This window comes from Trichechus manatus, unplaced genomic scaffold (genome assembly GCF_000243295.1).
Source record: "Trichechus manatus latirostris isolate Lorelei unplaced genomic scaffold, TriManLat1.0 scaffold00028, whole genome shotgun sequence".
Taxonomy (NCBI): domain Eukaryota; kingdom Metazoa; phylum Chordata; class Mammalia; order Sirenia; family Trichechidae; genus Trichechus; species Trichechus manatus.
In genome coordinates, this window is record NW_004443964.1 from 18,329,537 (window position 1) to 18,546,569 (window position 217,033).

General features: G+C 45.3%; 2 protein-coding genes across 3 annotated transcripts; one reads left to right on the plus strand and one right to left on the minus strand.

Annotated features, from left to right (window-relative positions):
• The first annotated feature begins 74,970 nt into the window (after positions 1-74,970).
• On the plus strand, positions 74,971-157,604 carry MARCHF10 (membrane associated ring-CH-type finger 10). 2 transcript variants are annotated; one of them, XM_004374437.1, is made up of 10 exons: positions 74,971-75,060; positions 86,205-86,324; positions 105,712-105,883; positions 119,737-119,889; positions 127,514-128,933; positions 135,026-135,192; positions 137,622-137,731; positions 147,671-147,784; positions 153,878-153,920; positions 157,543-157,604. In XM_004374437.1, exons 1-10 carry the CDS (start codon positions 74,971-74,973, stop codon positions 157,602-157,604), a joined length of 2,451 nt encoding a protein of 816 aa, XP_004374494.1. The 2 variants fall into 2 exon arrangements, with proteins under 2 accessions (XP_004374494.1, XP_023585147.1); XM_023729379.1 differs by lacking the exon at positions 157,543-157,604 and having other exon boundaries at positions 119,740-119,889; positions 153,878-154,159.
• Positions 157,605-165,660: 8,056 nt separating this feature from the next.
• Positions 165,661-191,617, minus strand: MRC2 (mannose receptor C type 2). Its single transcript, XM_004374438.1, has 29 exons — positions 191,191-191,617; positions 190,181-190,354; positions 189,764-189,928; positions 189,431-189,544; positions 188,780-188,923; positions 185,413-185,601; positions 185,134-185,288; positions 183,151-183,258; positions 181,203-181,318; positions 180,641-180,789; positions 179,550-179,767; positions 178,661-178,803; positions 177,404-177,506; positions 177,014-177,152; positions 176,866-176,901; positions 176,400-176,560; positions 176,223-176,290; positions 175,483-175,583; positions 175,034-175,176; positions 170,245-170,359; positions 169,966-170,129; positions 169,687-169,795; positions 168,892-169,130; positions 168,579-168,747; positions 168,336-168,485; positions 167,149-167,268; positions 166,777-166,956; positions 166,020-166,046; positions 165,661-165,881 (listed from the first exon to the last, which is right to left on the minus strand). The coding sequence occupies exons 1-29, from the start codon at positions 191,615-191,617 to the stop codon at positions 165,661-165,663; spliced, it is 4,347 nt and encodes a 1,448-aa protein (XP_004374495.1).
• Positions 191,618-217,033: the final 25,416 nt, after the last annotated feature.

A 217,033-nucleotide genomic window follows, 5' to 3' on the forward strand; every position in this document is an offset into this window, starting at 1 on the left:
AATGTATGAGTAAGCAGAGGAAAGGACACCACAGATTATCAATGCTTAGGGCCCTCACATGCCTTAATCCAGCAGTCATCATAGGCCCATTATTCCTATCCAAAACCACAGAAAGCCTTTGCTCTTCTAGGAAAGGCAGACAATAAAGGGTGTGCTACGAAGCCAGCTACTACTGTGGGCAACTGGAGTTTAACCTCATGTAGAACACACTTAAGGTAGTAATCCCACTTGAAGGACAGGGAGCTGGGGTATTTCTTCAGCTCCTACCAGTCATTGGCTAAAGGCTGCCCATAATCCCCAGGCACTTGGGCCTGCCACAGTAGCAGTGGCCACAAGGCCCTCTCAGGCAAGGAAATGAAGGTTCTGACAACCAGAAGTCTGGTAGGAAGTAGTAAAGCAAAGGAATGTGGGTGGGGCACTGACAGGGTGGGCTACGCTACACTTTAGTTTTGGCTTCACTGGGTGGTACAAACAGTTAAAGCACTGGGCTGCTGACTGAAAGATTGGCAGTTCAGGTCCAACCAGAGGTACCTCGGAAGAAAGGCCTGGTGATCTACTTCCAAAAAATCTTCTATGGAAAACTCTATGGAGCACAGTTCTAATCTGACACACGTGCGGTCGCCATGAGTCAGAACTGACTTGACAGCAACTGTTTTTTTGTAGGGACCTTGAAACCATGGCAGGTTGGATTCTAGACAGACCAAGCATATGCAGGTCAGATCTTTGAAGCAAAAGGATACTAGGTGTGATTGACCATAGCAACACGTTCCTTCATGCTTATTTTCTTTTATACTTCTGCACAGTTTTCTGTAGTTCCTGCAGTCTTTTCTCATATCACTTTCTAGGGTGTCCATCCCACTAGGGTGAAGACGGGTGGCAACACCCACGACTGGTTCTTGTTGCAGCTCCGCAAGTCTGACAATTCAGGCCTATCTGGTCCATGGAGCAAGACGATCGATGCTCTCTGGAAACAGGGAACCCAGGGTGGAGAAGGGGAGGATGTTGACACATTGCGGGGTTGGCAACCAATGTCACAAAACAATTTGTGTATTAATTGTTTAATGAGAAACTAATTTGCTCTGTAAAACTTTCACCTAAGGAACAATAATAAAATAAATAAATAAAAAGATTGATGCTCTCCATGAAACTGGAGACACTAACAATAGCCTCTGAGATTTTACAACATCTGTGAACACAATGTCAGGCTTCCCTCTGAAAGGCATAACCACCCAGTGTGATAAGTACAGTCACATCTAACTCTGCACAATAGCTATGGGTTTAAAAAGCCCTGTAGGCTGATCAGTGCTCCTCAAAATTTTTCGTCAACCTTCCATTACCAGCAGAAGAAAGTAAACCATGTACCCTGTCCCTGTTGGTATCGCAAATTGAGTTTATTTGAATATAAAAATCATGTTTTGAACTGCTTAACACTGAGTGTCATGGGCATGGTGTTTTTGTCTGCCAGCATCCTCTGCTTGGAGGAAATCACAGTCCCCCCCACTGCATCATTGCTGTGAGGCTATCAATCACGATGGCTCCGGATCTCTGGTCACAGGGCTGGGCTGCTGACAATCATGGTACCTCACTCATACATGTCTCAAGCAGGGCCCAACTATAGTCTCTTTTCAAAATTGGTGTATGGATATGAGGAGAAAGAAGTTCTTTTTCTTCTGTGGGTGGTTAAGCAAGGCGGATAAGGATTGGGAGTTGCCAGCAGTCAGCTTAACTACAACTTGGAGAAAGCCTGCACACAGAATGAGATCAAGCAAAGCAGAAAGATGGAAAAGAGAGCTAGAGCTCTGACAACATCATAGAGCTCCTGAATCCAGCAATACCTGAAGCTTCATGGGCTTCCTGGTCAAGAGCACCCTTGCCCCCCACCACCCCAAATGGGGATTTGCTTAAGCTTGTTTCTTTCATTTGCAGAAGAAAGATTCCTAAACTGTTTAGCAAAATTGACATTCCAGAAAAGCCTTGTTTATCCTCTAGCTTCATATTCCCCCAGCACATTGCCACACATCCCCTAGGAGTATGTGAGGCTGGGCTTACAATCATGGCCTCACAGCTATATTTCAAAGATGTTTTAACTCTATCTCTGATGAGTCTTCAAATCAGCATTGATCCTGAACACTTTTGCTCTAAATTTTCTTGGCCGCCTCCCCAACCTGAGCCTCCTGTGAAGAACTTAAACTCTCTGCTATATCACACCCCCAATTTACCGGTTCTTCTCACTGTTCCCTCTGGCACTTAAGGTTTGTTCTGATGCTTTCTTAGATCCTCTGTGCGTAGACCCCGCTTTTTCCTGCTTTCCCCACCCCTACCTTCCTAACTGATTGTGGGCAATCTAACCTTCAGAAAATAAAATCCAGGAGGAGCCACCAAGGGGAGAAATGTGTGTCATTCTTCTGGGGTCAGAGCAGAGGTGAATATGCTACCAAGTAACCAGTTGCCGTTGAGTTGACTTCGACTCATGGCAACCTAATGTGTGTCAGGGTAGAAGTGCACTTCATCGGGTTTTCAATGACTGATTATTTAGAAGTATGTCACCAGGCCTTTCTTCCGAGGCACCTCTGGGTGGACTCGAACCTCCAACCTTTTGGCTAGCAACCAAGTGCATTAACTGTTTGCACTACCTAGGGACTCTGTGACTATGCTCCAGCGGCTGGGAAAACCCTCTGATGCTGAAGCCCTGGGTTTGATTTTCAGGAACAACAGGCAGAGGCAGGACCCCAACACCAACCACAAAACACTCCTCTTTTATTAAGAACCCCATTGTCTGTGTGTAGCACTATACTTAAATGCTACAGGAGTACACAAAAGAAGTAACAGACAGGCCTTACTTTCAAGGCAATTATAATCTAGCTGAAGGATAAAGCAAAAATTCAGAGAATGATCATGAGGTAGAATATAACTGACTGCATGCAGAGCAGAACAAAGAGTATTAGATGAGTAATAAGCAGATGTGGCAGAAGGGAAAGGCTGAGTGAGGTGAGTTAGTAAAAGAGGGGTTCTCGGATGAAATGAATCTGGAGCCTGGCCCTGGAGGAGGTAAACGACAAACGTAAACTCTCCAGCTGGCCGTGGGGGAAGATGCTTGGCTGTCTGTGTGCATGAGCTGTGTAACTCAAATCTCGAATATGCTCTGACCTGTTTGCCTGTGACGACACAGGCCAACTCTAAAGCTATTGAGCCTGTATCTCTAAGTCTGCACAAAAACCATGGTTTTTGTCAAAAGAATGCAGTATGTTTGGAACTGGGTGCACCCTGTAGATGATGTCACGTCTGCAGATCAAAGTCGGCTAATGTCACCTGCAAGGGAAGCCTTAGAAAATACAGTTTGTATTAGGCTTTTACTTAGCCTTCTGCTTCCAAGGTTAATTTTTAAGATAAAGAGTTTAGTCTTGATTACAGGTTTTGGTAAATGAAACCCAAAACCAAATCCATTGCCTTTGAGTGAATTCCGACTCATAGCGACCTCATGTGTTACCAGAATAGAATTTCTCCATAGGATTTTCTTGGCTGTAGTCTTTATAGAAGCAGAGCCCCTGGCCTTTCTTCCTTGGTGCCACTGGGTGGGTTTGAACTGCCAACTTTAGGTAGTAGTCGCGCCCAAACTGTGCCACCCAAGGACCTCTTTGGTAAATGAGGATCATTTTAAAAGTCTGATTTCTTGGACTAGAATGCAGAACTTATGGAAATATAAATTCTTGTTAATATGCTAATTGGGCTAATTGAAGCAGAAGTCCTCTTTTTAAAAAAAACAAAACAAAACAAAATCTAACAAAACCCTTCTTTTGCCTTAGGAGCAGAGAGCTAAAGAGAAACATAACAAATGGGTTTGCAGATTGTCCTTTCCCTGCAGCTGAGATCAGCTAAAATATGGTCTTTAGCCATCACTGAAACACGTATTCAAGTTTCTTGCTTATTCTGGCAAGATAAAAACAACTTGTATTGAAACCACTTCTGCCGAGGCTAAAAGCTCTGGCCTTATCGCCATTGTTAAAAGCAATCCAAAAATGACTCTTTAAGGCTAATTTTGCTGGCTTTTGGAGGAGACTTTTGAAACCATGAAAAGGAGCCTAGACAATAAGCCGAATTGGAAGGACCAGATCCTCTTTGGCAGTAAGTGTCGAATTACGTTGTCCCCTGTCTGTGGATAAAACAAGAGAATTGTGCTCTTCAGAGCTGCCAACCCCTTAGTTGACAACCACTACAAAAAATTAACAATAAGTGAAACTGACAGCCTACTTCACCAGATTGGGAATGCATGTGAACTTCCACAGAAAGCCAGTAGGACTGGAGTTCATTTCCCCACAAGGGCCTACAGCAACACCTAATGAAAACAATGACGGACACATATTTATTTCTAAAGCACTGGTAGCCTGCGCTCTGGTTGTAGGCTCACCGCAGAACCAAGATCAATTTTCGCTTCTTTTTCTCTAAATGAATAGGATGCGAAATTACTCCCATTGACAGTAAGCATTCTCAAGGGCTCTGGTAATTGTGCAGTCCAGCCCGGCAGAAAAGAGGCACTAACAAAAGCGCATAGACGACTAGTTACCATCAATTTTCCTCGGTGCTGGCATGTGTGAGTAACTGCAGTGAAACACGAGGTCTTGGGTAACGCCTGTGCCTTCTCCATTAGTAGCAAGTCCAACTAGCAGAATGCAGCTAGCAGGTGATTTCTTCTCCAGCCACCTTTGGAAAGTTGGTGACACCAGATCGAATCCCAGCCAGGATTTGTGGACTGAGAAACCAAAGGTGTAACTTCCGGCTGGGTAATTTCTGCATGTCACCTTCCCCCTCCCCCATCTCACCCCACTCCTGTCATCTTTTATTCTGCTCCATTTGGGAGATGAGTGATCTCTTTCTCAATGGACCACGGTGGACAGCTTCATTTTCATTTCCATCTTTAAAGGCTTGACCTCTGCGGGATGCTTAGATTAGAGACAGCTCCAGGCTCCTGCTTTCTTGTTGGTTTGTCTCTAATGCACTGATCCTATTATACAGAGGCCTAACTGGGGGAGGGGGGCGCAGGGGGCAGAGGGAGATGTCCTGGTGGTGCTGTGGTTAAGAGCTCAGCTGCTAACCAAAAGGTCGGCAGTTTGAATCTACCAGCTGCTCCTTGGAAACCCTATGGGGCAGTTCTACTCTGTCCTATAGGGTCGCTATGAGTCAGTAACAACTTGATGGCAACAGATTTTTTTTAAATGGGGGGTAGGGGGGCCGGTAGGACGGGTGCCCTGGGCATGGTGTGGTACGTCCCCTGGGCACTGCTTGAGGTGGGGTGCCAATTAGCAGTTTCTATTGGCCATCACAGGTTTCCATCGCCAGCTGTGAGAGATCATTCAGCAATTTAACACTAATTGCCCTAGTTAGGCCCCTGTCCATATAACAGGGACAAAGAATGACGACCAAAGAAGGCCAGTTAAACGCTAGGTTGCTAACTGAAAGGTTGGTGGTTCAAACCCACTCAGAGGCACCTCAGAAGAAAGGCCTGGCAATCTGCTCCCAAAAAGTCACAGCCGTGAAAACCCTATGGAGTGCAGTTCTACTCTGAAACACATGGAGTCACCATGAGTTGGCATCAACTTGATGGCAGGTGTTGGCGGACAGCCTGATGGAGTGTGTGTGTGCGTGTGTACGTGCATGCATGTGTGCGTGTACGTGTGTGTGTGAGAGACAGAGAGAGAGAGAGATACTGCCCCAGAGTGTCTAGATCTCAGATTGTCTTGCAGCTACCAGAAGCTGATCCAGCACTAATGAAACATCATTCTCAGGAAGGTGCCCATAAGGTCAACTTCCTCAGTATTACAAGAATGATTTATTCCCTCTAAAAGATTCCATCTAATCCAACCAACAGTAAATTTAATAAAAAGCACTCTATATGCTTGTATAAATATAACTTAAGTAGGAAGGTGCCATTTTGACAGTTCGATAATAAAAGTATACGTAATAGGAAAATAATTCTCATCAAGTACATAGAAAATTGGGTTGAAAATGCTACAATATCAAATTCAACCTTTGGAAATTCTGGTTCTGTTTGGAATCTGGGCTGTCAATCTGTTAACAAAAAGGCACATTTCTTTTATGGCTTTGCCTGACCAAACTTTAAAAAAAATAGTAAAATGTTCCTATCTGTATTTGCTATCAAACAATTTCCTTTTGCAGTCCCAGAAAACAGATAGAGGAAGGCAACCAGCTTTTTACTGAGTGCCAGGCATTGTAAGGCACTTTATATACAGTATATATTTCATAAATGTTATCTAATTTAATTTTTACAACCCTGAGGAATTATTCAATCCCAGCATGTCTGGCTCCTCCCTTCATATCTGATTATGGCACACAGTTTACCAATTTTCAGAAAAATAAAATACAATTCACTTGACAGTAAAACCATAATGAAAATAATTAAACCTTCTATTGTGATCAATAAGGCACTTACCTCAAGTTTTTTTTTTCTTTTTTTGATACCAACTATTATGGCATGGTTTAATCTTAATATTTTTACATCGCCTGTAGTTAAAAAGCCAGGAGCCCTGGAGGTTCAGTGGTTAAGCACTCAGCTGCTGACTGAAAAGTTGGCAGTTTGAACCCACCAGCCGCTTCGCAGGAGAAAGATGTGGCAGTCTGCTTCCGTAAAGATTTATAGCCTTGGAAACCCTATGCGGCAGGTCTACTCTGCCCTACAGGGTCTCTATGAGTCGGAATCAACTTGAGGGCAGTGGGTTTGGTTTTAGGTTTGGTAGTTAAAAAAAAAAAAGGTGTAGGTTAGGTTGAATCTATACAGATTCTATTGTTATATTCTAATATAAAGTTATTTACATAATTGCCTTTTCTAATAAAATGAGGGGGCAGAAAAAAACGGTGGTTATTTGAGCTTTTTGGTTCTGTGGATTCTGTGTAGTATGTAGTATTACTTCTTTGCATAGACCCATTATAGCCTGTTCTCAACATCTGAGCCTGAGGACTTACAGCAGAATAAAATTATGGGCCTTTATTCTCCTAAACAGAGCCGTGGTGGCACAGTGGTTAAGAGCTGCAGCTGCTAACCAAAAGGTCAGCAGTTCGAATCCTCCAGCTGCTCCTTGGAAACCCTATAGGGCAGTTCTACTCTGTCCTGTAGGGCCGCTGTATGAGTCGGAATCGACTTGATGGCAGTGGGTTTGGGTTTTTTTAGTAGTCTCCTAAACAAACGTTTTGCTTTTTATTTATCTGTGAAATTAAATAATACTTGACAATATAAACAGTTTCAAGAAGGGTTGAGATAAATTTGTGAATCTAAGCTGCATAATAGATTAAAAAGAATTAAGAAATTTGGGGGTATATCTCTAATTTCTGAGAGCAATGCCATGGTAAACCACCACTCTTCCCCCCAGGAGAACATTACTTGGAGAGTATTGAGGTAAAGATTGTATAGTTAATGCATTTCTCAAGATTATATATTTAATGCATTTCGCCTGTTCATTTCCATCATCTTGCCTTCAAAACCCATATTGCTTCTTAACTATCCAATGTCCATTAATGCTATCACCATTTTCTAAGTCTCTTAGGATAAAACTCTTAGGACAGCACTTCCTAAAATGGGTTCTATGAAATACTAAGGACTGTGATATACTAATAAGGTTCTGACAAATGAAGAATCTCTTTAGGGAATGATAGATTAAAGAAAATTACACAGGTTCCACTTCTGGTAACGGCCTAGTAGCTCCTGTTAGACCAACCTTTCTGCAGAGTAAAACTATAAATTTTCAAGAAAATACAAACCAGTACCTGAAGGCAGTGGAGAATGACCGAAAACAGTCAGATACTGGAGTCGGGTGGAGGGGGCACGCTATGAAGAAGGGAATGGCACTGGGTGAATTTCCCATTTTTATAGCTTTTGGTTTGGGAGCAGACCCTAGGCTGCTTCCAGAGGGTGGCTAAAACTCAAATAGAAACTCACAGTTTTACTGACTTGAAGAACCAGAAGACACAGTTCTGGGTGGCCACAGCAGGTAGAAAATTGAATATCTCAGAAAGGAGAGAACAAAAAAGGGGAAGGCCCAAATTCTATGTATAAACTCTGCCCAAATCTCTGGCTAACCTGTGAACCACATATGCCCTGGGCAGACTTGAAGCAGCCCAGCTAAGACTAAAAGCAATTAACTGAGACTTTAGCTGATGCCGTCCTCAGGGAAGATGGAGTTTGCAGTTTGAGTTCAGCCAAGTTACCTTTCTACTGAAACAAAAACTAAAAACTCCTTAAAGGAAGTGTCTTAGTTATCTAGTGCTGCTATAACAGAAATACCCCAAGTGGATGGCTTTAACAAAGAGAAATTGATTTTCTCACAGTCTAGTATGGTAGAAGTCCAAATTTAGGGTGTCAGCTCCAGGGGAAGGCTTTCTCTCTCTATCGGCTCTGGAGGAAGGTCTTTCTCATCAATCTTCCCCTGGACTAAGAGTTTCTCCACACAGGAACCCCGGTCCAAAGGGACCGGCACTGCTTTCTTGGTGGTATGAGGTCCCCCCACTCTCTGCTTGCTTTCCTTTCCTTTTATCTCTTGTAAGATAAAAGGTGGTGCAGGCCACAACCCAGGCAAACTCCCTTTACATTGGAACAGAGATGTGACCCGGGAAGGGTGTTGCAATCCCACCCTAACCCTCTTCAACATAATCTAATCTTGTCTCATTAACCACAGGCAGAGATTAGGATTTACAACAGAGGAAAATTACAATCACAAAATGGAGAACAACCACACGATACTGGGAATCATGGCCTAACCAAGTTGACACATATTTTGGGGGAACACAATTCAATCTCTGACAGGAGGAGAATAGATTCCAGAGTTTCATTCACAATGTCCAGGATACAATCCAAAATTATTCAACATACAAAGAAATAGGAAAATGTGACTTTTACTAAAGAGAAAAGAATCAACAGAGACCAATTTCTAGATGACTCAGATACTAGAATTAACAGACAAGAATTTTAAAGTAGCTTTTACAGGTATGCTTCCCTTAACGTTCACAGATAAGTTCTTTGAAATAGGACGTTATGTGATTTGGACCTTGTGCCAGCACCATCTTATATACAAGAGAGAGGAATGCAGGACAGATGGTCACCAGTCATGCTGGGACTGTGCCACCGCCACTGCACTGTGCTGTTGGGACTGCGTGAAAACCTTGGATCTGGGGCCACCGGTCTTGCGTGGTCGCCACGTGGACTCGCTCCCGACCCCGCACCCACCTGCCGGGGTGTGCACTGCCGCACCGTGTCCTCCTTTCCCTTCCTTCCTTCCTGCCTGACTTCCCCATCTCCCCTAATGAGCTTGAAACTCTTCTAACCCCGCCCACTCCGGCTCGGATCCTCTTGAGGGCCGCCAGGGCTGGAGCAGCAGCGGCCTTGGGCCGGGTGTCACTCGCAGGATGCCTGGCCGAGTGGGGCAGCGACCTCAGTGGAGCATCCTCCTAGGCGGCTCCAGGACGTCTGCCTGGTTCCAGGCTGAGTCGAGCTTCGTGGGACAGGCAGCCCATGATGGATGCCAGGACCCCTCCCCCTGCCGCTCCACCGACAGGGTGGACTCGGTACTGGAGAGCTAGTGAGAAACAGATCAAATCTCCCTCCTTCGCAGAGTATGTCAGTCTGTCCGGTTCTCAGATCGGAATATATTACGGAACCACGGACATACATGCGGTCAGTCGTTGCCCTAACGGACGTTAAGCAACGCATACTTGTATAACTATGCACAATGATAAAGGAAAAGACACAAAAATCTCTGTAGAAAAATAGAACCTATTAAATGCTAGAACTGAAAAATACAATATCTTAAAGAAAATTACAGAGATATCTTTACTGCGGAGTTTTAAAATATGTTCATGCACATTATGGATCCCTAAGAGCTGTCTCCCACTTATTTGATTGCAGGATACTTAACATTCCCATGGAACACAGTTTGAGAAATGTTACCTTAGGCATTCAAATCAAGGCGTCTTCAATTAGATTGTAAACAAAAGCTTTATATATTAATCTGGTACTCAGTCAATATTCTTTTTTTTTAATTTTTTTTATTGTACTTTAGGTGAAGGTTTACAGAACAAATAGTTTCTCATTAAACAATCAGTACACATATTGTTTTACGACATTGGTTAACAACCCCACGACATGTCAACACTCTCCGTTCTCGGCCTTGGAGGACCTTTTTTTTTTGGTGAAAATATACATAGCCAAAGATACACCATTTCAAAAATTTCTACATGTACTATTCAGTGACATCGATTACGTTCTTTCATTTGTGTTGCTATTCTCACTTTAGATGAAGGTTTACAGAACAAAATAGCTTCTCATTAAACAGTACACATATTGCCCTATGACAATGGTTAAGAACCCCACTACATGTCAACACTGTCCTTACTCAAACTTGGGTTCCCTATCACTGGCTTTCCTGTCCCCTTCTGCCTTCTAGTCCTTGTCCCTGGACTGCTGTGCCTCATTAGTCCCATTTTGTTTTATGGGGCTGTCCAATCCCTGGCTGAAAGGTGAAACTTGGGAGTGACTTCACCACTGAGCTAAAAAAGTGTCCGGGGGCCATACTCTCGGGGTTTCTTCAGTCTCTGTCAGGCCAGGAAATCTGGTCTTTAAGTGTGTGTTAGAATTTTGTTCTACCTCCTTCTCCAGCTCTGTCCAGAACCCTCTGTTGTGATCCCGGTCAGAGCAGTCAGTGGTGGTAGCCGGGCACCATCTAGCTGTACTGGACTCAGTCTGGTGGAGGCCTTGGTAGCTGTGGTCCATTAGTCCTTTGGACTAATCTTTTCCTTGTATCCTGTTCTCTTCATTCTCCCTTGCTCTCGAAGGGGTGAGACCAGTGGAGTATCTTAGATGGCTGCTGAGTCAATATTCTGTAGAGCAGATATATATTCTGAGTTATAAGGCAGAAATATGTATTTAGTACTTGCTATGTGCCAGGCAGTATTATTTCATAAAATAGATTTCATTTTTCTTTAATATAAACTATTTATTTATTTATTGTTGTGGAATTCCAAAAAAAAATTTTTTATTGTGCTTTAGGTGGAAGTTTACAGAGCAAATTAGCTTCTCACTAAACAATTAATGTGTAAATTGTTCTGTGACATTGGTTGCCAACCCCAGGATGTGCCAACACTCTCCCCTTCTCCGCCCCAGCTTCCCCATTTCCATTCGTCCAGTTTTCCTGTCCCTTCCTGCCTTCATGCCCATTTAGTCTTGTACACATGATTGAACTAAGAAGCATGCTCCTCACCTGTGTTATTATTTGTTTTATAGAACTGTGTAATCTTTAGCTGAAAGGTGAACTTCGGGAGAGACTTCATACTGAGTTGAAAGGGTGTCCGGGGAGCATACTCTCAGGATTTCTCCACTCTCTGTCAGACCAGTTACTCTGGTCTTTTTTTGGAAATCTGAATTTTGTTCTACATTTTTCTCCCACTCTGTCCAGGACTCTCTATTGTGATCCCTGTCAGAGCAGTTGGTGGTGGTAACTGGGCACCATCTAGTCGTTCTGGGCTTAGTCTGGTGGAGAATGTGGTAGTTGTGGTCCATTAGTCCTTTGGACTAATCTTTCCCTTGTGTCTTTGGTTTTCTTCACGCTCCTTTGCTCCAGCCGGGATGAAACCAGTAGATATATCTTAGATGGTCGCTCGCAGGCTTTTAAGACCCTAGACTTTCTTCACCACAGTTGGACGTAGAACATTTTCTTTATAGACTGTGTTATGCCAACTGAGTTAGATGGCCCCTGAGACCATGGTCCCCAGCCCTCAGCCCAGTAACTTGGTCCCTCAGGGAGTTTGGATGTGTCTATGAAAGTTCTATGACTTTGCCTTTGTCAGGTTGTGCTGACTTCCCCAGTATTGTATACTGTCTCACCCTTCACCAAAGTTACCACTTATCTACTATTTTGGAGCCTGGTGGCACAGTGGTTCAGAGCCACAGCTCCTAGCCAAAAGGTTGGCAGTTCGAATCCACCAGCCACTCCTTGGAAACCCTATGGGGCAGTTCTATTCTGTCCTATAAGGTTGCTATGAGTCAGAATTGACTCGATAGCAAAGGGCTTGGCTTTTTTTTTTAGTTAGTGTTTTCCCTCCCCACCTCTCCCCTCCCTCATAACCATCTAAGATTGCTTCTTCCTGTATGTAAACCTTTTCTTGAGGTTTTATAATAGTGGTCTTCCACAGTATTTGTCCTTTTGTGATTGACTTATTTCACTCAGCATAATGCTCTCCAGATTCATCCATACTGTGAGATGTTTTCACAGATTCATTATTGTTCTTTATCTTGGGGTAGTATTCCATTGTGTGTAAGTACTATAGTTTGTTTATCCATTCATCTGTTGATGAGCACTTCAGTTGTTTCCATCTTTTTGCTATTATGAATAATGCTGTGATGAACATGGGTGTGCATATGTCTATTAGTGTGACAACTCTTATTTCTCTAGGATATATTCCTGGGAATGGGATTGCTGGATCATATGGTATTTCTATTTCTAGCTGTTTAAGAAAACACCATATTGTTCTCCAAAATGGTTGTACCATTTTCCATTCCTACCAGCAACATAAGAGTTCCAATCTCCCCACAACCTCTCCAACATTTGTTATTTTCTGATTTTTGATTCGTGCCAGTAATGTTGGGATGAGATGCTATCTCGTAGTTTTGGTTTGCGTTTCTCTAATGGCTAGTGTTCTTGAGCATTTCCTCATGTGTCTGTTAGCCACCTGAATGTCATCTTTGATGAAGTGTTTGTTCATATCCTTTGCCCATTTTTTAATTGGAATATTCATCTTTTTGTTGTGGAGGTGTTGGATTTTCTTGTAAATTTTAGAGATTAGACCTTTGTCAGATATGTCACAGCCAAAAACTTTTTCCCAGTCTGTAGGGACTCTTTTACTATTTTGGTGAGTTTAAGTGTTTAATTTTTAGAAGACCCCAGTTGTCTAGTGGTGTTTGTGTATTGTTAGTTATGGCTTATATCTTATTTATGTCATGTATTAGGGCCCCTAGTGTTGACTCTATTTTTTCTTCCATTATCTTTATAGTTTTGGATTTTACATTTAGGTCTTTGATTAATATAAACAATTTATTAATAAGAAACTGAAGCTATAAGAAGTTAACTTATTTGCTCAAGGTCACTCAATTAACAAACAGGTTCCAACCAGGATTCATACAGGGGCTTCGAACTGGTTCCATCCAGTTTGAACTTCTGGTGAGAATTTGCATTTCTAATAAGTTCCCAGGAAGTTATACATAAGAATCACCTGGGGATCTTGTTAAAATGTAGATTCTGATTGATATATCTAGGGTGGAAATGCAAATTCTTAGCAGGGAACTTATTAGAAATGCAAATTCTCAGCAGGGCTTCAAACCTGAAAGAACCTGGCTCAAAGTCCTGATTCCAACTCAGTTCTGCCAAACTTCAAAGCCTACACTCTTTACCCTATTCCCTACTTACTCAAAGTGTGGTGTGTGGACCAGCAGCATCAGCATTGCTTAAAAACTTGTTAAAAATGCAGAACCTTAGGCCCTGGCACCGGTTAAACCCGTTGCTGTCGAGTTGATTCCAACTCACAGTGACCCTTTAGGACAGAGTAGAACTGCCCCATAGGGTTTACCAAGGAGCGCCAAAACTGCCGACCTTTTGGTTAGCAGCCGTAGCTCTTATCCATTTTGCTGCCAGGGTTTACTAAATCAGAATCTGCATTTTTAACAAGATGCTCAGGTAATTTACCTGCACACTAAAGTTTGAGAAGCATTGTTCTATGCCAGTGGTTCTCGAAGTGTAATTCCTGGACCAGCAGCATCAGCATCACCTGGGGACTTGTTAGAAATGCAAATTCTTGGGCCCAATCCCAGAATTACTGAATCAGAAAATCTTGCGTTTTAACAAGCTCCCCAGGTGATTCTGATGCACACTAAAGTTTGAGAACCACTGGCCTGTACCATGCTGCCTCACATTAAATTACTGAAAGAACCTACCCCTGGCTACGAGGGGAGTGAGGGAAAGGCAAAAGTGAGTGAAGGTTGGATCCTGACAAAAATAAGCCAAGACCCAACAGGATGAAGTTTCAAGTAATAACCTAATGAAGAAAAGCACACAATTTTACTGAGAGACATAAAAAGATAAGTCTAAATATGGAGAAAATGCCAACGCTTTACAAATTAACGTATCATTTAATAAAATACAGATTACTATCTTAGTGAGAAGCAGCTTAATAAAGAAATTTTAAAGCTCATCTAAAAGAATAAACAAACAAAAATTACTAATAAATTTTTGAAAAAAGCAGATAAATGAGAGGAGGCGAACATCACCAGAGGTTAAGACATACATACTATAAAGCTACAATAAACAAAACGCAAGAATTTATAACTAGATCAATGGGACAGATTATGTGGCTCCTAATGTAGTAACTGGAAACCCTGGTGGCATAGTGGTTAAGAGCTACGGCTGCTAACTAAATGTCAGCAGTTCGAATCCACCAGACACTCCTTGGAAACTCTGTGGGGCAGTGCTACTCTGTTCTGTAGGGTCGCTATGAGTTGGAATCAACTCGATGGCAACGGGTTTGTTTTTTTTGGTTTAATGTAGTAACTTTCAAAAAGAGAGGCTTTTCAAGCAATGCATGTCATCCCCTGGAATATGGCTCCCCATGGGAGCAAGCCCTCTAGTTGTAGATCCATACATGTTGTGAGTTTAAATTTTGTAGAGATAGAAAAAATACTAAGAATCACTTCCCCAGAATATACAATATATGATTAAAAGTACATCTTAAATCAAGGGGGAAAGTATAATCAATAATTTGTACCGAGGGAATGATTACCTGTTTTGGAAAAAAAAAAAGTTAGAGCATCCTATCAGAATTTACACCACATGTTCTCCAGAAGATTTAAAAATAGTATAAAAACATAAGAGGAAAGATAAATCAATTTGGCTACATAAAAATGTAAGCTTCTACATGTCAAAAAACCACACAAAAAAAATAATAAAAAGGCAATAATAAACACTTTTTAAAAGTTGTAACAGTTATGATGGGGAAAAGGTTAACAATCTTAATATTTAAAGCATTCTTACAAATCAATGACAAAATCACTAAGGTCTTAGTTTAAAAAATGGACAAAGGACATGAACAAACACATTATGAAAAAAGAATACAAGTGTAAATAATCATATTTTAAAATATGAACCTCATTAATGATTGATTAATGCAAATTAACACATATTTTTAACTTTAAATTTAAATTCGGTTATTTAAATTTGATTAAGATTTTAACAGGCAATACACACATACCCAGTATGTTTCTATATATGGAATAGTAAAGTGGTAGAATTCTTCTAGAAAGCTATTTGACAATGACTTCATCCAATAATCCCATCCATAGAAATTAATTCTAAACAAATAGTCAGAATTAATCACATAAAAGCAAAATAATGGAAAAATATAAATGTCCAAAACCAGAAAAATAATTTAAAAAAGGGTGACAGATTCATTAGATATAACAGTATGCAGTCAATAAAGCCATACTTCCAAACAAAATTTAATGATGTACAAGCATTTCAGTATAATGTTGGGTTAAAAAGGCAAACTACAAAATTACATACAAGAGAAGTTCAACTTCGTACAAACTGAAAACAAGCTAAAATATTAACAGTGATTTTCCCTGGATACTGGAATTGTTGTTATGTGCCATCAAGTGGATTTTCAACTCATAGCAACCCCATGTGACAGAGTAGAACTGCCCCGCATAGGGTTTTCTAAACTATAATCTTTACGGGAGCAGATCACCAGGTCTTTTTCCCCAGGAGCAACTGGGTGGGTTTGAACAGCTGACCTTTAGGTTAGCAGCCAAACGCTTAATCATCGCACCACCAGGGTGTAACACTCCCTACCCCCGCAACCCAAACCCGTTGCTGTCGAGTTGATTCCGTCTCATTGAGACCCTACAGGACAGAGTAGAACTGCCCTGGAGGGTGTCCAAGGAGCGGCTGGTGGGTTGGAACTGCTGACCTTTTGGTTAGCAGCTGAGTTCTTAACCACTGCGCCACCAGCACTCCACCAGGGCATAGGGTGACCTAATTTTTTTTCCCTTATAATTTTTCTGTATTTTATGAAACATTTAGTACTTTTGTAACGAGGGTAAAAAAAAGCTTTTTTTTTTTTTTTTAAGTGAAATAGTGTGAGGGGGCTTCGTGAAAACTCATTTTCCCTCTACTACCACTCCAAAACCCATTGCCATAGAGTCGATTCTGACTCATAGCGACCCTACAGGACAGAGTAAAACTGTTCTATAGGTTCCCAAGGCTGTAAATCTTTACAGGAGCAGACTGCCACATCTTTCTCCCACAGAGTGGCTGGTGGGTTCCAATCGCAGATCTTTGGGTTGTCAGCCTAGGGCGTAACCACTTACACCACCAGGACTCCTCCTATTACCACAAAATAGGGCTAATTCTTAGAGAATCAATCAATTAAAAGGCATTTAGTGGACCAACCAAAAAAAAGGAGCCCTGGTGGCACAGTAGTTAAGAGCTACGGCTGCTAACCTCGAATCCACCAGCAGCTCCTTGGAAACCCTATGGGGCGGTTCTACGCTGTCCTGTAGGATCACTATGAGTCGAAATCAACTTGATGGCAATGGGTTTGGTTTGTTTGGTTTTTTTTTAGGGACAAAATAAAGAAATATAAGTCGCATTCTGTGGTGACATCCTGTTACGGTGACATAAACAGGATACAGGGGGAAATGTAGGGGAAAGTCCCCAGTTTAGCATCTGGGAGGCCTGCGTTTAAAATTCAAATATTAAAAAGCTTTCAGCACCCAATAATCCAACCTCCCTGCATCAGGAAACTTTCAGGAGCCTGAGGCAGGAGATTGGATTATTGGCAGCACTATGGAGAGCAACACGCACTCAAAGCCGCCCGATTGGCCGCCATCTTTGAGCAGCCACCGCTTCCTGTTTCCTACTTGGGTCAAAAGCTGGTGCGCAAGAGATTTGTTTGCTATACAACTTGTACACTGCCCTTGTTTCCACCAGCCATGACTAAAGCATTTAGAACCGGTTTGAAGCCCTGGTTTGAATCCTGGCTCCACCACTAGTTGATTGTAACTCCACTGAGCTTCAGTTTCCTCAACTATAAAGTGGTGGTAATAATACCTAAGTAACAGGATTGTCATGAGGATTCAATGAAGTTAAATGTTGGTGATTTGTGGTTAGGAGTCTGGCTTCACTCATTACCACAGCCAGGCGGGTCTGCCTCAAAGAGCATGAGTTTTGGAGTCAGTTGGGCTCCAGGCGGGAATCCTGGCTTTGCTACTTAAAAGCTTGTAATCTCAGGCAAGTTATTCAGTGTCCCTGAGCCTCAGAGATAAGAATACCACTGCATTAGGTTAACTTGTGGATTAAATCATACGGTTTATATTTAGCTCTTACTGCAGCAGCTGGCACATAGGAGCTATTTCATACGAACTGTTTTGCTACAGCATGTGTTTCTTACATGCAAATTACTTCACATGCCATTGGTAGACAGGGGAATTGGCATAACATGCAAGTCGCGTTGGTTCCTGTGCAGTTGTTTTCCAGCATGTTAATGTTCTGAAGTGACCAAGGGCAAACATTCTCAGTCACCGCCTCTTAGCACTACATGAAAGCCTTTTTAGGAAAAAGCTGAGAATATACAGATCTACTTTCTTTAGCTGTAAGGATTCAACTGTGACTGATGTAGTGACTTTAAGAACCACCATGGAGTTCCTGAGTGGTGCAAACGGTTAACAGGCTTGGCTGCTAACCAAAAGGTCGGAGGCTGGAGATCGAGGTCACCCAGAGGCACCTCAGAAGAAAGCCTGGGCGTTCTACTTCCAAAAAAATCAGCCATTGAAAACCCTGTGGAGCACAGTTCTACTCTGACACATATGGGGTCGCCATAAGTCAGAATCAACTCATCTTGGCAACTGGTGGTGGTGGTGGAAGGACCACTGTACTGTCCTCATGTCAAGCTTTCTTTCTGGAGAAGCTGAAGGTGCAGATGAAGAAGCTGTGAAGACATTGCACTGTGTCTTAGAAGGATGGATTAATGAAGAAGGCTACTCCTTACAAAGGTTGTTTAATTTTGATGAAACTGGTCCCTTTTAGAAATGAATGCACTCCATGACCCTTATCTCTAAGGAGGCAACAAGAGTCCCATGATTTAAGGCTGTGACATTGGGTGCAAGTGTCCATACTCTGTTCCCATTATTTTCGAGTCGATTCCTACCCATAGGACCCTATACAACAGAGCAAAACTGCCCCATAGGGTTTCCAAGGAGCAGCTGGACTTGAACTGCCGACCTTTTGCTTAGCAGCCGAACTCTTAAACCACTGAGCCACCAGGGCTCTGCAAGCTTCCACAGAGGTTTAAAAACCAAAAACCCCTTGCTGCTGAGTTGATTCTGACTCATAGCAACCCTGTAGGACAGAGTAGAAGTGCCCCGTAGAGTTTCCAAGGCTGTAATCTTTATGGAAGCCGACTGCCACATCTTTCTCCCACGGAGTAGCTAGTGGGTTCAATCTGCAAACCTTTCAATTAGCAGTCGAGCATTTAACCACTGTGTCACCAGGGCTCCTTCTAGAGCTTTAGTGAGCTAATATTTTATTAGTTTTGCCATTCTTTGTGTTAGTGATCTGGTTACAAAGTTGTATACGTTTTTGAGTGGTCTGCCCCAACTCTATTTTTCTCCCACCAGCCCTGTGATTTTGAGTGCGTCATTTTGCATATTGTGAACTTTTCAGGAACATGTAGATGGTGTTATAGCAGATAACGTCGGAATACATTCCCTTCCCCTCTAACACCTCTTATGTGCTCACAGCAAAAAAAATTCAAGGAATATAAAAGTACAATAATGAATATAGTAGCTCACATTTATTGTATACTCTTTACACGTTAACTCATTTAATTCTCCCAACAACCCTCTGAAGTAGGTGCTGATATTACACACATTTTACAAATAAGGAAACTGAGCTACTGATAGATTAAAGCAACATGTCCAAGGTCACACAGCTAGAAAGTGGTGGAGTGAAAATTAAAACTTGTGCTTTTCCTATGCATTTAAACATACACACACACACATCATATTGTTTAGTTTGGCCAATTTTTAACATAAATGGGATTATACTTACACAGTTTCTTTAATTTACAGGCTTTGCGTTATTAGAAAGCCTAAGTAAGCAAAAGCTGTTAGCAATTCACAGCTATTTACATTTCACAAGCTTCGTGTTTCATTCCAAGAAATCAGGCTCATCAATTATTCGCATTTGGTAACATGTTAATTATACAAATAATTAGCCTTGAGACTAGACATGAACGTGAAAGTATAATGAATAGTTGTGCTAATTGCTCTTTTCTGTTATGGACAGTTGCTGATCTGTAGTATTAACAGCTCCCATATTCAGCTTACTAAATTCTCATAACTTTCATTTCAGGAAAAGTCCAAATCAAAGATGAGAAATAGATTTCCTTTCTCATGCCAACCCTAACCCATTGATTATGGCTGTTGGAAGTGTTGCACTGAGAAACATTCTGGGGGCCACCTGAGCCCAAGGTGAAAGGGTTTTCGACTGATGAGTCCATTTGTCATTGGTGAGAGCGTGTGCTGGCAGCTGGTGAGCCAGAAATTCACCATCTCTGGCCTGAGTGTTAAGCAGAGAACTTACCTTAACCTTGTAGGTCACAGTATCATGCTTTCTGCTCCCTCTGACAATCCTACAAATACGCTGCATTCCAAGGGAGGTGAGGGGCAAAATTAGTCAGAAGTGAATTCTGGCCTCCTAATCAGAAAGGGGCCATGATACAAAGGAAAAAGTGCTAAGTCTCTAAGAGGAGCCCTGGTGGCACAATGGCTAAGTGCTCTGCTACTAACTGACAGGTTGGCAGTTTGAACCCACCCAGTGGCTCCATGGGAGAAAAGACCTGGTGATCTGCTTCTGTAAAGATTAGCCAAGAAAACCCTATGAGGCAGTTCTACTCTGTCACATGGGGTCGCTATGAGTCGAAAATCGATTTGATGGCACCTAATAGCAACAAGTGCCCTAAGAGAATAATAGGTAGTGTGACATAAGGGATCAGAGGAGAGACAGGATTTTTCATGGTAACAGGAAGACTGGGGAAGAGATGGATCAAATGTCTCTTGCCTTAAAGGAGATATAAAATAGGGGCAGAGGGTCAGGTGAGATGAGGAGGGCTCAGCTTTTTTCCATTCTTGGGCAGGTGATGAATCACCTGCTGTAACAAGAAGGAGGAAATGCAAAACAGAGGCATGTACAAGGGAAGAAGTTAGTGCCACTGGAATGTAGGAAAATAAAGGAAGGTAAGGTTGCAAAACAAGGGCAGGCCCAGGTCATGAAGGGCCTGGAAACACCAAATCAGGGGTGTGCCTGGAACAATGTTTCTCAAAGTGTGTCTACAGGACATTCATAGTTGTTATCTCAACTACATATGAGAAACACTGAACTCAAAACAAATAGATTTTTATACCACAGGAATTTCCAGAGATTTTAAAATGCTACTGTGCAGTATGAATCTCCAAGAGGGACCTGTAGTTTGCAAAAATCCCAAATTTAGTGACTATAGAAACGTTTCTCTTGCAGCACTTCATGAGAAGAGTGTTCTGTGGAGAAGCACTTAATGAAACAATAACCAAAAAACCAAACCAAATCGATTCCGACTCATAGAGACCCTATAGAACAGAGTAGAACTGCCCCTTAGGGTTTCCAAGGAGTGGCTGGCAGATTTGAACTGCCGACCTTTTGGTTAGCAGCCGAACACTTAACCACTGCACCACCAGGGCTCCATAGAAGCCAATATTAGAGAGGAAACTAGCCCTTTCCCCTCATGGTCTATGTTCCAGGGAATGGGGCATCTCTTCAACTCTTCTTCTGTCCCTTATACTTTGCAACCTGCTCCAGACTATGGCCCACTGGATTTCCTTCCATCTTCTGAAGCACAGATGGGCATTTGGAGAGAACTTTCTTCCCTCTGGATTCTTATTTCCATGCGGAAGAACATTCATTAGCAGAATATTTCCAGTCTCTCTCCACTCTCCAATTTACTCCTCCTCAGGGGAGAACTAACTATATGGTTTGAATTTAGAATAAGGAACTGGGCGTGTTCTGCTTAGTCCTTCCCTCATCCTTTCTGTTGTGACATGCCTCTTGCAACAAGCTGGGAATCAGTCTTATCTTCTGTGTTATAATTTCTAGAGGCAAGTCCTCTACCGCTTACCATGGCAGGGCCTATAGTTATCCATCTATATGCACTGCTGGGTGTGTGCATTAGGTAAGGCTAAGCCACTGCCACAGAAATGCAAACATGAAATGGCACAAACAAGGTATAAACCTATGTTCCTCCCAATAATAGTCCAGGACAGGTGGATAAGCTCTGCTCCATGAAGTCATCCAGGGACCCAGGCCAGCAGAGCAGCTCTGCCATCCTTAATAAGTAGCTCTGGGCAACAGGAAGAAAAAGGATGAGTCCAAGGCCACGGCCTTGGTGAGAAATGTCTTAGACACATGGCCACACTCTGCCGCAAGGGAGGCTGGGAAAGGTTGTGTCTACTTGGGTAGCCACATGACTGAGAGGAAGGGGAGAATGGAATGGGGCCAGTGGCCAGCAGTCTCCTCCACAGTGCTGGAATTCAGAAGTGGGAAATCCATTGTTACTGCACCTCTAAGTCATGGTCTCCAACAAAATATTAGTTTTATTTATCAGAAATAAAGCTAATATTTTGATCTTTATCTGTGTGACTCCTCTGTCTTATTCAATTGGTTCAGAATTCAGACTGGCAAAAGAGGAGTATTCTTCACTGACTTCCTGAGACCCCTATATTTGCAGGCGCTTTATGAAAGTAATGACTGTATAGTGATGAGATACCCGCAGAGTATGCATTCAACGTTCCTTACCTGTTAATCGACCAACTGACTAATCTTCTAGGAACCTGTACTATTGTTGCAGGAGTAGAGAGAAAGGAATTTGCCCCATAGACATCAAACCCCTTCTCCTTTTCCCCCTCTGGTTTATTGTTATAAGGATCTGCCTTCAGCTGCTGACCCCTCACTCCCTTTTCAGCCCAGTTGTCCTATTCTCATTCTCTGAGCTCAGTTCCTGCGCTGATAAAACCTTGCCTCCATTTCAGGGCTCTAACAGGGCCTGTTTTGAATCTCCCGTCTGTTGTTCTGAATCCTAGACATGCTGCCTGCCCTGTCCTCGGCCGCCCGATGCCCCTTGACCCCTGCCCAGAATGCCTGGACTCCTTCTTTGCTGCTGCTCTGACCTGTACATACTTTGAGTGCTTCTGGCCCTCCTGGTAAACCTAGCAATGTTTGGTCTCCAGCTGCTCACAACCCTGGTGTGACTGTGGCTCCGGATTCTGCCATTTGTTCAAAGACAAAGGCATTTGTGCGCTGCGTTCTGAGGAGCTGGGCTCATGCATGCCTGACAAACACCCTTCTGCCACCTTTCCAGGTTGTGGTGGTTTCCAGGGGAGATTCCATAATTCTGCTTGGAAGGGATGAACAAGCAGCTTCTAAATTTAACATTTAATTATTCCCTGTGGAGGGGGGACATCTTAGCAATGACATGTTTAGAGCTGCACTTCCAAGGAGCTTTAGTTGATTGGGTGAAATTGGGTGGGATCACACAACATTCTAGAAGAGGGAATGAAATCTCTAAGTCTTTAGGGATCACTGGGCTCTATTGGGCTGTTCAACCAGAAGCCAATGGTGGTGAGAGTAAATGAAGCTGGGTGGGTGGGCAAAACTTTGGTAGATGAATTTTGATGAGAATAAGAGGAAGACAGGGAGAAAAAGTACGAACTATAGAAGATGAGACACGGCCACTATAAACCAACTGTTGTGACCCAGAAAAGGGACTTGAGACTCATTGCAGAGTGTGTGGCAAAGACTCTGGCCCCAAAAGGCCAACTAGTTTGTGGAAACTGTCAGGAAGAATAAGGAAAAAATAAACAAAGAAAATATGACCTTACCTTTGCTCCCAACACAGATTAGAATATATAGTTCAAGAAAGATACGGCGTTCATAAGGCATTTCAAGTGATCAAAGGGCTGGAGGGACTTCTGTATGAGGCTGGGTGGAGGCTGGAGGCTGAGAGGGGATATGCTGCCATCTAGAAAGTCATGACACATACAGATAGTGTGAACATAGACCAAAACCTAGCTTATTAAAACTAGGAGAAGCATTAGTGCCCTAAGGCTGCTATAACAAAATAAGACAAACTGCAGGTGGGGCTTAGGAATCCCTTACTGTCCAGATATTCGGGTTGGATTTGTGTCTATTGAACGGATTTTGATCTGTTCCACCTTTCACCTCCTCAAGGTTTTCCTAGTCTGCTATAGTTCTGGTCTTTAACAAGACAGATGGATATTCAGATTCTTCTAACTCTCTTCTAACTCAGGATTTCTTAACCTCGACATATTGACGTTTTGGGCAGGATACGTCTTTGCTGTGGGGAGCTGTTCTTTGCATGGTAGGATGTTCAGCGGCATCCCTGGCTTCTACCCACTAGATACCAGTAGCATCCCCCTCCCTCACCAGTTGTGACGACCAAAACTGTCTCTACACATTGCCAAATGTCACCTGGGGGGGAGGGGCACGAAATTGCCCCCAGTTGAGAACTGCTCTGTTGCAAGGGCTACATGTTCTCCTTGCCTTTCCACCTAAAACCCAACAAGTCAACTCAAACCTCCGCCCCAGGAATGTAAGTGACACCTGTGGGTGGAGTCTGGGTTTTCTGGTTGGGTGAGGGAATGCAGCACACAGATTGCTGGCCCTGTACTTACTTGATGCCCTAGGAGATGTTAAAAATGTAGAGCTTTCAATGTGCAGATGGCTCACGCTGCTTAATTACCAGCCGAAAGCATGCTAACATTTTCCTCCCTCTCCCGGCTGCAACAGCCCTCCAGGAGCCATGGAGGCATTAGTAACCGGAGCGGTTGCCCTTTCTCGCATCCTTATCACACACTAATTATTTTATTCTAAAGAGACAAAGTAGAGCGAATGTAACATATGATTCTGAGGACACTTTTTTTTAAAAACTGTCTGCTTTTCCTAGTGACTAGAGCATAGCAGCTGGTTGCTAAGCAACTGGGAAACTGCAGACTCGTGTACTGGCCATGCTGGTTTCGGAAATGAGCCATAAAAGGAATTCCCCAGTGAGAAGGGATCCCATACCATTGCCTGGTTGCCATGGACACCATACATAAGTGATGGATCCTGGGTTACAGGCCCTGCTTAAGAAAAAATATGTTGCCTGGGGTTAAGGCTTGAATGGTATGAGAAAGGTACTGGAGACATCTTCCCTTACATGATCCATGTGGGCACGTCCCAGCCTCTTCCCCACGTGCTTCCCTGAAAAAGAGGTCTGAATCTAAGTGGCTGAGACATTCCATCCAATTTCAGCTCTGCTTTTATTTAATATGTTCCAGTCTTTGCTAGAGTCTTGGAAGGGAGTCTTGTAATCTGGAAAGCAAAATTTTAAGCAAGAAAAGATGCCTCGGGTGGCAGACAGGCTGTCTGTCATTCATCCCCGTTTGGGGGCCACACAGCACCAAGATCAGGCACAAGGGCAACTCTCTATGTTCACACGTTCTATTGGAATTTTGCAAAACAAGAGAGATTAGTAGAGAAAAAGACAATAGCCATGACTCCAAAGTGAAATTGGCATGTCATGCAAGCAAGGCACACAATAGGCCACTGCAATTCTGCTAGAAATTAGAAACAGACTTCAGATAATAGGAGTGAAAAATGTGAGGCAAATACCAGGATATGGAGCCTAAAATACAAAGATGTACAGGTTTAACCGGGCTTTGCTACAGTAAACAGTAGAACAGATATGCCTTGTCACAGCATAGACTATGTCTTCATGGACAGGAACCTTGGAGGCACTAGACTCTAACCCCCAAGTATCACTGATAAGGAGACCGGGGCCAAAGAGGGGCAGTGATTTGCTCAAGGTCACGGAAGACAAGCATTTCTGAATGGTTTTCTAGAAAGGACAACTCTGCATTTTTAATATTGCTGCATAACAAATTATCCCAGAACTTAGCAGCTTTAAACAACACACATTTATTATCTTACTGTTTCTGTGGGTCAGGAGTCTAGGAACGGCTTAGCTGGGTACCTTTGACTTGGGGTCTCTTGCAGGCTGCCATCAAGCTGTTGCAGGGCTACAGTCATCTCAAGACTCCACTGAGGGTGTCTGGGATCTTAAAAGCTAGTGAGCGGCCATCTAAGATGCATCAACTGGTCCCAACCCACCTAGAGTAAAGGAGAATGAAGAACACCATAGACACAAGGAAAGTATTAGCCCAAGAGACAGGAAGGGCCCCACAAACCAGAGACTTCATCAGCCTGAGACCAGAAGAACTAGATGGTGCCCGGCTACCACCAATGACCACCCTGACAGGAAACACAACTGGGAGTTCCTGACGGAGCAAGAGAAAGTAGGGTGCAGAACTCAAATTCTAGTAAAAAGACCAGACTTAATGGCTTGATTGAGACTGGAGGGACCCCAGAAGACATGGCCCCCAGACTCTCTGTTAGCCCAAAACTAAAACCATTCCCGAGGCCAACTCTTCAGACAAAGATTAGACTGGACTATGGGACATAAAATGATACTTGTGAAGAGTGTGCTTCTTAGCTCAAGTAGATAAAAGAGACTAATGGGCAGCTCCTGTGCAGAGGCAAGATGAGAAGGCAGAGAGGGTCAGGAGCTGGTTGAATGGACACGGGAAATCCAGGGTGGAAAGGAAGAGTGTGCTGTTACAGTATAGGGAGAGCAACTAGAGTCACATAACGATGTGTGTATAAATTTTTGTATGAGAAACTAACTTGAATTGTAAACTTTCATTTAAAGCACAACAATAAAAGGGGAAAAAAAGACTCTGCTGAGGAAGGATCCACTTCCAAGCTCACTCATGTGGCTGTTGGCAGGTCTCAGGTCCTCATCAGCTGTTGGCTGGAGACCTCAGTTCTTTGCCACATGGGAGTCTTAATAGGGCAGCTCACAAGATGGCAGCTGACTTTCCTCATAGCCAAAGAGCAAGAGAGAGCACCCAAGATGGAAGCCGCAGTGCTTTATAAACCTAAGCTCAGAAGTGACATCCCATTATTTTTGCCGTATTTTATTCATTAGACTCAAGTCACTAGATCCAACCACACTCAAGGAGAAGGGATTCCATGAATACCAGGAATCAGGGATTATTGGTGGCCAGCCCGGAGACTTCCGACCACAATAAAGAAGCTTACTTCCTTACATCCTTCAAAATGGCATCTATGAACTGGAGAGAACGGGGGTCGGGGTTGAGCTCCTAACTTTGCATGGCAGATGGGAGAGGGATGAACAGAGGGCCCTAGGAAGGGGCAGCTAGGGGAAGCTAAAGGGAGAAGAGGAGAGGAAAGATAAATGTGAGGAGGAGAGAAAATAGTAGCAGAGAGAAAAGAGAACGTGATAGAAAGGGAAAAGGAAAATATGCGGGAGGAAGAATTAGAGAATTGAGATGAAGGACATAAATAGTAAAAATAGACAGGAAATAGTATGGGGCTGGGGAATAAATTGGAATTGTAAGAAGGAATAAAGACCAGGAAGAGAGGAGTGAAAATAGGAAGGGGAAGAGAGCTGGGGAGGAAGGAGTAAAGTGCTTAACCAAGCAGTGTGACAGAATAGAGGGAGAATATTGTTAGTGAGAAGTGAGCTGGGGGAAGTGATAGTGGGAAAACCCTCTACAAAAGAGATGGAGAAATAGGGGGGGTGTTATGGGGTTGGGGCAGAATGTAACAACAGAAGAAAATAACAATAACAGTAATAATAAGGATTTATTGAGTGCTGAGAATTTTACACATATAAATAACTTCATTTAGTCTTCATTGCCAGCCAACAGTATAGGTACTGTTATTTACAGCATTTCAGAGAAGAAGAAATGGAATCTTAGAAGGATTAAGTAACCTGCCCAGGGCTGTACAGCCAGGAAGCAGCTGCAGGTGTGTGGAAGCAGGCTGAGCATCTTCTTGCCAGGCAACCAGCCCCAACCCTCACTAGGTCCAGCCATACTCAAGGAGAAGGGATTCCATGAATACCAGGAAGCAGGGATTATTGGTGGCCAGCTCAGAGGTTGCCGACCACAATAAAGAAGCTTACTTCCTTACGTCCTTCAGAATGGCAACTATGAACTAGAGATAGTGACCAAGGCAGAAGGGGGCTGGCAGGTGGGGAGTTTATTCACTTATCTTAACTGTCCATGGATGTCAGCACCTGTCTCCTCTGCTCTTCCTGGAGCCCCAAGTCCCAGCATGGATTTAGAAGGCTGATTCCTTAGCAGTTGTAGTAGAATCAACACAGCATAAGAAGGTCCACAATGAGTGCCTCAGTTTATCATATGGACCCACATATTAAAATAAAACTCTCTGCAGCACCATTCACAGTGGCTAAATCATGGAAACAACCCAACTGTCCCTCAACAGATGACTGGATAGACACAATGTGGTATGTACATACAATGGAATATTATTCAGCCATAAAGAGAAATCAAGTTCTGACACATGCTACAACTTGGGTGAACCTTGAACGCATCATGCTGAGTAGAATGTCAGACACAAAAGGACAAATATTGTGTGATCCCACTTACATGAAATATCTTGTTGTTGTTGTTAGGTGCCATCGAGTCGGTTCCGACTCACAGCAACTCTATGTACAACAGAACAAAACACTGCCCGGTCCTGTGCCATCCTCACAATCATTGTTATTTTTGAGCCCATTGTTGCAGCCACTGTGTCAATCCATCTTGTTGAGGGTCTTCCTCTTTTTCGCTGACCCTCTACTTTACCAAGCATGGTGTTCTTCTCTAGGGACTGGTCCCTCCCAATAACATCAATTCTTCTTCGGTCCTTTTTATTTATTGTCCAGCTTTCACATGCATACGAGGCAATTGAAAACACCATGGCTTGGGTCAAGCACACCTTAGTCTTCAAGGTGACATCTTTGCTTTTCAACACTTTAAAGAGTTGTTTTGCAGCAGATTTGCCCAATGTGGTGCATCATCTGATTTCTTGACTGCGGCTTCCATGGATGTTGATTGTGGATCCAAGTATAATGAAATCCTAGACAACTTCAGTCTTTTCTCTGTTTCTCATGATGTTGCTTATTGGTACAGTTGTGAGGATTTTTGTTTTATGTTGAGGTGTAATCCATACTGAAGGCTGTGGTCTTTAATCTTAATCAGTAAGTGCTTCAAGTCCTCTTCACTTTCAGCAAGCAAGGTTGTGTCATCTGCATAACTCAGGTTGTTAATGAGTCTTCCTCCATTCCTGATGCCCTGTTCTTCTTCATATAATCCAGTTGCTCAGATTATTTGTTTAGCATACAGATTGAATAGGTATGGTGAAAGGATACAATCCTGACCCACACCTTTCCTGACTTTAAATCATGCAGTATCCCCTTGTTCTGTCCAAACAACTGCCTCTTGATCTACTACGTAGTTTTCTCATGAACACAATTAACTGTTCTGGGATTCCCATTCCTCACAATGTTATCCATAGTTTATTATGATCCACATAGTCAAATGCCTTTGCATAGTTAATAACATCTTTCTGGTATTCTCTGCTTTCAGCCAGGATCCATCTGACATCAACAATGATATCCCTGGTTCCTTGTCCTCTTCTGAATCTGGCTTGAATTTCTGGCAGTTCCCTGTCCAAGTACTGCTGCAGCCACTTTTGAATGATCTTCAGCAAAATTTTACTTGCGTGTGATATTAATAATGATGTTCAATGATTTCCACATTCAGTTGGATCACCTTTCTTGGGAATAGGTATAAATATGGATCTCTTCCAGTCGGGTGGCCAGGTAGCTGTCTTCCCAATTTCTTGGCATAGACGAGTGAGCACTTCCAGTGCTGCATCTGTTTGTAGAAACATCTTAATTGGTGTTCCGTCAATTCCTGGAGCCTTGTTTTTTTGCCAAGTGCACCTTGGACTTCAGTGCCCCTTGGACTTCCTTCAGTACCATTGGTTCCTGATCATATGCTACCTCCTGAAATGGTTGAATGTCTACCAATTCTTTTTGGTACAGTGACTCTGTGTATTTCTTCCATTTTCTTTGGATGCTTCCTGCATCATTTACTATTTTCTCCACAGAATCCTTCAATATTGCAACTCTTGAATTTTTTGTTCAGTTTTTTCAGCTTGAGAAATGTCGACCATGTTCTGCCTTTTTGGTTTTCTATCTCCAGGTCTTTGTACATGTCATTATAATACTTTGTTTTGTCTTATTGAGCCACCCTTTGAAATCTTCTGTTCAGCTCTTTTACATCATCATTTCTTTACGTTCAAGGGTAAGTTTCAGAGTCTCTTCTGACATCCATTTTAGTCTTTTCTTTCTTTCTTGTCTTTTTAATGACCTCTTTCTTTCTTCACATATGATGTCCTTGATGTCATTCCATAACTCATCTGTTCTTCAGTCATTAGTGTTCAATCTGTCAAATCTATTCTTGAGATGGTCTCTAAATTCAGGTGGGATATACTCAAGGTTGTACTTTGGCTCTTGTGGACTTATTCTAATTTTCTTCAGCTTCATCTTGAACTTGCAGATGAGCAATTGATGGTCTGTTTCACAGTTGTCCCTGGCCTTGTTGTGACTGATGATATTGAGCTTTCTCCATCATCTCTTTCCACAGATGTAGTCAATTTGATTCCTGCGTATTCTATCTGGTGAGGTCCGTGTGTATAGTTGCCACTTATGTTGGCGAAAAAAGGTATTTGCAGTGAAGAAGTCATTGGTCTTGCAAAATTTTGTCATGAGATCTCCTGCATCGTTTCTATCACCAAGGCCATATTTTCCAACTACTGATCCTTCTTCTTTGTTTCCAACTTTTGCGTTCCAATCACTAGTAATTATCAATGCATCTTGATTGTATGTTCGATCAATTTCAAACTGCAAAAGTTGGTAAAAAATCTTCAATTTCTTCATCTTTAGCCGTAGTGGTTAGTGTGTAAATTTGAATAATAGTCATATTAACTGGTCTTCCTTGTAGGCGTATGGATATTATCCTATCACTGACAGTGTTGTGCTCCAGGATAGACCTTAAAATGTTCTTTTTGACGGTGAATGCAACGCCATTCCTCTTCAAGTTATTCCCGGTATAGTAGACCATATGATTGTCTGATTCAAAATGGCCAATACCAGTCCATTTCAGCTCACTAATGCCTACGATATCGATGTTTATGAAATATCTAGAATGGGCAAATGCATAGAGACAAAAAAGGTTATTAGTGGTTACCAGGGGCTGGGAGGAGGGGGAATGGGAAGTTATTTCTTAAGAGGTACTGAGCTTCCGTACGGAGTCATGAAAAATTTTCGGAAATGGATAGTGGTGATGGTCTCGCAACATGGTGAATGTAGTTTATGTTACTGAATTTGACACTAAAAAATGGTTAAAATGGAAAAATTTTTGTTATATATATTTTTACCACAATTTTAAAAAATGTAAAAGAATTTAATTCTCTTTAAGGCTGAGTAATATTTCATTGTGTGTATGTACCACATTTTGTTTATCCATTCATCTGTTGATGGACATTTAGGTTGTTTCCACATTTTGGCTGTTGTGAACAGTGCTGCAGTGAATATTGGTGTACAAGTATCTGTTTATGGATGGGAGCATTTTGAAAAGGCTTATTAGCTATCTATTTGTTGTGGCCACTGGTTCTATTTCCTAGCATTTCTGCATAAAGAAAATATTTTGAGGGAAAATACTTCACTTTCCTAATAATAAGCCTCAAAATCTTTTTTTGATTTGCAGAAAATGCACATAGAATACACTTCCCAATAAAGGGTCTGTGTTTTAGTGACTCTCAGGAGCAATGGAGCGTCCACCTCATCACGCTTGTTCCATGAAGCTAAGTGTAGCAGGTGTTGTCGGTTTCTGGCCTGTAGACTCTTGGCCTTCTCATTTCAGCACACACTGGTCTGGCTTCCAACTGCCAGCACTTACACCTCTTTGCCTGAGAGCTTTCTTGGACTTCAGTAGCCTGCTCTGCCCTCTAACAGGCAGAGGTGCTGGGAAATTAAGACCAATGCCCACTCCAACCAGGGAGAAGCCCTCAACCAATAGACTGAAGGGAGTTGGTGTATAAATACTCCGGCTCCCTCATCCTCAAGTGGAATAACTTTGAGGCCTGTTTTCTACACTGTCTCACAGAGAACCTCCACAGGATTAAGCCCTGCTTGCCCCCAGTAGTAACCCACTTAATGACACACTCTTTATTGACTTCCTTCCCTTCCCTGTTTCACTTCCTCCCTCCCTTACCGGTGTTTCCTGAGATCACTTAAATCTTTGTCTCAGGATCTGCTTCTAGGGGAACACAAACCGGACACTAAAGGATGGATAAAAATGGTAGTTATTTAAAAAGAGGCTTTCTGTAAGTAGTGTGCTTCCAAGGTGCATGTAAGAGTTTATTCCCAGGTCATTACCTTCCTTTACAGAAATGCTATGGGATAGATGAAGCTAGAAGTGCTACCAACTACACGCCAATCAGAAATGAAGATAGAGCATCTCTAAAATGGCCATGGGGGTTAATAGGAGCATTGATTCGATTTACTAAATTTCAGCATACTCACGACTTTCCTCTGTTATGGGAAATGAAATATACGTGTAGTGATAACATATATGCAGCATCCTTTGAGACTCATTTCCATGCAGTCATCCTGGAAAAACACACCAACTGGGGACAAGGGTCTTTTCAGAGCAGACAATGCTGTTGCTTGGTGGTGCCCACCCCTGGATCATCTGGTTTCTCTCCAGCAGAACTGGTCCTGAGGCTGCCCCGGCGCTGAGGAATGGGGGGATGGGAGCAGAGACAGCATAACTTGGAGGGTAACTGAATAGGAAGCAGCTTACAGCATGTGGGCTCAATTTTCCTCAAAAAGCTCATAATATAACTGTCTAAAATGGCACTATGAACCCAAATTATAAGATAGTTATGTTCAGTCCCAAATTCAACACAATAAAGGTTATTTGCTCTCATGCCCTAGCAACCATCTCATAGAGGGGGAGAAAAATACCATACAAAAACAAAATATAACCTCACAAAGCAGTAATAAAACCAGCACACAACTATTCATTTCAAGTCTGTTTTGAAAAGCCTTCGATAATACCAGTAATTCCCCATAAAGCTTCTATTCTCTTGCCACAATTCCCTTCTGGAGATAGAAAAAGGTTTTCCTGTTCTACAGCCATTCCTTTTAAGGGAGATAAAGTCCACTTTATTTCCCTATTTTAAATGTTCGTCATTCTTAAAAAAAAAAAAATCCCTGATCACCTGTATCCAGCTAAGCCTAGTTTACAGGCAAGGCGTAGCAGTAATACCATTGTGAATCCTCCGTGTTTTGCTCACCAAGATTCATTTAATGGTCTTAACAAGGTGCTTAAACGTCTCACAAGAGCCTTGTCCATAAATGCTGAAACATTCTGATAGAAAGCAGAAAATTCAACCAATGATCCCCCTATTTCCAAACATTCTGATGCTTCATAGCATGCAGGCTGGCCTTTTGTCCTTTTAGGTCCTGGGTGACACCACTGAGGCCGAGCAGTTCCCCGGGCACCATTGGCAGGCCTACCTACCACAGAGGCTTGGAGGAAGGGTCTTGGGACCTCTGGTTGCAAGAACAGCAATCTACTTAGACAAGCTCAGTAAGAGGGGGTGGTTATAAGAATGTCATGGTCTCCAAGGAAAAGCTGAGCAATCAGGAACCAGCAGCAGCTGCTGTGGTAGAGTCATGTGGTAGACAAAGGGCAGGCGGAGCTGAGTGCAGGGACAGAAGCATCCAGGAGGGATGGGCATGGGGCAAAGAGCAGTCTCTTTAATATAAATCTGTTGCCAATGAGTAGATTCTGACTCATGGAAACCTCATGTGTTACAGGGTAGAACTTCTCCATAGGGTTTTCTTGGCTATAATCTTTACAGAAGCAGATTACCAGGTCTTTCTTCTGTGGTGTCTCTGGATGGACTCAAAGTGCCAACCTTTAGGTTAGTAGTTGAGCGCAAACCATTTGCACCACCTAGGTACCCTCTCTTTAATATAGGGGGGCAAAAAGGAAAATAGAGGAATAGAGGGTAGGGAAAGAAGTAAAATAGTAGGAACAAAAGAGAAAAGAGAGACATGCATTAAGTTGAGGAATGATAAAATATCATCAACAAATGCTTTCAGCCAGCAGTCAGCAACTCACTGGTGATAAAGACTGGCTATCCCTGATGCAGAATCAGCCTCTGTCATATGGAGACGTTGCAAATACAAAATCCTTCTAGTTTACCCAAAATGGTCATTCAGATTTTCATGGAATTATGGATTGTTTTTAAGTAGATAAAGTTGTATTAATTGAAATACAACAAATGTGTATGATCTTGATGAAGTCATGTACTTTTTATACTGAAATTTTAAAGCTTAAATAACTTGTCTTACATGTATAATAGAAACAATCTGTCGTGGTATTTTGGGCAATTTGATGTTTCTTGCTGCAGCTGATGTGGACTTCTGTTGGGTTTACCAGGTTTATCTTCACATATATGGTGGCCATTCTTTGTCCCAAAACATATGCCCTAAACTTTAGTAAATCAGTTCTTAAATTCCACTTCAGTTTCCATCAGAAATGTTTCCTGAATACCTATGGTGTTAAAGTGCTAAGCACTCCTGTGGATACTGAGTTGAATGAGATATAGCTCTATCTTTATGGAGTTTATAATTTTAACATGGAGGGGTGGGAGGAAGGAGAATTAGTTAGACACATACACAGGAAAGACTATTATCTGTGTCACATACACAAGAAAGACCATTATCTGTGTCAATGCGGGCTGTTTTTTAAACCTCTCCCAGCTCTCTGATGGGACCCTTTCACTATCCTCTCTCTTCTTATGTTGTCGTTGTTAGCTGCCGTCAAGTTGTTTCTGATTCATGGTGACCCCATGTACAACAGAACAAAACGTTACCCACCCAGTCCTGTGCCATCTTCACTGTCATGGGTATGCTCGAGCGCATTGTTGCGGCCATGATGTATTTTGAGTGCCTTCCAACTTCGGGGGCTCATCTTCTAGCACTATATCAGACAATGTTTGGTTGTGATCCATAGGGTTTTCATTTGCTAATTTTTTAAAGTAGATCACCAGCCCCTTCTTCCTAGTCTGTCTTAATCTGGAAGCGCTATTGAAATCTGTTCACCATGGGTGACCCTGCTGGTATTTGAAATACTGGTGGCATAGCTTCCAGCATCATAGCAACACATAAGCGACCACAGTACGACAAACTCTTTCTATCAAAATCGTATCCATCCTTTCAACAATCATATCCATAAAGTCTCGACAGATCATTCCATTGCATGTGATCTCTTTTGAACTTCTCCAGCTTTTGTTTATTCCAGTATGATGGAAGTTATTGTTGGAGGCTAAGTGGTGCCTTTAAGACACCCTGAGTAAACTGGTCCAGTGAAAATTGCTTAGGGAGACCATGAACACTGGAAAAATTTACTGCTGGGAAAATTTGCCTGGAGGTTCGGGTATGATAGTTCCTGCCCCCATCCCCTCTGCCCTGATTCCAATGGTGGTAGGGACCAGATGCCCAGGATTTTGCAGTCTGCCTGTTGCCAGCACCAGTGCTTGCCTCTTACCCAAGGGCCCCCACCAGACACCTCTGGCCAGCAGCCCAAGTGCCATGGGGAAAGTAATAAGCTCTTTACTGCTTTGGGACTACAGCCTTCAGTATAGACCCTGGCCAAAAGCATCTGATTCTTATCAGTGGCTGGAGGACAGGTTTTACTGGAGCTCCTATCCCCAAACTTGAAAAGCGAGTTCATCTACCCTTTACTGCACACACTGGAGTTCCATCCTATTCTTGAGAAAAGGTCAAGCACTCTGCCTCCATAGTGACAGTAAGATCACAGTGTGGGCTTGGCCTGGGCTGCTGGTCATTAGAGCCACAGCGACCCAACTGTCCTGGTTTGCCTGCTAAAAGCAGGAAAGTCCCGAACAAACTGAGATGAGTTGGTCACCCTAACTAGAACTGATCCTGACCTCTTAGACCAGCTCCCTGGCATTCATGAGACCTACAGCTTAGCAAAAAAATCCATGAGAGGGTCAAAGAAGGAGCTGGATCTGGAACAACCCAGACTGTAGCTGTCCTTCGCCTTATTCAGAACTCCTGCTGTGTCCAGAACTTCCGTGTGTACATAGGATAGTCTTTGTTCCCCTAGACTTGGATGGCAAAGGAGCAAAGAGGAATAGGAGTTTTCATCATCACCATGTACCTAGACTACATTCTAAGTCTTATCAAAATGGGATACTGATAGATATTTATAGACTGAGAGATCTGACTGGTACAGAGTTGGACCAAGGGCCAGAACAGTCAAACCTTCCCCCATCATCTGCTCCTTCCTCAAGGTCGTTAGGAGATTGATATGCACTGAGGGCAAAGTGAGGCAAAATGACAGTTATTCTAGCTAGTGCTTTGAACCCAAATCCTATTGACAAACTCCATCAAACTGGCCTGGGTCACTTAGAGAGCTCCCTCTGCCTGAAGGAGAACTAAAGTCGAAGCCCAAATCTCAGGGCAGACCACTAGATCACTCGAATGTGAGGAAAAGCCAAGCCAGGGAAAGCCACCAGGGAGCAGAGCCAAAGAAAAAGAAAGGGGTACAAGAGCAAGAGAAAGTTTGCCCAGATGTCCAAAGTCAGGCTGGGCTCCTAGCCAGGGCCTGAGGGGTAGCCATTGGGCCTGATACCACTGACCCTTCCTCACCCCTCAGCCCTCTGGAAGCAATGATATCCAAAAAGAGGCAATGGCTAGATCTCCAGGCCATTCTCTGTTTTTCTGGAATCCTTAAAGGCACAGTATCCAAGACAGATCAGGCATGTGCTCTGGGACCTTGAACTACTTTCGAAGTTCTATCTCTATGTAGCATGGCCCAGTAAAGTGTCCTGATTTTGACCAGTTCATTGAGCATGCCTCCTTTCGGGAGATGTGAGCTTCCCCTGACTTGGAAGTCAATACTGTATAAGTCTTCACAGGTCTGGTGGTCAAGAGGCCTGCGTTTTAGTCTCTTGAAGATCTTCTGTGACTGACTGGAGGCAAAACACTTATTTCTCAGCTTCCTCACCTGTAACATTAGACTAATCTTTCGGGACTAAGTTTCTTTCAGATTCGTAATTCGTATTCTCTCTCTCTCTCTCTCACACACACACTTATTCTGCTGTATTTCTAGATTTTAAGTCCCAGTGTCATGCTGAGCCATACTGGAAAAATTACACTGTTGGCAAAAGGAAAAAATCAGTAATACTAATCCTCTCTTGATTTAAAAGTTTGATATTTCATTCATCAAGGGTTTTTTTACATTCCTTTTGAGTTTTAAAAAGTATTACATTGAAATATTAATCTTGATTACTGAGTTTTTTGGCACCCCTTTAAATTTTTCTCCGGAATCAGGTGCTTCATCTGCTCACCTTGCTACCAGCCCTATTAAACTCTTCTCTAGGTTAAATCTAAGGAGCCCTGGTGGCTGCTAACCAAAAGGTTGGCAGTTCAAACCCATCCAGTGGTTCTGTGGGAGACAAGACCTGGAGATCTACTACTGTAAGGATTACAGCCTGGAAAACAGCATGGGGCAGTTCTGCTCTGTCACATGGGGTCGCTGTGAGTGGAAGTCAACTCAATGGCACTTAACAACAGCAACAACGATGGGCCTAATCCAGGAGAGTCGCCTGAAGAGGGAGGAAGGGAAAGCCACAGACAGGCAGCAAGAAGAGGCTCAGTGTTACCCACTTAACAAAACTCCCTAGAACCAGTCATAACGGTTATTTCATTATTAGTAACTGGCCCGTCATTTCTAGTTGTTTCTAATGTGTTCGTCTTGTTTACCCCAAATTAAAAACTCTTTGAGTATGGGACTCTCAGGTCTGTTTTGGTTTTTGTTTTTTTTTTTAACCCCCTCCTCCACACATCAAGTGTCCAGCACAGAGTTCAGTGCTGAATCATGAGAATGAATGACAGGACACATACTGAATCCTAGATTTCACACTCACCCTCTTTCGACCTCCAGAGGACAATTATTTCTCATTTATATTTTTTTTTTTTTGTAAGTTCAGACAGGGAAAATACAAGCATCTGGAAAACTGGAAAAGTGAAACAGTTGTTTTTGGCACAATGTATCTGGACAATGAAAAAGAAATTTGGGTTACATTCCTTGCTTTTTCCTCCCAGAGTCGAGAAGAGCAGAGAGAGGTGGGACTTAGCAAAACAAGCCTCATGGGGACCCAGCGAGTGCAGAGCCGCCTCATTCCGAGGAAGGTCACCAGCTGGACTCACCCCCTGCTTTGACCTAACAAGCCAGAGGCCACTGGCTACCTGCTGCCCTGAAGGAGAATATGTTCAAACCTGGGTCACGTAGAGGGGGCTGGGCTAGGGCTAGGGGGCAAAGGAAGTAGGATTTAAATGTTATCCATGAAAAGTCTTCAATAGAGGACGTTTTAAAGGAATTTTATTGCTTTCAAATAGATGGATTCATAAAGACTAATTGCTGTAAAAACGGACTCATGCTAATGCCCCGGCAAGCCTTTATCAAGTAAATAAGCAAAAATTGAGGTTCGGATGCTGTCAGGACACAAGGCACCAGCACTAGACTAGAGTCTCCCCTTCTTTGGCCACTAAATGGCTGTGTGCCCTTGAGCAAATCACTTACCCTCTCTATGCTTCCTTTTCTTCACCTGTAAAAGACAGTGGTGGGCTAGATGGCCCCATGCTCCCTTCTACCTCTGACATTTATATAAATCAGTTGCCATCCAGTTGATTCTGACTCATGCAGACCCCATGTGTGTCAGAGTAGACCTGAACTCCATAGGGGTTTCAGTGGCTGATTTTTCTGGAGTAGATCACCAGGCCTTTCTTCAGAGGTGCCTATGGATGGACTCGAACTCTAAGAGGGAAGCACTTAAAGGGCTGGGGAAAGTTTGTTAAACATTCCCTCCTGGTATCTTTCTGCTCTGTTGGTCTCTTTTCATAGAGAGTGTTAAGTTCTTAATTAGTAAGTTTCAGAATAAGGAGCCCTGGTGGCACAAATGGTTAAGTGCTCAGCTGCTAACCTAAAGGATAGCTGTTTGAACCCACCCAGCAACTCCAGAGGAGAAAGGCCTGGCGATCTGCTCCTGTAAAGATTACAGCCAAGGAAACCATACAGGACAGTTCTCCTCTGTCCTATAGGGTCACTATGAGTTGAAATTGACTCGATGGCACACAACAACAACGTGTTTCAGAACATGAAGAAATACAAAGCTTTACTGTATATCTGGGAAGAATGAAGGTTTACCTTTTAAAGCAGAGAAATGAGAGCTTGCTTAAGAGTCTAACTGAAGCAATTCACACCCCCACAAAAATGAAATGGAAGCATGAAACATCCTGAAAATCTGGGACTCTGTGCAAAGAACAAGTACTGTGTTGGTATATTTAAAAGGATTTTCATTCCATTTGCAACACCTTTGTGCTTCTTTTATGGATTTCTCCATCTCTTTCCAGCTCTGCAAGAGCTATTTTAAGACTCTGTTTTCCTTCTATATGGTAATACTGCTCAGACAGGCAATTTAGTTGTCATCATACTTTTTTTAATCTTTCAAGACCTTTTGTTATGGTGAAATAATTTTAGGCACACCAAGCACAAATCCATTAAATACTTTCTTATTTCACTAATGAACTATTGTGGGTGGTGAAAATTAATTTCATTCCACCCATGATACTCACATATCTTTTAATTTTTTAGCATTGAGAAATGAAGGTTGCAAATAACTGATGTCAAATGGGAGTCTCATCTTAAAATGTTGAGTCTATTGTTTCATTTATGCCAATATATATCAGAAGAAAGTCTAGGAAACTACTTTGCAAAATGAAAATGGTTCAACAGGTCCACTCTTGGGGTTGACATTGCAAAGATTTTTAGAGGCTAGATAAGCTCAGGAATTGGAAAACCTGCTGCCGTCAAGTCGATTCCGACTCATAGAAACCCTATAGGACAGAGTAGAGCTGCCCCATATGATTTCCAAGGAGTGGCTGGTGGATTCACACTGTGACTTTTTGGTTAGCAGCTGTGTTGGTTAAGACCGTGTGTCAACTTGGCTGGGTCATGATTCTCAGTGTTTATATGTGATCACTCCCATGATTGAATTTGCTGTGTGTAGCCAATCAGATGAAAGGGAGTTTCCTTGGGGGTGAGGCCTGCATCTGAATATAAGCAGATGTTCTGGCTTTTTTTGCTCTCTCTGGATCCTGCAACTGCCTTCTGTCATCTCACCTACGGTTCTTGGGACTTGAGTGTCAGCTTATCTGCTGAGCTTGGGATTCATTGATCTTCATAGCCTGTGAGCGGGAGCCCGGCTCTCCGACCTGCTGATCTTGGGCTCGCCAGCTTCTGCTGCTGTGTGAATTGAGAGAGGCCTCTACCCTGATCCACAGTCTTGGGATGTTCTAGCCTCTACGATCACTTGAGCTGTTTCCTTGATATAAATCCCTCTCTCTCTATATATATTTATATGCTTTACTGGTTTTGCTTCTCTAGAGAACCCAGCCTAAGACAGCAGCCAAACTCTAACCATTGGAAAGACCTTGCAATAATAGATTGGAAGAGAATTTTCTGAGTGGATGTGTTTAAGATCATCCTGATAGGCAGATTAGATGTTAGCACGCTTGTTTAAAGCATGGTACTGATGTTGCCAAGAGGGCAGTGGTCATTCAGTGATAGAATTCTCTCCTTCCAGGCAGGAGACCCAGGTTTAATTCCTAGCCAATGCACCTCATGCACAGCCACTACCTGTCTGTCAGTGGAAGTTTGTGTGTTGCTGTGATGCTGATTGAGGCTTCCAGACTTAAGATGGACTAGGAAGAAAGGCCTGGCTATCTACTTCTGAAAATCAGCCAGTGAAAACCTTATGGACAACAACAGTCTGATCTGCAACAGATCTTGGGGATGGCACAGGGCTGGACAAGCATTTTGTTCCATTGTGCATGGGATGGCCAAGTTGGGGGCATGGAGACTCCATGGCAGCCAACAACTGATGATGCCAAGGTCCTGGATTTAATCACCATACACCTCGGATGGGCCCCTGGTGGCACAGTGGTTAAAGAGTTTGGCTGTTAAACGAAAAGGTCAGCAGTTCGAATCCACCAGTCGCTCCTTGGAAACCCTATGGGGCAGTTCTACTCTGTCCTGTAGGGCTGCTATGAGTCGGAATCGACTCGACAGCAACGGGTTTGGTTTTTGTTTTTACACCTCAGACAATGCTGTTCAATTTCAGCAGCTCAGACCATTGCCATAATGCCACTCTGCCATTTTACGTACCCGTATGGGAGTCAGAATCGACACGACAGCAATGGGTTTTTGGGGTTTTATGGGAGGTCACAGTTGAGAAGGGTAGAGGAAGTGGATGGAGTCAGGCAAACACTTCTCCACAGCAGGGAAAGGAACTCGAAGCACAGGCTCTACTAACTGAGGGTCTACTAACACACTTTGACATGCACAGGGCTACAAGTTATAAAAATGGCAGGTCAGACCCAGGCACTCTTGATGGAAGTGCTTTGAAAAGGAAACGAGAGATCAACTCCACCACACTGATGACAGCAATGATCCCACTGGTGAGCAGGGGATCGTATGTGCTTTCAGAATAACAGAACAAAAGCCACAGCTCAAAAGACAGAGTTCCCTTGAGGGAGACAGGCTTAGGATCATGAGGCAAGAAAGGTCAAGGTCCTGTCTCAGGAGATAAATATTTCCAGAACTACCAAGGACCTTGACAAACGCGGAATTGGAATTGACCATCAAATGGTTCCTAACTTACAATCAGTCCCTTCCAGAGCCAACTCTGACTTACTTCAATTAATGTCAGCGCTCTAGGTAGGAGAAGCGGTGTGCTGATTTTTTTAAAGTCAGATTTAATTCCAATTTCTGCCTCGAAATGTGTGCAAACTGCCCCAAAGCATTCCATGAGCCTGGTACTTTAACCTTCTACTCTTTTTTCCTTTGTCTCTTATTCTCTACTCCTTTTTTATTTCCCTTCTTCTTCTTTCTTTCTAACCCCCAAATGGTAGCTAGATGAGTGGACACCATCAGTGATACTAAAAACAGACCAATCCAAAAGAAGCCAGACAAAAATGCCCAGATTCACGGACCGTGGCCCTGAAGTAATTGCTAAGGAGAGTCTGAAGGCGTTTATACTGATCCTGAGTTTAGGGCTTAACAACATAACCAGGAAGCTCAACGATGACTTAAGAATAAATTAAGAAAAGGAGAAGGACAAGGCAGCTGCCTTATTTTTTCAGTCTGTAAAAATAATTATTTCATTGTACTTCAGCACACACATTCACACACACACAACTTGACACTTTTATCTTGTTATACTAAATGGCAGTGAGCCTTGAAAAACTATAGAGAATTATAAATGGAGTCTGCCTTGAAAAAAAAAGCTTTCTCTCCCCAAGTGACAGTAAATTGGATAAATGCTATTTTTAGATGAAATATATCTAACTAATGTCCAGATGTGATTCCACCACATGAAGAGAAAAACAAATCTATCTAAAGCACTGAGCTGTACTTGAAACCTTTTTTTTTTTTTCATTCCGGGCACTAATGATTTATAATGGAGAGACTTAGACACGTGGTGCTGACCGTCAGCCTTTGGAGCGGTTCCTTCGGGAACGACATCTGCACACATGTCTTTAACATGGAGATGATCCTGGGGTTTACATTCCTGATTTAATTGTTGCTAAGTCTCTGGGCTTGCAACTTGTCTGCAGTATATTTCCACGTCAGCATAAAGAAATAAGGCCAGGGGAACAGCGTATCAGAATGTCTGTGCTCAGCCAGCCGGGTCCTCTAGTGGTTATCACCTTGAGAGGTCATTTGTGTATTCCAGTGATGCTGCTTCTGCTCCAGACATTCTTGGAAGTCCTCCTACTCGTTCACTGAAAGGATATTTATTGAGCATTTAATAAATGCATACAATTTTCTAAGCACTCGTTTAGGTGCAGAGCATAAAGGGATGAGCAGAACAAACACAGCCCCCGCCCTCGTGCTTGCTGTCTAGTGGATTTTTTTTTGTGGGGGAGCCCAGTTTACAAATTACAAAAGAAAATCAGTCTTATTACTTTAGGAACACAGATGGTAGTGTCGTGTTTGATTATAGCCTTCATCACCATACGTGACCCTGAATAAAATCTGGCCACTTGAAAAAAGTCGATTTCTGAAATCTCGCTACAGAAGATATTCAAAATAATGTGATTCGGGCTCTAAAAGAAGAGTTAGAGACAAATGATTAGGCAATAAGATCATCGCTGGCATAAAGGCATGGCCTTTCCAAGTGACTATTTCTGCCGCTTATGCTCCCACGAAGGAGTAAGGACATTCCACCCAGGGATAGCAGCCAGGTGGCAGGGAGGAAGAGGGTGGTGCAGGGAGTGGCAGGGAACTAGGTGGGGCAAATTCAGTCCAAGTCCAGGCAGGTGATGAAACCTCTGGGTAGAAAAGGGAGTGGAGGTCTTATGGAGGAGAGAGGTATCAGAAGAGTTGAACCCAGATGGTTGGAGAATAAGATCTTAGCCCAGCTGTGTAAGAGAATCCGCCCAAATATGGATGGGAAAGAACAGGAGCTAGGCCTGTATCCTGGGCACCAAAACCCAGGGAAATAGAAATATCCCAGTTACCCAAAAGCTGTTAGGAGCTAGACAGATGATTTGGCCTCTTCAAGGGGTGGGCAATATAGCATCACAGTGCCATGGAAGTGTCTGGCCCTTCTCCTTGATAGAAGCAGTTGCAACCATTTTAAAACCTTCAAGACTGTAGATGATATACTGTCTGGCTGCCTCCTTCTTTGTCCCAAGAAAAGGATAAGGAAGCCTAAGGATAATTGTGTACTAATTATTGAAGGTCAATAAGGGGTTAAGATGGAACAGTGACTAACAACTTTATTTCACATTCTTTCATAATCATTTTTTGAATAGCCAGTAGCTATCTGAAGATGCATGTATCTGAGAGGATCCACTTGTCCAAATACATATACATATATATACATATAATCATACACATGATTATGCAGTTTAGATTGTTTGGGAGCATTAGAGATGGATTTGCATATAGCCATACAAACTCTCCTCCCCTAAATCCTTCATGAACAGCATACACTGGAGAGAAGTCTAACTGGAAGCTGGAGTGGCCCTTGTAGGCATGAAGGAGAGTTGACCAAACTGATGAGACATCAGGCCTGCAACATGGGTTTCACTCACATCATTCTCTACAACTGAACTGAGTGGAATAGCCAGATTCCATTTCCTCGTCAAGAGCTGCCGAAACAGGACAGTCTTTTAAGCCTTTGTTGTTAGGTGCCGTCGAGTTGATTTTCAAGTCATAGTGACCCCATGTGACAGACTAGAACTGTGCCATAAGGGTTTCTAGGCTGTAAGTTTTAGGGGAGGAGATGGCCAGGTCTGTTTCCTGCGGAGCTGCTGGGTGAGTTTGAGCTGCCAATCTTTTAGTTAGCAGGTCAGAAACGTACTTCCTTGGTGCTCTTTGGCACCTTGGGCAAAGCTGCTCCCCTGTGGGGACTCTCATGGAGTTTCCTCTTGCTCTCCACTCCAGAGCCCTACTTTAGAACAGTGGTTTTCAAACCTGGGGTTCCACAGAATCCTGAGGGTACTTAGGGGTCATAGGATGGCCTGGTAGGTGGGACCTAGGCGTCCCCACCTTAGCACATAATTTATTTTATTTTTAAAATCAGTTTTCTGTACTGGTCTGCATATAAGATTTTGCTTGATAAAACAAAAAATGTTAGAGGAGGCTCAATTATATTTATTTTTTTAAAAAAAAGGCTTGAAATCACTGTTCTAGACCAAAGGTCAGCTGTCATTTTAGCCATATGTGGGATGAACAGGGTTAGACAATGGGGTAAGCAAATTCCTTCCATGGCCTGTTAAGCCCAAGGCATAGAAAGAAAGAAGGAAAATTGTGAAATCAAAAGCCAAACCCATTGCTGTAAAGTCGATTCCGACTCACAGCAATCCTATAGGACAGGGTAGAACTGCCCCATAGGGTTTCCAAGGAGCGGCTGGTGGTTTTGAACGGCCGACCTTTTGATGAGCAGCCGAACTCTTAGAAAAAGGGAAAAAGAAAAAGAAGGAAGGCTACAGAAAGAAAAAGATCAACTGCTGCAGTAGTGGTTTGGGGGCCTTTCCCCCCGGCAAATACACACATACACACGCACCTAATACTTTGCAAACAGTGTAAGGGGTGTCTGTGGACTTTGAAAGGTTCCTGGGTGGCACAGTTTGCTCTCGGCTACTAACCGAAAGGTTGGTGGTTTGAACCACCCAGCAGTGCGGAGGAAAAAAGGCCTGACGATCTGCTTCCGTAAAGATTACAGCCAAGAAAACCCTATGGAACTGTTTTACTCTGCAACCACATGGGGTCACCATGAGTCAGAACAGACTTTATTGGTTGGTTTTTTGGTGGACTTTGCTAACCCTTGTCAATGGACCCAGGTTGAAACCTCCATGGGAAGACGTCAGTCTGCAGCAACTACCTCAGGTGACCCATTCAGTGACATAGGGTACCTGTTGTGAAGGCAGAAATCTGGATTCTTGGTTTTTTCTTTGATGCTGCTCTGATCATTTTATCTCCTCCTCCTCCTCAAGATGTTGTTATGTATGAGCCATAATGAACCACAATGAGACAAACCCAACGTTCTGAACATGGGCTTTCAAATATGTTACTTAGGATTCTCATCTGATTTAATAGCCTTTATCAGTTACTCTCCAATTAATACCTTTAGCTCTGTAATCAGAAGAAATAATGTAATTGTCAGTTGCAGGTGAAGACCACCACTTGCCGAACGTGTTTCAACAGTTGTCATGTTGTTGGACGCACAAAACGATTGAGGCTTTTCCTGGAGACATCCAAAATCATTTGGCTATTTTTCTCTTCCTAACCCTGAGCAAAGGCAATAACTTCTTGGTGGTGTCATCAGGCCTCCAACACCCCCATAGGTCTTGATTACTGTTAACACTGAAACTTTTAGTCCACTTTCTATTTAGAACCTTAACCTGAAAACCAAACCCAACTCGTTGCCATCAAGTAGATTCTGACTCATAGAAACCCTTTAGGACAGAGTAGAACTGCCCCATAGGATTTCCATCTTTATGGAAGCAGACTGCCACATCTTCCTTCTGTGGAGTGGGTTTGAACCACGGACCTTTCGGTTAGCAGCCAAGCGCTTCACCACTGTGCCACCAGGGCTCCTTCTTTAGAACCTTAAAGCCAGCTAAATTGACCAAGTCTCATAACCCTCTCATGCTTGATCATTTTCAAAACAATCATTGTCTTTCTGGCTATTCATCCTCTGTTGCACTAACAAACCAAAAGCCAAAACCAAACTCACTGCCGTCAAGGCTGCTCTGACTCGTGGCAACTCTATGTTGTTACAGAGTAGAACTGACTTCCATAGGGTTTTCTTGGCTGTGATCTTTACGGAAGCAGAAATCAAGTCAGTCAGTTCCAACTCATAGCGACCCTATAGGACAGAGTAGAACGGCCCCGTAGGGTTTCCAAGGAGAGGCTGGTGGATTCGACCTGCCAACCTTTTGATAAGCAGCCAAGCTCTTAACCACTGCATCACCAGGGCTCTAACAAAGTAGGGTTTAATTCCAGCACAGACTTTTCCCTCTGAGCTTCAGCCTCACATACCCAGTGACTTATTGAACTTCAGCACTTATATGGCCCAAGGACACCTTACATACTTCCTCATCAGTATTTACATTTTATGGTGCAAAGAACTTAGCTTACAAGGTGTGTGTGCACATATGATTAGAAGGAAATACATCAAAATATAATTTCAGTGTTAACTTTAGGACTATGGGTGATTTAAATTGTCTTAGTGTCCCAAATTTTCTACAATGATTATGCATTCTATCTGAAGAAAGGAAAAGAATATAAGTCATCCTAAGGATAAGTTTCTAAAGGTTGAAAAGCTTTTAAAACTCAATGGCCTGAAGCTGTGGTCACTGGGGGAGGATCTGGTGTTTCCATGAATCATATCATGCTGCTTGTCTATTTACTGGAAATCCCAGGACTGCATTAACTTGGAAACAGAAGGGGAAGCATAAAATGCTGTATCACTTCATCAAAAACTTTGTGATGTCTAAGGATCAGGCCTTCAGTTAAACTGCCCAGAGCTTCACACAAATATGCTTGATGTTGGTCAGTGTCTCACACACACACACACACACACATACACACACACACACACACAATGTATTTCTTGCAAAATAAAAATATTTTGCCAAGAACACTAGGGAAAAAAAATCTAAGCAAAACTGACCCTGCCCAGTGAATTAAAGGGGCCCTGGTGGCGCAGTGATTAAGAGCTCAGCTGCTATCCAAAATGTCGGCAGTTTGAATCCACCAGCCGCTCCTTGGAAACCCTATGGGCAGTTCTACTCTGTCCTTTATGGTTGCTGTGAGTCAGAATCGACTCGATGGCAACAGGTTTAATGAATTAAAACATTAACCAGTGCATAATATTTCTTCTAAACCCCTTTTTTCAGAAAACTAAGTTAACATTTCACATTTTGAAAACTCAGATTTCTAATTCTATTTGGTCTTTGCGAGGGCTGAACTAAAGAGTAGTTTGCTCTAGGACAGTGGTTCTTGAAGTGTGGTCTATGGGTCCTGGAGATTCTCAAGACCCTTTCAAAGGGGTCTGCAAATTAAAGCTATTTTTACAACAATAACCTACTAAACCCACTGCCGTTGAGTGGATCCCGACTCACAGCGACCCTATAGGATACAGTAGAACTGCTCCACAGGGTTTCCAAAGCTACAATCGTTATGGAAGCAGACTGCCACATCTTTATCCTGAGGAGCAAATGGTGGGTTCAAACAGCGCCAACCTTTTGTTAGCGAACGAACACTTTAACCACTGTGCCACCAGGGCTCCTGTTACAATAATACTAATGTTATTTACCTTTTCACTGTGTTGAAATTTGCACCGATGTTAAAAAAACAATGGTGGGTGTCTTAGGCTAGGTTCTCTAGAGAAGCAAAACTAGTAAAGCGTATAAATATATAGGGAGAGATTTATATTAAGGAAATGGCTCACGTGATTGTAGAGGCTGGAACATCCCAAGTCCCTGGATGAGGATAGAGGCTTCTCTCGATTCACGTAGCCACAGGGGCTGGCGAATCCAAGATTGGCAGGTCAGAGAGCAGGGCTCCCACTCACAGGCTGTGAAGATCGATGAATCCCAAGATCGGCAGATAAGCTGATAGCTCAAGTCCCAAGAACTGGAGGTCAGACAAACAGGAGGCAGCCGCAGGATCCAGAGCAAGCAAAAAGCCAGAATGTTTGCTTATATTGGATGCAGGCCACACCCCCAAGGAAACTGATTGGCTACTCACAGCAGATTCCATCATGGGAGTGATCACATATATACACAGAATCATGGCCCAGCCAAGCTGACACACAATCTTAACCATCACAGTGGGTAAAACTGCTGATGCCTTACATGAATCAGCGCAGCAGCACTGAACTATTGTCATTGTTGTTAGTGGCCATCAAATCCGAATCATAGCAACCCATGTGTGTACTAGTGTGAAAAGTCCATTGAAAGGGTTTCAGATTCCATGTTGCAATCAGCCTTTAAAAAACTACCACTTATTGAGCTTTGGTGTGGGATCAAAAAGAATATTCTTAATTATCTGAAAAGGCTGTTAAAATACTCCTTCCTTTCTTTTCCAACTACATATCTGTGTAGGGCCAGATTTTCTTCATATACTTCAACCAAAGCAACATATAGCAACAAAATGAATGCAGAAGCAGATTTGAGAATCCAGCTGTCTCTATACAGTCAGACAAATATCTAAAACAACCCCTCTCTTTTCATTAAGCTTTTGTTTTAGAAAATAGAGTTATTTTCTTTCTAAAAAGTTACATTAACATACAAAGGGTTTATTAATGTTATTTTTAAAGATTTCTCTTTGTTTTTATAATTGATTGTGGTGAAATACATATAACCAAAAAATTGCCATTTTAACCATTTTTAAGTGTAAAATTCAGCGACATTAATTACATTCACCATATGGTGCTACCATCACCACTGTCCATTTCCAGAAGTTGTACATCACCCGAAACAGAAATTCAGTTCTAAGCAATAACTCCCATGCCCTCTTCTCCCTGGCCCGTAGTAACCACTAATAACCTTTTTTCTCTATACATTTGCCTATTCTAGATATTTCATGTAAGGTAGAATATACAATACGTGTCCTTTTGTGTCTAACTTATTTCACTGAGCATGTTTTCAAGGTTCATCCATGTTGCAGTATGCATCAGAATTTCGCTTCTCTTCATGGCTGAATAATGTTCCATTGTACCGCTATACTATGCTTTGTTGATGAACAGTTGGGTTGTGTTCACCTTTTGACTATTACGAATAATACTGCAGTGAGCATTGATGTAAATGTTATTTTTTAATGAACTAATAAATATTTTTAAAAAGATGTCAGTTCTAATTTCTTGTACAGTAAATACTGATAGATATAATCCACACAAACAAAGTTCTCTGGGGTCTTCAAAAAATTTTAAGAGTTTACAGGGTTCCTGAGACCAAAAAGTTTGAGAACTGCTGCCCTAGGCCTATGTGGTCTGGTTAAACTTTAATTTTTAGGCTATTTTCTGGACCATTTAACAAGTGATATACTGATAGCAACTACATCTAATGGTTACACAGAAGCTGCCAATATTCAGAAAGTGGCCATCAGGGCTGTCCAGGCACATGTGAAAAATATGTACACTAAGCACATCTTTTTTCAAGCGTGAATTTGGAATTTGTTCAATTTTCATTCTTCCCTTATCTTCCTTTAAAATGAAACATTTCAAAGGATATAATAAAACATCGAGGTAAATAAAAAAACAGTGCAAGTCAAATTTATGGTGTGGCAACATAAGGCTTGCTATTACAGCTTTTAATGGCAGATAGTTTACAATAAACATTGGGCTTCGCCTGGTAGAAAATAGTCACAGACAGGAGGTAATTATGGTACTTGTCCATCTCCAAGCATCGGAAACTCTGGAGTCCCTCCAGCTGAATCGAGCAGTTCTGCCAACTGTCACTCATTTGGACCAACGCTTTTTTTGTTGTTTTAATTAAACTGGAAAAAAGGAACATAAGAGAAACCTCCCTCGGAAAGTGCTAAAATTCCGTGGATAGATAAATCCGTGACCCATCCTTTTACATTGTCTTTATTAGTCTTGAGTAAATCACATAGACTCTCATAAATAGAGTCACCAAGGAGAATGGAATGTATACTGTGCTAGGAAGGGCCTGTTGCCAGCAAATGTGAACATTGTGATAAAGATTCTATAAAGGGTAAGAGAAACGCAGCTAGATCCCCTTACAGATAATAAGAATATAAATGGCCCTTTTAATGACCTTTGCATCATCACATATGAAATAATAAATACACCCAAACAGAGATAAAAAGAGGAAGAGCAAAATTATGCAAAATTTCTGTCGTTAAGATATGTGGGCAGCATAGCTCAAAATAGAAACCCAGCAGCTTTCCAAAGACTTGAGGGTTTTAGATAAAGAAAATATAATCGCTCTAATTTTTGTTTAATCCTGTTCCCTCCAGTTCTTGTCAGAAACTGTTACCCACCTCTGGTTATTTGGGGACAGTGGAGCTGTTCACAGAAATATACCTGAGACAGATTCTCGCAAGTGCATATTCTAATTTTAAGTTTTTAACATTTAAAAAGGAACTGTGGCAGAATTCAAGGGTAAGTGTAGGGAGAAATAACCAAGATATAAACGACACGCATATATTTATTAATCTCTACTATTCTTCACAAATGGAGCCCTGGTGGTTAAGAGCTCGGCGGCTAACCTGAAGTTCAACAGTTCGAATCCACCAGCCACTTCAAAGGAGAAAGCTGTGGGAAAGATTACCGCCTTGGAAACCCTGTGGGACAGTTCTACTTTGTCCTATAGGATAGCTGTAAGTCGGAATCGGCTCAAAGGCAATGGGTTTTTTGTTGTTGTTGTTTTGTTTTGTTTTTTGGTTTTCAGGCCAATTGACTCTGATTCTCTGAGGTGGGGGCCCAGGAATCGGTATTTTCCTGAAGTTCTCCTAGGAGATTCTGATGCACACAAAGGGAGAAAAGCCCCAATTCCGCAGGATCTCCAAGGCTCCTTCCCATTCTCCACTTCTGCCTTCTCAGCGGCTTGAGAGCTGGTGTCAGGAGAATAGCCATTTGCCCTGTTTATTTCTCCTTTGTCAGATTGCCAGCAGAGAATAGTTATTTCATATTAAAAAATATATATATATGGAGGTGTGGCTGTATCTTTTCATTTCCATAGTAAGTCATAGTAAGAGAGGCCCGGATCAGAACTCCCAAATTCTAATACCGGTTCCCTTAAATTCACTCTCCACACCATATCGAGGCATCACAAATCCAAGGCCCACTGATTCCCACATTGTAAGTATTTTTATCTGAGAAGGTATTTAAATTGTTGCCATTTAAAAGATACCAAGAGCTGCTTAGTATAAGGTAGCTACCAGCCATATGCTGCTATTGAGTACCTGAAATGTGACTAGTGAGATGTGCTGGAAGTAAAAAATACGTATCAGACTTTGGATATTTAGTACCAAAAAAAAAGCAGAATATCTCTTTAATGATTTTTATATTGATTACATGTTGAAATGATGATGTTTTAATATACCGAAAAACCAAACCTGTTGCTGTCGAGTCAATTTTGACTCATAGTGACCCTACAGGACAGAGTAGAACTGCCCCATAGGGTTTCCAAGGAGCACCTCATGGATTCGAACTGCCAACCTTTTGATTGGGAGCTGTAGCTCTTAACCACTATGCCACCAGGGTTTCCATGTTTTAATATAGTGGGCTAAAAGATATATTGTTAAAATTAATTTCACCTGTTCCTTTTTGCGTTTTTAAATGTGATAACTAAAAAAAATTACAGTTACCTAAGTGATCCACATACATCTATTGGACAGCGCTAAGAGGTGTCCACTTTCTAAGCCTTTAATTGAAGTTTATAGTGTTTAAAAAAAAAGACAGCTACTCATAATAAACTAAGTTGGGGGTTTGAAAAACATTCAATTACTGGCCTTTACTGCATGGCCTCCTACTAGGAGACTATTCTTAATAGGACTGACTGAAACTACACAATCTTACCTGGGTAGGGAACACTCAAACCAAAAGCAATACTTTAGCCCAGTAGGACACTCTTGTATCCCCAAATGTAGCTCTTGGGAGAATTCTAGTGGAACACTGCTAGAGGGAATAATGTGGAGATTACCGGTCATTTTTCCCTTCTTAACCTAACAATAAAAAAAGTTACCTTCGAGTCGATTCTGACTCATGGTGACGCCACGTGTTCTAGAGCAGAACTGCTCAATAAGGTTTTCAATGACTGATTTTTCAGAAGTAGATTTCTAGGCCGTTCTTCCGAAGCGCCTCTATGTGGAGTCAAACCTCCAACCTTTCAGTTAGCAGCCAAGCAAAGCATTACCCGTTTGCGCCACCCAGGGCACATAACATTAAGTAATTAACATTTCGATATGTAGCTACCTGTTTACAATATCTTCCCCATTCCTGTGCTCACTTACACTGCCAATTCTGTCCTCAAGGAGGAAACATTGATCTAATTTGGTAAACATTGATCTAAATGAGTGAGTGCGTTTAGAGGGGATCACATCTAAACATCCCATTCAGTGGCAACTTTGCTTTTCATCTTTGGTCCCTCAAACGCTTCAGAGTAGTTGTTTCTGCAGCATTGTGTGATTTCCAGCTCAAAGGTCTCAGATTATCGGCCCCGTCCTTGCCTTATCATACGGCCACAATAGAGGGCAGGGGAGGAAAAACACGTAAGACTGAATGGTTGGAAACAGGGCCAGCTTTCAAAGAAAAGAGTAGGCAACTGTCCAGCATGTGTGACTTCAAGGGTGCCAGGAAGACTCTAGCACACTGAGAAAACTGTTCTCCTTAGCTGGCTGAGGACTGTAACTCCACAGTTAGAGCTGAAGCTCTTTTACTTAAAGCTTTGAGGCCTTTCAAAGGCACACGCTCCCAGGTGCACCCCATATTAGTCATCTATACCTTAATGTGAATACTTTTCAGATCAAGGCGATTCAATAAGTATTGACTGACTATGTGTGGCTGCCCTAAGCAGATTTTGACAAGACTGTTAGGAGCACCGCCCCCTCCCGACAGTGAAGAAAAGAAACGTGTTGGAGGGCGGAAAAGGGCACAGATGGGAAGGCCAGGAGAGCTGACAGCCGACGTCATCTTGCTCACAGTCTGCCCTGCATCTGGCACTGCTGAGAAATGCCTCCATCTGAAGGGAACTGCCGTACCAGTGGGCACCCCAGAGTGGGCCTCGAGCCATACGTGGAGGCACTTCGCCATGCCTCACCGTGAGAACCTTCCTCTCCCCGTTGCCCCCTCCCAGACCTACACCTACCTCTGCTGTAGAACTTACTACAGTCGTCTTGTTTGCTTTCCTTCCTCCTCCATAAGCACAGAGACTGTGTCTCATTCTTCTGGGAGTCCCCGGAACCTAGCACAGTACTTGGCATCTAGTAAGCGCTTGCTAAGCATTTGATGAATGAGTACATGAATATGCCTTCCTGTCTCACTGGGGTACCTGGAGGGTCTATCATCCTGGGCTAAGGAGGTTGCATACCCCTGCATCAAACTATGTCTTTATTTCCAAACTCTGCACACAACCTTTTGAAACAAACATGATGGGAAGGAGGCGTAGGACAGGTTGGGGCATGAAACATCACCACCCATGTGCACATATCCCTATGTGTATACTGCCAAAATGTGACTCTACCCTTTCCCATGGACCTGTGTTACTGTTTTACCCACAACCTCAGGAGGTTTCCACAAGAAAGACCATTATGATGACTTGTTTTGCTCTAATTTGTATTAAAAGAAATAATGCACACTTATTTATTAAAAGAAATAAATGAAAGCAGAGTGTAGTAGAACCCTTCCCCCACAATCACAGGATATTATACTTTTTAACAAACTGACCTACCGCTGGTTTCCAGCGCTTGTGGTAGGTTGTGAGTAAGTGCCTGGCATTCAGAAAGCTCAAGGTCCCAGCAACAGTTGTGTGGCCTTGGATAAGGCACACAGGGGGACTCTTTGTCCTCTGGTTTCTTCAGTGTATTAAAGGAAGATAATGGTATATTCAATGGGTATGAAACAAGCTTAACATGACTCTACACGGAGCTCTTTGAAATGTATGAAGGGCCCTACAGTGTATAAATTTAACACTTGCCCTAGTGTTCACTCAGAACCGTGTCTGAACATTTGTAAAATCTCTGTAGATGTATACATATATAGGAATATATCTAAAATGGCTTTTAAAAATTTTAAGTAGAACACACTGTAACGATTATAAGGCGTCTGTACAATGTATCTAATGCAAGCCTGCCACGATAAGAGCTATTTGAGAAACGAAATCACATCAATGAAAGAATAGCAATGAGTCAATTGATGAAATATTGCATTAGTGGTGGCCTCTGACCCCGTATGATGCCAACCGCATGCTTTTTCCTCTCTTCGTAATTTAATCATTTTTCAGTTAAATTAATTTCTTAAAATCCACTCAGATAAGTCGCCTGTATTAAAAAAAATAAAGCAACCCCCAGGTGTAGGTGAAATAAAGGACAAACTGCAGTTGCATTGTGAATCTCGAATCTCTACTCTGCTTTATTTTGGAAATGGACAATATCCAGCTTCTTTTTCTATATTTGAGAGGAATTTTCCATAATTTTCTTCCCATGAAAGTGTGATGTCAAAGGCACTCAAACACCCCCAGGCAAAAAGACCTAGTCACAGCAACATAAAACTATGGAAAAGTAGCCATGAGAGGGCACGGTGGTGTGTCTGCGGAACAAGGCAACTGGCTCAGAAGGTGTCTTTGTAAAGGCAGCAACTCTGAGAAGAAGAGTACTAACAAGCCAGCCCCAAACATTCTGTGCTTGGGCTTGCTAGAAGAGCGTATTCCACAGGCATCCAGGAATTTGAGGACGGAGCGTGGTTAAGTCATGTTTTAAGAATGTTCTCTCATTATTATGACTCAGAGGGTGCAGGGAGTCTCAGAAGGGATGTTGCACAGTAATACCTTCTGTTCTGTCTGGTTTTCAAGAACTGCCTTCCACTGTACTGTTGGCCCTATGCTGATGTCATACGCGGTTAACTCCTTCACGTCTTTTTACAGGGCTAGAGCAAGGGCGGGTTATGCTGTTGGAGGAGGAGAGTGTGGAGAGGAGAAGGCTTTCCAGGAGAGGTGAGTGGAACCAGAGAAGGACAAGCATGGAAGGAAAAGAGAGAAACAATTACAAAAGTCTATGAAACCAGCCAAGAAATTTGTTTGGGAAAATAGAAATCCAAGCGCTGTGGTTTGGCAAGTAACTCTGACTCCTGATGAGAAAGGCAGAGAGAAGAGAGGGGAAGTGGGGATGATGAGGGGAGGGGAAAGAAGAGGAAGGAGAAGCATATGCGATTAGGAGAGAAAGAAAAGACGGAAAGAGGGGGAGTAAAAGTAGCAAGACTCGTTGTGTGACAAAAATGCAACAATAAGGGATATTATGACAGAACGCATTGTAATGAGAGGCTGGAAGTTAAAAATCTGGATATACTACCCACATGAGACACTTGGTCACTTCAGTGTCCTGGAACTAGAAGAAACATCTCTGATAATTCATCTTTGATCATCGTATCTCATGCCAATGGACAAGCACAAACCTGAATGATGGTTTCCTTAAAGGCTGGAATAGGGATCACAAGGTCATAACTACTCATTCTGGTGAGGAACCTCATGGGTCTCCACAACAGACTGCAACATATGCTCTGCACCGTATGTCTCTCTCTCTCTGTCACTCACACAGACACACACACACACACACACACACGAGCATGCATACATCCATATGTGTGGGCACATACATGCATATACTCATATACATATGCAAACACACACTTTACAACCATTCCATGGCTTTCCACTACGCTTAGAATAAAATCCAGTCTCAACTCTTGCAACCTCACCAGCCGTATCTCACTCTGGTCTTCCAGCTACACTGGCTTCCTTTCAATTTTTTTAATCCCCCAAGTGCTCTCTCATCTCAAGACAGTCCCGATGTTGTTTCTTCCACCTGGATCGTCCTAAACCCCTTTCCCACCCCCACAGAGCTGGCTCTTCTTCAACCTGTTGGTCTTACCTAGAGAGACCATCTCTGACCACCTGTCTAAATAGGTTCCCACCCTCCCCACTTCCATCCCCAGTATTCTTTGGCACTGTACCCTATTGTGTCCTGTCACTAACTATTATTTCTCAGTGTATATTTATTGATTTGTCTGCTTGTAAATTGTCTCTGACACCAACTAGACACTCAATAAATATTTGTCAATTAAATGAATGCATGAATGGGATGGAATGTTCCAGATTTATGATTTAGAATGCACAGTGTTGAACACTGGTAGCAGTCCTCAATAGCCCACCTTGGCTTTAAGTGTCTCTTCCTCCTCCCTGCTGCTCCAAGCCTAGTTCCCGCCTATGCCTTGAAGCAAATACCCTGATCAGGCCACCTCCTACTTAAAAGGGAGGTAAGCAGCCATCCTGGGTGAGGCAGAGGCAATGAGAAGCCACAAACGATTAGAGAAAGAAATTAGAGTACCAACTAATCTGATGTTCCTTCTGTGTAATCAGAAAGACAGAAAAAGAACCACAAAAGAAAAAGCTCTGAAGAGAAACAACGGCAGATATTGGGAATATTCTATGCCAGGGGTAAATGCTCATCTGGATGGTGCTATCATCCGAGGGATCCCCACTCCGCCCCTGGGAGTGCAGAAGGTGCTTCACAGAGCAACACTTCCATGACTGAAATGACCAGGAAATGGATGATTACAAACGAGAGGTCCTGCCTCCCAAACCAGTGCCCCTGCCCTTCTAACATGCTGCCTTCCCTGTTGTTGCTTTTTCCTCTTCCTCACGTGCTCTGCACTTTTAACAAAACAAGCATCACAGAGTAACAACCACTTCTTGAAGGTCCAGGAGTTGCTAGTGCTTCTGTTCCCCTGCCCTCTTGATGAGAAGGATTTATTTATTTTTGCCTGAGTATCTGTCGAGAAACATGTTTAATACTCATGTGGGAGTCCCGATGCTTCCACAACCAGCTCTGCAACGTGCTGTCATAGCTTTCTGAAGCCTGAGTACTTGCTCAGGGCTTGATGATCCGTCCACAGATTAAACTCTTGGCCAAACATGTATGGCTTGAGTTTATCCAAAGTCCAAACAAATCAGATACTCCTTTTGGACCAAAGTCAAATTTTTCCCTTTGGTAATAATTTTTCAGAAATCCAAAAAGGCAGTATGTTTTATGTTCTCAAGTTCTTATAATCGCATCCAATCTTGTATCCAATACATCAATTGCCATAATGAAGGGCTTTGAAAAGTCTGAAGCTTCCAAAATGGAAAAAGAAATCAAAGCCTGTTTGAACTTTTGAGAACTTTCTCAACAGGACAGGATCCAAAAACGTTAATGAGTTTGCCCCCGTCTTTGTAAAACAGCACAATGGACCAGCTACAATTCCAAATGAGGAAAATTCTAAGGGATACCTCAAAGGATATGATTTTTTAAAATTAATTTTAGGAGGTTTGCCCATCTCTAATAGAGTCTACTTTATTCCACAAGAGAATCAGATCTCAAATATCTGACCTATGAAAGCCCAACTGGCATTACTAAATTTCATAGTAATTTAGATCATGGATGGCTGCAAGCCCCAAACTGGATACACCCTCACACGAAGGGATAAGGTCATAAAATATCACTCTCTAAAATTCAGGATAAAAAAATAATCAATATAAAATTAACCACCATGATATTAGTAACTAAGATTAGCATCTTAAAGAAACAACAAACTTTTAAAGAAGTTTCATAAATTTATTGGCAATGTGTCTTTGGGGCATCCTCAAATCTCAGCAAGGAGAATCAAATCTACGTAATGTAAATAATAGTGATAGCTACCATTTGTTGATAGACCCAACAATGGACTCAAACTTATCAACGATCATGAAGATGGCACAGAGCTGACCAATGTTTTGTTCTGTTATACATAAGGTCACCATAAGTCAGAACCAACTCGACAGCAATTAACAACAACAACTGTTTGTTGAGCAGTTACTATGTGTCAGGGACAATGACAGAAACTCTGCATTCTTTATTTCATTAATTCTCACAGCAACCTGGCGAGGAGACTCTGGCTATTTCTGTTTTAACTATGAGGATCTTGAAATGCAAAGGGATGATGAACATTGTTCACTATCAACAGCAAGTGCCAATGCTGGGATTTTACATCAGATCTTGAGAGTCTAAGGAGCCCTGGCAGCACAGTGGTTAAGAGCTCCAGCTGCTAACCAAAAGGTCAGCTGTTCGATTCCACCAGCAGCTCCTTGGAAATACTATGGGGCGGTTCTACTCTGTCCTAGAGTTGCTATGAGTCACAACTGACTCAATGGCAACAGGTTTGATTTTTTTCTTGACTCTAAACTACACTGTTAATGGCATTAGTGGAAGATAAATTGTCCCATAAAGTTGATCAAAAAGGCAGTTAACTGAAACAAAGTTGTGGAAAAGTCTCCAGAAGCTTTGAGGTGAACAATCTAAATCAGTTATCCAGATTGAAATGTCCCTGGAGGGAGGAAGGTTATTCCTTAAAGCCACCTTATCCTGCTGGAGATATCTCTTAAGAATGTTCAGTTCCCTTTGAGCTAATTCAATGTTCATATGAACAACCTTCTCATCTGTAATTTGATCTCCTCGGGATGCTTTTCCACTGGAAGGAAGTATCTTGTGCACATGATCAGGGCTGGTCAGCCTGCCAGGTTTATTCTCTGGAATAAATAATAACTTGCTCAGGTGAACGACAAATTAGTGAATGACAAATTTGGGAATCAATTCCTAAAAATATCATCTCTGAATTAACTGAAAGGAAGTTTCTGACCCTACAAAACCAAAGACCCAATTCTGGATCTTAAGTGACCTCCATCAGAATATATACGTAGCCTAGGGACTCATCTCGAAACAGTCTACCAAGCTGTCTAGCCGTCTCAATGACATTGATATAAGACCACTTTTAGTGAATGATGTTAAAAGATGGTCACATTGCATATGTATAGTCTGGCTAAATATAGCTCTGGGATCAATGCAGAATATCACAACATCCCACAGCTTACTCAGTAAGCCATTAGCCATTTTAAAAAATGAGTCAGGTGAATCCTGTGCACAAAGAGGTGCTGGAGGGGAACCCATGAGGCTCTAAGGGACTGACATACCCCATGTCCCCTTCTCAGGAAAGCTGCTCCTAGACAGTCTTTCTGTAAACAAACTACCACAGCCCACACAGTGTATATTGAATGAAGGCAACACCACCACTCTGGCCTCAACTGGTGAGAAAGCGAACCCATTAGTTATGGCAAGACCTGAGGCAAAAACAACCATGTTTTTTGATATGAAGGAAGCCATCTCCTACTGAGATGAAGTATGAAGCTCTTTGCCCAGCAGGAGAGTTGCCAACTAGATACTCACAAAGAGATCTAATTAGACTCTGTCTTAGGAAGAGGAAATACTGGGTAAACAAAGAAAGGGTGAGTTGCTACAGCTTAAGTGAGCAGTTGGGCCAGGTCTCTATGAGGCTGCTGGAAATTCTAGTCTTAGAAGCCTTGGAAGCTTAGAATGTGTAGCTACCCCTCTGGAAAGCTTACTATTTGCATTGAATTAAATGTGTCCCCCAAAAGTGTTATTCCTGCAGCTTAATACATCGTCTACTTCTGAAATTTTATAATTGTTCTTCGTACAACTCTTAAATTAAACTAAAGAACTTCTCAGTATATTTGCAAATAACAAATATCTCAATCATTAGAATCTACTATCGTCTTAACTAGCATAGCTTCCAGCATCACAGCAACACACAAGCCCCCACAGTATGACAAACTGACAGACATTTGGGGGCTTTTACTATTAGGCATTTTAAAACTATTCCAGCTTCTATCCATTCACAGTTTCAAAACTACTTCCATATTTTAGGTATCTGTTAGAGCGGTACCCCACTCCTGGTACCAAATTTTGTGTTAGTTATCTAGTGCTGTTAAAACATAAATACTACAAGTGGATGGCTTTAACAAAGAGACATTTATTCTCTCATAGTCTAGAAGGCTACAAGTCCGAATGCAGGGTCCCAGCTCCAGGGGAAGGCTTTCTCTCTCTGTTGGCTCTGGGGGAAAGTCCTTGTTATCAATCTTTCCTGGTTAAGTAGCTTCTCGGCACAGAGACCTGGGATCTAAAGGATGTGCTACTCTCCTGGCTCTTGTTTCTTGGTTGTATGTGATGCTGGAAACTATGCCATCAATACTCAAATACTGGCAGGGTCACCCATGGCAGACAGGTTTCAGCTAAGCTTCCAGACTAAGACAGACTAGGAATAAGGACCTGGCAGTCTACTTTTGAAAAAAATTAGCCAGTGAAAACCTTATGAATAGCACCAGAACATTGTCTAACATAGTCCTGGAAGATAAGTCCCTCAAGCTGGAAGGCACTCAAAAGATGACTGAGGAAGAGCTGCCTCCTCAAAGTAGAGTTGACCTTAACGACACGGATGGAGTCAAGCTTTTGGGACTTCCATTTGCTAATGTGACACAACTCAAAATGAGAAGAAACAGCTGCAAACATTCATTAATAATCAGAATGTGGAATGTGCAAATTATGAATATAGGAAAATTAGAAATCATTAAAAATGAAATGGAACACATAAAAATTGCTATCCTAGACATTAGTGAGCTGAAATGGACTGATACTGGCCATTTTGAATCAAACAATCATATGATCTACTATGTTAGGAATGACAAACTGAAGAGAAATGGCATTGCTTCCATCGTCAAAAAGAACATTTCAAGATCTATCCTGAAGTACAACGCTGTCAGTGATAGAAGAATATCCTTACACCTACAAGGAAGGCCAGTTAATATGACTATTATTCAAATTTACACACCAACCACTAAGGCCAAAGATGAAGAAATTGAAGTTTTTTTTACTAACTTCTGCAGTCTGAAACTGATCGAACATGCAATCAAGATGCATTGATAATTACTGGTGATTGGAATGGGAAAATTGGAAACAAAGAAGAAGGATCAGTAGTTGGAAAATATGGTCTTTGTGATAGAAATGATGCTGGAGATTGCATGACAAAATTTTTCAAGACCAACAACCTATTCATTAGAAATACCTTTTTCAACAACACAAATGGTAACTATACATGTGGACCTGCCCAGATGGAATACACAGGAATCAAAATGACTACATTTGTGGAAACAAACAATACAAAAGCTCAATATCATCAGTCAAAACAAGGCCAGGGGCCGACCGCAGAACAGACCATCAATTGCTCATATGCAAATTCAAGTTGAAGCTGAAGAAAATTAGAACGAGTCCACAAGAGCCAAAGTATGAACTTGAGTATATCCCACCTGAATTTAGAGACCGTCTCAAGAATAGAGTTGACACATTGAACGCTAATGACCGAAGGCCAGATGAGTTGTGGGATGACATCAAGGACATCATACATGAAGAAAGCAAAAGGTCATTAAAAAGATAATAAAAGACCAAAATAGATGTCAGAACAGACTCTGAAACTTGCCCTTGAAGTAGAGTAGCTAAAGCGAAAGGAAGAAATGATGAAGTAAAAGAGCTGAACAGAAGATTTCAAAGGGCAGCTTGAGAAGACAAAATAAAGTATTATAATGACACGTGGAGTTAGAAAACCAAAAGGAAGAACACACTCGACATTTCTCGAGCTGAAGAAAAAATTCAAGCCTCGAGTTGCAATAGTAAGGATTCTATGGATAAAATACCGAATGACACAGGAAGCATCAAAAGAAGATGGAAGGAATACACAGAGTCACTGTACCAAAAAGAATTGGTTGATGTTCAGTCATTTCAGGAGGTAGCATATGATCAAGAACTGATGGTACTGAAGGAAGAAGTCCAAGCTGCACTGAAGACATTGGCAAAAGCAAGGCTCCAGGATTGATGGAATACCAATTGAGATATTTCAACAAATGGATGCAGTGCTGGAAGTGCTCACTCATCTATGCCAAGAAATTTGGAAGACAGCTACCTGGCTAACCAACTGGAAGAGATCCATATTTGTGCCTATTCCAAAGAAAGGTGATCCAACCAAGTGCGGAAATTAGCGAATAATATCATTAATATCACACGCAAGTAAAATTTTGCTGAAGATCATTCAAAAGTGGTTGCAGCACTTCATGGACAGGGAACTGCCAGAAATTCAAGCAGGATTCAGAAGAGGATGTGGAATGAGGAATATCATTGACAATGTCAGATGGATCCTGGCTGAAAGCAGAGAATACCAGAAAGATGTTGCCATAGATTGAATTGTGTCCCCCAGAAATATTTGTCAACTTGTCTAGGCCATGATTTCCAGTATTGTGTGATTGTCCACCATTTTGTCATCTGATGTGATTTTCCTATTGTTGTAAATCCTATCTCTATGATGTTAATGAGGTGGGATTAGTGGCAGTTATGTTAATAAGGCAGGACACAATACAAGATTAGGTTGTGTCTTAAATCAATCTCTTTTGAGATATAAAAGAGAGAAGCAAGCAGAGAGATATGGAGACCTCATACCACCAAGAAAGCAGTGCCAGAAGCAGAGTACGTCTTTTGGACCTAGGGTTCCTGTGCTGAGAAGCTCCCAGACCAGGGGAAGACTGATGACAAAGACCTTCCCCCAGAACTGACAGAGGGAAAGCCTTCCCCTAAAGCTAGCACCCTGAATTTGGACTTCTAGCCTCCTAGACTATGAGAGAATAAATTTCTCTGTTAAAGCCATCCACTTGTGGTATTTCAGTTATAGCAGCACTAAATAACTAAGACAAATGTTTACCTGTGTTTTATTGATTATGCAAAGGCATTCGACTGTGTGGGTCATAACAAATTATGCATAACATTGAGAAGAACGGGAATTCCAGAACACTTAACTGTGCTCTAAGGAACCTGTATGTAGATCAAGGGGCAGTCTTTCGAACAAAACAAGAGGATACTGCATGGTTTAAAGTCAGGAGAGGTGTGCGCCAGGGGTGTATCCTTTCATCATACTTACTCAATCTGTATGCAGAGCAAATAATCCAAAGAGCTGGACTATATGAAGAAGAATGGGGCATCAGGATTGGAGGAAGACTCATTAACAACCTGAGTTATGCAGATGACACAACCTTGCTTGCTGAAAGTGAAGAGGATTTGAAGCACTTACCGATTAAGATCAAAGACCACAACCTTCAGTATGGATTACACCTCAACATAAAACAAAAATCCTCATAACTGGGCCAATAAGTGACATCATGATAAACGGAGAAAATACTGAAGTTGTCAAGGATTTCATTTTACTTGGATCCACAATCCACTTCCATGGAAGCAGCAGTCAAGAAATCGGATGATGCATTGCATTGGGCAAATCTGCTGCAAAAGACCTCTTTACAGTGTTAAGGTTTTAAAGCTGTCCTCATATGCATGGGAAAGCTGGACAATGAATAAGGAAGACCGAAGAATTGACGCCTTTGAGTTGTGGTGTTGGAGAAGAATATTGGATATACCATGGACTACCAGAAGAATGAATAAATCTGTCTTGGAAGAAGTACAGCCAGAATGCTCCTTAGAAGCAAGGATGGCAAGACTTCATCTCACATCTTTGGACATGTCATCAGGATGGACCAGTCCCTGGAGAAAGACAGTCCCTGGTAAAGTGGAGGGTCAGGAAAAAAGAGGAAGACCTTCAAGGAGATGGACTGACAGTGGCTGCATCAATGGGCTCAAGCATAACAACGATCATGAGGATGGCGCCGGACAGGGCAGTGTTTTGTTCTGTTGTACATAGGGTTGCTATGAGTCAGAACCGACTCAACGACACCTAACAACAATAACAACATCGACTTAAATCTTAATTTTTTTCTTCATTTATTCATCATCTACCATGGATATTATGCAAAAAATAATAAAGAGACAATCCTTTCCCCAATCAGGGAATTTTTTTTTCCCCTGGCCTTAATAGTCCTCTTCCTTTGATGCTATAACCCACTGTACTTGTAATTTACTTGCCAAGCTAAGTTTACTCATTAAACACTAAAGTTGGAGTTACTCTAGAACTTGTCACACCTTGACCTCTGGTGCTATCACCTTCATTCAAAGGCCCATGATTCTCTTCATAGAACTTAATTTTCAAAAACGTTTGAAATGTAGAAAACTTTAAAACTGAGATATAAGGTGAATTCTCGAAAACTTGATATTTAAAATATTTAAATATTCATGGTTTACACTCATATGTGTATTGAATAAAATCTTAAAAATATGATTCAGAAAGTAAAGCTGCTGATTATTAAATATTTCCTCTGTGCCAGGCATGATGCTAAATGCTTTGTTTGTCCTCTTTCATTTAATCCTTAGAAATCTTTTGAGGTATTTTAAAGGAGCCTTAGTGGTGCAATGGTTAAGCATTTGGCTGCTAACCAAAAGATTGTCGGTTCAAATCCACCCAGCGGCTCTGTGGGAGAAAGCCTAGAAAACCATATGGGGCAGTTCTGCTCTGTCACATGGGATCGCTATGGGTCGCAGTCGACTCAATGGCAAACAACAACGGTATTATTTTATACAGCTCTTGATGCAGAAAAAAAAAATCTGGGTCCAATGTGTACCAAAGGGTTTTTTTTACTCATGTGCAGCATAAGGAATTGGGAATGGGGACCCCTGCTTTTGAGCCTTGGTTCTAGTACTTACCATGTGTCTTTGGGCATGTCACTTCTCTTCTACTCTGTTAATCATTAATAATTGTTAATCATTAATAATTATTAATGATTATTGTTACTCATTTTAATTATTTTTACTGGGAAGGGGGAATCTCAGCTCCAATAGAATAAACCCTCCACCTACCATTTCATTATTGTAGTTTCAGTTCTGTGTGTCTTAAAGATTTAGCATCTTTAAGAATCTCCTTTCCATGGGGAGAGGTCTTAGGTTAGTTCTTATCAGCTAATGCTTCAATTATCAGTTAATGCTTTAATAAGGATTACTTGATAGCCAGCTGAGAACAAGAACAAAACGTGGCTTTGGCAACTGGGGGTGGAAAGGTACTAGGGACTGCTGGAGGACCAATGAAGGTTGAATGAGAAAGTGCCCAAAAGAAAGACTTCACCTAAGTACATTTTGTCTGGACTCTGCCCCACTCAGGATGTGCCTTAGAAGTTGGTATGAAGGGTGAGAGTAACACCCAGTGTGTAATACGTAGTCCTATCTGGCTGACTGAAGTATGAGCGAAGAGGAGCTGAAGGGAAAAAAAAAAAAGCAAGAAAGTAAGCCCTGGGGGAGGGTATAGGGAAAGCCATAGTCAAGAGTTTGGATTTTATTCCGCGGGCAGTGGAGAATCTTTGAGAACTTCTTAGCAGGGCACCGATGACATTAGACTTGTGCTACTTATACCAAAAACCAAACCCACTGCCACCAAGTTAATTCTAACTCATGGCAGCCCCGCGTGTTACAGAGTCGAACTGAGCCCCCATTGGATTTTCTTAGCTGTAATCTTAGTGGAAGCAGATTGCTAGGACTTTCTTCCATGGCACTGCTGGATAGGTTTGAACTGCTAACCTTTTCGTGTGTAGTAGGACAAGGGAAATGGTAGGGTTAGAGTATGGAGGACATGGGGGCACTGGTTAGGAGGTCCTTAAGTTAAGAGATGATGGAGCCCCAAACTAGGGTGGTGTGGTAAGAATAGTAAGAAGGGTGTGATGCTGCAGAGGACATGGTCTCTGACTGGATGTGGGGGATGGCAGAGAGGACACTCCAACAATAAATACCTAGGGGGGATTCTGGGCTCTTGATGAAAGATTCAGTAACTTCTACTCTCCTTTTCCCCTACTATCCACCCAATCAAAAATGCCCAAACTTGACTTCGGTCTGCAGGTTACTGAGTGCCTAAATATGCAAAAATAAATGGAAGAGTTATCTTCGCCTATGAAAACCACAAAAAGAAATACACCTGGCAGAGAGAGGGCAAGGCTAGCAGAGGTTCTGGTGCCTTCCCTCCAAGACTGTGGACACTAGTGTAAACCCCTAAGACCGCCTTCCTTGGGAAGGGCGGTGAAGAAGACTAATAACGAGGAGACCTGGGTTCTGGTCTTGGCTCTGCCTCTACCCGGGTGTCTCCCTTAATCGCTCATTTATTTCCTCCTTTTTGTGTTGGACCACAACGCTTCTGAGATCCCCTGCAGAGCTCAGACTCCAGGGCTGCTGTATCTTTTCCTCTTCCCCTGTATTGCCTTTAGTATTATTTCATTCAATTAAAAATATTTTCCCCTCTCGTTTTCTAATCTCATTTTTTATAAATCACAGCATGGATTCAGGGAGGGAGTGAAGGCTTCAATATCTGGGCCTGAGCATGGACGTCAGCAGGACAAAGCCGAGCCACCCCCTGCTTTAGCATCTCTTCCCTGCCTGCCGCCATCACCACTCTGCTTCCGCACAGCATCCTGACTCGTTCCCACGGCAACCGGTGCGGCGCCCCCGTCTGGGCTCCGGACGCGCCAGGCCGCGCGCCCGCGGCCACAGCCCCTCCCCGCCCCCACACCCCGAGCGCGCGGCGAGCGACCCCACGCTCCAGCGCGAGGGAGCCTGGTTGCCCGGGAAACGGGAGGACGCCGAGCAGCCGCCCCCACCGCCCCCGCCCCTAGAAAGCGCGGCCGCCGGGGCGGAAAGCTGCCTAGGGGAGGAGGAGGAAGAGGGGCTGGTGCGGGGAGGGAAGAAGTGAGAGGAGGAGGCAGCGGAGGACGGCGACCGCCCTCGGGCGATTGATGTGCGGCTCCCCAGCCCGGAACCAGCCCGCCTGCCCTGTCCTTTGGCCCCATTAGACCCTGGCAGGGAAGAAAGGACTGATCCTCAAGGTAACTGCCGGGCCTCGCCTTGCCCCAACCTGGTCTGCGACTGAGAGACCCCTGATCTCCTGAGGAGGTGGGGGGAACACGCAGGAGACAACCTGTCTTTAATATTTGTAAGATTCTGGAGGGAAGTAGGGCCTGCTGGCCTAGCCGCTTCCTCCCTCAGGCTGGCCACAGCACCCTCCCCACCCCCTCGCCCCGCCCCGCCTCAAAGGGGCGGGTTTTGAAGAGTTTCTGACCGTTTGCTCAGTGGCCGCCGCCCAGCAGCGACATAACTTCCGCACAGACTCCACTGTTCTTCAAGTCCTGGAAAGGTAGTATATACCGACCACAGCACCGTCGAGTTTCTGAGTGCGGAACTGTTGATATGGTTATTAATACCACCAAAAAACAAAAATCCAAAACTAGTTACCATGAAGTCAATTCTGACTCCTGGTGACCCCATGTGTTTCAGAGTAGAACTGCTCCATAGGGTTTTTAATAGTTGTGACCTTCCAGAAGTAGATCACCAGGCCTTTCTTCCAAGGTGTCTCCGGGTGGGTTCAAACAGCCAACCTTTGGGTTAGCAGCCCAGCACTTAACTGGTTGTGCCACCCAGGGACTCCATTGATATTAATAAGAGCACCAACTTGCTTGTCAAGCCTGCGACATTTTCCCCACAAAGTTTCACAATTACGCATTGCGCCTGTGGGCTTGATGGTCAGACACCTTTCATAGCTTCACAATAATCCGCACAGAACCATCACCATAAATCTTTTCTTACAAGCCCCCCTTCCTTGATTTTCTAAGCCAAATTGGCTGTAAGAGTCAAATAGCTCAATGATCTCCCCCACCCCCACCCCACCCCCCAATTTCTCCCCCTTCTCTCGTGGTCACAATATTCTCTCAGTTGCTGCTATGGAAGGAACCCTGGTGGCACAATGGTTAAGCGCTTGGCCGCTAACTGAAAGGTCAGTGGTTGAACGCACCAACCCATCTGCAGGAGAAAAGACCTGGTGATCTGCTCCAGGAAAGATTACAGCCTAGGAAAACCCTATGGGGCAGTTCTGCTCTGCCCTACAGGGTCGATATGAGTCAGAATAGGCTGGAGGGCATACAACAACAACAAACGCTGCTATAGGGGGTCAGAGAGTGTTAGAAAAATTGGACATAACTCACTAGACTTTGCTGCTTACACTCAAGACATTTTTATGAAACTAAGGTTTTTTAAAATCCTCTAATCTTTGTCATTACAAATTAATTGTGGGAAAGATTAAGTAAGGTCTCCTGAAATCCTTCGAGGCACTCAGCTGTGGAAAAGGGAGACATCGATTTTGTCGGGTATTAATATAGCCATTTAGATTTTGTTCCAAGGAACTTCAGCCTAAAGAGGGGCTTAAATTTACATTTTCCTTAAATTGTTGAACCATTAAAATATTCACTTTAATGAGATTTCCAATATGAGAACAGTAACAAATAAATACATAACAGTACGTGTCTTGATTGCTGTTAAAAAGAATCCCCTCAAATCAATTATTTTGACAAATGTGGTCATAAAACAGAAGAACAACCTAAATGTATAATTTTTTTAGATAACTGAAAGAAATATATTCTGCAATCAGATTCTGTTCTCCCTAATCAGGGAACCTCTGAATTCATTGGAAATTTACACTGGAGAGGAATGCCTGCGTCACAAAGTTCTTAGAATATCCCTCACTGAAATTTCATAGATATGTAGAATTTTGAGGCCAAGAAGAATCATTTGCTCTTGCTTTCAGCAAAGCAGCCCTCCCTTCTTCCTTCCCCACATGCCTCCTACTCTCTTCTTTCCCTCTTCTTCTCGCTATTCAATATGGCTTCTTATGTTGATGTCTGAAGCACAAATTTGGCACAATACGTTGTCACCAGTGGCTTAAAACAGACGTGTGCATCATCATGAGTGGATTTTAACTTGAGAAGCAGTTCAAAGGTGAGCAATGGAAACAGAACACAGAACGCTGTTTTAGAAACATGTGCCTTGCCCACTTTTTATTATCATTCTCCCCCACCCCAACATCCACCTGTCTATATTTGCTGAGGAAAATTTTTTGGCTTCAAATGGCCATCTGGTTGAGTAGGCCCACAAAGCTGAGATCTACGAAGTAAGCATGATCTCACGTGGATTTATTTCCATACAGTTATTTCTGTGTCGTGTTCATCCCGGTCAGTTTTATCAATTTTCAAGGAAGTATGAAGTTCAAGTGACACTTCAGAAACACAGAGAGTGGTTGCTTAGACTGTGGTGACCTACCAGCTCCTTAACCTATCTCTAATAATCTGTTTCCTTGGCTCCTGTAATATTTGTTTTATCTCACAAAGTACTAACATATTCAAATAAGACATTACGTGTGGTACCATGATTTGTCTAAATATTTTATAATAAAATACAATGTAACGGAGAGTTCATAGGGAAAAAAGACTTTTGTAGGCAGTTTTAAAGTCCTTTATTAGGTAGGTGATTGTGAAGTCAGAGGTAACCTAGCAAGTAATTCAAACAGTGTTATTTCCTACCTGTTTAGACAAAGTTATTTCATGCCTCTTGACTTGGAAACCTCTTTAAAATAACACCGCACTAAAGCCATGACACATTAGCTAGCTTTTCTATGTTAACTTCAAAATGTATTGTCCAACTAGACTCTGGGATGTGCCCCTTTAGTAACCATTAACATTTCCATTACGTTCCTTATGTTCTCTGCCTGATTAATATTCAGACAGGCTTCTCTTTCCAACAGTAGCAGCAAGCGTTCATCTTTCTGCCTATTTTAAAACACTTGTTTTCTGGAAAAGGTGGGAACATAACTTGATTCTAGGCAGATGCAAATTCACAAGAAAGGTTAAAAGCTATCTTTTAAAATGTAATCCCACAAATGACTATTAAAGTGCTCTGTGACAGAATTTAGGTTTTGTCTATGGAATGTGGAACTGCATATTGGATAGCAGTTTTAGATTCTTGTTGTTAGGTACCATAGAGTCGATTCAGACTCATAGTAACCCCATGTGACAGAGCAGAACTGCCCCATAGAGTTTTCTAGGCTGTTATCTTTAGGGGAGCAAATTGCCAGGTCTTTCTACTGCAGAGAGGTTGGGTGGGTTTGAACTGTCAAACTTTCAGTTAACAGCTAGGTGCTTAACCGTTGTACCACCAGGCCTCCATAGTTTTACATTAGAACTCTGAAAGATCAACTTTTTATTGTGGTGGTTAGGTGCCATTGAGTAGGTTCCACACATAGCGATCCTATGTACAACAGAACAAAACACTGCCCAGTCCTGTGCCATCCTCGTTGCTATGTTTGAACCAATTATTTCGCTCACTGTGTAGTCTATCTTATTGGGGGTCTTCCTCTTTTTTGCTGACCGTTTGCTTTACCAAGCCTGATGTCCTTCTCCAGGGATGGATCCCTGCTGGTAACATGTCTAAAGTATGTGAGGTGAAGTCTTGCCATCCTCACATCTAAGGCACATTCTGGCTGTACTTCTTTCAAGACAGATTTATTCATTCTTCTGGCAGTCCATCGTATATTCAGTATTCTTCGCCAACACCATAATTCAAAGGCATCAATTCTTCTTCAGTCTTCCTTAGTCATTGTCCAGCTTTCACATGCATATGAGGCAATTGAAACTACCGTGGCTTGGGTCAGGTGCACCTTAGCCCTCAAAGGAACACTTTTTTTTAACACTTGAAAGAGGTCTTTTGCAGCAGATTTGCCCAATGCAATACGTCATTTGATTTCCTGACTGCTGCTTCCATGGACCTTGATTGTGGAACCAAGTAAAATGAAATCGTTAATATTTTTCAATATTTTCTCCGTTTATCATGATGTTGCTTATTGGTCCAGTTGTGAGGATTTTTGTTTTCTTTATGTTGAGGTGTAAGCTATACTGAAGGCTGTAGTCTTTGATCTTCATCAGTAGGTACTTCAAATCTTCTTCACTTTCAGCAAGAAAGGTTGTGTCATCTGCATGTTGCAGGTTGTTAATGAGTCTTCCTCCAGGCCTAATGTCGTGTTCCTCCTCATATAGTCCAGTTTCTCGGATTATTTGCTCAGCATACAGATTGAATAAGTATGGTGAACGGATACAACCCTGACACATACCTTTCTTGACTTTAAACCATGCAGTATCTGTTCGAACGACTGCCTCTTGGTCAGTGTACAGGCTCCTCAGGAGTATAATGAAGTGTTCTGGAATTCTCATTTTTCACAATGTTGTCCATAATTTGTTATGATCCACACAGTCAAATGCTTTCTTATAGTCAATCAAACACAAGTAAACATCTTTCTGGTATTCTCTGCTTTCAGCCAAGGTCCATCTGACATCAGCAATGATATCCCCCATTCTAAGTCCTCTTCTGAGTCTGGCTTAAATTTCTGGCAGTTCCCTGTCAATGTACTGCTGCAACCGTTTTTGAATTATCTTCAGCAAAATTTTACTTGGTGTGTGATATTAATGTTTTGTTCGATAATTTCCACATTCTGTTGGATCATGTTTCTTTAGGATGGGCACACATGTGGGGCTCTTCCAGTCAGTTGTCCAGGTAGCTATCTTCCAAATTTCTTGGCATAGACAAGCGAGCACTTCCAGCGCTGCATCTGTTTGTTGAAACATCTCTATTGGTATTCCGTCGGTTCCTGGAGCCTTGTTTTTCACTGGAGCCCTGGTCACCGATGTCTTCAGTGTAGCTTGGACTTCTTCCTTCAATACCATCGATTCTTAATCATATACTACCTCCTGAAATGGCTGAATGTCAACCAATTCTTTTTGGTACAGTGACTCTTTGTATCCCTTCCATCTTAGAATCCTTCAATATTGCAACTGGAGGCTTGAATTTTTTTCTTTAATTCTTCCGGCTTGAGAAATGCCAGGCATTTTCTGCCCGTTTGGTTTTCTAACTTCAGGTCTTCACATGTTTCATTATAATAGTCTACTTTCTCTTCTTGAGCTGCCCTGTGAAATCTTCTCTTCAGCTCTTTTACATCATCATTTCTTCTATTCACTTTAGCTGCTCTACATTCAAGAGCAGGTTTCATTGTCTCTTCTGACATCCATTTTGGTCTTTTCTTTCTTTCCTGTCTTTTAAATGATCTTTTTCTTTCTTCATGTATGATGTCCTTGATGTCATCCCACAACTAGTCTGGTCTTTGGTCATTAATGTTCTATACGTCAAATCTATTCTTGAGATGGTCTCTAAATTCAGGCGGGATATACTGAAGTTCATACTTTGGCTCTCGTGGATTTGTTCTAATTTTCTTCAGCTTCAACTTGAACTTGCATATGAGCAATTGATGGTCTTCTCTGCAGTCGGCCCCTATACTTGTTCTGACTGATGATATTGAGCTTCTCCATGTCTCTTTCCACAAATGTGGTCGATTTGATTCCTGTGTATTCCATCCAGTGAGATCTGCGTGTATAGTCACCGTTTATGTTTTTGAAACAAAAGTGTTTGCAAAGAATAAGTCATTTTTCTTGCAAAATTCTTTCATTCAATCTGTGGTGTCTTTTCTATCGCCAAGGCCATATTTTCCAACCACTGATCCTTCTTTGTTTACAACTTTTGCATTCTAGTCACCAATAATTATCAATGCATCTTGATTGCATGTTCAGTCAATTTCAGACTGCAGAAATTGGTAAAAATCTTCAATTTCTTCATCTTTTGCATTAGTGGTTGGTGCATAAATTTGAATAATATTCATATTAACTGGTTTTCCTTGTAGGCATATGGATATTGTCCTATCACTGACTGCATTGTACTTCAAGATAGATCTGGAAATATTCTGTTTGAATATGAATGTGACACCATTCCTCTTCAATTTGTCATTACTGGCATAGTAGACTGTATGATTGTCCAATTCAAAATGGCCAATACCAGTCCATTTCAGCTCACTAATGCCTCAGATATCAGTCTTTATACATTCCGTTTCATTCTTGACAACTTCCAATTTTTCTAAATTCATACTTTGTACAGTCCATGTTCCGATTATTAACAGACGTTTGCAGCTGTTTCTTCTCATTTTGAGTCGTGCTACATCAGCAAATGTAGGTCCCGAAAGCTTAACTCCATCCACATCATTAAGGTCAACTCTACTTTGAGGAGGCAGCTCTTCCCCAGTCATCTTTTGAGTGCCTTCTAACCTGAGGGGCTGATCTTCCGGCACTATATCAGACAATGTTCCACTGCTATTTATAAAGTTTTCACTGGCCAGTTTTTTTAGAAGTAGACCACCGTGTCCTTCTTCCTGGTCTGGAAGTCATAGTCTGGAAACTCCGCTGAAACCTATCCACCATGAGTGACCCTGCTGGTGTTTGAAATACCGGTGGCATAATTTCCAACATCACAGCAACATGCAAGCTACCACAGTACGATAAACTGACAGACAAGTGGTGGCAACTTTCTATACTTGACTGAAAATAACCCCTGAGGGCCTAGCACAAGTTTTCCCTGTTGTTCAGGGCTAGACCTTGAATCTTGGAAGATTTTATAACTACCAGGCCAAACACTGTGTTATCATGAGAGTTCACTCCTCCAGTCAGAGGTAACCTGATTCTGCCAATATCTACACTACTGAGTAAGCTGGAGGACGGAAGGAAAGCCCCAGAATGTATACACCTGAGGGTAGGGTCATTGTCTGTCATCTCTGTTGCTCTGTTCCCCAGAGCCTAGAGCAGCATCTGCCACCCAGTTGTCATTAAAACATGATGTGTTGAAATGAATGAAAGAGTTTCACAAGGCAATAAGCAGGAATACTGTGGGAACTTTAATGACAATATAGATAGGGTCTAGCAATCTCTTTATTAATAGCACCATTTAAAATATTTTGTGACCTTAAATATTTGATCATAAATTTAGGCCGCACCCATCAGAGCCAAACTTGAAAGTATTGTCTCCACTTCCTCATTTCATTTCCCATTTAGAAAACCCACTGCTATCTGTCTTCAGCCCATCACTCCACTAAATGCTCTTCACCAAGGTTAATAATAACATCCTTCTTGAAACAGTCTTTTCAGCATCTATGAAACTGTACCCACCTGGTTTTCCTCCTGCTTCTCTGGCTCCTCCTCCTCAGGCTCCTTTGCAAGGTTTCTCCTTAACTACCTGTTCCTAAAATTTTAGTGTTCCTCAGAGTTTTGTCCTGGGTCCTCTTCTCTGTTCAATACCCATTTTGTCCAGGTAAGCTCCCTCATACCTTCAACTGTTCACCAAGACGCCAGTGATGCCCAAATCTTTACCTCTCTAATAAGCTCCAGAACCCTATGTCTAACTGCTTACTTGACATCTCCATTTGTTGTAACCCAGACACTTCAAACTCCATGTTATTTTCTCACAAAGCTGTTCCTCCTTTCGAATTTCCTGAAGTGAATGTTGGCACTGACCAGGTAGCTGCTCAAACCAGTAACTTGGGCATCTCCCTCAGTGATTCCCTCTTCCTCCCCATCCACATAATCACCAAGTCCTAATGATGTTTTCTTCTGCTTATCCCTGAAATCCATCATGGTTAAGCGTGTGGGCACTGGCGTGAGATTCTCTGGGTTCAGGTCCCAACTCTTCCACTTACTAGCTCTATAACCTTAGGCAAGTTTACTTAATCCTTTTGTGCCTCAGTTTCCTTATCTGTAAAATAGATAATTATAACACCTGCCTCATAGAGTTGTTGTGAAGATTGAATGAGTTAATATGTGTAAATGCTTGGAACAGCACCTGACACTTCCATAGTGCAGTAGATCCTCCTCTTCTTCATTTCTCCACTGTTGCTACCCAAGTCTGATCACCATTTTCTCTCATCTGGATTACTATAATATATTCCCAATAGTCTTGCCACTTCCATTTTTACTCACTTCTCCCCCCACCTATTCTCCATAATCCAACTGGCGGAACCTATTAAAAACACAAACCTAAGCATTTAATCCTCAGACTGGAACCTTTCTATGGTTTCACATGGCTCTTAGAATCATGACCTTTGGTCCTGCCTACCCTCCAGCCCTTCAGGTGCTAGTCTCCCCCTGTCTCTGTGCTCCAGCTGCACTGGCCCTCCTGTTCCTCATCTGCAACAGCTCTTCCCTGCCCTAAGCCTCTGCACCTGCTGTCCTCTTTGTCCGAGATGCTGTCTTAACCCACACTTTTAACCATGATGGATTGCCTAGCTCACTCCTTATCAAACTCAGTGTCATTTTTTAAGGAAACCTTTGCCTGCCCCTTCCAGACCAGGTTATGCCCTCCCATAATAACACTCTCTCAAAGAACCTCATGCTTCTGCTCCATAGCATTTATCACAGTGAGGGTTCATTTATTCAGTGTCAGTCTTCCACCCCAATTGTAAGCAACGCAAGGGCAGGGGCCCTGTCTCTCTTGCTGACTGCTATACCCCAGTGCCTAGCACAGTGCCTGGATTGAAAATAGGATGCAATAATTGTTGAATAAATGAATTTAAATAACCAAGGGCTTGTAACTTTGGTCATTGCTAATTTAGCTAGGTTCTTAGGTTTTCTTTTTTGTCACGTTATAGAATTGCTTTTGCATCAGGTATCTGTCAACCTAACTCTGCAAGAATAAGCAGGACAGGATCACTGAAGCCACCTGATGAGCTTAGCTGCATTATTTATGCCTGGAACAGGAGGGCTGTAAGGGCATCACCACCAACACAAGGCATCCCTTTAACCTGGAAGGCGCATCTGTGCCTTTCAAACAACAGAAATTAGATTAATAAGGGGGAGGGTGGGGGAGACAAAGCAATTATGTGAAGATAAATCTAAAGATGGCAAAGCAATAAAGGATTATACCACAACACATTTATATATCTTGTATATGCAGGTTGACGATTAAGAATCATGTTGCATGAAGCAAAGGAAAGGCAAAAGTTCGTCAGTGATGCTCAATATCTGCGGGACATTCAGCATAAGGAGGACTCTGAATATCAGGTAATTGCGGGAAGCAAGAACCATCTTCCACCTTCTCTTACAGTAGTATGAGAGAATTCAGAATACATAATTAGTATATGATAAGCAGCAATCATTTTCTAAAATTCCAAACCCCACTTTCTAGCTGTGTGACCATAAGAAAGCTACTTCAGCTCTCTGAGCCTCAGTTTCCCATCTGTAAAATGGGAATAATGATAGTACTCACCTCATAATATTGTCGTGAAAATGAAATGAGATAAAAACTCATTGCCATCAAGTCAATTCCAACTCATAGTGACCCTATAGGACAGAGTAGAGCTACCCCATAGGGTTTCCAAAGCTGTAATCTTTACAGAAGCATATTGCCACATCTTTCTCCCATGGATCGGCTGGTGGATTCGAACCGCCGACCTTTGGGTTAGCAGTCGAGTGCTTAACCACTGCACCACCAGGGATCCTTGAAATGAGATAAAATTGTTAAAGTATTTAGCACAGTGCTTGGCACACAGCCTTTGGTCAACAAATGACATCGGGGCTTAAATCTGACAAGCTAGCTATCAAGAGAAGCGACATTAAGGAGTTAAACTGGGTCCACCTACCTGTTATAAAATAACATGCCCTCCCGTTGTCATCCCTGCCTGAAGAAAGGTGGTTAGCACATTCTACAATAAGCTAACTATTCGTCACCCTAGTTACAGTGTTTACATGCGAAAACAAAACAGACAGGGAGGCCAGGAACCATGATGCAATTACTCAGAGCTGGCATAGGACAGACTCGCCAAACTGGGTTGTGGGATTCTGGGAACAAGTAGAGAGTGTCACTCATCCCACTTGCCCGGAGGAGGTCAACCCTCTACCAATCAAGGAGGCATGTCCCCAGCCTTGGTTGAGAATTGGGAAGTGCTCCCTGCCTAAGGAAGACACAGTCTTGCGTTTTCAGGTTTCTCTTCTTCTTAGCAATTGCAGATATAACCAAGCCTCCCGGGTCACCAAGGAAACCAGACCTCTCTCAGTAACCCCATTTCACCTGTATAATGCAGCTTAGCTGTGGGGCTGGAGATGGAAGCAGCAGTTTCCTCCCATCACTTGCCAATCCACATATGAGGAGACCATAAAATCGAGGGAATTTTGATAAAACAAATAAGAACGAAAACATCTGAACCGGTCACTCAGGGAATCCCTCTGGTTTTCACGAAGATGCCTCTGCCACCTGGCTTGTGTTTGGAAATACTTGTTTGAAATTGTCTCCAGAGCAGGCACACAGAAAATCAGTCTGGTGACCTGTTTGGGACACCAGGGATTTCCCATTTCAGGGTGCACAAATAGTGTAAAGCCTAATAATGAGAGATGACTCCCAATCCTGTATGTTTGCCACATTTTCCTTCCTGTGCTTGACTCTTCTTTAATGAACTGGCTCAAATTGAGCCCTTCAAAACCTTGTGTATAAACTATTCCTGCTCGGTCCTAAAATACACTCTAGGGTTGGAATGCACTGAATTGGCAGTGCCTTTACAGGTCTGTGTGCTAGCAGCAGGAGAGGAGGGTTAAACTCACCCTGAGTTATTTTGAAGCTACTTCTTTCAGTGGCTGGGTGGGACCCTTTAGAGAAAACAAGAGGAAATAAACAGCTATTTGGCATATTCCATGCTATTTCAGAATCTGGTAACTAGTATATAATTACATGCCATCTCAGAATTTGGCTCTGTTTCTTCAGGGGTGTTCTTCTTCTTGCTGCATAGCCTGAGCATTTTTTTTTTTTTTTTTTTGGTCAAGTGTGTTTATGTAACTTGAGGCAGAATTTAGCCATTCATGTCCACTGTAAGCTGAGAGAAAGATTACGTTTGCATTTCAGAACGATTTCCCATAATCTATCAAATGTGTTCAAATTGGTTTCATTTCATTGCATGTCACTGATTCCTCCTGATTCCTTCAAGTTTGGATCAAACAACTAAACATGACAATATAAATTTGTTCAAGGACATGATAGGTGGCTTTTAACCAAAAAACAAAGGAAGGAAGGAAGAAACAAAGCCAAACCAATTGCTGTTGAGTTGACTTAAAGTCATGGCAACCCTGTGTGTGCAGAGTAGAACTGCACTCCATAGGGTTTTCAAGGCTGTTCATCTTTCTGAAGTAGATTCTAGGCCTTTCTTCCAAAGTGCTTCTGGGTAGGTTCAAACTGCCAGCATTTCAGTTAGTAGTCAAGTGCTTAACCGATTGTGCCACCCAGGGACTCCTGGCTTGGACTCAGGTGGTGGGACGTTGGGGGCAGTTCCATGAAAGCAGTTGAGAGGATGAAGGTCATTCAGCTTCCATTTCCACAGGCGTTAGGGAGAAAATTCTCTTCCTTGCTCAGCTTTGAGATATGTGTTGCTCTACTCTTCACAGCTAAAATAGGAAAATAAACTAGTTTGAGGGGAATATCACCTCAAACTGGGTTTATGCCTTTGATTTCTTAACCTCTTAAAACTAATGAGCTCTAATAATGTCATCAACCTTAATTAAAACTCCAAACCTGAGTTATGTATATCATGTCATAAGAACAACAACAAAAAGGAATCAACTAAAAACAACAAAAAGGAATCAACTAAAAACAACTTGTCATGCCAGGAATGAAAAATTAAAGAGGAATGGCATCATATTCATTGTCAAAAAGAACATTTCAAGATCTATCCTGAATTACAGCACTGTCACTGATAGGATAATATCCACATGCCTACAAGGAAGACCAGTTAATATGGCTGTTAATTCAATTTCACACCAACCACTAACGCCAAAGATGAAGAAATTGAAGATTTTTACCAACTTCTGCAGTCTAAAATTGATCAAACATGCAATCAAGATGTATTGATAATTACTGGTGATTGGAATGTGAAAGTTGGAAACAAAGAAGGATCAGCAGTTAGAAAATATGACCAAGGTGATAGAAATGACACCAGAGATTGTATGATAGAATTTTGCAAGACCAATGACTTATTCATTGCAAATACCTTTTTTCAACAACATAAACAGCAACTATACACATGGATCTCACTGGATGGAATACGCTGGAATCAAATTGACTACATCTGTGGAAAGAGACGATGGAAAAGCTCGATATCATCAGTCAGAACAAGGCCAGGGGTTGACTGCAGAAAAGACCATTAATTGCTCATATGCAAGTTCAAGTTGAACCTGAAGAAAATTAAAACAAGTCCACAAGAGCCAAAGTATGACCTTGAATATATCCCATCTGAATTTAGAGACCATCTCAAGAATAGATTTGACGCATTGAACACTTATGACCAAAGATCAGATGAGTTGTGGAATGACATCAAGGACATCATACATGAAGAAAGCAGAAGGTTATTCAAAAAAGAAAGAAAAGACCAAACTGGTTGTCAGAAGAGGTGTTGAAACTTGCTCTTCAATGTAGAGTGGCTAAAGTGAATAGAAGATGTGATGACTTAAAAGAGCTGAACAGAAGATTTCAAAGGGCAGCTCAAGAAGACGAAGTAGAGTATTGTAATGAAATGTGCAAAGACCTGGAGTTAGAAAACCAAAAAGGCAGCACACACTTGGCATTTTTCAAGCTGAAAGAACTGAAGGAAAAATTCAGGCCTCCAGTTGCAATATTGAAGGAGTCTGTGAGCAACATACTGAACAACGCAGGAAGAATCAAAAGATGGAACAAAGTCACTGTACCAAAAAGAACTGGTCGACATTCAGCCATTTCAGGAGGTAGCATATGATCAAGAACCAACAGTACTGAAGAAAGAAGTCCAAGCTACCCTGAAGGCATTGGTGACCAGGGCTCCAGTGAAAAACAATGCTCCAGGAATTGACGGAATATCAATTGAGATGTTTCAACAAACGGATGCAGCGCTGGAAGTGCTCGCTTGTCTATGCCAAGAAATTTGGAAGACAGCTACCTGGCCAACCAACTAGAAGAAATTCATATTTTTGCCCATCCTAAAGACGTGATCCAACAGAATGTGGAAATTATCGAACAATATCATTAATATCACACACAAGTTAAGTTTTGCTGAAGATAATTTAAAAACAGTTGCAGCGGTATATTGACAGGAAACTGCCAGAAATTCAAGCCAGATTCAGAAGAGAACATGGAACAAGGGGTATCGTTGCTGGTGTCAGATGGATCTTGGCTGAAAGCAGAGAATACCGGAAAGATGTTTCCCTGTGTTTTATTGACTATGCAAAGACATTTGACTATGCGGATCATAACGAATTATGGATAACATTGTGAAGAATCAGAATTCCAGAACACTTAATTGTGCTCATGAGGAACCTGTACATTGACCAAGAGGCAGTCATTTGAACAGAACAAGGGGATACTGCGGGTTTAAAATCAGGAAAAGTGTGCATCAGGGTTGTATCTTTTCACCATACTTATACAATCTGTATGCTAAGCAAATAATCCAAGAAGTGGGACTGTATGAAGAAGAACGCGGCATCAGGATTGGAAGAAGACTCATTAACAACCTGCATTATGCCGATGACACAACCTTGCTTGCTGAAAGTGAAGAGGACTTGAAGTACTTACTGATGAAGATCAAAGACCACAGGGTTCAATATGGATTACACCTCAACATAAAACAAAAATCCTCACAACTGGACAAATAAGTAACATCATGATAAATGGAGAAAAGATTGAAGTTGTTAAGGATTTCATTTTACTTGGATCTACAGTCAGCACCCATGGAAGCAGCAATGAAGAAATCAGATGACGTATAGCATTGGGCAAATCTGCTGCAAAAGACCTCTTCAAAGTGTTAAAAGCAAAGATGTCCATTTAAAGACTAAGGTGTGCCTGACCCGAGCCATGGTGTTTTCAATCACCTCATATACATGAGAAAGCTGGACATTGAATACGGAAGACCAAAGAAAAATTGGTGCCTTTGAGTTGTGGGGCTGGTGAAGAATACTGAATATACCATGGACTGCCAAAAGAGTGAACAAATCTGTCTTGGAAGAAGTACAGCCAGAATCCTTGTTAGAAGTGAGGATGGCGAAACATGTTATTAGGGACATGTTATCAGGGGGGACCAGTCCCTAGAGAAGGACATCATGCTTGATAAAGTAGAGAGTCAACAAAAAAGAAGACAACCCTCAACAAGATGGATTGACTCAGTGGCTGCAACAATGGGCTCAAACATAGCAACAGTTGTGAGAATGGCCCACGACTGGGCAGTGTTTTGTTCTGTTGTACATAGGGTCGCTATGAGTCAGAACTGACTGGACAGCACCTAACAACAACAGCAACAAAGATAATTCTCGATTTTCAAAATGTCTGCAGATTTAGATAACAGTAACCTTGACCAAGGCCAGTATAGATGAGATGTAAAGTTGGGCCATGGTTATGATGGTTTTTATTCCAGGACTATGAGCTGGGAAGTGTTCCTGTGGTACATGGTTTCTTAAGTTGAGACACAGGGACCCTGGTGAGACAACAGGAGCCTGGATGATGACTGGAAGGCAGACACTAGTAATAAAAGTAACAAAAGAAACTTTGAGCATCCCTGTGGATTCAGAGGAAACCCTGGTGGCGCAGTGGTTAAGTGGTACGGCTGCTAACCAAAAGGTTGGTGGTTCGAATCCACCAGCTGCTCCTTCAAAACCCTATGGAGCAGTTCTACTCTGTCCTATAGGGTCGCTATGAGTCGGAGTTAACTCGACGGCAATGGGTTTGGTTTGTTTTTTTGGTGGATTCAGAAATCTGTAATGCCAAAGAAAAAGTGCTTTACAGTATGGTATGGATTGAATTGTGTCCCCAAGAAAGCTATGCTGAAATTCTAACTCCTGGTCCCTGTGAACATAACCTTGTTTGGAAATAGGGCCTCTGAAGATGATATCAGTTAACTGAGGTCATATTAGAGTAGGATGGGTCCTAATCCAATCTGAGTGACATCCTATAAAAGAAGAGATACAGAAACAGATAGACAGAGGAAAGGCGGCCATCTGATGACAGAGTCATGTTGCAGCTGCAAGCTAAGGGATGTCTGGGGTTACCAGAAGCTGGGAGAGACAAGAAAGGATCTTCTGCTAGAAACTTCGGGGAGAACATGACCCTGCCAACACCCTGAATTTGTGCTTCTGGCATCCAGAACTGTGAGACAAAACATTTTTTTCTTAAAAGACACCCAGTTTGTGATATTTTGTTTCAGCAGCCCCCAGAAATGAATAGACAATGTGTGCCTGAATGACCAAGAGCAGAATCCCCTCAGTTGGCTTACTGGGGACCAGGTGGGGTTAGGAAATAGACCTCTACTGAAGGGCCAGAGAAACAAGGATGAACCTCAGGTCCGGAAAGAAAGAGCCTTTCTTCTCCCGTGAACAAGTTCAGAGTGACATACTTTGGCTAAGGCTGACTTTAGAAATAAAAGTAAACCAGAAAATGGGATTGGAAACCACAATTTAAAACTTTATCATGGTTAGGGTCATGGTTTTAAGAGACATCCCAGTTAATTGGCCTAATAACATGTTTAGTGCCTCTGTTCTATCTCCTAGTTCGATGTCTAGTGCCTGGGCTTTTAAAAGCTTGCAAGTGGCCATCCAAGACACTTGGTCTCTATTCGCCTGGAACAACAGAGGAAGAGGGAGAGTCAGGAATAGGAGGAAGATACAGAATGTGTGGATAATTGCCTCCATGAATAACAGTCTCCTTTGCCTTGAGACCAGAAGAACTGCATGATACTCGACTCCTGAACATTTTGATCAAAGACTCCATAGAAGAGTCCTGATCAGAGAGGGGAAAATGCAGAATGGAATTTCAGAATCTCATGGACTCCAGACTTCCTGGAACCATGAAGGTTGAATGAACGCCTGAAACTATTGCCCTGAGATAATCTTTAAGCCTTAAACCAAAAATATCTCCTGAAGTCTTCTTGAAACCGAACAGTAGGTTAGCTTAACTAGTAAAAAATGTCTGTCTTGAGCATTATGCTCTTTTAAGAACTAGCTATATGGGACCAGATTAACAACAGCAATTCAAAAGATTAGTTAGGAACCTTAGGGGGCAGTGAATTTATGTTAATGGGGGAGGAACGACTCAGAAAAGGAGGATGAGAATGGTTATACAGCTGGAAGAATGTAATCTATGTCACTAAATTGTACATGTAGAAACTGTTGACTTGGTGGGTGTTTTGCTGTGTGTATTCTCAACAACAACAAAATAAATAAAATTATATAATAAAAAAACCTAATCATGGTAATGATGATGACAATGACAATCGGTGCCATTTGGTAAACACTAAGTATATTACGGAAGGAGATTTGGTGGCACAGCAGCTAAGCCTTTGGCTGCTGACCGCAAGGTTGGTAGTTTGAACCCACCAGCTGCTCCTTGGGAGAAAGATGTGGCAGTCTGCCTCCGTAAAGATTACAGCCTTGGAAACCTTATGGGGCAGTTCTGTTCTGCCCTATAGGGTTGCTGTGAGTTGGAATCAACTGGAAGGCAATGGGTTAAGCATTGTTCCTCATGGTCTTCTCCTAACCATCTTGCAGCGAAGGGACAGCTGTCTCTTACAGATGAGGGAAGTGAGAATCAACAAATTAATCAGCTCGCCCAAGGTCATGATGCTGGAAAGTGGCAGGGCCAGAGTTTGTCATGTTTACCAGGCTTACAGTACAGCAAGTCGTGGAAATCCACGTCATTCCGCCACAGGCATATATGCGGTCTCTGCGCTTTGCTCCCACAGCAGCAGCTTCTGCACGGAAGGCTGCCTGGCTGCGTGTGCTGGAGTCAGAGGGCCAGGCTGGGGGGAAGCAACACCACAGAAGTGAAGGAGGAAGCCCTGATTCTCCCTGGAAGAGAGAAAGAAGTTACCCGTGGCCTCAATTTCAAGACTGCCCTCAGCCGCTTTTGTCACAGGAACAGAAACCTATTTATAGCAATCTAAATCCTGACACGGGAAAATGGAAGGGGAGTATTTTAAAAGTTCAGGGAAAGGGGAAACCTGGCCATGGATTTCACAGCCCTCTGCCTCTGTCGATTCAGCACCCCCAAAGTAAAAACAACATCATCATCATCAACAGCAAAATCATCCACATTTATCATAAAAAGGAAAGTAACCCCTGGGGGAGTGTGGCTAGGTTCTTGCTGTTTCTAGAAGTCTTTACTTGGCTTGTCTGGTCTTCCAGTAAAGCTATAACCTTGAGAGGAGGATTTATGTTTGATTTTCACAGAAAAATGTACTCAGCTGTATCAGGATAAGGATTAGTAAGTACTCGTCTTTTAATTAGGAGCCCAGGTGGTGCAGTGGTTAAAGTGCTCAGCTGCTAACCAAAAGATTGGTTGTTCAACCCCACCAGCCACTCCTTGGGACAAAGATTGGGGCAGTAAATCTTAAACCCTATGAGGCAGTTCTGCTGCGTCCTATAGGGTCGCTATGAGTTGAAAACAACTCGACAGCAGTGGGTTTGGCTTGAGTTTTTGGACCTTTCGCTTGTTCTCTTCTCTCGTTCGTTTATGAGAGGAGGGAGAAGGAAACAGAGCGGGGAAAAAAAAATTTTTTTTTAATGTTGAACACCAATCTATTCCTCCTCCCCTTTTGGTAAAGAAATATTTAAGTCGTATGCATTCTTGGAGAGAAGTTTCAAAAAACACTCAGCCCACAAGAATTCTGTTCATCCCGCGAAAGCTGCCTTGGTCCTGCATGCATTTGCTAACGCTGGCTCCTCCACTTTCAGCCCATCAGCATTTTCTTCTTTCGCCTTTAATGCCGGGACGTTAGGATAACGCAGACATCTGCCTCTTCACCAGCAATGCTCCATGCCAGGGCTCCTCCTAAATACAAGCTCCCATTTGAAGTCAGTGTACAAGGAACCAAAAACTAGAGGCATGTAGTTAGCTGAACTTAAGCTCTCTGCTGACTTCCATTAGGTTTACCTTATGTTTAATTTATTTATTATAATTATGGTCCAGTATTTTTTTATTCTGTTTTTTTACTGTTATTGTTTGTTTAATTTACTTATTATAATAAACACTGTCCAGTAGTTGTAGGTCCTTCGATGGTGCAAACAGTTTGCCCTTGGCTACTAACCTAAAGGCTGTTGGTTTGAACCCACCCAGTGGTGCTTTGGAGGAAAGGCCCGACGATCTGCTTCTGAAAAGATTACAGCCAAGAAAACCCTGTGTACCCAATGGAGTCGCCATAAGTAGAATCGACTTGACAGCAATGGTTTTTTTTTGGTCTAGTATTTATTACAATGGATCACTGCCTCTATGGGGACATTGGTGGTTCAATGGTAGAATTCTCACCTGAGATGAAGGAGTTCTGGCTTTGATTCCTGGCCAACGCACTTGATGGGAAGCTACCACCAGTCTGTCAGTGGAGGCTCGTGTGTTGCTGCGATGCTGAATAGGTTTCAGCAGAGCTTCCAGACTAAGACAGACTAGGAAGAAAGACCTGGTGACCTACTTCTGAAAAATCAGCCAGTGAAAACCCCATGGATCACAGTGGTCTGATCCCATTGTGCATGGGGTCGCCATGAGTCAGAGGCCGACTCGAAGGCAGTTAACAACAACAAGTAACTCTACGGCACAGTTTTTCACAATAAGATTAACTGTGGGACAGGGGAAAAAAATCATCTTGGAGTGCTCTCCCTTTCCAAGCAAGGTGGGATGAAACTGCGCCTTCTCTGTTGGGGATCAGGACTGTGCTTGGAGGCAGCACTTGCTGCAGATGACAATATCTGGCTTCTTCTGGAAAGGAGCCTCCTCAGGCAGCGCCTCACCTGCAGCTCAGCTGGGAAGCACTGTGTGACCGACTCTGTGTTCCCTCTTCCAAGTGGTAAATGTTTTCTTAATGTCAGGTCACTTCTATTCTTAACGTGGTAGCATAATATTAGGCTTTCCCCGTGGTGTGAAATTCTGGTAAGCCTTTCTACATCGAGGAAGGAGCTGCTTTTTCTAAGGGAGGGAAAAAAGGCAGGAGGAGTCTTTCCTTTCTCTAGTCTGGGGCCAGCATGCAGGAAATGTCAGGCCTAGTTTAGAAACATTTTTGGTCATTACACTATATTTCTTCACTATGATAGTGGGTCACTTGGCTCTGTCAGGGCAAAGATGAATCTGGTCACTGAAGAATTGTTGCAAGAAGTTGTACTGTTTGAGGATATTTAAAATAACCGTTGAAATCCCTGCAGCATGCGATATCCTTAGCTTTGTTCAGTCCCAGTACTGGAGGAGAAATATCTACATGCCTAGATTTTATTTTAAGATATTTCCTAGATTTTATTTTAATTTTTTTTAAGAGAAATGGGAAAATTCTTCTTGTTGGTAACATTTTGCATTTGGGGATTGCCATCTCCCTCAACCGCAAAAAAGCATTACAACTAACAAAGGTGCCCGTGCTGAGGGATTCAACAGGTAAGCTGTGGTCCTTACCCCCAGGGTGCTCACTGACCAGAGGGAGAAACAGGCTCAGAAACAAGACAACTAAATACAATGGGGGGGGAACGCTATAATTCAAGCTATGTATTAAAAAAAAAAAAAAAAAAAAGACCAAACCCATTGCTGTCAAGTCGATCCAGCTCTTAGCAAACCTATAGGACAGAGTAGAACTGCCCCATAAGGTTTCCATGGAGCGGCTGGTGGATTCAGACTGACGACCTTTTCGTTAGCAGTTGTAGCTCTTAACCACTATGCCACCAGGGCTCCATAAACGAGCAATTAATTCTGCCTGGGGAGGAACAAGGAAGCCATGAGCTGGTTCTTGATTGATTTACCAGAACACCTTGTGAAAGATATTTCAGGTGGAGGAAGCACTGTGTGCTGATGCTGTAGATATGAAAATTCGTATCTGGTAACTTGGATGTAATCCGAGGGGGTAGAGTATGGTGGAGGTGGGTAAGAAGGAAGAGCTGTAAAGGGAATCAGACTGGAAAGAGAAGTTAACAAGGTGTATTAGGTACTGCCTCCCTTGAGAAGGCAATTGCTGAATTTATTAAAGCAATGACTAATACTTTTGACCTGCATTTTGGGCATAGGGAAGAGAGAGTGGAGAGGAATTAAGGATTCTTGGGAGAATGTCTTTATACTTGGTGACAGGTGTTTGATGAAAACTTGGAGATGTCTATCACTTATTTCATGTTCCTCACCATTGGAATTGAGCAAGTTGCCAAAACTAATCGTATATATAAGACAAAGAAACACTTATGTTCTCTAGGCTTGTCTGAGACGACAGGAATACAGAAGAGACCCAACTGAGAAGAAGCGAGACCAATATCGGGGGCAAGATACAAGTTTTGAGAGATCTCGGTTTTCAAGCGGATCGTCTTCCAGACAGGTACATAAAACTCTGGGAGACATTCTCTTACTGCCGTGAGTGTGTGTGTGTGTGTGTGTGTGTGTGTATTCCTTACTTAGGGAAAAGTGGACTCAAAAATGGACTCAAAAATGAGATGTTAAAAAATCCTAAAGGTCAGGGTAGGATGAGGCAGGGCCAGGAGCCCAGGGCTGGGCCAGGAGCTCCCATCCTCAGCACCACCCTCACCACTCCCCATCTGTGTGACCTTCCCACTTCAGCTTTGTTGGACCTCACTCTTCTCACCTGTAGATAAAGGGCCTGGTGTAGGTGGTCTCCGAGACACCATCCGGATCAGAAATACCGTCGCTCTGTGATGTTAAGAGCGGTGGCACTGGGCCTTCTAAAAATACATCATCATATTGGTGGCTTATGATCTAACCTGTTGCGTTGCTGAGTCTAGTTTTTATTTCAAATGAAGGGAGAGAGTAAAATGCACTTATTCATCATTTAATAACTGGAAATTATTAAATGTTTTTTATTTTAAAATTTAATTTAAAAAATTAATTATTTCAAAAATTAAATTATTTTGTCTAGGATGATAATAATAAACAAGAGCAATATAATATAATAGCAATATGGTGATAATAAAGCAGTTACCCTTATTTAAGTGCTTATAATGTTCTAGACACTGTGCTAAGCATTTTTTATATATATATTAGTTTATTTGATTTGTGTATATATATATATATAATTTTACAGATGAGTAAACTGAGCCTTAGAGAAGTTAAGAAATGCTACCTAAGATTTCACAGCCAGTATGTGGTGAAGCAGGGATTCTATTCCAGCTGGTCTGACCCAGAGATGATGTTCTGAACTGCTGAGCTATGTGATCATATTTCATATTTAAGACCGTACGTGCGTAAGAATTTTACTTAGCCTATGGAAGAGCTAAAAACCACAAGCTACATTTGACACTGATTGTTAGTATGGTGAATTGATTTAAGATGAGTAATATGCCTTTTATGAATTCTTATTTAATATTTTATGCCTGAAATATACTCTAGAGGATGGACTCTCTCTTTTCTATCAGTGGTGTGGGTCCCCGAGATGGATCCTTGATACCTGATACAAATCAAGTTCTTGTTGGGATTTCTTCTTTAATCTAGGATGTTCACATTGTGGTTATTTATGTTCAAAGGACACTTTAAAAATACCAATGACTGATGTTTATGGATGTAGATGTATCCCTGGAAGAGATATATACTGTCTATTAAGGAAAATAGTACCACACAATGAAATAGTCCACTTCGAGTCTGAAGGTGAAAGACTGTATCTCAGAATATCCGCGGCACCCGGAAGAAAGCGTCGCCTGGATCCTTTCCTGTTAGTCAAGGACTAAATATAATGCCTGTTGTTGATTAAATTTAGCGGGTGAGCTTAATCCAAAAATTAAATCTAGTTTGGCTAGGGCAACCCATTTTTAGCATTAAGATAAATTCTCATATTTTTGCACTTAGAAACAAAATTCAAGGACAGATAAAAGATGCAGTGTAATTTAAGTCAAAACAGTAGCTTGTAGCAATCTTCCTAGATTGGAATTACTAAATAAACGGACAGCTGGGTTCTTCTATTTTCATGCAAAGACTCATGTGCATAGCCACAGACATTTTTCATGGTAATACTCATGCATTTGGGATGTTCTAGAGCTTGAAGTTTTATGCTCCTCTCCACACACTTTGCTTGGGGGACAAGCTGGTAACTGGTTCCTATAGTTTTCTTCTCCGTGCTGTAAAAACCATTCATTCTTTAAATTACCATCGCAAAGCATTCATCCTACCTACAAAAAAGGACATAGTTGTGCATATAAAGGTAATTGTGAAATAGCTTCTGTAATCACTGACTACATGGATCTTATTTTCCAACTCTTAATTTTATGATTCACTTACATCTAACACAAACAAAAGACAAAAATATGTGATAAAATGCATAAAATGGGCAGTTTCCATTCTAAAGTACAAGGACGGGATTTTTTTTATGTCACTGTAGCTATGTCACTGTAGCTCAGTGTGTCAGAGAACTCAGAACAACATTACTTATATAATCTCAATTTTTCCAGTTAATGATATCCCAAGGGTTCAGGCCTTGATTGTAGGAGTGCCTTCCAGGCCACGTCTTCTCTCTCTAGAAGAGACAAAATCAGAATTTTCCACAGTGAAATTGACCTCTGCTTTTGCTCTCTGCGTTATAGATATTCTTGGGGGAATACTGGAGGATTGGCCTCTGGAAACAAAAGTACAGGAAGGGCAGGGTGAGAGGAGATGTCACTGACTATATCACTCTCCACAACCATCTGACTTGCTGTGGTCATAATGCTGATCCCTCCAGGCTCAATCGTATGGCTTTTGCTGGGGACAAATGAAGCCAGAGTTCTCTAATAGACTCAAACCAGATCCAGGAAACCTTCAACCCCCAGGATCACAGGTTGATTTTGAGGTTCCCCTTCCATGATTGGACCCCTACCCAAATTTCTATCAAAATTTGGTTGTCTTAAACTGTCAGAGTCTGGGCCTGCCCTGCTATATCTCAAACCCTGTAGAACTAATCACATCTCTTTCCACAGGGTCCTCAGTGACAGCGAGGTCCTGGAGCTAGTCTCCCAAAAGAGGTTGTGAATAAGAATGCTGGCACCTCCCAAAGGAGGACCCAGGCCACACTGATACAGATCCCATTTTCACAGCTCAGTGTATTGGATGTCACATCAGGTACTAGAGTAGTAGACGATCCTCAGTCCATCAGAAAGGGTCAGGAGAAAGATAAGCTCTGTGAGCTGATGTAAACCCAACCAAACCCCTCTATTCCTAGGTGAAAATTCCCTGAACGATTTCCTTGTAGAGACGGCTGTGGCTAAAACTCTAAGTAATGTTTTGCCTCTGACTTGTGAGGGCAAATTCATTCTCTGATTGAGTAGGTTGTATCAAAGTGAATCGCTTAACCCGTGGAGACTTTTCCACTGTACAGTCAGTATGTGAGGCATCTTGTTGTTGTTAGGTGCTTCCAAGTCGGTTTTCGACTCATAGTTACCCTATGTGACAGAGTAGAACTGCCCCATAGGGTTCCCTAGGCTGTAATCTTTACAGGAGCAGATAGCCATGTCTTTCTCTTTCAGAGCCACTAGCTGGGTTCGAGCCACCAACCTTTCAGTTAGCTTTCAAAATAGTAGCGTATAGCAAGCTTAACCATTGTGCCACCAGGGCCCCTGTGTGAGGCCTGCCACCACCATTTTGACACTTGTATTGTGATTTTCATCACTTGTTCATTCCTTAATCCAGGCTCAAGTTGTCACAATTCCAGTGGGCCTGGAGCAGGCAAGGCATTTAGCATCCAGTAACAGGTCCAGGGTCAAGATATTAGGAGCCCTGGTGACGCAGTGGTTAAGAGCTCAGCTGCTAACCAAAAGGTCAGCAGTTTGAATCCACCTTGGAAACCCTAAGGGGCCATTCTACTCTGTAGTATAGGGTCACTTTGAGTTGGAATCAACTCGACAGCAATGGGTTAGGCCTCAAAGTAGGCAGATCCCCAAACCCACGTTTACCATGGTGGTCATCCCGTCATGGAACAGTCTCCTCTAATGACCAGTGGCACCAACTGCTGGTTATGCAGAGGTTGTGTTTAATCTAAATCCAGGATAAGTCAGTAACCATCAAGCCTGTGCTGAGATGTGCTTTAAAGTGGTGCTTCCTAAATACCCTTAAGTTAGTGGTTTGGCATAATAGAAAAAGAGTACTTACGGAAGGCCAGCTGTATCCCTCATTAGCATTGTGAATTCAGGCAAACCACTTAACTTCTTAGCACTAGTACTTCAGTTTCCCATCAAGGAGAAACTTATTATTGTGCTTATCTCATGGGATCGTTGTGAGAACAAGGAAGACACTTAAGTGACTTGCTAACATCAGAGTACATTATAAATTGCCTTAATGTCCGACTATACTTGGAAATGATGCTCCAGGAGGTACTAGTGAAGGAGCAGGTTCTGAGGCTTCGAGAATACCTACTTTCACCTCAGCTGAGTCCCAGGCCACATTTCTAAAGCCAACCCGATGGAGGAATTTAATGTTAGATCCTTTTCAGAGTTATATACAACTCTGTGAACGGTTTAATCAGATCAGAATTTAACATGTAAAATAATAAAGTAGAATAACCAGAAGCTCCACATAACCAGCTAGAAATTAGATCATTTAGAAGACTAAAAAGCAAAGCAGTCTTTTGATGTAGGGAGAAAACAGTGTCCATCCATCGCAGGCCCCCTGGGCAGCTACTGGCCTGGAGAAGCCTGCTATGATTGACAGGGGCACCAGGATGTTTCATCCTCTCAAACCTTCACAGAGAGGGGACAGGAGCCCTGATTTTCCCATAGAAGATGATGGAAATAATCAGCCCAGCACTTCCGGGGCTCAGCAAGCTTCTATAAAGAGAGACATCATGGAGGCTTCTCGTCCTCCACCATCTTGTATGGTAGGGACGCTGTTGCCTACCACAAACACACAAGCCTCGCAAAGATGGAGGTGATGTCACTGCTGTTACTTCATTGGAAAGGAAGGTGGAGATCTTCTCTCGGTTTTTCACAGCACTGTTCACTCTGCTGCTAGGAATAGGATTGTTGTCCTTTCGTCAGCAGCAAGGGAACAACTGAATATTTAGATTCTAGGTCACAAGGACCCAATGTTGCATTGAAAGGAGGCATAGGCAGTTCACCTGATACCAAGAAGCAGCTGGCTGTGCCCAGACCTGGCTCAGTCTGATGTTTACATCAGTGAGGTCACCTGAACCTCTCAGCCAGCAAGGTAAGCTTAAATAGAAAGGCTGTTATCCAACATAAACATTTTAATTGTTTTGTCCATAATAATCAGAAACAGACTTTGGGAGGTGAAAATTGAAAACAAAAGAAACAAACGAAAAGCCTCTCCGGGGAAGCTACAGTGACTTAAAAAAGTCAGCCTATCTCTCCATACATGAGGGCAGCAAAGGTCCAGAACTGTGTAGTCCAATACATTGACCTCTAGCCACGTGTGACTATTTTAGTTTAAATTAATTAAAATAAAATTAAAAATTCAGTCCCTCAGAGCTTCAAATTCTCGAAGAATCCAGACTTACTGGACCCATTGAGACTGGAGGAATCTCCGAGACTATTGCCCTTGGGATACTCTTTAAACCTAGAACAGAAACTATCCCCTGAAATCACCTTTTAACTAAATAGCAGGTTAGCTGAAAAGTAAAGAATTTCACCCTTGAGAACAGCGCTGTTTTAAAAATTATCCATATGAGACCAGATGGATAAGTTACTCTAAAGCATAGATGAGAAGTTTGCGGGGGCAGTGAGACTAAATTGATAGGAGTGAAACAGCTAAAATGGAAATAATGAGAATGTTGACCAAAAAAAAAGAAACCAAACCTGTTGCCATCAGGTCGAATCCATCTCATAGAGACCCTATAGGACAGAGTAGAACCGCCCTGTAAGGTTTCCAGGCTGTAATCTTTACAGAGAATGCTCCTTAGAAGCAAGGATGGCAAGACTTCATGTCACCTACTTTGTACAGCTTGTCAGGAGGAACCAGTCCCTGGAGGTAGGACATCATGCTTGGTAAAGTAGTCAGCAAAAAAGAGGAAGACCCTCAACAAGATGGATTGATACAGTGGCTGCAACAATGGGCTCAAGCATAAAAACAATTGTGAAGATGGTGCAGGTCCGGGCAGTGTTTCGTTCTGTTGTACACGGGGTCTGCTATGAGTTGGAACCGACTCAATGGTACCTAACAACAACAACAATCTTCACAGAAGCAGACTGCCACATCTTTCTCCCGCGGGGCAGCTGGTGGGTTCCGAACAGCCAGCCTTTCGGTCAGCAGTCGAGCACCGAACCACTGTGCCATCAGGGCTCCTTAGAATGTTGACGCAAACTGAAAAATGTAAACAATGTCACCGAATGCTATGTGTAGAAATTGTTGAATGGGAGCCTGTTTTGCTGTGTATAGTTTCACCAGAAATAAAATATTTTAAAATTTTTTTTCTGCTCTTTAGTCACAGGAGTCTCATTTCACATGCTCAGTAGCCGTAAGTGGTTTGTGGCTACCATATTGGACCACGAATATATAGAACAATTTTCATCACTGCAGAAAGTTTTGTCACACAGTGCTGCTCTAGATTATAGTCAAGACCAAAAAACAAAACAAGAACCCACAGGCCAGAAAGGGCGTTTGGCCCAGCATAATCCACAATACAATATTTTGCACACAGCAGGTCTTTGCAAATGTTAACTCTCCAGTGAGTCAGCTGTCTGCCAAGACCAGCTCCGTTTGCATTTTGTGTTTTTCTACGACCTGCGTATATTTGCGCGACTCCTTTCACTGTCTGTTTTTTCTGTCTGTCCTGTCTGTGAAACTATCAGCTTCTCCCCTTTCATACGGCTCCTGGGGAGTCTTTCTCCCACTAATCCATCAGTTTTAAGCCCCTGACACCCTTAACCGTGTTGTGAAAGCAGCCGAGGCTTAGGGCTCAGCATGTACGTTCTGTGAGTCATATCCTTCATTTTTTCTGACTTCTTCTTGTCCATTGTCGGATCCACTGTGGGCTGGGCCTCGCTTCTTTCAGGCCTCAGGCCTGTGTCGACGACGAGGCAGGTCACACACGCACACACTGGTTCTGACTGCCAGAGGGCCCCACCCTGCGAGGCTGTGAGTCATCTGTAACACCTGGCGTGGTGTGTGTCACAGCCGGCCCTCTTGACTCCAGCTCAGATTCCTTGCCCTCGAGGTGCACCTGAGACATGTACGTCATGGAGGGGGAATGTGCCGCCCTCGGTTTGTCGAGTGCGGCTCTGTGGGAATTTACGCTCAAGTTTGTTTCCCATCTTAGCTGTTGATCTGCTGAAGACACTGAATGCATTATCTTCTCCCCTCAAACTGGTTCCTTTTCCTGAATTTCTTATTTCTGCCCAAGTCAGAATTCTAGAGATTACCTTAGACTCCTCCTCCTCCTCACACTCCACGGCAATAGACACCAAAGCCTGACTCTCTTATCTCCTCTCTCTTGAATCTGTCCACCGTCACCTCCCTTTTCAGGGCCCTGTCTTTTTATTTATTTATTTTTGCTTGGTTTATGGCAGGAGTCATTTAGTTGTTTTGCCTTCATCTCACCCCTCCCAACCAGACTTCCAGGCGGCCGTAAGAGTGATCCCCCTAGAAGCAAATTGGATCATGCCACGCCTTTATTAAAAATTCTTCAGTGGTTCCCCATTGTCTTTGGGATCAAGTTCAAACACCTTAGCAGGGTATCAAGGCCCTTTTTTGGCCTGGACCCACACACCTCCTAGCTTCATCTGACCAAGCACTGTGTATCTTCAACTCCGAGGGCATCTTCTCAGGAAGAGTTTCCAGGGCTTCTCCTGGGGGTCAGGCGACTTTGCTCTTGTCCCTCCTTTGTATTCCCATAACACCCGGGCTGGAGTGCCCGTGGGGTAGATTTTCCTGTCTGCCTCCTCCCTTAGGCTGGGCGCTACTCCCGAGCAGACACTGGCTATTGTTGTATCTGCAGTGCCTGCAGTGCCTAGCACATAAGTGTAGCTCAGTGAAGACTTGAGGGCCGACAATTACAAAAATGTTTTAGGAATGTGCACATGTTCAAAGTCACAGCTCTAGCCATACAGCCGGAAGAGGGGTTCTCACTCTGAGTGGGACAGTCGAAACGGAATAATGCTACTTGGAGTGGCTTAATGTTCCTTGACCTGGTTTGAAATTATCAAGACGAGAGCAGTTTGGTGCAGCTGCCAATTACAATGGCCAGTTTGGGCTTGAAGGTGGAAACCCCTGAACTGGTGGTGACCAGAGTGACCAGCTAAAAAGAGCATTCTTCTCTGGCATAACCTGTGCAGAGAGACAGATGGCTTCTTTAAAGCACTGGCTAAGTTCCTTTTACCAGAGGTAGGCAAGAACACAAAGACGTAAGAACAGCTGGGCTGTAGCTCTCAGTGAGCAGAGGAAGCTCAGAATGGCCAGAAGTTGACCCAGGACTCACTCATACTTCATAATGGGGGTTGCCTTGTTGTGGTTGAATGTTCTGCCTGATGACTTACTGGACTGACTTGGATATTTCTCTTATGGTTAGATCATAGATTAATTGGAATACCTGGTGTGCAGGCTCCTCTGAAGGCAAGCCAGGAGGCTGGAGGTCTTCACCAGCATTAATGGAGTAAAGGAATAATAACTGTATCTTGGGCAAAGCCAGCAGGGCTTCATTTCTCCTTCATTTCTGTTCTTTGTCTGCGTTCCACTAGGTAATTTTAAATGGGGCATGGCAGTAAAATGGGGCAACTGTCAGTTTAAATTGAAGCAGCTTCCAGAACGCTGTCCTGTCTTTTTCAACAGACAAGCAAGACAGCCTCTTCAGTCCTTCCACCAGGGTGATTCTGCCATGTCACCCGGTGACACGAACCCCAATTGCTATCCCAACTCAGTGAAATTGTTAGTGCCGAGAATTGGTGACCTCTGACCCAAGGAGATTCCTATGTTAATTGGACTTAGCAGCTCAGAAATTGCGTGAGAGAAGATTATAATAAAATGGCTTTTTTCCATTGTATGTAGTGCTATGGATTTCAGCTTACTACATTTTATTAAAATTTCCCACTTAAAAAATAGTTCTAACTCATTTTTGAAACCAAAGAACTTATTAAAAACTAATTAAAATTCAGATATCAAAATTGTAAAAATCTTCCGTTGCAAGGTAATATTATCCAAATGCATATCTGCATTAAACATATTTTACAACATACAGCCTTTCATCCCAAACCTTTCTTTTTTCCTTCTGTAGTGCTTTATTTGTTAAGAAATTGTAAATCACCTGTGTACCAGACACTGTGTAGGTGCTATGGAGATATAGTAATTAATCAGCCGTGTCCCTGCCCTCAGGAAGTTTACAGAGTTGGTAAAATAAGACGTATATGAATGGCTACATTTAAGACAGTATCTGATGAGTGTAATAAAAAGGTAACGGGAAACCAGAGGAATCATCATAGAGATTAGAGATTTTAAACCAGACTTAAGTGAATGATGGACAGGATTTGGAGAGCAGAGGTAGGTAGGACATAGCCCAAGTCAAGGCAGAGATGGGCGCGTTTGGGAAATGGTGTGTGATCCAGTCTCCCTGCAGCAGGCAGAATGGGCATCAGACCTCGTTGTAGAGGTCCCCACCCCATCCTTGCCATAGAGAAGCCTGGTTCTTCCCAGATAATGCTTCCGCCCTACACATCCTCTTCAGGGTGGCTGTTCATATCCCTCCCATCCACCTGCCTCAGGACCAAGAAGCTGCAGGTGCCCTTCTTGCTTCCTGATGCTGTTCCCAGACCATTGCTCTCCAGGCTCTGTTGAAAATACTGGCCCACTGAGGTGTGTGCTGTTCTACTCCACCATCCTCTCCCCCTCATTATCCTTGTCCTTCATAAGGGCCACTCTGCCTTGTTCAGTGAAGACTCTGGTGGCTCAGTCTCTCTGCCACCCCATCTCTGATCTTCTGCCACAATCCTAAGTGACTTCAGTGCCCACATGGACAATCCTTCCACACCCTGTCTTCTTAGTTCCTGATGCATCTCAAGTGCCCTCCTCCATTCCACCCCACCACCCCTCCCATGGCACATGTTGGACCTTGTTATTCCCCAAAAGGACACCATCTCCAAAATCACTAGATTATTACCAGTCTCCAGGCCTTCCAGCTCTCCTGCTCAACCACTTCTAGTGTGGCATTTCTTCTACCTCTTGGAAACCTCTGGTCCATTGATTCCTCAGCCTTTGCCCTATCATTGCCCCTCTTGTACTTACTTCTTTTCTAGCATCTGAGATTCTGTGCTTGATCCTTTGGGAATTGCCTTGCCCCTCTGTCTTTTCCTCACACCTGTCTGGTGAAACCCTGCCCACCCAGTCTTTGGACCTGCATCCTGGTCACTGGCTACTGCTGGAGAAAATCATTCAACTTTGAAAAATGGTGCTGTGAAAGTTCATGGCCACTAACCTCGACTATGCTGCCCAGTTTCTTTGGTCAACTTTCCCTTCTACTTCAGATCTTCTTCCTTTACCCTGGTCTTCAGTCCCTCCTCTCTACCATTCCACACCATAATGATCCTCAGATGGGAATTTCTCAGCTTACTGCTACACAGCCACCACCCTCTTCCTTCTGCACCAGCTTCTCTTCATTCCCATCCATTAGCAACCTCTCCACTGTGCTTGGGATCCCACCCCTCTTGCTCTTCTCAGAACCCTGACCCTATCCATCATCACTTCTCTGCCTGTATCTCGGCCTTCCCATCAGCATTTAATCATGATCTAAGGTCTCCTCCCCACTGCCCCAAAAAACAGAAGGGCCCTTCCTTGATCCCACGTCCCCCTCCACTTACTTCTTCACAGCCAAAGTTCTCAAAAGAATTATTTGCACTGACTGACTCCATTTTCCCACTTCCTACTCACTTCTCAACCCACTCCAATCTGGCTTCCATGCTCGTCATTCCACAGAAATGGCTGTTCGTCAAAGGACTTCCTCATCTTGATTGCAGTGGGTCGCCTCCAGTCTTCTTCAAGCTTGATCTCTTGAAAGCATCTGCCTTGCTTGGCCACTCGATCCTCCTGGAAACGCTGCCTCCCTGAGCTTCTCTAACACCGCAGTCTTCTCCTGGCTTCCTCTCTTGTCTCTGGATGCTGCTTCCCGTTCTCCACTGTGGGCTTACCCTCCTCAACCCGGGCTCTGAATCCTGAAATTCCTTGAGGTTTGATTCTCTGCTCACTCTGTACCAGGGGTTTTTAACCTATTTCTGTTCCATGGACCTCTTTGGCAGCATAGTAAGCCCTCTGGGTCCCCTTCTCAAAATAATATTTTTAAATGCATAAAGTAAGCTACATATGATTCCAAAGAAAACCAATTTTATTGAAATACAGTCATCAAAATATTTTTAGAAATTTGTCATTCAGTAGTATATGTGCTTCTTTATTAACACATTAAATAACAAGTGATGGGTGTAAAGGATATTTTGAGACGTCTGCAACAAGTTTAATGAGGTGTGAAAATATCTGTGATTTCGATTGGTGACAAAATCACAGGTACTGCTAATACTACTGTAGTTTGTTGCCTTCACTGGTAAATGAAAAATATGCTTAGATTCCAGCTAGAGGTTATTGGAAATAAAACTGTAATTTTTTTTCCCATCTAAGTAACAGTGGCTGCAACAATGGGCTCAAGCATAACAACGATTATGAGGATGGCACAGGACCAGGCAGTGTTTCATTCTGTCGTACATAGGGTCACTATGAGTCAGAACCAACCAGATGGTACTTAACAACAAAGCTCATTCTCCCATCCAAGAAGCCCTGCTCTATACAGTCTTCTTAAATAATCTCATCCATTCCCAAGACTTTAACTGCCAATGACTCCCAAATTTACGTTTTCAACCCAAACTTCTCTTCTGATCTCCAGATCTGAATAGCCAACTGTTTACTCAGCATCTCTACTTGGATGTCTCAAAGACACTTCAAAGTCAACATGTCCAATGCTAAAGTTCCCTACCTGTTCCGTCATTCTTCCTTGTGTATAATATCATCAGAATCTTAGGAAATATGCCTGACACTTTCTCTCCACCCCTCGTCCCCATATTTATCACCAAGTCTTATTAATTTTACCTCCTAAATGTCTTTTTAATCCATCTGTGTCTTCTTCTCTGCCATCACCTAGTCAAGTTATTGCAGTGGCCCACCAACAAGTCTCTATAATCCCACTCCCGGCCCCACATCCCATTTTCTGTACCACCAAACCAAACTGGTTGTCATCAAGTCCATTCCAACTAATGGCGACTCCATGTGCGTCAGAGGAGAACTGTGCCCTATAGGGTTTTCAATGCCTGATTTCTGGAAGTAGATTACTAGTCTTTTCTTCCTAGGCTGTCTTAGTCTGGAAGTGCTGCTGAAACCTGTCCACTATGTGTGACCCTGCTGGTATTTGAAATACCGGTGGCATAACTTCCAGCATCATAGCTATGTGCAAGCCACTATAGTATGACAAACTGATAGATGCACGGTGGGCATATACATATACATTAGGGTGACGTTCACTGCTGTAACAAAGGGACTAAAAATGCGATGACTCAATCAAGATAGAATTTTATTTCTGTACATGTGACAGTCAGATTTGGTACTAAATCAGCAGACAACACCCCACTCAGACTTTCAGGGACTTAGGCTAATGAATGGTTCTGCCATCTTCAAGGTTGTTGTCACTCCAGCTCACAGGAAGGTGGAAAGGAAGAGGTGCAAGGCCAGAGATTTTCTCTAAAGTAGGCTTCACGCATCACTTCAGCTCACATTCCACTTGTGAGAGCTTCATCCCCCAGCCACACCTAGTTGCAGAGGAGGCTGAGAAATCCAGTCCAAGGTGGGCAGCCACATCAACTCTTATATCTTTAGAAGAAGATATTTTGGTGGAAAGTTAGTAGTCTTCATCACTTAGTCATTAAAACGGGTCTGAAAGAATACAGACCAAGCTGCTAGCAGTTTTATTTTAAGGTTGATGGGTTTATGAATGTTTTAAATTTTCTTTCTTTGTGTTCATCTTTATCTTTCCATTATGAACATGAATTTCTTTAGTCATAAAGCAAAGAATTACAATTTACAAAAATAAACAAATGCACCTACAAAGAGATTATTTCACTGGCAAGTTTGCAGGAAGATCTGTTTCCTCTCTCCAAAAGAAACATCCAGATGCATGTAAGATACCACTTTAAGCATTCTTCTACCCAGAAATCTTCAGTTGGACCCCTTTCTCTATCACGTTGACTCTCAATCTGTGGCTTGACTCTCAGAGACCCTCACAGTCTGACCCCACCCTGCCATCCAGCTTTATTTCTCACCTCTCCTCCCCACACCGCTGCTCTGGCAATCACCTCACTGCACTAGAATCAAGCCATGCTCATCACTCCATCCATACCTTGGCTCCTGCCTAGCCAGATCCTACTCATCCATCAAGTTTCATCACACACCACCTCCTTCAAGAAGGCTGCCCTTGACTTTTCACATTTTCTTGTGAATTTCTGTAGCCTTTAGAATTGGTGCCACCCAATTTGTCACTTAATTAAATGTTGCTTTTCATTTTGCTAGTATGGCATTAATCTTGTCTCCCTCACTGTAAGCTTCTTCTTTTTATATTCCTTCATAGTGCTTAGCATGGGGTTGAAGACATAATAGATGCATACGATACTTCTCCATTGATTCCCATGTTTTATGGCCTATTATTATTTTGGGTAGGAGGCATTTTCCTGCATAAAATTTTTTTTGTTATATAGGTATATTGTATATATGCTGATACAATCCTAGAAAAAAAACAAAACAGTGCAAATACAATTACAATTCATAATAATACTTTGATGCCCAGGCTCTCCATGTTCCTCAGATGTTCCTCTTGGCTAAAAGAAAAACATGAATTCAAAGAAAGGAGGAAGGAAAAAAATACATTATAGTGAAAATATACCTGAAAAATAAACTTGAAGCCAGTCTCAAGTTGCTACTAACCGTGACATTTTAGTGTTCAGATTCAAAACCCCAACAATTTTTGACAAGATGCTGATTCCTTTCCCATTGTCTACCACACAGAACACCCAAGAACATCTTACATAGGTATCCCTAATATTTAAAAATCCAATGTATGGAAATGGTGTGGTCACCACCTATGTAAACTGGGCAGCGATTTCTGGGATTGATATTCATTATAAAAAATACCTAGTGTCAGAAAACGTGTTGTAACCTACTAAATCCATAGCTGTGGTTATGATCTGTGAGTTCCGTGTGGCCATTGCAATGAATGATCGAACCTAGCAGAGAAGTAGAAAGTGCTATGGGAAGGACAACTGGTGTCAGAATTGGTAAAAAAAAAAAACATTGGAGAGAGTTGGTGTATCTGACCTCCACCTCATAGGAATCAGCTTTGAGCTGGTGCTGATTTTAATTCTCTCTCCTCCTTGTGAAGTTAGACAAGGAGGTCTGACACCACCATTTTTACACATCGTACTTGCCATTTCAGTAGCTTGCAGCTCTAGGTTCACCCAGTGATTACTCCATAGTGGGATTAATGGTAACCGTAGAGTGAGTTCTAAAATTCCACATGATTCTCCTTCAAAGAGCAAACCCACTGGCAATCAAACTTTACAGATACTTTAGTCACTGAGGCCACTGTTGCTGTCAGGACAGATACTCAAGCTGGGTCATCCCAACTTGCTAGCAGGAGTGTCAGACAGAAAGCAGGCAGGAGAAAGTTCTCTACAAAACTCAATGGTAGAGACAGGTGCCCATGATATTTATGCATATGGCAGCCCAACTGACTCTAAAAGGCATCTTCTGGCAAAATAGAGAGCAAGGACTGTTATTGCTGATTCTAGTTTCATTCTGCCTCACCTGGCAGCCATTTTAGGTGGGAGAGACAAATGGGGTTAGCAGCAGTTTGATTCAGGTCCATGGTACCTGAGTCCAAAAAAAAAAACAAGTTATTGATTGCTGTTCTTTATTGATCTTCAAGTCTAGAATTCTGGTGAACTCAAGACTATCCTGAACATGTGAAGGACTTTACTACTATTATAATTTTTTCTAGACAAGAGAACGTTTAGCCTGCTTTGTGCTACAACAACACTCTGTGGAGAACATACTTTATATTTCTTGAATACATAAAGGTATCTATCCTATCTAGAATGCTGTTGATACAAGCTGCCCTCAGTTCCTTTAGGTAGCTTTTGTGTTTGAGGTACAGCTTGATTGCAGACTTTGGAGACAGCCCTCTGAAGGTACTCATTTGCACCCACAGTCCCTTGTCACCCTTTGCATGTTGTCACTGTTTGACAGTCAAGGTTCACTGGCTTGATCATACTCGTTCATAATCTCACAAAAGTGAATTTATTTCAGATGTAATAAGCACACAATATCTCTGGCACCTGCTTGACACTACTCTTTTCTCTCCCCTCTTATTCACAGCACTTGTGCCTTATGTCCTAAGATCTGCTCGGCTCAGCCTTCCCTCACATGGCACATGGCAAAAATGGGTTTGGTACACATCAATCAGAATTTAGTAGCACACCTTAGTGGGGTGGGAGGTGAGGTGGCATACCAGTTAAGAACCAGTTTTCTGGGTCTTGGAAACGAGCTATTGGCCAAGAGGTGGAAAATAATTTCAAGTCCTTTTTGTCCCTGACTACTTCAGCCTCCTTGCTCTCCCAAACACGTCTGTTCATTGTCACCTTGCCATTTCAAACTTAACATTGTTAGATCTCAGTTTAAAAATCTAGTCATTCTCACATTTCCGAGGAAACACATTCCATTTCCCAACCCTTGTGTCTCCATCTTCCAGGAGGTCTAACTTGAGTCATTATAATGTTACTAAGCCCTTACTTCAGTGCCCCATGACATTTATATTCCCTAAATGTAAGTGCCTTGTTTTCCCAGGGTGAGTCTTTCTCTGAACTTTTAGAGCAAGGCTAGTGTCGGGCAATGGTAGCAATTTTACTTTATTATGTATGATACCAGAAGAGCAGATCTTTGGAAAATGTTAAATACAAAAATAATAATAATCCAGAAAGTATTAATTTTAACGATAACTTCTTTTAGTTAACACGGCATTATTAGTACTTTCTCAGCAAATTCCCAATAGAGATTTAAAGTCTACTCATGTATCATGTGGGTTTTCTTTTTAATGTCATAGGCTTTGATTTCGGTAGAGTTGGTTTTCTTCCCCCAAAGGAGTAGCAGTGTGCTGTTGCCTCCACCTCCATGTGACATTTCAACTTATGAACATATGGGAGAAGCAATGAAAACTGTAATTACTGTTCAGAGTTACAAGTGGAAAAAGCGCAGTTTTAAAATCAACTTTAAATAAAATAGTTTATTTATTATTGTTCGATAATCTCTAAATGGTGTTGAATATTTGCCATTAGAGCTTTACTGTCTAAAAAAACTGCACCATATTTTCTTAAAACTAGATAAATTTCAAGCAGTTATATGTAAGATTATAAATTATATAGCCTTGAGAAGAAACTGAGAGTTGGGTGTAGGAGCTGACCCATCTCTGCATTCATGTCTCTTTGGAATAGAAGAAATCCAATGGAATTTTTAATTGGAGCTTTTGGTTTTAGTTTCAACAGTGCTCAGTAATTGGCTAGTTAATTTTGTTAAATGGCTGAGCATGAATTAATGACTAAATATAAAAGCTACCACTTACATGACACTGTGTGTCTGGTACTCTTCAAGTGCTATATACATATATTAGCTCATTTAATACTCACAAAACAGCCAAAAAGTAGATACTGTTGTTCATGGATGGAGCCCTGGTGGCATAGTGGTTAAGAGTTCGGGTGCTAAGCAAAAGGTCAGCAGTTCGAATCTACCAGCTGCTCCTTGGAAACGCTATGGAGCAGTTCTGCTCTGTCCCGTAGGGTCACTGTAAGTCAGAACTGACTCAACAGCAGTGTGGATTGTTCATGGATGAGAAAATTTGAGACAGAGAGATTAATAACTAACCCAAAGTCTACAATTACTACATGGAAGAGCCAGGATTCACTCCCAGGGAGTCTTAAATACCACACTTTAGCACCAGAATGAGTTACTACAACGTCTTCTATCCTGTGGGAGAGGGTGATATGACTGGTTTTCATGAGGGAGGATAGATGTTTGAGAACATGAACAAAGACACAAAATGTTGAAATGGTTTGTTTAAGAATACTCAATGGGGCAAGCAAGAAAAGATTCAGTAGCACGTGCATAAGTATTATAGTTCTTGTCATTGAGGCTTTAGTTTCCAGCTGACAAAATGCTGACTGCTAGCTGCAATTTCTAGACTCCTAAGAGTGATTGCCACCTGGAAATAAGGTTGATGGCTCTACCCAGGAGCCAGAACATGATGTACTTGGAATGCAGATGCGCAATCCCATACATTACAGGCATGGCTTAATTGGCCAAGCTTTCTTTCACTTCTCCAGTGCTGCTAAAGGCTTGAGGTATAGTGAATGGGTGAAGAAATGGTAAACGTGACCTCCAAAACCAAACCCGTTGCTGTTGAATCGATTCCAACTCATAGCAACCCTACAGGGCAGAGTAGAACTGTCCCGTGGGGTTTCCAAGGCTGTAGTCTTTATGAAGTAGACTGCCACAGCTTTCTCCCACAGAGCGGCTGGTAGGTTTGAACCACTGATGTTTCAGTTAGCAGCCGAGCCCATTGCACCACCAGAGCTCCTTCAACATGACCTATCACCAGTTAAGAGTCTCCTTGCTAACCCCTGTCAACTCACTTCTTCTGGAGACAAGCAGAGAATTCCAGGCACTGGGGGAGACAGGGATGGACCCACTAATATTAGCAAACACCAGCTCTGATGCTGTAGCCACAGGTGTTGGTAACCTTAGCACAGAGCATCTTTCCTGCCTTTCTGCTGGCTGGGAATAAAAGGCCCAAGAGCAGGGCCCTGTGTGAGCGGGCTTCTCCTCCCAGTGACATGAGCTGTTTGCGATGGACAGTTCATGGAAGAAATCCTGTCCTGCGCTCACTAATGCTGTTCTCGCCGGTGACTTCTAGGATCTAATTACAATCTTAGGCATCATAATTAAGATCTGCCCATATTTCCTTTTCTGGGAATGGAGAAGCTATCTCATATTTTTAAATGACCTAATATTTCACCTTTGCCATCTCAGAATAATTTTCAAGGATTTCCATTAAATTCCAGAATCAAAAGGGAAAGGGAAAATAGTCAATGCATTATGTCCTGTCCTTTGCCTGTCCCTTTATCTTAGGGTGGTCTATTTTCTGAAAATGTACAGAGAAACACTAATTATTTGAAGGCTGTATCCAGACTCGAAATTAAAAAGCCATGATTTATAATCTAGAAGGATAGTGATCTGTCCACCTGTAGATTTATACAGACTTCTTTATAGACGAGTGACAAGTAGGGGGCTTGCTTAGAGTTTAGTTGTCTTATGTTGTGCCCAAAAATTCAAAGCTATTCAGAGTGTTTTCCTGAGTCAGCAGCCTGTGAAATGAAAATGCTACAACTGTCGACGTGAAGGATAAGCAAGATCAATACAAATTGCAACAGTTGGGGGAATGCAGGGGACATTAACTCAGCATTCCATGTCTGCAAAAGGATGGCATTGTCAAAGGACTTTTCATTACAGGATTAAAAGCAGTGTGAGGAGTCCCTGAGTGGCTCAGTTAAGTGTTCAAGTATAACTGAAAGGTTGGTGGTTCGAACCCACCGAGAGGTGCCTCGGAGGAAAGACCTGGTGATCTGCTTCCGAAAGGTCACTGGCTTGACAACCCTATGGAGTGCAGTTCTACTCTGGAGGACATGGGGTCCCCGTAAGTCAAAATTGACTCGATGGCAACTAGTTTGTTATTTTATCTTATTTTGAGGAGGTGCAATGTGAGAAAACTTAGAGACACCTCCCACCCCAGGGTTGTTTGTTGCAGAATGTATAACTATAGCCTAGCAAGTCAGACGAACACCAGGACCTGCAACAATAACCCAAAACCAAACCCGTTGCTGTTGAGTTGATTCCAACTCATACTGACCCTATAGGACAAAGTAGAACTGCCCCATAGCGTTTCCAAGGCTGTAATCATTATGGAAGCAGACTGCCACATCTTTCTCCCTCGAAGCAGCTAGTGGGTTTGAATTGTCGACCTTTCGGTGAGTAGCTGCACGCTTAACCACTGTGCCACCAGGGCTCCTTGGTGGGTATAAGTGTGGCAAAGTATAAAACTGTTGAATGCCTGATAATTTTTATTGGGGCTGCAAGGCTGTGCTGGGATATTCTAACATGGCAGGGATCATGATTTGTCCACCTGTAGGTTTATACTGACTTCTTTATAGAAGTAGGGACTTGACAAGTAGGGACTTTTCAAAAGTCTTATGTTGTACCCAATAATTCAAAGTATTGAAACTGGGGTCTGATTTACCCAGTCCCCATCACACTATCTAAATTTCCTTTTCATTGCCAAATATATGATGAACGTAAGGGACATTTTTCCCTACCCACCCCCAAAGCAGTTCAAATAACAGTAAAGAGCACTAATTGTTTCTCCTGCTTTCCTATGTAGCTTTTAACATGAGCTGCTTGTTGGTCACCAAATTACTTAAGGGTCAGAAATGCATTCTTCTCATGTTGTTCTAAAGTAAACTCATTAACTTTGATGTCATTTCTAAGTTGAGACACCTAGTCAGTCAAAATCTCACTGGCGAAAGGACATACTCAGCATGGCAGGATGCTCCAGTATTATTGCTGGAGAGGTCGCTGTATCTGCCTGATTTCTTTTTTCCCTGTTGACTGAAGGTGACATCCTTGGTCATTGATATTCAGACACCTTTCATTTTCGGTAGAGTTCTGCTGAGGAGGATCCTCTTGCCGAACCAAGATTATCTGCCAAGACTTCCTCTATTAAATGTGATTCCAAACTTCCAGCAATTGACCAAACATCAGTCAAGCAGAAACATAAAAGTACGATGACTCCAAAGAAGCCAGAGAAAGCCGGCCCCAGCAAACCCTGTCCAGGTGAGTTGCTGGTTTACTGAAATTCACAATATCTCAAATCCCAGTATAAAAGGTAAGGACAACCATCCAACTGGTGGTATTGGTTAAACCTAGTGTTTTTGAAGTAGCTAGTTCAGGTTTTAGAAGGTTGCTGGTAATACACAAACAGTAAAATTAATTTCAGAGTAGACTACCAGGTCAAGAAGGCATGAATTGTGCAGAGTAACTGTTTCCCCTGTCCGAGTTTTCTGGCCAGTCATTTGCTTTGGGTGGCACTTGCCTAGAATTGCTGCCTTTTCATCTTCTTCACCCTTCTTGGGGGATAAAGGCATTTGGCCCCAGGTATCAAGTTTTATGACTCAAGCAAGAGCATGAAGAGAAGCTTTCAAAAGCATCTGAATGGCATGATTTATAGCTGAGAGAGAGTAATAAAGTTCCCCAGTTCTGGGTTTGTCCTCTGGGAGAGGACAAACCTTTTGTGCAATTTGGTGAATAATTCACTCTTTAGCTCCTTTGAAGCAAAGACAAGCCCTGTGCTTGAGGCAGGAATGATTTAATAGTATCCAGAAAGGGGATAAATTCAACTGAAAGTTTAGAATCCCTCAGGCTTGTCGCCGTCAAAGCCAACATCTGTAGAACAAACTTGAGTCCTCTGGGAACTGACGTCTGAGTCAGGGTAACTAGGCGGAAAGGTCTGCCTTCTGCTTTGCAGTGGAATGGGAATGATCCAGATTAAAGGCTGAAGAATTTGTAAATAGCATGCAATTCACTGAATTCCAAATCACAGATGTTTTCTAATCCGAAATAGCTCCTGTCATACAACCAGCCATCCAGTTCAGTCTTAATGCATTTTCAGAAAATGGCAGCTTTCACTCAGATTAACCACCCACGTTTTATTACTTTAATGAAGTTAAAACCAAATTGACTTCTGAAATGATGTCCTTTCAGGCAAGGCCCCAACTCTTTTTCCTTATTTAATCAGGGGAAAGTATTATCATAGTTAACAATTTCTCATGTTGAAGACCTTTAGTAGGAATTAGGATTTTAATTCAGCCATCTAAGGCTGAAATGGAACAGATAAGGTCATTCTCCAAATATTTTAAAATATATGATGTAATTTATTAAGTTGTGGATGTTTCTAATTGCAAAAATTGAATTTAAGTTTAAATAATGCAACTCCATTCGTTCAATATAATTTTTAGCCTTCTTGCTAAAATTGGATAACTGTTAGCATCGTGTGCTTTGTCATCTGTGGAGAAAAATCATTCAAATGAACAGTGTAGGCCAACTCTGTGATTTCGGTGTGTCTGATTAATAAGATATTTTTCAGTCCAAGCAAAATCCATAGGGAACTTACAACACTGACAGAAAAGGAAAACTAATTCATTTTACATTCTATAAAGCATCTAACTTGAAGAATTATCAGACTGGAAGATGCCAAGGTGTAGGCAACAGAGCCAAGTTGGCAGGAAAATATCTATTTCATCAAATGAGGGAGGGTATCTGTAGCACAGCCTTTAAAAACCATCAGCTTTATTGTCATAGTGGGGCCCTAGACCATGTCCAGGACCCATGCATCTGTGATTGATGTCAATTGCTATAGAAGCTGAATCAGTTGTGCAGTTCTCTGGGTTGATCATGCACCTGGCTAAAAGCAAAGCATTGGTGTGTTAAGGTCCATTTGCTTTACATGTGTAGACTCATCCTTAAAAAAAGCCAGTTGCTAAGGAGTTGATTTCAACTCATGGTGACCCTGTATATGTCAGAGTAGAACTGTACTCCACAGGGTTTTCAATGGCTGATTTTTCAGAAGTAGATCACCAGGCCTTTCGTCCCAGTCTCCTCTGGGTAGACTTGAACCTTCAACATTTTGGTTACCAGCCAAGCACATTAACTGTTTGCACCACCCAGGGACTCCAGACTCACCCTTAGAGATCGTTAATAAGCATAACAAAATGATAACCTGGAGATATGGTAAGAATTTAAGCTGAGTTTGTTCAGAGAGTCAAGTGGCATAGGGGGCACAGTTAGGGATACTTTCTAGACATATCCAAACACCTGGTGGGATTAATTTACTGGGTTTGAAGGCTCAGGACAATAGTCTCATGGGACAAATAGGTCAATTGGCATAATTTAGTTCATAACGTTCTGTATCCTAGTTTAGTGAGTAGCGTCTGGGGTCTTAAAAGCTTGCGAGTGGCCATCTGAGATATAACTATTGGTCTCTTCCCATCTGAAGCAAAGGAAAGTGAAGAAAACCCAATACTCAAGGAAGAAATTAGTCCACAGGAATCACAGCCTCTTCTAGCCTGAGACAGAAGAACTAGATGGTGCCCAGCTACCACCACCTACTGTTCTGATCAGAGACACAATAAAAGGTTCTGGTTAGAATGGGAAAAAAATGTAGAACAAAACTCAAATTCATAAAAAAAGGACTAGACTTACTGGACTGACAGAGACTAGAGAAACCCCTAAGACTATCACCCTAAAATACCCTTTTAGCCTGGAACTGAAGCCACTCCCAGAGGTCACCGTTCAGTGAAATAATCGATTGACCTATAAAATAAACAATAACACCTGTGAGGAATGTGCTCCTTTAAGCAATCAACTATAGGGGCCAAAATGATCAACATTTACCCAGAAGCAAAGATGAGAAGACAAGGAGACGCAGGGAAACAGGATGAATGGAAACGGGGCAGGCCGTGTGGAAGCAGGGAGAGTGCTGATACATTGCAGGGGTTGTAACCAACGTCATGGAATAATTTGTGTATGAATTGTTAAATGGGAATCTGATCTGTTGTGTAAACTTTCACCTAAAACACAGCAAAATATCCAAAAACAAAAAGAAAGTCAAGTGGGTGGTTGTGACAATTCAGAAAATTTAGATAAATACCCTGATTTTACAGAAAAAAAAAAGAATTTGGAGTCTGAGCTAGCTGGACACGTTAAATCACTAAGTAAATTCTCAGTTCCCTGCTTTAACTGGCCTCTGTAGAGAAATACTTTCCTAAAGCATTTTGCGGGTGGTCCACAGTTGGCAGTGAGTCACCAAAACTTCCCACGTCAGACCTGTGATTCTCTGTGAACCCGAAGCATTGGACATGGTGAAATCCCTTTGTTTTACATCTGCCTGATAGGCTAGCCTTCCATACTCTGCTATGCCAGACATTGACTGAATAAAGTAATCTATCTGGGGGAGTGTGGCTTGACTCACATGCGAATCTATCTAATGCTAATCCATGTCATAAAAGGGTTTTGTTGCATGTGAACTGTCTTCTAGAGACCCCAGAATGGCTCTTCATAATATAGGAAATACCAGGTCCCTCTACAAACAGATTTATAACTGAGATGGCCTCAGATTCTCATTGTTCTTCACACTTTATTAGAAAGAATTCATGCATTTAAAATTAAGTTCATATATTTCATGGGACTGTTTCTAGATGAAGGAGCCCTGGTGGCACAGTGGTTAAAGCACTCCATTGCTAACCAAAAGGTCAGTAGTTCAAACCTATCAGCCACTCTGCAGAAAAAGGATGTGGTGATCTGCTCCCCTAAAGATCATAGTCTTGGAAACCCTATGGGCCAGTTCTACTCTGTCCTATAGGGTCACTGTGAGTTGGAATTGACTCGGCACGAACATGTGTGGTTCGGTTTGAGGTTTCTAGATGGGTTCTTCATTAGCTCGAGCCATGCAGTGGGGTGGGGATTTTAAGGGTGAGTGCTTTGGAGTCAAAATGTTGGGCTACAGCATGGATGAATCTTGAAAACATGCTAAGTGAGATAAGCCAGACACAAAAGAACAGATATTGTATGATCCTACTTACATGAAATACTAGAATAGGCAAATGTATAGAGACAAAAGGTCATTAGTGGTTACCAGGGGCTGAAGGGAGTGGGGAATAGGGTGTTATTGCTTAAGGGGTACTGAGTTTCTATTTGAGGTGATGAAAACTTTTGGAAATAGACAATTGTGATGGTTGCACAATATGGTAAGTATAATTAATGTCACTTAAAATTTGACACTTAAAAACAGTTAAAATGGCAAAATTTTATATATTTGTTGTATATATAAAGCATATATATATATAACAACGCTAAAAAATTTTTTTAATGCTTCGATTAGCCTCTCGGGCCCATTTCTTTACTGTGTACCTTTGGGCAAGTAACTTCTCTGTGCCTCAGTTTCCTCATCTGTAAAATGGAAGTAAAAACAGATCCTACCTGCTGTGAAGATTCAATGATATACACTCAGCTATAAGTACAGTGCCTGCCCCCATACACACTTGACAAATTATAGCATTATATCTAGCACACGAAAGTTACATTTAGTTAGGAGAATGGACTAGAAAACTGTATTTTTTTTTATCTTAATACTGCCCCCCCCCATCTTTTCTTCCTTCAACAAAAAGCAGAGTTGTATTTTTAAAATTTCTAACATATATGCAGGTCCAGACACTTTTACTATACCCTGAGCTTCCAAAGCCAAACACCAAGTGGGAAAAAGTGAATAATCAGAAAGCACCCAGCAAGCTGAGATAGGTGTTATCTCCAAAAGGACATGGAAAATTCAGGCAGTGAGTCAAGATCCAGCTGGGGCTGACGTGCAGTTTATCCAGAATCTGCAATTTCATGACCAAGGTGAACACTGCTGTAGGGTAAGAAGTCAGCCTAGCAGAGTTCCCTGCTCTTATTTCAGAATCATATATGGATCAGGGGGAAGCAGAACAGTCAGCAGGCGCAGCAAATTCAGGGGTAAGGGAAGTGCTTCCCATTTCCAGCTGCTCCCCAGGCCCTTCCCAGCCCAGAGGGAGTTGGGAAGGAGCCACCTCTCCTCTCCAGGCCACTAGAGGCATCCAAAGGCCATTGTGCTGTAGGGTTCTGGCGCCTGGAGCCTGAAAGAGCTCTCTGCCCCAGTGCCAGGCTATGGGGAGAAAGTGTGCCCTCTCCTCTCACCTGGAGCTTGGGCAGATGCCCCCAGGTTATGTGCCAGGAAAACAGATCTGGATGGAGTCCTCAGAACCTGCTTCCAAAATCTTGCCCTTTAAAACACAGCCACGCATTCAGAAATTATCCTCACTTATTTTTGAGTTCAGTGTTGGTCATTCCCAGATTCAGATTCGTGGGAGCAGCGAGACCTGTTTAACTTTATAGTGGCTCATCATGAAGATATGTCCTTGTAAAATTCAGAAAAAGCAGTGGATTCAGATTTTAAAAGCTAAACATTAAAAGTAACTGTGGTCAATTTTGGATTGGGGAATTTTTTTTTATTTTTGAAGAGCAGCCTGGAGGAGAAATTTGAGGGTAACTCCTAAATCTTCATTTCTTCCCTTGCAAATAACTTCTATTGAAGATTTTCTCTGCAAGAATGAGATTGATGGGTTTCCAGTCAAGTCCAATTGATATTCAACTTTGTAAGCTATTTGCTCAAGTTAGAAAAACAGTAACGACTACATAAGTGAATACTTGCATTTTTACAGAGAGAATCGTCATTCTCAGTCCATTTATCACAATGCCTCTAAGACAGAGGGGTTGGGTGGGGGCGGTTCACAGAGCCCAGGATTTTAAGTCCTGGTTCAGAATCCTGGTTCTACCACTTTATAGTCCTATAAATGTGGGCTGGTACTTCTGTGAACTCAGTTTCCTCGTCAGTAAAATGGAGTTATTACCTATCTCAACAGATAGAGAGGAGAATTAAAACCCCCGTGTAGGCTAGGCCTTAAGTAAAGGTTCATTCCCAGTCCTTCCTCCCTCATGAACCCTGCTCCCAACACCACTCGCTGCTCCAGGGTTAGTGTCTCTACAAGAGAATTGCTCGACCAAAGACAATTTAGTTTGAGATGTAAGAGAGGTAATAAATTGATCATAAATCATTTTAACTATTTGATTATTGATGAAGCCATCCATTTGTCTAATACCTAGGTGGATGTTAGCAAAGACGTTCAATCACCACCACATCCCAGGGAAGGATACCAGGGCAGATTTGCTTTCTCATCCATCACTCACTTATTCAGCATTTCTCGCATTCATTTGCTGCATGCTTACCTGCCAAGCACTGTGTGGGGGCCAGGGATACAAAATAAAGCACACGGGACCTGCCCTCCAAGGGCTTACCACCTAGAGGGAGGGCAGGACACCAACAGGGACAAGTAATGTGATCCATGCCTGACCAAGGTAATTCTAAGAGCTTCTCAGAGTAAGAGGGGTGAGAATCCTGAAGGTCAAAGGGATTTAGCCCGGGGAAGAAGGCAAGAAAGATACGCCCAGCAAGGGTGCATGGAGGAGAGACAGAGAGAGAGCAAGGAGAGAGAGACAGACAAACAGACATTGGGAGTTACAAATAGTCTAGGGCCTTGCTCCTCCAAGTATCCCCAGACTAGTAGCAGAAGCATCACCTGGGAGCTTGTTAGAAGTGCAGACCCTCACACCCCACCCCAGACTTACTGAATTGGAACCTACATGGTTAACAAGCTCTCCAGGACATTCGTATGTACATTCGAGTTTGAGAAGCTCTGGTTTGGGGTCAGGGTACAAATTAGGAAGTGTAGACATGAGGCCCTACAGGTAGGCAAGGACCAGGTCCCCAAGGGCCTTGAATGTCATGCTGTAGGTGATGGAGTGGCATCGAAGGGATCTAAACAGAAAAGGGATGCAGTTAGATGGGCACTTTTAAAAGTTGACTCTGGCTGTAGCATGGAGAAGGGGCCGGCCGGAAGGACGAGGGCAGCCAGATGCTGGCTGGGAGACCAGACGTGCAGTAGTTGCAGTAAACTCAGGGGGAAAATGAGAAGGGCTTGACCTGGAGCAGAAGAAGAGGGGATAGTGAAGAGGATGTAGGCTTGAGAGATAAGAAAGTAAACCTGACAGAGCTTGGTGACTTTTGGATGTGGGGATGAGGAAAAGGGAGACTCAAAGAGAAGATAGAGCTCTGGCCTGAAAATTAGGCCATTAAGTGTTGCCTTTATCAAGGCTGAGAAAGCAAGAAGAGGGTGAATTCCATTCAGTGGGTGTTGTCTTGGAGGGGCAGACAGGATAGCCAGTTGGAAATGCCAGGAGGCAGCAGGACCTAGGTCTGCTGCTTCTCAGGGCAATTCCGGCTGCCTGTAGGAATTCAAGGGCCACCAGTGAGCAAGAGATGGTTGAAACTACAAGAGTGTGTCCCCTAGAGAGGAGAGAGAGTACAAGAAGGGATGATAAGAACAATTAAGGGAAGAATGCGGGAAGGCTACTACAGAGAAATGATCTGAAAAGTACTACTGCAGACACCAAGGGAGAAATTTCAGGAAGGAGTGGATAATAGCATCAGATGCTACAGAGTATTCAAACAAATAAGGACTGAGAAGCCTCTATTATAGGTAAGGAATTTTAGAATTGGAACTGATTTTAGCTGCAGCATTTCCCAAGCTTCTCTGATGATAAGAATCACCTGGGCGGTGCACAAAGAAAATACAAATCCCTGGTTCCCAGCCCAGAACCACCAATGAAGGGGGCTGCAAAACTGCTTGCTTCCCAAGCGCTACAGGTGATCCTCATCACAGAGGGCTGGCAGCCTGTCTGAGAAGCCTTGCTTCTCAAACTTTAATGTTCATGCAAAAACCTGGGAAACTTGTTAAACTGCAGGCTCTGATTCAGGAGGTTTGGGTGGGCTGAGATTCTAAGAAGCCCCCAGGTGATGTCTATGCAGCTGGTGTAAGGGCCACCCTTGGAGGAGCAAGGCTGGGGAAAATCCCCATCTCCTTTTGCAGATAAGGAAACTGGTTCTGAGAAGGTAAGCAGGTGAGCCAAGGTGTCAGAGCTGAGGTTTGTCCTGCCCAGTGGGGCCTGTCTGGATTTGACTCCATCAGGCACCCAAAGTCTCCCTCCAGCAGGGTTTGCAGGTTGAGGCTGAAGTTAGTGAACAAATCATTGCCTGCACTTGGACACCACTCCTATCCACCTGCTTTTTTCTCCTTGGCGCCTCTCTCTTCCCATAATCCCACCAGGATCTCTCTGCTTCTCTCTTTTTCACCCCAAGCTTCTGCTCTGCAGCTGAGACAAGATTAGGGCATGACCGCAAGCTCCTACAAATGGAGGACCGGGGGAGGGAGCCTTACCTAAGTCAGACTTTGTAGGCCACCATAGGTTGCTGCCAGAACAGCCAATTAGACTGGCTGTAGGAGCTAATGAGACCTCATGGCGCAGTAGTTAAAGCACTCAGTGCTAACCAAAAGGTTGGCGATTTGAACCCACCAGCTGCTCCGCAGAAGAAAGATGTGACAGTCTGCTTCCATAAAGATTTACAACCTTGGAAACCTATGGGGCAGTTCTACTCTGTCCTACAGGGTGACTATGAGTTGGTATTGACTCAGTGGCAGTGGGTGGGTAAAAGAAAGGACTGAGAACTTCTACCTGGGAGCCCAGAACATTCCCTAGGAACTTAAGGGGGAAGAACTTCCCTACAGCCCTCAGGGGAGCCAAAGCTGTTGACCAGAGAGGGTGTGATGGTGATGCCATTTCCCCTGGTTAACTCTTCAGTGACTTTGAGATCCAAGATAGGTGCCTATTGGGCAGGAGCCAGCCCTGTTGGTCATGTGACACCTCCCTCCACAGCCCCCCAACAGCACTTTTTGAGTTTTGATTCATTCACAGACTTTTTGACGTCCTTCCCCACCATGAGTGCTGCTTCCTGATTGCTCTTTTTCTTTTGTGCAGGTGACAGCAGCGAGCACCCCCTGTTCTGTGTTGAATATTCCCCTTACTGCACCGTCTTTGCTCTCTCCCCTGTCCCGCAGCCTGATACCGATTACTGCTGCCTCCTGCTGCCACTAGTGCCGCCAGTGCCCCGGCTGGCCCGGGACCCCCCCACCTCTCTCCCTCCGGTTGCCTTTCCTTCCTTCACTAGCCCCCCAGCCTTCTCCCCAGGCCCTGTGCCCCAGTCCCCGGCAGCCCTGTGCTACTTCCCCATCTCTAGCCCCACTCCCACAGAGACCCCTGTGCTGTGCCTGCCCGGCCCCAGAAGGCCCAGTAAAATTTACCTTGTGTGGTAAGCCCCCTTTGGCAGGGCACACGGCACAGGGGAGCCAGGGAGAGGGGAACTCCAGGCTTCCAGAAGGCAAGTGGAAGGGAGGAGGGCCAGAGGACAATGCCATGAACACTACCAGGAGGTGTGGTGTGCAGGGAAGCAGGAAGACGAGACAACCGCAACCGCTTCACTGGGGTTCCGCCTTCTAGCACTAAAGGAGTGAGCGACCAATAAAATTCCGTCATCTCTCAAGACTCATTCGATTTCTTAACTCCTGTGTCTGGCACACTTTGGAACGTGACCACCAGAATCGGAACAGGCTCTTTCATGTCTGATCATACCCTTGGCCGTGTGAATATGCCACACGGCGAGTCGCCTGAGAAGGTGGTGCCAGGGGCAGGTCGTTGTGAAAGCACACGCTGGTACTGAAAACCCATCCAGAACCACCCAGAGGAGGAATGAATGAAAGGGCTCAGTGCATGTTTACATTCCCTTCCCTGCCTGCTTATTAGGCTCTACGTTTCCTAAAACCAAAAATCCCACCTCCTGGGTTCCAAAAGAAAACACATGTATGGCGCATAATTAAGCTTTAATTAAGATCTCCTCTGGGTATGTGAGACAACAGACATTTCCAGCATACTCAGGTAGGCAAGTCAACGCCACCCAGGTAGGCAAGTCAACACCACCTATTATTTGGGACTGTACAGAAAGCTGCCTGTTACACCAAGGCAACATCAGTTCTTGCGATTAAGCTGTAATTCTTCCCACGATCCGAAGGAAGCAATAAGTTTTTCTCAAAAGGCATCCCTTAGACGCAATCTTGGCACCTCTTAGGCAGCCAGGATCCGGTGGCATGAGGGAGGGGTAGAGGTTCAGGCATTTTCTTTTCCTCCTTCTCTTTTCCGTTTTGTCTGTCAGGAACTCTGTGTGTGTGCATATGTGACTAGCAACGTGAGAAACTAAAAAACCATCAGGTGACAGTCAAATACGCTTAGTTCTCTCGTTGTCAGGTTGTCAGGGTCTTGTAGAAATATGAAATTTCTACTTTTTTGTTGTTGTTCCTGGTCAAATTAATAACTAGTCAGTCAATAGTTATAGTTTCTCAGCATGGCCAAGAGAACTGAAGCAGACTTCTTTTATCTAAACCGCTGTTCAGTTTCTTCTCTGCTGGTGGCCTCAGATACTAGAAATAGGTATGGGCTTTACGTTGTCCAAAGCAAACCACCAAAAAAACCAGTCAGTTTCGACTCATCGCAACCCCATGTGTGCAGAGTAAAACTGCTCCATAGGGTCGTCAAGGCTGTGACCTTTTTCCAAGGCACCTCTGGGTGGATTGGAACTGCCAACCTTTTAGTTAAACCCAAAACCCCATTGGCGTCAAGTCGATTCCGACTCATAGCGACCCTCTAGGACAGAGTAGAACTGCCCCCATAGAGTTTCTAAGGAGCGTCTGGTGGATTCGACCTGCTGATCTTTTGGTTAGCAGATGTAGCTCTTAACCACTATGCCACCAAAGTTTCCACCTTTTGGTTAGTAGAGTGCTTAACTGATTGTGCCACCCAGGTACTAAGGAAGCCACAATCTTCTCAAAATGCACTGACAACCCTTCCAGATGTTGAGATACCTGGCAATGAGACTCTTGAACACAAGCCCCTCCCTTTTCTGTGAAGCAAAGAGCTTACCCGGCTACCTAAAGAGGAAGCTATATTTTATCTTCCAGTGTAGATATGACTTGGTCTTCCTGCAGATTGATACATGTAACATTGCCATGGTGATGACTTATCTTAGAAAGGCCTCAAAGGTCTGAAGTTTGGTTCATTTTGGTGATGAACTTGGCATAGAAGTTGAGTGTTTGAAATGTTTAAATCCATGGACATACAAACTGTGCAGTCTAGGTCATCTCATTTGCAAGCTAGATTGCAGATGGAGAAGAAAGAATTTCACAAGAGTTTGCTTTCCACAGAATCTAGAGGGTAATACAGATAATAAGTCAACCGTGAGGCCAAATTAGATTATACTCTTTAAGGTCAGGACCAAAATGTCTTACTCATCTTTGTGAATCCTCAAATTATTGCATAGCAAAGGCATGCAGGTATTTGTTGAACAAATTATAATAAAAAAGGGTTGCTATTTGCCTTTTGGATTTTAAAAAAGAAGGGCTAAAAGGCTCAGCAAGTACTACACAGGAATGAACCCTGCTGAATAAGTCGTTCTCAACCTGCGTGCACTGCATGACAATAAGTTTCCGGTCAAATTCAGTTCTCTCATAGGGATGACTTCAGACTTCCCATTATTATTATTATTATCCCATTGACGTAAAAGCAGCAGTTGCCACTTTTTAGCAGCCAGTATGTACCGGACACTGAGTTAAGCTATTTATGTACATTATTGCTAAACTTTGCACTAAGCCAGAAAGGCAGGACTTAATATTCCCATTTTACAGTTGCAGAAACTGAGGTTCAAATTGCCAAAGGTTGGAGCATCCCGCCTGCACTAACAGCGGTGATTTCTTCACTGCCAGGCCTCGGTAAAACAATCTCTAGTTGTTCACCTTTATTACTTTAGTTTGCTGAAATGTTGATCGGAGGAGAGACATAGAAACGGTTTTGGAAATCATTTAAGAGATTTGATGCTTTGAAGAAAGGAGATTTTTGAACAAGGAAACAGAAATTAAAAAATCGCTTCTCTCAAGCCAGCTTGGATATTTTATACAACAAAAGAATTATTCTGGTTTGGAATTATTCCTAGTTTCAGCTGAATGCATCTTCTCAAACCCTCCAGGCACTGGGCAGTTATTATTTGCCCTGCATGATGCTATGCATTGTGGGGCAACACACACACTGGGTATGAGATGGTCCCCATCCTTAAGGAGTTTACAGTCTAGTTGGAGAGAAAAGACAGATACACATTAAGCCATTTTAGAACATTTAAGTGCTATAAAGACCATATGAATCTTGACAAGGGTTCTGGCCAAAGTAGAGTCAGAGCCAACTTGGTGGACATAAGACTATAAACAGACCTTGAAGAACCTCTGGCTGGTGCAGACTGGGGAAGAAAGGCCTTCTAGGAGGGAAGATTGCTCCCCATGAGGGTGTGTAGGTGGCGTGGGGTAGGGGGACGATGGGTAGTGTGAAGTATAATAATTTAATATTCTGCTGGACGTCCTCCTGGAAATCAAAGTGCAACCCTTGTAACCAGGATCTTCAGGCCAGGTCCTGACTTAGGTCCCAGACTTGGCCAGAGCCCCAAGCCTGCGCCTTCCCTGGTCCTCCCTCTATTTCTTCCTAAGTAAATAAGAATCCCACTGCTTCCTCCTCTGCCAGCCAGAGTGAAAGGGAGGAGGCAGTTATTGACTTTTCTGAGATCTGGGAGGGACAAGGCATCGGGAAGTCTTTCCGCTTGTCAGGTGGTAAAGGAGAAGCCCCGAATGCAAATCTTGGTTCTGAGAAAGCAGTGTCCCTTACTGGGAAGCACTTGATCCCTCTCCCTCTTCTGTCAGCCACAGTCAGTGAAATCATGTCTAATCAGCACCCTACACCCTCCAAAGAATATATTCTCATTTTCCAGAGAACTTCACTCTTTTCTCTCCTTTCCGGTCACACCGATGACCAGTCTGGGGTCTACCAACTTTTAGAACTAACACTACCAGCAACTCCCTTCATTTTAGTAAGTTTTCTGTGGAACGTGATCCCCTCTGGGCCACAGAACCCGCTGCCTTCCCCTCCTGCGGCTGTTCAGGAGAAGTAGGTAGTGCCGAATCATCATATTAAGGTAGGCTTCCTGGGCTGCCAAACAGAGCTTTTCTTTCTTTCCTGAATCTGGATGAAAATCAGTCATGCAACCATAACTTTCACTTTGGGACATAAATCCAGTTGTCTCCAAGTCCAAGAATGGGGGCTCTCCCACACATAACGCAGGGTCCCTTCCCAGATTTACTCCTGTGCTGCCTCCTGGCTATGTCTATTTGTGAAATTTCTAAACATTCCAAAAGGGGATGAGTCAGGCACATTCTCTTGGGGGATTCAGTCCCGTCAGTCACAATGTGACTGCCTTGTGAACCCAAGAACTTTGTAGCAATGCGTGGATATTACCGAAACTGTTTCCCCACACTCACAGGCACTCACACTTAATACATGTGAAGAAGAAGTTTGAGATTCTCCATACCAATTAGCAACCCTAATCCAAATTGTGAAAAAAAAAATTTTTTTAATATTCATTGGGAATACAAGCCACAGTAGCACTTCAACTACTGTCTTTCTATGAGTGTATCATCCCAGCACAGTTGGTGGGTAGCATAGAAAGAAGAAAGAAGGTGTACGGACCCCTGACGCTTGGAATCATTCTGTAAGGCCATGTTAGCTGTTAATAAAGAACCCAAGGATGTAAATATGCAGGTCCAAAATGAGTTGTGATTCAAACTTGGATGAACGCTTGAGGAACAGCAGGGTTGTGAGTCTGAGCTTTAGAAGGCTCTTGACAGTGTTATAAGCAGGCCCATCCCAACACCTGTGAGTTGAAAGCTAGAAACTTAACAGAAGAAAAGACTTCTGGGGACTCTGTATCTCTAATGAGATGTCATGTTCATTAATGGTAACCACAGCCCTGTGCCTGCCCCTGTGCCCAGTGCTTCACAGGCACAGTCAACAACAGCCCTGTGAAGTAGGCATCGTTATTTCCATGTAACAGGTGGGAAAACTGAGGCTTCCAGAGATGAAGCCATTTGCCTCAGCTCACCCAGCTTTGAATCCAGCTCTTCTCTGACTCCAGGGCCCATTCTCTCAACTGCCTCCTCCATTGCCGAGCCCTTTGAGCGTTCTTTATCTGGAAGTTGTTTTCCTGTAAAAATTAATTATTGAAAAGATTTTGCACCTTCCAGCAGCCCAGGCACCACAGATTTTATCAAGGAAGAGGAGGCCAAACCTGGAGAGACTGACAGTCAGCCCAGAAGCGCAGAGCCCGGGAGCGTCTGGGGATCGAAGCAGACAGAAATCACGGCTGCCGGCGAAGGCGTCGGCTCTCAGGGGAGCAGGTAAGGGCTCGTGGCTCACATGCCTTGCTCCTCAGAGAGGAGGCCTGACTGGTGCTGTTACCTGTGAATTCTTTATGGTTTTTACACATGTGTGCTTTTACGTGGAGGACAGTGTACCTTAAAATGAAACACATAAAAAGGTTTGAAAGCAAACTATTTGATCTACTTTTCTTCAAGAAAGGCTGGCGGGCCATTTGTCTCGCTTTTTCATTACTGAGGCTCAATACTGCATAATGTTTTTTCTCAAACAATACGGTTATAAATCCAATGCGTTAGTTCAAGCCATGTTTGATGTTGGTATTCTATAATTCCCATCAATATTCAGATTTGAGCTCTAAATTCCTATTGTATACAAGGTTTGCCTGTGTTCTGGCCTCTGTTGCCCAGTCTTTTTGCTTAGTTTTCTGATCTCTGGTGCCCAAACTCTTTTCCTGGATTTTGGTGTCTATTGCCTGATCTGACTTTCAGTTCTAGTTAAACTCTGAAGACCCTCGTTGTGTCTTATGGATCTTTAACATTGTACTATTTCCACAATGCTGTGACAGGAAACAGAAGAATGATAGTGGTGTTGAAACAAATGTTAACATTACATACTATACTTTTGAAAGAAACAACTTTTGTTAAAAGTAGATTAAACCAAAAAACAAAAAACCAACCCCACTGACGTCAAGTTGATTCCGACTCATAGTAGTGACCCCATAGGACAGAGTAGAACTGCCCCATAGGGTTTCCAAGGCTGTAAATCTTTACGGAAGCAGACTGCCACATCTTCCTCCCAGTGAGCCACTGGTAGGTTCGAACCACAAACCTTTAGGTTAGCAGTCAAGTGCTTTAACCACTGTTTCACTGGGTCTTCTTAGATTGAGATTTGAAACTTTGACTCTATATTTTAATAGACACTTTTTGTCCTGTACACGTGACCTGATCTGATCATAAATAATTGGGATGAAACTTTCCAATCCAGTAAATATTCTCATATAGAAAAAAAAGAAAGGGAGACTAATGGGAAAAGAAAAAAACAGCAACAGGAGTTTATTTTTCTCTTCCATCACTCCATGAGAATAACTATGCACAGCTGTGAGTAGACACCAGTGGTGTGGCCTTCAGAGAGGGCATTTGGGTGGTGGGTGGTGGGTGGAGGGGAGGAGGTGGAGAAGCAGTCAGCAGCTCTGGGGGCGGTCTCACCTGGCCACAGTTCTCACCCATCACCCAGGAAAGGAGGATAGATGTCTGTGGGTAGCAGAGATCTTCTCCCCTCTGATCTAGGGCAGATATGGAGTCAAGATCTTAATGGGTAAGAACCACCATCAAAATGAATATATGTTTTATTTCGGAACACTGGTTTGGTGGATACCTCTTTTTTCTAAGTTTCAGTCCTGAGCGTTCATCCTAAGACCCAAGCCATGCTTCTCTACTAACCATGTTACCCTGACCTGTGGTGGCAGGAAGGAAAGGAAGAATAGACCCTATGGAACCTCCTTTAGGGCTCAAGGAAAGTGACACTTCACAGCCAACCTGGCCATAGACTTGTTCTTCTCCCTTAGGGAAACCACTGTGCATCACACTTCCTTGCTACCAAAGGAACACAGTAGCATTTATTTTAAAATGAGGCATATATGGTAGTGGACACATATATAGTAGAACATGGTAGTATTTGGTTGGCTTGGAATTAGGGCTAATTAGAGCATATATGAATCTGTAGGAACTAGACATCCACAATGGCCCCAATTATCTAATGCTTCCAGTCAGGAAGGATATGAGCCCTGACTTGAGTTCTAATTCCGGCTTTTCCTCCTCCCAGTGGTAGAAACTTGGGTGGACAAGTAGCCACTCTTTTCTTAAAATAAGGATAATGATATCCACCTCATTGCATTGTTATAATAATTAAATGAAATAATGTACTCTCCAGCACCTGGCACAGAGATCCCTATAGCAGGCACTCAACTACTGTTAGTTTCTCTTCTGCCACCTCCCCAACGGCCCTTGAAGAACACTCACATATAATTTGAAAGGTAAGGGTCCCCATGCATGAGATGTTCCTGGACCTACAGGGCTCATCTAATCCTCCATTTTCACCCAGAAGACATCTTCCATTTTCCTAGGATCCATTGAGGGTTTGTCTGAATTTCCTGTCATCCCCAGGGCTCCTTATATTCCCCCAATTATTTCCTCACCCATCTCTGTTTAGTTCCTTTTCTCACATTTGAAAGTGGTTTCCATAAAGTGGAGTAGGAGCCAGATATTTGAATCAGGTCAGTGAGAGAAGATTTGCAGCAAGTGTGACAAAGAGGTAATATAGAAAGCACTTACAAATCAATAAGAAAAACATAAATGCCTAATAGAAAAATGGGAAAGGGGCATAATAGACAATTTTACATAGGAAGAGATACAGGTGGCTAATAAACATCGGGGAAAATATGTCAACCTCACTAAGTAATAAATGTAAATTTACATGAGATACCACTTTTATCCTACTGAATTGGCTAAGGTTTTAAAAATAATATTCAATAATTTAATGTCAATAAAACCCGTTGCCATTGAGTCGATTCTGACTCACAGAGACCCTATAGGACAGAGTAGAACTGCCCCATAGGGTTTCCAAGGAGCACCTGGTGGATTCGAACTGCTGACTTTTTGGTTAGCAGCCATAACTCTTAACCACTGCGCCACCAGGGTTTCCTTAATGCGAATACTGGTACTGAAAATAATAGCTAACATTTCCTGGGCACCAGTGTATCAAATGCTGTGCCAAGGACTTGACATGGATGGTCAGTGACACAGTTATGAGGAAGATGCTTTCATATCTTACTAGTAGGGTAATTTGGTACAAGCTGTCTGGGAAGTAATTTGGTGACATGGGTCAAAAGCCTTTAGAAAGTTCATGCCTTTTGACCTAGCAATTCCACTTCTAGGAATCTATTCTAAGAAAATAAGACATGTAGTCCAAGATCATCTGAGCAAGGATATTTATCACGGTGGAATTTATGACAGCAAAAAAACCTTAAAACAACCTAAATGCCCAACAATAGGGGAAGAGTTAAATAAATTATGATACATTCATTTAATGTTCCCTTGTAATTGTTATCATGTTCTTTAAGAATAATTAATGGCAAGAGATAATGCTCACAATAAAATGTTTAGGGAAAGAAAGCAAGATATAAAGTTGTATATACACAAATATCCCAATTTGTAAAAGCACTCTGTCTCTAGATAAGGGTTATTACAACACTTATCTCTAGATAGGAGTCCTGGTGGCACTGTAGTTAACCATTCGGCTGCTAACCAAAAGGTTGGCAGTTTGAATCCACCAGCTGCTCCTTGGAAACCCTATGGGGCAGTTCTACTCTGTCCTATAGGGTTGCTATGAGTTGGAATCGACTGGGGACAGCAACGAGTATCTCTAGATAAGAGGCCCAGTACAAACGCCTTCAGGGAACCAGCAGGTATGGCAGGTGAAATACACAACAGAGGCTGTGGGGCCTGTGGTAAACCCCAATGTCTTAGTTATCTCGTGCTGCTATAACAGAAATAACACAAGTGGATGACTTTAACAAACAATAGTTTATTCTCTCACAGTTAGGAGGCTAGAAGCCCGAATTCAGGGAGCTCACTCTGGAGGAAGTCTTTCTCTTTCTGTCGGTTCTCGGAGAAGGTCTTTGTCATCAGTCTTCCCCTGGTCTAGGAGCTTCTCAGAGCAGGGACCCTGGATCCAAAGAACACGCTCCACTCCCGGTGCTTCTTTCTTGGTGGCATGAGGTCCCATCTCTCTGCTTGCTTCCCTCTCCTTTTATCTATTGTAAGATAAAAGATGATGCAGGCCACACTCCAGGGAAACTCCCCTTACATGGATCAGGGCTGTGACCTGAGTAAGGGTGTTGCATCCCACCTTAATCCTCTTTAACATAACTTAATCTTGCCTCATTAACCACAGGGAGAGATTAGGATTTACAACACATAGGAAAATTACATCAGATCACAAAATGAAGGATAACCACACAATACTGGGAATCATGGCCTAGCCAAGGTGACACAGATTTTTGGGAGGCACAATTCAATCCATGATACTCAGCATACATGCTCCACCTAAAGGCATTTAATTCATTTTTAATTCATGTTTAAATGCTGAGCCAAAGGGCAGTTGCAGGATGAAAATAGCCCAGGGGTCTTGAGTTTGCAACCCACGCCTGAATTCCACAACAGTAACAAAGGTCACCTGAGTTTTGGATTATGGGTGATTTTTACTTTCCTCTTTATCCTCATCTCTATCTTTCAAATTTTCTACAACAAGCATATAATTATACTTGTATAATCAGAAAACAAAAATTAAAAGTATATGGATTTTGGAATGTAGGAAATTATTGGTCAAGCACATGAAGATGTTCAGACCAAAGTCATAGTCTTGGGGCAGATAGCTGCTTGCTCTGCTTTATCTCTGCATCTAGATCCCCTGGTAGTGACAGGCTCTTCAGTCACAGCAGGAGCCCAGGCAGGGCCTCGGAAAGGCATTCAGCAACATCTGTAGGGCCTGGTATATGAATAACATATCCGTGGCATGCCAAATTCGGTGTTTATTCCCAGCCCTAGAGCTACTGAAATCTGCTCCCTATTTGATAGACACAATAAATAGGGTTAGAATAGCATAAATATAGAATGGCACAGTCTGCCACCTTTAGGGGAAATACACATACACACATACACCATGGAGGCTCTGATGGAGTGTTTAAGGAGGAAGACAGTTATGGTGACAAGGAGGGGTGGAGATGTGTGACCTGGGGTGTTTCGGGAGCCGCAGGAGCCGCAGTGCTTAGCCTGAGCCTTCTCCTGCCCCAGAGGCCGGTGTCACTGGGTGACAGCTCAGCGGCTTCTGTAAAGTGAGCATCTGCTCCCCGTTGAGTTTCCAGTTTCTGTTTTTCCGAAGCTGCCCTAGCTGATTCTTTTGCCTGTTAGGTGTTTCCACCTTTCCTGGGCAGAAGATCAGACTAAATTGGCTTGGAGGGAGAGGGGCAGTTCCCTGCTACTCAGTGGGTTGTGTGTGTTCAGGGGATGACCTTCAGCAGGTCCAGTTTCCAGCACTGTTGGCTAATCTTTGAGGCCTGTCATCAAATTCAAAACGAAAAGTAATCAACCAGAGCCTCCACTTCCGATTCCTCCGTTCTTTTTTTTTTTTTCCTCAAAAAAATAGGAGAACTCAGTTCATGACGTAGACACATTGGTTCCTCAAAATATGCATCAGCCCAATCCAGGGTGGGCACACTAGCTTCCCTCATATACATTCACAGCCAAGTGCTCAGAGTATCCTTGAATTGCTGATACATCTCTTACTGTAGTTTATAAAACCCATGAGGAGCCTGATAGGAGAGCTTAACCGATTTCTAGAAGAGCTGATGAGTAAAGATTCACACTGTGTCGCTGAGAGTCCCATACAGTTAACAATAAAAGAGGCTTACAGAGTATTAGGACATTAGAGACTCGGACGGGTGCTCCCCTGTGAGGCGCCTCAATTAAAGCGAGTCAGTATTGACTTGGCCCTTTGCTGAGCTGCATGTTCCAAGGATTTGCATTTCACCAACCTGAGCTGTTCTCACACAGACCTTCCCAGACCCAGTGGAGTACTGTCCACTCTACAGGGTGAACCACTTTAGAAGCAGAATGATAAAGGATAGCAGAGCCTCAGTAGACCCCGCAGAATAGCAGAGACAGGAGTAAATGGGGAAGGCAAATGTCAGGAGGGAGTAAAGGTAAGTGGAATCAGAGAAGAAGAAGTACTTTCAGTGTTTTATCCACATTGGGAGGGTAAAAAAGACCCTCAATAAAACACACACACACACATCACGATGAATTAAATGGATTCTGTTTTTCACAAGGAAACTGAAAGTTCAGTCAGTTTCATAAGAGATAACACAGGGTAGTGGTTAAGAACACAAACTCTATTATGAGGCAGGCTTGGGTTCAAATCTTTACTGCATCACTTACCAGAAATATGATCTTGTACAAGTTACTTGACCTCCCTAAGCCTTGGTCCCCTCAGTTATAATGTAGTATGATGATGGTACCTGTTTCATAGGATTGTGAGGCCTAAATACATAGATGTAATGCCATTAGCATGATCTCTGACCCATTCAGTGTAAGCCCTCAATAAATGAGTTTATGCATTATTATTTTTTAAGGGTAAATTTTGAACAGGTAGTTTCACCAGTGTAAATTCCTACCCACTTGGGCACTTTTCCTCCACTCTCTACAGCTCCTCATACTTCAATTCCATGGGAGTGGGGCATAACCTATTATAGCCAGAGGTTACAAACTGACTAGGAGCTAGTGACAAAGAAGGAGCCCTGGGGGCGCAGTAGTTAAGAGCTACGGTTGCTAACAAAAACGTCTGCAGTTAGAATCCACCAGCTGCTCTTTGGAAACCCTATGGGTCAGTTCTACTCTGTCCTATAGGGTCACTGTGAGTTAGAATCAGCTTGATGGCAATGGGTTAGTGACAAAGAAGAGATATGATTTCATGAGAGATGTATAGTTTTTATTTCCACTAAATGGTAACCATAAACAAAATAATTCATGTCCTTGGGCATCCGCGTCAATAACCTTCTTCCTGAACTAGATGGTGCCTGGCTATCACTACTGACTGATCTGACTAGGACTACAACAGAGGATCCCTGACAGAATGGGAGAAAAATGTAGAATAAAAGATCAAATTCACAAAAAAAGACCAGACTTACTGATGTAACAAAGACTGGAGGAACCCCCAAGTCTATGGCCCTTGGACACTCTGCTGACTGAGAACTGAAGCCACTCCCGAAGTTCACCTTTCAGCCAAAGATTAGGCAGGTCTATAAAACAAACAACACACGTAAGGAACGTGCTTCTTAGATCAATCAAGTATACAAGAACAAATGGACAACACTTGCTCAGAAACAAAGATGAGAAGGCAGGAAGGGCAGGAAAACTGGACAAATGGAACTGGGAACCCGGAGTGGAAAGGAAAAGGCGGGGAGTGCTGACACAATGCAGGGATTACAACCAATGTCAGAAACAGTTTGTGTATACGTTTTTGAATGAGAAACTAATTTGCTCTGTAAACTTTCACCTAAAGCATAATTAAAAATAAAAAAATAAGAAAAATAAATAAACTTCTTCCCAACCTCCCAAGATAGATTGTACTTTTCTTAAAGCTTTATAAAGCTGGGTGTGGAGCAGCGGTGTCATAAATGTATGTTGAATGAATTTGGATGAGAAAGCACTGGTGGTTTTTGTAGAAGTCCTTCCTGGAGTGCCCGTTTTCGTTTCCAGTAAATACTGGAATGAAAACCAGTATTTAGTGAGAGGTTTACCCAGCACCAGCCCTGGGGTTGGACCGTCTTACTGAGGCTTCTGTAGGAAGAATCTGTATCCTCAAGGTCCCCCAAGCTTCCCTAGAACCAGCCTAAGCTCCACAAATATGCAAAAGAGAATTCAGAAGCAGTAAAAATGAAGCAAACTATACTGAGCCTCTTCTTGTGCCTCCAGTCGTTCTGACAATGCAGTTTCTTTTCCAGGGCTTGTTTGTTATCTTAAGGGACTCTCACCCTTTCAGCCATGGGTAGCTATAATAGAATGATAACTTTGTCTTTTCTCAATGCAGATCCAGTAGTTCAGCAAGAAGGCCCACTGTGGGCAAGTGACACTAAGCTGAAGAGGCCAACTCGAGAAAGAAGAAACTTGGTGCCATCCTTACAGCTGATGACAACAGCTGAGAACACCTCTGAGAGAGCCAACAAAGGAGATAGGAGTACTCTTACCCAGAGTGAGCCACATTCAGCTCTATCCCAGGCCTTCCAAGGAACAAATAGTCCTCAAGTACTGAGTGCATCCTTGGGGCCACCAGTCACATCCACCACCACAGGAGGGCCAAGAAGGGCCCCATTTAGGTTCAGAGATGAAGATTTTTATTCCATTTTCTCATTAAACACTGGAGGACAAAATGATGACACTGAAGAGGAAACCCACTTAGAGGAAGAACTTCTGTTGGTGGGTATGCACCCACCCCGTTCTCCTTCCAGTCATAAGAGAAGTAGATTTCTTGGGACACTGGCCACCCAGACCAAAAATAAAACTTTTGAAGGAAATTCTGAAAGGTCCAGAGCTAATTCTTTAAGAAGAAGTGAGCTTAGTCATGGCTTATTTAGAGGAAGCAGCGCAATGCAGCCAGTGACAGAGCAACCTTCTGTTGGGCAAAGGATGTTCCAAGATCCTGGGTTGCTTGATGGGGAGTCTGCTAAAGAGACTAACAGTGGTGACAGTGAACTTGAGAAACAGGCCTTTCATTTATGGGACACCAAATCTGAACCCAGACAAGATGATGGTCTCAATGTTGAAAATGTACCTGATGATTGTACTTCTGTGCTGGATAGGCCTGGTTCCCATGATTATGAAAGGGATTGGCAGGACTATTTAAACAGTTCTAGAAATTCTTTTGACTGCTTTCTTTCTGGAAGACCATCAGCTCAGAGATCATCAATGAATTCATCTTATAACATTCCGGGGTCATTAATGCATTCTGCGCTGAGAGATGATATTTCAGTAGACCTGTCAACATCATCTTCTTCAGTTCACAGTTCAGACTCAGAGGGGAACTCAAGATTTAATATTCGTCGACCACTGTCCCCCATTAGAAGCAGGAATCCATTTGCCAGTGCTGAAAACCACAGTGATTTTCCAGTAAACAGTGCACATGAATTTGATGTCAGGGGAGAAGAAGATAATACCTTAACAAGCCAACCTCAGGGGGCTCCATTATATTCAGAAGATCTCTTACTAAATCCTCAAGGTGGCATGTCCTCAGTGGATTCTTCCAGCTCCTCTCCATCAGGAATGAACTTACAAGGCCAGTTTCACATGCCAGAGCCCCTGCAAGAAAATATACCTTTTTCTTTCTTTGCAGTGTCTGATTTCCCAAATCAAAATGTTAATGGAAACAGAATGGCAGCCTCCGGTTTCCCAGATGAAAAGGAAGCCACCAAGATAAAGGCAGACTCTGAGAAACTCAAGAAATTGCAAGAAAGGTGAGAATTTTCAGAATTATGTGAAATACATATAAACATATTTGTAAGTATATATTTGTGAATAATTATATGAATATATATATATATTTTTTAATATATATTATATATTCCATTTTTGCCAATGCCGAAATAAACAGTGCTTTCATTAGAGGGTCAAGGGAATTTTAAACCATCAATAGTCCCTATTTGATATTCTAATGATTGCTTGTTTTGAGAAAACAATCTCTACTTTGTTACTCTTAAGATATATATATAAGCAAAGTTCAGTGTTCCTGCTCAATTTCTGAAGTATGCCCAAAATGTTTTTTTCTTTAATGCCATAACTTGAAGAAAGGCAAGTTTGCCAAGTAAAAGGGTTTCTGATGACTGCATACAGTTAGCTCTTCTCACCAGCAATTAAGAACCAAGATTTTTTTCGAAAAGGTTGCTAAATCCCTAGAGAATAAACCATTCAGCACTTGAAGTTCACAGCTCTCCCCCACGGGACTTAGCGCAAATCCAACCAACAGTTCTAGAATTTGAACCTTCCAAACTAAAAGGCCAATCCCAAACAGTTACCATAGTTACCTCGGTTCTCTGAAAGGCTGTGCCAGGGTAACCACTGCTTCCGTTTTCTGTGCTCTTTCTCATGCATGACAGAAAGAGAAGTCACATCTTTTTTTTTTTTTTTAATTGCCCTTTTCTTTGATCTTTCCTTTCTTGTGAGATGATTTTGGGATATTTACAGCTATGAAATCTGATCCTTTTTTAAGCTATCATTAAACAGCACGTCAGGGTTCTACCATTTCATTTCTGATAGGTGTTTACCATGCCCAGATCTTGGCTTACCAGATCTGGGAATTGATTATTTGAATGTGAGCTCTCTCTGTATATGTTAGTATGGCGTACTTGGACCATTAATTATCATATTGATATTCATTTGTACCTGAGAAAATTCCACAGCAGTGAATTAGAAATGTAAGAAGGAGGAGGAAAACAAGATACATAAGAATACATACTCCTATTTGTCTTTTATTCATTTCTAATAATGAAGTAACTTTTTAGTTAGCAGCACCTTTTTTTTTTTTTTTCCCCTATATAAAATGAGCTACCAGAAGACCAACCCATTGTTAAGGGCCAAGAGGCCTCACCCTTACCCATCCTCACCTCCCCAATAATGCACCTCACACCCACTTGTCAGGAGTCTAGATTTCCACTATTCCAAAGTGATGCCTAAAAAATAATTTCTTTTAAAATATATCCACTTCTAGGCATGGTAATACATGAGACAGCTATTATTTGTGTACTTCTTAGTTTACCAGACACTCTCTTTCTTCTGTATATGATCAACTTTATGTTCTTATTGTTTCAAAAATATTCATTCTAGGAAATATTAAAAATATCACCTTAGAATAAAAATCACCTATAACCCCACATCCAGAGATAAACACTGTTAAAAACCTTGTTTCCAGTCTTTTTTCTTCGCATATAAACGCAGTTAGGTCAGAATTGACTTGACGGCAACAGGTAGGTGTTTTGGTTTTGGCACATATTGTGGAGCCCTGGTGGCGCGGTGGTTAAGCACTACAGCTGCTAACCAAGAGGTCGGCAGTTTTGAATCCACCAGCCGCTCCTTGGAAACCCCATAGGGCAGTTCTACCCTATCCTACAGGGTTGCTATGGGTTGGAATCGATTCGACAGCAACAGGTTTGGTTTTTTTGTTTGGCACGTTTTGTTTTACAATAGGATTTACAATACAATTTAATATTTCGAGTCCATTTCTCAATGTCACTTACATTCTTATAACATTTTTTCTTGATTAACTACTTTAGTCTGAAATATACCATACACAAAAATAAGTATATAGCACATGGATATACTTATACTTTGGTGGTTTTAGTTATTAGTTGCTGTCCAGTTGATTCTGATTCATGGCGACCTCATGTGTGCAAAGTAGAACTGCTCCATAGGATTTTCAAGGCTGTGACCTTTTGGAGGCAGATCACCAGGCCTGTCTTCCAAGGCGCCTCTGGGTGGGTTTGAACCACCAACCTTTCGGCTAGCAGTCCAGCGCTGAATGGTTTTTGCCACCCAGGGACTCCATGTACACTTTAAAGAATATCAAAAAGAAATCAGACACCCCTATGCCCACCCTCTAACTTAATAGAACATTTCTGGCACACTGGAACCCTCATGAGCCCCTCACCCACTCACCTCCCCACCACCAACTCCCCCCGCCCCAGGAGATTATCCCTGTATTTCATGTATTATTTCTCTTTTTTTTGTTCTGTTTTGGGGTTTTTTGCCTTATGGTTTTACCATACGTACCGTATTTTTTCACAAATAACATGCCCACGCAAATAACTCATTCACACATATAACGAGCAGCATAGCGTGCTTATAAAAATAGTGCAGGGGTGGGGGGGTTGTGCAATTGGCAAAAAATGTGTAGCGCACATGTTATTTGTGTAAAAAAATGAGGTATATATGTGTTCCTAAACAATAGATTGTGTAGTTTTATGTGTTTTTTAACCTGTAGAAACAGAAGCTTACCTCTCTAGTCTTCTGTGACTTGCTTTTCCCCTTAAACATTGTTAGTGAGATGCATCCTTGTTGGTATCTTCAGCTTTAGTTGATTCACTTGCACCATTGCAAAGTCTTCCATTGTATGAATATGCTACAATTCAGCCATTCTCCTGTCGTTGGACATTTGTGTTGTTTACAGTTTTCTGCAAACAGCATTGCATGAACATTCTTGTAATGTCTCCTGGTGCATATGAGCAAGAGTTTTGTAGAATATTTATCTAGAAGTGGAACTGCTGGGCTGCTGGGTAGCATATTGCACTAAATGCCAGTTTATTGTCCCCCAGTAATGGATAATACTGTACATCCTCGCCAACACTTGTGTTGATAGGCTTTTCAGTTTTTTTTTGCCAGACTGGTGGGAATAAAATGGTATTTTATTGTGGCTTTAGTATACATTTTCATGACTGTTCATGAAGGTAGCATCATTTAAATGTCAACTTTGTTTTATAATCAACTTTATGTTGTTATTGTTTCTTTTTCTGTGAAATATTTATTTATATCGTTAGCCAATTGTTCTTTTAGAATATTTTTCTTATTTCTTTTAGGAGTCCTTTATATATCTGGGGCTCTGGTTGCACAGTGGCTAAGAGCCTGGCTGCTAACCAAAAGGTAGGCAGTTCAAATCCACCAGCCGCTCTTTGGAAACCCTACGGGGCAGTTCTACTCTGTCCTGAAGGGGTCGCTATGAGTCAAAATTGACTCTCTGACAACAGGTTTGACTTGGTTTTATATATTCTGGCTAGCAGTCTAATCCTTTGACAGTTACGTGTTAAAAATATTGTCCCAATTTGTCATGTCTTTTCTTTAAGATGTCTTTTGATGAAAATAAATTCTTAAGTTTAACGTAGTCAAATGTATCAATCTTCTTCTTTATGGATTGTGATTTGCATATTGTCTTAATGAAGAAATCCTTTCCTAACCTGAGGTCATTGCGATATTCTTCATATTTTCTTCTAAAATCTCTAGTTTTACGTTGCACATGTTGTACTTAATTTGAAGTGGATTTTGGACTTAAATAGAAGTGATTTTTAAAGTGTAGTATGAGGTAAGATTCATTGTTTCCCCTTTATGAGTACTGTAAGGGGAAATTGTCCCAGGTTCTTTCCCCGCTGATCTGCAGGGCCACCTCTGTCGTACATAACATGCCTACAAATGTGCAGGCCTGTTACAGGGCTATTTTATTCCATTGGTCTTTTCGTCTTTCCCTAATCCAATTCCACACCATCTTAATGTCTACAGTTCTATGTCTTTATAATTGATGATACAAAGCCTCCCCCTCTGCTTTGTTCTTCTTTAACAGTCTGTGACTATACTTTCAAGAAACAGCTTTTGGAGATTTTTATTGGAACTGCATTGACCCTATAGGTGATTTTGGGACATATTGACATCTTTGAGATACTGAGTCTTTGTTCCATAAGTATAGCACATCTCTCCATTTATTTATGTCTTCTTTAATGCCTTTCAGTGTCATTTTGTGATTTTCTTTATAAAAGTCTTGCACCTGTTTTGTTTGTTTATTCCTATGGAGCACAGTTCTACTCCGACACACATGGGGTTCCCATGAGTTGGAATCAATTTGACAGCAACCGGGTTGTTGTTGTTTTTTAATCCCTAGATACTTGTTGTTTGTTATTGAAAACTATTTTAAATTATAATTTTAACTGTTGCTGGTGTATGGAAATACAGTTGACTGTATATTTTGTCTGTATTCTTGCTAAACCCTCTTTTTGATTCTAATATTTTGTCTGTAAAGTATTTGGGGTTTGCTATGTAGAAAATCATTTCAACTGTGAATAAGTTTCGTGTCTTCCTTTTCAAATCACTTTTGATTCTTACGGCGTTATGCAAGTTATTTTAAGGACTGCTGACTTTATATTGAATGTGTCTTGTAATTTGATTCGTCTCCTTTTTGAGCAAATCCATAGTTAATTAACTAGAATAGCTTCTTAAATGTGTAATTGCTGATGAAAGGGAATGTACATTTTTAAGGCTTTTAATGTATATTGTCAAATTGCTCTTCAGGAAAGTTTTACTTATTTGCAATCTCACCACGATTTTCAATATTGAAAATATTTTTTAAATATTCAGAATATCCATAATGAAAAACTCCATAATTCTGCTCCTTTTCATTGAGCTTCCCTTTCTTGGGGAAGAAAGTCACTTAAGAAACTTAGCATATACTTCTATATCCAGAGTAATGTCCATTTCTTCTTCACCTCTGATTTTAGTCTCCAGCCAGTTTCCTTGACCAGGCAATCCCCGGTCGCAGGAGGATTCTAAAAGAACAACAACAACAAAAAAAAAAACCAGCCTTTGTGTTTAACCTTGTCAAAGGCTTCTTAAAAGTCATCTATTCTTCATCCACCATTTATTAGACACAAATATATTTGCTTACATTTTCATTAAATCTATCTTCATCTGATTCCAGCAGCTAACATTCTGGAATATTGCCATAATTTATTGGCGAGTGTGTGTTATTGGTGAGCTCATGTCCAGGTTTGTTGGTTCATCGTTCATCCAAACCAGCAGCTAGCTGGTGGCCTGGGTGGTACAAATGGCTGCTAACCGACAGCCTGGCATTCAAGTGCCTCCCAGAGGCACCTCGGAAGAAGGGTCTGGCTATCTACTTCTGAAAAATCAGCCCTTGAAAACTCTATGGAGCACAGTTCTACTCTGACACACGTGGCGTTGCCTTGAGTCGGAATTGACTCAGTGGCAACTGGTTTTGTTTTGATTTTTTTAATGTGAAAATATTTTACCAGATGTTGGATGCATGTTACAATTTGCAAAACAAGTTCACCCTCACCATTGCATCCAGTCTGCCTGCAACCCTGTGAAGTTGGTAGTAGTAGAATTATTATCGTCATGATCTTTATTTTACAGCTGAGGATGGTAACTCATCTTAAGTAAGTTTATGTAACCTGTCCAAGGTCACACAATTCACAAGTTTCAGGGGCAGGCTTCAAACGTAGAAGCCCTGATGACAAATCCCACATACTCATCACTATACCAACTTCCTCACGACAGCTATGGCAGGGAGACCTGTTTCCCCCTGTAGCCCTTTCTCACACTTCTTGGCTGATCATAACAGCACATCTGGTTCTCTTAGTCAGCCCGTCACCTAAACCAAACCCATTGCTGTTGAGTCGATTCCAACTCATAGTGACCCTACAGGACCTAGTAGAATTGCCCCATAGGGTTTCCAAGGAGCGGGTGGTGGATTCGAACTGCTGACCTTTTAGTTAGCAGCCTGAGCTCTTGACCACTGTGCCACTGGTTAGCCCATAAGTATCAATAACTACAAAGGAGCTGATATGAGAATTATTGCATCTATCATCAATAACCAGACTGGGAAGAATTTTCGGTGGGGGTCAGAGGCAGAAGCAGGTGAGCCCCAGAAGCCTTGGTGGGCAGAGGGTTGGGGGATTGTTCTCTCGTCTTTCCCTCACTAACACCCTGGAAATGGATATTTGTGGAAACTGCAAACGTGTAGACGCCTGGTCACGGGGGCTTGTTTTCCGTTTAGTCTCCTGGAGGAGGACTCCGAGGAGGAGGGAGACTTGTGTCGCATCTGTCAGATAGCCGGGGGTTCCCCCACCAACCCCCTCCTGGAGCCTTGCGGCTGTGTGGGAAGCCTGCGGTTTGTTCATCAAGAGTGCCTGAAAAAGTGGCTGCAAGTGAAAATAACATCAGGTAGGTGGGGAAGGAAGAGCGGCAAACGTGCAACGACATATAATTAATATGAGACACCACAGTGTGGGGCACAGAGCCCTGTCAACAGCTCACTGTCCCCCTCCCCACCCAAGCAGAAACTTGGGGAAACGTGGCAGAGCCCAGTGTTTCTGCTCACAGCCTTGATAGATAATCAGCGGGTCTAAACCCTTTCTTTTAATTACAAGAGGAAAATGATTCTTCTTTTGCAAGTCTGAGAGAGGAATCTGCAACCTTATGCTCTTGAATCCTACCCTGCTCAAGGCCTGAGCAGAGATGCTAAGATTGCCTCCCAGGAGAAAGGAAATAGAAGAAATGGGTCAGTAGCTGAGCCTCAGCAAGCGCACGGCAGCCATGCCCAGCTAGCAGATGCCTGGCAAAAATAATTCAGCACCCATCATGAGAAACCCCAGAACACAGTTCTGCTGCCTTCCTATGGGGGAAGGGGAGGGGGCCACCTCAGCAACTGAGCAGAGCTGCCTTTTTGCAGTCGGGGCGGGAAGAGAGCTGATCTCATTTTCTAAAGCCATTTTCAGCAGAGAGTTCCGTGTGCTGGTTTTGTCAGCTCCCTTTAACATCTTATAACTGGGTGTGAAGCCCCTTCTCAACTCCCTGTGGAGGTTATAACCTAAATATAGCCCCATCAGTAGGTCTGCTGTAGTTTTCTTGGCAGTGAACAGGAGGTTTCTTCAAGACATGCTTCCAGAAATGAGAGCAACTTTAACAAAAAAAATGAGACATCCGTGCAAAGAGCAACTGGATTAGAAAATAGCTGCTCTCTCTTTCCGACACGCCTCTCAGAAAACTTTTACCGTGTAGCCAGATCCTATTTCTCTCTTGCACGATCTCCTCTTTGGTTATCACTGTAGGAGACAGACCCACAGCTTCGCCCTGTCCCCATGGGGTGTTGCCTTGCCCCTCGCCAAAACAGCGTGCCATTTGAGCAGAGGAATGAGCGTCTGGGGGTAATTGTATTAATTGCCTCATCCCCGAAGCTCTTTTTCCACGAATGCACCTTCCCTAGCATGAGAATGTAGTTCTGCTGCCCAAGATGCTTAAATGCACATTCACAGGCCAAGCAAGGTACTCAGTCCTTTGGAGAGCGAAGAAACCAGTTGACTTGGGTTGCTAATGACTCTGCCATACAATGCTTTATCTTACTAGAAATTTGGGCCAATTAAGCATTTAGTGCAGAAAAAGTACTCGAGACATGTGTGATGAAAGTGTTGCTAAATGCTTGTAAATGCCATTGCTAGTATGGGTATGTTCAGCAGGATTAGGTTGGAAGACACATGGTACATTCAGGAGCCTAAAGCATTACAGAATGATGCTAAAAAAAAAAAAGAAAAAAAAAAGAAAAAATCAAACAAAATATAGATAAGGGATCACTGTGTAGCCTTGTCCTTTGAAAAGTCTCCCTTATTTACTATTTCTTTATATTCCCAGCACAGAAAGATAGAACTAGGCTGTAAAACTGCACAAACCCGATCTTTACCAAGTAAAGGCAGGTAACTAATTAGTCCTCTATTTTCTAATGCATAAAATAAACAGCAGTATATCACTAGCCAAAATGCAGCAACTACACTCAAGAAAAAAGTGTATGGCAGAGAGTTTGTGTGGACATACAGCCACGAGTCTACATCTTCCACATTCGCATTGGGAAATAGAGTTAAGTGGAGAAAAAAATGCTGATTTAGCATGCACATGTTACAACACACACACAGACACACAGACACACAGACACACACACACACACACACACACACACACACACACAACCCAGCAACAAAGGAAGCCTTCTCGGGTTTCTTTTCCCAAATGAGTCTGAGCTCAGCTTAGTCCTGGCGCTAGGTACTGTTATAACTAGTACTCACACCTGACCCCTGGCTCCCTCACTGTTTTCAGGTGGGAATGTCACCTGGGCAGAGCAATAGAGGCAGATTTTTAGGCTGCAGGTTGAAGATAACTTCTCCCATCCCTTTGGTCCTTACTGATTTATTTCCTTGGACCTGTGCTGGGTCTGCAAGAAAAAAAAAAAGAAAAATGGCATGGGCCCAATGTTCACTCTTTTTGTAAACATCTATGTTATAGACTTAGCCTCCATGTAGCAGTTCCAATTTTATGAGCCATTATGTTTATATTTAAATAGAAAGCAAGACCTGTTATTTAAAAGTCATGGAAATTTCACTTATATGAAGCTTGCATAATAATGAAAATGATTACAAAGACATTTTTCAGATCTCAGACACAAGGTCATTTTCCACAGAACATGGCTGGCTTGTAAATGAAAGTCACTGACGCTCAGAATTCATAACACACACAGGTTTGCTCTCAAAATATCATCTGTCCAAAGTGCCAACACAAGCAAACCTAGGGTTATATGTAACATACAATTCTTTATCTAATTTAAGGAGCGGATCTAGGCGCCGTGAAAACGTGCGAAATGTGTAAGCAAGGCCTGCTGGTCGATCTGGAGGACTTTAACATGAACGAGTTCTACCAGAAGCACCAGCAATCCCGGGTAAGAAGCACTTCCTCCCACTCGCCCTCCTCTGCTGGCTGGGCATGCCAGGCAGGAACAAACTCACCTCACTCGGTTTCAGGAATGTAGATGACCTTGTGTGGTGTGAGTCTGAGAATGTCCATTTAGCTCGCTCCTTGGACAAGGTCTGCCACTAAATTAGAACTTGGAAGAGTTGGAAAGCCTTGGTTGTCCTGGGTTTAGGTCACCCTGCTGTCAGGGGCAAAAGTAGAAAGCTGCAGTGGCCAACTAGACACACAGAAGTAGCAAAAAGTTTAGCAAGTTCCCCAAAAATGGCTGAAGTAATTTAAGTTTAAGGAGCCCTGATGACACAGTGGTTAAACGGCTTGGCTGCTAACCAAAAGTTTGTAAGTTCAAACCCACCAGCAGCTCCGCGGGAGCGAAGACCTGGAGATCTGCTCCCATAAAGATTTCAGCCTAGGAAACACTATGGGGCAGTTCTACTCTATTATACAGGGTGGCTGTGAGCCTGAATCTCGACTCGACAGCACACAACAGCAACAACGATTTAAGTTTAATAACAACAAGAGGAAAACAGCAAGTCAAGTTCTTGGAGATGGTTCCCTATTTAACATCAAGTGACTCTGGGGTAATAAGGAACCAGTTTATTCAAGGTGAATAAACACGTGTGAAGTGCCTACCAGTGCTGGCCAGTCGATTCTGACTCATGACGACCCCATGCGTGTCAGGTTAGAACTGTGCTCCATAGGGCTGTCAATGGCTGATTTTTCTGGAGTAAATCACCAGGTCTTTATTCAGAGGCGCCTCTGGGTGAACTTGAACCTTCAGAGACCTTTCAGTTAGAAGCTGAGCTCGTTAACTCTTTGCCTACTGTGTGCTTTCTAACACCTAGTGAATTAACTCTACTGGGGCATTTTGATTATAATTCTAATACTGTGAAAAGAGTCAGTTAACCTTAGGCGGTAGTAGAGGGGTGTGATTTATGCCCGGGATAACAGTTAATCACCCAATTCTCAGGCAAACGATCTTCCATATAGAACTGTGCTGCCCCATGCTGAAACCACAGGCCACGTGTGGCTACTGAGTACTTGAAATGTGGCTAGAGCTCATAGAGATGTGCTGTGTGAAATACACATCAGATTTCTAAGACTAAGAACAACAACAAAAAAAAGAGAAAAACGTAATAGTAATATTTTTATATTAATTATATGTGGAAATGATAATATTTTGGATATATTGGGTTAAAGAAAATATATTGTTAAAGTTAATCTCACCTGTTTTTTTTTTTGTTTGTTTTCATTGTTACTTTTTTTAACGTGGCTACTAGACATTTTCAGATTATAGATGTGGTTGGCATTTGTGGCTCACATTATATTTCTGTTGGACAGTGGTGGTCAAGAAGATGCCTTGCACATGATGAGCAGTCAATAAGTATTTTTCAAATAAGAATTGCCCATAATTGCCCTTATGATTTAAGACTGACCTCCCTCATAACATGATTGGAAAAAATGATTAATAGTCACGACTGTAAAGCGCACAGTTCTAAAACTATAAAATCATTGTTAACAGTCAAATGTCACTTCAACTCTCACAGCATTAGCTGTATCCAGACCTTTTTTTTTGTAAAAAGCAAAGCTGAGTCAAAATGATCTGTACAATTCTGGGCAATTCTGCAGTTTCCTTTTTTAAAACCCTAAGGCTGCTAGACATAAGTGCCAAAAAAAAATTGATAAGAAATGAGAAGATTTGAACAGCTCAATTAGCAAGCTTGGTATAATGGACATAATGCTGTACAACATAGCAGAATTGCAGAGATTGGACCTCAGGAGATTGGCAAAAAAAAAAAAAAAAAAAGCCACAGAGGATTTCCTGAGAAATAAATACAGTATTTTCAGTCCATCTGTTTTTGAGACTTGAGGGTCTCTCATCGCTCAGTCATGCCCCCAGACAGAGAGCTGAGATGAGAAACAGAAACAACTAACATCCTTGGACCCTGAGAATGTTGGAGTCAAAGTACTGGAAGGAACCAGGCCTTGCGAGTGGCTGAGGTCAAGGTGCCAGCCAGCATGCAGACACAGCCCGTGTGGTCATCTCAAAACACAGGTCATTTCAGGAACTGGAGCCTGTCAGGTTTCCTGAGAAGAAGAAGTCCAGATGAGGCCCGGTTAACCGGATTCTACCAGAATAGCGTGCGTACATCACAAATACTGTCAGTCCGGGGGGATGCCTTGTTTTGTAAAGGTTCCTTCTGATCTCAAGCATTTCCATATTGTTCTGCTGCTGCCAGGCTGCTGCTACCATATACGGTTCCTTTATCAGTGATATTTATGGTATTGGACCACCAACAGCAAATTTTTCCAGTTGAACTGAAATCTCTGCACTCATGTAGCCAGAGGCAACCTGGTCCACCAAAAAGCACACCGACTTTGAATAAGATCTGAACCTAAATCTTACTCCCTTCCCCAAGGTTGCTGTGTGACCTTAGGGAAGCTACATAAATTCTCTGGACCTCAGTTCTCTCATCTGTAGGAAGGGGGAGGCTGGAGGTAGGAAAAGCCACAAGTACTTCCCATAATACAGTGCCTGTACAGAGAAGGCTCTCAGTAAATAAGAACTGCGCTGTTACAGCCACAGAGATGTCCAATCTCTTTGGCACTCAAGGGAGAAAGCTAAAGTGCACCAGGTACCAGGCTAGAGTCCGCCATTCAACAAAGCTAACTGACCTACACAGGGGTCATACCCATATCCTCAGCCTCACTTCAGCCTCCTAGCTGAGATGACCAGCTACAAGCACATTCTAGAAAGAACTGTGAAAGTAATTGTGTTAGCTAGAGCAGGAAATAGATAATGGCATGTTCCGAGGAGGTGATTGATGAGAGCTGAATGAAGGGCCAAAATGTAGGCAGTAAGAGAAAACAATGAGGAATGGTGAAGCACTCTGAGACCAGCAAAATGACCACACCTAGGCCTGAAATGACAAGGGGAAGGAGCAGTTACTGGGATTGGGAGGGCTGTGGCTGTAGGAGAAGGTCACCCAACAGCAAGTGGTCTTCAGTAGCGGAAAGCAACCACAGCCGTACCACTTTCGGGCAGAAAGGAAACAGTGGGAGTAAGCACCCCAGCCTCTCTCTCCTCCCGCTGTCTGGTCTTCTGCCAGTGCTTCCCATTGGCCAAACCCAACAGGAAACCAGAGGGCAAGGAAGCCTAGTTGATGCAATCCATTGAGGTCAGCCTCTAGGGCACAAAGCAGGATAGAAAGTAGCTCTGGAGGGGAAAATGGAAAATATCCAGCATGGGAATTATTCTACATGGAAGTAGAAACAATTTTAAATTTGTTTCAGTGAGAACTTGACAGATCACCAAAGCCTTTTGAAAACACCCCTCATTATAATCACCAGTGGAAACTAGATTGACAGACCTACCCTGTGTGAGAACAACAGTTACAAGGGCCAAGGTGCGATATTTATCTGCTGATGGAAAGCAGTTGAGGGCTCACACTCTTCCAGCAGTTCTGATGGCCTGTTGTGACTATAATAGTGTCTGTTTGCTTAGTTAAACTCAAGACACAAGAAAAGTGTGACTTAGATGAGTTCAGTAATTTTCTGTGGATAGAGACTGAGGTAACTGTTGTTTAACACAAAGATACCTAGGATGTAATAAAACTTCAGCTCACTCCAGGCACCGTGAGCCTACTGAGGAGACAAGCCCAGCTGGGGAGGCCCCTCAGCCTGGCTGTGGGGGTTGATGCATGCCCTTGTGCTTCTGAGGCCCTAGCCCTTTCCCCACTCCCAAACCTTGGCTCATCTGGGCCCCCTTAGCCAACCTTCAGTGCTCTTCACTCTTCGGCAATGGGTTCCCTTCTCGAGAAGGAGAGTGGCTGGTGCCAAATCTAGGCCAGTAAAAGGAAAGTAACAAAACTAGAAAAGGCCTAGGGCTGCTTTCAGCTCAGCCTAGCTCTCAAGTGACCGCGACTTTTTTTTAATGCATTTTTCCCATTTAGTTTTCTTTTAATTTTGTTTAACTCTAATTATGAAAATCATAAACACACACAAAAATTTCCCACAATGATAACTTTTAACATTTAACTTAATGTCCTTTTTTTTCTTTTTGATCTATTAAAATATTGATACCCAGATCCCAACCCCGGATATTCTGATGTAATTGTCTGGGTTGGGGTCAGGTATCAATATATAATATATAAAATATATACATTTATAAAAGTTTATATTGTGCATATTTTACCACAGTAAAAAGTACTGTGGTAGAATATGCATAAGAGAGAATTTTAACTAACTGTGTGTGTTTTGTTTTTCTTCTTTATTTTTTTGCCCCACTTTTCTAGAAAGTCATTAAAGTTGACATGACAGTTTTCCTCCCCTGGCTTGGTCCACAACAACCCCATGTGGTGGCATGAAGCCAGCTGTGGAGAAAGTGACACTTTTGAATGTGCTGATTGACTGATTGAAGTCATTTTCTTACAGAGAATGGTACTCCATGTCACCCATCCATTTCTATCCCATCATTTGCTTCTTTAAGGATTAAGAATAGCATTCTTAATAGTCCCAGCATTTCTCTATGGGACTAGAACCGTTTCGTAAGATAGTTGTCAATTTATGTGGTGCAAAGACTTTCCGCCAAGAATCATCATCGCCCCAATATAATAAGACTGATTTGCCAAATGGGGGACAGTAGTGGATGGTGGTAACTATCTTATAAAACACTCGCTGAGTGCCTACTGTATGTCAGACACTGTTCTGGAGATGCCATGGTGCACAGGACCAGCACAGTCGCTGCCTTCTAACGGGGAGACCATAAGTGAGCAATAACCGTGGTGTGGGAGGGTCAGGACACAGGTGCGCAGGCAGCTGGAGGAACATCTGCAGAGGAGTCTGACCTGGTCTCGGGACCACAGAGGGCCTCTCAGCAGAAGAGATGTTTAAGACCCTTGGGGGTGAGGTCTTAGACATCTGAGACTGATACCTTCCTCAGGATCTGACTGCCGTGCCCTTTAGGCATCCAATGGGCACTGTCAGTGGTCCTTGAGAGTGTGGAGGGGCTTAGATTAGAGCATGTCCTCTTTTGGTTCTGTACACCTCGGCAGGGGCTACTAACTGTTGGCCCTTAGTTTAGAGCAGTTGTTCTCAAACATCAGTGGTCCCCAGACCAGAAGCATTAGCATCACCTGGGAACTTGTTAGAAATGTGTGTTCTCAGCCCTATCCCAGACCCACTGAACCACAACTCTGGTGGGTGTAGGTGTGCCCAGAAACTGTGTTTTAACAGGCCTTCCTGGTGATTCTGATGCACGTTGAAGTTGGAACCACTAAAGTCAAAAGTCATGTCTGAATGGACCACCATAGGGTCCAAAATTATACCTTTTTTCTCATTCTGTCTTCTGTACCCTCAACATCTGTGTATTGCTATGTATATAGCATGTACTATGTACCAGGCACTGGGCTAGGCAGCAAGCATGCAAGAGCAAACGAAGCGGATCTGGCCCTTGCCCTCACAGATCTTACACCCAGTTGGTTTCCCTGAATCCTGTCTTTAATCCTTGCTTCACATAGGACGGTTTTGCTTTGTGAAATACCTGTTCTACTTCTCTTTGCTCATTTTATCATAACACCTTGGGGAGTCAGGAAGAGCAGGGATTGCTTCTCCTCTTCTATAAATGAAGTCACTTTGGCCTTGTGCGGTTAAGTCTCTTTGCCCAAAGTCATGGCACTCCAGGGCCTCAGGCTGCCCATCTTACACAACAGCACATTCTGTGCGAGATGAGTTCTGGAGGCCTTCACCCACTGTGTGATAGAGATGTGCTCCTGCTGTCTTCCCAGTGCAGCACGGGAGGGTCTCAGCGGGCCTCTGGCTGGCATGGCTCGGAAACACAGGCCTGGCTCTGCTCCATCCCAGCCAAGGACAGATGTCCTCAGACACATGCAGTCACCTAATCACCCTCAAACCTAGGAGCATCTCTCAAACACATGTGAAGATTTTGATAGAATGTTCCGCCAAGCTGTCAGCTTCTTCTGGTGGATGATATTGAGACTTTCCATCAGTGACCAATCTCTTGGCCAAAATGAATATTAACAAAATGAAGGGGGGCAGGAGAAAAGAAGGAAAAACAGCTGGCAGGCGGGCGGTGCTCTCCCCAGCTCTTGTCCACAGCTTCGCAGGCTTCTCCTTGTCAGGCCTCCCACCCTCTCCTCCCATGCCCACACCTCCAGTCTGTGCGTTGGGGTCAACGTGTGGCCTCACTGGTCAGGGAGGAGTAGGGAAGGAGTCGCTCTGATAACCAGTGCTCCAAAATCAAGTTCCTTTTGCCCCTGCGGAACCAACACCGAGGAACTCTTTCAGATACCAAAACCCTCCCACTTGTAGCGCAGCACAAAGGATGACTCTGAGTTGACTATCAAACGCCCGCTCCCATTGGCTGGCCAAGCCCCTTTGTCACGCATCCTCTGCTTTGCAGGCGTGCGCACAACATGCAAAGGGCGCACATAAAGGAGCTCAGCCTGCAAGATTTATGGTGCCGTGTGACAAGTCCCCTCCCACAGACCAGAGGAGAGACACAATCTGCTAGAAGTGGCTTTTCAAATGATCTGCAGAAAACATTAGTGGATATTTTCCCATCTGCATGCCTCCGGGCCTCATTGAGTCATAAAAAGTAAATGATTTCCCCCCAGTGCTTTGACAGACCTGATAGTTCCAAGCCATCTCTAGCTGATTGATTTGCCATTATGCATCCAAGTGCATATGTGCATAAAGGCTCACTGGCAGAGCCAGAGTTGGCAGGGCCGCTCGCAGGAGGAGCCCACCGCCGAGAAAAACAAGCATAGGCAAGGCTTGGCTTGTTGGAGGAGCTAATGGGCACATTAGGAAGGCTTCCCCAAGGAGGTGGCTTGCGGGACAACCTTAAAGGAGATGGCAGGCACCAACTCACTTGTGGGAGGGTGACAGGAGGCAATTAAAACAGAAAAAAGTGACAACAAGCAACCTCCTCTCTGTCCACTCCAGGCCAAGGCCAGAACAGCACAGAAAACATGACAGAGGCTAAAAATAGGAGACTCACTGCTCGGGCTTCCTCAAATGAGCCTTTAAGGGCGGGTCTGTAGGACACTGGGAGGGCCTGTGAGTGGTGACCCTGGGGCTCGTTGTCACCAAGATCCCGAGTTGGCACCAATCCAGAAGGAAGAGTGCATGGATCCTTGCTGGACTTCGGCACCTCTTCTGGCAGCTCTTTGTCCCGGAAGAGGTGTGCTGGGTGCCACCCTCTGAAGCTACGCTTGAGCTAATGGGAGCAGGGAGATGGGCCCAGGCTGCTGCGGAAGGAAGGACGATGAGGTGCTGAAGTGGTCGCCGGGTCAAGTCCAAGCTTCTAGTCTCCTGGGAAAACAGAGTGACAGCTCCGACCTTTCCCAAGGGTGATATAAGGGGCCATGGCCTCTGCTGAGAATGTCAGTCCCTGGGGCTGGGCCGCTTCCTGAGCACCATCTGGCCCATCCCAGAGCACCCCCCACTCTCCACCCATGGGGCTTGGGCATGAGGACAGATGGGGGATTAAAGCGGCTTCCCCGCCTGCCTGTACCCTGCAGAGGGGAAAGAGTCCTTACTAAAACTGCTAATTTACTGACCAGCGTGGTCTGTGAAGGGTCCAAAGTGTGACGCCTTGCAGTACAGCCAAAGGAGCTGAGGAGAGAAGGGGCATGGTCAGCCAGATGGCCCAAACCTCCCGTGTCACACCTGTTGGGAAAACGCACAAAGAAATAAACCCACCGCTCCAGAAAAAGCAGAAACATTAACAGGTACAAGATACAATGTAGAGGACAAAGACAAGCACTTAGGAGTCCTGGAGTAAAGGAGCTACCGGAGTGATGACGAAGTCACTAAGGAGGTGACTTTTGTGACAGCCGTAAAGGAAGTTACAGATATGATCTGGGAGAAAGAGGAGAGAGGATCATTTAAAACAGATGCGTGAAAACAAGCCAACAGACCAAAACGGGAGGAATGCAAGCAAAGGCACTGAGGTTTACAGTGGCGTCTGAGACCCTACCAGGCAGATGTTGTCTGGGAGTTCAATGACAACAGACCAGCTGGGGCAGGGACCTTAGCTGAGGCCACTATCAGGCCCAATTGTAAAGAGAAACGCACAGAGCTAAGGCCTAGGGCCCTTTCTCTGGGCAGACGAGGGATCTAGAGAAGTAAAGCAGCGCTGTGGCATCTGTATCCTCAGACTTTCCCACAGAAAGAAGTCTGCCTTTCCAAGACACAGATCTCCTCGTGGCTACCCCTCTGCTCAGAGACACCACTAGCACCACGTGACGTACAGTGTGAAGTCCAAACTCCTCAGTGCTTCCTAAAGTGGTCTCCACCTCACCATCTCCCTAAAAAAACCAAAAAACCAACCCCGTTGCTGTCGAGTAGATTCCGACTCATAGCAGCCCTATAGGACAGAGTAGAACTGCCCCATATGGTTTCCAAGGAGCACCTGGTGGAATCAAACTGCCAACCTTTTGGTTAGCAGCCATAGCGCTTAACCACTACACCACCAGCGTTTCCACCATCTCCCTAGACCATGCCAAAAAGATTTAAGCCCCAAACAAACATTCTCCCCATAATATACTCCAGCCTCACCAGTGAGTAGGGAATTTGGCTCCACACACTCACTGCTCTCTCTGCCCCTATACCTTTGCTCGCATTCAGTGCCTCTGTCTGAAAGGCCCTCCGCATGCCTCACAGCCATCTACCGAAGTCCCTCCCATCTGTCAAGGACCACCAAAGACCACCTTTTCCAAGAAGCCTCCTTCATGTCATACTCAACCAATCTTTCTTCCCTTTTCCATCTCCATCGTAGCACTGGATACATCCAACTTGTGTTAGAGCTGCTTATGAATGAGCTTGTCTCCTACATCACATGATGGGGTCTATCTTAGTTTCCTACTAGTAAAACCAGTTGACTCTGGCTCATGGTGACCCCATGTGTGTCAGAGTAGAATTGTGCTCCATAGGGCTTTCAATGGCTGATCTTTTTGAAGTAGATCAGCAGACCTTTCTTCTGAGGTCTCTGGGTGGACTTGAACCTCCACCCCTATGGTTAGCAGCCAAACACATTAACTGTTTATACCACCCGGGGATGCCTATTAGTTTCCTAAGACTGCCATAACAAATTTTCACAAGCTAGGTGGCTTAAAACAATAGAAATTTATATTCTCTCAAGTTTTGAAGGCCAGAAGTCTGAAAGCAAGGTATCAGCTGGGCTGTGCTCCCTGCAGAGGCTCTGGGAGAGAGTCTTTCCTTGCCTCTTCCAGCTCCTTGTGGCTCCAGATGTTCCTCGATTGGTGACTTCATGACTCCAATCTCTGCCTCTGTCTTCACATGGCCCTCTGATCTCTATGTGTCTGTGTCTTATTCTCTTCAGCCTGCCTCAAATCTCTCCTTCGGTCTTTTTCTTATAAGGACATGTCATTGGATTTAGGGCCCACCCGGATAATCCAGGATGATGTTGTCCCAAGATCCTTAACTTAATTCCATCTGCAAAGACCCTTTTTCCAAATGAGGCCACATTCACAGGTTCCTGAGGTTAGGACATGTGAATATCTTTTTTGAGGGCCACCATTCAACCCACTACAGTGTCCCAGCAGGCTCTGTGTTCCCCATGACACCTAACAGAAAGCTATACATATGTAACTGCTCAATAAATGTTTGTGGAATGGGATTGAACCTGGAGAATGGTGCTTTTTCAGAGCATCCTCCTCTAGGTAGTAGAGAATCCCAGGAGGATAACTGCCCCAGCCTCCACCCTGGATCTCCTCCTGCCTCACTCTCTGGTTCCCAAGGGCAGACCTTGTCTTTTGAGTTGGGTTCTTGTCCATTTCTTGCCACCCCTTGTTACCCTCCACCCCATGATTTAGATCATGAATATTTAATACATGAATTTAAGAGCCTTCCTTTCCATATTTAGGCACAAAACGAGCTGATGAATTCGGGCTTGTACCTGGTGCTGTTGCTTCACCTCTATGAACAGAGGTTTGCAGAACTCATGAGACTCAACTACAGTCGGGTTGCAAGAGAGAGGGTAAGTCTGGCTCTAACCCAGAGCCATCTGGCAGCAGTTCTAAAAACCTTGTAGCATTGCTTATTAGATGTATAATCTGTTGAGGTCCTCACAGTCACTTGGTAGGATATGGGAGTGTCATTGTTAAGACTAAGGCTTAGTAGTTGTAGCATATACACAGTGGTCCTCTGGCTGTAAAGTGATAATCACACAATTGCTTACTATTAACATAAGTAGTAATTAAATGATCATCAATGATCATGTAAGTGAGTCTCCACAGATATTTGCCCCCCAAAACAGAAGCCAGCAAGGATGCTGAGACTGGGGGTGCATCATGTATGGGCATGCCCACTGCAAAGCGTGGAGGATCAGTGAAAACCAGGACTTCCCCTATGGGAGAGCTGTTTAAATAGCAGTCAAAGCATAAGAGGGGCCTCGCTATGTATTTTGTTTTGGAGCCCATGGTAAATTGTGCTTGTGTGTGTGTGTGTGTGTGTGTGTGTGTGTGTGTGTGTGTGTGTGTGTGTGTGTGTGTGCCTGCTGGAGGAGACAGACTGCCAAGAAATAAAGGTACTGATGTATTACCATATGTCATTAGAGAAGTGACAGTGTATTTACCAGGAATGGTAATCTGTAGCTGCCCTTCCTTTAAGGGCCTCTAGGAGGCAGCATGGTGTGGAGGGAGAATTTTGGCTCTACCACCAACTGGTGACTAGCCTTAGCAATATCCTTAACCCTCAGTGGAATTATTGTCTTAGTCATCTAGTGCTGCTTTAACAGAAATACCACAAGTGGATGGCTTTAACAAAGAGAAATTTATTCTCTCACAGTCTAGTAGGCTACAAGTCCAAATTCAGGGCATCAGCTCCAGGGAAAGGCTTTCTGTCTCTGTCAGCTCTGGCGGAAGGTCCTTGTGATGCATCAGTCTTCCCTCGGTCTGGGAACTTCTCTGCGCAGGAACCTCAGGGCCAAAGGATGCGCTCTGCTCGCGGTACTGCTTTCTTGGTGGTATGAGGTTGCCATGTGTCTCTGTTCACTTCTCTCTTTTATATCTCAGAAAAGATTGGATTAAGACACTATCTAATCTTGTAAACCTCATCAGTATAACCTCATCATAGTGATAGAGTTGACAACACATAAGGAAATCACATATAACCTCATCATAGTGATAGAGTTTACAACACATAAGGAAATCACATCAGATTTACAAAATGGTACACAATCATACAATACAGGGAATCATGACCCAGCTAAGTTGACAGATATTTTTGGGGAACACAATTCAATCTATGACAATCATCCTCATGGAAGAAATGAGGGCATTGGACTGGCTGACCTCTGAAGTGTCCTAGTATACTTGGTCATTGTCAAGTCAGAACCATGAGCCCGAGGAACTTCTTTCTTCATTAAATGCCTCTCTGTGGCCAGACCAGGAGAGAGCATTGCCAGGACTGGGGACACCTCCCTTACCTTAAGGTCATGCCATGGACTGGTATGCTTTTAGTTTTTGGATTCTCAGAACACCCCTTGAGACTTAAAATTTGACCTCCATTCATGTCAGAAGGTCATGACTGGAAAGGGAGCCAGTGTGGCAGTGGACAAGCCATCAAAGCTGCCATGAAACAGCTTTTTTAAGTGACACTCTCCCACCCCACCCATGTACCTCTCTTTCTTCCTTCTCTTCCCTTTCTTTTTTCTCTTCTCCCTCTTCCTCTCCCTTTCTCTCTGTCTCTGTTTCTTTCAATCTACCCGTCTTCTCTCCTCTTCTCCTTCAAATGAACAAGAGGCATCTGCTGGCATCAGTCACGGTTTGGAGGTTGGAACCCAATGATTCCAAACGTTCTTCACACAGCAGCAGACCCTTTCTGGCTGTGGGCTGTTGCGATCCATTTGGAGCCATCCTATTAAGAATGCTGGGTTCCAACCATTGCTCATGAGAATTCTAGATTTGTTCCTACTTTTTTTTCTGACTTAAATTCTCCCTTAGACCCTAAGCTCTCTATTAAGAAACCAGGCTGGATCCTTGCCAAGATATCTTCTCAGGAATCTCACCCTGTTTTTGACCCAGGCCTATCCTTCCTTAATTGTTTCATGGTCTTAATGGTGACATAAATTCCTCAAAGAAATACATTTAGAAAAAAAGAAAAGAAAGTACAGGAAGCAGGAAACGATCCTTCGTTAACATTTCTATAACCTCGTTTTCATGACTCCACATTTTTTAATGAACATTTTATTGCATGTTGAACTTCAAAGCACCCAGAGTTGATATAGGTTACAGATGGCCCCAACATCGCTGAGCCAATAATGCAGGCGAGATTAGTAACCACGAGGACTATAAAGCAAACATGAGAAGGCAACAAACAGTACAACCCACTGGATTATAACCAAGGCCCTGAAATATTGGCTTCTGACTCTGAAGAACCTTCTTGATAAAACTATCCTACAGAAAAGGAGCAAGGTACACCAGGAACAAGCTGGGAATCAAGGCGGAAGGAAAGCAAACGCCTGGGCAACACTCTTCTCTCACCACAACCCTGAAATAGATCTCACCCACTTAAACCACCGAGCAATAACTGATGCAAATAACCAGTTAAGAGGTACACAAATGGAAGTAGGAAACCAAATGGCTTTTGTCAGATTCAGACTCTTCTTGATTTGAGTCTCACTATTTTCTGGTAGAAAATATTCAGAATCTGAGAATACCATTTAGCAAAAAAAGAGGCACTAGGCTGAGTGAGAAACCCTCTTTCCCTCTCCTTTATCTACCAGAACTGGAGAACTCATTCCCGTTGGGCTTCTTCATTGTGTCTCATTAAGTGACCAGTAAGGAATGCTCATTAATGGTAATGATCATTCATTCATGCACTGCCCTGTACCAGATGCTGAGATGGGGGTCAGAAAAAGTGGTCACCAGACATGACACCATGGTTTCCCTTTCTTTGAGGAGCTTATGAGCAAGTTGAGGGATGAGACTCACATAATTATAGAACCAGGAAATAAAGGGAAAGCAGCACTCGGACAAGAGAACCAGTGGACCCAGCAAAATTCTAGAGGCTGTGAAATTGACAATATAAGATCTTCTCTGGCTGGGATATCCTGAAGTTTTCAGCAATTCCAGAAGCAATTGTCTCCCAAATGAGTTTGTGAGTTGTTTTGAAGGCAAAGCCAGGCCTTCTACACCTTTCTCTCATGAAGCAGGTACATAGTGGGTCTTATTTGACTGCCAACCATGTCCTAGGCACGTTGAGTGATTACAAAGTGGCCAATGACTGCCAAATAACAAGTGGTCTGCATGGGTCAGGGCATGGAAACCTTACTTCTGTTGAACCCCACACTCATCCATTGCCTAGAAAATGCCTAGCACATACTAGAGGCGCAATAACTTTTTCATGCACAAATAATGAACTAATGACTCAGAACCTATTTCTTCCAGAAGGGGAGTCTTGAGTTACGTTTTGGAGAAAGTGATAGGGAAAATTTGTGGGGAAAAAGGTATTTTAGGTAAAGGAACACTCTCAAGTTGAAGATTTATTAAAAAATTTACTGCGTGCCTACCATATGTCAGGTTCTAAGCTAGATTCCGGGAATACAAAGATAATTAAGATACTCCTTGCCCATAAGGGGCTCAGAGTCTAGAGAACAGACATGTAACCAAGAATATTAAAATAATAATAATAATAATGTCTATGTTATGATAGAAGATTGAGCCAGGTGTGAAGGAACATGGAGCAGAGTCAGATGAAATGAAGAGTGACTGTTCTCGCCTCCCCCCAACCGCTCTTCTGCTTCTTCTCCAAGACAGACTCTCCAGGCAGGATCTTCATTTGAAAGCCAGCACTTCAGAGGACTTGCTTTTAATCCAATTAGGTTGTACTCTTTGCTGTCAGTATTCCCACTGTTTTGGGAGTCTGACTGCAAAGCTACTTCCATTATTGCTCCCATGAACTGATCAACTGAGGAGGTGACGTTTGAACTGAATCTTCGGGAATTTACCAGCTGGGCAAGGGTAGGTGGGAGGGAAAGGTCTTTCTATGCAAAGGGAAATGCACATGCAAAGGCTCAGAGATTTGAAAAGATGTGGCATGTTTGCTGGAAGTCAAGGACTTGAGTGTGGCCAGGGCCTGGCAGGAAGTGAGCTTGGAGGCACAGGAAGGATCCAGGACTTGCAAGGTTTGTGTGCTACTCTGGAGAGCCATGGAAAGGCTTCTCACCTGGGGTCAGGAGGTTTGCACCTTTGGAAGCTAACTCAGGCAACCATGTGGAGGGTGGTCTGGAGGAGGATGAAACTGGAGGTAGAGAGACCAGCTGGGAGGCTGTTGCAATAGAACAGGCTCGCTGGGCTCACGTGGGGAGCACTGAAGATGGGAAGGACCGACGCGGGTGGGTGCGAGGTAAGGTCCAGGCTGAAGGAAGGCACTGAATGTTAATCTCTGCAAGTGCCCACGAAGAAACTTGCTTTTTCTCACTTCAGATGCTCATGGTTAGAGCATCTCCAGAGAACACAGGACCCCACCAGACTCACGTGGTCCCGCTTGGCTCACCCTCGAGTCTGACGGGGACACAGGGCTGGCTTGAGGTAAAGGGACAAACTAAATGGGCTTGCCTTCTCGCTCTCCCTTGCTGCACCCATGCAGGGTGCATAATTATTCAGGGCCTGCTCCCCCAAGATCCCTGTCCTTGGCTTCCTCCTAGCCATAGGTCTTGTCTCTACCATGCCCCACCCCCCACAAAGTGAAACACATCTGTACCATGAGTTCCCCTTCCTGCCTGCCCATGGCCAGGCCCCCTAGATGCCTAGGTGTCTAACTAGCAGAAACAGCAACAGAAAGAATCCCCATCACATTGCTAAGAGCCAAAGGGCAGAAGGAACCCAGGCCTTCCTCTCATGGTCTCCTGCGGGCAGCTCCCTCCTTTGTCTTCTGCTCCAGGTGTGCTGTTGATGGTGGAAACATCCAACTAGGCGGGAGGGGAGGGGAGTGCAGTGGCTGGCATGGGAGGAAGGTAGGGTCTTGAAGTAGCTCTCAAAGCCCACTAGTCTATTCTCATGTGAAGCTGGATGGACCTTCTCCAGGCCCCCTCCCTATTTACATCATTTCTGAAAAAGCAAAAACTCTTGATTGGAAGGACCATGTCTTCCCAAAATATGGTCCATAGTTAGAAGAACTTCCCTACTAAACAAGATGGAATTTCCTAGTGAAGTGTGAGCATTGGTTAGGTAGATACTATCACCTGACACAGACCCGGTGCCTCTGAATCTAGAGGTAGGTTGAGGTCACTCAGCAACCCAGGGACAATGGAGGCAGTGGTTAGCACAGTCCTAATGTATAATTTACCAGGTAACGGGGACCTGCTACTCGAGAAGAAATTCCATCCCTCCCCCCAGCTCTTCCCCTGGCCTGCGGGTGAGAGGCGGCCTCCCTCTCCTCGGGCACAGAAAGGGACTCAGGAACCACAACTGCCTCCACACTGGCCAGGCAGTGGCCCCAGTAACAGTGTCTGGCACCCCTTGTTTTGCCCCCCAGCCTGTCACAAAGCCCCTCTTCTGCAGGGGAAGAGCACCATCCCTTCTGCCCCAGAGCCCACATCCTTGCAGCCTGGCACAATGGGCTCCCACGGAGTACACAGTGTTTCTTATTGTGGCATAAAATGCCATAAAGTCAGAACAAAGAGGGAGCCCAGAGCCTTGATGGGCCTGCTGCTTCCTGCCAGGCGGAGAATACAACCGATTGTTTAAAAGCCAGTGGTGAGGCAACTGGCCAATTAACATGGCCTTCACCCCCATGGCCTGTAAATGTAATTCAGACTGTCAGAATGGGATGCCGCTTTTCGGATCAATTGCTGAAAGGAAGCACGTCTGCTCCCACTGCCGAATTTAGAAGCCCTGATACAGCAAAGGTGACCAGGTTATCTCTGCAGCTGTCTGTAGGACTAAGCTAAGCCCTGTTGATGCTGAGTATTAACCCTGCCCTCGGCACTCCGCCCACTACCCTGCCCCTTTAAGGTGATGTAAGAGATTCCTGGAACATTCCTGAGACTAGAGAGTTATACATCTGTTCACAATTGCATTGGGAAAAAAAAAATATAATTCATTTCTCATTGTCTTCTTTCTCATAGTTGTCAAGAAATTACCCACAACCCAGGCCGGAAGAAAATGAAAGTAGGTTTGGGGGTCAGTCCTGCCATTTTGAGGGTGTTTGCTAATTTACTCTTTCGCTGTTACTGTGCTGAAACAAATACTGTGGAAGGAAGCAATGACCACCACCCAGAGGCAAAAATCACCCCACAAAGCTTGCGAAATTCTAGCTGCAGAAAGCAATCAGGAAGGCGAGTTCAAGTATGCTGGCTGCAGAGCAGATACGAATTTTAATTCATCCTGAAAGCAAGGAAGAGGGCAACCCAGGGCAAGAGGGCGTGGTCGTAGGATGACTTGCCCCTGGGTTTTTTCCTTTTCCTTGCTGGGATTCTCCAGCGGCCAGTACTTGGTGAGCCTGTCGGTTTTTTTACTGCCAGGGTCCTCTGGGTTTTTCCTTCCCAAATCCTGGATGAGGGCTGCTCAGCCATTACCCCAAGGGACCACAGTTATTCACAAGCTAGTGGCTTTACTGGACTTGCTCACCGTTTGGCCCAATCAAGTAGGTCTGCTGGATTCAGAGGTTGAACAGGGAAAACTGGTCTCCTGAGGAAGGTCCCTCAAAGGAGGCAAGACAGCTCTCCTCAAACGGGTTGGAGAAAAGTCTCCTCCCTGTTCGTTATTCCCATAGAAAGCCAAACGGGAGAAAGATGTGCTTAATTAAAGCAGGAGGGCTTGCAGTCAGACTCAGGAAGGCCTTCTCCATCAGCGTGGGAATAAACATTGCAATGAACTGAAGGAGCTATGACATTTCTGTCCCCAGAAGCTCTTCTGAGGAAAAATTTTACACTTGCCTGCCCTGAAAGGTGTAGAACGGTGCTTCCCATGCTAGGGAAGAATCACCTGGGAAAATACCAAAAATGCAGATTCCTGGGCCTCTCCCGGAGATTCTGTCATTTCCACATACTGGCCCCTGGTGATCCTGGTGCAGCCCTTCAGGCTTTTACCCATTGCCGTCGATTCCGACTCACAGTGACCCTATAAGACAGAGTAGAACTGCCCCATAGGGTTTCCAAGGAGCAGCCGGTGGATTCGAACTGCCGACCTTTCGGTTAACAGCCGAGCTCTTAACCACTGGCCACCAAGGCTCCTTCACGATTTTTGAAACTCCTAATAGATCGGCCTGGAGGAGAGGTTGCACCAGCCCTAAGCTTCAGAGGGTGGGGCCAGATGACAGCCCCGGAGAACCCAGTTTCTCATTCAGGGTGCGCAGTCCCGCGAACCACCCGTGCTGATCATTTTCAAAGGCAGTGAGGAAGGCCCTTCCCTCCGTTCACAAAAGGAGCCCCCAGAGTCCCTGTCCTGGAGGCAACCGCGGTGTCAGCTGAGCCCGGTGAGGGCCCAGCGCGGGCCCAGCGCCCCCTCGCCCCCTCGCAAGGCCCTGGGGACCCTCCGGGCGGCCACCTCCAGACTCCGGCATTGTCGCCTCGGCTGCTCCCGGCCCCTGGCCGCCAGGAAGGGTGCCGGCGAGGCTCTGAAAGACCTTTGTGTCCCGGGAGCGTCCCCATCGCTAGGTGCAGACGCCTTTGCCCCTCTGCCAGGTCGCATGCGCTAGCGAATCGCCTGGCGGGTCCCCATCTTGGCCTTGGCGGAGAGCCTCTGCTGAGAAAAGGGCGTCACAGTGAGCTGACCTCAGACGGAGGCCTGGGCCCGGCAGGACGCGGTCCCCGAGGCCCGGGCAGGGTCCCCGCTGCGCCCCTGCCCCGCCCCGCCCCGCCTCGCCTCTGCCGGGTTCTGGGAAACCCGCGGCGGCGGGTCCGCCCGGGTGGCTTCGGTGGGCAAGGGCGACCCCTGGTGCCCAGCGCGCGCCGGTGTCTCCCGCGCCCTCTGAGTTGCCGACGAGAGATGCAGGCTTTTCCTCAAAGAACTTCGAGCCTGGGCTTAGGGTCTTCCCGACCCCTGAAGGTGAGACTGACGTCTCTAAGGACAGGAGAAGAGCATTCCCTGGTGTGGTGGAAAAAAGGAATTGGTCGAGGCCCCACGAGGGGACGGAGGGGACGCTGAGGCCCTTCTTGCAGGTACCCTGCGCTGAGGTGTGCCCTCCAGTGTTGCTCCCAGGCAGATGGCCCCACTGACAGTTCACCATCCATGTGCCATCCCTCTTGAGCAAGCTGGGACCAGCGCTAGGGCCCCTCTCCCGATGCCCCAGCCCAATGTGGGAGCAGCCAGTTTGCCCTGGAAATGCAAGCCCAGGCCCTCACCACCTGCCGCTAGCCTGCACACACACACCCCAGACACTGGTGGGCGCCACCCAGGCAGAGGAGAGGCGGACACAGAGGGACCATCCTGGTGTGCTGTCAGAAGCAGGCTTTGCCTGGCTTCCTGCCAGAGCCACTATCAAGATGCAAGCCAGAGGCAGAGCCACCTCTGTCCCGCCCTCCCCCAGGCCACTTTCTTCTTTGGTTCCCGGCAGCCTGGCATGACTCACCAAGTTGGCAGCACTTTGCTAAGACGGGCTGCTACAGCTGAGTCACAGCTGTGACCTGCCACCCCACCTCCGTCAGGTAGACAGAGATAAGGAAAGGTAAAACATCAGGGCACACCAGGTGAAATCCTCTTTGTGGCTCTGGGGGGCGGTGCCGACCTGTTCAGCAGGCAGCCCCACCCCTGCACTTGGAACCAAGGCCCCACACAAATGTCACAAGTGGCACCCAGGTAACGGCCGGTGGGGAGAGGCCTTGGGTGTGTGTGCCCAGGTCTGATAACCTGTCCCGTGGCTCTGTGACCCAGCCCCTGCCGGCTGCTTCCCAGGTGGCACAAATGACTGTTGCCGTAGCCAAACCCAACACCAATACCTCCCACAGCTGTGCATGTTCTGATAGAAGCAAGGGCAGCCTGGAGAGCCTTCAGGCCAAACGTGGAACCAGAGCACAGCCGGACCCAGGAGTCAAGGCAGCTAGACTTTGGGGGAAAGCATAGGGTGGGTGAGAGGGGCACTGGGGAAGTGAGTGAGGCTGGAGCTTCCTCGAGACCTGAGGTGGGAGCTGAGAGGATTCAGATAGGGATGGGGGTGTTATTAGCTCCTGCTCCCTGGTTCTTCAACAGTCAAAAACTGTTCCTAAATAGTCAGGAAGCACCCACTCAACCCAATGGGAAAAGAAATGTATTGAGGAGTTTCCACCAAGAAGGAAAGAAGCCCCACTCCCACCTCCCCGACTTGGACCCTACTGTCGCGTTGTCCCAGGACGTATCCCTCTGCCTCCATCCACTTGTTTTCTGAGATTTCTTAAAAACCTAGCTTGACTCCTCCCTCCCCTGGCAAGTTAGGAGATGGGGCTTTTGTGGGGGCATACTCTGAGAAAGGGTGAAGGCTACTGCAGTTACTCAGCCTGTGAACATTTGCTGGACACACTCAGCCAGTTTCTGCACCAGGCTGTGTGGGGATGCGGAGACCACTAAGGCGCTATCATTCAGGAGCTTACAGTCCAGCTGCCCTAGCCTAGCTGGCACCCCATGGGGCAGTCTGGAGGCTCCCCAGCCCGACTGTGGGTCCCTGTTCTCCACACTTTTCCAGGCACCATAGTCATGTGTGTAGCTGGCCCCTGGAGCTGGGGCAGGGGCAGGAGGGGGCAGCGACGCCATGCCCCTCCATGACAAATCCCACAATCCACCGTGGCTCCACAGCCTGAGAGATCCTTTTGCTTTCCAGATTCCGAGATGGGAGATGGAAATGAAAGCAGCATTTATCGAAGCAACGGCCGGGTCGTCTAGCGAGAGGGGCTGGCCGGGGAGCTTGGCAGAGACCTCTCTACCCAGCCACCTTTTCTAGGTCCCCAGGTGCCTCCCTTCCTCCTCCTCTTTACTGAAACTGAAACCAGTGTGTTGGCAGTTACGTTTTCACTTTATGCCACTCTCTTTTGGGGGCCCGGCTTGAGCAACAGCCACAGCGGAGTCCCAGACAGCATGGGCCAGGCAGCTGGGTTGTTGGGGCCGCGGTGGGCTACCCTGCTGCTGCCCCTCAGCCAGAAGCCCAAGGGGACCCATAGCCCTGGCAGGCCCAGCAGCCCTGGGTGCCCATTTAGGCCTCATTCCACCCTGAGTGGAATCGAGCCGCCCATTTAGTAAACTGACTTTATTTACGCAGCTTTGTTTCGTGTTTATTTCACTCTCCTTGGACAAAGTCTCAGGGCCTCACAATCTCCTCCCCGTCCCCCAACTCCCCACCACGTCACCATCACTGGCGACGACCCATCCTGGGTCCCCCGTGGTCTGGGGCAGGCTGGATGGCTGTCTGTCCCTGGGGGCACCCAGTTGGGACCATTTATATAAAATTTCCAGAAAAGGCAAAACTAGAGAGAAAGCAGATCAACGGTTGCTCGGGGTTGGGATAGGAGCAGGGATTGACAGCAAACAGCTCCAGGAAACTTTTGGGGTCATGAAGGCATTCTAAAGCAAGTTTATGTTAATGTTTACACAGCGATGAATTTACTAAAGCTCGTGTACCTGTACACTGAAAATGGATGAACTTTATGGTATGATTGTAAACTATACCGCAATAAAATTGCTAAACAGAAGGAGGGGAGAGGTGAAATGAAGAGAAAGAGGCACTCTACCTCCCACTCGAGCCCCACACCCCTCAGACCAAGAGTGGCAGTTACCTCCCCACCCTGCCCCCACCCTACGGGGCTCAAACACAAGATTGTGCTTGAAAGGGGGTCTTGAGATGTATTACGGTGCCAGGACGGTTTTGGGAAGGCTAGACTTGATTGGATGACAATGGTCCAATCCACAACCAATCGTGGGGATGGCGCAGACTGGGCAGTGTTTCGTTCCATCGTGCATGAGGTTGCCATGAGTCAGGGACCGCCTAGATGACAGCTAAGAACATCGACAGACCTGAATTACCTTAAAATCTTGTCCCACTCTTCTGCTATGTTCCACCATTAAACATAAAGTGACACAACTATTGGAAACAAGTAAATTCAGCCAGGAATCCAAACTCAGGATCAAAGATGAAAACCAGCAGACATACTTGAATGTTAATAGAGCCTAGAAGAGCCAAGTAAATTGAAAATGTCTCCATGTTCTAAGTAAAAATCCTAAAACCTCAGGCTCCTCCATTCATAAACAGAGCCCCGAACCTTAATAATTCCATGAGAAGATGGGCCTTTATTTTTTAACTGAACTTTAAGGTTGACTGAGGAGAAAAGACTTGTCCAGGAACCAACAGACGGAAACATGTAAGAAGGGACGATGCATATTTAAAAATAAATTCTATAGAGAGCTTCGTGCAATTTGAGATGACTGGAAAACATCCTGACGACTCAAGTCCACAGAAGATGTGACAGGGTTTGAGGTAGCTTCCCTGAGACTGTCACAGGTGTACATCAGCCAATTATTAGGTACCAAATAGGTTTCCGAAACTCAGCAGAGATGGTGGGTTGAGACAAAGTTCTTGCGTCTCAAAGCCTTACGGAAAGACTGCAGGGGGCTTTCTTCAACCCTTATTGTGCCCTCCTCCCCTGAGACTTTTTAATGTCAGAAGGGTGGGAGAGAGCTCCTCCAGGGGGACATGGTGAGTTCCTTCACTTCTTTGTGCCTCAGTTCCCTCATCTGTAAAGTGGGAACAATAACACCTACCTCATGGGTTGCTGGGAGGATTAGATGAGTTAATACACGTTAAGCAGTTAGAACAGGGCCCACACATAGTAAATGCTCAATAAATATTATCATTATCATGAACGCACAGCATGTCCTGAGTCCCCTGCAGTCCAGTATAGGTCAAGACACCATCCAAAATTTTCCGAAGTCCCAGAGAGAGACACAGAGGGCGACACATCCTCACATAAGCCAGCAGCGATGTCAGATGACCAAGACCAGATGATTGGCCCACTGCGATGCCTGGACACTCCGGAAAACCTCAGAACTCAGAGGTGCCTGGGGAGAAAGGAGAAGACTCAGACCAGACTAGAAAGCCTTCACTCACTGGGATTTCCCTGAAACTGCTGGAACTAAAGCTCTGCCTTCAGCCAATCTAGAAAGATAGCCAGCTTTTTGCACTCCTGGGTGTGTGGCCTTCAACCACGGTGCCCGCTACAAGTCCATGTCAAACAGGAAATGCCTGCTTGCTGGTTTACTCCTTTTCTTTCTCCAGGGCTGGCATCCTGCCTGCTTTTCTAGACAAGAAAGAATTTAAATGTGTACCTCAAACGGTGCTGATTCTGGTGGGAGTGACCATGTGAAGTCAGCCTTTTCCTGAGGCCTCTTGGCAGCCCTGGGTCCTGAGATAACAAAAATCAGGCCAGGCCTGAACATCTGGGCACTTTCATCTCCTGCTGGGCCCCCTCACAGCCCCTCCTTATTTCCGTGATTTCTTTTCCACTTTCCTCCCTTTTCCTTCCTTCCTTTCGTGGGGTCCTCCCTCAAGATGTAATTCTTTACCTTGTCCCTGCCACGGACTCAAGCCTGTGCTCGAGGCGGCTTGGCAAGGCCCAGGCGGCTCGGTTCCAGCAGAGCCATGTGGTGTGGCTGGCTGGCTCCTTACCCCTGTGGCCTCACAGCGTTGCCCACTGGGCCAGGCGGCTCTGCCAGGACACCTGGGAGGAGGCCATCGCTGGCTTGACAAGAAGAGGTTGTGAGAAGGCCTGCTGAAGTTTTCTGGAGAGCGGCCCCATCCTCCCATTCATTTATGGGTTCTGTGAGCAGCTGCTGGGCGTCCAGGCGACTGGGCCTGGCCGGTTCAGCCCTGCCCGTGGAGGCTGGGTGCAGTGCCCAGCACACAGTGCCCTCTGCCTCAGGGCACCCTCAGCCAGCAAAAGGCCTGGCATCTAGAGCAGGTGCTTAACATTTATTGAACTGGTGCGAGCAGAAAGAAAAGAGGCAGCCGCATGTGCTCGGCCAGATCCGCGCTCTCCTGGAGCTGGAGGGCAAATGGCCTGGGCCTGGAAGCCTCCCTCCTGCCCCTTCCCCTCCTCTGGGCGGGCATGAGCCCCCGAGCAGGGAGGCGTAGGATAGGGTCACTGGGGCTCCCCAGATGCCTGCAAGCCCGTCTAAAATGCTTGTGAGGTACAGGACTCTGGGGAGGACTCCAGCCACTGATGAAAGGAAAGAGAAGTGAGGACAGGTATTTTTAGGAGTGATTTAAATCTCTAGACGATCACCAGCCACTGCCCCGTGCACTGGGCACTCAGCAGCTCCACCTGCCCCCTCCCCACTCCCTACCCCACCTCAGCTCACAGCCCTGCTTTCACCCCTCTGCCTTTCTTCTCTCCCAGGGCAAGTTTCAGCAGCTTCCGAGGAGGCTTCTGCCCCAGGGTGGCTCCCAGTGGCCTGGTCAAGTAGTCCTTGAGTTTTGGCCAAGGGCAGGGCACTTAACCCACCAAGGGAGCTGCTCATTAAGGACCCCCTGAGGATCGGGCCTTCCCCCGAGTGACCAGGCCATACCCACAGGCCTTCCACTGCCAGTCAGGAGAGTGGCTGTGGTGGCCTCAGAGCAGGAGAGCTGGAGGAGTGTCCTCTGGGCTTGGCCCGGGACGCAGAAAAGCAGCTCTCGAACTCCCCCTAGGGGCGCCCTCTCTCAGTAAATGGCAACCCATTCACCCTGCGGTTCTGGCCAAAAGCTCTGGAGTGTTTCCTGCCTCCCTCTTCCTCTCAGCACCACATCCCGACCCCAGTAAGGGCAGCAGCCCCTCCTTCTGACATACCCGGACGTGTCTGCTTGTATTTTCATAAATAAACACTGGAAAGATACCCAAGAAACCAACCAAAGTAGTCAGGACAGAAGGGAACAGGATGGTTGGGACAGGTGGGAGCAAGACTTCCCAACGTGTATCTTTTTGTATCATTTAGGCTTTGACCAATGCGAATGTATTACTGTAAAAAACGGCGTGGCAGAGGCGTCTGGCCTCCTCTAACTTCACAAAGGGGAAGGAGAATCAAGTTCAACAGCCCAAGGCTGATTGTTATGAGGCAGAGGTCAGACATACCTCCCCTCTCTGCCATCTTTACCAATTCTGACACCATCCGTCCCTTCCACGACATTCTCTGCTTCTCTGCTGGGTTCGATAATTTGTTGCAATGGCCACACAGAACTCACAGACCACATTCACAGTTGCGGAGTTTATTAGGGAAGTAACAGGTTACAGTTCAGGTTTAGGAACACTCAGGATACAGTTCTTCGATTAGGACAGCCTCTTCTCAGCTGTCCCCGCAGGCAGGTCTCTTCCTGGCCCTTGGCCCCTCGGCCCAACCTCTGCCCTGCTTGGGCTAAAACCCGACCTGTTGCCGTCAAGTTGATTCCGACTCACAGCGACCCTACAGGACAGAGTAGAACTGCCCCATAGAGTTTCCAAGGAGCAACTGGTGGATTTGAACTGCTGACGTTTGGTTTCCAGCCAAACTTTTAACTACTGCACCACCAGAACGCCCCTGCTCAAGCTAGTGCATGCCCAGAGGCACCCCACCTGCCAGCAAGCCTCCTGCCCGAAGGTGCTCAGCTTCCTCGCTCCGTGGGCCAGGAAGCCCACCACACCATCTCCTGCCTGTCTCCCAGGGGGTCTCCTGGTTCTGCTGCTGCCATTTCTCTGCTGTTGCTTTGCTCCCTCTCTGTCTTCCATGTTGCAGCTCCTACTCTCTCTCTGTGTCTCTCTTTAAGCCTAGCAGGATGGCAAAACTGACCAATCCCCCGTTAGGGTTACATGCACCTCATTTACATAGTCCCACCCAGCCATTTCGTGAGAGTTACAAAGACTGGCTAGAAGGGCCATATTAAGTAATTCACTGCACCGAAATTGCCTATTCAGAAAAGTAGAAACTTATCCAAAAAAATCACAAACAAGACAAAACACACACAGACACATAGACACTGAATCCACTGCTGCAGTCCTGATCCAAACTGCTATCTTCTTGTGCCTGAATTATTACAAGAGCTTCCTAACCAGTCTTCCTGCTTTCACTCTCCATTTCCCATCCACCTCTATTTGCCACATCCTGGCCAGAATGAGCTTGGTCAGAGGCCACTCAGATTAGCCACTGCTGCTGACTTCCTCCACTGACTTCCCGTGATCCTTAAAACAATATCCATGCTCTACCACTGTCTTTGAGGCCTTAGACTGTCTGGCCCTGCTGACCTCTCTGCCCCCGCCCCTCCTGTGCTCCCCGTGGTCACCGCTCCAGCCAGCCTCGCCCCGTCTAAGGCACCTGGGACCCCCCCACCTCAGGGTCCTGCACTTACTGCTCCCCCTAGATATTCGCACTGTGCACTCCCGCCTCGCCCTCAAGTGAGAGCCTCCCTAGTCACCCAGTCTAAACTAGCTGCCCCTCCTCTTAGCCTGCTTGACTCTTCCCTATGGCCCTTAGCAAGGAGCCCCGGTGACGTGACAAGGTGTTAGGCGCTCGGCTGCTCACCAAAAGGTCAGTGGGTTGAACTCAACAGCTGCTCCGAGGGAGAAAGATGTGGTGGTCTGCTTCTGTAAAAATTACAGCCTTGGAAACCCTATGGGGCACTTCTACTCTGTCCTATGAGGTGGAATCAACTTACGGCAACGGGTTTGGTTTTTGGTTTTTTATGGCCCTTAGCACCCCAACACCTGATGTTACGCCTACGCACACAGGGCCTTCCCTCTGTTTCTGCTGCTTCTCCAGCCCAGGTATCTGCTGAATGAACCAGCAGATGAATGAAGATGGGGTTGGAGAGAAGTCTTGTGATCCATTCCCCTGGCTCCTATCTGGCTTCACCCCATTCCCCAAGCAAGCAGAGCCCAAGCTCCCACAAAGACAAATCTGAAACTTTCTCGCAGCTCAGAGGTGGGCACAAAGACAGCCCTGGAAGGACAGGGATGCTGACCCACCACCCAGGGCTGGCAGGGGCACCTGAAGTGCCCCCGGTGAGCCACAGCCCAGAAGTAACAGTAACAGCTGAGGCCTGGCTGGGAGCCCTCAGTGTGCATGAGCTAAGGTCCCTGGGTGGTGCAAACGGTTTGCAATTGGCTGCCACCCTAAAGGTTGGTTGGTAGTTCAAACCCACCCAGTGGCTCTGCAGAAGAAAGGCCTGGCAAACTGCTTCCATAAAGACTACAGCCAAGAAAACCCTACTGAGCAGTTCTACTGTGTAAAACATAGGGTTGCCATGAGTGGGAATCAACTCAACAGCAGTGGGTTAGTGCATGAGCTAGAGGGCACTGTTCTAAGAGTTAGATGATCTCATTTAATCCTCAAAAACCAACCCACGATCGTCGAGTCGATTCTGACTCATACGACTGTATAGGACAGAGTAGAACTAGCCCACAGGGTTTCTAAGGCTGTAATCTTTATAGAAGCAGACTGCCACATCCTTCTCCTTCAGGGCGGCTGGTGGGTTTGAACTGCTGTTTGGTTAGCAGCTTCAACCACTGTGCCACCAGGGCTCCTTATTCAATGCTCGGATATCCTTCAAACAGCCCTTGGAGGTGGGTCCCATTATCCGCACTGACACAGGCTAGAAGGTGCACTGCTAAGCCCGTGCTCTCTCCCACCTGCGATCCCCAGGGATAGAGGAAAAGGGGAGCAGGCCCAACAGGGTGAGCTGGAGTGAGATATCCCCACGGGGCACAGAGATGGGCTGCAGAAGGAGTGCATGATACAAACTCCGAAGCAACATTTATCTCTAAAGGGACATGGGAGGAACCAGGCTCACAACACAAGGCAGATACCTTTATCTTTCAAGCCTCTTAAAGGTGTTTTATTTCTTTGCTTTTTTTTTTTTTTTTAAACAATAATGACACATTAAAAAAATTGAGAACTACAAAAAAGGGACCATGTCTTGAGTCCGTGTTCACATTGTCCCGTGTAGTGGCACCAGGACTGGCTGGACACTCCACCAAGGCCTGGCTGGAAGTCTGACCCCTTGGAAAGGCACCTGGGCAGCACCCCCGCAGGGGCCTCCCCAGGCGCTCGGGCGCTGTTCCTCCGGGCCCCACTAGAAGGCAGCACCCAGAGCTGCCCTGGCTCCCGCTTCACCATGGCCCCCAAGAACTCTTGACAACCCCCACGCCCCAAACCAGAGTCAAGAGCTGGAAGCGCTAGGAAACTTATTTTGGTCCCCACAGGGGACTCTCTCGGGGGGGGGGGCCCTCGCCCGACCGGCAGAAGACACACCCCAGCTCAGCCCAGTCACCCCTGAGAGGTTGGGGTGTCTCTCCACAGTCCAGTCTCCAGCCTAGCAGACACCACACCGATGCACTGGTTCTCGAGCCCGATCCAGGCCTGTCCCGCCATGCCCCATTCCACCCCAGCAGGCACAGAGTTGTAATGCTCCCACCAAGAGCAAGAGGGCTCCCCAAGGCCCAGGGCCCTGGTTCAGAAGGAAGAGCAAGGTGAGAAAGGGGAAAGAGGGGCCAGGGTGAGGGGCTCAGAGTTGAGGCGGCCAAGTGGGAAGAAGAGGCGACAGAGAGCTGCCTGAGGGGACAGGGGAAGCTCCTCAGGCTCTGCAAGTAGGAAGGGGATCCTGGGGCATGGGCAGCAGGCCTGGGCAAGGGGCCCGGGAGAAAGAGGCAAAGAGGCTCCCGTTCCCTCTCCCATCCTGCCTCTGGTTACCATGGGGGCACAGGGCCAGGTGACAAGACCTCAGGCCCTGCAGAAAGGGTAACACCACGTTGCACTCAGTCCAGCCCTCACGGGAGGGTGGGACCCCCACCAGCCCAGGCCCTGCCCAGACCTGGCTCCCAACAGTGACTCCCAAGGGCACCCCTCCATAAGCTAACTGGACTGGCAGCGGGTGGGGGGCCCTGCTGACCCAGGGCCCCAGCCTCCCCAGCTCCTCCTGCCCCCAACCCTCCCCACGCCCATGGCTCTAGTCTTGCTGCTCATTCATTTCCATGTCAGACACGAGGATGTTCTTCTCAGTGGCCTCCCTGGGGCCGGAGGAGCTTCGGCTGTAGCGGGCACCCTCAAAGGCCCCACGCTCGACACTTTTCCGCCGCCGATAGAGGATCAGGGCTGCAGTCAGCAGGGCCAGGAGCAGGAGCACTGCCATCAGCACCACCACCAGGGCCACGGGGTTCTCTGGGAGCGCTGCTGCAGCAAGAGGGACCTCAGGCCTAGAAGTTTCGCCAAGGCGAGGCAGGCCCCGCCTGCCCACCTGCCACCAGGAACAATGGGAAGAGGAGCGGGGATAGGATCGGGCTAGTCTCAGCACTACCTTTAACATACCTGATGGGGAGAAGCTGCTCTGCTCAGCTGCGGGCAAGAGAGGGAACCAGTCAATGATAATAATAATGATAATGATAAGCGAACACATAGAGAATACTTCCTAAGTATCGGACCTTTTTTTTTTTAAACTCACTTAACCTTCACTAGAGTCCTTGTGTAGTACAAATGGTTAACACACTCAGCTGTTAACCAAAAGGTTGGAAGTCTGAGTCCATCCACAGGCACCTCAGAAGAAAAGTCTGGCAATCTACTTCCAAAAAATCAGTCACTGAAAACCCTATGGAGCATAGTTCTACTCTGACACACATGGGGTCTGCTGTGAGTCAGAGTCGACTTGACAGCAACTGTTCTTTGTTTTTGTTTTTTAATATATAAATCTATGAAGTAGGTACTATTATTATCTTCATTTTATGCATGAGGAAACTGAGGCACAGAGCTTAAGTTGCCCAATGTTACAAAGTTGGTAAATGATAGAGTTGCAACACAAATCCTGTGTGTGCTCTTAACCACTACAGAAGGACAGGGGTTTGCTGACCTCTGGGCCTTCTGTCTAGCTGGGAAGACAAGCCCCAAGGCCAGTCCTTGCCACAGACCAATTTATCCCAGGGGAGGGCTCCAGCTGCCCCAGGCCTGGTCTGTTCATGCCTTCCCATCCACCATGCCCACTGCAGATTGAGAAATGGCCCCTGCCCCCAAACCTGCACTGGCTGCATGGGGGTGGACGGAGGCTAAGCGTGTCTGCCCGCAGGACGCTCACCTCGAGGAAGCTTGCAGACAACACCCATGGTGATGTTGGTGCAGGCGCCAGGGCGCCACAGCCCGCTGCTGCTCTGGATCCAGTAGCAGCTGTTGTGGCTCAGCATGCTGGGGCCCAGGCCAGGGGGACCCCAGTTGGAGTAGTTCACAGCTGTGTTGTCCTGCCAGACCAGGGTGCCTCCTATGGGAAAAAAGGCACTGAGGGGGTGCGGGGCAGGAGAGACAAGGGGGAGCAGGAGCAGGAGGGAGAGAGCAGGCCTGTTCTAGAACGACCCACCCCTCACCCCCCACCTGAGCCCAGCCCTGGGCAGGAGTGAGGGCTTCTCCCCTACAGCCTGAGGTCTTACCCACCTTCCACTCGCAGGGTACCCACCTTTGGGGCTGAAGTTCATGCCCAGCCAGGCGCCCCGACTCTGGCCCTCAGAGTTCTGCAGATGCTCCCAGACGAACACATTCTCCACCTCATCCAGAATGGACAGGACTGCCCCACCCACTGGACACAAGAGAGGCCTGCATCAGGGCAGACAGGCCTCCCTGGGGTAGCAGAGTCCCACAGAGAGGCCCCAGCCCTGCTCTCTGGCAGCCTGGGGAGAGGATGGGTGTGGAGCCTGTGCGTTTGTGTGTCGGGGTGTGTATGTGTGATGTCACCTGTGTTGTTGTTAGCTGCCAGACGCTCAGTCCAGCAAACACTCACGTGCAAGCGTATTAGACAGTGTGTCAGGCAGCAGTGGTCCTGCCCCCCAGGAGCTGAAAGCTACCGGGAGAGGCAGACCTGTAAACGCTTTGTCGCTGTTGTTAGCTGCCATGCAGGCAGCCCCCGACTCATGGCGATCCCATTCACAACAGAATGATACGCTGCCTGCTCCTGCGCCATCCCCACGGCAGCTTGTGGATCGGACCATCGTGATCCACAGGGTTTTCATTGGCTGGTTTTTGGAAGTAGATTGCCAGGCCTTTCCTCCTAGTCTGTCTTAGCCTGGAAGTTCTGCTGAAACCCGTTCAGCATCATGGCAACATGCAAGCCTCCACTGATAGACAGGCAAGGGCCTCACTAAGAAAATAGCACCCAGGGCAATTACTGTTAAACTGCTGAGTGACCTATTACAGCTGAGGATGGAAACTGTAACGGCCCACAGAAACTGCTAACTGGTGCCCCGCCTCAAGTGGCACCTGGGGCACACACGCGCCACCCAGGGCAAGGCGCCATACCTGCCTCCCTCACCCCCTCCAATTAGGCCTCTACAGACATGGTGGCTGTGCGTGACATACATTGGCCAGAATCGAACCTGGGTCTCCTGGACGGAAGGTGAGAATTCTACCGCTGAACCACCACTGCCCTGATAATGTCGCATATGGTCTCTGTGTCAGAAAGTGAGGGGAAACACCTGTCAGTGTTGCCTATCAACAGAGCAGTGCGGGCATTGAGCTCATGGGGTCTATGAATGTCCACGAGAAGAGGTCACCCCTGAAATGCCCACACGCCCTGTAATGCCCGCCTGCAGGCTCTAGCCTGAGTGTGTTCGAGTGGGGGTACCCGGCCTCAGCCGTGCCACCACTCACCTCTCTGGCAGCGCTGCAGCGCCTCCTTGTGGCCCAGCCGCATCTCCAGGTGGAAGGAGTAACAGTGCTCCCGGAAAGGAATCCACGCTGAGTCAGCCAGCCCCTGGGGACAGCTGCCGTGGTAGCTTATTCTTCCGGGAGGAGGGAGCCCTGTGGGGGTGCAGGATGGTGAAATGGCCCCGAGTCCGCCCAGGGTCCCACTGCACCTTGCCCACCCCTTGGCCCCAGCACGGGGGCACTCACCACTGTTAACTCCACACACAGCCCCCTGCAACTTAGTGTCGCAGCTGGTGGTGCGCCAAGCGCCATCCATGTCCACGTAGGCGCAGCCTCCGGGTTGCTGAGGCTCCCCGTCCTGCCAGCTCACGTAGCCCATTGGCTCGTCAGACACCCACGAGTACTGCCGAGAGCCCTGGGGGCGGGGCCATCAGTGTGGGAGGAAGGGGACAGGTTTAGAAGGAGCAGGGAGAAGGCGGGGAGTGGGCGGGCGGGGGCGGGGGCGGGGGGGGGGGCGGGGGCGGGGGGGGGTACCCAGAGCCACGTCATGGCCGCCCACCTCCTCGCTGGCCAGCCCGATCCAGAGCGGAGTGCGCAGCCCGCGGGCGGCCTGCGTGAGGAAGGCCTGGGTGTAGGGGTCCGGCACGCGGGCCAGACTTGCATTGCGGCTCTCGCACAGCAGGAGGGCGTCGTGCCAGCGCAGCGGCTTCTGCAGCAGCCGGAAGGTGCCGTTGAGGTAGGAGAGCTCGGTGCCCGGGGCAGGGGGTGATGCTGCTGGGGATGGGCTCAGCGAGGGGTCTACAGGGAGGGGGGCAGGGCTCAGGCCGGGCTCTGAGGCTCACACCCCATTCCCAGGCATGAGTCGGGGACATTGGAAATCAGGCAGAGACTAGGTCTCCGGGATACTGCTTGGCCCAGATTAATGCTCCATGTGTGTTAGCCACTCTTACTACTAATAGTGCGTGTTTGCTAATAAGTGGAGGAGCACAGTTGGAGCCTTAAGCTACCCCACCCAAGGAGCCCGGGGTAGAGGGACACCCTGGACGGACTCTAGGTGCCCCTGGCCCAGAACCTCAGTTCCCCATAGCATGCCTGCTGACACTGCATACAGCTCCGTGTCTAGCTCTCCCATCCACCCTCCAGACTGCCACAACTTCCTCCTGAGACCCCTCGGTGCTCACTAGGGGCCCTTTCATTGGCCCCTTGCTTTTCTGCCCATCTGCTTCCCCACTAGACACTCGGCTCTGGGGGTGACCCCCGGCCCCCCTGAGGTCTCGTTCCTTCTGGCAGGGCCCACACACCTGGCCCAGTGCCCGACCTGGCTGGGGCTTCCCAGTTCACTGTTAACACGTACCCGTGCCTTTCTGGCAGATGAAGCCGTGTGTCTCCTCCGTGCAGCTCCGGTCGTCCCAGCGGCCAGTGAAGGGGGCTGAGAGGCTATGCAGGACCACCACACAGCTGGTCTGGGGGGAAGGAGTTGCTCAGGGGAGCGTGTGCAGCAGCCCCCGCCCTTGTGCCACTGCTTCCAAAAGGCTGTGCTGTGAGCAAAGAGGCTGGAAACGGGAAGCCCAGGGGGCGAAAGCAAGCAGGCTGGGGCAGGAGTGAGGAGAGAGTGGGGAGGGGGCATCCTCACCGGTTTGTTGCCAGTGGGAGCTGGGCTAGGGCCAGAGGGCTCCCCAGGCGCCCAGTTGGCATATAGCAGAGGCTCCTGCTCCACCCACTGGAAGTCCCTCTGTGAGGCATGGAGGCCAATCCAAAGGTCAAAGGTCACACTGGGCAGGCTGGTTGTGATGAAGGCTACAGTCCCCAAGAAGAGTCATGAGTGACAGGGTAAACCTCTGCTCGCTCTTCTCTAGCCATTTCAAGGGGCTGTGTCGGAGAGTACTGGGGCCTTCCCATGAGCTGGCCCTACCTTGCTCTAAGGGGTTTGCAATGGTGACCAGTTGGGCCTCTTGCTGTTCACAGGAGAACTGTGCCTCTGACCACTTCACTCGGTCCTGGAGGTCGTGGCCCTGGATTCGGAAACACTGTGGGGCGGAGGGGGAGGTGTGATGTCCAGCTCCACCTCCCTGTCCCACAAACCCAGACACCCACTGTGAACAGGCCCTGGGGAGAAATACCTAGGAACCAGGACACCTGGGTCTCCTCGGGCGAGGCCGCAGCACCCTCAGCCCGGCACAGCAGATTCATGTTCACATGCCCACGCTCTGGGGGATTTTTAAACGGGAGGCTTTCTTTGGGCTACCAAAGGCTCTACTACCTATGCCAACAGCGCGTGGGCCAAGCACTGGGCAGATGAAAACAAGGTCTATCTCACTTTCTGCTAAACACCTTCCTGAGTGTTGTCTGAAACTCCCGTGATCATCTCTGTTAGCTGTTAGTTGCCGCCAAGTCAGTTCCAACCATGGTGACCCCATGTGTATAGAAGAGAACTGCTCCATGGAGTTTTTTTTCAAGGCTGTGATTTTTCGGAAGCAGACTGCCAGGGCTGTATTCCCAGGCGCCTCTGGGTGAGTTCGAACCGCCAACCTTCCGGCTAGTAGTCAAGCACTTAACCTTCTGTACCACCCAGGAATACTTTTATTTTTGAAGGGTCTTTGTTAGGCAGCAGCTTCTAACTCTATAATTTTATGTTTCTCTTTTCCCACCTCCAATACTTCCATAAGGTTAAAGGAACCCTGTGTGGGAAATCTTTTGTCAAGAGAAGACTCTTAGAAAATGAATGGTTTCCAGTAATTTCCTGCTCAGAGGCAATGTGATGGGGTAGAAAGAGTATAAGTAAGTTTTGGAGTCTCAAATATGGGGGGAGGGGATCAGATTCCAGCTCTGACTTAACCTTTCTGGCCTTGGCTTTCTCTTCTGTAAAATGGGAATGAAAACCTGTCTTTTGGGGGTAATTTTAAAGATAAGAGTGCATGATACAGAGTAGGTGCTTAACAAGTGAGAGATCTGACTACTAACAACTAGATAGTGAACCAGCTTTACTGATGCAGAAGTGATCGTAGTTAGAAATGGTAAACCCAGAAATAAATGCAAGAAGTCTTTGGAGGCTCATCACGAAGTTCATGCATTTGATTTCACAGAAGTAGTTCAGAGGCTTCCTGAGGCTCCAATTAAATATCTAGTAACGTTAATCATAAAATTAAGAAGAGCAACCTCACACCAGCACCAGCAAGAAGTAACAGCTCAAGGCAGAGAGTATTCAGTTCAGTCCAGCAAACACTCGGGGTTCCCACCATGTGCAAGCATATCAGGTGGTATGGCAGGCGCCAGTGGCCCTGCCCTCCAGGAGCTTAAAGCTAGCAGGAGAGGCAGACCTGTAAACGCTGGATTGTTGTTGTTCTTAGCTGCCATCCAATCGGCCCCCAACTCATGGCGACCCCATCCACAACAGAATGAAATGCTGCCCAGTCCTGAGCCATCCCCCATGATCCATTGTGGACTGGACCATTATGATCCATAGGGTTTTCACTGGCTGATCGCCAGGCCTTTCTTCCTAGTCAGTCTTAGTCTGGAAACTCCACTGAAACCTGCTCAGCATCATAGCAACACACAGGCTTCCACCGATTGATGGGTGGTGGCTGCGCATGAGATGCAAAGACTGGGAATCAAACCCATGTCTCCTGCATGGAAGGTGAGAATTCTACCAGTGAACCATCCACCTACAACCAAATGCTATGGGGATGCAAAGAAGGACATAGTGTCAAGCAAGGTGTCTGGGGCCAGTTAGTGAAGGGGCAGACAGCCGTGCATAGTTCAATCAAAAGCATTAGAAGCTTTAAACCTTAAACCAAAAATATCCCCTGAAGCCTTCTTAAATAGTAGTTTAGCTTAACTAGTAAAGAATTGTCTGCCTTGAGCATTGTGCTGTCGTAAGAACTATATGCAGGATCAAATTGACAACAGCAACTCAAAAGATTAGATAGGAAACTTAGGGACAGTGAGTTTATGTTAATGGGGGAGGAACAATTTGGAAAAGGAGGGTGAGAATGGCTGCACAACTTGAATATAATCAATGTCACTAAATTGTAAATGTAAAAATTGTTGAATTGGTATGTGTTCTGCTGTATACTCAACAACAACAATAAATTATAAAAAAAAGCATTAGACAGGGCAGGAGAGCAATTAGTATCATTACAATAATTCAGAGGCATTAAGAAAGGGATCAATCACATATATAAAATACATTCTGTTTATCCTGTTTAATAATTAGGAAAGAAATCATGAGAAAAAGGTTTTGGAAAAAGCATAATGGCAAGTGAAAACGCTCAAAATATAATACTGAGAAAGAAAAGCTGGGTACGAGATTGTATTCTTTAGTATGATCTCAATTATGCAGAAGAAGTCAGGAAGAGGAGTAACAAATGTTGACAGCGGAGATTGTGAGTTTTAATTTCTTCCTTTCTGTTTTTCGCCAGGTTTTAATAATAATACACATGGCTTGCTTTTCTTTTCTTTAGGCAGCAGAGTATAATATTCTCTTGACTGTTCTAAAGAGGAGCAGGAGTTTCACGACACTAGGAAGCTGGCTGACTTCAGTGTATTAGGAGGATTATGGATTATATCGTCTAGTGAGAACTAACGTAATCCTTACAATAGCGATAAACCCGATGCCGACTGCAACTCATAGAGACCTTACAGGACGGAGCAGAACTGCCCCATAGGGTTTCCAAGGCTGTATTCTTTATAGAAGCAGACTGCCACATCATTGTCCCACGGAGCGGCTGGTGAGTTCAAACTGCCGACCTCTTGGTTAGCAGCTGAGCACTTTAACCACTGCATCACCAGGGCTCCTTGCAATAGGGATACCCATTGCCGTCAAGTCGATTCCAACTCAGAGGGACCCTACAGGACAGAGTAGAACTGCTCCATAGGGTTTCCAAGGAGCACCTGGTGGATATGAACTGCCGACCTTTTGGTTAGCAGCTGTAGCGAGCCGTAACTCTGAACCACTGTGCCACCAGGGCCTCCACAATAGGAGTAAGTGGCCTTTAAATGTCCTGCAAAGAAGCCATGGATTGAAGCTCATACTTATGATGGCAGCACAAACAACAAGGAAATAGTGAGCAAGCTCTTTGTCAGCCACTGTTGTTGTTGGGTGCCATCGACTCATAGCGACCCCATATGTAAAAGTAGAACTGTCCTATAGGGTTTTCTAGGCTGTAATCTTTACAGAAGCAGACTGACAGGTCTTTCTTCCAGAGAGCTGCTAGATGGGTTCAAACTGCCAACCTTTCTGTTAGCGGCTGAGCACTTATGCCACCAGGGCTCCTTTTGTCAGCCACTAGGTAAAAACAATGATGCTCTAATCATGGCTGATGAGAAGTCAGCCCATGCGTGGGAAAGCAACTGCTTTGGTAAAGGAACTCACACTATGCAGAGAGCATTCTGGAAACACGTTTAGAAATACATTCATTTGATTAATTTTATTGCTCCAAACTTACCTATCTGCACACTCAATACACTTGGGAAGAGAATTTTCTAAGTATCTATTTTTAAAAAGACTGGTGTTTTTTAATCCCACTTGATAAAAATGTAAAAATGCAACGCTTCTGACTAGTTTTTGAGACATACGGGAAGACAAATTTACTAGCCAAGTTTTTAACATAAACTTTTGCTTTGGGGTGAATTGTATGGTATGTGAATTATATCTAAATAAAGCTGTTTTTTAAAAAACACAAACCTTTGTTTAATTGGTAGAAGGACTGAAAAATGGGCAGAACGACTTAGAAAGCCCAGCCAATGATGGATGAACTTTTTTCACTTAAATCTATTTGTCTTTCTGAGGCATCTTTTTAAGCTACAACCACTGTTACATTTGTGTTTTGAAATAATTTCAACTTCAAACAAGACCTTTGAGTCACTGAATCACACACTGTCAGACCAAGATTTTGTAAAATGATGAACTATATGCAACCAGATTGCTTTTATTAGTTATTTAAATTTAATAATTATTATCATAATTTTAGAATGAGCACAGAAAGATTTTTCATGCCACTAATGAAGACAATGTTTAACTTAATATAATTTATTTAATCTGTTGTTCATCCTTTATTTAACCCGTTGCTGTGAAGTCGATTCCGACTCATAGCGACTCTATAGGACAGAGTACAATTGTCCCATAGGGTTTCCAAGGAGCAGCTGGTGGATTCAAACTACCGACCTTTTGGTCAGCAGCCGAGCTCTTAACCACTGTGCCACCAGGGCTCCTAACTATACATAAAAACAAAAAAAACAAAAAAAAAAAAACAGACCTATTGCCGTTGAGAGCAGCTGATGGATTCGAACTACCTACCTTTTGGTTAGCAGCCGATCTTTTAACCACTGTGCCACTAGGGCTCCTAATTATACACCGCAGTGCTTAGATTAGTATAGAATATATGTAAATGTAAATGTAATGCACGCACATGACTTTGAGTCTACGTGCTCAACATTTTTTTCACTAATAGGAGTTCACGATCAAAATGTTTGATCTAGAGCTGATCTAGAAAACTCACCTATCTGGAAGACTTCACTTCCTGGTGGATTACAATATGCTACTGCACTGAGTTATTTTCAAAGGAGTTTAGCCCTGGCATTAGGCCAAATGAGACAGGCCACAACCAAGATGTTGTCAAAGGGCCAGGACTCCTAAGACTCGGCCATCCCATGTTCAGCCCTTCTCCCCTGACTCCCTTGGGTGCCCTCTCCCCACCTCCTACCTTGTTGAGGAACTGGTTCCAGCCAGAGGGGCAGCCCCCCAGGGCTGTGGTTGGCAGGTCTGGGGGCTGTGTCTCTCTGGTGCTGTTGCTGCGCTTGCAGATGTAGGGCAAGGCTGTCAGACACCTCTGATCCCCCCAGTCCTCTGCGGAGATGGGAGGGGAGGGCAGTCACCCCAGGGCAGGGCAGGACAGGGCATGGCTGGCAGCACCCTGGTCCCATGCCCTGAGAGGAGGCTGGGCTGGGGCTCCAGCCCCCTGTGTCCAGCCCTGAACTCTGTGATTGTGGGGCCATGGAGACACCCCTCTTCTCTGGGTCTAGTCCTGACAAGGTCCCTTGGGTTGGGGGAACAAAGACAATGAGTAGAGACTGAAGGTCCCTGCCGGGCTTGGCTTACTGCCTGCAACATGGACCCTCTCTCAGCTGACCGCCTTTTCCGCTTTGCCCTCACCTCGGTTGGCCGTCATGTACACGCATTTCTTGTCCTTGCCGATAGGCCGGGGTTTACCAGGTGCCCAGGAGATGAAGTTGATGACGGAACCATCTGTCCACCTGCAATGCCACCGAGCAGAGATGGCTCCAGCACCGGCGAGGGGCTCAGCCTCCCCGTTTGCAGCAATGGAAAGGGGCAAAGAAGAGCCCAAGTCCAGGGTCTCAGTGGCTGCAAGCTGAGGCGGGGTGCTACTGAACTCAGCACAGCTGGGGGCCCAAAGACCCCGGCCCTCCCTGAGCACTCATTTCTCTAACTATAAAAGAAGCTGGAGACTCCCAGAGCGCAAGGATGTGCTCCGATCCTCATGTGCCCTTCCTGTGTCTAGGCCCTGAGGACACAGGCCTCTCTAGACCATCACACGTTCTTGCTCATGGCCTGAACGGGCCTGATTCATAATATGGACTGCCATTATTTAGTGCCCAGTGTGTGCCAGATGCTGTGCTAAGGACTTCATGTATTATTTCTAATCCTCACCACCAGGTAAGCATTATATTCCTATTTTCAGATGAGAGAATTGAGGCCCAGAAAGGTTAAGTCACTTGCTCAAGGTCCCACAGCCCAGTGAGGGACAGAGCTGGACTCAAATCCAAGTCTGCTGTCTCTCTGTGCTGGGCCACCTCCCTGGCCTGGCTCAGGGTGGCAGCTGGTCTTTCACTCGTGTGCCTCTTCTCACACCTGCTGCCAGCTGGGGCTCCTACCTGAAGCGACCATTGCTTTCCAAGGTGTGCAGGCCGATCCACCAGTGCTGCTCCTGGCCCCGGGAGAACTGGGGAAGCCGGCAGGGCGGGTGAGGGTTGGCAGGGCTTCCCCCAGGCCTCCTCCCGGCCCGGCTCTCATGCCCCTGCTCGCAGCCCCTCCCTTATTGGCGCACCCACCTTCTGCAGGTTGTGTCCCAGGAAGTCCAGCTCCGCCTGGCTGTGCACGGAGGCCAGCTCGGCCTGGAACCACGTGCAGATGCGCTGCGCCTGGGCCCACGTGGAGTGGTGTTCGAAGAACTTATACTCGGCCTCCTGGAAGCGCAGCCATTCCCGCCGGCCTGAGGAGTAGGGCGAGGCGCGAGATGGGCGGCCAGGCTGGTGCCGGCTGGCGAGCCAGGGCCGGTGGGAGGTGGACCTGTGCCCCCATGGACCCAGGCAGCAACCGCACCAGGCTCCGGGCCCAGGGCTTTCCCCTCCTTCGATGCGAAAGCAGACAGGGCTGAGGGTTCCCAGTTCAAAGCCAATTCAATCCCCTTCTCTAGCCTCAAACCCCCAGCGCCTTTGTCTCGGGAGGTGACGTCCCTTCTCCTCTCCTGGTGACGCTGGGGGGGGGAGGGTAGGGCGGGCGGGCAGGGAGCCTCACCTTGAGGGCTCACGTCCGGCTCCCGCACGTCTGTGCCTGCGGGGACAACAGGAGACAGATACGCTGCAAGGAAAAGGAGATCCTCCCCGGGACGCTGGCCACTCCGGCCCTGCTAGTCCCCGCCGCCCAGCACCCGCCCCCTCCCCACCTCTGGGGATCTTGCAGATCCAGTCCAGCTGCGTCTCGCACTGCATGGCCACCCACTGCAGGGAGGCCAGGTCGAGCACCGCACAGCTCCGAATGTCGTCGTCGTCGTGCCGGCTCCGGTCGAAATTGTGGTAAGAGAACTGGGGGCGTGCGCAAAGGGGATGGAAGAGAGTCTGAGGCACATTCCGGTTCCCAGAACGGGCGAACAAGACGCCTGGCCTGAATTGGGAAGCCCCAAACTGGCCTGGGCATCCCCCCACGTTCCGCCCTCAACCTGCGTTTCTTTACCTGCCAACTGGGGTCAGAGGCTCCGCCCCAATCGAGCCCCGCCCACCCCAGGCCCCGCCCCGGTCACGCCCGCCCCGGTCACGCCTCCTCCAGGCCGGCTTACTCCCAGCCCATCACTCCAGCGCCAGCTCTGCCCGCCGCCGGGGTCGCGACGGTTCAGCCCCATCCAGAACCAGTGCTGCTCGTGGATCTCGGGCTCTGATTCACTTCAGCACAGGAGAAAAGGGCAGGGGGATGGAAAACAGGGATGAGAATGAGAGGTGCAGGGATCCAAACCCGCGTCCTGCCCCTCACAGCTGAGTTGGGCAGCCCCCAGGACCGGGGCCTCTCCATCTGGGCTTCACACTCAGCGGGCAATACACTGTTGGGCCCACTTTAAAAGGGAGACACCCAGAGAGAACTGGGGAGCGCTGGACTGGGCGCCTGACTCAAGGAGTGGCAGCCTGGCTCCCCCGTCCTTTGGTTTCCCTTTGGGTGAAGCATGCCCTGCCTAGCAAGATCCTGCAGGCTGTTACTTTCGGGAGTTTGGGAAGCTGATGGGAATGCAGCAGAGACCTGGGCTCTGGAGTCAGATAACCTGGATTCAGGTCTGGCTCATCTACGGACCAGCTCTGTGACCTTGGGCAAATAACTACCCTTTGTCAAAGAGGGTCGCTAATAATACCTGGTGGTTTCAAACCCGAGTGCTTAACCACTGCACCACCAGGGCTCCTTTGCTGGAAGGAGCTATCCCTGGAATTAAGATCTCAGGAAGCCTGGGTCCCTTTGGGCTTTCCCCAGTGCGGAGGGCATGTAGCTGCTGTGTGTCATAGGATGCTCTGATCCCACAGGACAGAGAGGGACCCAAGAGAGACCCCATGAGCAAACACTCATACGTGTAGCCTTGCTCTTGCTATCCCTGGGAAAAGCTGTTTATTGAGTGTGGGTTATTATGGGATGATGTCGGGTGGGGGAAGAACACTCAACTTGGATCAGATTGTGGAAGATTTTGCAACGGGGAAGGAGGGGCAGGGAAGGGGGTTACTTATGTAAAAGCCCGTGAGTCTGGAGCGGGAGTGTTGCTGATGGGCAACATAGGGTCTCTGAAGACCAGTGTGTCCTCCCAAGACTCCAGGGAGACTATGGCTATATGAGGGAGGATGGGATGGGCCTGGCCCTAGGAACAGATGCACGGGTCATTCCAAGCCCACAGGCAGGCCTCACGGGGGTCACCTTCATTCTGCCTCCCAATCCTATCCCCAGCAAACCAACAGTCTGCCTGCCGCGACTGCTCCCACACCTGTGCATGCAGGCCCCCTTGTGACTGCACACACACAGGCACTCAGCACCTGTGCCCCCCACAATGTTCCAGGCTCAGTACCCGAAGATTTTGTTGAGCATGTTGGCCACAAAGTGCTCCTCCTCATAGCTGGCCAGGCTAAGCAGCTGGGCCCCCAGCTCCTGGCAGGCCCCCTGGGCCTGGGCCCAGCTCCTCTTGTCCTGTAGCCGGTCTGAGCTGAACACCTGCAGGAGCAGAGTCCAGTTGTCCCAGCCACCCCCACTGGCCCAGCTCCCCAGGGGGCACTTGCTGCTCTCCCCATGACAGCAGGGGGTGGTGACTGGGCTTCACTGGACGGGGGCTCAGGTTAGCTGAGGACAATCATGCCCATCAGAGAATGAGCCCCAGGAGAAGGGGAGCTGGCATAGGCAGCTCCTAGAGAAAAGCCCTCTGGCCTGTCCCCTAACCATGAGGACATCTGGGCTCTGATCCCAGCACAGCCACAACTTGCTGTGGACAAATCCCTTCCCCTCCCTGGATTCAGATCACCCATGTAATAAAGGATCCTGAATTACATCGATGGTTCCCAAACCTGGCTGTGCAGAGCTTAAAAATTCAGATTACCAGGCCCCACCCCGACCTCCAGAATCCAAACCCCATGGTGGAGATCTAGATTGTACTGTATCAACCTCCCCCAGGCGATTCTGAAGAACAGGCAGCCTGGCCCCAACATTTGGGAACCTCTGAAACAGAAGATCCCTCTAATTCCCCAGATGTTTACTGAATACCTACTGTGTGTCAGACCTCAGAGCCTACCTCATCCAGCTCAATCCCCACAGCAACAGTTTCACCAGAAATTCACTCTGTCTGCAGAAAGGTGTCTCCGGGCCCACCTGTCTGTATCATGGCGGGCTCCCACTGGGAACCCTCCAGGTGGGCTGCCTCTCTGCACTTGCCTCCCCCTGTCCTCCACACCAACAGGGCACCCTACCTTATAGCAGTGCCGGAGTTTGGGGTCTGAGGCCCAGCCCTGGGGACAGGAGCCACTGAGACTGGGTGTGGGGTCTGGCCCAGGCAGCTCCGGCGTCACTGGCGTGCCCAGGCTCTGCCGGCAGATGTAGCGAGCCCGGAAGGAAGTGCAGTTCTTCACCTCCCACAGTCCCATGGCGCTGCCCGTGGCCAGGGCCACACAGCCCCCACGGCTGTACCCTGAAGGAGGGAGAAGAGAGACCCACATGCTGGGGGGCACTCACAGTCTGGTCCTCCCTCGTAGCCCCAAGGGGCACCACTAAGGCCCTGGCACTGGGAACCAGCTTGGCCATCTCTGCAAGGACACATTTTGTGGGGTCCGGGCCCAGGCAGAAGGAAGGGAAATGGAGGCAGAGGAACAAGGTTTGAGTGTATGTTTACACACTGTGAGATCTTAGGCAAGTTGCTTAACCTCTCTGAGCCTGATTGATCATCTACCCCACTGAGTTACTGAAAGCGTTAAGAAAGATAACGCATGTGACACGGTAATAATAACAGTAGCAAGCACTTGTATTGTTGTTGTTGTTAGGTATCTTCCAGCTGATTTTTGATTCATAGCAACCCTATATGACAAAGTAGAACCGCCCCGTAGGGTTTTCTTGGCTGTAATCTTTACTGAAGTAGATTGCCATGTCTTTCTCCCATGGAGCCACTGGGTGGGTTCGAACCGACAACCTTTCAGTCAGCAGCAGAGCACTTAACTGTTGCACCACCAGGGGTCCTAGCACTTGCATAGTGCTCACTGTTCTAAGTGCTTTACCTATAGTAACCCATTTGAGCCTCACATCAACCCTTTGAGGAAGGTACCCATCTCCCCATTTGACAGATGAGGAGACTGAGGCTCAAAGGAGGCACAGCTACTAAACAGCAGAGTTAGGATCTAAACCCAGGCAGTTTAGCTCCAGAACCTGTGCACACAACCACTACCCCACACAAATGATCAATTCACTATAAAGCCTTGGGTCCTGGTCCTGGTGTGGCAGGTCCACCCCCAGCCTCCCAACGTCACCAAAAGTCACTGGGGGTTGACCGAGTGCTGTGAGGGAGGCTCACCAGGCTGGTCCCGGTTCCAGTGGGTGTACATGACCTCATCCCCGCTGAGCCAGCGGAAAGAGCCGGTGCTGTTGAAGTCCTGCAGGGCCGTCCAGAAGTATTCGCCATCCCAGTTGTAGATGAGGCTGCTGATGAAGGCCTGCTCAAACCTGCAGCAGAGAGGCTGGTCAAGGCAGGGGGCACTCCCAACACTCCCTGGGTCAGCTGTGTGCTCGGTAGGCCATACACCCTGCCCTGGGAGCTTGACTGCTATGCCTGGACAGTAACTTGCCCAGGGCAATGGGGACCCCTGGGGGGCCTGCAGCTGATTCACAGAGCAACCCAGCACCCCCTTATACCACCCTCACCTTCTCCTACCCCTGCCCAGGCTCTGCCCCACACTGGGGTCACTTAATGAATGAGAGTCACCCTTGTGACAATATTAAAAAAAGGCCCTGGGGTCAGTTGAAGCTCAAAGGATTTCAGGTCCCTCTGAGCATGATGGCAGGACATTACCCTTTTGACGGAAGGGTATTAGGCCAGGATGTGGGCACAGCTGGCCAGGACTCTGGCCTGCCTGTACCTGTTGGTGATGGTGACCAGCTGGGAGCCGTGGTCGGTGCACAGGCGCCGGGCCTCACTGTAGGTCACTTGGTCCTCCCCTAGCCAGTAGCAGGATGGGCTGTGCCACGTCCAACCCTGGCTCGAGAGAGCGGGCAGAAGAGAGGCATCTGGGAGAGGGCCTCTCCTCCCTTGCCTATAAATCCCGGGGTGAGGGGTGCAATCATTGACATGACTGAATGCACCACAGGCTTGGACACAGCTTTAACCCCCGAGACAGCAGTTCCTATGGCTGTACTTGGTCACTCCCCACACCCCCTCCTCACCACTGCCCACAGCTCACCAGCCCAGGGGGAGGAAGCATGGCCCAAGGATGGCTGAGCAGGAGGCAGCCAGTGACCAGGGCTGGTGACCGGGCTCAGAAAGATGAGCGACCCATTGGATTCCTCTCGTAGGCATTTAAACCAAGAGACACAGTCGGGAGATTGCCAGCTGGCTGGAGAACCAGAGCCGGAAATCTGGGGCAAGTTGCAGGATGTAGGGGGGCTGCATAAACATCATGCCCCGGCAAAGTCAGAGTGAGTGGAGGCACCTGGCCCAGAGAGGGAGCCCTCAGGGAGGAGCAGCGAGGCTGCAGAGCAGAGACCCCCACAGGCACAGGGTGGACCCCCAAGGGGCTGGCTTGCCCATGAGGCCCAGCAGGGTTTTACCCCACACAGCCCTCTTCCCAAGGGCCACCCTGAGCGGCTCTCTGCTCCCAGCCACCAATAGCCCTGCCTTATAGATGTAAGAACTGAGGCTCAGAGAAATCAAGTGACCTGTCCATGGTCACACAAACAGTACAAGTAGAGCCTGAACTTGAACCCACACCACTCCTCCTAAGGCGACGCCAGGTGCTTCATTTCAGGAGGTCTCGGGAGCGGGCCTGGCAGCCCGGAAGTAGGCTAGAGGTTGGGGGAGAAAGGGAGTAGGGCAGAAGGGAAGCAGGTGTGTGCGTGCTGAGGGGGTACCGTATGCTCAGCAGGGGCTGTGCTGAGCTCCCTGGCTCTCCTGGCATGAGGGAGTTAATAACTCCTGCCCCACCACACCCGTAGGACACAGCCCCTGGGCTTGTCCCCAACCATGCAGCCATGCCGGCCCCCAGACTTCTCAGTGGAGCTCCTGCCTGCTCTCTCCCTCTTCCCCCACTGGAGGTCACATCTGTTGACATTTCCCGCTCCTCCCCCTGGGAGGATTGAGAGTATAGGTAAGGTGGTGTGTGGTGTGGTAAGGGGGCTTAATCCAAAGGAAAACAGAGTGAGGAGCCAGGCTGGCAGCTAGGGGCTGGCAGGAGGAGCGTGGCTGCCGGCCCGACAGATGGAGCCGTCAGGGGCCAAAATACCACAAAGTGTCCTTTATGAGCAATCCCCCCCGTACACACCCACATGGCACACACCCTTGCTTGGCTAGGGGCCCAGGCATGGGGAGCCTGGGAAGCCTGGAGGAGGAAAGATCCTCCCTCACTCACACTCACTCATACACTCAGTACCTGCCATTTATTCACTCATTCATTCCTGAATTCCCTCCCTAGCTCCCTGAACATCTTCCGGAAGCCCATGGGGATAGAAGCACAAGGAGGGGAAGACACATCCCTACCCAGAATAGCCCCTCTTCCTCCCAGAGGAGACAGACAAGCATGGCGTGTGCTAGCAAAGACAGAGATGTGACCACAGATGGGGCACGCAGAGGACGTGGGCTCCACCCAGCAGCCTCGGCTCATGGTGACTGTGCACGACTCAGGGGGACACTCGCCCCCACCTCCTCGATCTCCGCTGCCTCTGGGAAGCGGCTTCTCTGGGGTTGGGGATGAGGAGCTCTGCGTCCTCCCAACAGTCCCCTACCCTCCCACCCCACATCTCTCCTTCAGGAACAGAGCAAGAGGATGGAAGGATGCCTGTGAGTCTGTAGGGCAGCTCCAGAAACACCCTCACCTTCCGGCAGCCATGGTCCTCCTCAGCAGTGCCCTGGCTCAGCTGACCTGCCTTCTTGCAGATGGACGGCAAAGACTGGTTACAGGGACTGTCATTCCAGCGACCCTCCTAGGGACACAGGGTGGGGGAGAGTCTCAGGTCCACCCCCCCCCAAACCTCCCAATCCCTCAGTGAACCTGTCTCTAGGCCTGGCCCTGCCTCTGACTTGCTGTGTGATTCTGAGTCTGTATCCCAGACGGTAAAATGCAGACAGCAGGATTCCTGTACTCTGTAAACCTCAATGGGCTGATGAGAACACAAACAAAATAAAGGATGTGCAAATGCCCTGAAACTTGGACAAACACCGTCTAAATGGGGAGGGAGGAGATTCCTCCAAATTATTTCTAGCACATTTTATAAACATCAAGGCCAAACTGGCTAACAGTGTTAGTGTAACCATGGCAGGACAGACAGATGGGATGCCCAGTTTGGACGATGTCCCGTTAGTATCTGTACACCCACGGTGGGCAGAGCCCTGTGTACCCAGAGCCACATCTCAGCTGATGAAACTCTAGAGGAGTTTAGTCCTCGGCCCCTAATCTGCCTCAGGGTTCACAGCCTCCCCGCCAGCAGTTTGCCTGCCTTTAAACTTCACCCTAGGGCAGAGGCGTTTGTATCCCCAGCACCAAAAAGAATGCCTGGCACGTACTAGGCACTCAATAAATAATTGTTTTTAATTTTTTAATAGCATCCCTGTTATGGATTTAATTGTGTCCCCCAAAATTATGTGTTGTAAATCCTGAACCCTATACATGTGGATATGATCCCATCTAGGAATAGGGTTTTCTTTGTTATGTTAATGTGGCTATATCAGTGTAGGCTGTCTTAAGCCAAGCACTTTGGAGATATAAAAGGAGCAATTTAGGCACAGAAGCAAGCAGGAATGGGGGAAAGATAGACGCCACGTGGAGATGTCCAAGAAACAGAGAAGAAAGGACTTTCCCCAAGACTGGACTGAGAGCCTTCCCGTAGAGCCGGCGCCCTGAATTTGGACTTCCAACCTCCTGAACTGTGAGAAAATAAACTTCTGTTAATTAAAGCCACCTATTTATGGTATTTCTGTAATAGTGGCATCAAGAAACTAAGACAATCACCTAAGCCAGATGGCTCTATTGCTACAGACCCTGGCATTGTTTGCAGTATCTGACGCCAAATGTCTTATCTGTCTCTGGGACGGGGATCTGTCCCTATGGCTTTGTCCCACTTTTTAAATGGTCCCTTATCTCTGCTGGAAGCCCTGCATCGGTTCCTTCATCTACTCGCACTGCACTCGAGCCAAAATCGTGGCAAATAGTCATGAGCCCATGATTTCTTAAGAAGACAGGACTCTGAGCTCGCTGGGGGCCTGGGGCCAGGTGTTGGCAGAGCAGCCCTGTTACCGGGCATATCCACTAATAATGTGTGTTCTGATGCCACCTGCTGGCGGGGAGGTGCAGCTAGCAGAAGACCAAGAACGTGCCAGGCATCGTCCTCAGGCTTCATGAGAATTAACTCCTTTAATCCTCCCAACAGGAGTCCTGGTGCTGCAGTGGTTAAGCGCTTGGCTGCTAACCAAAAGGTCAGTGGTTCTAACCCGCCAGCCGTTCCTCAGAAAAAAGACGTAGTAATCTGATTCCGTAAAGATTACAGCCTTGAAAACTCTATGGGACAGTTCTACTCTGTCCTATAGGATCGCTGAGTTGGAGAGATTAAGTAACTTGCCTAAGGTGACCCACCTAGTTGGGGGTGAAGGTGGGACTCAATCCCTGTGGAGGGGAAGGGAGTGGTGGGGAGGGGGACTGCCAAGAGAATAATGGGGGCGCTGTTACAGATGCTGATCTGGGATGCTCAGAGGCTGGAGAAGGGGTGATGGGCGGCCCACTAAGACATGTTCTTCAGCCAGGGTCATGCCAGGAGGGTGGGGGCGTCCTTTGGGGCTCTGTGCGAGGGAGAGGGGAGTCTCACCGGCCCCCAGATGGTGACACAGTCCTCCAGGCTGTCTCGGAAGTTGTTGGGCTCAAAAGGGTGCCAGTGGGTGAAGCTCACCAGGCTTCCGTCGGACCACTCAAAATTCATCTGCAGTTTCAAATCGTTAAGGCCGATCCATAGCTCCTCCACCTCTGGGGTTGCAGGGAGAGGAGGGAAGGGACAGCAAGGGGTCAGCTTCCACCAGCAGCAGGGGAGGGAGGGGCGGTCCCTGGCCTCCTGTGCTCCGCCCGGGCATGTGCACGGGCAGCCCCTCACCCTGTTTGATCTGCTTGGTGATGAACTCCAGCTCTGCCATGCTGTGAATGCTGAGCAGGTCGCCCCCGCCACGCAGACACGCCTTCCTGGACTCCTGCCAGCTGTGCTTCTCAGCCTGCAGGCGGTAGCAATGGCCCTGGAAGGGCTGCCAGCTGGGCTCACACTCCACCTTCACGTTGGCCCACATGTCTGCAGAGACCAGCAGGGCTGCTGCTCAGGAACACAGTCGCCCAGCCCGGCACCCACCCACTGGTGTCAACACAGAGCAGGGCCCCTGAGTCACCTCCTCCCAAACCTATCCAGATCAGCCCTCCCTACCAGGGCAAGCCTTGGAAATAACTGAAAAAGTAAACTCCTTCAGGGCTGCTGGAAGGAGCCCTGGTGTTGCAATGGTTAAGCGCTGGGCTGCTAACCTAAAGGTTTGAAGTTCGAGCCCACCTACTGGCTCCGTGGGAGAAAGACCTGGTGATGTGCTTCCCTAAAGATTACAGCCAAGAAAACCCTATGGGGTAGTTCTACTCCATCACATGGCGTCTCCTGAGTCAGAATCAACCGGATGGCACCCAATAACAACACAGCTGCTGGAGGCCCAGGAGGTGGTGGGAGATTCCACCCAAGACAGGACGGGCCCTCTGACTGGGACTTCCAAAATGAGATGGGTCAGGAGTCAGGGCAGGCCACCCCCTGAGGCTGACATTGTGGGTGGCTTGGTGAAGGCCTGTTTTCTCTTGCCAAGGCCCAAGAGAGGGCTTGTCAGCGTCAGCTGCCCTGGGACCCCTTTCCCTAGAGCCCCGTGAGCCTGTTTCCTCTCTATCAGCAGGTTTTCTGCTGTAAGATTCAAACTCGGCTCATGTCTACCTAGCTTAATAAACAAAACCACCACCATTATCTCAAAAAACTTTTATTAATTGTGGGCTCTGTGGCGGCCCCAGCAATCCTGGATGAAGGGAACGGAGAGCCTGGTCCTTGAACCAGTAATGGGGCCTAGTTAGGCCCATCTCGAGCCTGAGGGAAGCTGATTGGCCGGGAGTGATGTCATCTATCCACCCACCTAGGATTCCTCAATTTGTTCGCTCCCCGACCCCCAATTCCTCTTGCACCCCATAGCTGACAAACTGGCACGGCCCTTCCTAGACCCCATTTCCATGCATTTCATGTTCGCCCTGAAGCCAGAGCCCTAGGGAAAAAGGGTCTGAGGGCAACACCCTCACTTGGGCCTTGGCAAGAGAAATCAGGCCTTCCCCACTTCACCCACAGTATCAGGTTCGGGCATGACTCTACTCGCCAAGCAGGAAAGCGGTGTGCCCACTCGAAGCACCGCCCCAGACATTACCCAGACCATTTCCTGGAGACCTCGCAAAGTGGGTGGGGCTGACAGCCCGAGTGGGCTCGCTCCTAGGTTCAGGAACTGTCAATCACCTCTAGTTAGCCAATGAGCTAAAACCCGAGGCTGCCCGCAGACAGAATCACGAGGTGTGTGGGTGTTCAGACCCCAGGGGGCCGTTTTGGGAGCTTGGCGGACTGGAGCTCGGGAAATGCAGACGCTTTCGGGGCACGAAGGCGCTTGCCTTCTGAATGACAGCACTTGAGTGATGAGGTCTAGAAGGGAGAAGCCGCCCAAACAACGGCCTGGAGACTGCCTCATGCAGCAAGATGTGTGCTGGGGTGAGGGAGGAAATCCCGAGCCACGGACGTACAGATGTATCTGCAGGCCTGGGGGCACCCTGAAGAGGGCTCCCCACAGGGGCTGCTCTGGGGAGATCCCACTGGACAAGGGACTTGGTGAGGGGCGAGTCCCGCCGAGGGACGCAGGCGGGCTAGATAGGACCCTCCCTGCGGGTCCTCCTTCCTTCGGAAAGCTTCTGGAAAGATCTGGGATTCGTGCCAGCCCCAGCCCCGTCCCGCTAGAGGTGGGGTGTTCTGCTTGCGGGGTGCCTATATTTTAAATCTTTGCTCCTGACCCCTAGGGGACTGGAGAAGCGGCCGGCAGCCCTGTATTGACCGTTGGCAAGACTGTAATGGTTAGGAGCATCAGCTTTGATCTGTATGTTCTTTACTTTCTGTGAGTTTGTGGATTTTTTTCTGGATTTGCAGTATTTCCTATGTAAAACTCCCCTCTTCACCATCCCCACAGCCACCCAGACTACTGCAGTAGCCTCTCATCTACCCCGATTAATGCCCACCACCACCTATTCAGAGGCCCCTTTAGGCTAGGCCAGGCCTCCAGACTTACTTACAACCCTGCAGGAGGCTGAGTTCTCCTTTTGCAGGTGAGGCCTCTGCACCTCAAGAGACTGAGCTGCTTGCTCAAAGATGTGGTGAAACCCATGTGAAATTGTGCACTACAGATTACTAAGTAAACGATTAAGCCCATGCATACTGAGCTTACTGGTTAATCCGCCCCTGCCCCAGAGCGATCTCTATGAATCACTAACGTGAACAAGACACTCCCTGGCTTAAAAGCCTGCAAAGGCTCCCCACAGCCTACCCGGCACCACCCAAATTTGCGGAGCAGCCAAGACCCTTCATGGACTGGCCGCAACCTGCCTTTCTAAACTCATCTCTTCACTCTGCTCTCTAAGCCTGTGCTTCTCAGACTAGGTGTACATGAATCACCTGAAGATCTTGTTTAATGCAGGTTCTGGTTCACTAAGTCTTGGGTGGGCCTGAGATTCTGCATTTCTAATAAGCTCTGAGGGGTGCTGTTAAAGTGAGAGGCTATAATTCAACCGAACTGAACTATTCACCATCCCCTAAAGCTGCTGTGTGTTTCCGTGCCCCCAAACCTTTGGACACCCAGTTCCTTCTACATGTAATGCCCTCTTCCCACCTTTTTATGCCTTTTAAACTTATTGAAAAGCCCAAATTTCCATAAAATCCTCCTAAAATCTCTGAGAAGCTTAATCAATTTCTTCTCTCGGTCCTTCTATCACTTACTATACACATTTCTAGAAAAGCACAAAACTCAGGAAATTCTAGTTGTGTGTTGAGATGTCTGCTACTTCTAGCAGACACACCTCTACAAGGGCAGGTGAGTACTGCCAGCATTTAACACAGCTCTCAGCAAATGTTCTTGGAATGAATGAATGACACATTCCAACTTGCTCAGACTTTAGCCGAACAGTTAAATAACAGGATCAGAGTCACCCTGTGCTGTGGAGATAGCAATAGAAGAGGCAGGGCCAGCAGTGGCTATGGCCTTGGTGAGTCCCACTCCCCATCTGGCTACCAAAAGCCCCACTCACCTGGAGGGGTAGGCTCAGCTGCGGGGTGGGCTCACCTGGGGGTGTGAGCTCACCTGGAGGGGAGGACTCATCTGGGGGATGGGCTCACCTGGAGAAGAGGGCTCACTTGGAGGGGGGCTCACCTGGAGGGATACGCTCAGCAGTGGCATTGGGCTTCTTCTTGCACACATAGGGCAGCGCCATGCTGCAGTCACGGTTCTGCCAACCACCGGAGGACTCGGTGCGGATCACCCCACAGTTCTCATCGCTCGGGTTGTCTGGCTGATCTATGGGGAGGGCAGGGCACCAGCACCCCAGGAGAGAGACGCTCACCCCTTGGTCCCTCAAGCCTTTCCCAGGACCCCCTGCCTGCCTCCCTTCCTCAGTGGCCTGAGCCAGAGTCGCCCAGCCCTCTGCTCTGGCCCTTCCCTGCACACCACAGAGCCCTCCACCACTCTCTAACCTGGGCCCACATGCTCCTAAATCCTCCACCCAGCAACTGGACTGGAACCAGCCCTATTCCCACCTCCCTGGCCAGGCTTCTGGGTACACTGGTGCTCACTGCACAAAGGTGTCTGCTGCGGGGCTGAAATCTAGTCTACCCACCAAGTCCTGTGCCCTGGAGCAGGGCCGTGTCTCACACACACACACACACACACACACACACACACACACACACACACAAACGCAGGGAGGCCTCACACACACACACACACACACACCCCTCCACACCCCTCCCAGTGGAGATGTTTTCTGAGTCCCCGGGCACCCTGCGCCCAACCCCCACGCCTCACCACTCTCCCAGTTGAGGTACTTGAGGGGCGAGTTGTCCGACCATTGCCAACCGCCACTGGTGTCCAGGTCATTGAGGCCAATCCAGAGTGTGGAGCTATAGCCCGTGAGGAGCCCTGACAGCAACGGGGCAATGGGCATCTCTCCCTCAGCCCTCCCACCTGCTCCAACCCGCCCTGCCCTCACCAACAGCATCCCCACAAGCAGAAGGGGCTCAGGGCCCTCCAGAGGTGAGGACAGAGGTCTCAGGCTCCTGCTGCCCCACCTTGCCCCCAGGGTGGGTCAGACCCCAGCCAACCAGACTGGGGGCTCAGGGGGACTGCTCGCCCCCTCACCATTGATGTAGGTCTGCTCATGGATCTCTGTGATGCTGAGCAGGTCCGCCCCCTGCTGCTCACAGCTGGCCCAGGCTTCCCTCCATGACAGTGTGGACTGGAAGTTAAACTGGTAGCAGCTGTCAGTCAGCTGGTCCTTGTCCCAGAAGGTCTCACAGTCATTACCTGCCACCAAAACAGCCGGACATGGGTCCCTCCCCAGCTCTCCCCTTCAGGGCCCACTCAGGGGTCCCTCAGGGAGTGCAGAGACCCCACACTGGCTGCTCCACAGTGGGGGGAGGGGCCGGTTCACACCCTAGTCTCCACAAACTTTTGCCACCCACATTGACCCTCTCCCCAGTTCCTGGTCCCAGAGTCCCTTCAGCACAAGCCACCCTCCATGAGCCCCCTGGCCCTGCCCTCCTGCCCTGTTCTCACTCTTGATGGGGCAGAAGCCCCAGCGCTCCTCCTTGCCGTAGTCCTGGGTGGTGGCACACCACAGGTGGCCGTCCTCCCGGCCTGTGCTGGTGCAGCTGTGGAACCACTGGTTGTCGTACTTGAAGGGGATGGTACATGGCTTCCCGTGAGAGTTTCCCTGGATGGTGTAGACCTCTGCAGGGGAGGGAAGCCAGGCCCTTGGCATCTGGACCCCAGAGGCTGCCCACCCCCTCACCTCTCAGGGAAAAGCCCTTAAAACTAAGGAGCAGGGAGTGGGCAGCCGTCAGGAGAGAATAGGAGGGAGCAACAGCAGACAGTGGCTTTAAGGCTCCCTCGGCCCTCAGGTCAGCCCAGGAGCCTGGGGAGAGGGCCCCTGCTCATCTCATAGGGCTGGGAAGGGCCTCATCCAGTGCCTGGTGGCAACTTATGTCCGAAGTCCAACTGGGCAAGGGGGTCTCCAAGTTACCCATAAAAGGGCTGAGCCCGATGGAATCCCCGCTCAGCTCCCCAGCCCAGGAACTCCACTCCTCCATGCCTGTGGATCCCTCCCACAAAGTTCCATCTTGGAACTCAGGATGGCTTCCAGTGAAAGGATCCCCAGGATGAAGGCTGCCCACCACAAAAGACCTCTCAATAGGTGACTCTGGCCCCCATTCACCACCTGCAAAATGGGGCTAAGGACACCTGAGGGGTTACCCTGGAGCCTCCCCTGGGGAGTGTTCCTGAAGGAAGGGAATTTTCACTTAATTTTGCTTTATATACTTTTGTACTGTTTGAAGTCTTTACAAACGTATTAATTTTGCCATTGTGAAAAATAATTTAAATGCCTTGAAGTTAATTTTCTTAGTTATTCGAGAATACTTCCTGTTAGAATTAAAGACATGACTTCGAAGGATCTGTGGGGGGCAGTCAAAGGCCCCATTTTCCCAGAACCTGTCCTTCCGTGTTTCACTTCCCCCCACCTCCAGCCCCCCAGGGGCACCACCCCTCCCCCACAAGCAGCCCCTCACCATAGTAGGGCCGAGCACACAGATCCTCGTCGCTGCCATAGATGTGCCACTGGCCACTGCGGGTCTGGTCGCCACGCTCAGGGGTGCCAGCCTTGGTGGCATTGCTGGTGCGGCCCCCCAGGAGCAAGGACAGCTGGTCACCCAGTGTGTTACAGTGCCAGCGAAGGTTCAGTGCCTCCCGGTCACACTCATACATGCCCAGGGAGGCGGTAGTGTTGGTGCCTGGCCAACCTGTGCCCAGGCACTGCATGGCACCCAGGTTGAAGAGCCGATTTCGAGAGACCCACTTCCAGCGCTGGGCAGGGAGACTGGCATTGCAGGCTGGGGTGACTCTGACCTGCCCACCCTGGGCCTCCAGGCAGCCCTGCAGTCCATGGCTGAAGATGAGGAAGACGTTGGGTTCTGGAAGGAAAGGCAGGACAGACATGAGGCCATCACAGGGGCTCTCCTGGCTGGCCTTTGACAGCTGGTGCTGCCTTCTCTCGTGTAAGATTGCTCAGTTCTCACCACTGACCTCTGGGGTGGCGTCGGGGGCATTACTATCCCCCTGCACCCAGATGAGGTGAAGCCTGCAGGGCCAGCCTCTGTTCTAGCTTCACGCCACCTGGAGGCAGGACTCAGCCCTGTGTCCCACCCCCAAAAGAAAACCCAACTCCATTTGACAAGTTGAGTACTATATCCTTTCCTGAAGATTTTATGAGGAGCAGTGGAGGTGCTTACATCACACATATCACGACCTCAATCACAATCTCTGGGTTCTCTTCCGCCAAACTTCTTCTTGGCCTGAGTCATTGTGTCTCACTCTCCCCTCTTGCCTCTCAGCTTCCCAAGCTCCATCCCTTTCTCCCTCTAGGATCTTCTCAAACCATTCACCCCCTATACCCAACCATTCATACCATTTCACTCATTTTTTGGACTGAGCATTTTAGCTCTTTAGCAGGCTGGGGTGGGGTGGCAGGAACAAGGTGTGATTGCTAAAGGTCTGGGGTTACTTGTGGAGGTGATGGAATGTTCTAAAATTAGGTTGTCATGATGACTGCATGCTGAATATACTCAAAACCACTCAATCGTATACTTTATATGGATGAATTTTATGATATGTGAACTATATCTCAGTCAAGCTGTTAAAAAAAAAAAAAGAAAAACAGGCTTAGAGACATGGAGTGATCTGCTCGTGATTACAAAGCCAGTAAGCAAAGGGCCCAGGTTCCTCTAACTCCTTTCAAAGTCTATGCTTTTAACATCCACGTTTCAGCACCTTCCTTTTGTTCCCCGGCTGCTAAGTCCACACACGCTTACAGCACATTCCAAAGCACTTCTATATCCATTAGCCACTGGCTCCTTAGGATAATTTTCATGCCTTAAAAGCATGCATCTGACCATTAGAGTTTAAATCTCAGCTCTGTCACTTAATGTGTGACAAGCTGCTTAACCTCTGTCTCAGTTTTCTCATCATAAGACTGCTGTAAAGATTAAATGAGACAATATATGCAAAGTGTTTGAAACAGGGTCTACACATAGGAAGAGTGCTATAAATGTTTCTTCTTCTTATTCCATGTTAAAGGTAAAGAAATTGACTCAGGGCAGTGAAGCAATCTGACCAGAGTCATAAGGCTGGTAAGGGATAGAGCTGAAACTTGACCCCGGTCTCCCTAGTCCAAAATCCAAGCTTTCTGTTCCACCGTGCTGGCCTTATCATCTCTCTATAGCCCATTCTCCATGGGCAGTCAGAATACTATCTTTCACAGATGTAAATCATTTCTAGAGAAAATCGTTGGAAATTTTGCTTTTTAATAATATTGGAGTGTTGAAGGTCACAATAAAAAAGTGATGAATTCAATGACATAGGGATTAACATTTTTCATGACAAAAAAATCCCATAAACAAAGTAAAAATTCAAATGACAAATATAGGCAACTTATTAGAAACAGGTAATTCCATAACATAAAGAGCATCTACCCCCAAAAAATAATAAATTATAAGTAAAATAATAACTCAGTAGAAAAAGCAAAACATATATAGGTGGTTTAAAAAATGAAATGCAACTGGTTCTTAAATATTTGAGATGACAGTCAGCCTCACTCATAGTGAACGTACACATACATAAGTCAGATCAATCTCTCCCCTGCTTAAGATCCTTCAGGGATGATTCATCATACTTTAGAATAAAATTCAAACTCCCTACTATGGGATACAAGGTTTTATATGATCTGGTCTTGCCTACTTGACCTTACATCATACTACTGCCCCTTGGTCAAGTCACATTGACCTCTTTGTTCTTCTTTGAACAGGCTTGGCTCTTTCCTGCCTCAGGGTCTCTGCACTATTTCCTGTGCCTGTCATTTCATGTTTCAAAATAAATGTCATCCCTCTATAGAGGCTCTACCTAACCTCCTAACCTAAAGTAACCATATAGTTACTCTCTATCAAATCACTTTATTTTAATTCTCTTTACAGAACTTATTATTACCTGATATTTTTTTTCAACATCCAGGTCATCTCTAAGTCTGTGTCTATTGTCTATTTTTTCTCTTGACTATAGGTAGCTTTTTTCTGCTGCTTGCTTGATCAGTAATTTTTATTGTATACTGAACATTGTGGATGATGTTATATAGAACCTGGGTTTTTTTTTTGTTTGTTTGTTTTTTTAATTGTATACTGGACATTGTGAATGACATAGGGAATCTGGATTTTTTTCTAATCTTCCTATAAAGAATGTTGAGTTTTGTTCTGACAGGCAGTTAAATTACTGGTAGATCATCTTGATCCTGTGGAGGATTGGTTTTAGGCTCTGTTAGGTTGGGGTTGTTTTAGTTTTGCCCTTAGTCCTAGGGTGTGGTCCTTAGCCTTGGATTTAGTCATACGGTGAGGGTCTTCTAGGGTTTCAAAGGAAAACCTGAAGCAATTACCAAGCCCCTCTAACTTGGTAGAACTCGAATTTCAAACTTTCCTCAGCACCAGGCAGCAACTGAAATTTCTCAACTACTGTTTCTTGCTGGGTTCCTTGGATTCTCATTCTGCATGCATGGAGTTGCCAAGGTCTAAAGGAGAATTTGTAAGAGGATATCACTTTGGTTCTTTCCTTTCTAGAATTTTCTCTCTCAAATTCTAACCCTTCTGGTAACCCCAAACTCTGACTTCTGTTTCTTCAGACCAGTAAAACTGCCACTTTCTGTTTGAGCTCCTCAAACTGGGCAGTGCTCTCTGGGGGAAAAGCCAGTTAAATGTGTTCACCTAGTTTGCCTCCCCTCTTTCAAGGACTGTCTCCTCCCCAGCATCTGTCTGCTTTTTTCTTATTTTTTTCTTTTTGGTGAGAATATACACAACAAAACATACACCCATTCAACAATTTTTACATGTATAGTTCATTGACAATGGTTACATACTTCATACTGTGTCACCATTCTATTTCTGTCCCTTAGTTGTCACCTCTGTGTTAGAGTTACTGTTTTCCATTTAATCTCATATAGATAATTCTTTAAAAGAGCACAATGCTCAAAGTGAACATTCTTTATTAAATGAACTAGTTGTTTAGTTTAAAGATGACTTCATGGGATAATTTCAGCTCAAGGCTTAAACGCTGTTTCCAGGCAACAGATTTAGGGTTTCCTTCAGTCTCAATGTATACAGTAAGAGTAGTTTCCAATAAGAATTTGAAGTTTTGCTCCACATTTTTTCCTCCTTTTGATCAAGATCCAACTATTGGGTCCTCGATCAAAACATCCAGCAATGGTAGCCAGGCACCATCCATCTCTTCTAATCTCATGGCAAAGAAGGTAGTAGTTCCTGGACCATCTGTCTGCTTTTGATTGATCTCTAGTGCCTTCAAACCACTGTATTTTATATTTTATCCTGCGTCTATAAGCATTCTTGGCCAGAAAATTAGTTTGATTCAAGCTACTCTGCCATTTCAAGAACCAGAAGCTGTTATTTGACATGTTCTTGTTTATTTTCCATGTCTCTTCTCTAGTTCATAAACTCCTTGAGGACTCTCAGTCTTGTCCACCACTATATCCCCAGTAGCTGTAACTCTGCCTGACACACAGTACTGCTTAATCAATACTAAATGAACAAATGAATGAATCCATGAGTACATGACAATCACAACCAACCAGCCCATCTTTCTGCTCCTTGTCCCAGCTGCCAGATTAAATTTTCTAAAACATGGTGCCCACAGCTTCCTTCACCAAGTGCTCAAAACACCACTGGTGGGAGAGTGGGTGGGGTAAGAACGCTGGTCCCTCTACCCTCTGGCAGCACAGGGACAGGGGTCCTCTCTGGGCAAGACACAGGTGAGCTTCCTGAAGGACCACTAGGGCAACTGCCACAGCTAATCCTGCTTCCCCACCGGTCTCTGGGTGCCCTTCCCTCAACCTGCTCCTTTCCTTCCAACCACTCCAGGATTTGACCCAGACTTGCCCAAATTTCCTTTAAGGACTGCGTATTTGACTCCCAGAAACTCCACTGCTGAAGGACAGTCAGTAGTAACAGAAAGCGGCCCTTGGCAGGGGGTAGGGAAAGGGCCTGGGATGGGAAAAGGAAGAAAATACTGCTTGCCTTTATAGATGCTTCTCAGGGAGGACTAAACAATGCAGCTTAAAACGTCGTGGGAGCCTCCAACAGCCCAAGGGGAACATACCTTCCCCTCCTCCCCAACCAGAAAACCCCCACACGGACTGAATCAGTTCCAATTGGGCCGTAATATCTGTGACAAATGGCAAACGAAGGGTCCTAAATAGGTCCATGTTAATTAGGAGAGGACAATCCTAGGATCAGGCCAACCGCCCCTCACTTGACAGATGAGGAAACCGAGGCCCAGAGAGCAGAGGATTTCCTCCTATGTCACATGAGGCATGGTTGCAAGGCCCCTCCTCCCTCTGATGTCATAGATTCTTCATTCAAATACACATTTCTTCCTGGAGCTCCTGCTGTGTGCAGGGCATGGTCCAGAACCTGGGGCCACAAGGAAACACACAGCACCATTCCTGCCCTCGCAGGATTTATAATCTAGCTAGAGAAGAACAGTGTGTTTGGACACAGCAGGAGGTGAGCGCAAACAAGCCCTTAAAATCTTAGGTGTCTAAGGGCGTAGGAGGGAGCCCTGTGCCCTCTGGGGACAGGGAGACTCTGTCTGCACAGAGATCTGAAGGCACTGGAGGATCTGGAGGAGGGAGAGTGAAGAATGCAGGCCACAGAGCTGCCTTGGCAGCAAATGAGGAGAGGATGAGGAATTTGGGGGCAAAGAAGGCCTGCAGGAGAGGTACAAAGCAGAGGAGAGGCTGAGGGGAATTCTCCTAGGTGGATCCCAGGGACTCTGCTGAGCTTGGGGCCAGGGGCGGAGGGGGTGGGGAGGCTCTCAGGGGAGCAGTTTCCACCCAAAGTCAAGGGGCAGGCCTTGGCCCTCATAGAAAGGAGGCTATTTCTCCAGGGCCCAATGGAGGGAGAGAGCAAAGTCAGCCTTGGCTGAGCTGGAAATGCTAAGGAAGGGGAGAGGGAAGAGAATGACGGTTTTAACAACTGATCTGTGTTCTTTGCATATGTGATCTCACCCAGCACATGAGGCGGGCAGAGGGCACACGAAGTACATAGTTCGGATTTCCCCATCCTAAAAAGACCTCCCCAAGCCTTACCCACTCTCCAAGCCCCTCCCCACATGCCCAGGGGCATCAGGTGTCAGTGCAGAGAGGAAAAGTGCCCACCTCACAGGGGGCCCACCTCACTAGGATCTTGGTAGTGTCCTCCTTTTGTATTGTCCTCACCAAGGACAAAGACAACCCCTTGTATTTTTGCTGGCATTCTTATACCATGCCCAACACAGTGCTGTGCATCAAGATGTGACTCAATATGTACTTGCTCAGTGAATGAATAAATGAATGAAGCTGGGCAGGGAACTGTACATTGAATACCAACTGGGTATGATTCACTCATTCATTCAACAAATATGTATTGAGAATCTCATAGATGCCAGGCATGCTGCTAAACACTGAGGACATACAGGGGATAATATAGACATGGTCCCTGTCCTTATCGCCATGTGGTCTGGTCGGGCACTCGGCTCTACACCGAAGATATGAAGATGAATAACATAATCCTTGAACTCACTTAGCTGCCCACAGTCTCTTGCCTTTCCTTTCCCAGCAAACTTACCATCCCCTTCTTATCATATATGTCCTGCACCTCTGGCTATGTGGGTGGGCATATGGCTCACTCGGCCTGGAAGACAGACAATTGCTCTTTCTGTTGAGACGTGCTAAACTGGGGCTGCCGGTGGCCATGTTCCCTACCATGAAGAAAAGACCTCCTTGCTCTAGGCAAGAATGGGAATATAAGCAGCAGAGATGAACAGCATCGAGAGATGGGAGAAGAGGAAGTGAATCCTGGTGGAATTCCAATCCCAGTCCCTGTCCTTGAGTTCCTACAGCTCTTCCCTCCATTCTGTGAATCACTCAGGATCCTTTGCAGCCACATGGGCTCTTACATTCCCTTTTTGCATTGGGTTTCTGTCCCTTGTAACCCAAAGAATTCTGATAAATGCACAGCCCTATGTCTCAGCATCCAAGCCTTTTTCACAGTCCTGACCACTGGCCCTTTCTCCTTACTCTCCTGGAGGCTGTTGCTCCAGGAGCTCCTTTGACCTATCAGACTAATAAATGAGCTTCTTGGGCCTGTTGCAGCATCTAGGTGTTCTCAGATGAAGTGCCAGGAGGCTGGACCTCCAGCCTACTCTCCTTATCACCATCCTGGCTACTCTACTTGGGGCTCTCTTACCCCATGGAGATAACAAGCATTTATAAAGTGCTATACCAGCTACTTCAGGGACATTAAACAAGTCAGACGATATGGCCTCTAGTCTCATGGCGTTTATGATGGGCAGAACTCATTAAGAAATTCATGAAAAAGTTGCAAACAACACATCAAGTGTGCAAGAGACCACTGGATCTATTTTAGACTGCACAGCTGGGGTAAGCTGTTGGACAGAAATGGATTTTCCAGGTAACTGAAGTGTGATAAGAATCTTTTTTTTTTTTCTGATTGCCGCAAGCTATATTTCTTTATCATCTCCTAGATACAGTTTTAACTGTGTTATTTCCTACTTACTGAATGCAACTTTATAGTGTTCTTTTTTTAAAATTTTTTTATTGTGCATTAGGTGAAAGCTTACATAGCAAATTAGTTTCCCATTCGACAGTTCGTACACAAAGTGCTCCACGACATTGGTTCCATTCCCCACAATGTGCCTGTCCTCCCCCCATTTCCATCCTAGGTCCCCCATTTCCTTTCGTCCTGAGTTGCTTACCCCTTCCTACCTTCTCATCTTTGCTTCTGGGCAAATGTTGCCCTTTTTGATCTTGTATAAAGGAATCTTTCTAATAGGTAATCCATACTGCCTTGCTTCTCAGAAAAGTCTATCATCCTTGGTTATTCAGGGCCATCACCCTGGAAATTTATTCCTGTGCTCAGAGACAACTGGGGTTTTAAAGTTACTTGCCCTACACTGAAGATACCCGTCTTCCTCCCTGTTGACTGTCACCGCACCCTCCTCTCCCTTCTCGTCCGCCTAAGATGCATGTAAGGCTTTGGTGGAGTCCTGAGGGTGAATGTAAAGGCTTGATGACAACAGCCTGTCTCTCGGGAACAGACCTCTTAGCTGTCCTGGCAGTTCCCCCGGACTCAGCCGAGCAGTGGAGGCAGCCAGCGCGGTCTGACCCGACTTTGGAGAAAACGGCTGCTCTCCATCACCGCCGAAGACACCCCTGCGGCAGGAAGCGGATGAGCAATGAATTCTAGCACAGTGCCTGGCACGCAGCAGACTCTCAACAAGTATCTGTTGAACGAGAGACATATTGAGCAAAACTCCGAGAGGCGCAAGCAGAGACAAGGTCAAGGAGGGGGTTCCAAGCTGGGGGAGCAGCAGCAACAAAGGCTAGAGGCGGGAATGCAGACCCTGTGACCAGCCTGGCTCAGTTTCTGGCAGGGCTTCAAACCAGTTCATTCCGGTTTGACCCCCTGCTGAGAATTTCCGTTCCTACCTCAGATATACTAAATCATAATCTACATTTTAACAAGATCCCTAGGACCTGGGTATATTCAGTATATCCCCAGGACCTGGAGATCTTGTTAAAATGTAGATTCTGATTCAGTATATATAGGGTGGAAACTAAAATTCTCAGCACGGGGTCGAAACGGTCAAGCCCTAGTTCTTGCCGAGACTCAAGGCAGGCATACAGCTGGGAGCCAGCTGGTGAGCCCTGGAGACAGCCCCTGATTTGGTCCCTGAAGGCACTGGAAGGCAGCCTCCAGCCACTGAGCCTCTCACCCCTCCAACCCCCACCCCAGGCCACACAAAGGCGAGGGGTCATCCCGGGGAGAACCAGGGGCTGCCGGCCAAGATAAGCAGCTGTTTTCAATGAGCCGCCTGGCCCAGAAGCCAGGCCTGGAAATGTCCCTGAGTCAGCAGAAGCTGCCAGCCTGCCCTGCGCAGGGGCCGATCTAGGGACCTGGCACCCCACCCCGCACCACCTCCTGCTAGAGGCTACGCCTGTGTACGCTCAGACGGTAGGAGGCAGGGTAACCTTGGGCTGGGGGTGGGGATGGGGCATCCCTTCCAGCCGGGGCAGGGGAGTCACATGACTTGGTGCTCAATACCCTGGCCGACCCCCCACCAAATTCCTCCGCTATAGGGCTTCCCTCCACCCTCCCCTCAAGCTTTTCACATTCCCCCCTCTCCTGCCCATCAGTCCTTTCCCTTCCAGCCAGGCCAAAACTGCCTGCGCTGCATAGCTCAGAGTGCATGTGACTAGACCTACACACGCGAGGCCCCATCGCTGCTCTGTAGTTGTCACACGCGCGCGCGTGCAGCTTCCCTCTCCAGCTGCGGTGAGTTTCAGCCACCATTCTTTTCAGAGACGCTCTATTCTTCCCCTTAAAATGTATGCGTTACAAAATGTGCTGTGCTGTGTTTTTGGAAGATTGTTAAAGCAAACTGGCCAGAAATGGGTTAAGAGGTAGGATGTTCTCCTCCACCTACTAAATGCGGGGGGGGGAGTGGAGGAATCCGTGCAAATTCAGAAAGACAACTTTCATCCTTCCCTTGGCTCCGCGGGTCCCCCGGGGCCCCAGGTGGTGCAGGCTGCAGGGCTCGGCCCCTTGGGTTCTCTGGGAACACAAATCCTCACCCGCCCTGGTCTTTCCCCTTGCGATTTGATGGTGTTTGATCTCATCCCCTGCTGGCTTTTGTCGTCTCAGACTAAAGCATCACAATATTTCGGGCTGTCCTTTCCCAGGCCCCATCTGTGCAGGATGATGGGGGCAGCCGCCGAACCCAGAAAGAACCCAGACCCATCTCGCCTCTAACCTCCGATCCGACCAGGCACTGTCCGCTCCCAAGCAGTTCCTGCGGGCTCGATCCCCTAGCCTGGGCTCCAAATGGAGCATCCCAGAGCCGGCACACCTTAATCCCTTCCTCCCTCACCCCCGCCCCCACGATCTGGGGCGCCGAGCCGTGCCTGCCGTCGGAGTTCCGCCCCTTCCTTTCCCTCAGTCCACGACGCTCCCCCTCCCCCTTCCCCCACTCCGCGGTGCTCCGGCTCTTCTGTGTAACTCCTCCTTCCTCGCGAAGCTCCCTCTCCCGTCTCCGCCGCGCCCCCCCGGCCCCGCGGTGCGCCCTCTCTCTTCTACCTGTGGCGCCCCGCCCCCGACGTGGTGCGCTCCCGGTTCCGCGGTACGCCCCCTCCGTCCGCGGTGCGCCCTTCCCACCCCGCGTGCGCACCTCCCGGCAGTGCGCCCCGAAACACTGCAGCGCGGGGCCTCCCTCAAGCCCCGGAAGTCGGCCTGACTCCCCAGCCCAGCTCTGCCAACGTCGGGTCTCCGCAACTGGCGTCCCCCGGCGCCGTCTGCGCGCCCGCAGCCAAAATAAACAGCCCAAGAGCCGCTTCCTTCCCCTTGGGGGTAACTTTCACAATGACAGCTGGCTCCGGTAGCGGCAGGAAGTGGCTTTCTGGGCCAGCACAATTCAACCTCACTGACCGAGCCGCGAAGGGCAGATTTCAGGGAAATTCTACCCGAAATGAGCTGAATTCTGATTATCTACTCGAAGGGAACGCTCGTGGATGGGGGCTTATCCGCGCTCGCAGTTATCACATTACCGGCAACACTGCCCACTGAAAGCAGGTTCAGAAGCCCCTCTGCGGAGCCACACCTTTTTAAAAAATGTATCACTGGGAGTTGTAAGCAGATCGTTTTCAAAAAATCACTGGCGGGAGCGCTCTTCTGAGGCCCCAGGCACAGCGCCAGGGCCACTAGTTGCTGCGAGAGAATGAATAATTGAATGAGTGCGTGAATGAACGCATTTATTATCTCCGCTTCTAACGAAGTTTGAACTCAAACCACCCAAGCAGTTTTAGAGAGAGCATTTCTTTAATTCTGTTTTGGCAAAAGTGGCTGCAGAGGTGTGTGTGTGAGGGTGAAGGGTGTGAGGAGGACGGGGTATAACCTAAAGTTAAAATATTAAAGCCCTTCTGGTCCTTGGGTGGTGAAAATGGTTTGCATAGGGTTGGTGGATCGAACCCACCCATACCGCCACCAAAAACAGGTCTGGCGTTTCTGGTGATCTGCTTCCGTAAAGACTACAGGGATGAAAACGCTATGGAGCAGTTCTACTCTGTAACACATGGAGTCACCATGGGTCTGAATAGACTGGATGGCAATGGGTTTGGTTTTTTAAGTTTTGCTCGCTGCAGACTCGGCAGAAATGAAGAATCTCCTTTGGGCCTTTCTGTATTTTCCATAGTGAAAATTTATATTAGCTTTCTAAATAAGAAAAGCAATTTAGATTCCCATATTACACAAGAGAATGTGTAGAGAGTTATATTGAAATGATTATGATTTGTCTGTGAGAAACAGGTTTAAAATGTAAACATTCAATTCATAAAAAACATTATTTTATGAACAATTTTTCAGTAAGTCTTTCCAGTAACACTTGGGGAAAAAAGGGAGGGATTCCCACTATGAGGTTTTCATTGGCCAAGGGCCCTCTGAGGGTGCAGGCTATGTCTCTGGCCTCCCTGTGTCCTGGGTGTCTGCCTGGTACATCTGCATTTGTAAAAAAAAAAAAAAAAAAAAAATGTCGAATGACAGAATGAATGTGGACCGAGGGATCTTAGAATTCATCTAATCAACCCCTTTGAATGTGAATACTGGAACACGAAAAGGTTAAGTGACTTGTCCAAAGACATTCAAACAACTGGAACCATGACCTTTTTTTATGACTAAAGCCTGTTAAAGTCCTAAACAGCATAATACTAGTATTTGTTTAAAGAGGCTGACTATACAATTTATTGAAGGTGCCCAGGTAGTACTCAGCTGCTAGCCAAAAGGTCAGTGGTTCGAACCCACCAGCAGCTCCGTGGGAGAAAGAACCGGTGATCTGCTTACAGCCTAGGAAACTAGATAACTAAGACAGTTACCTAGTGCTGCTGTAACAGAAATACCACAAGTGGATGGCTTTAACAAAGAGAAATTTATTCTCTCACAGTTTAGGAGGCTAGAAGCCCAAATTCGGGGTGCCAGCTCCAGGGGAAGGCTTTCTCTCTCTGTCAGCTCTGGGGAAAAGTCCTTGTCATCAATCTTCCCCTGGTCTAGGAGCTTCTCAGTGCAAGACCTTGGGGCCAAAGGACGAACTCGGCTCCTGGCTCTTCTTTCTTGGTGGTGGGAGGTCCCTCTCCTCTCTGCTTGCCTCTCTCTTTCATATCTCAAGCGAGACTGATTGAAAATACAACCTAATCCTGTACATCGAGTCCTGCCTCATTAACATAACTTCCTCTAATCCTGCCTCATTAACACAATAGAGGTTAGGATTTACAACACATGGGTAACTGCATTAGATCACAAAATCGAGGACAACCACACAGTACTGGGAATTATGGCCTAGCCAAGTTGACACACATTTTGGGGGGCACAATTCAATCCATAACATTCCACCCTTTGGCCTCCAAAAAGTCATGCCCTTGCCACATGTAAAACACATTCACCCCATCATATAATCCCAAAAGGCTTAAATCAACTTCAAGTTCAAATTCCATACTAGGGCAAAATTCCTCTTCATCTGTGAAATCTAGAATGCAAGTTACGTGCTTCCAAAGTACAATGATGCAACAGGCACAAGGTAGATATTTCCATTACAAATGGGAGAAATTGGAGGGAAAGAAGGGATAACAATCACGAAGCAAGTCTAAAATCCAGCAGAACACATTACATTAGCTCACAAGGCTTGAAAATAATTTGTGTTCTCTGAGACCATTTAGGCAATGGCCCTCCCTCCAGACTCTAGGTGTTAGCCACACTTTCCGGATTCTGGGTGGAGGCCCTTGGTCCTGGGCTTCAGCTCTGCCTTCCAGGCCCATTGAGACAGCAAGTCTGCTCCCTTGGCTGTTCTCCTAGTTCATATAAGTGGTGACTCCACCCTCTTGGCCCTAGCAGGCCCCGTTCTTCTGCCCCTTGGACATGGCAGCCGTGCTCGATTAGCTTTGGGCAGTGGATCTGGCCCCATCCTCCTGGCACTCATGAATGGCAGCTCCACACTCCGGACACTCTGGAACTGAGCTGGTGAAGATCTGACTCTTGGAAACCTAGGAGGCTGCGGCCCCACCCTTTGAGACCCAGAGGTTGTGACCCTACCCTTTGAGACCGAGGCAACTGTGCTGCTTGTACTCCTTGTCCCTTCAGCTTCTGCTTCCTAGTTCCTTGGCCTCTCGACCCCTCCAGCCTCCTGGGCTGGCCTGGCCTCTGCCTTGCTTAGGCAAGTGTTACAAAGCTCTTTAGCTACACTGATAAGTGCCTGGAGGCACCCTACTCCACCAGAAAACCTTGGCCAGAAGGCACTCAGCTATCTCTTCTATGGGTCAGCAAGCCTAGCTCCACTGTTAAGTGCCTGGAGGCACCTGTCTCCGCCAGGAAGGTGCCTGCTCTGAAGGCACTCAGCTCTCTTGCTCCATGGGTTGGCTCCTACGCTGTCGTGCACCGGTCTCCTGGTTCTGCTGCTGCCGTTTCTCTGCTGCTGCTTCTTGCTGTCTGGGCAGTCTCCAGTATTACAGCTTTCCTCACTTCCTTTGAGCCCTCACCAGAATTGCCTTTGATGTCCATAATTCCACCAACAGTATCTTCAGGACAATCTAGGCTTTTGCTATCAGGCACCTTAAAACTCTCCCAGTCTCTACCCATTAAGTTTCAAAAACCACTTCCACATTTTAGGTATCTGTTAGAGCAAATGTTGGTACCAAATTTTGTCTTCCTTATCTAGTGCTATTATAACAGAAATACCACAAGTGGTTGGCTTTAACAAAGAAAAACATATTCTGTCACAGTTTAGGAGGCTAGCAGTCCAAATTCAGGGCGCCAGCTCAAGAAGAAGTCTTTCTCTCTCCGTCGGCTCTGGGGGAAAGTCCTTGTCATCAATCTTCTCCTGGTCTAGGAGCTTCTCAGTACAGGATCCCAGGTCCAAAGGACGAACTCAGCTCCTGGCTCTTCTTTCTTGATGGTAGAAGGTCGCTCTCCTCTCTGTTTGCTTCTCTCTTTTATATCTCAAGAGATTGATTCATGATTCATAATACAGCCTAATGCCGTATAGTGTGTCCTGCTTCATTAACATAACTGCTTCTAATCCTGCCTCATTAACATTACAGAGGTTAGGATTTACAACACATAGGTAATTACATCAGATCCCAAAATGGAAGACAACCGCACAGTATCGGGACTTATGGCTTAGCCAAGTTGACACACATTTTGGGGGGACACAATTCAATCCATAACAAGGGGAGTTAGTAATAATGACACCAGGACAACAAGCATAAACCAGGACTGTCCCAGGTAAATTAGGATATATGTCACCTTGCACTTATAAGAGACAAAAATAATGAAAAGAGCTATAACATGGTAGGGTGCTTGCTAAGTTCCAGGTATTGGGTTCCAGCACTTTCCTTGCATCTTCTTTAATTCTGATAGCAGCCCTCAGAAGCAGGTAAAGCTACAATCTCCATGTGAACAGATGAAGAAAGTGAGGTACCAAGAAATTAAAAATCTTGATTACACAGTCAATAAGGGCAGAGCTAGGGTGGGGGGCCAGGAAGGCTGGTTCCAGAACTGAGCTCCAAACAGCTAGTCCAGGTATTTCAAAGTGAGAGCCCATGGACAAGTTTTGTTTGGCCTTCTCAGTGTGTAACAGAAAAGTGAACCAGCATTTCAGCTTCTCTCAGAAACACAGGAAGCTTGACAACAATGAGCCAGAATTCTTGCAGGGTGCCAGTCACAGGGACTGAGTGGAGTTGCCCACCTGGGAAGGGTGCGGGCTCACCAGCTTGCCACAGTCCTCACCCATCCCTTTTGTCCCCTCACCCCCAACACTGAGGTAGAATAAGAGTGGCCATATATTATCATGCTTGCACCATTGTCTTTCTTAGAGTGGAGAAACATTCCTCAGTATCCTGGTCTCTATTAAGAATGACCAGAGGACTGTGCCTATTTCAAAACTAAAAAAAAAAAAAAAAAAAAAGACAAGACAGAAATTGGGGAAGGGATGCCCTAAATTAGGCTCCACTGCCCTGCAGCCATAATGTCCCTGTGACACGCTATATTCTTTTTATTCCTTCGTGTCCAAAGCACAGGATCATATGACTCTGTGGAATCATGACACATAACAAGCTTTTCCTGCATTCACTGGCAATTCCTCAACCTTTCTGACGTGGCAACATTCGAAGATTACTTGTTTGGTTCCAAACACTCTCTCCTAAAAGTGAAGCATGGCACTCTTTAAAGTAAATTTAGGACCTTTTTTGTTAGGAATCTTCACTATCTCCCTTAAACTATATGCCAAAGATTAAACACAGCCTGACTTCTGCAACAGCTCTCTGTCCGCACTTTTCTCTGGGGGGCAATATGGTGGACTGGTTAGCTCTGGAATCTGGACCTCGTTGGGTTCAAATTCGTGCTTTTTCCCTTGGCCCTGGGGCTGGCTGCTTCACTTCTGTGAGCCTCGATTTGGGGAAGATACTAACAAGACCTGTTTCATGGGGAGACCAATAGAACAGGATGGTGCCTAGCTACCATTACTAAATGTGTTGAACAAAGATTCTATAGAAGAATTCTGACCAAAAGGGGGAAAGTGTGGAACCGAATTTCAAATTCTCATGGAATCCTGACTTTCTGGCACTACTGATGATGGATGAACCCCTGAAACTATTGCTGTGAGATAATCTTTAAACTCTAAACCAAAATATCCCCTGAAGTCTTCTTTAAACAACAGTTTAGCTTAATTAGTAAAGAATGTCTGCCTTGAGCATTGTGCTTTCTTAAAGAACTATCTGTATGGGATCAAACTGACAACAGCAACTCAGAAAGGTTAGATAAGAAGCTTAGGGGGGCCATGAATTTATGTTAATTGAGGGAGGAACAATTCGGAAAAGGAGAGAATGGTTGCACAACTTGAAGAATGTAATCAGTGTCACTGAATTGTATATGTAGACATTGTTGAACAGGTGTATGTTCTGCTGTGTATGTCTTCTACAGCAACTAAACATAAAATAAATTATTATAAAAACCAAAAACCTGTCTCATGAGTTTCTGGGAAGATTCAGTGAGCAAATGCTTAAAGATGCTCTGTAGCCAGTAACCACTGCATAACTGAAGGCCCCTATTATTTCTTGGTATTTGAGCAAGACCCTCTGCCCTGAGTGGAGCCGTGAGCTCGAGAATCTGTGTTTGTGTTTCACAGCGGACAGCCTGGGAACCAGGCTTAGCAGATGCTGTGATCTGGATAAGAAGAAACGGTAAGAGGAAATAAGGCCAAGCACTCCAGTGTTTAAGCTGCTCTTCAGAAGAATTAAAAGAAAAATAAACACACAATCCAGATGTGCAATTCCCCCAATTCCACAGGTGCTGGTCCCTCTGAACTTGTGGACACTTCCTCAGGTGTGGAAGGGAGGGGGTAAGGAGAAGAGGCCTGTGGAGGGTGTGTACGGGTAGTGGGGGAGGGGATTTCTGGGAGGGTCAGGGCAGATGGGGTGTGTTGCTCTCCCTGCCACATTCCTGTTCTGCAGAAATAAACTCCAAGGACAGCAGTAAAGGGAAAATGAGGTCACAGAATATGCAGCTGGAAGAGCGTGTGGAAGGAGGTGGGGCCGCACCCACAGGTCTGGCAGATGCCGGGACAGGAGGAGGCGGGAGTCTGCTTGCGACATACTGGGACTTAGGGCAGTGGAGGCCTCATCCACACGAATGGGAGAAGGGAAGGTGCGGGGGCAGTGTGGGCTGAGAATGAGCTCCCGCTCATTCTGAGTCAGATTTTACAAGCTTACTGGCCTTGGGGAACTCAGCCTGTTTTTCTTAACCTGTGAGTGCCCGGCTGCTAACTGAAAAGTTGGTGATTCTGTTCAAACACCAGCTGCTTTGTGAGGGAAAAGACCTGGCGATCTGCTCCTGTAAAGATTATAGGCTAGGAAACCCTATGGGGCAATTCTGCTTTGTCCTACAGAGTTGCTATGAGTTGAACATCGACTTGATGGCACCTAACAAAAACAATTACAAAATACCCTCCCCTGCCTCCTCACAGGTGACGGGGGAGACCTAAAGGGATGCACACAATATTGTGTCTATCTCCTCCATTTAAGGGTTCCTTGAGAACAAGAGCTGTGTCTTACCCATTTGTCTCCTCACTGCCGAGCACACAGTAGGTGCTCAATATTTGCGTACTGAACTGAGCTTGACAAGGGGCAGTGGAAAGGCAAGCTGCCCCATGTCGTATGTGCAAGGGTTTAACATCTTTTAGTTTATAAACAAGTCCGTGGGTGGAACAAAGGGTTAAGTGCTTCAGACCCACCCAGAAGTGCCTCAGAAGACAGGGCTGGTGATCTGCTTATGAAAGGTCACAGCCTTGAAAACCCTATGGAGTAGTTCTACTCTGCACACACAGGGTCACCACGAGTCAGAACTGACTCAACAGCAGCTAACAACAGATTATAAACTCCTTTAAAAATATATCTACCTATGGAAAATTAATAGAAGGGAATGAGGGAAACGTGTAATTATTGTGCCAGGAAGATTGGGATTATGGGTCACTTTCTTTTATATTATTATAATGTTTCCCAGTAAATAAAACTGAGGGAGGGGAGACACAGGGAGGCTCTTAAGATCTTGGAAGGAACCAAATCTTACTGTCTGGATTTCCCACAGGATCCGATTCAGTGCTCAATAAATGTTTGGGGAGTGTCTTAGTCATCTAGTGCTGCTCTAACAGAAATACCACAAGTGGATAGCTTTAACAAAGAGAAGTTTATTTCTTCACAGTAAAGTAGGCTAAAAGTCCAAATCAGGGTGTCAGCTCCAGGGGAAGGCTGTCTCTCTCTGTCAACACTCTCATCAATGTTCCCCCTCACTAGGAGCTTCTCTGCGCAGGGACCTCAGGTCCAAAGGACAACTCTGCTCCTGGTGCTGCTTTCTTGGTGGTATGAGGTCCCCAACTCTCTGCTTGCTTTCCTTTCATCTCTTGTAAGATAAAAGATAAAAGGTGTGTAAGGCCACACCCCAGGGAAACTCCCTTTACACTGGATCAGGGATGTGACCTTAGTAAGGGTATTACAATCCCACCCTAATCCTCTTTAACATAAAATTACAATCACAACATGGAGGGCAACCACACAATACTGGGAATCATGGCCAGGCAGATTGATACACACATTTTTGGGGGGACATAATTCAATCCATGACAGGGAGTTTAACTGGCTTTGCCCTGGACAGCCAAGAAGGTTCATACATAATACCCCCCAGTACTCCACCACTGAGGATCCCTGGTGGCGGAGTGGTTAAGCACCTGGCTGCTAACCAAAAGGTCTGTGTTTCGAACCCACCAGCCAGCTACTTCACGGGAGAAAGATGTGGCAGTCTGCTTCCGTAAAGATTACAGCCTTGGAAACCGTTTGGGGCAGTTCTACTCTGTCCTATAAGGTCGTATGAGTTGGAGTTGACTCAATGGCAGCAGGTTTGTTTTTTTTTACCCCACCACCATTCTCACGTCACTGAGACCCACAATAGTATTCTAGACTTGACCTATAAAGGAACGTCTCTGTGGGCCCCTCCAAATGACTTCTGTTTCTCCACTCTCTCACCCCTGTTCCTGATTCTTTCCTGTTATGGATTGAATCGTGTTCCCCTAAAATTTGCGTTGAAATTCTAATCTTTGTACCTGTAAATATGACCCTGTTTGGAGATAGAGAGTTTTCTTTTGTTACGTTAATGAGGTCATACCAGCGTAGGGTGACTCTTAAAGGGAATCACTTCTAAGTTACATAGATACATACAGAGGGGAAGACAGACACCATGTCTACAAGCCCAGGAACGCCACGGAACCAAGGAATGCCCAGGGCTACCGACGAGGAAGGAATCCACTTGGTTGAGACCCTGATTTGGAATTTTAGTCTCCAACACTGTGAGAAAATACATTTCTGTTTTTAAAGCCACCCACTTGTGGTATTTGTATGACAGCAGCACCAGGTAACTAAAACTATCCCCTATGCTTCGTTTTCTTTCTCTAATTTTTAGGATCATATGAAAAATAAAGCTCTGCTCCCATCACCATGACTGTTTGTCTGCCTCTCTAATTAAAAATGAATGGAGTGGTTATAAGAGCTCAGGGCACTTGTCCTTTTCATCCCTCAGTGTCCTCATTTTGTTAAATGGACAAAATACTGTTCATGTGTACTGCACATAATAACTGCTGAGTACCTAGCACGTAAGGGGCCCTGGTGGCACAATGGTTAAACTCTCAACCAAAAGGTCGGCAGTTCGAACTCACCCAGTGGCTCCACGGGGAAAAAGACCTGGTAATCTACTCCTGTAAAGAGACCCCAAGAAAACCCTATGGGGCAGTTCTACTCTGTAACATGGGGTCGCTATGAGTCGAAAATCAACTCAATGGCACCTAAACCAAAAACCAAACCAAACCCACTGCAGATGGCACCTAACAACAAAAACAACCTAGCACGTGCCAGGAGCCATGAATTCACTTTTTAGAAGTTTAACTTGAGGAAATAATTAAGAGTATGTACAAATATTCCTATGTGCATAGCATTATTATTTATGGTGGCAATAATTGGGGAGAAAAACAATATGGTGCTGACTGAGTAAATTGTAATATACTCTCATAATGGAATACTATGCAGAAAATAAAAATTAATTTATAAAAAAGTATTTAGACATGGATAGAAGTTCACATTCTACTGTGTTTTTAAAAGGCAAACTGAATGTACAGTATGACCTCATTTCTATTAAAAAAAAAATCAAAAGAAAAGTCTGAAAAGACATTTTTACATTCTTGTTCTTAAACTTGGGTGTCTGGATCGCTTGGGGAGCTTGTTTATCAGGCAGGCCCTCAGGCCCTACAGCAGACCTGCTGAATTAGAATTGCTGGGGTGAGGGAAGATCTGTATTTTAAGCAAGATTCCCAGGCCATTCTGAGGCACACGAGAGTTTCAGAACCACTGTATATACCTAAGTATCAATAGTGGTTATCACTGCCTTCCACAAGAGTCCTGGGGGTGTCGTGGTTAAGCGCTCGGTTGGCGGTTCGAACTCACCAGCCACTCTGAGGGAGAAAGATGTGGCAGTCTTCTTCTGTAAAGATTACAGCCTTGGAAACCCTATGGGGCAGTTCTACTCTGTCCTGAGGGCTGCTATGAGTCAGAATCGACTCGAGGGCAACAGGTTTGGTATTTTATCAGTCATCTATCTATTTTATCCTACTGTGATGGCTTGAATGCTGCTGTGATGCTGGAAGTTATGCCACTGGTATTTCAAACACCAACCAGTAGGGTCACCCAAGGTGGACAGGTTTCAACGGAGCATCCAGACTAACACAGACTAGGAAGAAAGGCCTGGTGATTTACTTCCAAAAATTAGCCAAGGAAAACTTTATGGATCACAACAGAACATTGTCTGACCCAATTTCTTTGGAATGACATCAGGAGGGAAAAATTGCTAGAGGAGGACATCATGTTTGTGAAGGCGAGGGCCAAGGAAGGTGAGAAAGACCCTGGGCAAGATGGATTGGCACCAAAAAACCCAAACCTGTTGCCATCGAGTCGAATCCGACTGGATAGAGACCCTATAGGACAGAGCAGAACTGCCCCATAGGGTTTCCAAGGCTGTAAATCTTCATATAAGCAGGCTGCCACATCTTTCTCCCACGCATCGGCTGGTGGGTTGGAACCACCAACCTTGTGGTTAGCAGCCCGTCACAACAGCCACAATTATGGACTTGAACATGCTGAAGATCATGGAGGTGACTCAGGACCAGGCAACATTCCATTCTGTTGTACATGAGGTCGCCATGAGTCACAATCAACTTGACAGCAACTGTCTATCACTGGCCTATGGGATAGCTGATGATTTTTACTTTCTTCTCTGTATTTTCTACAGTTAACAATTTGATAATTAAAAAGAGATAGAGAATGTGTGTCTGTCCTGTTTTTTCAAACTTGACCCTCTGTGACCTTAACCCATATGCGCAGAGTTCTACACTAAACCCAGCCTATCTAGAGAAGGGGTTCAGGGCGAGTAAACATAAAGAGATGCTCTCTGAAAGAGCATAAAGATGGGCCAAGAAGCAGAGAGATCCCTTCACAATAAAGAAGTTGGGCTGACTTCTGAGATGGTAAGTTGACACAGGCCAAGCCACCTTCCCACCATGAGTTAGGATCCCCATCAGTGTATGCAGGGATTTTATAACAGTGAAAAATGAGAAATGACCTAAATGTCCAATACGGAGTAAGTTTTGGTGCATCCATACCATGGAATCCTGTGCAGCCCATAGAAGTGCTACGTGGAAATACTTTGATGACATTTTGTCAAATGAAAGAAGAAAGCTACAAAACAATATGGAAACATCTGTGCAAAATTATACACAGGGAAAGAGAGACAGAGGAAGAGGAGGGGAGAGGAAATCTGGAAGGGTATTTTCCAAAATGTTAACAGTGGTGATTTCTTGGTGAAATTTCAGGTAATTTTTCTTCTTTTTTTGTAATCTTCTTGATTCTTTCAATGGTATACTATGAATATGCATCATTTTTACAATCACAAAAATCTATTCTTAACTTGAAATGTATATATATTCCTAGAAATATGTATTTATATATTCTAAAATATATATATTATTAACTAGAAATCTATATATATAAAATAAAATACATGAAACTGTCTTTTTGCAGTTTTGTTCAATTCACCAACGGAAGCTGCCGACAAGCTCAGGAGAGCCACTGAAGCCCTGGGAGGGGAGGTTAGTGAAACAAAACCTGAAGTGGGTAAAGGGATGAACATGAATCTGAAGGGAAGAACTCAGTCTGACTCCAAGGCACGTTATAAACCTTACTAAAAAGACCAAGTGTATTGCGGAGGAGGGCGAGGAAGGAGCTAAAAAAAGATAATTCCCAAATAAAAACTGTAAATGAACAACCAAAAAAAGGATATTTGTAACAAATGTGGCAAGAAGCTCAGATAAGCCAACAAGAAAAACAGAGACCAAACTAGTTTTAAGGTGCTAAGACCTGAATAGATAAGACAATAAAGAATATGAACAGGCAGTTCACAAAGGATACCGACATCTAATAAACCCATGGAAAACGGGGTACTGGTAATGCTCTTGTTTTCTGGATCAAAGCATTGGGTGAGTTCAGCTTGTGAAAATAGAGTTAAACATTTATCATATGTTCGTTTCTGTATTTAGATTATACTCCAAGAATTAAAATTTTAAAAGTGAGGAATGGGTAAACACAAAATTTAGGACAGAGATGGGGGTATGGCAGCAGGGGAGAAGCACATAGGTAGACATAAGTGTGGTAAAAGTAGCCCTGGTGGGGCAATGGTTAAGCACTGGGATGCTAACCTGAAAGGTCAGAGGTTCGAACCCACCAGCAGCTGTGAGGGAGAAAAGACCCAACAAATCTGCGCCCATAAAGATTTCAGGAAACCCTATGGGGCAGTTGTACTCTGTCACATGAAGTCACTATTCCAGACTCAACATCATGGCACACAACATCAACGTTCTATGTCTTGGGTTAGGTGGTGGGTGCACAAATATTTGTTATAATTAAAATTTATTTATTAATAAATAAAAGGCCATGCATGGAGGCGAGGCCAAGACAGAGGAGTAGTCAGACGCTTCTGGTGGACCCTCTTACAACAAAGACCCCAAAAAACAAGTGAATTGATTATATATGGCAATCTGGGAGCCCTGAACATCAAAGGCAGAGTTGAGGAACCGGACTGAGTGGCCGGGGGAGGGAGGGACAGTTCAGAAGCAGCGAGGAGTTGCCAGACCTAACCTGGTGAGAGCCTGAACCTTTCAGGCTTGATCAGCTCGGGGGTAAGCAGTGAGACAGGCAAGCAGTGGTGCTCAGGAGATGCGTTTTCCACACTGGGAGAGACCCAGCGCCAGAGAGTCTACGTGGCCACCCAGAACCAGTGAGAAGCAGCCCTGGATCGGCAAAAGGTGAGTATTTGCTTACAATCTACTGCACGGATCAAAAACACTCCCCTAAGGGAAAAACCTCTCTCCCATTTACCTCCCCCGCTCCCTGCTCTGCACTGGGTCCCGGACCAGCTTCACCAATTGCCGAGTCCCCGGGGCCGGAAGTAGGATCCGTCGCACACCCAGAGCCATTCTCCCTGCCGTGAAGAGTGAACAAATTAACAAATAAGGGGAAAAAATAAACTGCCAGCTCCCCTAAGCCAGGAAACCATGGTAGGCACAGCTCCTTTGCCTAGGCACAGGCATAAGGGATCCACAGACTTTGAGTGCCTTTCCCCCTGCATAGACTTGTGTGGGCCCCTTTCAACAGCGTAGGTCCTCGTTACCACAGTACAACAGGGTATATACCAGAAGTCTAACTGTTTCAGCTGTGAAATGGCAGGTTCTTGACATTTGACACTGCTCTGCTCATTGAGCAGGGTCTTCACCTACCCACATCAGGCGCCTGAGGACTGGGGGCTCCACTCATGCCACCTAGCCACCTACGATAGGGGCACATAAAAAAGAGCCCCCCCCCCCAGTCCTTACAGCCAACAGCATTCGGTGCTCATAGTCTGGCTACAAAACCTACCCACCTATGCACTCTAGGAAACAGGGACACACCTTCCTCCTGGACACTTGGTCGAGGGGTGGGGGGCATCAGCCCCCTGCCTTGCTCAAGAGTGCTCCCCCTGCTGCAGCCCGATTCCTGTGCCTACACCAATCACCCACACCTCTCTAGGACTGTAAGTGAGAGCCTAGACCACACACTTGGTGCCTATCTACCTGGGAACCTGAGCTGAATCCATACAGGAAGACTGGGCGGACTACTGAGCTCACATACCTAGCAACAGATCTAACCACCTGGTGACAGGACATTACAGCTTCAAAGGTGCCAATAATCAAACTAGCTCATACGAGCAGCCTATTTGGGGCATATCAAAACAAAACAAGAAACTAGGACACAGTAAGCAAACATAAAATAAACAAAATATAATAACTTATTGATGTCTCGGAGACAACAGTCAATATCAAATCACATAAACAGGCAATCCATGATGGCTTTAACAAGCTCCCAAAATAAAGAATCTACAAATTTTTCAGAGGAGGAAAATCTCTTGGAATTATTGGAGGCAGAATGCAAAAAATTAATATACAGAACTCTTCAAGAAATTAGGAAGGAAATTAAGCAAAATGCAGAAGATGTAATACAGGAAATTAAAAAGATTACAGAAGAGCATAATGACAAATTTAACAGGCTGCAAGAATCCATAGAGAGACAGCAATCAGAAATCCAGAAGATTAATAATAAAATTTCAGAATTAGACAACTCAACAGAAAGTCATAGGAGAAAAATTGAGGCAATGGAAGTCAGAATTAGTGAGATTGAAGGTAAAGCACTTGACACCAACTTATTTGAGAAAAAAATCAGATAAAAGGATTTAAAAAAATGAAGAAACCCTAAGAATTATGTGGGACTATCAAGTCGAATAACCTACGAGTGACTGGAGTACCAGAAATGGGCGGCTGGGGTGGGGGGTGGGGATAACAGAAAATACAGAGAGAATTGTTGAAGATTTGTTGGCAGAAAACTTCCCTGATATTGTGAAAGATGACAAGATATCTATCCAAGATGTCCATTGAACCCCACATAAGATAGATCTCAAAAGAAAGTCACCAAGACATATTATAATCAAACTTGCCAAAACCAAAGATAAACAGAATTTTAAGAGCAGCTAGGGATAAACTAAAAGTCATCTACAAAGAAGAGTCAATAAGATAAGCTCGGACTACTCAGCAGAAACCATGCAGGCAAGAAGGCAATGGGATGACATATATAAAGCCTACAAGGAAAAAAATTGCAAGCCAAAAATTATATATCCAGCAAACTGTCTCTCAAATATGATGGCAAAATTAGGGCATTTCCAGATCAACAGAAGTTTATGGAATTTACAAAAAACAAACCAAAATTAGAAGAAACACTCTGGTTAGAAAATCAGAAACATCAGATAACAACCTAAGACTAGAACACAGGACAGAGCAACCAGACATTAACCCAGATATGGAAGTAACGAAAGTAAATCAAAGCTAAAACACTGAAAATAGGGAAACAGATGTCAATATGTAAAAGATAACAACATTAAAACAAAAAAGAGGGACTTAAAAAATGTAGACACAGATTTTTCATATGGTGAGGAAGTCAAGGCAATATAAAGAAATAAAAGACTGCTATAAACTTAGAAAAATAGGGATAAATATTAAGGTAACCACAAAGGAAGCTAACAATCCTACAAGTCAAAATAAAAAACTAGAAAAATATAAAGACTCAGCAAACACAAAATCAACAACAATGAAAAAGATGGAAAGAAAATACGTAAAGAAAAACGACTGAGCACAGAAAATTAAGTGGAAAAATAAAACTGTAAACAACACACAAAAAAAGACATCAAAATGACAGCACTAAACTCATACCTATCAATAATTATGCTGAATGTAAGTGGACTAAATGTAGCAATAAAGAGACAGGGAGTGGCAGATTGGATTAAAAAAACACGATCATTCTATACGCTGCTTACAAGAGACACACCTTAGACTCAAAGACACAAACAAATGAAAAAGGATGGAAAAAATATATCAAGCAAACAACACTCAAAAAAGAGTGGGAGTGGCAATATTAATCTCTGACAAAATAGACTTTAAAGTAAATCCACCACAAAGGATAAGGAAGGACACTATATAATGACTAAAAGGTCAATACACCAGGAGGACATAACCATAATAGATATTTACACACCCAAGGACACGGCTCCAAAATACATAAAACAAACTCTAACAGCACGGATAAGAGAGACAGACAGCTCCACAATAGTAGTAGGACACTTCAACACACCACTTTTTCAGAGAAGGACAGAACATCCAGAAAGAAGCTCAGTAAAGACACAGAAAAGCTAAATGCTACAGTCAACCAACTTGATCTCACAGACATATACCGAACACTCCGTCCAACAGCAGCCAAGTATACTTTCTTTTCCAACGCACATGGAACATTCTCCAGAATAGACCACATATTAGGCCATAAAGCAAGCCTAAACAAAATCCAAAGCATCAAAATATTAGAAAGCATCTCTTCTGACCATAAACCATAAAAGTAGAAATCAACAACAGAAAAAGCAAGGAAAAAAAATCAAACACATGGAAACTGAAAAACACCTTGCTCAAAAACTACTGGGTTATAGAAGAAATTAAGGATGGAATACAGAAATTTATAGAATCAAACAAGAATGAAAACATATCCTA

What these genes read in the sequence shown, in the direction of transcription:
- MARCHF10 (XM_004374437.1), top strand. Translation starts at nt 74,971, where the DNA reads ATGTTGCATGAAGCAAAGGAAAGGCAAAAGTTCGTCAGTGATGCTCAA. An exon ending in GCGGATCGTCTTCCAGACAG is followed by an intron (nt 86,325 to 105,711) that starts GTACATAAAACT and finishes CATTTTCGGTAG; the next exon opens with AGTTCTGCTGAGGAGGATCC. An exon ending in GTCGGCTCTCAGGGGAGCAG is followed by an intron (nt 119,890 to 127,513) that starts GTAAGGGCTCGT and finishes TTCTCAATGCAG; the next exon opens with ATCCAGTAGTTCAGCAAGAA.
- MRC2 (XM_004374438.1), bottom strand. Translation starts at nt 191,617, where the DNA reads ATGTCTGTCCTGCCTTTCCTTCCAGAACCCAACGTCTTCCTCATCTTC. An exon ending in CACCAAGCAGATCAAACAGG is followed by an intron (nt 185,289 to 185,412) that starts GTGAGGGGCTGC and finishes CTGCAACCCCAG; the next exon opens with AGGTGGAGGAGCTATGGATC. An exon ending in GCCGGACGTGAGCCCTCAAG is followed by an intron (nt 176,561 to 176,865) that starts GTGAGGCTCCCT and finishes CCTACTCCTCAG; the next exon opens with GCCGGCGGGAATGGCTGCGC.